Genomic DNA, 258,385 nt, shown 5'->3' on the forward strand with positions numbered 1-258,385 from the left:
ATGGAGCTGCGGCGGAGGGAGCCCGACTTGCGCTTCAACGTGGTGCACACCAGCAGGTCCGAGAAGAGGAAGAAGGAGCGGTCCTTCTTCCCGCCCACCGCCTTCTGTGGGGTCGTGGGAGACACCAAGGGGTCAGCGTCCACACCCCCCTCTGCTGCCAGCACTGGGAGAGGTCCCTGCCTCAGTTTCCCCACACTGGGACACGGGGAGGCTGCAGGGTGGGACTGGTCCCACACCACCATCACATGGGGAACAGCTGTGTCCTTGGAATGGGGAAAGGGGACCAGGTGCAATGGGATCCAGGGCCATAGGAACACCAGGCATGGTCTCCACCTCCAGCCTCCCTATTGACCGGGTCTGCTGGGGGCTCTCCCTGCCTCCTGCCTGCTCCAAAATCCATCTTATCTTCCCCTGTACTTAGGGAATTTATAGTGTCACCATTGATCTGTCATTCATTCATCCACCTATCTATCTACCCCACAACCCCCAATCCAGCATCCAGTGGGTGGTCCCACAGCCCTGGTGGCGAGGGAGGACCCCCCACCCCTCTCTTACCACTTCCACAACCATCTCCTGGCGCAGGAACCTGCGAAGCGGAGCCTGGAGCTGTGGGGACAAAGGAGGCTCGTGGGTGGGGAGCCTTGGGGGCTTCACCCCTGTATCCCCCACTCCCCAAACTCCAGGAGCCCACCAAGGCCATGATGGGGAAGGCAGGACATGGAAGAGAAACGTGGTCCAGAAGGAACAGAAATGGTGGCATTTTGGGGAGAAGGGAAGCCCAACCCCATCTAAGCCCCCTCCCTGCCACGTACATCCTCCATCCCTTCGATGTGGGACTCGATCTCCTGCACGATCCGGGCATTCCTCTCCACCTCCTCCGCGCTCTTCATGCCCTTGTTGATCCTCTCGGCCACCTGCTTGATGTTGCGCTGGGCGTCGATGAGGAAGGGGTGGTCGGGGTGGTCCTCTGGCGTGTGCTTCAGCAGGTCCTGCGTGGGGACACGGCCACACTGTCACCCTGGGCAAGTGTCACCGACACCCCCCAGCCCCCCCGCGCTGCTCCGGCTGCTGGGGGTGCAAACTGGCCCCAAGGAATGAAGCCTTGGGCTTTGGCCACCGCCAGCCTGGCGTCTGTCACCTCTAAAGAGCCCACCAGGTCCATCACCACCTCGCACAGACACCCAAAAGTCATCCCTGGAAGTGTCCAAGGCCAGGCTGGATGGGGCTTGGAGCAACCTGGGCTAGTGGAAAGTGCCCCTGCCCGTGGAATGAAATGAGCTTTGATGTCCCTTCAACCCAAAGCACGCTGGGATTCCATGGAAGCACATCCCCAGCAGCCCCAGTGCAGTCACCCCCCTGCCTGCACCCACCTTGACCAGCAGTTCGTACCGCGGGATCCTCTGCACCGGCTTGATCATCAGGTCGGACAGGGCCTGCTTCTCCTTGTTCTCCCTCATGCTTTGCTGCAAAACACCCATGAGGGACACAGATGGGTGGGACACAGCAGGGACTCAACATCCCACCAGCCCGGGACCTGCAGCAGCACCCGCTTTGCCTCCTGGCGACTCCTCTTCCTACCGTCTGGAGTGACTCCGGTTCATCCCAACCCATCCTCTTTGCAACAAAACCAAGGAGGTGAGGGGAAAAATCCCAGTTTGACCACAGTTTACCAGTTTATTCCCATTAACTCCCATCCTGCCCCACCAGCAGCCTGGCTCTGGATGTTGGGCAGCACCTATGGAGAGAGGAACCAGAACCCACCTCCAGGAACTTCATGAACGCCGGCCGGGCTTCCTTGGCAATCCTGACGGCATCCTTGGCGTTGAGGAAGTTATCGATGTAGGCAGAGTAGATGTTCACCAGCACGTCCTTGGAGAACTGGGAAGGGAAAAAGGGGGATAGAGCCCACAGGGACATGCCAGGAGAGCCTGGAGAAAGCTGCCCCAAGGGTTAATCCTGGCTCTGGGCTGGTGCAGGGAGGGCTCTCCTGCTGTCCGCCCACCGCGATTTTTCAGCCCTGACGTTTCTGCTCCCGAGGCAGAGACACGGAGCTGCAGATCCAGCCGGGGAGCTGCTGATCCAGCCGGGAGCTGCAGCTCCCCGGCATTATGCTAAGCAGACAACAGGCCTGGAGATTGTCTCCTGTGCTCCATCCCAGGCCCGTCCTTTAACCACTCCCCAGCCTCCTGCTCCGAACGCTCTCCATGGGGCCATGCCCAGGAGGAATCCACCCCACTGGGACCCACCGACTGCACCAGGAGGTCGCCCACTTTCTGCTTCTCGTGCCAGTTCTGCACACAGTCGTGGATCTGCTCCAGGAACTGCTCGTGGTGCTCCAGCAGCTCGGGGATCTGGTCGAAGATCTCGTCCACCAGCGAGGGGTCACAGAGCAGGGAGTTCTCCGGCTGCTTCAGTGGCTTCATGTAACCCTGAAGGGGAGCAAACACATCGGGGGGCCCTGCAGGTTTCTCCTCCCACCTCACCCAGTGTGGATTTTTCAGCCCCTGTAAATATGGGGATGGATGGCAACCTTCCCCTGGCGACTGTTGGGCTGTGGCACCCCCAGAAAGGATCAGACAGTGCCCGGTGCCAGCAGGGTTTGTACCCCAGGCTCCCTGCATCCCATCCCACCCCATGGATCCCTGTGGCAGTGTGGAGAGGGGGACAGGTCTGCACAGGGAAGCCCCACAGTGCAGCAGCTGCTGTGCTAGGGCCTTGAGAGGCTCCAAATCTTTGCTGTCACGAGCCTTGGTCACCTCCATCTGCTGCAGAGCCTGACCCAGCTGGGAGTTATGGCAGCACTGGGATCCAAATGCCAGTGTGTTCCCGGTGGGATTTAGAGTGTTTGGGACCAGGAGGGGCTGGAGCCAGCAAGGTGGATCCACTGGATCATGCCCTGGACCACCACACAATGGCCAACGAGCCAGCAAGGAAAGGAGGTCCTCAGCAAGGCTGGTGGGTGGCTCTGCTCTGAAACCCCTCTCCTCCCTCTGTGGGGCAGAGCCTCTGGAATGGGAGAGATGGATTTGCAAGGAATGCAGCAGGATGTGGAAGGTCTCCTCAAGCCTTGCCACCTCCTCAGCCTGACCAGTGCTGGTGTCCTTTGGGATGCTGGGAGGACCACGGAGCTGAGCAGCGAGGACAGGACCTTTCTCAAGCAGCCTCAGCACGTCCATTCAAGCTGGTGAAGGAGGAGTCATTCCCCGAAGATCAGGCTCCTTAAGCTAATGTTGGATATCTCATGGAGACCCAAGACAGAAGGGCCAAATCCTTCCTCAGGTTCCTAACCCCCCTTGCCTGCCCTACTGTGGCCAACACCTCCAGCAGGAGTTGGGATGGGCTGTGCCACGCATTCCATGCTTCTCAGACAGGGAAGAAGGGCATGGAGACAGCCTCCACCTCAGCACACGGGGATAGCAGGCAGGGCTTGTCCGTGCACCACCTGGCTTGGCTGGAAGATGATCCTCAATCCAGGCCCTTGTCCCTGGTAGCCACCATGCAATGTGCCACAAGCCATGTCAAGGATCCAAGCTGAGACAGGGAGCTAGGGACATCTGGAGCACTGTGACCCCTCCCAGAAAGCCAGGACCCCCTGGCTGGACTGTGTCAGGACATGATCCATGGGCAGGAGCTCAGGCATTGACACCCCATGGCTCCGGGGACTGCAGAGTCCCAGCACAGCTGTCCCCTCCAACCAGCCTCATGTCCCACCTCAGAGGGTGGCACAGAGCGTGGGACAGACTCTGTCCATGCCAAGGCCAGCAGGGACACCACCCAACCCCAAACCCTGCACGGCTCCCCCCAGAATAAACCCCTGAGCCAGGGGCCTCTCGTCCTTCCAAGCAGCAGCCTCCGGGGGTCCTTCCCTCCTGCAGCATATTTGGGCCCACCATTGCAAGGGATTTATGGGAAAAATGTTGGGATGGTGTGCCCCATTCCCCCGTGGACTGATCTCCTACAGGCACTGCCTTGTCTGGAGCAGAGCAGAGCTCTGACTTTTTGGTGTTCCCACCCTCAGGGATGTGGTTGGGCAGCCCACACCTCTGCCAGGTCACTTGTCTCCAGGGCGTTGACCATCATTAACCTGCTGAAACACCTTCATTAACATCTCAAAAGTGGGGTGGACCCTCAGGCCAGGCTGCTCCAGGGGCTTGGAACCAGCTCAGCCTGTGGGAAACCCTTGGCCGGTGTCCGCAGGTAATGACAGGGAGCAGGAAATGGGGACACATGGGAATGGGGACCTAAGGGGTCCCCCCCATGGGAGGACCACCAGCAACAGGAGATGTGGGGCAACACAAGGGAGAGCTTTTGGGGGGCAAGCACAGGAAGAGACTTGGGGACATGAGACCTGCCAGGTGACAACGTGGGCTTGATTTGGGGGATAGAGGGAACTCCCACACCCCATTCTCGGCACAGCTCCCACTTTTGGCCCTGCTGTCCCCACTTCCCAACCCACCCCTGTGCCACAGCAGTGCTGGTGGAGCACCCACAGCCAGGGGTCCAACTTGGGGTCCCCAAGTGCCACCAAGGCGTGGTTTGGGGTGTCCCACCCTGGGGGTGCCAAGGTTTAGGGTGTCCCACCCTGTTACCTGCATCAAGGTGCGCAGGGACTCCACGTAGGACTGCTCCGTGTCCAGCAGTGTCATGATGACGTGTTTCCTCATGTCCTGCCCGGGGGGAAAGACAGACAGACGGGTTTTGGGGTGACACGGCGGAGGGCAGGGATGTGCTGGGTGTCAGTGCCAGCACCGGGGCTCGGCGGGGAGGCTGAACTCCGGCGGAGCCCGGCTGGATCCAGCTCCACTCCGCTCCCTCTCCAGCCCGATGGAGGAATCCGGGAGGATTAGGAAGTACATGACACGGAGCGCACAGACGCCTGGTTTCCTCCAGGCCGCGTCAGGAGCCCGCCCTGGAGCTCACAGCCCTACATGGGTCGGTCCCGGAGCCCTCCGTCTCTCCAGGGCTCCGCTCGGAGCCGACCTGCAGGAATTCGCCTCCCGCCCGGCACCCCGGGCACCCTGGGGCTGGGCCGGGGCCCCATGGCACAGGGGTTCAGGGGGTGATGGGGGCACGGGGAGGTGGTGTGTGGGATGGTCCTGCAGCCTTAGGAAGCAGATGGGTCGGGGTCTTCTTGGTTGTGGGACACCCCTGGAGCTCAGCCTGGGGGTGCAAAGCTCCGGAGCCCAGGGTGGGAGACACCCCAAAAGGTTTGGGTGTGAGATGCCCCAAGGGTGCTGGGTGGGAGACACCCCAAAAGACTTGGGTATGAGATGCTCCACAAGCTCTGAGTGCAGTAATACCCCAGAAGTTTTGGGTGTGGAAGTACTACAATGGTGCTGGGTGCAGTGATAGCCCAAAAGTTCTGGATGCAGAGATGCTCTGGAGGTGCAGAGATACCCCAAAAGTTCTGTGTTTGGATACACTCTGGAGATGTGGAGTGCAGAGACACCCCAAAAGTTTTGACTGCAGAGAAGGTCCAAGGGATCTGGGAGTTGAGACATCCCAAATGTTTGAGTGCAGAGAAAGTCCAAGGGATCTGGGTGCTGAGACACCCCGAAAGTTTTGCATGCTCCAAGAGACATTGAGTGCAGAGATATCCCAAAAGATTTGGATGCAGAGACACTCTGAGTGCCCTGGGTGCACAGACACCCCACAGGTTTTGCATGTATAGAATCTCCAGAGAGCCTGAATGTTGAGAGATCCCAAATCTTTTGGTTGCAGGGACCCTTGAGCTGTGAAGCTGCTCTGAAGCCATGGGAGGAAGATTTATCCCAACCATCCTCACCGTGGATGGAGGCCCCAATTCCTTGGCACTGCCAGGGAGCACTGAGGAGGGATCCAGGTCCTGCTCGTGGCTCAAGGACAGAGCTGGGCCTGTTTCCCCACCAAGCCGACAGCGGCTTGCCAGCCAATCACAGAGGGAACTGCTGTCCCAAATATGATGGTAACGGGTCCAAGGCCCCCCTGGGAATGTGCCTCCCCAAACCATGGGACTCCAGCTGAGATCTGCCCACTGCATCCCAGCCTGAAGGTCCATCAGCACTTCCACTGCTGGGTTAATCTGCTGTAATCATGGGCTGAAGGGCCCCACCAGAGGGGGGTGTCTAGGGGGACACAGCACCTGCCCCCCTGGCTCTGCCTCAGTTTCCCCAACAACACCCCCTGTAATTCCCAGCCTCTGGCTTTTCCCAGAGCCATCTCAGTTCAGGATTGAGGCAGACTGAGGTCCATGAGCTGAACAGGCTCAGCACCACACGTGGGGGTTTGCAGCAGAGGGAAGAAGCAGGATGAGGCCCAACTGTTGGCATGGGGATTTTTCCACCATTGCAGCACCAGCATTAGCCCGGCAGGAGGGGGGCGAAATTCCCGCTGGGATGAGCAGAAGCTGGAGGGGTAATGCACCACCCCAGCAGAGCAGAGCTGGCAGGATTTGCCCCACTGCACCCCTTACCCCAGCAAAGCCTGTCCCCCGTGGGGCCACTGACGCCTCACCCTCCATCTGTTCTCCCTGGGGACGCCCCCGCCACGTCCCACCCTCGTCCTGCCTCCCCCGGGATGCTCCTCAGCCCCGGGATCAGCCCCCGCTGGGCATTGCCCACCAGCAGCACTCTGGGGGCGGTGGCAGCAGTGCCTCCATCCCCCCCAGTCCTCTCCGGGTGGGATCACCCCCCTCTCCCGCAATCCAAAGGCGGCTGGCCGGGGATGGAGACGGAGGGGATGAGGATGGAAGGGATGAGGACGGAGGGGATGGGGACGGAGGGGATGGGGACGGAGGGGATGGGGACGGAGGCACCGTTGCCACGGCAATGGCAGCGCAGACCCCACAGGTGCCGCGTTCCGCCGGGTGCACACGTGGCCCAACATGACGCACCCGCACCCAGTCCCCCCCATCCCACTCTTCCCTGCCCATCCCCCCTCTCCCATCACCTCGGAGCCCCCGCGGGGGGCGCAGCCCTTGTCCGGCGGCTCCTCGGCCGCGCCGCTCATCCCGCCGGAGGCGAAGGCGGCGTCCACGCCGTCGCCGATGTCTCGCATGTCCTCCAGCGCGATGGTGAACTGCGCCAGAGTCCTCACCATCTGCAGCATGCGGGTCCCGGGGGTCGCTCCGGCCCACGCGGCCCAGGGAATGCACAGAAATGATCCCTGTTCCTCCCTATCTCTCCCCCCCAGGTGTCCGCTCGGAGCGATGCGGCGCGCAGGGAAAAGGGGAGAGAGAGGAGCTATTTATATCGACGGGAATATATAAAGATATGGATGTAGAAAAGCCCTCCTGCAGACGGAGGGGGGGTGTGCGCCTGCGTCCGTGGCGGCTCCGGGTTCCCGGCCCCGGGAATTACCGAGGCACGGGCAGGAGGGAGCGATCGGGAGAGGGAGGCAGAGCCGTGCCCACACAGACACGCGCGGATGCGGGCAGGGACGGATCCTGCCGGGGATGCTCCTGGCAAAGCTGTGCCCAAGGAGCATGCTGGGGTGGAGGGGGGAGATGATGCTTCCTTGGGAAGGGGGGATGCATGGATGGTGCTGGGATGGGGGGCTCAGCATCCCTGGGGTCTCCATCAATATCCCCCTTCCCAACCTTACTGGGATGGGGGCTCAGCATCCTTGGGGTCTCCATTCCCATCAATATCCCCCTTCCCAACCTTACTGGGATGGGGGCCCAGCATCCTTGGGGTCTCCATTCCCATCAATATCCCTCTCCCCGACCTTACTGGGATGGGGGCTCAGCATCCTTGGGGTCTCCATTCCCATCAATATCCCTCTCCCTGGCCTTACTGGGATGGGGGCTCAGCATCCTTGGGATCTCCATCCCCATCAATATCTCCCTCCCTGGCCTTTCCAGCACCCCAAAGCTGGCGTGGAGCATCCTCAGAATTTCCATCCCCCTCAACATCCCTCTCCCTGGCCTTGCAGAGCCCCAAAACTGGGATAGGGGGCTCAGCATCCTTGGGGTCTCCATCCCCACCAATATCCCGCTCCCTGATCTTATTGGGATGGGGTGCTCAGCATCCTTGGAATCTCCAGCCCATCAATATCCCCCTCCCTGGCCTTGCAGAACCCCAAAACTGGGATGGGGGTCTCAGAGAAGGGTTTCCCCCCCAGTTTTTCCCTCCGGCATTGGAAATGCAACCCTACTTGGCCTCCTGAAGAAGGATGGGAACTCTCCCACCTTATTTTCTTTTTTAATTAGGATTAGGCTGCAAATCCATCAGTTTGCTCTTCCCCATCCAGGAAGGGCTTGAGCATTCCCAGGGATTTGAAAATACCTTAAAATGCTTACAAAAGGCCCTGGGATATTGTGTCCTGCCTCTAGCCCTGCAAACAAGGAGGCACTGACACAGGGAAGTCCCAAACCCTTCATTTTTAAAACAAAAAAGGCAAAAGGGAGAGCAGGAATGTACATCCTGCTGGGATGGGGCGCTCAGCATCCGTGGGGTCTCTATCCCTGTCCATATCCCCCTTCCCTGACCTTGCAGACAGGGAAACTGAGGCACATTCCCATCTTTCCACCCCACCATCACCTCAGCACCGACAGTGATGCCTCCTGCCCAGATGTGCTTGTAACACCCCCTCCTGCTTCGTTAATTAAATCTAATTAGCTGCTCACCCCGTTTCCACAGCAACCATTCCATTGCAGCTGGGAAATTTCCTCCTGGTAATGAGGATCATGATCACCCCACCCCAGGGAGGGAGCAGAGAACGGACAACTCAGCACATGTCATGGCAGCTCCAGCAGCCTTTAATGCTTCCCTGGCACTGGGATCAGGGAGGAGGGACTTGCAGCACCTTGAGTGGGAATGATGGAAGCCAGGACAGCTAATTACAGCCGGGTAATGAGGCTGCTTGTAAGGCAGCAGCTCCTGCAACTGCAGTGCCCTGGTCATCCCAGATCCATGGCTGTTGGAATCCTGGCTCCATGTGGCTTGTTTGGGTTACAATCCTGAGCTCTTCTGGGATCCAATTTCTTGGATCCATATGCATCACAATCCCAGACCCACTGGATTGCAATCCCAGGCTGTTCTGAGTTCCAGTCCCAGACCTATTTGGGCTGCAACCCCAAACCCATCTCTGCTGCAGTTCCTGGTATATCTGCATTGCAACCCAGGAATGCAATCCTGGGCTCTTCTGGGATGCAATCCCAGATCCATTCCTGCTGTAATCCCTGTTTTATTTGGGTTCCAATCCCAGACTAATTTCTATTGCAATCCCAGATTCATCTGGGTTCCAATCCCAGAACTAACTGGACCCACCTGGGTTGAACCTTTGGACCTGTTTGTGCTGTAATCCCCACCTGGGTTGTAATTCCAATCCCATCCCTGTTGCAATCCCAACTCCATTCCTGTTGCAATCCCGGACCCACCAGGGGTGCACACCTGGGTCCATCCACATTGCAGTCCTGGGCTCATTTTCACTGCAATTCCTGATCCATATGGATTGCAATCCCAACACCATTCCTCCTGTAATCCCAGTCCCATTCCTGGACTCACCAGGGATGCAAACCTGGGTCCAACTGCATTGCAATCCTTGATGCATCTGGGTTGCAATCCCAACCCCATTCCTGCTGCAATCCCAACCCCATTCCTGCCGTAATCCCAACCCCATTCCTGCCACAATCCCAACCCCATCCCTGCCGCAATCCCAACCCCATTCCTGCCACAATCCCAACCCCATCCCTGCCGCAATCCCAACCCCATTCCTGCCGCAATCCCAACCCCATCCCTGCTGCAATCCCAACTCATTTCCTGCTGAAATCCCAACCCTATCCGTGCTGCAATCTCAGCTCATTTCCTGCTGAAATCCCAACCCTATTCCTGTTGCAATCTCAACCCCATCCCTGCTGCAATCCCAACCCCATCCCTGCTGCAATCCCAACCCCATCCCTGCTGCAATCCCAACCCCATGCCTGCTGCAATCCCAACCCCATTCCCGTTGCAATCCCTGCCCCATTGGATCCGCCCCCCGGTCCCCTCTGTGCCGGTGACGCCGCGATGTCGCCGCAGTGTCCCGGCTGCTCCGCCTCCTCCAGCCCTCCCACGGGATCCCTGATCCCTGGGGCGAGCAGGGGGATCCCTCCATCCCGGGAGGCTCCTTCCCACTCCCCAAACACCGCCCTCGGATCAATCCCTTCATCCACACCAGCATTCCCAGTGGATTCTCCGCTGTCTGCTCGCGAGGTTGAGCTTTCTGCCGACGGATTTGGAAACCTCTCCCAATCCCACCATTTGGATGCTACGAGGGAGAAGGATGTGTGGAGAGGGGTTAATCCCAGGGAATCCTGAATCCCGCCGTGCCCCGCGGGGCCCGATGGATGCCGGTCCGCCATCCCCTGGAAAAGGCCGGAGCGGTGCCGGCCATTCCCGAGCCCATTCCCGAGCCCGGACCCCCCTGCCAGCGGCCCGCAGCCCACAGGAAATTCCTGGGAGTGTTTGGCCACTCCAGCAGCGCTGCCTATTTTTAGGGCTGTCTAAAATATGAGCCGGCTATTTTTAGCCCCGCGGCTCTTTGTAAACACCTTTAGATTTCCTTTCTTTTTTTTTTTTTTTTTTTGCCCCCCAACCCGGGTGTTTCCTTTCCCCCAAAACCTCCCGGGAAAAGCCTCCCAATCTCTTGGAATGGAGCCAAGGGGCTCATCCTTTGCTCCAAAGGCTTGTGCCAGCGTGGCAAGGATGCTCCTGAAAGCACAAAGATGGAGAAGATCCAGCCCTGGGCAGTGGGGGGGGCACCCCAAAACTGGGATGGGGGGCTTGGAGAAGGGTTTTTCCATCAGCTTTTCCCTCTGGCATTGGAGATGCAATCCCACTTGGCCTCCTAAAGAAGAATGGGAGCTCTCCCACCTAATTTTCTTTTTTCATCAAGCTCAGGGTGCAAATCCATCAGTTTGCTTCCCCCACCCTGGAACAGTGATCCATGAGGAGCTGGAGCATCCCCAGGAATTTTCAAACATCTTAAAATATTTTAAAAAAAAAGGACCTGACATATTGTGTCCTGGGGCAAAAATACCTGGATTTAGGAAAAATCTGGAGTGTTTCAGACCAGTTTGGGAGTGGGATTTGCAACTCAGGGCCTTCCCAGCTCAACTTTCCCGTAGCTGCTGAAGGAGGAGCTAATCCTTCCTCCAGCAAAATTATTCCCACCCCTCTAAAACATGCCAAAATTTTAAGAGTAAATAAATACAAGTTGTTTTTCCCTCATTACAGCCTGTTCCTGCTGCCAGGTCCTGATTCTCTGCACTGCTGGGGGGAGATTCCCTGGGATCACGTAGCGATGGATGTGCTGGGAGCAGCCTGAACCTTGAAATCTCCATTCCCAGCTTGAAAGAAACTGGGATTTCTGCAGATTTTGGAATTTCTGCAGATTTTTCTTTCTCTTGTTCCCAGAGTGGATCCCACTAGAGGGAGCTGGGACATAGTGGGAAACACTGGTCCCTGGGGACATTCCCCAGCTCCAGGGTACAGTGAATGCCCAACTTTAACAATTTTAACACACCCTTTGCTCTATTTCTACCAAAACCCTGAAAAAAAAAAAGGCTTGGAAACAAAACAGGACCTGCTTCACTCCATCCCAACCTCCACCACAAATGGCATCACCCCAGCATGGAAAACTTACTGGTGAACCTGGAAAAACCCCTGGCTGGCACCACCATCCAAAGCAGGACAATGCTGTTACATCCAATCCTGTATTTCCTCAATCACTCAGTTTCTGGCAGGGAACCACTTAGGAAAAATCCCATTCTGTCCTCCTGGGATGGTTTTTAAGCAGGAGGTTGGATTGGGTTTTGTAGGGCTTTCAAGGCAAACCCAAGCAGCCTTTGTCTCAGGATAAGTTATCCTGTATGTCCCACACCATTCCGTATTCCACATGGATAGAGGGATGGCAGCCACCAGGGAAAAGACCTGCTTTTGCTGGGGACCAGCCACTGCCATCCCTGGCATCCTTGGGTACCAATCAATCAGCTCCATCCCTGCATTCCAGTCACTGCTATCCCTGGTACCAGTCCCCCCAGTCCTTGGGTACCAGTCACTTCATTTTTGGGGCATGTCAGCCCATCCCTGGGTACCAGTCACCTCCATCCCTGGTGCCAGGCACTGCCATCCCTGGGTATCATCCACCTCTATCCCTGGGCACCAGTTACCTTCATTCCTGGACACCAGCCACCTCCATCCCTGGTGCCAGTCACCTCCGTCCCTGGCAAGACACCTCCATCCCTGAATACCCATCATCCCATCCCTGGGCACCAATCACATCCATATCCCTGAGTGCCAGTTATCTCATTCCTAGGCACAATCACCTCATCCCTGAATACTGGTTATCCCATCCCTGGGCACCAGTCACCTCATCCCTGGGCATAAATCACCTCCATCCCTGGGTACCAGACACTTTCCACCCTAAATACCAGTCATCCCATCCTCGGGCACCAATCACCTCCATCCCTGGGTGCCAATTATCTCATCCCTGGGCACCAGTCACCTTCATCCCTGGGTATCAATCCCTGTCATCCCTGGCCACCAACCACCTCCCTCCCTGCTCCCAAGTCTCCTCATCCCTGAACACCACTCATCCCATCCCTGGGGACCAGCACGCTGCACCCCCGGGACCACCAGGCCCTGTGTCCAGGGGAAACCATTCCCATGGGAACACAAGGACCATCCAAGCATCACATCCAGGGCTGCATCCCCTCCCTTCCCAGCCTCTGGCTGCTCTCCCACGGGTAAGAGAAGTCCAAGCTCTCCGAAGAGTAACTTCTTGAAAGGAAATAAGGGCATAAATCAGCAGCTCTGATCCAGCCCTGCTCCGGTTACTAATAATATTCCCATGTTTATCCGCAGTCCTGGGGCTGGACATGTTTGCTTTTCCCTAGCTCGTGGTTTTTCCCAGGCTCCCAGCTCACAGAAGAGCATTGATTTGTTCAGGGATGCTCCCATGGAGAAACCCAGCAGCACAGCCACCTCTGGGATGGGGAGGAAGATGAGGAGGAGGAGGAGGAGGAGAAAAGCAGCTTCAGCCCCAAACGACTGCACGAGAATCCTGTTGTTTTCCCTTCTCTGGCTTCCCGGCCATGGTGATTCATCCCGGGAGGACAAGGCCTGGCTGCAACTCTACTTGTTAAGTGTGAGAAAAAAGCAGGAATAAAAAAACTAAAGGAGTTGGGGGCAAGTTTTTGCAGGGCAGGGTGGGAGGATGCCAGGCATCCCGGGGCTGTCCAGGGGAGCGGTGCCGGTGGGATGGGGAGAGGGGACACGGTGGGAGGCTCCTTTCCCAAAGCACCACAAATTCATCCTCTAACTGTGCCCTGGGGCTCTTCCCATGAGATTTGCACTTGAAATCGGGGTTTGCACCACCAGTGCTGGGGGGAGACCCTGCCAAATTATGAGGATTGGGGTCTTGCTGGTGCATCTCCAGCCATCCTCCCTGCACTGCTGGCAGCATCCCATGGATCCCCCCTCTTCATGCTCCCCCCAAATTAACCACCCCGGAGTGCCATCCATGCCCTGGCACGCTGGCAGAGCCCCTGAACACCCAGTGTCCATGTGGTTCAGGACACAGCAGGGGGTTTGCCAGCCCCCTGTTCCCATCCAGCCTTTGCCGAGGCCCGGAGCAACTTTCACCAAATATGGAAGGTTTTTTTTGCCTCCGGATTTCGGCAGCAGGGCCACGGCCAAGAGCGCAGCTTTCCAGATGCTGAGGTCAGCCCAGCCCTCCTTCCCTCCCCCTGCTCCTTCTCCATGGCCTCCCAGTGGGATTGGCCCCGCATCCATCGGGAGAGGAGTGATGCCACCCCCCCCGACTCACTGGCACCCCTGGATCCCCCAAAAGCCACACCCTGCATCCTACAGCACCCCAAAAGCAACAGTGATGGGATTTTGGGGAGAGAAGAAAACCAGAGAAAAAGGTGTCCAGTGCTGGCACACCTTGGCATCTCCACAGGACATGCCCTGGATGCCAGGTGGAATGGGGTGTGGATCCTGGTGAGGGTGTGCAGGCAGACTTGGGACACCCAGGAGGGTGCCAGCCTGGCACGAGAGGGGTGATGGGCACCACGAGCCACTGGGGATGGGGCCAGGGGCCGACAGGTACCAGGAGGCACTGGGCACCCAGGTCTCCAAGCGGACCCAGAATTCCAAGCACACCAGAAGCCAAGGGGTATCCAGGAGCCAAAGGGCACTCAGGAGGAATGCTCAGGAGCTGATAGTTGCCCAGGAGCTCCCTGGAGTCCATGGGCACCCAGGAGCTGATGGGCACCAGGATCTGGCAACATCAAGGACCTTCTGGGCACCAGAGAGTCAACAGATATCCAGGATTCCATGGACACCCGGAAGCCACCAGACATCCCATGGGCATCCAGGAGCTGATGGATGGATCCAACAGAGACTCTGGCCATCAACATGCACAAAGGAGGTGCTGGACACCCAGGAGCCAACAGACACTCACATTCAGAGTCCGTGGGCACCCAAGAACTGATGGATTCCCAGCATCCAAGAGGTGCCCGGGAGTCCACGGACACCCAGGAGCCAATGGACACCCAGAGTGGATGGGGATGCAGGAGCTGATAGATTCCCAGGATCCAACAGGCATCAGGATGTCAGGCCCCCATGGGCTGATGGGCCCCCAGGAGCCAACAAGGACCAGAATTCCATGGGCATCCAGAAATCCATAAGCACCCAGGAGCTGAAGGACATCCAGGAGCTGAAGGACACCCAGGAGCTGATGGACACCCAGGAGCTGAGAGATGGATGCTTAGAATCAAACAGGTACTAGGAGTCTGTCCATGGATCCACAAACACCCAGGAGCTGAAGGACACCCAGGAGGTAGGAGCCCCAAACATCCCGTTCTGTGCCCCTTGCCCCGGATTTCTCCTGTCCTTCCTGCCTGGATCCATGTCCTTGGCAGCAGCAACCAGCAGCCTTCATCCTCGGCACCCCCTGTGCCCCACGGACACCCAGTGCCACAGCACCCCCTGGGCGGGTCCCCTCATCCAGCACAGCTGCAACCGGGGCAGGAGGGACCAGGGGATGGGGGGGAAGCCCAGCCCTGGCCAGGAACGCCCACATCCCACGTCAGACCACGTGGTGACACCTCCCCTGCCCTGTCATTGTCACAGTGACACCCCGGGGTGAGGGGTGAGGAAAGGAGGGGGGGTTCAGCATCTACTGACCTGAGCCAGGTTTGGATGATGGAGGGATGAGTTCCCTCTCCGCTCCCTGAGGCTCTGAGCCATCTACATCCCATCTCACTGGGCTTTGGGGCAACCCAAAAAGAGACCAAAGGACCGGAGTCGATCCCCTACCGCTCCTGCCGGTGTTTCTGCCGAGGGGTCAGGATGAAACTCTTCCAAAAAAAAAAAATGCAGGGAGAAAGATGCCAAATCAGGGCAGGCCGACGAGTCTGCTGCTACTCCAGCTAAAAAAAGCAGGAAACCATATCCCAGGCTCGGAGATGCCAATCTTCCCATGCAAACAACTCCCTTCTTGTTTTTTTTGGAGAGTATCAGAGGGCTCAGGAACAGGCAGTTACAAATAGCAACTCCAGGGCACCACCAAGGAAACCTTCTCCAGCCCCGGGAATCGTGCAGGGATGCTGGTGTCCTCAGACCTGGATGGTGGCTTCTCCAGGGGGGACCTGGTGGTGGCTGTCCCCAAATCAGGATGGTGGCTTCTCCAGGGGGGACCTGGCAGTGGCTGTTCCCCCCTTTTGAGATGGTGACTCTTCCACGGGGTGCCTGGTGGTGGTTGACCCCACACTGGGATGGTGACTCTTCCAGGGGGGACTTGGTGGTGGCTGTACCCTCATCAGGCTGGTGACTTCTCCAGAGGAAGCCTGGTGGTGGATACCACCACAGGTGTCCTTTTCCCAGCACATCCATGTCCTGGTGGGGTTCACTGGTGTCCTGGATGTCATGATGGGGTGGAAGGTGGTGGTGGCCTCCCCGTGGCTCCCAAAAAGGGACATGCCCAAGGTCTCTGAGCCAACACAGGGCACGGGGGTCACACAAACCCAACTTCCACCAACCCCCCCAAAATGAAAGGGCTCCAACTCAAACACTCCACATGAGGCCCACGGGAACACACGGCTCAGGGACGACCCCCCTCTGCAGCCAGGAATGGTGCTCCCAAGCCACTGCCCTGGTGACAGGAGCTGGGCAGGCCGGGAGCAGCCCCCTGCCCCCCCGGAAGCCGAGTGGCTCCGACGGGAGTTTGCCCGGAGAGAGAGTTACTGGAATAGTTTTACCCAGATGCTGATTTTCCTCCTCCCTTCCATTGGCCAGGCCACAGTTCCCAAAGACCCAAAAGCAAACACACTATTTTTAGAGGAGAGTTCATTTACTGGAGCCATTCCCTTCGAAATTCCTCACTCATCCTCTCCATGGAAACCAAGGGAGCCCGGAGAAACAGCCCCACTGGGACCAACCTTCAGAGCTTTAAAAAGAGCCACGTTGAGGCAGAGGGGGTGGAAGTGGCTGATTTTTCTCCTCTGGACACATCCTGGCCTGGAGGCACCATGGTGGGAATGGCAAGGGACTTGTTTTGGTGGGTTCTGTCTGTGCAAGCTGGGCTTGATGCCTTCAGGAGGACACGTCCTGGAAGATGGATCATGGCCACTCCAAAAATCATGTCTGGCATGTGGGGGTTGCTGTCTTGGATGGGTGGTGGGAATGGGTGGAGAGAGATGGCTGGAAGGGAGCATGGACATGGATGGAGAGGGATAGAGATGGGAGGAGGTGGGTGGATGGAGATGGATGAACGATGGATGGATGGATGGATGGATGGGAGGGAGGGAGGGATTCTCTTTCCCTGCTTTCCAGGGAACTCCTTGAGAGAAGAGGAAACTCCACCAACCAAACCCCAGTGCTGCCTCTCTGCTCCGTCCTTTCGTGTGATGGCACCACCTTCTCCCTCTTGGATTGAGGAGTCCCTGCTGCAGCTCTGGAGCTCTGGGAACTGCCCCATCAGGACCTGCCTGGTCAGCACGGGAGATGGAGCTCAGCAACGAACTCACAGCAAGGGGAGACCTCAGCACCTCCCACCACACAGGGATCAACATCCATGGGGAATCTCCCACTTCAGGAATATGCCCAGGAGAGGTTCTAAATCAGGGAGCCACAGAATCACTGAACAGTTTGGACTGGAATGGACCTTAAGTTCATCCTGTTTCATCCCCTGCCATGGGCAGGGACGCCTTCCACTAGACCAGGTTTCTCCAAGGCCCATCGAGCCTGGCTTTGAACACTTCCAGGGATCCCACAGCCCTGGCAATGATGGACTAATGCTGCAGCAACACCCGGGAAGCTCCGAGCCCCCATCCCAGCTGAGATTGGCAGGAGGATCCTGACAAAGCACATCTCAGAGATGCCGACCTGCTGCTTCCCTGGCAGGAGCAGATGGGAGAGCAAGGCCAGCTCCTCCCAGCAGGAGCTTTGGAGGCATGTGATTTTCCATGGAAAAGCCCAGGCATCTGTGTATGGATGCAGGCAGGGTGCAGGGAGGCTGCCCAGGAATGCAGAGCTGGGGATGGTACAGCCCTATCCCATCCCTGGGCATCCCTGGGTGCGGGATTTGTTGGGCCCTGTGCCCCTCTGCAACACAGAGCACCTGGATTTCTCCAGCACCAGGGATCTCCCTGTGCATCTCTGTGTCCATCCCAGCACCAGGGATCTCCCTGTGCACACATCCCAGCACCAGGGATCTCCCTGTGCACACATCCCAGCACCAGGGATCCCCCTGTGCATCCCTGAGTTCATCCCAGCATGAAGGATCTCCCTGTGCATCCCTGTGTCCATCCCAGCACCAGGGATCTCTCTGTGCATCCCTGAGTACATTCCAGCACCAAGGATCTCCCTGTGCATCCCTGAGTACATCCCAGCATGAAGGATCTCCCTGTGCATCCCTGTGTCCATCCCAGCACCAGGGATCTCTCTGTGCATCCCTGAGTACATCCCAGCACCAGGGATCTCCCTGTGCATTCCTGAGTACATTCCAGCACCAAGGATCTATCTCCCTGTGCATCCCTGTACGCACATCCCAGCACCAGGAATCTCCCTGTACACACATCCCAGCATCAGGGATCTCTCCCTGGCAGTGGGGAAGGGAAGGGGCAAAAAAAGGCAGAGTTAATGGGATTTTGGCACCAGGGAAGAGTAAAAATTGGGCAGAGTTAAGCGGATTTCAGAACCAGGGAAGAGTAAAAATTGGGCAGAATTAAGGGGATTTTGGCATGGGAGGAGGAAAGGGACAAAAATGGGCAGAATTAAGAAGATTTGGGCTGTTTCACCCCCCTGGCCACATCTCCTGGCCCCGTACCAGTGGTGCCAGGGTCAGTCCATGCCCCTGACAGGCAGTGGGATTCCCTGATGTGGGAATCCTCATGATTCCAGCCGAGTTCTCCGTGCTCCATCCCGCATCCCACCTCCCTCCCACAGGGCTGCCTGGGCGCCTCCGTTTCCCCCCACTCCAGCATTTCACCGACCACAGCGGCTCCAGGGGCGCAAATCCCAGGCAAACTGGGAGAGGATTTACCAAGATTTACCAGAAAAGCTGGGATTTACCATCCCCATCCTCCCCCCCCTCCAGCTTTAATTCTAGATTTCCAGGAACACCGAAAAACGAGACGACTCCCGGCCATGACCCAAAACCTGGTTTCTATGGAGATTTAGGGCAAGGATAAACAGATCCAAGTTATCCTGGGATAAACTGAGGGATAAATAGGTCCAAAGATGTCAGATTTTGCCAAGGAGTATATGGATGCAGGGATCCATCCCTTGAGGACGAGCTCAGAGGGAGGATGCTGCAAAGGGGGTGGTTTACACAAGCGTCCCTGGGAATGTGACCCCGATGTTTCCCTCTGGGAATGCCCCTCCATCCCGGATGGGTTTTTCGGGGTGTGCTCACCCCGTTCAGGGAGCAGCAGGTGGAGGAGGCGGCAGATGGGGCGCCGGAGGCCACGTTCCCACGACTCCCCTGCTCCCGAGAGGTGCTATATTTAAATCAATATTTTCCTGTTTAATCCAAGTGCTGCTAAGTCAACAAACAGAGCCATGATGGAGAACATCCCTCATTTTCCATCCCCAGATGGATTCTGCCATGGGGGGAAAGAAAGATCCATGGGATTGCCAGGCTGGCATCCTGCTCATCCCTTCGCCGAGCAGCAAATGGATCCCAAATCCACCCTAAACGCACCCTTGCTCAGTGCTGGGGTGTGCAAGCATGTGCTGTCCATTCCAGTGGTTTTATGGGAAGCTGGAGGCAGGAAAAACTCTCTATCTTGAGTTTTGGGGGTTTTTTTCCTTGTTTTCTTGAAAGCATCGTTTCCTCCCGCAGCTGGATGTGCCTCCAGAAGCCCCTTGGGAATTAAAAGCCTCGTGTCCATCATCAGGCACAGGGTGAAGGAGCTCCTGTGCACCCAGGATGGCTTGGATTGCTCCAGCTCCATGGAAAAGCTGGAAAGCACCCAGGACAAACAGTCCTGCCCCCGAGGGAGAACAGCACGTTACCTCTCTGGGCGGGACGTGCCAGGAGGCTGAACCCCCCTCACCTCTGCCAAAACCACTGCCAAACCATGGGGGCTGGGAAAATATCCTGAGGGGATCATGCTGCAGGGGCTCTGGATCCCAGGGGTATATCTTAAGGGAATGATGCTGCAGGGATACCCGACCCCAAGAGACTATCTTGGGGGTGTGAGATCTTGGGGGAGAGAATACTCTGGGGGAGCATCACCACACAGACGTGCCAGACCCCATTATTAATCCCTTCCCAGCACAGAGATGGGCACCAGGATGTTCTGAAGGATCACCACCACGATGTGGGATGGATGATCTCACACCCCCAAATTCCTGAGCAGCAATGAACCATTTCCCCTCCCAGACTCCCCAAACTGGCCCTTTCCATTGAGTTAGGGAGGAGAAAAAACGAACAAGTCAAAAATAGAGCTTATTTCTTCTCCTTTGGTCCGGGAGAACATAAATCCCTGTTCCCAGCCAGCCTTCCCGGTGCCAAGTTACATCCGGTCCTCGGTGCTCTTGCTAATAATTACGGCAACTCAGTCCCCCCTCTGCCCCCCCAGCCCAAGCTGGTGCCTTCTGAAATAAAACATCCCAGCTCCACTATCCAATAAATCAAAAAGGGAAATAAAAAACTCCTGGTTTCAGCTGGGCTATGGCCGGAGCACAAAGAAATCCCAGGACAGGAGAGAGATTTGGAGATACAGCCGTGGCCTTGCCCTTAAAAGGGAAAATTCGCACCCTCTTCCCCGAGGCTGGAGGGTTCAAGCAAGGTGAGGAGCAGGCTCTGGTCCCACGGGGTGGCCCATGGACACGAGGTGATGGTCGGCCAAACTGGGCTCCCAGCTGGTAAAAATCCACCTGGAATGCTCCCAGAGTTGGGATGAAGCTGGGGTTGGGGGGGTGGGGTCAGCAGAACATCCCTGGTACGGGGCCATCGCAGGGTTGGTACCATCCCCGGGAGCTGCCTCAGCAGGAAATATCTCTTTATAAATTATTCAAATAGGCCATGTATTATATAAACCTAACACATTAATAATTTAGGAATGCCACTGGGTGCTCTGCCACGCCTTGGGGACCTGCCAATGTCCCCAAGGTGGCACCAGCCCCAGCCCCAGGAGGCCCCTCGTTACCCTGCTTAATTATAACTCTTGATTATTCAACAGCACTTTCCACCCCAAGACGGGAGAGGACAAACTGACACATGGGGAAAAATGCTGCAAAACTCACCCCGAATTCACCCAAAACATCCCCAAGGAAGTGTTAAACAGGAGCCACCGATGGTTGTTGTCTGGCAGTGGGGACAACAGCTGGAGAAGGAGCTGGATGGGGAGCAGAGATCCCGGGAGAATGCCATGGGGGGTATAATGCTGCAGGGATAATGGATCCCAAGAGAAAATCCTGGGGGAATGATGCTGTGGGGATGGCAGGCCCCAGAGGGGGGTGATGCTGCAGGGATGCCGGATCCCACAAGAATATTTTGGGGGAATAATGCTGCAGGGATGATGGACCCCAGGAGGATATCTTGGAGGAAGATGCTGTTGGATCCCAAGAGAATATCCTGGGGGAATGATGCTGTGGTGATGTTGGATCCCACAAGAATATTTTGGGGGGAGGATGTTCCGGGGATGCTGGACCCCAGGAGAATATCCTGAGGGAATGATGCTGCAGGGATGCTGGATCCCACAAGAATATCTTGAGGGAATAATGCTGCAGGAATGATGGATCCCACAAGAATATTTTGGAGGGAGGGTGCTGCAGGGATGTTGGATCCCAGGAGAACATCTTGGACTAATGATGCCGTGGGGATGCCAGAACCCAGGAGAACATCTGGAGGGAATGATGCTGTGGGGATGCCAGACCCCAGCAGAGCATCCCAGGGGAAGAGGCCGCAGGGATCCAGATTTTGGGAGTATACAAAGGAAAACCCCCTTGCTCCACGTGGCTCTGCCCTGGCCAGCAAGGGTTACACAGCCCTGGGCACCTCAGCCTTGGCTGTTGGAAGGGAATTGTCCAGCCTATCCTCTCCAACCGGCATCGGAGCAGGGGGAGAGAGCCCTGCCAGCACCATTCCTGCCAGCTCCCAGCAAATCCTCCACGGGAACGGGTATTTCTGGGCTTCTCCCAGTGCTATTAAAAGCCCCGTGGGTGCTGGCACTGCTGTGCTCAGGAGGAGGTGATGCTTCCAAGCCCTTCCCGGCACAAACACCCAGAGTGATGGGAACCCAACCCCGCGTTCAAACCACGGCCAAAGGGCCGGCGGTGCCAAAAACCCACCCCAGGAAACATCCCAAAACACGTGGCTGCACTTTGGAGTGATCAAAGCACCTTCATATCCCCCAAACTACATCAGTTCTCCCCCAGACAGGATCAAACTTTACTCATCCATCAAATATTCTGTGCATGCACAGGAATGTTTTTCCCCCTTTTTCCCACCCACCAGCACAGCAAAGTCCATGATCCCATGGGAAGGATCGGAGGTTTTTTGAGGGGGAAAATGCAGGTTTGCTCAATAAGGGGTTTAACATGGGGAATCCCAAGAAGAAGCCTTTGCAGCCAAGGAAAAGGCAATTTCAGTGATGGCCAAGAGCACAACCTCATATATCAGGACCTTACATATCATAAGATGCTAAATATAAGCATAACATTTAATAGATATATTTATAAAACCTCCTGCCACCAAAATACGGTGCTATTTAACCTGGAAACTGCTTCTTCCCATCCAAAAATCAGGGGGTTATCAGGGAGGTTTGCTCCAACAAACAAGAGCTCGTCTCCTGGGCACTGCTGGGAAGGGCTGGGAAGGCTCTTGGCCATCCAGCAGCGCATCCACACACGGGAATTTGTCCACCACAAGGGACACGTGACGGCTCTCCAAAGCCACCAGTGCTCTGGAGGGGTCATGAATCCTGGGAAATAAAGGTGTTTGTAGGAAGGAGCGGCACTTACCACCTGTGGCTTGGTCCTGGGGCCGTGTTCCTCGGGCAGCCGTGGGCAGCGGGGCAGACGGGGCGCTGGGGTGGCCGGAGGAGAGCGGGGTCCATCCCTGGGGCCGGGGGATGTGTCACCTGAGTTGAGGGCCAGCATGTACCGCTTGGTGACATCCTCCAGTGAGGGAGGTTGGAGCGTCGGGAAGGCTTTCCCGGGGGAGCGGCCGGTGGCCGGCGCGGGGAGGTGGCCGTGGTGGCCGGAGGGGACGAGCGGCTCGGGGACGGCGATGGGGACGAAGGTGGTGGGCTCGCTGGTGTGCCGCACGTGCTTGGCGGCCGGGCGGCTCTTGGCGAGGACGGCGGGCGCGGGGGGCGGCTGGTTCTCCTGGTGGGCTGCGCGGTTGGAGCGCTTCTTGGAGCTGCGCCGGGCCACGCGAGGGGACAGCACGTCTGCCAGCTTGGGGTCAAAGCCGTAGCCACGGCTGGCGCCCGGTGAGAGGATGGGCTCGCTGCTGGACGGGGGGATGCTGGGCTCCAGCTCGCTGATGGCCTCGCCAGGCCCCTCAAAGGCACCGGCCGGCAGCTCCCCGCGGCGGCTGGGGTCGCTCAGGGACTTCTTCTTGATGGTCTTGCCGTTGCCCTTCTCATCGACGAGCTTGGCCATGGCGCCGGGCTGGCTCACGATGGTCTGGATGAGGCTGCTGTAGTCCCGTGGGCCATCGCTGCTGAGGGACAGGTCGCTGCCCGCGCTGCCCGCGCTGCTGGCGGGCTGGGGAACACCTGCCTTGGCGCTCAGCGAGCCCAGCAGGTTGCTGTCAACGGAGAAATTCTTTGCCTCCTCCGCCACCGAGCACCGCCGGTGGGGCATGGGGTCGCTCAGGGAGCGGTAGGGCTCGGTGCCGCCCTCGCCGCTGCCCTCCATCCCGCTGGCACCCGCCGACGGGAACTTCCGTCGGCGCCGCAGGCTGCCAGGCGTGCTCGGCATCTCGGCTTTGCCAGATGGAAGGTCTTCGACCGCCACCGGCAGATGAGCGGGCAGCGGCATTTCGGAGTCACCAGCTGCTGGCCCGGCGTTGGGCAGCATCCAGGCCTCCACAGCTTGGTGCAGGTCCTGGAAGGGCATCGCCATGGGCTCCGGCTCCGTGACGATGCCCTCATCCGTCACGCTGGACTCGTGACCCGACAGCTCCTCCACGGATTTACTGCAGGCGAGGTTCTCCTCCAACTGCACTTCCTTCAAACACCCTGCGCTCTCCACCTGTCCCCGAAGGGTCGTGTCCGTTGTCCCCGTCGGTGCCACCCCCTCAGCACCCTCCACACCTCCGCTGTCCTTCTGCTCGGCAGCAAAGCCGTAATCCTGCTGGGAACCCATCCTGCTGATCTTCTCGAAGACCTGCCTCGCCTCCTGGATGTACTGATCCTGGATGACCATGGGGAGAGCCTCCTCGTCCCCCCGCTGCCCCCCATCTGGAGCCACCCTGTCCTGGCTGTCAGTGGTGGCCAGGAGGAGCTCGGAGGAGCTCTGCTTCATGGCGCTTTGGAGGAAAAGCCGCCGCGTCCCGGATTTTTCGGAGCAGGTGAAGGACTTGGCGCGGCGCAAAGTGGCCGTGAGGTCCTTGAGCGTTGGCCGCTCGCCCGGTGCCCAGCGATTGGGGGGGTGAGCGGCCCCGCAGCCGCCAGGGGAGGGGGTGGTGGTGCCAGAGCATCCGTCAGAGCCCGAGTCCAGGCTGATCCTCACCCCTTTCTTCTTCACCTTCAGCTCTGAGAGGTCTGATTTGAGGAAGCTGAGGAGTGTCAGGGTCTCGGTGGCAATGTCGGGGTTGGACAAGGACTTGCGGTGCTCAGCCCGCTCCCCCTCCAGCCCTGGCTGCTGTAGGCTCTCGCTCCCACGGTCCGGTTTGGCCTTGGCCATGCCCTGGGGCAGCTTGGGGCGGGCGCGGACCCCCGGCTGTGCCCAGGCCAGGCCATCGCTGGTCCCGAAACTGGGTGACCGATAGATCCCGTACCCCGCCTGGAGAGTCCGCCCTTGGCTGGGCCAACACGTCCCAAACTGCTCCTCTTCCTTCAGCGTCTCCGTGCTGGAATACCGACTGCTGCTCCGCGACCCGCCGGGGCTGGCGAAGGGCAGGATGTTCACCTTGGAGACACGGGCCACCACGGGCAGGGGGTGCCGGGGGACCACTCTGGCGCAGCCTTCGGCCTCGGCATCGCCTCCATCCACCGAGCTCTCCCAGGCACCGCTCTCCTTCTTCTTCTTCCGAGCGGCGCGGGGCCGGTGGGCACCGCTCTGCCCCTCGCCCTCGCTGCCCGACGAGGCGCGGGGAGAACGGGCCGCCGCCGCTTCGTCCTCCCCGTTGGCGCGGGGTGATGGGGAGGAGGAGGGTGGTTGCGGTCGAGCCGAGTTATGCCAGGAATGCGGGCCGGGCTCCGGCGGAGCTCCGCGGGGAGAGCGGAGCGCCGGGTGCGGGACGCGGCTGCGGGGCGGGGGCGGCGGGGGAGCCCCGCGGGCGCTCGCGCCGCCGCTCCCCATCCCGCTCCCCGTCCCGCTCCCGGCGCCGCTCCCGCTGCCGCTCCCGGTGCCCCCGGCCGGCTGCCGGCAGCTCTCCCCGAAGAGTTTGCGCATCGCCGGGACGCTGGGCCAGCGCGGCGGCTCCGCGCTCAGCGCCGGGCCCGGCGGCGGCGGCGGCGGCGGGGGCGGCGGGGCGGCCGGGCACGGCGGCGGAGCCCCGGCATGAGCCGGGCCCGCGGGCTCGGGCTCGGCGAAGCGAAGCGAAAGCTGCCGTACCGACGGGGCCAGGCTGCCAAAAGCCCGGCCCGGCTGTTGCTCCGCGCTCGGCGCTGAAACTTTCCTACCCGGGAAGAAGGAGGAGGAGGAGGAGGAGGAGGAGGAGGAGGAGGAAGGCGGGGAGGAGGCGGGCAGGAGGCACCGAGCCGCCGCTACCCCCCGGCCGCTGCCCCCCTCCGCCATTGTCGGTGCCCCCCCGCCGCCGCCGCCGCCGCCTCCGCCCGCCCCCCGGCCCCGCCGCGCCCCGGCCCCGGCCCCGGCCCCGCCGCAGGCACCGCCCGGCCCCGCTCCTCCTCCGGGCAGCCGGCGGGCTGCATCCCTCCCGCTTTGTTTTCTCTCGCTCTCTCTCTCTCTCCCACCCACCCCCCCTTTTCCTTTTTTTTTTTTTTTTTTTGGCTTTTCCTCCTCCCTCACCCCCTGCTTTTTTATTTGTTGCATTCAAATAAACTTTCCTCCCCGGAGGCGGGGTTTGCTCCCGCTGAGGGGGAGGGTTGAAGTTTGGATCCCTTTTAGTTGGTTATTTATTTAATTTTTCTTTTTTTAGGTTGTTTTTTTTTTTTTTTGGAGGGGGCAGTGGGATGGGGGGCCGCAGAGCTGCCCTCTCACTCCCTGGCTCGGGACCACATCCTTCCCCTCCTTCCCATATTTCACCCCCCTCCCGCATCTTTCAACCCCTCCCGCATCATTCCCCCCCCCCCGAATTCTTCATTCCCCCCCTTCATCCTTCATTCCCACCCTCCCCAGCATCCTTCATCCCCTTCCCTTATATAAAAGGAAGCAACTTTTTACATGGGCATACAGTGATAAGACAAGAGGCTTGAAAGTAGAATAGGGGAGATTTTAAATTGGATGTTGGGAAGGAATTCTTCCCTAGGAGGGTGGGGAGGCCCTGGCACAGGTTGCCCAGAGAAGCTGTGGCTGCCCCATCCCTGGAAGTGTCCAAGGCCAGGTTGGAGCAACCTGGAATAGTGGAATGTGTTCCTGCCCACAGCAGGGGGTTTGGAATGAAATGATCTTTAATGTCCCTCCCAATCCAAACCATCCATGATTCCCTCCATCTCTTCTCAGCTTTTTATTTTTAGGGGGAAGCAGGAAAATTAAACCAAAATGTGGGTGCCAGGGAGAGATTCTTCCCGTTGCAGTGGATTTCTCCAGCCCCTCCTTTGCAGCTCGTCCTGGGGAAGGCAGAACACCTTGTTCCCAACGTGCAAAGCTCCCAGCAAAGCACTGCCCCGTGAACAGATTTCCTCGTGGGTTTTCAGCATTGCTTGTCAGCACTTGCTATTTGCAGCCTATAACCCTTTTTTCCCCCAAGACAGCAGATTTAGTGCTGGGGAGGTGAAAACTGAAGGTGGCTGGGATGACTGGGGGGTGAGCTGTGGCCCTGGCAGCCTGGATGGGGCTGGAGAAGCGTCCTGAACGTGCAAAGGATGTTGCTGGCTCTGACTCAGGGTCACAAAAAACCTACTGGTGATTAAAAAAAAAATCCAATATCCCCTGTAAATGCATTTTTCAGGACCTACGAAGTGCCTCCAGCGATGCCATGAGATGCAAATATTCCTTCCCTGGCTTTCCCTTTCCAACCTCCGCCCTCCTTCCCTGTTCCCCCAGGGCTGGGTGTCTCCTGGCTGTAAGGATCATGTCCCCATGATATCTCCCCACTTCTGGCATTCAGGATGGGATTTTGGGCAGAGCCACGTATTTCATCCCCTCTGGGTGCTGTCGGAGCTGTTCCTCAGAGCTGCTTTTGAGCATCTCAGAAGGAAAGGAGATGATTTGAAGCACCTCCCTCATCTCTGAGACATCATCCCATCACTCTGGTTCCTAGGCCTGCTGGTTCCAAGAGAACTGCTGACAGGATCCCAAGGGCAGGCAGGATGTGGTTGGACCCAAAGTAATCCTTAAAAGCACCCAAAATTGTGATTCCATTATCAGGACCCTCGTCCTGGGGCCACTGAATGTCCTGGCCTGAGCCCATGCAGTCCCTGCAGCCACCACCAGTTCTCTGCAGCCACCACCAGACTTTTTGGAAGCTGCTTCATTTTTTTCCCCCTCAGAGCTGTAATGTGGTTAAATTTAGTCCTCCCACCTCATCCCACGGGTGCAATCCAGGCACGGGCCGCTGTGATGAAGCAGGGCTCCTTCTTCCCTCACTCCCTGGTGCCGGGTGGGTGCCCACAGACCCGGTTGGGAACCTACAGCCCCGACTGTGTTTCTCCAAATCTAAATATTTTGCGCCCTCTCCTGGGTCCGGGTGGCGTGGCCGGGCACCTCCCACCCTGTCCCCTCCCTTTTGTCTGGGAACACCAGACCGGGGTTGTCCCACCCCCGCCGCTCATGCAGCCCCCAGGCGTTATGCCTTTGCACTGCAAGACCCCAGAAATGCATCGGAGGGGATTTTGGCAGCACGGAGCTGCCTTTGCCTCCTCCATCGCATCCCGTGTTCCAACCCAAAGTCATTGTCCTTCCCATCGGGACACGGCCACCGCTCCCACAAAAACGGGTGGTTTGAGCCAACAGTGGCACAGGATCCCCCTCCAACCCAGCCCAAGTGACGCTGAGATCTTTGAGCATCATCCAAGAGCCCGTGACCACTCTGGGCACCCTTCTCATCCTTGTGACAGTAAGGAGACACACTGGGACCACCCCCACTGGATGCTGGGGAGGTCCCTGGGTGGCCAAGTACCCAAGGAGGACACTGGGTACCTGCAGGGAGCAAGTGAGGCTGGAGTTGTGCCCTTGGTCAGGTGTAGGCAGCCAAGCTGGAGGGATGTTCATCCCTGGAGATTTGAAGCAGATTGCTTAAATCGACTCAGATGTGATTATGACAACCAGTGAAAAACGCAGTTCTCTCTCTATATATCTGTATTTATACTCTATATACACACATACACTTATAGATCCATATGCTGTGCTCAGGTGGAGCCTGTGCTGGGCCCAGCCCTCGCCCTGCTCACGTATATTCTCTGTATGTACATACAGTGGGTGTGCAGGCAGTGAGGAGAGGGGGAGCCTTCTATACATCCTACATGTTAAAGGAGACTGGCAGAGCGATTAGCAGGGTGTCACCTCACCAATCCCTCCTCGCTGGGAGGGAGCAGCATCCAGAGGCTGTGGGAGCAAAGCTCAATCCCCAGTCCAGTGCGGGAGCAGGGGAGAGGCCACACCAACAGTGGGACGTGCAGTGACATGGCTGAGGACACTGAGGAGCTCGGTGACATGGGGTTCCCAACTCCAGCCATTGTGTCCAGGTGTGCTGGCTCTGATTTTGGTGGGTCCTGGTTAGGAGGTGACAGTAGGGCACCACAGACACCAGGATGGGCCAGGTTTGGGATGCTGGGCTAAGCAGGGAGCTGGACTCAGACGATGCTGAAGGTCCCCCGGCAGGTGACAAAGCTGCTGGCTTGTGTCTGACCCAGTCCATGGTCATGGCTTGGGTGGAAAACCCAGCCTGAGTGTCCCAGTTACCCTTTCCCAGTTCCCAGTCTGACCAGGGATGTTCTGCCACCATTTGGCAGCACCGGTGGTACCAGTGGGTCCCCATCTCTTCCTGGTGTGGCCCCATTCCGGGGACTGGGGCTTGGGGATGTCCAGGAAACATCCACAACACTGATCTTGAGCTGGAGAAACACACAGGCCCATGTCTCCCAGACAGGTAATGAGCTGAGCTAAAACCTCCCCAGCCTGGGAGAGGGTGTTTCCTTTTCACCTCCCCACCAGGGAATTTCTCTTTGAGTAGGGGGAGAAGTTGTCCCCCAGCAGCTCATCCTGAGCCAGGGTCTGTGTCCAGTGTGGTCCCACCATGCTATCCAGTGGATTTTTGTTGCATTGGTGGCTTGGCCACCAAATGTGGTGCTGAGCTGCTCCAACTGAGCAACCAAGCCAGGGAGAGTACACTGTGGTGGGTTAATACTGCGCCACTGCGGGCTGGAGATGGGATCAAAGTGCTGGAAGCTTGGGAGACGCCGTCCTCCTGTCCTCCAGCATGTCCCCAGCTGAAGCCATGGAGCCGAAAGTCAAAATAGTGCCACTGAGGTGGCCCTGTCCTCCCCTACGAGCCGTAGGTGACGCAGTGGTCGTGGCGCCACTTGGAGCTCACCTTGTCCAGAAGGTAGCGGGTGCTCTCGCGGAACTTGCGCTGGGTGAAGTAGAAGAGGATGGGGTCCAGGACGCTGTTCATGCTGGCGAAGGGCCTGGTGCACTTGTAGGCAATGGCAAAGGCCTGCAGGGCCGGGCAGGGCACGCCGTCGGAGGAGCGGACCATCAGGTAGATGGTCTTGGTGAGGTGGAAGGGCAGGAAGCTGATGGAGAAGACGATGACCACGATGATGACCATGCGCACGGCCTTGTCCTTCCTCTTGTGCACGGCCAGGCCGATGAGCTCGTCCTTCTGGCACAGGATGCGGGCCATGCTGCAGTAGCAGCCCAGGATGGCGGCGAAGGGCAGCAGGAAGCCGGTGACGGTGAGGGTGATGCCGTAGGGGAAGTAGGCGGCCGAGCGGTCGGGGGGGCTCAGGTCGTAGCACACCGTGCGGTTCCGCTGCGTGCCCGTGGAGGCAAAGACGAAGGTGGGCAGGCACTGGGCGACGACAATGAACCACACCCCGGCACACACCAGCCACGTCAGCTTCTTCCCCTTGCGCTTGTGCCACGAGGCCAGGGGGTGGCAGATGCCCAGGTAGCGCTGGACGCTGATGCAGGTGAGGAAGAAGATGCTGCCGTGGAGGTTGGAGTAGAACTGGAAGCGGACGAACTTGCAGGTGAAGTCCCCGAAAGGCCAGTAGTCCTTCTGGGTGTAGTTGTAGATGAGGAGGGGCAGGGAGCAGACGTAGAGCAGGTCTGCCACGGCCAGGTTGAGCATGTAGATCATGGAGCGGCTCAGCGCCTTCCGCGCCACCCAGATCTGCCCGATGACCACGGCATTGAGGGGCAGCCCCACCACGAACACCACCGAGTACACCAGGGGCAGCAGCACCTGCTTGAACTCCTCGTGGAAGGTGCACGAGTTCCTCCCGGCGCCCACCAGGGCCGTCAGGTTGGCCATGGTGGCGGTGCCACCCCGTCAGTGTCCTCTCTGCTGGTGTGGCCCCTCAGCGGCACCTGGGAGTGACAAAGGGGACAGCTGGGGACTTGTCTGCGTGGTGTCACATCCACCAGGATGAACCTGCACCAGTGTGTGTGACTCCATGGGATGGAGCAACTCCCAGTATCCACCCAGGATGGGGGATGAGGGGATGGGGAGCAGCCCTGAGGAGGATTTGGGGGTGCTGGGGGAGGAGAAGCTGGACGTGCCCTGTCCATGTGCTCTGGCATCCAGAAACCTCCCATGCCCTGGGCTGATCCAGCAGGGAAAGGGGGGAATTCTGCCCCTCTGCCCCTCAGGTGAGACCCCCCTGCAGAGCTGCCTCCAGCCCTGGGGAACAACAGCACAAGGATGTGGAGCTGCTGGAGAGAGTCCAGAGGAGGCCCCGGAGATGCTGCCAGGGCTGGAGCCCCTCTGCTCTGGAGCCAGGCTGGGAGAGCTGGGGGGGTTCACCTGGAGAAGGGAAGGCTCCAGGGAGAGCTGAGAGCCCCTTGCAGGGCCTAAAGGGGCTCCAGGAGAGCTGGAGAGGGACTGGGGACAAGGGATGGAGGGACAGGACACAGGGAATGGCTTCCCACTGCCAGAGGGAAGGGTTAGATGGGATATTGGGAAGGAATTCCTGGCTGTGAGGGTGGTGAGGCCCTGGCACAGGTTGCCCAGAGAAGCTGTGGCTGCCCCTGGATCCCTGGAAGTGTCCAAGGCCAGGTTGGATGGGGCTTGGAGCAACCTGGGCTAGTGGAAGGTGTCCCTGCCCATGGCAGGGGATGGAACAAGATGGTCTTTAATGTCCCTTCCAACCCAAACCATGCTGTGATTCCATGGTTCTAAGCCACGAGAGTGGATTTAGGGGTCTAACAGGAAGGTGAAGGGAGAGAGAGTGGGACACACGAGCCAGTGAGACACAGGACAGTGAGGTGACCACAGTCACTACCATCTCAGCTCGGCTCCCCGTGGCACTTACACCCCTTAGGAAGGTTTGCACAAGGCCAACGCTCCCCTCACCCCGCTCCAGGAGAGGAAATTGTGGCAGGAGGTGCCGTTCCGGCCGGCACGGCTTCCTGCTCCTCTGCAGGGGGTGCCAAAGCCCCACAGCCCGTCGCCCATCCCGCCCATCCCGGGACATGCCACCCGCCAGGAGCCCGGTACAGCCCGGCCACGGGGGCAGGCGTGGGGACAGCATTGGGGACACAGTTCTGGGGGTGCTCTGGGCCTGTGGATGCCGCACATGCCTCCTGTCCGCGGTACCCCACTGAGTGCCCCTGCACGCCCATTGAGCCCCTCGCACCTTACTGAGCGCCCTGACATCCCACTGACTCCCTCTGGCACCCCACCGAGCCCCCAGAACCCGCTGTGCCCCACCGAGCCCCTCTGCCACCCCATTGTCACCCCAGCTCTGGGCAGTCCCAGCACCCACCTCTGCCACCTCCAAGCCAATAAGTGCTGCGGGGCTGTGGCATTCCCTATCCCCTGAGTCCCATAAACCTCCCCCAGGACTCCCCAAACCTTCCTCAGGACCCCATGTTGGGGCAGCACCCACCCAGCACCCACAGGAGCCTCTGCCAGCCTGTGTGCTCCACCCCCAAGGACATGGGGACAAGGTGGCCGGCAAAGGGGTCTTTGGGGCACCTGGGAAAGCATCCTACCTGCCAGGGTGCCACAGGGTGTCAGTGGGCACCATGAGGTGCTGGGACCTGCTGCCCTGCCTGGCACAGGGCAGGTCTGTGCCCCTGGGGTGCTGTGCTCGCCCTGCGGAGCAAGGAGCGCTTCCCCTTTCCAGCCAACAGCAATTCTGCGGGGAAACGGAAACGGAACTGGGGTGGCAGCGTGGGCACTGCGTGGCACAGCACCCTGGGCTCCACACAACACTGCACTGCATGGCATGGCATGGCAGGGTGGGAGTTGCCCTGCATGGAACAGCACCATGGGCATCACATGGCATGGCAGGGTGGGCACTGGGCTGCGTGGAATGGCACCATAGGCATGGCATGACATGGTAGGGTGGGTGCTGTGCCACATGGATTTGCACTGTGGGCATCACCTGGCACAGCAGGACGGGCACTACCCTGTGTGGAACAGCACCACGGGCATCTCACTGCATGGCACGGGAAGGCAGGCACTGTGCCACATGGATTTGCACTGTGGGTGTCACATGGCACGGCAAGGCAGGGTGGGAATTGCCCTGCACGTTAGAGCACCATGGGCATGGCATGGCATGGCACTGGGATGCATGGAATGGCACCGTGGGCACTGCATGACATGGCATGGCATGGCGGGCGGTGTGCCACATGGAAGGGCACCACGGCACAGCAGGGTGGGCACTGGGCTGCATGGAATGGCACTGTGGGCATCACATGGCCCCCTACACCCCCCCTCCATGGACACTCCTACATGTGGACACAGCTCATCATTGGGTCGGGTGGATTATCCCAAAAATCCCTTTTCTCACCTCGAAAAACCCTCAGAGGTGTCCTTGCCAGCCCCTGGGGAGAGGTGGTTGGTGCCTCCCAAATCCATAGGATTGTGGTCCTGGTGCCCTGAGGCAACAGTGCTGGCGAAATCCAGTGGGAAAGGAGACTTTTAGGGGGGAAAAGGGGTGACCGTGGTGTTGGGGTGCTCTGGAGGATGAGATCACCCTTATCCCAGGGATTTAAGGTGTCTGTGGAGGAGGAACAAGGGTTGGGAAAGAGAAGTGGGGCTGTTCTGTGGCCAGATGGGGAAGAGATTAAAAATAATCCTTGTTGCTGCTCCCCAGCAGCCTCGAGCTTCCCCTGACTTTGTCCCCCTCCTACTATCTCGTGCCAGCCCTTCTCCCATGGAATTAGCTCTAATTAACACCCTGTGTTAATAGGAAGGGGCTTCTGCAAGCTGGATACAGCAGGAAAATATCCTGGCAGCTGCTGTCCTCAAATAGGATAAGGGAAGGGGCTTTCCTGCCTTGGAAACCTTCCTCTTTGGTTTGTCCTGCTCACCAGGGGGCCGGTTTGTGGCTCCCTGGCAGGGCTGGACAAAGCTGGGCTGGAGGGAAGCGAAAGCTCCGGCGCAGCAGATTTCCGAGGATGAAGGGGGGATGCTCCACCTCTGTGTGTTCCCTTGCTCAAAGCCACCACACCCTTGTCCCCAAACATTGCCTGGCTGATCCCAAGGTGGCCAAGGATATACCCCCTCTGCCCCAAGACTCCTTGGTGGGGACCAAGGCTGGGCTGTTTTAAGGGAAATCTCCAATTAGGGAAGCCTGGAGGTGTAATGATGCAGACAAATTGGGAATTTTGGGGTACTAAACATGGACTGTCAGGAATGGGACACAAGGATGGTCACACTGGTGCCTCTGCCACCAATGTACCCTGTCCTTGGGTAACCCCCTCTGCCTCTCCAGGCTTTAGTGCCCCATCTCACAAATCACCAGCCCAGTTGTTCTGAGCAACTCTGAGCAACTGGGCAGCATTTCCCTGCTGGAAATGGGAACTGCTGGGAACTGGGAAGGTGCAAGAAGTTGACCTGGGCTCAGCTGGCAGGGCTGGGTTTGTCTAAACCCACACATACATAATATACGTAAAGGCTCATATATTTATGCACCCACATGTGCATAAACACTTACACAAGCACATACACCTTTCTATATAAATAATATATACACCCCTATACGTAAATACACATCCCTCTCCTCTCTACATTTATCTGTCTACATAGACAACCATATATATGGCTCCTCACACACTTGCATTTCTCTGTACATACATATAAATATATGTGTCTCCAGTCACACACATATATACAAACTTCCACCCCTCTATACACAAATATGTGTCTCTGAGCACAGGGACTCACCCTCCTGTATATACAGATCTCCATCCACATATATACAAATACATTTATGCTTCTATACACACATCTGTGCAGACATGCTCATATATACAATATATTTATATCTCTGGATGTATATATGCGCAAATATATATATATATATTTAAAGGCAGAGGCCAGGCTACCTGGCCCCATCCTGTCCAGTTTGGTTTGGCCCTATTGGGTCCCATCCTGACTGGTTCAGTCTCACTCCCTCGGGTCTGATCCTGCCCAGCCCGATCTCATCCCGCCAGATCCAGCCCCTCTCAGGATGAGACCTGATTCTTGGGTCTCATCCTGACCCAGTTCTGTCTGACACCTCTGGGCCTGATCCTGTCCAGTTTGTACCCATCCTGCCCAGTCTGGTCTGAACCTTTTGGATCTCATCCTGTCCTGTCCAGCCCCATCCTGCCCAGTTCACTCTGAAACAGTTGGGTCCCATCTTGCCTTGTCCGGCCCCATCCTGCCCGGTTCATTCTGAACCAGTTGGATCCCATCCTGTCCTGTCCAGCCCCATCCTGCTCAGTTCACTCTGAACCAGTTGGGACCCATCCTGTCCCGGTTCGGGTTGTCCTGTCCCCCTGGTGTGCGTCATTTACCGGCAGCGGGATGTGCCGGTTGGCAGCGGGTTCACTCTGACACTCTGTAGGGTCCCATCCTGCCCTGTCCAGCCCCATCCTGCCCAGTTCACTCTGAGCCAGTTGGGTCCTATCCTGCCCCGGTTCTGTTGATCCCATTCCCCCTGTTCCTGGCACTTACTGGCAGCAGGATGTGCTGGGTGGCAGCGGGTTCACTCTGACAATCTTTAGGGTCCCATCCTGCCCTGTCCAGCCCCATCCTGCCCGATTCACTCTGACCCACGTCGGTCCTATCCTGTCCCGGTTCGGCTTGTCCCGTCTCCCCACCCCATATGCGGCACTTACCGGCAGCGGGATGCTCTGGGGGGCAGCGACTTCACTCTAATCCTTTAGGGTCCCATCCTGCCCAGTCCAGCCCCATCCCGCCCGGTTCACTTTAATCCTTTAAGGTCCCATCCTGCCCGGTCCAGCCCCATCCTGCCCAGTTCACTCAATCCTTTAGGGTCTCATCCTGCCCAGTCCAGCCCCATCCCGCCCGGTTCACTCTAATCCTTTAGGGTCTCATCCTGCCTGGTCCAGCCCCATCCCGCCCGGTTCACTTTAATCCTTTAAGGTCCCATCCTGCCCCGTTCACTCAATCCTTTAAGGTCCCATCCTGCCCGGTCCAGCCCCATCCTGCCCGGTTCACTCAATCTTTTAGGGTCCCATCCTGCCCCGGTTCTATTGATCCCCCCGTAGGCGGCACTTACCGGCAGCAGGATGCGCGGGGCAACGGGTTCACCCTGACCCTTCAGGGTTCCATCCTGCCCTGTCCGGTCCTATCCTGCCCTGTCCGTCCCCATCTGCCCAGTTCACTCAGACCCAGCTGGGTCCCATCCTGTCCGGTTGGGTCTGACCCTGTAGGGGTCCCATCCTGTCCGATCCATCCCCATCCTGTCCGGTCCATCCCCATCCTCTCCGGTTCACCCTGACCCAGCTGGATGCCCATCCTGCCCGGTTCTGTTGATCCCGTTGCCCCGTTCCCGGCACTTACCGGAGCGGGATGCGCGGGGATCCAGCGGCGCTCCTCGCTCGGGGCCGCCCCGCCGCCGCCGCCGGCCCCGCTCCGCCCCGGGGCCGCCCCGCTCCGCCCCGCTCCGGCCCCGCACCTGCGGGACGGCCCCGCAGGGGGCTGGGGAAGGGGCACAGCTGGATTGGGGCGGGGGGGAAGAAGAACAGCTGGGCTGGGGGCCCGACAGCTGCGCGGGGGGGTCTGCCCGGCAAACACCCGGCTGGGCATCGTGGGCGAACATCTGTATGGAGAAGGGTGTTTGGGGAGGCTTCCAACAACCCCAGAAGTGGGATCTGCGGGCGTGGGGTGCTCCGGCCGACAGCTGGATTGTCCTGGCTGGAGGCTTGGAGCTGCTGGAGCCCTGGGAACAGGGTCTCCTTGCGGCACCGGCTCCAGAGCAGAGAGGTCGATGGCTCAGGCACTCATTAACCAGGAAACGCAGGGCCATTAAGGAGCAATAAGGCAAGGAACCCCGGGGGGACGTGTTGGGAATGAAAGGGCAGATGTACAAACAGCCCAGGGATGCCGGGAATATGTGGGATGACGGGCTTGGCCCTTCCTTTCCCTGGAAGGCCGTGTCACCCTCACAGATTATTACCTGCTCTCCATTTTAGGGCTTGTGATGGGTCTTGGTAGATGTGGAAGGGAAGGAGGTACTGAACAGCATCTCCTGGGTGATGGACCACCATGTGTGGGGACTCCCTGGTGTCACCTCATTGCACCACCAGAGCAGGACCCAGATATGAGCCGAGGGGTTTTGGGATGGGATGGGGAATGAGGTGTCTGGATCCCGTTGGCGCCTGCGCTGGAATGGACAACGTGGGCTTTCATCGATCCTGGCACGAACCCACGGCCAAGCCGGACACCGGGGCCAGGGGGAGATGGGCTCTGGCAGGAGCTGCCAGGAATATTTGCAACCACAGCCATGCTGGAGCCATCACCTGCATCCTGGGGCTGCCCAGACTTGTGGGGTTGGGTTGGCGATGGCTCGGTGCCCTGGTGAAATTCCCTGCTCCCTCAGCCTCCACGGGGAGAAGGAAACTGGGGGGGAAAAGTGTCTTTCCCCAGAAAACATGCCTTGTGCAAACAAGCCCAGCATCCTGTGGTGGGGAGCCCAGGACTTTCCACAAACATCCAGGGAATGCAGCTGAGAACGGACACAACTCAAGCCTATGATGAGCTACCGGTGAGGGCACTTATCCCACCTCCAGTGCTGCCTGGTGAAAAGGGGCTGGTGGCCTCCTCCCTGTCAGCATGTGGGTGTCCTTGGCGGTCCCCAAGGTGAGCAGCCGGCTGTCCTGCTGTGGGGACACTGTAAATACTGGTGGGAGTGTTAAAGAAAGGAAAATAAAAGAGTGGCTCCTGGCTGCCTGCCAGCCCCAAATGCCTCCGCCAAGCCCAGCACCTGGACCCAGCCGTGGAGCACCTGGAATGAACGGGAATCCCCCCAGAATGTCAGGGACAGGAGAGCCAAATTCAGGAGCAGCACCCAGGGCTGAAAAAGAAAATGCAAGCAAAGCATTGTTTTGATGCCTTTTTTTATCCATACAACATGTTCGTTGGGAAAAATCATTGGGGAGAGGATTCCTCTTGGAGTCTCCGGCTGAATTAATCCTTGGCAAAGAAGGCCTGGCATGGTGGCTGGACTGGGCTTCCTGAGAGCCTTTGGCCTCCTGGTTTCTGCTCTTCCAGCTGCTCATTGCCAGGAACTGCATTAGCAACTGATTGCATGTGGCCTTTGCTCCTGCTGTTCCCTGGGGGGAGTGCACATTCCCACCAGGATCCAGGTTCCCAGCCTCCAGCAGGATGCTTGGATACAGAGAGGAGCATCTGTGATCAAGGTCAGGGAGGCATTTGGGGCCACATTCCTTTGACAGATGCAAAACTCTTGGAGGTGTAAAGCAGGGATGAAGGCTGGTCCCTCCTGCCTTGGGCTCCAGACTGGAGATGTCCTGCATGAAAAATTTCATGCCATCTAAAAGCTGTTTATGATGGACATGGAGATAATTCCTCGTGTCCTGACCACACCAGCCTGCCAGGGTGGTGGATCTGGTTGGGCTTGCTCATGAGGAGGCCACACTTGATGGCAACTTTCTCTTTTTAAGCCAGCTCTGAGGATATGCTCACCCTGCTACCCCAGCACCTTCGAGTCCCTACATTTTTGGCAGAGAAGGTGTTTGGTGGGGTAGTCCCACCTCCTGAGCTCTGCTCTGACGGTGCCTTCCATCTTCTTGCTGCAGTCACTGTACACCACAGTCAGTGCAGCCAATGAGGGAAAAGCCCCAGCAGGAGCTGCCAAGTTCTCTGGCTGCTGGACCTCTGAGTTGGAGAAACTGGTCAGGCTCCATTGCCATAACTCCACTTCCATTACAAATAGCTTTTAGATGGAATGAAATTCTGGGGTCTCAGGCCCACATTTCTGGCCATCCAGTCCAGGTTTCCTTCTGGAAGCGAGAAGTTTCCAGCAGCTGCCTGTGAGCCCAATGCACCCACTCTGCCAAGACTCGGTAGGAGCTCCAGGAAACCTTGGGTTTGTTGGGAATTCAGATGAAAAAGCCTCGGCTTTGCTGCAAGCGGGAGCTGACCCAGAGTTTCTCGAGAAGTCGCCTTTTGGCTCATTTTCCTCTCCAACCTGCTTTCCTGCAGCTCCACAGACGTCAGCAGGGGAGGAAGGGCCTGCTGAGCCTCTCCTCCCCCAGATGATTAATGCCATGATCTTCACAGGCTTTCCTTTTCCTCTCCTCCTGCTGGCACACCCTGAAGTGCCTCAGGGATTCAGGGTTGCTTTCCGCTCCTGGCTTTCCCTTGCCCAGGAATCCTCGAGGAGCAGTGTGGAGCACAAGGATCCAGGCACAGGTGGTGCTCCAGGCTCCAGCTTCATCCATGACTTCAGCAAAAATGGTGGGTGTTTAGGAGGTGGTTGGGAGTAGGAGACCTCATCCATCTTCTGGTAAAGCACGTTGGGAAGGGAGATTTTGGGACTCGCATCTGGCATCTTTGCAGGCCCGAAGGTACCTTTGGTATTTCCCACCCAGGAAAGATTTAGAATAACTTCCCTCAACTCATTGCTGTTTCCTCAACAGCTTGTTTGCCCTGTCTGTTGGACCAGAGGCAATTCTCCAGCTGGAGGCATTTCTCTGGGAAATGACTGATCCCAGTTACAAGGAGGGATGAGTGGAAACACTGATGGAGATGCATTTGGGGTACCACCATCCCGGTGGGACCACAGAGCTGGGCACACTCACAGGAACAAAACAGCTCTTTTAAGGTTAAAAACCATCACCATAAACCAGGGCCAGACACAAGTGTCCCAACTTGCCACCATGGGCTGCTGCAGGAGCACAGATTGTCCCCCACCTGGTGGGCACCCAACACTTGGGTCTTATGGATGGGGCAGAGATGGAAAAATTTCACCAGGAACCAGCAGTTTTGTGCAACACAAATTCAAAGCTTTGCATTAAAAACTGCCTGGTGTGATTCCTCGTTGCCCCCCACTGGGTTCTGCAAGGAATCAGGAATTCTGCGCGTGACTTCCAAGCCACGTGGCTCAGATCACCCGGCTGGATGGATGTGCAATTTTTAGCCCCTGCAATGAGTCTGAACCTTTCTGGAATGGGAATTTTAAGTCTTTCTCTGCTCCTTTTGCTCATTAATACCATTAAATGCAGTGCTGTTGGCTCAGGGTGTCCATCCCCTTGCCAAGGGACCAGTGAAGGCCTTGGGGACTCTTGAGAAGCCAAAATAACATCCAGCCATGAGGCATCTCCCACAGGGACCAAAACCTGCCAGGAATTTAAACTCAGGGCATGGATTGTTCGCTTCCCAGGAGCACTCAGGGATCTGCTCAACTCTTGGGCTGCTTCTCCTTTTCCTGTAGGTGGGTCCATCACACGTGGCCACCACAGGAAATACTTGAACCACAGTGTCCTGTTCCTTCCACTGCAGAGGTGACCAAGCTGGACATTTATTTTGAGAAAAAACCATCTGTTTCATGTCTGGCACCACCAGTGATGTTTTCTGGGGGAGCATCTCACGTGTCTTCACTTCTCCCTTTCGATTCTGCGTCTCAGAAGATCACAACGTGCTCTTGAAGTGGATGAAAGGGGAAGGCACGTCCCCAGGGATTTATTTTTTAAATTCCAAGAATTTGTCTCTCTCTTATAAGAAAGAAAACACTTGGGTTTCTGTAAAACAGCAGAATTACAGAATTTAGACACAGTTTTCTCTTCCATCGCTCACAATGGGCAAAAAAACCCCACCAGTGCTTGAGGTTTCTACTCAGCTAAACCAAATATGATGGAAATATTTTATAGGAAGATTTTGGAGATATCCCAGATATTATTACCCCTTGATTTATGGATAGCAGGTTATTCTGTGCTGCTTGCTGGGAGATGACTGAACCACGATTTGCTGGAGGTTTTACCAGGAGCATCCCCACAGAGGGGCCATTTTACATCTTCCATCCTCAAATGGGGATGATTCCCATCTTTTTCTCCCCAGCTAATCCCTCAGGAAACTCTGTGCATCCATTTTTGTGCAAGTGGGGAAGGGCTTAAAGCTGCAACAAAGCCCACTCAGGGCTTTCTGCAGGGTTTGCTTTGTGTTATGGACAACATTAAGAGCAAGAATTAGGGGTCCAGGGCCAGCTCAGTGCCCAGGATAAGGGGGGAAACAGGAATAGCTTCCCAGGATGGACTCGATTTTTGCAGGGATGTGGTGCTGGGAGCAGAATTACCTTGGCAGCACCTTCTAAACAAAGCTCAGAGCAGAGCCAGTGCCCAGACACTTCATCCAAACACCGTGGGGAAACCATAACAAGGGAAATACAATCCTGGGGGGTCCTGGCCATCAATTGTCTGGGTTTGGGCACAGCCAGGCTTGGTTGCTGCACCTTTCTTGGTGTGGTGGCTTGCATGTGCTGGGGGTTTGGGGTGCTACAGGCAGGGAGGGGGATATTTGGGTGCCAGCAGAGCTCCTGGATTCTCAGGAGATGCTGATATGGATGGCAGGATATGGAGGTCGGGTGCACCCTTAGGGGTTGTAAGACCACCCCGAGCAAGGAGATCTGTGTCCATCTGGAGTTAAACCACGACCCCATCACTGCTGGGACTGACAGGGCGGGCCAGGGAGCTTCTGGGTCATTGCGATGACCCCAATCCATGCCTCAGTCTGCCCAGTTGCAGGAGATGAATGCCCAGCCTCCAGGCAACAGCTCTAAAACACTCCAGGACCCTCAAACGGAGGGTTGGATCCCATGTCCTGGATGAGCAGGCAGGGCCCCCCTGCCCTCAACCTGCCTGTCCTCCAGGACACCTGAGACCTGCCCAAGCCAGAAATGGCCGAGCAGGTCCATCCCCTTGTTGCAAAACCAAGGCAGTGGGGAAGTTCTGCAGGGAGGGAGGAGAGGAATGTGATGGGAAACAAGATCAGCTCGTTCCCCTCGAGCTGGCGTGTGCTGGCAGGAACACTGGGTGACATCATCACAACACCTTTTGCAGTGTTTCCACCTCTCTAATGTGGGTTTTTCTTATCATTTTCCTGCAAATATGGTTTGATTTTATTCTATTCTACTCCAAGATGTTATTTTTAAATCCATTTATTCAGGTCAGGAACTGCCAGGGCCTGGGTTACTCTCTCTCCATGCACGTCAAAGGGAGATCCCTGGTCCCACCAGGGTGGCAACAGCTCTGACATAAACTTTAGGGATAAATGCCGAGACAAATCCAGTATAAACAGAAAAAAACCCTTGTGAAATAGGTTTGATTTACTATATCCAGTAATCCTAGGCATTCTCACTTCCTTCCCGCTATTATCCCATGTCACCTTCTATTCTGAGATTTGCAGAGAAATTCACTCAAAGGAAAACTGAACAATAACAAGGAGGAGATTAAAATAAAACCAGGAAAATAATGGGAATGATGGACGAGAAGTTGGTTGGGATTCCAGGAAGGTTCAAGGGAATCTCCTGTGCGAGGATGTGACTGCAAGGATCCGAATCCCTGCTGGAGGGGGAGGAGAAGGTGTTGCGGCACCTTCAAGACCAACTGCAATGGGTGAGTTTGGTCCAAACTGGCTCATCTCAGCAGGGTGGTTGGAGAAAGAGCCATGGGATCCTCTCCAGGATGTGTTGTGGAGGGCTCTGGACCTGCAGCACACGGATCTGAGCACAATTTCCCGGAGCTCCACAGGACCTCGTGTTCCAGAGGCCAAGGGATGAGCTGTGACCAGGCTGCTGTAATTAAGCATCTCATTAAATCTCTATTTCCCAGGCACTTTGGCATCTGTTTTTTAGCAGAGACACAAGAGGAAGTGCTGGTTTTCTCCACCAGGACAAGAGCAGGTGCAAACAACTCTTGGCTAAGCGAGACCTTGGGGCAGGACACGCCTCGCGCTCTCCTCTCCGCCTGGCACGCCTGAACGTGCCTCTCTGCTCAGGCCCAGCTTAAGGGCTGAGCTGCATCCCATGTGCTTGATCTCCTCCTGGCTGAGTGTCCAAGTGCCCCGATCCCTGGGATTTTAGAGGCACCACGTGGCCCACGAGCCAGCACAGCATTTGTTGTTTGGGCCATTCCCCAACTGGTGGTGTATGACTCCAAACCCAGCACTTCCCTCTGTAGTGCTCGTGTGTGCACAAGGCTTTTCTGTCTGCAAACATCCAGGACAGCTCAAGGGCTTGGCTCCCACCCTGCTGGCTCCTGCATTTGTTCCTCCTTTGGCTCTTCTCCCTCTTCCTTGCTCCGTGTTTCAGCAGGAGGGCCCCGCTCCTCCCTCCTCATCGCTTGCCAGGTGTTAACATGGGAGAGCTCCCAGGTATCAGAGATGTCACCACGTCACTCCTCAGGGGGTTGGGACCTGTGTGCTGACTTCTTTGGGCACCTTCCAAGCAGATGTGTCCAGCGGGATGTTCCCCTCCCTTACGTTCCCAGAAAGCCTTCATGGGTATTGTGCAGGGCCTGGAGAAAACAATGATGTCCACGTAGATTCTGGGACTGTCACGCAGGTCCTGGGACTGTCACATAGGTCCTGGGATTGTCACGTTGTCCTAGGATTGCTATATTGCCTTAGGATTGTCCCATTGACCTAGGAATGTCACATTATCATCCCAGGACCAGTGAGTACCAGCATTCACACCAGCAGGCCACAGGAAACCACTCAGTGGTGTGGTGGCAATGCCAAAGGGTCTGGTTTCTCCTCCTCCTCCTCAGGCAGTTAACATTGATTGGGTTTATGAATTAACTTCCCTCAGAGAGTCAGCAGAGCCGGAATGGGGACATTAAACAAACATGAAGCCCTTTTGTGACTCAGGCCGTGGCCCCGTGCCAAGACAAGCACACAAGGCCTCAGCTGGGCTTTGGGAATTGCTCACTGTTAAATCCACATGGTCCTGGAGAAGACACTGGGTGGGTCTCCCCCTATATGCAGCTGGGGTAGGTGAAAAACTTCTCCTCTCCCCAGCTCTGCTGCTCAGGACCTTTGTCCTTCAGGCAGAGCAGAGTCAGAACATCCTTGCTCTGGAAAGATGATAAACCTCATCCTTGAGAGGCACCAGGGTACCACGGTGGCATGGACCTCATCCTGGTCCCTCTTCCAGCCCACACATGCTCCTGCATAGGGATGATGCAGCCCTGTCCTGCAGGCTCCCAAAGGTCTCTATTTTTGAGTAAAATGAGTAAGAGCTGATTGTTCTTTTGGGCGGGAATGATTCAAGAATGATTTAAATAGTAAACCTGTCCTTTTACATGGTTGTTTCCCTCTTTATTCCCCCTCTTGGCTGCTGGGAGGTTTGTAAACGTTTATTAAAATCTGCTTTGACATGTCATGAGGAGCATTTCCTTTTGGCTGGCTCCTTACACATTTGCTTCCATCCAGATTCCCATACAAGGACAATGGGGAGCCAAACTGCTTTCATCCCTCAGAGCCTGCCCAGAGCCCTCTCCAGGGTCATGGCTGGGGATCAGGGAGGCTGAGACCTCCCCAAAGTCCTGGTTCAGACCTCCCCAAGGTCCTGGTTGAGACAAACTCTTCTGATGGTGCCGCCCCCGTGCTAAGAGGGGGATTTGTCCTGTTTGCAAGACAAAAATCCAAAGACAACAGAAGATTCCTGACAAAAAAGAGACCTCCATCACCTTGGGCCATGGTGCCTCTTTGCATGGATCCACTCTCATCTCAGCAGGATGAGAGAAACAGAGTCAAAGCCTCCGGGAAACATTCCATGGCCCAAAGCAGGAGGGACAACCTCTCTTCTTGACCCCCAACCACACAGCTTTTCTGATCTCCAACAGAAGACCAACACTCTCTGGCCAGGTCTCACATGAAGCTTTCTCCCCCCAGCACAGGGCACATCAGGAGTGCAGTCCCCTGCCTTTGATCCGTGTGGCCTCACGAGGACACCGTGAGCTCATCCCCCTCCTCCTCCCTCCCCACGAACTCCCAGACATCCTCCAGATGTGCTGCGGAAGGATGAGCACCACGTGCTTGTCATCACAGCCCAGATAAAAGCTCTGGCTGAGGAGGATGAACTTCTGTCCCCTGGAGCAGGTGCTCCTGCAGGACAGCAAAGGCCACACGGTCACACCACTGGCAGGGCTGTGCTTGCTCCTGGGAGGTGGGGGAGGCTGGGCCTGGAGAAACATCTCGGCTCGGTCTGCTTTGGAAAGACAGCCCAGGCTCAGCTGGAGAGGAACAACAGTGGGAAGCACCAACATCCCTCCTGACAGAGAGTCTGAGCAGCCTCATCAGGTGATCATCCCACCCCAGCTGCCTTGTTTTGGTTTTATGTGTCCAGATGTGTTCTAAAATTCCTGAATCTTGAGGCTGCTTCTGTAGATCATGGGGGAGAACCAGCTGCCTCCAGAGGACAATTCCCCTTGAACCCCTGGAGATGACATCGGCTGTGTTTTGGGAACACCCTCTAGACTCCTCCAGCACTCCCATGGTGGACATTTAACTGCTGAGAGCAGGCTGGATGAGCCCCCTCCATCTCCCTGGAGAGGGATCCAGACTTACCCTGTCACCTTAAAGATGTTCTCAAAGCTGTGGAAAACCTCAGCCTTGAAGCTTTTGAGAGAATTAGGTCCCAGTTCCGATAGTTCTGCTCTGGAGAACGTTTGCTCAGAACATCTGGGAGATTTGCTGAAGTGAAAGGCTGAGCACAAAAAGCCAAGGTGGCATCTGGTCTGGGGAAAAACCAAGAGACATTGGGCTGGTGAGAAACTATGTGGTTGAGTGAAGGCTGGAGAAGGATTTGTGGCATGAAGAGGCACCTACTTGCATGGAATCAGAATAGTTTGGATTGGAAAGGACACAGGGCTCTGGGCACAAAGTGCCACCTGGTGCTTTGGGGGGTCCCAGGCAGTTTTGGGGGGTGCAGAGTCCCACCAGTCCCCTGATTCCCAAAGAACATTGCTGAGCATGGCTTGGAGGTGGTCCCAGGTGACAACAAATTCCCTGAAATCGTTATGTCTCCAGAAATCCCAGCTGGAATGGACACTGGGCTGCTTGATCCCAGCAGGTCCCATGTGTGGCAGGGTGTCCAACCCAGGCCCTTTGCTCCAGCTCCTCACCCCGACTCCTTCAGCAAGGTCCTTCAGAAGCTCTAATCAGCTTCTCCCTTAGCCCAAACAGTCCCATTCCTGCAGGCTCCAGCCTGGGCTTGCCCTCCAGGGCTGCTTGGCTCGGTGCCCTCAGGGGCATCCTCAACATTCCACCCACTGCGGGTAAAGGGACAGGGTCACCAAGCCCCACATTTCGCTCCTCTCTTCCAGCAAAATTTCCCAGTATACCTTTAACATCCCTCCCAGTGCGCCTTTAACACCCCTCCCAGTGCATCCAGCCTCCCAGTCCGATCATGGAAGCTCCAATGTAGAGAGGAAAGGTGAAAAAATAGAGGGAAAATCGGTACAACCCCTCATTTACTGCCCCGAAGTGCCCCTTCCTGCCACCCTGCAAACACAGCAGGCAGGGTGTGCCTCCAGTTTAAAAATGATCCCAGTTTAAAAGTTCTCCCAGTTTAAAACTGCTCCCAGTTTAAAACTGCTCCCAGTTTAAAAGTGCTCCCAGTTCCTAAGCACAGGGTGAGTGTTTGGGGGGAGATAAGGGCTGGTACAGACACAGGAGCTGGGCTGAGATAAGAACAGCCACTGGCTGCAAAGCGTGGAAGTGTTTCAACTCCATGGAGCTGCATCCAGGGCCAAGAGACCCTGGACTGCTCCAGAGATAGGAGAGGGACACACAGTGCCAGCCTTGAGGGCATGGGCACAACCTGCCCCTCTGGGATTCTGTACAAAATCCTGTGTGTTCCAAACAGATCCCTTTGCTCTGCTACCCTTTGCATCCCTGAGGTGAAAAATCACAGCTAAAAATAACTATAAACTCACACCTTGGGGCAGGCAGGACTCAGGAGCTCGTGGGAATTGGGATCGAGGGCTCTCAAGAGGTTAGAAAGAGTAAAAATGTCCCTTCAGCAGGGCTGGATGGTTTTCCAAGCAGGTCAGAGGGACATGTGGGACCTGCTGAGTTGGCACTGAGCACCCAGACACCTCTGGCTCCTGCTAATTTTGGGGTGCTTGGAGCAAAGAGCAGTGCAGGAGGGAAGGGGTCCCTTAGAGGGAGTCACGAGGACACCCCAGCAGCACAGCTGGCCAAAATCCCATCCATGCACCAGGAATAGCTCCCCTGTCCTCACCTGGAGAGGGGTGCAAGTGGTCATTGCTCCAAGCAGTGGGTGCAGAAGGTCTCCATGACCAGCCTGGCTGTGCATCTCCCTCTCCCTGGCTGTGCATCTCCCTCTCCCTGGCTGTGTTTCTCCATCTCCCTGGATATGTTTCTCCATCTCCCTGGCTGTGTTTCTCCATCTCCCTGGATGTGCCTCTCCCTCTCCCTTGTTGTGTTTCTCCCTCTCCCTGGATGTGTATCTCCCTCTCCCTGGCTGTTCAGTTGAGTTTGAACATGCACACGTGGGCAGGAGAGACCAGTACAGCTCCACCCTTCCCTCTGTGGGATCCAGGCTTTGGCCCCCTCTCCAGTTCTCTGTGGATGCAACACCAAGCTAAGGGTTGTTTCCCTTGGGAAATCACCCTGGCACTGGGCTTTTCCCTTTCCTTGGCCTTTCCTTTGATCCTTGGACATCACCTGCCCCAGGTCCTGTTGCTTGGGCCAGCATTAATGGTTGGACTCGATGATCTTCGAGGTCTTTTCCAACCATAATGATTTTATGATTCTATATTTCTATATTCTAAATTTCTCTCCTCCTTCCCCCTCTCTGTCCTTCCCTCCCTCCCCATCTCTTTGGATTTCATGGATTCATAGAATGTTAAGGGGTTGGAAGAGGGACCTTAAGGATCAGTCCCAACCTGCCATGGGTGGGGACACCTCCCACTAGATTCAAGGCCTTATCCAACCTGGCCTTGAGCACTTCCAGAGCCAGAGCATCCATTCTGGACAAGCTGTTCCAGTGTCTCACCACCCTCTCAGTAAAGAATTCCTCCCCGATATTTCCACATTGCCCTTTCCATCCTGTGCTGAGCAGTTCTGAGCATCCCTGAGGATTTGCCTGGTTCCCTTTCCCTGAGGAAGGATCCTGCTTCATTTATCCATCCACCCAAACCTTGTTTTCAAAGGACAATGCAAATATTTAATGCCCCAAAGGGCATTGACGAGCGATCTCTGAATATCTGGGGACAAGGCTTGGGATTATGCAGAGCTTTTTCCTGCCTACCCCTGAATTACAGTGACCTCCCACGAGCAGCCACAGTGGGAGCACTGGGGAAATACCAGTGCCTTGGAAATGCTGCACAAACAGCACAGGCAAAGCCAAATATTTGTCCTTTCACGCTCCCCTAAGAAGGGTTTCTTCTGTGGAGCTCTCCTGGCTCCAGACTGGGATGAAAGGGAGGGGAAAGAGGCTGGGAAATAATCCCAGGGGCAACCAAGCAGCACCAGCATTTTAGGCAGATCCTGGACAGTGAACTCAGCTCCTCTTCCTGGTGTTTCCCAGGACACCAAATCTTCTTCCTGGATTATTTGAATCAATCATGAACGTGGCCACATTTCTCGTGGCACTTCAGGGTGTTTGCACTTGGGTCACAGTGCCAGAGAAGGGCAAAAAATGGGGATGAAACATGGAGCAGAAATCCCAAGGATCTGGGAGAGAAGAGCTGATGCTTCAGCCACATCTCTAACAATGGGTGTTCATCCACTGGGTGGGGAGGAGCTGCTGGGTTTGGTGGGACACTGGGAAGTGCCAGTTCCTGAGGTTTCAGGTCTCTGGCCCCTGCGAGGACAAAGGATGCCCAGAAAATACTGGTAAACCCCCTTGATGAGAAGATAAATGGAGGGAATGCAATAATAGAACATGTCTTAGAAGCTCTTGTGCTCTCGAAGGAGATTCTCGAGGGGCCTGACAGTGGCTTTTCTAAGGCAACAGGCACTGAGCAGCACCCTGGAGTATGTTCCGGAGAGTCTTGGAATGCTTTGGGTTGGATGGGATCTTCAAGATCATCTCATTCCAACCACCTCCCACCAGACCAGGTTCCCCCAGCCTTGTCCAATCTGGCCTTGAGCACTCCTGCTGGTTCTCGATCCAGGAGCCAGGGTTTCCTCCTGCCTCTGCCATTCCACAACCACAGTCACATCCCTTCAGGCCCTTCCCACCTCTGTGAGGAGGAGCAAAGGCTGGTGAGATGTGACCCACCAGGTCAGCCTGCCCTGGGCTTTGTGTCCCAGTGGTCCCTGTGGCTTCCCAGCTGGCACTCGCTCCATAGCCAGGGGAGAGGAGCTGTGAGAGCAGAAACTGTTCCCTCTCCATCCTCCTTCCCTCTGTTCTCTGGGCAATTTCCATGTTTTTTCCCTCTGGTTTATGTTCCAACCCTCAGGCCACACAGGCCAACAGGAGCGAGGCAGGGAATGGTATTTAGGGGACAAAGAAGATGTCCCCAACCTCGGTTCTCCATGGGAAGCAGAGTGGTCAGGAATATCAGGATATCCACACGGGATTTTCATCTCCTGGCGTGTGCTCAGCCAAGTAAGGAATTATCCACCTGGAAAAGGGGGTTGGCAGCACATCAGGGACATCTGCTGTTCCCCAGAACAGTTTTGCCCCACAAAGAGGGGCTTTGGTGCTGCTGCACAAGGGCAGCACTTTTACACCCTGGCATAAATTTACTGATTTTGAGCTTTCCAGGGGAAAAAAAAAAAAAAAGCTGTTTCTTGGCTGAGGGAGGCAGATGCATCGGCAAACCAAGGAATTTTGGAGGTCTTGCAGCATTAAAAGTTGAGGATGCTTTTCCTTAGCTTTTCCTCTTCTCCTGTAGGATCCACGAGCTCAGGGTGCTGTCACCGCACTCTGAGGGGCCAAGCTGCGGTGGTGGAGCCAGGACAAAGTGTTGGTTGTGCTGTGACAGCCTGAGCAGAGACTCTCCAGGGCTCAGGCTGGGAAGTTAAAATGTCCTGGCCCATGGCCAGAGCAAATATCCCTCTCAGACTCATTGGACTGAGGCTGGGAAGTCACTGAGGCTGCTGGCTGGGGCACAGTCCCTGGAGCAGGGTGGTCAGGGGACACTGCTGTCCCTAAGGTTGACCTCAAACTGTCTCTACTGGGCAAAACCCAGAGCAGAAATGGCCAGGAAAATGTGTTCCTGACTGAAACACCCTTTGATTCTCACTAACCCTGGCTGTCCCAGCAGCTTGTGGGTGGCAGGGAGACATCCCCAGGACACCCAAGCTCCCACTATGTCCACCAGCTTCACCCTGGGGAGGTGCTGAAGGGGGTGAGATCCCCTGGACTCTGGCCTAGACCATGATATACCAGAAAAAGGCATTTTCTGCAGCAATATTTGAAAATAATATCATTTCTTCTCTCTTATTGAGGCAGTCAGTACATGACTAGCCCATCCATTCTGCTCCGAGAGGCTCTGGACTTTTTACCATGGAGATCCACAGCAGGTCGACCTCTGAAACAGCCTTTAAAGCTCTCAGCTCCTGGAATCCCTCCTGATTTATCCCTGAGTGTGTGTTCCACCCTTGCAGACAAAAAATGTGTGGCCAGCTTACAGGTTTGACCATCCCTGGGCATTATCCGGGTGGGTTTGACTTGGCAAAGCCAAAACCCTGCCTGGCCATGGTTAGTTTGGATTTAGCAGAGAAAGTTCAGTTCCTGTGAATTATTTTTAGCGGGAAAAAAATTCCTTCTACTGCAGCATTTTACTGCAAAAAAAAAAAAAGGGAAATGACAGAGAAATGAGGAAGCTCCTCAGAATTAAGCAGCTGAACAGGACAAAATGTTTGCAGAGGGAGTGGAAGTGGGCTGAGGATGCAAATGCAAAGCATTGATTCAAAAAAAGGCCCAGGGCAGCCAGGGCTGAACAGCAGGATGAAAAACGTCATTGGAAGGAAAGAAAATCTCCTGCAGAAGGTCCATGTCACGTCCAAAGGGTCCATGTCATGTCCCGCTCAAGTGGCTATGGAAAGTTTTGAGGAACAACTTCCCAAAAGGTAAAAAGGAGTTACCAGGAAGCAAAGCCCCCAGAGAAGAGCTGCAGAGCTTTGTGTTGGTGGATAAAATGAGTTGTGCTGGGTTGCTGAATTGGTGGTGAGGAGGTGCCAGCACCTCCCGTGAGATGTCCCTGTCCTGCTGTTCCACAGGGACATGGGCTGGAGCTGTAATTCCCCAAGGGAAACAAAGATCTCACCCAGTAATCAAGCTCCTCGTGGTTGTAAAGACCTATCCAAGCCCCTGGATTAAGATCTGAGACCCCCTGGATGGAGCTGCTGTGACTGATCCTCCATCACCCACCCAGGGTTCCACCTGGAGGGTGCAGGGTGATCTGTGGAGGTTATAAAAGTGGGAAAGTTTCCAAAGCAAGGGAATTTTCTGGGGATTAGAACCCCACCTCTGCCTCACAAAATCCTGCAGCCACCAAAGCTCGGTGTGATTCTGAGCAGGTGTCACATTCCTCATTCCTTACCCTTGTCCCTCCCCCAGTGCCCTCTGCCAGCAATGGGACACTGGGGCTTATGCAAACACACATAAAAAATGAAGAACACATTGAAAAAACACATAAATATATGTTTAGATATAAAATGTTTCACAACACCTTTAAAAAAGTGTCCCTGCTGCCACCAGGACCTTCAGGAAATTCCCCAGTGGGCAGGACTTCTCCGGGTGAGAGAAACACAAAAGAGGCCCTTTTGGGTGGGATTAAACCACGTGGTTAAACCTGAGATTACCTGGGGTCAGTTTGCACCGTGCAGGGTAAACATTTGTTCTCAGTGGAAGAGGATTTTTTGGATCCCTCCTTCCTTTTGTGACACTTTATCTGGGGGGGGGGGGGTAACGAAGCCACTGAGTCTTTCTCTCGCTCTTTTCCGAGGAAATCGGGTTTCTTCCAGTCCTGCGGCTGATCCCTCCTCCCCCACAGGGTAGATGTCCACCAGTTTCACAATAATCCCATTAAGTCACAACCAGACAAAAGCCACAAAGCCGGCCTCAGTGGCAAGGCCGGGGCACGAGGCATTTTTCCTCCCAAAATTCAGAGGAAAACACCATTCCGGTCAAAGGGAGGTCAAAGTGAATACTTTCTGTCGGTTTATTTTAACCCTTGCCTTGTTTTGGGTTTCTTGCTTAAAAATAAAAAAAAATAAATAAAATGAATGAGTGGAGGGTTTTTTTGGTTAAAAAACCGTGGGTTTGAAGTGAAAAGTATCAGAAAAGGGGGAAGGGGAATAATTCCGAACTTTGGGATAAAAGTTCTTTGGTTTCATTTTGTATGAAAAGAATAAAAATCTCCCAAAATTATGACATGTTCTGGGAGTTCAGTTATTCATAGAAACCATGGAATCACAGGATGGTTTGGGTTGGGAAGAATCTTAAAGCTCATCCCTGCCATGGGCAGGGACATCTCCCATTATCCCAGGTTGCTCCAAGCCCTCTCCAACCATTCCCAACGTTTGTATTCCCTTCCAAAATACCCCCATCCTCAACTAAGATCAGTCTCTGAGCAGCAGAACAACTCTCTGGGGGTAAATCTTTCTCCCCATCCCCGCCGTGGTGCTCACCTGGCATGACTCCTCCTCCTTGGACATCGTTTGATCCACAGCCCTGGGCTGCGAGTGTCCAGGTCAATCACTGCGGCATCACTGGCATGGCTTGGACTGGGACTCCCCCAAAGCAGCTCTTTTTTTGGGATGCCCAAATGGCTGGATGTGCCCCGGAGTGTCCCCAGGGGGTCCATGTGGTGCTGGAGGGACCATCTCTGTCCCGGGGGTTTGCTTTGGGTAACAGGGTCTTGTGCAGGCCACAACCAACAGCTTCCCTAGAACAAACCCCCCAAACCAAGGGTCTGATGGGACAAGGGAGGGAGGAGGAGGCCCCCAAACCACCGGGTGACCTCCTGAAGCCAGAGGCTGAAGGAGGGAACCCGAAGGGGTGAAGCTCTCTTCCTCCACCTACGGGCAACCAGGAGGAAGAACAGCTGCTGTAAAGCGAACTTGACATCCCATTGCAACCAGAACTCGGGAGTTCTTTGCTGACTGGGGCAAGAAATGGGAGCATTTTGGAGATGGGGAGGATTTTGTTGCTTCAAGGGGTTGTTGGGAAGCGTTGCTCTTCCTGCAGGCCTTGTGCTGCTATGATAAGAGCCTTGTCTCACCAGCCAGGAGCTGAAATGCAGGGGTGGGTTGCAACATCTGGGAATGGAATGATGGATTTCGAGGAAATGACCTCAGAAAGTTGGGATGAGGCTCAGGACAGTGGGGTATTAATCACCAGATGGAACCGGCATCATGGGACACGGGCACTCACTGCTGCCCACAGCCCTGCCTGGAGGTATCATCCGCAGGGATGCTGCTTGATCCCGAAAATCCCATCCTCCCAGCACCGCCGTTGCTCCCACACCTGGAGCATCCCCCCAGGAGCTGGACACAGAGGGGTCCCCGAGCCCAGACCACCCAGCCAGGAGCTCACAGGAGGAGAAGATGGGGAGCTGCTCCAGGGCTTCAGATGCTTCCCTGGCCAAGCCCCGTGGTTTCTGGGATGCCGCGGTGTGCAGATGGCTTTGGGAAGGCTGACGTGCGCGGTGCCAGCGCTGCCCACCCACTGCTGCCCCCGCTGGGTTATTTTGAGTGCCAGCCCCGTGAGCTCATCCGTGGAGGATGCGGGAGGGGGAGACATCGGAGCAGCGGCGTCTTGCTGAGCACGGGGCTGCAGGAGCTGTTTGGGGACAGTTGGTGTCACTTGGCAACTCCCAGCTGGCCAGATGGGCTTTCCTGATGGCCAGAGGACAGGAGAAGGCCTTTCTGGGCTACGCAGCCAAGGACCTCCTTGAGATGTGTGTCCTGGAGTCGTGTCCAGGGTGATCTGAGCTGGGAGCCTGTTCTGAGCACGGGTTGGATCGAAGGGCTCCATGGATCCCTTTCCTACATTCTGTCTCCTGTACCTGCCACAGAAGCTTCCAGATCTGCTCAGGTGGGGCACGTACCCCTGGAGACCGGGACCACAGGAAATACATCTTCTCCTTGTGGCCGTGGCTCCTGCACTGGAGGAGGAGGCTCTGGGGTGCCTAACTGCTCCCTGAAACCACAGCATTGTCCCTTCCTCCTGGTCCGAAGCTGAGCTCATCCAACCCTTTGCCTGAGGAGGATCAGAAGCTCTGCCAACCCAACGTGGCATCCCCTGAGCACCTTCCCCTTCTGGCAGCCTTTCTGCCCTGGCTGGAGCTCTGCAGAGCGTCACAGCCCCGAGGAACCCCCCGACCAGGAACCCCCTGCCCAGGGCCATCCTTCCACAACAAACCTGTTTTCAAACGCAGACCTGGTGGGAAACCCCGTTGGGAAGGGCACCTGCCAAGATCCTTCCCGAATGGAATCCACCTCCATCCGTACACTTGTGCTCCTTTTCTAATGGTGCCCAGCCAGTTTCCAACCCAGCTGAGAAAAAGGATGGAACACTGTTAAATGAGCATCCAACCCTTCTGCAGGGAAAGGGAAGGAGCTGGAGCAGCGGGTGGGAGGGTGGGGGATGAGCTGATGGTGACCAGGCTCTTCCTCTGCCATGAAAACCACAGGGCACAGGAGGAGAGGCCACAAAAGGGAAAGTGCAGAGCGAAGAGAAAATTTCCCAATTCCCTGCAAAGCCCCATGGATGAAAATCAGGACCCTGCCTTGAGTGTCTGGGTGTGCCTGGGTAGGAGTGGAAGGGACAAGGCCCCCAATCCTCCCACTGCTCTCCTGGGACTCTTCTCCCATCCCTTGCTGTGCTCCCAGGGTCTCCCTAGGGAATTTTAGCACTCCCATGGGGTTCATTTTCCCTCTGGATTGACCCCTTGCTGCCACATCCCCTCAGCACCAGCAGAGGACTCTCCTGCAGCAGGTTCAGCCTCTTCAGCTGAACTGGTTCCCAATTAAAAATTAGCACAGGATGGGTTTTGCACTGCTGGGATCAGGGTCTTCCATGCACCTTCCACTGCCTTCCAAGGTCTCCCAGTGCTCATCCCTCCGGGTGGGATCTAAGCTGAGAACCCCCCATCCCTTTCTTCCCAAGCTCGGTGGTTTGAGGGCATCTCAGGGCTCCCCCAGGATTTGGAGGGGGCTGGAAATGGGGTTGTCACATGTTGCCTTTCCACAGTGAGTGGCAAAAGCAGAGGAGCAGGAATTGGTGAGGGAATTTCCCATTCTCCCATCAAATGGGGCTTCAAGACCCACCCAGTCAAGAGATGGGATTCAGTGTGACGGTCCAGCTGCTCCCCAAAACACACTCCAAGATGTTGGTGCTTAAACCTGCAGGTATTTGAGGAGAAATTTTAAATAAACAAGAAAAGAGGGTATTTTAAACTTCCAGGCTTTCCTGAGCATTTATTTGTCAAGGAGCCTGCAAATATTGAACCCGTGAAAGCCTTAAAAATAAACTCCTCACAAAGCCGGGTGATTGATGTGTTATTTCAAGCACCAATGCTGTGGTTTCCTCCTCAGAAATTGCTGCCTTGGCCCATCCATTTTGGGGAATTTCTGCAGTAATATTAGTCTGTGGGATTTGGGAATCTCCTCCCTCTGTTTGAACACAACGTTGGTCTCCTGGATGGCTCTGGGCCACCATTTGTCACCTTCCCTCACTCAGCACTGATGGACACTTTCCCAAGCCACTACAGGCATGAGGGAAGTGGGGAAGGTTTCTCTGGTGTCTAATACAAAGTTTGAGCTCTTGGGTGGGGGCTCCTTTGGTTCCTTCTCCTTCCTATCACAAGTATTTTTCCCATGAAACTCGTAGGAGCTCAACAGGGTGGAGACTTTGCCCCTCTATTAAACTGGCCAGGCAGATCAGAAACGACTCAGAGGGGCAGACAGACTTGTTATTTGGAAAACCAAGCTCCAAGAAGGAAAACCAGAATTAAAATAGAGCCAGGACTCGAAAAAGAAGTGGATGTAGCAAGTGTTTTACAGTAACACATGGCCCACTGCCTGCCTCACTCTGATTAAGGATCTGCTTCCTAAAAGGCATGATGAGGAAGGAAAAGCTCTCCTCTGGGATGCTGGGAAGGCCTAGGAGGAGTGTCGTCCCTCCAGCCCATGTGGCAGATTTATTGCCTTGGCAGGGAACCATCAGTGCTCTTAACTTTCCCTTCCTGCCCCCAGTGCTGCATGATGCTCCCAAGAAGTGGTTTGGGCTCGGGTGTCTGTTCCCTGACAATGGATATTTTTCTTCCTTAATTCTCATTCTTGGCTGTGAGTGACTCACACGAGTCAGCGCAGCAGAGATTGGGATGTGATGCCGTAAATCCCATGAGCTAAACCTGCTCACGTCATCCCCGTGGAATTCACGCTGGATCCAGGCTGAAAATCAAGAGGGGGTTTTCAGAAGGTCCGTTCTGGGACATCTAATTTAGTAATTTTGGGGTTTGCGGCCGTTTCTTTTGTCTTTATGCTTGTGAGGTTTTTTGTTTTGGCAGCTAGAAAGCTCTTGAAGAGAGAAAGCAGAGCCGAGCTTTCTCCCCCGGGGCAGGGGACCGTGAAGTGCTTCTGTCCCACCCCACAGGGGCAGTGGGACATCAAGTGTAAACCGATTTAAAGGCTGGAGAAATCAGCTTTGGGATGAAAATGAAGGAATTCATAGGATCACAGAGCCATGGAATCCCAGAGGGGTTTGGACTGGGAGAGACCTTAAAGCTCATCTCGTTCCACCCCCTGCCACGGGCAGGGACACCTTCCACTAGCCCAGGTTGCTCCAACCTGGCCTTGGACACTTCCAGGGATGCACAAAGCAGTGGGTTTCTATAAAATTACAATTCCAGAGATCATCCATATCCCACAGAAGTTCCTGTTCAAGCTGCTCAGATCGTTGCTGAGCAGATTCCAAGGTGATTAATCCCAGTTTGCAAAAAATTCATCAGTGGAGCTGAGCGTGTCCTGAGCCTTGTCCCAGGCTGGGGACCAAGACAAACTGCAATGGGAAACAAAATGTGTTTATTCATGGGGACTGTGGTGAGGTCAGGAAACCTCACCTCCTGGTGTCTGCAGGGGAAGGTGAGGAGCCTTTGAGAACAAGAGCTTTCAGCATGTGGAGTGAAACATCTCTGCACACATCAGAGGAGACATCAGGAGAGTGCTCATAGAAATAAACTCATTTACTATCAGAAATCCGAGGTGTTTGCATGTTACAAAAATAAAAATGTACAGTCACATTGTCATAAAACTCACCTTTTTTCTTTTTTTTTTTTAGTATAAGTTAGCACTTTTACAAACAAACAACAAAAAAATGTTTCTAGGCACAGATTTCCAGTTGGTACCTCTCCAACTGCTCAGTGGCACTTGGGGATCAGGATCAGGATGACAGAGGACATCCCTGACAGGACTGGCTCTGTTGCTCAAGGGGGGTGGTTTGATGCCAGCTGGGCATCAAAAGGTAGGGTCTCCAGGTGGGACTGCAGGAACTTTGGGCCTATTTTTGGAGCTTTGAGCAGGTTTTTGTTGAGTTATTCCAAGCACAGAACTCTGTGCTCACACTGCTTTTGGGTGAGTGCAGGAGCCCGGGCCAGACCTGGCCTGGAGTAACGTTTGTCCCAGTTCAGTGCTCCCCTTGAATTTGTTTCTCCTCATTTCTCCCAGCGATTTGTCTCGCCCCGGCGACTGCGCCACGACCTCCCCACAAAGCCAAGCTCCCTCCACAGGCCCCAGGGAAAAAAAGGTGCTGCCATGGTGCAAGTCATGTTTTAACCCAATCTGAACCTGAAGAACACTCAAGTGTGGGGTGAACCACCCTAATAATGTCCCATTTACCTTTGCTGATGGTTCTCAGAGCTGATACAGAGCCCTCCTTTGCCTCCTGTGGTTGTGGCAGTGCTGGGTGGGATGAGATCCCTCCATGGGACTGTGACTCCTCTGAGGTGGGACCGCAGGAACCTCCCAGTTAACCCTGACCCGTCCCAGTCACCCCAATCCCACAGAACCACGACGTGCCTTTGCCTCCACCAAACCACTTCACAAGAAAGGGGGATGGGAGAAGCTGAGGAGTGCTCTGAGGTTTTTGGTCTAAACCAACATCAAACGTGTTTGTCTAATCCCAAAATATAGCTTTTACAAAATGTGACTCGTCCAGTGCTGCAGCACGAAGCAATTTTCATTTTTGGGGTGAGGAATCAGCACCCCCGTGGCAAGGAAACCATAGACTGGGGCTCTTGGCTCTCCAACCCAACAATTATTGAGGGGAAGACCAAGTGGACCTCCTGGTGAAGTGTTTTGTGGAGGTTTTCTTCCTTTGAACTGTCCTGGTTGACGAGGGATGCAAGGCCAAATCCAGACAGGATTTGGGTTAAACTTAGCACCACGCTTACCGGTGCGGCTCCTCAAGCCAGGCTTTAGCACTGCCAAAGTTCCTAGGGAAGGTCTGCCTTGTCTGTAAGAGATATGCTGACCGGTTCCAGCGGAGCACTGGGAATACTGGGATTATGTGGAGACCAGACAGCAGCATCTGGGCAGCATTTTGGGTCATGCCAAGCTGCTAAAGGTCACCTCTAAGTGACCTTGGCTGGAAACACGAGCCACCAGTGAGGGGGTTAAAAACAAGCCATGAAGAGCCCACCTTAAATTTTAATGAGCTGGAGATGATTATTAAAGCCAGCAGCTGGAAGGAAAATCCGAAAGGTTCCTAAAAGCTTTTAAAGGACGAACATTGCTGTTGGGAAGTGCTAATGGGTTTTTTGGAAGATGTTGGTCTCACTGGAGAAACCTACAGGGGATCTGCTTGATGGTGCCAGCGAACTCCAGTGGGGTGGAAGGTCCATCAGCACCCTTGTTCATGGGAAGCCAGCCCTTGGACAGAAACAAGGAGTCCCCTCCCAGCTCTGCCAGCAGGTGCCTGGGCTTGAAGCCGGGAGAGCATTTCTTCAGGGATGCAAAGCCCTGGGAGACCCATTCCCGCTCCCGGTGATATTTGCACCTGACATTTTTGTGAACCTGTTTAGCAGAACCACAGCTCCTCATGGACCCAAAGCCTTTCCTCCCTTGCCAAGGCACAGAGGAACTCCTGCTGCCTCTGTGCCAGGAGATCTGGAGACAGGCAGGTGGAATTCCTCGGGGGGACCTTTCCCACACAGCGTTTTTGCTTTAGAAGAAATGCTTTAAGGCATTCAGGGCGTGATTTTTTTTTTAGCAGATTTGGTCACCCAGCCTCTCGGGTGGGGAGATGCCCCAACAGAGGGGCAGGTTTGGATGAAGGGGCAGAGATCCAGGGTTTGTGTGTGGAACCACAGCTTCATCTTCCCGAAAAATATACATTTGGAACAGCAACAAGCAGAGGAGCACATCGAACGCGGTCCACACTGGAGCGGGTGCTTGGCCAGGCACCGCAAACACCCAAAGCCTCAGGCCCCAGAGCATCCTGAGCTCCCTCCACCCCCAGGATAAACCCTCCTGCTGCCAGAGCAGAGTCAGGCTTTCTAGGATTTCAGATCCTTGGATAACGTGTCTGTGTCGTTGGTGGTTCCCAGGTGGCTGTTGGGCACGATGCCGAGCGCCACCTCATTGTGGGGCTTCCCCAGCACATTGTTCCCCCTGAACTTCATGAAGCGTTGCCCCGCCAAGAAGTACAGGATGGGGTCCAGGCAGCTGTTGGTGCTGGCCAGGGGCCGGGTCACCTTGTAGGCCAGGTTGATGGCGTTGAGGGTCTGGCAGCTCAGGTCCCAGCTCCGGAAGGAGTAGTACAGGGTCCGAGTGACGTGGAAAGGGAGGAAGCAGACGATGAAGACCACCAGGACGATGATGATCATCTTGACCGACTTCTTCTTGGAGCGGGAGAGGCGGGAGATGCCGCGCGTGGGCTGGAGCAGCCGCCGCGCCATCAGGCAGTAGCACACGATGATGGCGAGGAAGGGGATGCAGAAGAGCAGCACCAGCATCACCGAGCTGTAGATGACGAACTGGCCGAAGAGCTCCTTGCTGGAGGTGTCGTGGCAGGTGATGGTGTCGCCCTTGGCGCTGGTGGTGACGAAGAAGAGCACGGGCGACTGGCAGGCCACGGTCACTGCCCACACGGCCACCGACACGCGCCGGGCGTGCCGGACGTGCCCCCACTGCAGCGAGCGCAGCGGGAAGCAGATGCCCAGGAAGCGGTGGACGCTGATGCAGAGCAGGAAGAGGATGCTGCAGTAGAGGTTGGTGTAGAACAGGAAGCGGACTATCTTACACAGGCCCACGCTGAAGGGCCAGTTGTCCCCCATGGCGTAGTAGTACACCAGGAGGGGCAGCGACACCACGTAGAGCGTGTCCGAGATGGCCAGGTTGAACATGTAGGTGGTGGAGGCGTTCCAGGTCTTGATCCTGAAGATGAAGGCATAGAGGGCCAGCAGGTTGAGGAAGAGCCCCACCACGCACACGATGCCGTAGGAGACGGGCAGCAGGATGTACTTGAAGTCCTCATCAAATATGCACTTGTAGGGGTTGTCGTCTGTGCCACCCGGGTCCAAGGAGCTGTTGGTGACTCTGGTCCAGTCTGGAGGGATCGTGAGGTTCGCCATTGCCCTGGAAAGGAAAGCAAAGAGGCCATAAGGACGTGGAGCAGGGATTCGTCCCTGGGTGAGGGGGGTTAGATGAGAACACCCCAGTGCCACAGTGCTGTGACACGCCAGGAGGTCCAGGAGGTCATTATTACTGTTCCTACACCCTTCCCTTCTCCTCCCACCAAGGTTGCCATCAATGCTTGGCTGGTGCTGTCCCCAATCGACCCACAAGCACAGCTGGCAGTGCCATCTCTGCAGGTGACAATGACTCCAGACTGGCCCTGTGTGCCTCCTGCCAGCTCATCACCCGCCCACAGGGACCACGGTGTTGGGTGCTGACACAGCTGAGGTGGTCCTTGCCACGGAGGATTGATGGTCAAACAGATAAAAGGGAGCTTTATTTAACCTCGTTTTGCATCTGGAGCACAGAGGTGGAACTAAGGTGCACCAACAAATCCCGGGCTCTGTTCAATGTCCCAGTCCACCTTTCCAACCAGGTTCCCACAGAAATTTGGATTCCTGTATCCCAGAGCAGGAAAGATGCTCCATTATGTGTTTAACCAGCCAAGAAGAGTGACTCAGCCGAGCACCACGAAAATTGGGTCCTACTAAACCCCAGGCAGAGAGGGCAAGAAAGTGGAGCTGTGCTTTTCCAGGAGCAATCCCTGGGACTGGTCCTGATTTCAGAGGTCCTCAGCTCCTTCTGGCAGAGGAAACATCCCCACATCTGTAATCAAACCTTGCCAAAGGGAGCGTGTTCACCACCACAGGGGCTCTGCCTGGGCTGGTTGTTATTGGTGAGGGTGGTTTTAACAGGGTTAGTGTTGGGTTGATGGTGACCAGCTCCCAGGTCCTGCTTGCTGGCCTTGAGACCCACTTCTCCAGCATCCCAGCTGGTTTCTGCACAGGAATGATCAGCTGAGAAGAGGACAATGGACTTGAAAGAGTCTCTGCAGACACACAGAGTCTGGCAGTGTCTGCGTGAGGAGGGACAAGGGCCCTTTTGTGTGTGGGGACAGCCCTGGACCCAGCTGACACCCGATCCCTGAGCAAGCCCATCACTCAGGAATCAAAGGAAAATGCATTTCCTCCCTTCCCGTAAGAGAGGCCGCTCCGATCCCAGCGCTGTGCCCTGTTACGGGAAGCTGCAGAAACGGGGGGTCACAGGGAGATGGATCCAGGGCAGGAGCTCAGGGACCAGGAGAAAAGGTTGGACAGGAGGAGCCCTGACCCAAATCTCACTATGATTTTAGGCGGAAAGGAGCAATCCCAGCCCTCTCAGCTCTGACCTGGTGCCATCGTGCTGTGGGACAGCCTGGCCAGGCCCGTTCTCCCACATAAGCACCTACCCCTTCCTCCACCCCAAAAATAGCCAGAACCCCTCATTTCTCCCAAATTAAGCTCGCAAAGGATCCGTGTTTCTCTTCTTTCCCCCACCTTTGGAAGGCAGCTCCACTCCACAAATGGAGCTGTCCCCAGGAAGCAGCCACGGGCCTCAGTTTCCCCTCCTGTCCCCAGGCTGACAAACAGCAGAGTTGAATTAGTTTTCTCCATGAAAAGTATTTTTCTGGGAGTGTTTTGGTTTCCTGGAGGGTTTTTTCAGTACCTCGAGCCAAGCTTAAAACAGGAAAGGGAGCTTGGATAAAAGATGTAATGACTTCATGACTTGGTTTGGATCCAGAGCTCTCCTGCCCCTACCCCAGGTCAGATCCTGCAGGGAGGGAGGCAGTGACAGTCTCCTGGAAGCTGCCAACCTGGCTGATCTCTCACTCCTTAAAAAGTACCTTGAGCTGATGGAGGAGGTGTGAAGTGATGCCTCCAGCCCATCATAAGGGGACACTCCAGTCCTTGCTCCAAAGACCGGAACAAACCTGTCCAGAAGTGGCACAGACACGATCCCTGCTGCTGTTCCCCCCATTTAACTGCTTTTCCCCTCCCAGCAGACCACAAAGAGCACTGGCTGAGGCTCCCACTGCCCAGGGATGTGAGTGGAAACCACACACATGCTAACACCCTGTACATCTGCAACATCTGTAAAACTCCAAATCTAACTTTAGGAACACTCTGTGATGAACACGAGGAGCCAGCACTGAGCTTGCTCTGTCCTGGCCTCAGGGTTTTGCTTTTCCTGCACTCAGATCAGCTCTGGTCCCATCCTGCTTCCCTCGAGCCCTCAGCAGAGGGGCTGTGGCTGTGGAAGGAGAGGGTTAACAGCGCTCAGGCAGACGGCAAAACACTTCCCAGCTGCTCTTCTCCGCAACTCCTGCCTTCCCTCAGAGCTTTGCAAATTTGTGGCCAGGCAGAGAGAGGTTGCCCACAGACATGGCAAGAGATTAAACGGGTCAGAGAGGCCACCGTGGCCGAGAGGAGCCACACAAGATGCAGGGAAGGGTGACAGGGTTCCGGAGGGTTCCAGAGGCTGCAGCCTTGCAGGGGTTTCTCTGTGCCTTTCCATCTGCACCCCCTCTATCCCTGCAGACTGATGGGGACAAGCTCAGCCCCCTTTCCAGCCACCTCCCCACAGGCTCCTGAGCTAGAAAACCGTACAAGGTGTTTCAAACCCCTTCCTAAGCCAAGGTGGGGAATCTCCTCTGGCTGCCACCACGGAGCCAGGGATGTGCCAGGAGCCAGGGATGTGCCACGTCGCCCATCTCCAAGGAGCAACACAAATGGGGCTCTCTGGCTGAATGGAGCCTTGTCCCCGCTGTTGTGCTCTCCCTCCTTTTCCCTCTGGAAATGCAAAAGCCTTTCTTGTTCATTTTTCACCCTCATTTTGCCCAGAATGCTCAGGACAAAACCTGCTGTGTCTGCAGGGCCTGTGGCTGCATCCACCCCCTCAATCCCAGCCCTGCTGCATCCACGGTGACCCGGAGGGGACACGGGCAGCCAAGGCATGTGAAGGCACAAAGGCTGGCACTGGCAGCTGCCCTTTACTGCCCACGGGCCGGATGGCACGAACACCATCTCTGCCAGTGACACATCCAGCCCCCGGCAGGGACAGGGGAGGGCGGAAGCAACAGTGATCCCTGAGGATGCCAAGCAGGATGAATGCTCCCATCATTCCCCAAAGGTGACAACCACCTGCATCTGCTCCATCCTGTCTCCCAGCCCTTTCCAAGGACCTGGTTGCAATGCCTGGACCACCTCTCTCTCCAGCATGTTTAATCCCATGGGATATGGATTTTTTTTTTCCCAGAAAACTGGTAGTGAATGGGAGAAGAACCCAGTGATAAGAGGAGCCCGGGCAGATCCGTGCCCTGGAGGCCACATGCCCTGCAGTACATCTCCCCACAGGCATGTGCACGTGTTGTCAGCATCTCAAAATGCCCCTGTAACAGTATCTCTCGTGGCTATTGGGATGAGTCAATATGGGGAAGGAGGGAGCTGTCACCGGAGAAGGTCACGGGCAGCACCCCAGGCCAGCAGAAAGGGACCACAGGTTGGACACTGAATTGCACAGTAAAGGGCTTTAATCCTGATTTCTGCCCCATTTTTCAGCATTCCCAGTGCCATCCCAGTGGTCACCATCCATCCATTCCTGGGGAACCTGCCAGCAGCAGCAAAGTCCCTAAAGACATCCAAGCCCAACCAAATGGATCCGTTTTCACAGGCGGGGGTTGGTGAGGTTTAATTGACCTTCCCAAATAATTAATGAGGATTAATTTACCAGCAGGACCTCACAGATGCAGCCCTTTGTCCTGCCACAGCTCCCGTCGCTTCCCGCCGGAGGTCAAAACCAAGAGCCACTTCCCACATCTCCACCACCTCCTTTCCAAGGGACACCAGGAGAGCGGGGGTGTTCTCCCTGCCCTAATTTACAGGCATTTAGTGGACTCATCAAAAAAAAAAGGAGCTACTCCAGACCCTGTGAAGCAAATGACCTGGCATGGTTTTTCCCTCCTCTGGGACTGTGTTTAAACCCTCCATGACCCAACACAAGCTGGTGGCGCGTTCGGACACCCCCGAGCCCGGCGGGTTGGAGAGGAGAGACGGGACGAGGCTGCAACCTGAGCCTGCCCAAACTGCTTGGTTGGCATCTGCCCTTTCCCCTGGGTTCCTGTCTGCCACGCTGACCTTCAGAGCCTTCCTCCTCCGTGCTGACTCCGGCCAGCATGGGCTGAGGACATCCCCAGCTGTCCCAGTGCCACCAACCCCTGCTGTCCCAGTGCCACCATCCCCAGCTCTCCTAGTTCCACCACCTCCTGCTGTCCCTGTGCCACCATCTCCAGCTCTCCCATGGCACCATCCCCAGCTCTCCTAGTGCCACCACCCCCTGCTGTCCCAGTGCCACCATCCACAGCTCCCCCAGTGCCACCATCCCCAGCTCCCCCAGTGCCACCATCCCCAGCTCTCTCAGTTCCATCATCCCCAGGTCTCCCAGTTCCACCATCTCTAGCTCCCCCAGTGCCACCATCCCCAGCTTTCCCAGTTCCACCCTCCTCAGCTTTCCCAGTTCCACCATCCCCAGTTGTCCCAGTGCCACCATCCCCAGCTCCCCCAGTGCCACCATCCCCAGCTGTCTCAGTTCCACCAACCCCAGCTCTCCCAGTTCCACCATTCCCAGCTGTCCCAGTGCCACCATCCCCAGCTGTCCCAGTGCCACCATCCCCAGCTGTCCCAGTGCCACCATCCCCAGCTCTTCCCAGAGCTTCTCTCCAGCGATCCCAAGGCAAGGTACCTCCAGGATCCATTTCCAGGATACCCAAGCAGCTTCAGGGGCTTTATCCATCTCCCTGCCTGGAGCCTCAGGCATGTCCCTCTTTTATCCCCAATGGGTCTGACCTACCCCTTCCTCCACCCCAAAAATAGCCAGAACCCCTCATTTCTCCCAAATTAAGCTCGCAAAGGATCCGTGTTTCTCTTCTTTCCCCCACCTTTGGAGGGCAGCTCCACTCCACAAATGGAGCTGTCCCCAGGAAGCAGCCACGGGCCTCAGTTTCCCCTCCTGTCCCCAGGCTGACAAACAGCAGAGTTTTCTCTGCTGTTTTCTCCATGAAAAGTATTTTTCTGGGAGTGTTTTGGTTTCCTGGAGGGTTTTTTCAGTACCTTGAGCCAAGCTCAAAAGAGGAAAGGGAGCTTGGATAAAAGATGTAACGACTTTATGGCTTTGTTCATAGGTCAAATAAAATGTTTTGCTTTGGGACAAATGATTTTTTCAGGGAATTTCTGGTTTCCCCCAAGAAACTCCCTGAATTCCTCTCTGAATCAATCCCCTTTCCAACCTTTGCTTCCCAGGTGGTACCAAAACCTTCTGCCTTGGTCCCCACCCTGGGAAATCAATCCCATTGATTCCCAGCACAGCAGGTCTCTGGGGATGGATCCTGCTGGCAGCAAACATCAACCCAGGTCAATATTTAATCCCTTCATCAACACTTCCTTCCTGCTTTGGCAAAGGTGATGCTCCCTGCCTGCTGTACCCCTGCATCCCTATTTCACCTTCTCCCCGGGAGATGCTGCAGCATCCCTTGGGACAGGGGGAGGATCCTATTTGAGCCCCCAGACCTTGCTTTTTATTTATTGCACATGAAAAACGGGACACTTGCATCTTTTAGGCTTCCTGGAGGTGTTTATACCAGGAATTTGGCTTTGGTTTTGCCCTCCATGATTTTCTGGTGCTCGCTGGAGGAAGCAACAGCTGGACCCGGAGACAAGCGCGGGACCACTTTGCATCAATCCCCTGCTTTTTGGTGACTGTTTTCCCCTCCAAGCTCCATATCTGGGAGAAATTACATTTCCACGGAGACCTACCAGCCCAAGGGAGCCACCCAGTAACCCCACAACCACCCTGGCAACCCCAAACTTCTGGGAGATAACCAGAGACCTCGGATAACACAATTATCAGGCTCCACCACGGCACCAGAGTCGCCGGGAAGCCAAAGCACCGCCATGGGGTGGACTTTGGGGGGTGATTTTCTCCTCCATGGAAGCCACAGGGTCTTTGCTTTGTTTCCTGAGGGGTGCTGAGCAGGGAGGAGGGAGCCCAGTGTGGCCCCAGCACGCTCCAGTGCCGGCCAACTATTCATGGCTTTGGCTCCACGTCAAGAGCCGGAGATAAAAATCGCACTGGGCAGAGACAGGATAAAGTCACTCAGTGCCATGACAGTCTAAAATACTTCTGGGGATTTTAGAAACAACTAAACCCCAAAACACGGCTGTGCTTCAAGGTTTGGCATATTTAGGGGTCTCCTCCTTAACCCATCAGGCGTCGAGGCTGAAGTTCCCTTTGCTTGAGTAGAAATAAGAGGAATTTGGTGGTACAAAAGAGCCCAATTTTGGCAGCAGTGACCTTGAGCCAGGGGCACCATCCCCCAGTGTCAGTGGCCCCACAAGAGCAGAGTTTGCTGCTCCTCACCTCATGCACAGGAAGGCAGTGGGTTGCCAAATGGGTTTTGCAAGAACCCGATAAGAAAACTGGAACAGAAGGAGAAATTCGACGTTTTGCCCTTAAAGTTGTTCCTGCAGTGATGCCAGGCAGTGCCCAGCTCTGAGAAAGAAAGGTGTCTGGGGGGAAAGAAGGGCGTTTTGGGGGTTAGGAGCTGCTAAAAGGAGTCAAAGGGTTTGAAATCAGAGCGTCACCCATTCCAGTGTAAATTAAAACACCCCTAAAGAGTTTAAAGAGGGACCCAAGCATGCAAAGAGGTGGAAAAACACACGTTGGAGCAAGCAGGGAGTGAGCTCCACGGCTTTGAGCAGAGGTGTGTACGGGAAATCCCGGATAAACAGCCAGTGAATTCCCCCGGGAGGGGAGAAACCGAGCGGCAAAGAGATGATCGTGAATTAATGCATAAAAAATCAAATGAATCAGGCCAAGAGGAGCAAAGAGAGCAGGAGCTTCCTCGAGTGCACGGCTCGGCAGCTCCTGCCAGCGGCTCGGCGCGGGCTGCTGCTCCCAGCCCCCGGCTTGGGGGCATTTTTGGGGTTTTGGGGGCAGTTTGAGTGGTAGCCCAGGCAGTTTGTGGGGATGTGAGGAGAAACCGGGGTCGGCTCTGCCCGTGCAGTGTCCCGCTCCCCACTTTGGGTGCGTGGGGACCCTCTGGCACCCGTGGCACCCACCCCGCAGCAAGTGCCACCCCATGTGTGCGTGTGTGTCGGTCTGTCCGTGTGTCCGTGTGTCGGTGTGTCCGTGTCCCACCCATGCGTGTACGTGAGTGTGCGTGTCCCACACCCATGTGTGCGTCCCACTCGTCTGTGCGTGTGTCCCCCACCCATGTCCCCGCTCCCACCCGACCCCGGGGGTCGCTCCCCCCCCACCGTCCCTCCCTGTCGCATCCCATTGTCCCGCCACGGTCCCATTATCCCCCCACTGTGCCCCCACTGTCCCCCCGGCCGCTGCCACCGCGCTCACCGGGCGATGCCGAGCTGGGGGTCGGTGCCGGGGGTCGGTGCCGGGGTCGGAGCCGATGGTCCCACTCAGGAGGGCGGCGGAGGCAGCGCCATGCCCGGTCCGCTCCTTGCCCCGCTCCTTGTCCCGGTCCCGGTGCCGCGTGTGAGCCGGGACGGGGTCGGGGGTGGGGCCGCACCGCCCTCCCAGCGCTGGGAACAGGACTGGGAACGGGGCAGGACCGGGGCCAGGACCGCCCCCACCAGTGCTGGGACCGCCCCCACCCCCGGGACGGGACAGGAATGCTCCTGCCGTGATGGGGACACGGTGGGATTAGGGCTGGGACAGGGACGGGACACCCCCCGCAGAGGCTGGGGTCGGAACAGGAGCCGGGATGGGACCATGGATGGGACCGGGATTAGGGCTAGAGCAGGAGCCCCCCGCTCCCACCGCCGGGAATGGGAGTATGCATGGGATCAGGGCTGGGAGCGGGACCGGGCACCGACCGCTCCTCCCTTGACCCCCGGGAACGGGACCGGGATACGGGCTAAGGCAGGAACCCCCCATCCTCCAGGAATGTCAGTCCTCCAAGGGCTGACACTGGAGAGGGATGATCGCCTCCCAAATACCCCCCCGGGGACGGGACCAGGGACGGCGATACCGAAAAGAGGCAGAAACAAACTTCTGAACAGCAATTTATGGGTGTTACAAAGGGCTTCGTTTATTATTGCTCTCCTGGGAACTGCGGGGGGCTGGGCTCAGCCACAAACGGGGCTCCAGCTCCCCCAGGGAGGAGCAGAACTGTCCGAATCCCTCTGCTGGGATGCAAAACATCCGCAGAAACATAAGGGGTATTGGACCATCCTGTGGAAGAGAAGTCCTTCAAGGGCCCTGCATTTCTAGGAAATAGAGTTTGGGTGCTGTGGGTGTTAGCTGGGAGGTTGTGTCTGCCAAATCCCCCCAACACCCTGTAGAGATGCTCTGGGATCTGTCTCCATTCATCCCTGACATGACAAGGCCTCCTGAGAAGCTTTGGGAAGCTGTGGAGGGTCCCCGCCCCCACCTTTGTAGCCTGCCCTAAATTTCTAGGAAATATATCAAGTTTGGGTTCTGTGGGTGTGAACTGGGAGATCATGGCCCCCATATCATATCTGGAGTCTGTCCCTGCTGTGTCCTGGCACAACACAGCCTCCCAAGAAGCTGCAGGAAGCTCTGGAGGGCCACCACCCTCTCCCTGCGGGTGACTGCTGCCCGAGGGACGATGGCCAGGTCCAACCCCACCTCCCCAGTGGGGCTCACTCACCTGGGCTACAAACCTCCAAATCTGGGGGGGGCTGGAGGTTCCCTGGCCGGGCTGGGGCTGGAGAACAAGCCCCACTGATTCACGTGCGGGTGGCCCCGTTGTTTTCCATGGCCGTGGGCTCCCCCGTGCATTCCCCATCTGCGGCCCTGGGTGGGAGCCAGATCCTCCTGCTCCAGCTGGATCTCATTCCATGGAGGGGCTCCTCGGATATGGCCGGGAGAGGACCACAAACCCCCGATGGAGAGGGGGAAGGGCATCAGTGCCATCTATTATTCAGCAGCAGAAAGCAGCAGCCGGCTGAGGAGGAGGATATGAAGGCCTGGCACGGAAACGTGGCTGCACAGATCTTGCTGATGGACATCCCTGCCAGAAAAGAAGGGGAAAAAAATATGCCCGTTTCCTCCTTCTGATGTAATTTGTTTAAGGAGGGAAAACAATACATCACGTCACAGCTATTTGGGGCTGATAAGGAGGAAGGACAAGCTCGTTGCTTGCGCAGAGGGAGATGCCTGGGCAGAGCTCTTGAGTGAGGTGAAGTGCCCTGGGTTCCCAGTTAAACCCAGCTCTCCTGGATTGGGAAGCACTTCTTGGGCAAAGGTTGGGTTAACCGGCCCACAGCACCTTGGTTTCATCCCCCAAATCCTTCACCCCGGCTCCCTCCAAAGGAGGGACTATGTCCAGGGGTGATGGATGGAGCTGTGGATGATTTCCAGAGGCTTGTTTGTGACCCGTGGGGGGGTTGCTGCTGCTCAGCAGCCCTTGCCTGGCGCCGTCTCCCCCAGCCTGGTCATCCAAGGGCTGAACACCCGCAGATCTTCCACCACAAGATGAAGCCAAAAGGCTCAAAAACAAGAGGAAGGCGCCTTTTCCATCCCAAGGGTGATTAATTATGGCCACGACCTCCGGAGTGCTGGATGCTTCCACAGGCAAGAGGAGATGTTTTTCTAAGAGCTTGTTTGGAGCAGGAAAGTGGTCCCCTGGAGAGTCCTCTTCCCATCAGACCTTTTCCAAGCCTGGTTGAAGTCCCAGCAGCTTCCCAGCCTCACTGCCCACTGCAAGGAAAAGCCTTTCCTTTCCCTCCTTTTGCTTTCTCTCACCTTTTCCCACTCGTTTGGGCAGGAGGCACATGGGAGGAGGGTGAAGGGTGCCCACCCTGACCCACCCTCCTGATTCCTGCCCTTCATGCAGGCGACGCTCACCTATTACCCAGGGCACCCAAACCAAGAGCCTCCCTGCCCCCAAATCTCCATTTCCCAGCTCCAGAGCGGCTCAAAGAAGCCAAAGGAAGAGGCAGATGTTTCAAATCCCATTGAAAAGGGAATGATTTGTGCAGCTGCAGCAGCAGAACACGGCGGCGAGACCCGTGCGAGCCGACCCGGAAAGCGGCCCCACAGTTCCCTCCACGGCTTCATTTTTCAGCTGTTTTGGCAGCAGGGCAGGTTTCTAAGACACTTTCAAAACATTTCCATGTTGACTAGTGGGGAGGAATGTGATACAGGAATGGGAGGAGCTAGGTGGCCACGGCAGAGCCCTGCTGTGCTGCACCCATGGGTGCAGCTGAAACCTGCAGGGAGACACCAGAAGGGCTTGAGACAAGCTGGGATCTATCAAATCTCTTTTTACTGCTTGTTTTTTTAAAGTCTTAGTAGAAGAAAGAATGGAAGGTTTGCAGATTTGTCAGGTTGAGCCTGCAGACCTGCCTGGCATTGGCTGGTGGGAAAGGAGAGGGTGAATGTTCATCTAAATCTGTGCCAGTGCAAACTGATGCCCTGATCCAACGTGACTTGATCACTTCTTGTGGTCTCTTGGCTGGCAAGATGCCCAGCCACCTAACTGGGAGGCAGAAATGTGCCCTGTGTGATGCAGGGGGCACATCCCATGGGAACAGGAGGCACATTCTGTGGGAGCAGCTCTGATTTTGCTGCCTCGCAGGGTGGCTGCATTTTCCCTCCAGGATGCCCTAATTCAGGACCATCAGCAACTTTGAAGGGTATATGAGGGGCAGCAAAAGCCAACCCGATTGGAGAATGAAGCCTCTGCTCATGATGCCAACGGGGTCGGGTGGGGCTGGTACCCACTGGCTGCTCTGGAGACATGGGAGCACCTTCCCAGCAGCCAAGGAGCTCCAAAATAGGATTGGTTAGTTGGAGGTGGGAGTTGGGGCTGGAATAAGGTTGGAAAAGCCCTCTAAGATTGAGTCTGACTGTAAAGCCAGCACCACTAACCCACGTCCCCAAATGCCACATCTGTAGGTTCTTTGCACAGTTCCAGGGGCTGGGATTCCACCACTCCCCTGGGCAGCCTGTTCCCAGTGCCTGGACACCCTTTCAGGGAAGAAATGTCTCCAAATATCCAAGCCTGCCCTGGTGTAACTTGAGGCCATTTCTCCTCATGCTATACCTCTGTCCATCCCTCGGTGCTCTGTATAAATCCCTTCCTGCCACCCCAGAGGTGCTGGTGGGTGGGCGCTGAGCTCAGAGAGGCACTTCCCACCCTTTTTCCACTAATCCCTTCGAGGAGACCTCCCAGGTGGGTGCAAACAGGGCACAGGGGATCTTTGCTGCCCAGGGCTGGTGCAGTTTGGGGAAGAGGCCCTTGGAGGGGACCCGATGCTCGTGGTGCTGTCTGGAATCAGCTGCAAACAGTGACACTTGTCCACATTGCTTTAGTGCACAGAGGGCTTTGCTCTGTGGCTTTGGCCAGCTGGGTGTGTGTTTTCTCTCCTCCACCAGCAGTTGGGTTGGTTTTTTTTAGCCCAGCTTTCATTTCCTCCCCCCTGAGCTCCCCAGCCCTCCTCCTCAGGGTTCCGGAGCACCAGGGTGATGGAGGTGCCACTCACATTTCCTCCCAGCTCATACAGAACCCAGTTTTTTTTGGTATGTGTTTGCAGCCTCCAAGGGCATCCCCCTCCCTCAGGATGGTGCTTGCAAAGGTGCTGAGGCAGCTGGCTCCCGAAACAGGAGCATCCTGTTGTGGCCAACAATGTTGCGTCTATGAAGACTGTAAATAAACACATCACAGTGTGTTAAAATTAACCCATCGGCCTGGCCTACGTGTGCTGTGGGTTCCCAGACGTGCAGGGAGGGAAGGGGGATCACAGCAAAGCCACAAAACCCCTCAGGGTCAGCTCTGGCAGGGGCAGCTCTGCTGCTGCTGACCCCACTGATGGCTTTCTTCGAGCAGACATGCTGAGCTTTCTGCCAAATTTCATTTCCTCTTCTGCACCTCCCTCTGGGACTGCCTAGAGAATAGTAAATAAGACAGAGATTGAAAAAAAAAAAAACAACTGCCGAGGTCTTACTCAAGAGGCTTTGAGTGAGTTGCAAGAACAGGAGGTGCTGGAAAAGGTGTCCAGGAGGAGAGAACTTTCCCCCAGCATGGCTGGTGCTGCTGGAAGAGGTTCTGCACTGAACCAGCAGGATCTGCACTGATCCTGTTCAATGACACAGGTAAACACATGTCCAGAAACCAAGCCTTCCTAAAACCAGCAGCAGAGATCCACCCACCTCATGGTCTGAGCCTAAAATAGTGCTGGGGTGGGGAGGCTCTCCTGGAAAAGGCTCATTGCTCTCTTTGCAGAGCTGTTGGAGAGCTGTGCAGGACAGGCCCCACCACGCATGGAGCCCTGGGAGCAGTGTGGTGGGACACAGTGGGCATGGGCAGCTGGACCCTGGGGGCCAATTGCCCCCCAAATTTGGGGGGTCAGTGCTTGACTGAAGGTGCAAACACAGCCTGGCACCACATTGGAATTCTTCCAGCTGGAAAGTGGCTCAAGGGATGTTTTTTTACCTATCCCTCATGAAGGACTGGCAGACAGGAACCACAGAGGGATTCAGGAGCAAATTCCCAGCAATGCTGGGGGAAAAACCACTTTACAGCAGTTTTGTGGGTCATTATTGTTGCTCTCAGCTCCCAGCACTGAGACCACAGGGACCAGCACAGGTCCCACCCTGGAATCCCTTTGTTTCCAAAAAAAACCCCTTGTGCTCGCTTTTGAAGTCACTTCCTTCCCCTCCTGCTCCAAAACAACATTTGCATCCTCAGGGGGATTCCCGCTGAGACAACCCAGGGAATGGCACTGGGAGCACACATGGATGTGTGGAGCCCGGGAAGCTGCTGCTCCCTGTGGGTGCCACGTGCTGGGGGATGCTCCTTGTCCAGCTCAGCCCAGGAAACAAGAGGTTTTGTCAGCCCCAATGAGTCCAGCCCATGCATGGAGCCCACTGGGGATTCCATCTAAATTCATATTCCAAATAGGGTGAAAGAATCACACCAAGTCTCTCTTTAGACCCCGAACTGGACACCCCCTGATTTGATGGGTAAGGGCACCATCACAGCTCCACGATGCCCCAACACCCCTCCTGAGTGACCCAGCCTGCTTCCTGCCCTTTGGAAGAAGGTTGGTGGCCTCCTCTTCCACTCAACTCATCCTTTAGCACCTTCCCCATGGACACAAACTCTGTTGGAAGCAAACCAGCATTAGGGCTGCTAAAAACAATGGAATCATTGAGGCAGGAAAAGACCTTTAAGACCATGGAGTTCCCCAGAACTGCCACCACTAAACCATGTCCCCAAGTGCCACATCCACATGGCTTTTAAATGCCTCCAGGGATAAGGATTCCACAGCCCTGAGCAGGAAAACCTCCCTGCAGAGGATGGATACAACTCAGCTGCTCCATTTTCAAACCTCTCCTAACATCAAGATAATTTTTTCTTTTTGCATTTTCCCCCATTTTCTCATTTAAAACACCAATTAAACTCAAACTGGGCTCATGGTACCCACCCTCAGGAGTGCAGAGCCATGTGACCAACCCCTATTTCCCTGGCCAGGGCTGGAGCAAGGAAGGAAGGTGGGAAATCCCCGTGGATTTCTCCAGGCTGACGGTGTGTGTTCCATCATGGATGTGGATTTGTTTCAACCAAGCGAGGTTGGAAGCATTTTCTTTCCCGTGTCCACCCCACATAACCCACCTCCCAGGAGGGAGGCCAGCCCTGAGGCTCCTTCCCAGCTGGAATCATTGTCAGGAGGCCAATATTCTTATCTAGGGCCTGGCTGGTGTTTCTTAGTTGGACCTTTGCCACTGCAGTTAAAATATCTCTCCCACCACTCCCAGCACTTAAAGGTCACGTTCCAGGGATTAATCCAGAGGCTCTCAGACTGGCATCACAGACGGGACTGACATGGAGCAAAAGCCTCCTGGTGCTCTGTGTGTGCTCCCAGTGCTGGACATCCCCTGGCTGGGAGTGGGTTTGTCACCAGCAGCAGGTTTGACATCCTCGGTGAGATATCAGCAATTCTGAGCTAAACGTAGGCCAGTTCCTCCTGGCCAAACAAAATTCCTTGCAAATCTCCTTCCAGCTCTTGGCCAAGCTGCCCTGGGAAGTCCAGATTTGCAAAACAAGCTCTGGAGGCGACAGTGTTTGTTTGACCAGCTCTTCCAGTTGGTCCCGTGCGTGGTTTTTGCCCAAACAAGTCCTGGAATAAAAGGAAGGGGGTTCCAAGTTAAATACAAGTGAAGAGTAATCGAGTGCTTAATGAAGTGGGTATTGGTTAGGCCAGCTCTAAGTGAGAGGATAAGCTGGGCCTAAGGAGCAGAGGGTTTGTAGGCAAGGAGAGAGGGAAGGGGAAGAGAAGTGATGATCCCGTTATCCCCCGGGAATATCCCCCGGGAAAGAGAGGGAGTCGATTGTGACACAGAGGGGGGAGGAAGGACAGTGGGACCTGCAGTTTGTCCTCTGCACTGGGCCCCAGTCTCTATCTCAAACTGGGGGAGTCGTGGGCTTTGCCAAAACCAGTGTTCTGTGTTAGAGGGATCCATGGGGAGACCCACAGACGATCCTTCCATTTAATTCTGTTCCTGGCACAGGTTGCCTAGAGAAGCTGTGGTTGCCCCATCCCTGGAAGTGCTCAAGGCCAGGTTGGACAAGGCTTGGAGCAACCTGAGCTAGTGGAAGGTGTGCTGGGGTTGGAACGGGATGTTCTTTAAGGTCCCTCCCAACGCAACCCATTCCATGATTCTTCCCCACAGTCTCTGCCCTGTGTATTGTTATTTTTTGCTGATTTAATATGAACATGTGTTTGACTTAGGCATTTAGAGACCAAAGGGCCTTTCAATACAGGGGGTCCCGTGCCATGCAAGCCAGGTCTTGATCTTCCTTTTAGCCATTCAGGCAGGTCTTTTTGGATCAGGAAAGCTGAGCTGGCCTTTTCCAGGCTGAAAAGTGAACGGCTGGTCATCAGCAGAGACTTCCCAGGCTGTTTGTAGTGAAGGGGAAAGCTCTGGGTTTGCAGGGAGAGATGGACCCAAGGAAAACAGGTGATGGCTTCGCTCCCTTTCAAGGTTTGTCCCAACCAACTTGATGCAGCCTGGACAGGGATCAGGGTTCAGCAGCAGCTTGAAGGACACCCTGGACATGGTCTGGATCCTGAAGCCACCATCTCCCTTGGGCTGGTCACTGTCATTAAACTGAACCACAGGCTTGTGTAGGAACAACAGACGTCTCAGCGTCACTGGGATCTACCTCTTCCTGGTAGGGAAGACCCTTCCCTTAGCCCAGTGCTCCCAGGTGCTTCCTGGTGATTCCAGGGGACTGTCCAAGTTCTCCCTTTCAGTGAGTCATTCATGGGGTGGCCATGGCAAAGCCTTGGGATGTGCTTGGAGGCACAGAGAGAGCCCTCAGGGCTTTGTGATTGTCAGAATAAACAGATCATCTGATAAGGAAAGCCCAGGCAGAGATAATTTCAGGAGCAGGTATTTGGAAGGGAAGTGGATGGAGATTTCTCTCCAGATAGACACCAGGGAGAGGGATTGCCTCCAGTTTCCATAGGAGTGAGTCACTCACCTTCCTGCAGCAGGAGGAAACCCTCCTGCTCTCATGGAATCCTATAGGTTGGCACTGCACCAACCTTTCCTTTGGAACAAGGCAGCTATTTTGGGATACAATGCTCTGCTTCTTCGTGTGTCCCCCAGGGCCAACAGGGTGGGCTGGGGAATCCCTGGGATGGCGCTGATGCTCCACACCACCCTGGCTTCGTGATCCCTGTCCCTCCATGGCTATGGGGTGATGGCAACAGCTTGGACCAGTGGGAAAAGTTGATGGGCAACTCTGGGCAAGGCTCTTTGCTCGTGCTGACCAGCTCAGCAGAGCCCTGGAGTCCAGGGAAACCTCTGAATGTCCCCACAGGGGGAGGGGGGCTGCCCCATCCCTGGAAGTGTCCAAAGCCAGGTTGGACGGGGCTGGGAGCAACCTGGGATAGCAGAAGGTGGAGCATGGATGGAGCAGGGGGTCCCTTGGTGCTCAGGGTCCTGTTCCCCCATCCCTCCACCCCTGTTAGCAGGTCCTGGGGGGCTTCTCTGCCTCACTGTGGGGGACTGATTGCCAGGAGAGCTTGTCCGTGTGAGCCCAGACTTCAGCACAGAATACCTGGGGCTGGGGGGTCATCTGGGCTCTCTGCTCCAAGCCTGATCTTCAACGAGCTCAGGCTGTGTCAAGGACAGGCTTGACTGTCTGCAAGGATGGAGATTTTCCTGCTCCTCTTCAGGTCCTCAGGCAGCCCCGCCTGCAGCAAGTCAAGGTGCTCCCCAAGCTGGTGCTGCTCCCAAACTCCCTGAGCATTCCCATTCCATCATGCAGGTGGTTACAAGAGTGATGGAGCCTGAGAGAGCTCTTGAGTTTGCCCTGGTCCTCCAGCCCTCCTTGGAGCGTGCAGGAGAGGGGCTCGGGAGTGCAGCTGCAGGGGGACATTGGGCCTGTGGGATCAACAGCCAGAAACTGGGTTAACCCTTCCCATCCCTTCTCCTCCCAGCTTTCTCACTCCCTTCCCGAGGAGTTCAGGGTGTTTCATCATCAGGCAAGAGAAAGGAAAAGTCATTGGGAGTTTGTGGTTAGATTTGAGAGGAGTTTCATGCTCCCCATGGGTGTGTGCCAAGGTCTTGTGGGTACTCTCCAGCACCTGGGGCTGCCTCGGGGCTGCCAGCTCCTTATCCAAAGGGCTCTCTTCCCAGGTTCCCAGGATGGTGTCCCTGAGCCCTGTCCCAACAGCCTGGAAACACTTCCTACCTCATTCCCCCTTAGGTCAAGCAGGATCCCCAAGGGTAAGTTACTCAGGATTGTGTCCAGGTGGCTTTGGAATATCCCCAGGGAGAGACTGCACACCCTCCCTGGGTAACCTATTCCAGTGCTCCATCACCTTCACAGTAAAGTTCTTCCTTATCCAGAGTTTCATGGAGATCCCAGATGGATGCACTACTCAGGTAGGGGATGGCCACTGCCCTTCACACCCACACCATTTTTGGGGTTGCCCTGTCCTGATTTCCCCAGGTTTGCCCATCCCTATCAACACACAAGTGCCTCCCAGCTCAAATCCAGCTCTTGTGGGCACCATCTCAGGACATGGCAACACCTGCATGACCAGATGCTCTCTGGGGACCCTCATTTGGGGTCTCTCTGCAGCTGGTGTCCCTAGGATGGCAGTGAGGAATGAAGCACCTTTGGGGAGGAGTGGGATGAGGAGAAATCATAGAGAGCTGACAAAAACATGGGCGAGGCAAAGGGCTGCATTTAGGGCTGTGAGACCAGAGGAGGGGACTGACCAGCCCTGACTGCCTCGATCAGATCCAAGGGACAGACTTCCCCTGGAAAATGCCTTTTGTAACTGGAAAAGGAAAGCTCAGGGGACAAAAAATGCTCCCACGTCCTGGCCAGGGCAACCTGCACCCCCAGACAGTGTTTCCTTCCCGCCCTTGTCTGGCAGGTCCATCTCACCCCGGGCATGGAGATGCTCTGTGTCTGCAAAGTTCATCCCCGCTTACGCAACCATGGGGTTGTGGTGTCCTGGAACCACTAACTCATATCCCCCAGGTCCTGGGGGGCTTCTCTGCCTCACTGTGGGGGACTGATTGCCAGGAGAGCTTGTCCATGTGAGCCCGGACTTCAGCACAGAATACCTGGGGCTGGGGGGTCATCTGGGCTCTCTGCTCCAAGCCTGACCTTCAATGAGCTCAAGCTGTGTCGAGGACAGGCTTGACTGTCTGCAAGGATGGAGATTTTCCTGCTCCTCTTCAGGTCCTCAGGCAGCCCTGCCTCCAGCAAGTCAAGGTGCTCCCCAGATAGCCCCCCAGGTGCTATCCCAGAGCCAGGAGCTGGGTGTTCATGGCATGGGGCTGCTCAGGGCGTTCCTGCACTGCCGGGATCCCGTCGTGTCCCAGCCTGAGCTGGGCCCTGCCAAGCGTGGCACAGCCAGTGAGTCAGACACCACAGCCAGCCCTGCCTGGCATTTCTGGGAGTCTGGGCATGCAGGAGAGCAAACAGAAGCAGAGAAAGGTGCCCGTGGTGGCAGCAGCAGAGAGAAAGGATGGCAAATCTTGTGTTGCACGTTTTAGATGCCATGAGCCCACCTGGGAGAGCCTGGGCTTCATGGCACAGTTCAGCTCCTACAAATGTTGGCCAGATCAGGGAATCATGGAATGGTTTGGGTTGGGGGGGACATTAAAGACCATCCAGTCCCACCCCTGCCATGGGCAGGGACACCTTCCACTAACCCAGGTTGCTCCAACCTGGCCTTGGACACTTCCAGGGATGGGGCAGCCACAGCTTCTCTGGACAGCCTGTGCCAGGGCCTCCCCACCCTCCCAGCCAAGAATCCTCCCCAGTATCCCACCTAAACCTTCTCTCTTTCCATTTGATACCATTCCCTGTGTCCTGTCCCTCCATCCCTGGTCCCCAGTCCCTCTCCAGCTCTCCTGGAGCCCCTTTAGGCCCTGGAAGGAGCTCTCAGCTCTCCCTGGAGCCTTCTCTTCTCCAGGTGAACCCCCCCAGCTCTCCCAGCCTGGCTCCAGAGCCCTTCTCCTGAGCTTTGTTAATCCACACATTCCCAGATGTGCATCTTCTCCCTTTAAGCTGAGGGGCCAGTACAAGGCTTAACTAAGCCCATGTTTATGCCTCTGAGTTCTGGGACTTTCCAGATGGCAGATCTGCATTTGTGAACAGGCAAAGTGAACAGATTAAGCATTTCATGGAGTTCAAAACAAATTCCTGTTTCGTTTCCCCTGTGACTCAGAGATGAAAACTCACTCCCTGGCCTGGTCATTGGGTTTGCCACTGTTCCCTGTCAACCCTTCCTGGAGAAGAAGAACCTTTCACTGAGCAGGAGCAGAAAAAACAATTTATCCCTGGAAAACCCCAGTTTTTCCTAGTGGAGAGGGGCTGCTTTTATGCAGGTGGTGTATAAACCCAGCTGCCTTTCAGCCAGCACAGCTAAACCCAGGTTTATGTGGAATCATAGAATCATTAAGGGTGAGAAAGCCCTCTAAGATCATTCAACCACTAACCCAACACCCTAGACCATGTCCCCAAGTGCCCCAATTTACTGCTCTCAGGGAGTTGGTGTTAATCTGCTGAGGCTGAACAAACTCATCTTTGGGAGAGCAATGTGAGGCTGTTCTGCCTTTCCTACTGATGAGAAATCAGCACTGGATTAGTGTTTGCACAGGTTTTACTGCTGCTTTCAGCTGCTCAGCCTAAAACCAGCACCTCAAACGTGCTCACAGAAAACTCAGCCCACTCAATACATCTCTATTTTTACATTGGGGTGTAAATTAGGGGATTACTTATTAATAATTAATTATTACTTATTATTATTACTTATTATTATTAATAATAATAAATTATTATTATTAAAATGCTTTGTTTGGTAATTACAGCCAAAATGTCTTTTCTCAGTGCATGGAGAATAAAAATCTCTGGGGCCCTTTGGTTGAAATTTTAGGATTTTCACCTCTCCACATGTCTCAAAGCCTCCCCCTCCAAACAACATCATTCCACTGGCAAAAAGAAGGAGCAGAATGAGAAAATCTGGCAGGAGTGGGGCTGATCTCTGGGTCTTTGCTCATTTACAGCAGGGATAAACCACCTCCGCTCTCAGGACGGCGCTTTGTGGTCACTTTGCTGTAGAGAACAAGATGTTTGACCAAGGAGCATCATCTCTGGGAAGTAGATGCAGCTCTTTGTGGAGTTTCTAGGAATTAAATCAGCTGGAGACACATCAGCACATTGCTCCCACCACTTCTTCATATTGGTTCCCCTTTGTGTGCCAGGGCCCAGCTCTACCCACGTCTGTCCCACCCCCATCCTCTTGCAGGAACGTGCCAGGCCTACACACAGGATGGGGAAAAAAGTGCTGATTTTGGGTTATGCCACACTTGGAGCTCCATGCCCACTTTCACTTCCTCCCTTGCCCTGGCAGAGGGTGGGGAACTCCAAGATTTCACCCATCTTGATGTCCTCTCCTCCTGTCTGCAGCCAGTGCTCCCTCCTGAGCCGGGTCCACAAAGGCCACAGTTCCCCAGGGAGGCTTCTTGGAGCTTCATCCCTGTTTCCTTTCCTTCACTGGTACCCAGGGACAGGCTCTTCCCTGGAGGAACCAACAGTGATGGGATGATGCTCTTGCCTCCTACAACTTGTCCCAGCAAGGAAAACCTCAGCAAGGCTCCATTTGTGTGCCACGGGATGGAATGGTTGGTGCTGGGGCCTCACCCACCTCCTGGGGAAGAATTAAAGGGAATTGAAAGCATTAAATGAAAAGGATCAGATAGTGACAGTGAGGGTGGGGAGGCCCTGGCACAGGTTGCCTGGAGAAGTTGTGGCTGCCCCATCCCTGGAAGTGTCCAAGGCCAGGTTGGAGCAACCTAGGCTAGTGGAAGGTGTCCCTGCCCATGGCAGGGGTGGGACTGGATGGGCTTTAATGTCCCTCTCAACCCAAACCATTCCATGATTCCATGATTGGAGGCTGCATCCAGACCCCAAGGCCTGCATTTCCCCTTGGCTGAACAGCAGCCCTCCTGGGCTTCAAGGTTGGGAATGTTCGGGGTGGGAAGGGGCCTGTCTCCAGGAAGGACCCTGCCTCTTCCTCCCTGCCCTGGCTGCAGGAGGAGAGCAGAACCAGAGACACGAAGGCTGGCCAGGGTGACTGGGGGTGAAAGCACCAGGGGAACCCCAGTGCCAGGGTGGTGGGGGTGGCTGGTGTTGATAACTGGGGTGCAGTGGGATGTGGCCAAGTGGGGAACAGTGGAAAGGAGCCATGTGTGTCCAGCCCAGGCAGCTGAGGGCTGATACAGCCCCTGTGCAGCCGAGCCCACGGGCAGAGCAGTGCTCTGATAACAACATCTCCACCAGCCCTCCTCTCTGGGGTCACCAGCTCTCCCCACAGCCCTCTTGATCATCTCCTGTCTGCTCTGGAAACCATCCAGTGCTGGAGGGGCCTGGTGTCCTTCCTGAACACCTGCAGAAAGCAACCCAACAGTGCCTTTCCCTGGGCTGGGATAAGGGCTTCCCACATCTCCTCCCAGCCACACAACAGCCTTGAGTCCTGTTTCCTGCTCCCCAAAGCTGCTCTCAGACACGTTTTTGTAGAATCTCCCTTCAGGTAATCATTCACTCTCTCTGTCCAAGAAGGAATTTTCCTCAGCTGCCCTACAGGGATCACAGAATCACAGAATGGTTCAGGTTGGAAGGTTCTTTGGAATCATAAAATTGATAAGGTTGGAAATGACCTGTAAGATCATCAAGTCCAACTGTTAACCCAGCACTGCCATGGTCAACTCTAAACCAAGTTCCAAGTGCCTTATTTACACATTTTTTAACACTTCCAGGGATGGGGCAGCCACAGCTTCTCTGGGAAATCCATTCCAGGGCCTCCCCACCCTCCCAGGGAAAAATTCCTTCCCAATATCCCACCTAACCCTGCCCTCTGGCAATTTAAAACCATCACCCTTTGTCCTCTCAGTACATTCCCTGATCAATAGTCCCTCCCACCACTGGAATATGATTTTTATGATGATTAATTAGGCTCCAATCCCCATCAAACCTGGCCTTGGACACTTCAAGGGGTGGGGCAGCCACAGCTTCTCTGGGCAAACTTTGCCAGGTCCTCCCCACCCTTCCAGGGAAGAATTCCTTCCCAATATCCCATCTTACCCTGCCCTCTGGCAGTGGGAAGCCATTCCCCCTTTGTCCAGAGTCCCTCTCCTGCTCTTTTGGAGCCTTTTTGGGCACTGGAAGGGGCTCTGAGGTCTCCCTGGAGCCTTCTCTTCTCCATGCTGAGGAGAAGACTCTGAGGAGACCTTGCAGGAGTCAAAGGATCCAGGACACCTTTCCAACACCCCCAGCCCTCTCCATCCGCCGCCCTTCACATGATACCATCCAGCAGCAGATAAAAATACCCCCAGTGTGGGCAGGCAGGGATGGCCCTGGCAGGGAACAGATAATTCTGTGCTCCCAGAAATGTGCCCCAGCCAGTTTCCAGTTACACATTAACCACAAACGGGGGAGAGCAGCCGCCACACATGGAATTTATGGCAGGAATGCACACCTTGGACTGAGGGGACAGTCCCATCCTGACCTGCTCCTGCAGCAGGAGAGCTGGAGGGACTGAGACTGTGCCCAGAAAAACAGGGAAAACACTGCTTTGGGATCAGATCCGTGTCCAGAGGGGGAGTTTGTGAGTCTGACAACACCTTGCACTTCCAAGGAAAGTGTGGGAAACCCCCAAATGTGGGGAAGTTCTCATAAAGGCTTTCAGGACTTAAGTGAGGACTATAAGAAAGATTGGGACAAGGCTTTTAGCAGGGTCTGTTGTGATAGGAAAAGAGGTGAGGGTTTTAAACTAAAAGAGGGGAGATTTAGCTTAGATAGGAGGAAGAGGTTTTTTACAGTGAGGGTGGGGAGGCCCTGGCACAGGTTGCCCAGAGAAGCTGTGGTGGCCCCACCCCTGGAAGTGTCTAAGGGCAGACTGCATGGGACTTGGAGCAACCTGGATTAGTGGAAGGTGTCCCTGCTCACTGCAGAGGGTTGGGATTGATGACCTTTAAAGGTCCCTTCCAGCCTAAACTATTCTCTCACAGAATCACAAAATGGTTTGGGTTGGAAGGGACCTTAAAGACCATCCATTTCCAACTCCCCTGCATGGGTAGGGACACCTTCCACTAGACCAGGTTGCTCCAAGCCCTGTCCAACACAGGACTCACAGGAATGTTTTAATTCAGAGCAAGGACCAGTTTTGTGCTGAGTGCCCTGGTTTTCCCACCCACTGCCCGTTGGTTTGCTCTGGGAATGCAGCCCTGGAGCGCAGTGTTGGTTCTTACCAGGTGAAACCAAACTGGGGCATCTGCCCTGGAAACACAGCAGCACCTTGTGGGGAATTGTAGGTCCAGTTCAGCGAGTGTCCCCTCCACCCTGTCCTCCTGCAGGAACAAGGAGGTGGTGAATGTGGGGGGCTTTTGGCAGAAGGCCCTGCACCCGTCCCTGGCACCACAGCTCAAGTCCATTTTGGCAGCTGTCAAAATACTCCCAAACCTCAGGAGCCTTGTTGGATACTCTTCCCATGGTTGCTCTACTCCAGCAGCATCAGAGCCCTCCTGCCTCCTCCTGCTGAGGTGCTGCTGGTGCAGAACAGCTCTCCATTAAAACCCCAACCCCTGAGTGTTTGCTGTGACCCCGTGGGGCTGTTTTGTGGGTCCCACTCCCACACCAGACCACGGCAGCCCCACAGATTCACTCCCACCCCTCCCTGGACAGAACTCTGAGCTCCTCCCTTCCCCTCCAGCTCCCAGAATGGGAGATAACACCAGTGACAGGAGAAGGCTGAGCTGGGACTTGCTTGATTTATACCAGCAGAGAAGTCACAGCTTCTTGGGAGCACTAAAAGCACCTGGACAGCCTGGGAAACAGTTCTGGTCCCACCCCAGGATGGGACAGAGGGCAGAGACCGAGTCCTGCTCCAGATGTGCAGATGACACTCCAATGACACTCATATTCACTCTGGTCGCGTGCAGCAAGAAAAAGGAGCAGGAAAGCTGCCAATTCTTGGAGGAAAACAAACCCCACGAACCTGTTGAGCGTCCCTGCTCAGAGATATTTACACTTTCAATGTGTTCTCATGGAAATTAATCCCAGTGTCACCCCTCTAGGTATGGTAAACACTGTAAGTGAGGAATGGGGAGAGGCCAGGACAGCAGAGCATGGGGAACAAAGCTGGGTGGGTGGACCAGCCTTCCCCAAAATGTGGTGGAACAGGCCCAAGCAGGACGTAGCAGGGCTGGACGGGCTCAATTCCGGCTCGGCTGGACCTCTGTCCCCCCACAGCCCTCTCGGCTGCAGGGCAGGTTGTTCCACCCCAGTTTAACCTGGAGGAGGCTGATTCCATCCCCTGGGCTCCTGAAGAGCTGCTTCCAGGTTTCCTCAATCTGCACCAGGCCATGACAAGCTCCGAAGAGGGATTTTTCTTTCCCTGGGGAATGCCAAGGCATGCAAACAGCAAGGAATTACCCAGATCCGGAAAAATGCATCACGCCCTGGGAATCTTTATTTTTCCCCATCCACATAGTTCCTTGCTTTTTGAATACTTGCTTTATGAATCTTACTTTTCCCAATCCATAGATTTTCTCCTTTTTTTACAGCAAAACAGCAAGGAGCAGTCCCAGTTGCTTCAGTGTCACTTTTCCCTTTTCCATGGCTGTGGGACACGTGTGATTCCCATACACATGGCACCCCCACGTGGGGAAAGCCTAGAGGCTCCATCCCCAGCCTGGCATTTGCCTCCTGGTGGATGTGCAGGGATTTCCGGGAGAAAGAATGAAGAGGAGAAAATACAGATCAATGAATTAATTGGAGGTAAATCTCAGGGAAAGAGCCGCTGTGCTGGGAAAGCTCTCGGGCATCACTGTTTGAGCAACCAAGGCAGGCCCAGGACCCACCATTCCAGGATTCCACGGCATCCCGGGAAGTGGGGGGAGCAAGGAACCCCCACAACAGATACAGGGATGAGATGGGCACGTGGTGGGATTCCTGACTCTGTCCTGTGCAGGGCCAGGAGCTGGACTTGATCCCTGTGGGAGCCTTCCAGCTCAGGATAGTCTGTGATTCCATGACTCCATCTGCAAAAACCTGGCCCCATCTTATTGGAGCAGGGCTGTAGGAGCTGGAAACATGTGGAAGCACAACATCTGGAGGCTGGAAACACCCAGTTTGGTGCCACCAGGGCATTTGAAGCCCTGGAAGAAACACTCAGAACAAAATCATGGCCATCAGATAATCCCAAACTCAATTTCAGCCTTTACCTGCTCCTTGGAGTGGTCGGGAAGGGAAAGGATGTGCCACTCCCCAGGAAGTTATGGCTACTTATTAGGGATAATTTTGCCCTGTCTTTTCTATTTTTTATACTTTCATTTTTTTTCTTTTCATTTTTTTTTATTCTTTTATTCCTATTTGTATAAGATCTTAGGTGCAGTTTCCAATATAAGTGATTCTATGATTCTATATTGTGCCTGTCTATTTATCTATTATCTATCTATCTATCTATCTATCTATCTATCTATCTATCTATCTATCTATCTATCTATCAAGTTTTTTATTACTTATATATTTGATTTTAATATAAAATATATTCTAATACACTCAGACATATTAATATATAAAACATATAAAATTCATATATAATGTAAACCATATATTACTATACAACAGAACTAGAGAGGGACTTGGGACAAGGGCCTGGAGGGACAGGACACAGGGAATGGCTTCCCACTGCCAGAGGGCAGGGTTAGATGGGATATTGGGAAGGAATTCTTCCCTGGGAGAGTGGGGAGGCCCTGGCACAGGTTGCCCAGAGAAGCTGTGGCTGCCCCATCCCTGGAAGTGTCCAAGGCCAGGCTGGAGCAACCTGGGCTAGTGGAAGTTGTCCCTGCCCATGGCAAGGGGTGGAACAGGATAATCCTTAAGGTCCCTTCCCACCCAAACTATTCTGGCATTCCATGACACTCCTACACACACGTATTTACTCCAATTCCAGATCCTATATTTCATATAAAAGCTGCCTTTCCCTCAGGAAGCTCCCCAGGCCCCCTCAGCCCAGCAGCTGCTGTTTTGGCAGCTCCCTCCCGCCACGGTTTTGATTGGTGAGCAAATCCCTCTGCCAGGAAAACTCCTGCCAGTTCAGCAGACAGCATCTGCTGGATCAGCAAGGGCTGGGATTTGCTGCTGGAAACGCTTCCCTGCCAAGGCTCTGGAGCAGGAGCTGCCTGTGCATTAATCCCTGCCCGGAGCGGGGCCCAACACGCCGGGTCTGCTCCCTGCGAATCCTGGGAATCCTGGTAGCCGAGAGCCCTCTGACACAAAGTGGGTTTGTGCTTCAAGAGGTTTAAACCCCTGCAGGGATTAAATTCAGAGGGGAAGGATGAAGAGGCACAATGATCCCATCAGGGGCACAACAATCCCATCAGGGGCACAATGATCCATCAGGAGAGTGAAGAGGAACAATCATCCCATCAGGAGAATGAAAAGGAACAATCATCCAATTAGGGGCACAATGATCCATCAGGAGAATGAAGAGGAAACATGATCCCATCAGGGGCACTATGATCCCATCAGAGGCACAGTGATCCATTGGGAGAATGAAGAGGAACAACAGTCCTACCAGAGGCACAGCGATCCCATCAGGGGCACAGTGATCCCATCAGGAGAATGAAGAGGAACAATGATCCCATCAGAGGCACAGTGATCCCATCAGGAGAATAAAGAGGAACAATGATCCAATTAGGGGCACAATGATCCCATCAGGAGAGTGAAGAGGAACAATGATCCCATCAGAGCGCAAAGATCCCATCAGGAGAATGAAGAGGAACAACGATCCCATCAGAGGAACAACGATCCTATCAGGAGAATGAAAAGGAACAACGATCCCATCAGGGGCACAATGATCCCATCAGGAGAATGAAAAGGAACAACGATCCCATCAGGGGCACAATGATCCCATGAGGAGCCTGGATCCAACATGATCCCTTTGCCTAAGGATGGGAATCAAGTGAGCTCCGTCCCTCCCCGAATTTTGCCTTTCTGGCTCAATTGTTTTTCTAGGATGAGAGAAACGCTGCTGTTTTCAGCTGTGGGGTGTCACCAGCAGCTTGTGGGGTTTCCAGCCTCTTGGGGTTCCCCGAGTGTTGTGTATCTCTCTGGAATTGGATTCTGTACCCTTTCATATAAAAAAATAAAAGAAATTAAATGAAATAAATAAAATAAGTAAAATAATTAAAATGCCAATAAGAAGAAAATAATAATAAAGTTAAAAATAAATTATAAGTTAAATAACAAATAAAATAAGAAGATAAAATATAATAAAATGAATTAATTAAAATATCAATAAAATGAAAATAATAATAATAAAGTTAAAATAAATTATAAGTTAAATAACAAATAGAATAATATAGAATAAAAAGATAAAATAAAATAAATAAAATTAAATAATTAAAATGTCAATAAAAATAAAATAATAATAATAAAGTTAAAAATAAAGTATAAGTTAAATAAGAAAAAAAGATAAAATATAATAAAACCCCAAGTAAAATAAAGCAATTAAAATGTCAATAAAAATGTAATAATAAAATTAGAAATAAATTATAAATAAGTTAAATAAGAAATAAATTAAGAAGATAATATATAATAAAAAGATTAAATAAAATAAGTAAAATGAAATAATTTAAATGTCAAAAGAATAATAAAGTTTAAAATAAAGTATGTTAAATAACAAATAACAAAAGATAAAAAATAATAAAATAAAATAAGTAGAATAATTAAAATGTCAATAAAATTAATAATAAAGTCAGAAATAAATTTTAAGTAAGTTAAATAACAAATAAAATAAGAAAACATAAAATAAAATAAGTAAAATGAAATAATTTAAATGTCAATAAAAATAAAATAATAATAAAGTTAAAAACAGTCTAAATACATTAAATAACAAATAAAATAAGAAGAGAAAATATAACAGAAATAAAATAAAATGCCAATAAAGATAATAAAGCTATACATTAAATAACAAATAAAATAAGAAGATAAAATATAATAAAGAGATAAAATAAGTAAAATGAAATAATTGAAATGCCAATAAAATAAAATAATAATAAAGTGAAAAATAAGTTATAAACTAACAAATAAAATAAGGAAATAAAATACAATAAAAAGGTAAAAATAAGTGAAATAATTAAAACATCAATAAAATAATAAATTTAAAAATAAATTTTGGATAAATAAAAATTGACAGAAAATATAAAATAAAATAATTTTTAAAATTTTAAAAAATTTAAAAATCATGTGCAGCTTAAACTCAAACGATGCCCTGAAAACAAGGATTTGGATTAAATAATCAGCACTCAATTTATACCATTGACTTTTTGATCCTCTTCTTTATTTCCTGTCTTTCTCCCCCTCAATCATGACTATAAAGGGTTATAAAGATGTGGGAAAGCTATGATTTCTCATCCCAGCTGGAAATTCTCCAGGACCCAGGTTGAACGAGCAGCATTGTGCGAGTCAGGGTAGAAAATACAATTATTCATGGAAGAAGACAAACAAAAGGTGGGAAAACTGCTGCAGGATAATGGAGAAAGGGGCTTGAAGGTCCCAAACCATTCCATGATTCCATGATTATGCCAAGGGTGGCCCTGCCCATGGCAGGGGTTAGAATGAGATACATAAATATATATAAAATATATTAACTATACAAATTAGCTAATAAACATATTAAAGGTTACACTCAGTGCTTCTGTCTTCCCAAAGCACATTCCCAGTCACATGCAGGTCTGTAGGAAATGCTTTGGATGGACTTTTTGAGCACAGGGATGGTCTTGGCAGACCAACTTCAGGGCTCTGCAGGTCGTGCAGCCCAAATCAAGAGATGCAAGACATTTTCCCAGAGTCTCCTGATGCACCACATCCCAGTAATCACTCCAAGTTTCCTGGGGGGGGGGAACGAGTTAGACTAATTAGCAGCACTAAGTAAACTAATAGCTGGAGGAGAAAGGAGAATTCAAGTTGCGTTTGAGGTTTTGGGGTTTTTTTAAAAGATGGTTAAAGCATCTTTAAAGGCGAGGGGTCATTTTTCCGGGAGCTGGAGTAAAGCAGCTCATCAATAATAAAGGAGCAGCAGCAATGCTGGAGCACTTGGGAAAATGCAATTATGGGAATTGCCTGCAAACTGCCCGGGTAATTTGCTTCAAGGAAGCAGCCAAATGCACTTTAATATTTCAGAGATTTCCTTGCGGCAGAGCTAAGAAGCAAAGCCCAGGAACTTCACTTCTGGGGGAGGCAACACGCCGAAAGTCACGTCGGATCGGGGGGTTTTGGTTCACACCCAGCAAAACGTGACACCAGCTGTGCCCCCTGGGCTGTGTCTGCTCTCTCAGGGCTTCATTTGATTTTCCTTTGGTCAAAATCGCCCTCCTGCAAAAGGCTCGTGTCCAGGTGCTCTGGTCCCAGTGTGCCCTGGGATGCACCAGGATACGGCGCCAGCGCTACGGGATCGCTGCACTGCTGTGCCCGGGCTCTGGGGGTGCCAGTCCCTCGTGGAATTGAACCTGAGCTCAAGCCCAGCTCTTGCTTTGCCTGGGCAGCCCGGGAGTGCTGGAGGGAAGGTGATGGCACCCCCTGGGTACCACGAGCTGTGTCCCGCACCCCAAGCCAGGGGTGTGATGCCGTGGTGGACTCATGCCTTGGAGCACTGCACTCCCCTGTGCACCTCCCTGTGCCCCCCTGTGCACGGCCCTGTGCCCCTGAGCACCCCCCAACACCCTCCCGGGCACCCCCTTCACTGCCCCACGCACACCCCGCACCCTCCTGGGCGCATCCTCGCACCCCCACGAGCACACTCGGTATCCCGCGTGCACCCTCACCCCAAAATCTCTCTGCACAGACCCCCGTGCACAAGGGGGGCACAAAGGAAGGGCTGGGGGCGTGCACAGGGGGGTGCAGGGTTTGCACGAGCTGTGCACAATGTTCACCCCCCTCTGCAAATTCCCGAGCACCCCCCTACACCCTACACCCACCTTGGGCACCCCCCGAGCACGACCCTGGACCCTGTGAACCCCGTGAAAACCCCTTTGCACGTCCCTGCGCCCCCCATGCACTCCCCTGCACCCCCATTGTGCACACCCGCCCAAAACCCTGCACCCCCCTCCTGTGCACAACCCTGTGCACCCCTTACATGCCCCCTGAACCCCCATTGTCCCCACCCCCTGCACCCCCATTGTGCATCCCCTGTTCCCACCCCTGCACACCCCTTACACAGCCCACCGATCGCATCCCCTGCACACCCCCACACACCCCCTGCACCCCCATTGCGCACAGCCCCTGCACAACCCCTGCACCCCCATTGTGCACACCCTATGCACAGCCCTGCACCCCCATTGTCCACACCCCCTGCACCCCCATTGTGCACACCCTATGCACAGCCCTGCAGCCCCAGTTCCCCGTTCCCCTGCAGCCCCCGCGCACCCCTTACACACCCCACTGAGCACCCCCCTGCACCCCCCTTGTGCACACCCCGCGCAAACCCCTGCACCCCCCGTTCCCACCCCTGCACAGCCCTTACACACCGCACCGATCATACCCCCTGCACATCCCCTACACGGCCCCTACACCCCCATTGTCCACAGCCCCTGCACACCCCCTATACACCCCCCGCACCCCCATTGTCCACACCCCCGCACCCCCTTGCACGCCCCGTTCCCACCCGTGCCCTGAGCACACCCCGCGCATCCCCCTCCTGCGTCCACCCCTGCGCACCCCACCGAGCACCCCCCAAACTCCCCCGTTCCCCCCCAGATCCCCCCTTTACACTCCCTTTCCCCCCCCCCCACGTCCCCCCGCGCCCTCTGGCGGCCCCCCCGTGTCATGTCCCCCGTGTCATGTCCCCCGTGTCATGTCCCCGCCGGTGCCGCCCCCGCCTCGCCCCAGCCCATGGCGGCGGCCCCGGGCGGTGCAGTCCCATCCCTGGGCGGTGAATCCCGGCCGGGGCGGTGCGGTCCCGGCCGGGGCGGTGCGGTCCGGGCCGTGGGCGGTGCAGTCCCGGCCGTGGGCGGTGAATCCCGGCCGGGGCGGTGCAGTCCCTCCGTGGGCGGTGCAGTCCCGGCCGTGTCCGCACGAGGGCGCTCCTGGCGTTTATTTCCCCCCTCCCCCTTGCTTTTTTTTTCCTATTCCCCCCGTTTTTCCCGAAGTCTCTCCCCTCCCTTCTCCCCCCCCTGCGCCGCCGCCTCCCTTTCCCGTTCCGCGCTCCCCAGCGCCGCGACGCTGCTGCGCTGCCCGGGAGGAAGAGGCGGCCTCGCCTGCCCCCATCCCCCCCCATCCCCGCCGCCACCATCCCGCTCCATCCCTCCCTCCTTCCCCTCCCTCCCGCTCCTCCCGCCCGGCGGGACGCGCCCCGAACCGGGAGCGACACGGTCGCTGCCCGCTGCTCCTCCTCCTCCTGCTCCTCCTCCTCCTGCAGCGGGGGCCGCATCCTGCTGCCGGGGGGAGGGAATTGATGTGGATACCCAGCGCAGCACCATGCAGCCGCCGCCGAGGAAGGTGGGACCCCCGCCCCGGGGAGGGGGGCTGCGCCTGATGCTGGTCGGGGGGGGATTTTTGGGAGGGGGGGAAAGAGCGGGATGGGGTGGGTTTGCGGTCTGAAGGCACGGGGGGGAGTGGGGAGGGGGGCTCCGGGTGGGCTGTGCGGCCGTGGGGGCTGGAGGCAGGTCGGGAGAGGGAGAGCCGAGCGCTGGGAGGGAATTGGGGGTGCGGGGGGCGGTGGGGGGTATGGGGGCTCGGAGAGGGTGGACCTGCAAGGTGGGTGATGGGGGAATGTCGGGGGGGGGGGGTGTGGGAGATGGACATCGGGGTTGGGAAGTGGCTGTGGGTGTTGGAAGCTGGAGATGGAGGGCCGGGGGTGGTGGTGGGGTGGGATGGGTTGGGAACGGGAAGGTGAGGTCTGGAGGCAGGACGGGGCATGGATGGGGAAGGGCTGGGCAGGGTGGAGGTGCAGGGGGGCAGCGCTTGGTCGGTGATCCCCATCTGAGCCACCCCCCCGCATCCCCACGGAGGTTCTCCAAGGGAAGCAGAGCCGGGAAGGGCTGGGAGGGGGTCGGTGACTGCGGAGGGGAAGGTGGTGTGTTGTGCTGGTTGTGGGGTGGCACCGGCTGTGGTTTTGGGGGCTCGGCTGTGTCTGGGTGATGCGCTGGTGCCAACAGCGATGGGCTGGGTGTCTTGGTGAAGAAGGTCACGTCCGGAGTTGGTGCAGGGATGCAGACCGTGCCGGTGTATGTCAGGAGCACAAGGGAACAGGGATAGCCCAAATTGTCCAGCGTTTTCACCCCCATTCCCCTGCGTGCTGGGAACAACCTGCGGAGGCACTGGGGGGGCTCTTGGGTGGCCCTGAGCTCAGGGGAGCGTGAGGTGCCTCACATCGGTGTGGGAAGAGACGGGAGAAGGGATGGAAATTTGGAAAAAAGGCCGTTCCAATGTGGCTGGTCTTGGTGGGCAGGTTGTTATCCGGGAGACTGGAGCTGGAGTGGGGTGATTTATGGGGTGTTTATTCTGGTGTGTGGGAAGAGCTGGAGCAAAGCGGGGCTCGGGATGGAGCCGCCGCTCCTCCGCAGGCACCCGGAGAAGGAGTTCTGTGGGGCTGGGATTGGTGCGTGGTCCATGTTGGGGATGTTGGGGCGCTTTGGGCCGTAATTCCCAGCCCCGTTTGAGATTCCAGACGTGGCGTTGGGGTTTCCCAGTGAGGAGATCGCGGGGCTTTGCCAGGTGGGGGCCTGGATAATTTGACCAGGAGAGGTTGGGAAGGGAGGAAGAGCAGAAATCCTTGAGATGCCCCGAGCTGCCCTGGCAGCAGCTGCAGTGGGAATCTTTCCTTGGCTCGGTCCTGTCTCGTTTTAGGGGTGGACTCTGCTTTTGTCAAACAAAACCGATTCAGTTCCCGTTATTTATTTATTTATTTCACACGTGGGTCGTTCCTCGCCTGCGTTACTTCATTTCAGGTTATTTCCATTACGTGTCTTGTGTGTGTTTATTTATTTTGAGGATTTTTTCACACACAGATAAAAACAAAACCACTGAAAGAGCCCGTTAAAATTAGACCCTTTTTCTGCTTAAAATCAGGGGCACACATGTGATTTCTTTTATTGGTATCATGTGAAAAACCTGTCTTGGTGTGATGTGGTTGTGCTTGTTGCTGGGGGATGGTTTCAGAGTTAAAATAGAGGAACTGATGGGATTTAAGGGGCTTTTTTTCTGCCTAGTGAAGAAGAGAGAGATGATATTTTTCCTCCCTCTTCCCCCATTGGAGGAACTGTTTGGCTTTTCTGTGCTCAGGAATTCATGATATCTCCAGATATTGTGGTGATCATTTCTTAGGCTGATCCATGGATTCCTGGGATCACCAGAGGGTTTAAATGCCAAGAGCTCTTGTTTTATAACAACAATTCCGAGGTTCCCTTCCAAAATCATTCCCAAGACATTGGTGCAATCTGCCAGTTATCAAGTAGTTCCCAAAAGTATTGAAATTTTACCTTCAGGATCCCAAAGGAAAACTACACCCTTATTAAAAAAATAATGCCAATCTTCTGAAGCCCTAGAGACTGGGGTTAATTGTTCGTTTTCTTGTTGAAATTTGACTGGGATACAGAAAATATTTAATTGTGGTTTGGTTTTTGTTTGGTTTGTTTTTTTTTTCCTATAGGTGAAAGTCACGCAAGAGCTAAAAAACATTCAGGTTGAGCAGATGACAAAACTTCAGGCCAAGCACCAAGCAGAATGTGAGCTCCTTGAAGACATCAGGTAAGGCTCCAGAAAGCATTCCCAAAATTCCTTTAAGGGTCCAGTTTTTGGAAGAACATTGGAGTTACAAAATTCAGGAACTGACGATGGAATTTCCTCTTTGGATTTCCTGCTTTTGGGCTGTTAAAGTTTTGACACAGCTGGAAATTATAACTGGAGCTCACACAATGCAAACCATTTTTTCTTCTCTTCAATGGGGGAAACGTTAAAAAAAAAAAAGGGTCACAAACAACGTAGAAAAAGCCCTGGACTATTCAGCAATTTATTTCTTTTTATAATAGACTCAGACTTTGATTTACAGGTTGTAAAAGGCTGCTAAAATTATTGAGATATTTTCAAGCCACTGCTGATTTGTGTCTTGGGAGAGAGAGCTTTGAACAGCACTTTGAGACATTGCATTTTTTAATGAGAAAGAAGATATTTGCATTTATGATTTCAAATTCTGCCTGGGTTGGGGACAAGAGGGAAAATCTCCACGACATCAGCGTGTGGGGGTTTATTATTAATTCTCCCTAATGAGATTGTTTCTCTGGAAATTAAAAGCTTGCTTCTAAAACATGGTGGCAGTGGGTACCTGGAATTACATGGAGGATTAATCATTCCATTTGCAGTGGATCCATTTCCAGACTGGAAAATATTCAGCAATAATAGTGTTGTCCACTTGTTAATTTTTTAAATGAGATTTCCTGCTTTATATTTGTCTATAAAATGCAAGTGTTTGGCTTTGCCAGGTTGGTTCTCCTGTTCTCCCAGTGTCCTCTCCTGATAAATCAGAATTTCATGGCTTGAGCTTTCTCCCCCTTGTTTTTTGGGGGTGGAAACACTTTTTCCTATGGGAAAGATCCCAGTGTTTGTTTCCTTAGATAAAAAATTTTGTTTAAGTCACAAATGCTGAGTAATAAGGAATGGGCTGATCCAAGGAATTTTCCCCCCTTAGATGGAAATTTATTTTTAGAACATCTAGGCTGGGTCCTGCTGCTCTAGGCCAGGTTTTGTAGCACTTGCTGGTTTTCAGGAGCTTATAAACCCTTCAGTGTGTGTTCTGCTGAAAGATGGCATAGGGCTTAATTTTCTTGAATGTAATTTAATTGCTGCAGTTAATTAAATCTGCGAGTTTTAACGGCAGGGACAAAGAAACCAGGTTAATGTATTTAATATATTGAATTCCCTGCCATGGCCACTGAATGTGTGGAGCCTGTGTTGAGCACTGGTTGCTGTGTGGATTTACAGATTAAACATTTGTTGTGATGAGATTGGATGTGACAGCTCAGTTGTGGCAGCGATTTGTTCAAATATCAGCGAAAAAAAACGAGAGAGAACAAGAGATTTTGGGTTAAAAACATGTGCTGGACAAGTTTGTGGTGCAGAGGCCTTTTAATTGATTTAATTGAATCTCATCCTGTGCTGGTCAGTGGGGGATGTTTGGGAGAAGTTGGGTGTCAACCTCGTCATGATATCACTTTAATAATATCACTTTGGATTTAATAATGGCACTTGAATTTCGGGCTGTGTTCAGGAGAGGCGGCCACCGTGATTCCAGAGCATTCCAGAAAGCTGGAACCACACACAGGATCTTCTCTGTCTCTGGAAAAGGGGATTATTTTTCTAGAAAGCCCCTTGCTGTTATCCAGTAAAAGGGAATTTTAGCTGAATGCTGTTTGCTTGTCAAGACTTAGGAGAATTTTGGGCATTTTGTAGCATTTGGAAGCTTTTGGGCACAACTTTATCCTCCGAATTCCAGAAACTGAAGTGGCAACAGGAAACACTGAACCAGGGCTTGGGTTAAAATATGACTTTGTTACAAAGAATGACTGTATTTGTTGGCACAGAACTGTTCCATACAATGCTTATAAACCATAGGGTTTATTTAGGATGTAAAGCTTTGAATTGCATTTTTTTTCCAGCACTTTGGTTCGGTTTTTATGCAGCTAAAAAACAGCAATAAAAGGAAAAGATCACAGAGTTCCAGCAGAATAAACCCATTGTCTGGTGTATTAGGGGATGATTTTTGGCAGCCATTCCAATGGCTTTGATATCTTCATGCAAAACTGAGCACTCCTTTAAATGGTTGGAGTTGGGAGGTTTAAATTATAGCATTTTGGAGAGGATGAAGAGCAAACTATTTATTGCAGGCTGGATTCTTGGTCAGGGTTGAGGTATCTGTGTGGAAATACCTTTTCTCCAGCCCCTCTGCAGATCCTTAATCTCTGTGAGGGCTCTACATAGACAAACCCACCAGTTTAGTGCATTTAAAATATATTTAAATCTAAAATATATCCGATAAGACAGCGTTTAATGCCGGATTCAGGTCCTGGAGGGCAGGAAAAAGAGGGAATACGTTGGGCTTGTGGAAAGCAGACCTAGGATTGCTCAAACTGTGTTCTGGGGGAAACTGGGCTGGGAATTAGGGGAGTTCTGACGCGCTGTAAAACTCTGGTATATCCCAAAATATCAGCATTTCAGCCTTACAAACTCCCGAGTCTCCCTGGGGAAGCTCAGCAGCAACTAGAGCTGAAATCTCAGGACTTGACAAGACTCCATAAAAACAGTGTTTGAGATGTTTAGCAAATAGGCTTGAAAGCACATTTCTGTGTTTGTCATCTCAGTTTGGCTCTTTGGGTTCCATTCCTTCATGCTCAGTGAGTGGGGAGTTTGTGGAATGAGTGATTCAGGAGGCTTTCAGCATCTCAGGCTGGGTTTTAGGCGTGACATGTTTATCTGCTGCAGCTGACTGAGGCTGTCACATCCCTTCATGTGCTACATCTGTGCTGGTGTTACTATAAAAAAGGTTGTTATTCTGCCACGGTGATGGAGATAGAGGTTTTCCCCCCCAAAAATACATGTTTTGTTGCTGTGAACCAGAAAACCTTTTAGGTTTTTTTTCTGGTGCTTCTTCCCTCTGTCCCCCACTGGCTGCTTTTAGGCAGGGAATGAATTAGTTTGGAATTCCCGGGGCCAGCTGGATTATGAAAGGCTGAATTTATCAGAGGCGTTGGCAATTTTCAGGTGTTTTATTTTGCTTTCAGGATTGCCTGATTGGACTGAGGGTAGTAAATAAGTCACAGCCAGAGCCTGCAGTGGCCCTTGGGCTGCTGAACACAGAATTGTAAAGAACTCTGTATAATCCACCTTTTAATTCAACTTGGTGTTTCTCTGAGGTGTTTATATGCTACAGACTTTATACACTTGTGAATTGATGGTTGTTTTACCTTGAATTTTAGGCCCTGCTTTTCCAAAGCACTTAATAGGCCTTTACAGCTTTGGGTATCCTAAAATGTCCTTTTTGAAGCTTCCCATTTGTGTTTTGCCAGAGAGAATGAAATCGTGGTGAAGTGTCTGTTCTAATGTGTTCTAGAGCCTGGACTTTAGTCTGGACTAAAGCTCAGCTGATTCTGCTGCAGCAGAATGGATTAGGGAGCTCAGCCACCTGAAATCAAACCTTCCCTGCCTTTTCTCCCAAGTCTTTTGGTAAATCCTGTGCCACTGCTGGAATGAGAGGGAGGAGGGATAAGGAGGAAGGAGAGGGAAGCAAGGCTGGGCAGCAGCATCCCGGCTTCACGTGGGTTTAAAGTCACCATCATAGGCCCAGCCTAAAGCCCCTGTGGAAGGCACTGCTGCTGCTTTGGGATTTCCAGTTCTGGAAACTCCACCTGATTTAAATTTGAAGTAATTTTGGCTGCCTGGATGTGCTGATCCTGTGTTGCTTCAGCCTTATAAGCAAGTGGAAATAAGGTGTAAAAAATGGCCTGATTTCTGGCTGAGATGGAATAACAACACAGTCCTTTTATTTGTTGGGTCCTGAATTTAGTTTTAGTGGTTCTTTTTGCTTTCAACTTCATGAAAGGAATTGCCAAAATCCCAGGCTCATGACCTACCTGTGCTCCCGATACAGATGCAAATCTACATGCAGAGCTTTCCTTCTGTTCCTTTGCCTCTTCTGTCCTTGTGGTTTCTTCTTCCTGACTTTTTCTTATTTAAAATATGTTCCCATTGTCCATTCCTGCTTATTTTTGGTAAAGCTGCTCTCACTCTCTGTTTAATTCCCCTCCCTCCTCCTCTTTGGGGGGTATTTTCTACCTTCCACCCACAGCTCTGCCCTCTGAGCCAGTTCTTTTCAATTTATCAACTTCTTGAGAAATTAGTTGTACTTTTTCCTCCCAGGTGCTTTATCCCTCCCCTTTCTTTACCCAGTTCTGCCCCTGTGAATTTTAATTAGCCCTTTGTTTCTGAGATTTGATGTTCAGCTGTAAGGTGACTTATTTGCCAAGTGGGGAGACCTCGTGGCTCTTCCTGAACAATCCAAGCCCTTCCAAATCTTGGATTTTGTCGCTTCTGCTCTGCTGAGGTGTACCAGGAATAGATTTGGGACGGGATCAGTAATTCCAGGGCAGGATTTGTGGTTTTATGGGCAGGATGAGGCCGGAGCACTCCTCGTCTGTCTCGTGCTGCCCCAACAAGCCCAAACGAGCAGCCCGGGGGGTTTAAAGAAAGAAAGTAAAAGTGTGAATGAACCTGGATCCGTGACCAGGCAGTTGCTGCTCGTTTGAACATGTCATTTTCTGTTCTGAGTTATGCTCCACTTAGCAGAGTTCCAGGGAGGCGTTTTGCTCTCGGATATACTTTGTACTCCGCTGTGGAATTTGACGGTGCCGTCGTGTTGGCAGGTTCCTGATAAGGTTTATTGGAGTTCTGGCTGGAGTGGGAACTTTTATTCCCATTTAAATCTAATCCAGCAGATCATGGAACAGATCCTGTGCTGGGGAAGAGCTTCACCCCAGCCCAGAAAACGAGCAGCTGGAGAAGGAAACTAAAATAACGTGGATTTATAGGGCTTTGGAGCCATATTTATTAGGATGCCATAAGGGATGCTGAAAAATCAGGAGAAAGCTTTCCTTTTCCTGCCCTTTCTCCCTGTTCTTCCCAGTCTCTCCAATTTATTTGGATATTCCTGAACCCCGTCTCAAAGCCTGTTTGCCTCTGGTTCTGGAGGTCTGATAAGGCCCCTTTTTAAAATTCCTCTGGAAGGTCCATCTCTTTTTTTCCCCCTTTATTCTCCTTGGAAACGTGTCCTTCCTTTTTCCTTCAAGGTCATTCCCTGCATTCAGAGGATGAAATTCCTGCCTTTGGTGTTTGGGGCTTTATCTAAGTAGGAGCTGAGTGATTTTTCTGGGCTTGCAGGTTCTAAACTCTGCAAGTGGAAAACAGCACAAGAATCAGAAAAACTACTGAAAAATACGTTATTTTAGTCTGGGTTTGACTCACACCTGAGGAGCTTTTCCTTTGTTTGATTAGTATATTTATTTCTTTAAAACTTTCCATTTTCTTAGGAGTTTATAACATTTCTTTCCTCTTGGCTTGAGCTTTTTGAGTATTGTGAGTTTATGTTGTATTTTGTCTTTTTTTTCCTGAGCTCTGCTCATTAATTGTGGACACAGTTCTTTGATATAACACTAAATAGGCAGAAATTTCAGAAATTTTCATGGAAATTGGTGCTGTTCCTTCTGAATAATATCCCATATAAAGATCCCACAGAATCTGTGGCCTGGGCACGTTCCCTGTAATTAGGCAGCCCTTTAATGAGATGCTCACATTCTTGATGGAATTAAAATCTGGGGATGTTTTGACTGCAACTTATTTGAGGGAAGCTTGGAATGTACTTTTTGAAAAAACCCTGTTGCCTACTGGGTGTGGAAGTTCAAGTTTTGAGGGGGGGAAAAAAAAAGATTTTTAGTATAAACATGGCCACAGTGTAATGATTCAGGCCTATCCTGGCACTGGGGAGTTTTTTTTTATCCTTGCCATACAAAAATTAATGGATCTCTTGTTCCAGTATTTCCAAGTAGCTTTTAACTGATGAAAGTTAAATTGTTAAAAGAAGATTCTTTTTTGGGGTTTTTTGTTTGTTTTTTTAAGAAACCCCAACAACCCACTTCTCCCACCAGAAGGCAAATTAATTTTTTTCTCTCTGTTTTTAGCTCTGAGATTTGCATTTGAATGAGCTTTTTGGTCATTACAGCAATTCCAACAATTCTGGAAGTCTGATTTTTAAGGACTTGTATTTTTAGCCTTCCAAGACAGCAACAAGAGAATTTGGGTTCTCAGGGCAAAAAGTTGCATTTTCAGTTTGGACTCAATGCCCCCTTTTTAAGAATGAATTCTTGAGCTTGCAGAAAGTTGTGTGGGCTGGATTTTTTTTTTTCCCCCCTGAATTTTAGCCCAGCATGGCTTTTCCTGGAGCTCACTGTCATTTTTCACCACAGTGTTACTTGGCAAAGCTCTGAAAAACCAGCCATGAAGTGCTATAAAGTTGCTTTGGGGGCAGGTTTTTATGGTGACAGTTGTGAAGTGTCACTGACAGTCCACCTATATCTCTAAGATATCTGTAGATATGTATTTTAGGATATATGGCCCAGGATAATTTTAAAGGCACAGAAAGCTCTTCTTTTGCTCCACTTGTTCGCCCCCAAGCTGCATCTTGGATTTTCTCTCTTCTGTGTCCCATCCCTTTTGGGATGAAGGTTTTCCTTTCAAGGCTCCAAGTGTTTTCAGTCCTAACTCTTACTCGGAAAACTCTGTGTGAGGGGAGTTGAAGGATTTGGGAAGAGGAAGAGCATTCCTATCATTCCAGACACAATTAGTCCATCCTGGCCTGATTTCTTACAGTGTTATCTCAAAAAATGCTGAGTTGGGATTGACCCATCAGGATCATCAAGTCCAACCCCTGCTCCTGCCCAGGACATCCCAAAATCCCACCATGTCCCTGAGAGCCTTGTCCAGACACTTCCTGAACTCCCTCAGGCTTGGTGACCATCTCCCTGGGAGGCTGTTCCAGTGCTCTGGGAGGAACCTTTCCCTGATATCCACCCTCAGCCTTTTGCTCTGTTTTTTTGGGTTGATCTGGCAGGTTTTGCTGCCTTTGCCAACGGTGCTTTTTTTTTTTTTTAGCATCTTTCAGCCTTTTTAGAAGATTTTTGTGCAAGACCTGCTGTGACCTGGGACCTCGAGACACTCCCTTTCCATTCCAACACTGAACACGTTGTTTTTCCTTCCCCTCCCCTCCGTGCCAGCCTTGCCTTCCCTCTGGAAGTGGTTTTGGACATGGGGATGTGCTGGAGAGGCTGGTGACGTGTCAGTCTGGCTCCTGGACTGTTCCATGATCCATCCTGAGGGCACTGATTCTCCCCCCCTGGCCTGGGGGAGGAGGGTGTGTGGTGAGGAGGAGCAGGAGGCAGGATTGCACCACCACACCTTCCCCAGAGTGCTTTTGGCTGGCTCAGAACAAGACCGGGTTTTGTCAGGCTCAAAATCCCTGCTGGGACACTGGGGACACAGATTTTTGGCAATGCTGGTGTTTGTGCCCCAGAACTGGAGTGGAGTGGAAAATAAACCCTTGTCCATGGTCTCTAACACAAGGAGTGTCCCAAGCTGGTGTTTCCAAGACACAATAATAATAATAATAATAATAATAATAATAATAATAATAATAAAGATGCCTCTGTTTGTGGGACTTGGAGAATGTGATAGTAGTTGTGTCTGAAGTGGCTTTGATTATTTTGCTCTAAGTTATATTTGGAATTTGTGGGTATTTTGGGGCTCCTAAAGGCTAGTTGAACCTGCCCTCAGGATGGATCCTGAAGCTTCTCTAAAGGAACACACAGGATTTGTGTTATGGACTCATTTCACCAGTGTCCTGATGGGCTTTGTTGGAATTTCATTAGGAGTTGGTGCATTTAGATCAAGTCCAGCTTTGGAATCCAAAGGGAGCAGTTGGTCTCTCCATCTTGGAAACTTGTGGCTTTTCAATGCTCCTCCTAAAACTGAGGGAAATGGGATTATCAGATCGTGTGTCATGGCAATACTCCTTGTAGGGGAGGCAGAGGTAAAAAGAGAGGTTGGTTTGGTGGGTTTTCTCCAGAAAAAGTCCAATATACTGTGTTTCTCTTGGCTGCTGCTCCTGGAGATCAGCCTCTCCCACTCCCAGTGGACTTTTCCCACCTCTTACCTTACATTGCTCATGTTAATTTTATTTTTCTGATGAAGACACATCTGATTTTTAACCTTTATTTTATCTTAAAGTCAAGCTTCTTTAATCTTCTTGATCTCTTACCGCAGAGTGAAAGCCCAGAGAAAAGTTGTTCTGCATTTAAACTTCTAAAAATTGGCTGTTGAGAAAGTCAAAACATCCTCAAACTCAAGTTAGTTCAGTCAAATATTTGCTGTAAACGGAACTGGTCTATAATAGCTCAGTGTTGTGTTTTTCTGATTGTTTTTTAGAGTAGATTTTAAAATTTTAACACTATTTTTCCCAAATGAACAGTAGGAATATGTTAAGTTGGGGGGAGGTTGGTATTTAACTGATGGTTGTGAGTGTTGGGTTGTTTTTATTTGTGAGATAAAGGCAATATTTCCAATTAAAACTTGAGGGGAGAGAGAGTGAAAGGGTTGAATTAATGGTTGTAATTGTTGGGTTGTGTTTATTTGCAAAACAAACGCAGCATTTCCAAACAAAATTTGAAGATAGAAAGTTTTGAGTTAATGGTTGTAAGTGGTGGGTTGTGCTTATTCGTGAAATAAATGCAATATTTCCAAATAAAACTTGAGGAGGAGAGAGACTGAAAGGAACTAAAAAAAAAATAAAAATAAAAACTTGTTGAAATCCAGCCTTTCTTCCTGGGTGTAGGTTTTATTCTCAGCCTCTGAAAATCATTCATAATGTTCAGAGATGTTCCTCCTGAGAGCCTTTGGAGTTATTTTAAGTGCTCCTCTCTGTGAGAACACGGCGAGGTCCAATCCCCAGCGGCTCTGGGAAGGTTGTTCACACACTTCCCTCTCCTCCTGCGCTTTTTTTCGCAGCAAACATCCCTTTAATGAGACAGACAAAACGCGTTGGTGTCTCATTTTTAGGAGGGGAGCTCAGCCATGCAGAAGACTTTCGAAGATTTATGGCGCTAAAGCCACTAAGGAGAGTTATTTTTGCTTCTCTCTGCCAGCTGCCAGCCAGTGTGAGTGGAGAAAATGTTGGCATGTTTAAATAACATCCAATCCTGAGCAGAAATAAGGGATTTTTTTTGCTGTCTCTGTGTGTTTTTGAAGGGGGGGGGGGGTGGCAAAAAAACCAAACAAGCCACAATTTTTCTGGAGGGGATGATATTCTGAGATGTTCTCACATCCAAAGTGATTTTAAATGTGTTTGAATATAAGGGTGAATTGTAGAATCCTGGAGTGGTTTGAGGTTGAAAGGGGTCTGAAGAATTGTCTCGTTCCAACCCCCTGCCACGGCCAGGGACACCTTCCACTAGCCCAGGTTGCTCCAAGCTGGCCTGGAACACTTCCAGGGATGGGGAATCCTCTGGGAAATTCATTCCAAGGCCTCGCCACCCTCACAGGGGAGGAATTGTTTCCCCAAATCCCATCTAAATCTCCCCTTTTCCAGTAGGAAGCCATTCCCTCTTGTCCTGTCCCTGCATCCCTTGTCCCAAGTCCTTCTCCTGGTCTTTGGGAACCCCCAGTGAGACAAACGCTGTTTGTTTGAAACAGAAATGAAAAGCTCAGGGGTGTGATGGTGGGGGAACTGCTGAATCTCTCCAATCACTATAAATAGAGGCAGATTTGGGAATCTGATGGTTTTTCCCTGTGTAAAAGGTGTGGAAGCCCTTGGTGGGATGCGGGGCCTGATCCACAGCTTTACAGCATCTGCCTAAAAACTTCTGATCTTTCTAAATAGATGCAGAGCTTGAACGATGTGCATGATGTTCAGAGAGGCTAAAATCCCCCCCCCCCCCCAACTTTCAAATGGTTCGTGTTTATTTGTATTAATTGATGTGCCAGCAGATTGTGGTTAATTGCTATTGTGTGGAGAACAAAGCAGGCCCTATACTCTGGTTTTTCTAAGCATTTGAAGCTTTTTCTGCTGAGGAGGTGAATAATATCTCATAATCTTTGTGATCACACGAGTCTTTGCTTGGAATTCTGCGGAATTTTGAGTCCAGGATGCAAAAACTGGCCCAAGTTGGTGTTTCAACAGCTGGGGGAAAGTAACTGGAGTTGGTCCCTAATGAAGAATGGAATTGAAGAAGAATTGAACCCTCTCTTTATCTGTTGGGTTTGTAGCATTTTGGCCATTAGGTACTGAAGAAATAATACTAAAAAGTAATAGGATTTCTGCATAAAGAGTTTGAGCATCCTTCAGTGCCTTGCTGAAGCCTGTTAAAATGTCCTTTGATTTTTTTCCTTTTCTCCTGTAAGAGGTTGCTCCCTTCATTTTCATCTTCACAAGGAGTGAAGGTATGTTTTTTTTCCTTGGAATGCAGCGTGGGGATGTTGTTATTCCTGATTTCCTGGGGAGATCTGGCCTCGTGACCGTGGCCTCGTGTGTCCTGCAGCCAGGGTTTGCTGCCGGTGGAATGTGACCGTGGGCTTTGTTCTGGAGTTCAGGGGAATGTTTTCAACACCCCAGGACAAGATTTTGGAGCTGTGTTGAGCTTTGATCTTCCCCAAAAAGCTCAGTTTTCCTTAGCAGGAGGTGCTTTGATGTTCTCTGCTGGCTGGAATGCCAAGTCCTTCTTGTGGAGTGCTGCTGGTACTTAATATCCAAGACCAAATCCTTTCTTCCAGTGAGTCCACACACATCCAAATGCTCCAGGGAGCAAATGGGTCTCTCTGCTGGAATTTTATCTGTTGTAATTTGGATTTTTTTTTTCCTTTCTAAATTTAGCAGGTTAGTTCATACTCTGCTGGAAGAGGGCTGGGCCCTCTTTTGTTGACACAGCTCCCTGGATGTTTGGAATGCCTTTGGCCTTCCCTGCACCCAGCTCTGCTGCTGGACTGGCAGGGGAAAGGCTGGGAGAGCTGGGATTGCTCAGCCTGGAGAAGAGAAGGCTCCAGGATGACCTGGTTGTGGCCTTCCAGGACCTGAAGGAGCAACAAGAAAGATGGAGAGAGACTATTTACAAGGACCTGGAGGGACAGGACACAAGAAATGGCTTCCCACTGCCAGAGGGCAGGGAGAGATGGGATATTGGGAAGGAATTCTTCCCTATGAGGATGGGGAGGCCCTGGACTGGATTTCCCAGAGAAGCTGTGGCTGCCCCATCCTTGGAAGTGTCCAAGGCCAGGTTGGAACAACCTGGGATGGTGGAAGGTGTCCCTGCCCATGGCAGGGGGTGGAATTAATGATCTTTAAGGTCCTTTCCAATCCAAACCCTTCTGTGATTCCATGATTACCTGTATTAACAACCCTGCTCTGGTTTTTCTGGAGCTTTTCGTTCAGGAAAACCACTCTAACTGCATCGTACTCCTGCTCCCCAAAATTCACTAATGAATTTCCAATTTAGTTTTATTTCCAAAGTGATTCTTAATTTCCAGTTAAGGACCTGAGCTGTGTTTTTCCCTCAGGGAAGATCAGCCTGTTTGGGGCTTCCATGGTCTGGTTGCTGGGGTGGTGTTGGGTTGGACTCTGATCTCAGATCTGGGTCTTTTCCAACCTCAGTGATTCTGTGATTCTGATGTATCTACACACAGATTTTAGAAATCGAGCCACATATTTTCACTGAGCTGTTACATTTTACTAACTCAAAAAATAACAGTGCATGTACTGTATTCTTAGAGCATTGTGCTTTGAGGAAAAAAAAAACTCATTATAGTAATTATTATTACCTGTCTGGTGCATTAAAATCCAGAATTTGACAATGAAACCTTGTGAAGGGCATCATTTTAAAATGAAGTGCCTGTATTAAAAGTAGAAAGGAGAAAAGCCATTGTAATGCACCTGGGTGGCTCTGTCAAGATTCCTAAAACGTGACAGCTGAGCAAAAGAAGAGCTCCAAGGTGGCTGTTGCTGCTACAAAACATTTGGCAGCTCCTGGATGTGAAATAAGAAGTGGCTGCTGAAATGTGCCTTGGCTTCTTGCTGTTCAGCAAACAGGGATCAAAGGAGCTCCTCAGATCCCTGTGTTCTGAACGCTCCAGCTGAATTCCCAGATCCTAGTTTTTCCTCTAAAAAGGAAATGCTTTGGATGTGATGAATCAGGGCTGGGGGAGCCGTAGAAAAAGCACCTTTGTGTTGGCCAAAATTGTCTCTCTCCCTGATGTTTGCTTAATTTCCCGTTTAAAACAACCCCTCGTTAGCGATCGTTTGCAATATATTTAAGCCCAATCTCCCTATTTGTCGTTAATTCCATCCAGAGGCCGCGCTTGTGTTTCGAAAAGGGGGGATGAATGTTAACCCCCTCCCCAGCAGCTTTCTGCGCTCTCCCTTTTTTGTTTTCTTTTTTTAATTCCGCCAAAGGAAAAACTCCATTGTTTTAGCCTTGTTTTGTGTGGGGATGTCATGTTCCTCTGCTCACACGCTGGCCCTGCTAATACTTCTCTGAGACAAATTGCTGAAAGCATTGGCTGCGTTTGAGGTTACAAGAATTCTCTATATATAGTGACAGAATTGATTTTTTTTTTTTTTTTGGCTCTGTTGCCAGTGGCAACTCATCCTAATCCCAAACTGTACAGTAGTAATGTGATTTATGGGCACTACATTGCTCGCTCCTGAATGTTGTCTGGAATTTTTTTCTCGCTGCGTCGCCACGGGGTCGCTTCTCAGGCGAAGATGTTTCGTGGTTTGCCATGAAATTTATCGTCGATAAATTGGATTAGGATGTTAAAAATGATGAATAAAATCCGAGCGCAAAAGCAAACGTGGCGGGGGGGAATTGCTTTGTCATATTCGATAGCTTAAAAGGGAGTTTAAATTCTCACGAATTGGGAGCTTGTGGTGATAAAAATCCCAGCTATCTCCAGTTTGTTTGTGGGTTTGTCCTGTCACGCTGAAGCATTTTGGCTGCGTGTTAATATTTTGGGTTAAATCAAATAAACTTGGCTGAGCACGTTTTAAAAGCTTGTGTTGGGAGCCGTAACCAAGATGTACCTTATAAGGAGCACCTAAAATTCCTCCCCTGGCCTGTCCCAGTTGTGACTGACCTCTTAATGTCCTGCTAAAAGTGGTGACTTCCCAACACATTACGTGGGGCAGTTGCACATTTTAAGTGCATCAGTTAAACTACCACGAGCAAACAAAGATAGAAGAGGGCTTTTGAGGAAGGGCCACTTGTAAAATTTGAATTTTTGAAGAGCAGGGCGTGGTGATCTTCAAGGTCTTTTCCAGCCTGAGCTGTTCTATGAGTGAGAACTTCTGAAGTCAAGAAATTCAAGGTTAGACCCGGTTTTATGTTTCAGAGCAGGATCTCGTTTCTCTGCTCGCTGTGGGCGTGGAAATCGTAGTATTTTACTCCTTTGAGTAGGGTTAGAACAGTAGTGCCTAAAATTGCTTGAAAGGATGGCAGGAGACTGATTTAGAGACTGAAAATTGTATGTGAAAAGTGGAATAAAACACTTGCAGTGAATCCACCAGGAAAGGCAGGAGATTGGTTTTGACCCAGACATATCGAGCACAACTTTGATTCCTTGATAAGGACAATATTAGCCGTATAATTTGCTGCGTGCTGCTTTAAATCATTAAATTCTGCATGTGGGTTGAAGCATTTTCAGCTCTAACACTTCTTTTTACATTCAGGGGAATTTTCCTCTGGTGTAGTTTATCTTGGTGGAGCATAAGTGGCGATTGAAAGAGCAAACATTGCAAGGGACAAATTGCAGCAGAGCTGTGGGAGATGAGGAGTTTTAGTCGAGGGAGGAACAAGCTTTTAATTGCAGCACAAAGCTGGACGTGGTTGGTGAGTTCCTGTAAATCCTGTGGGGAGCAAAAGGAGATAGCAGGGCTCCTGAGGGTGGTAGAAAGTCCTGGAAGAGCTGAATCAGCACGAGATCAGTGTGTACTTGGCTATAAAAGGGATGGGGTGGATATTTGGGCTCGTGTTTGCTCGGGGAACACTGTTTGAAAATAGAGAGATGTGTCGTGGTGAGGAATTTATAGAGGAGAGAAGAGCTCCGGTGTGTTACAGGATGTTTGATCTGCCAGTTCCTCCCTTTCTGCAGGACTTTGTGAGGAAGAGCTGAGTATTTTAAGAGTGAGACTAAAGAGGAGACAGTTCAGAGCATGTATGTGAAAGTCAAGTTCAAAAAAAAAAAAAAGTCCAATTTTATTTCTTTCGTATTTCCCGGAGAAGTACATGGAGGTGAGGAGGGAGAGCTGAACTCCTTGACTCAGCCAGCAAAGAGTTCCTTGATGTCCCAAATATTTGTGCTTCAGGAGTTGTAAAGATGTCCTTGCTGAGATCAGCCAAACCTCGAGCTGATCCTCCAGCAGGAAGCATCCCTGGCTTCTCATGCTGCATCCAGGAGCTTCACTGTGGGCAAAATTTCGGCTGGTTTGGCGTTTGTTCTCCCGGGGTTTGTGCTTGCGCAGCTGGTGGGATCTTGCAGCCTTGTGTTGGTGTGTTCTTGTTCAAAGTCTTGGCCCTGAGGCCACATTTGTGCTGTGTTGTTGTTTGTGGTGTCAGGACTCCACGTTGTCCGTACTTGCCGTGAGAGGAAGGCTGGCAACTGGCTTTTGGGAATCCTGTCCGGACTAGTGGGGCTTGGGCTGCTATGACCACAAATTGACTCCAGGACCTGGAGGATCCCTGTCAGGAGAGAGCAGAATTGAGCTTGTTCGTGCAGCTGGTGGGCAGAACCTCCTGGGAAGCAGCCAGGAAGGGGGAATATGCTTGGATTGGTGGTTTTAGCCAAGTTTTCCTAAGGAAGACTTCCAGAAAGCTAAGGAGCAAAGCATCCCATTGTGTGGGGAGCTCAGGAATTTTGGCAAGGCTGAGCAAGAAGCTGAAGGACACTGGGCAAGGTTTGAAAAAGGTGGGAGGTAAAGGAGGAATATGGAGGCTTTGCTTGGGTGCTGAAGGACAATACAATAAAATCATGGAATTGTTTAGGTTGGAAAAGACCTCCAAGATCACTGAGTCCAACTCTAATATTACCTCCATCTACAGCTGGTCAGGGACATGAGGAGGAGAAAAATGGGGGGATAATGGGCTTGGGAGCAGCAGGACATTTTCCAAGGCAGTGGAGGAGACAGGGAAGGCAGTCCAGTACTCCCCTTTTTATTCCCCCCCTCAGTCATTGCAGGGGAAATCTTTATCTAAACTGATGCGTTGGAAAGAAGAGCCAAGGTGATGCTGTGATGTGAATTTTGATGAAGATATTTCTGCAGGACTTGGGGGGGGAAAATTCCACACATCATCTCCAAGCTGAAGGGAATGGATGGTTGTTTAATATATGAGATGGCAAGTTAGACTGGAGACCAAAATCCAGGCAGCAGAACTGTGTTTGAACAGTGCTACCAAATGTCCAACACAGTGACTTAGTGTAGAGTTTATTTAATGGGTGGGACAAAGTCTTCAGCAGCAAAGGCAATAAATAGTAATAGTGCTGATATTATTATAGTGCTGCCATAGAACTTGTGCTCTTTGATAAGAAGGCTGGGGAATTGCTTGTTTATAAAGGAGTAGCATAAACCTGGCAGGTAACTGTGCATGTAAAACAGTCACCTTTCTAGGAAGAGATCACTTTGTTCAGGTGATGTCAAACCATTGAACAAAGGAGAGGTCGTTATTTTTAAAACATAAAATCAAGGCTGTGATTTGCTGTAACGTGATTTCTTTTTTGTTGTTGTTTCTTGGAGTGGCTGAAAAGGAATTTAAAGTGCTTTGTGGCACTGGAGACTTTGCTCTTAAATGAAGTGAAAGTGAGTTTCTCCTTCAGAATTTCTTCAGTTGCCTTTTTGCAAGAGCAAGTCAAGGCTTAGAGTGTCAGCACTGACTGAAATTTGGGGATGTTTAAATGGAATCCAACCATCCAGAAAATGATTGGAGGCACCAGGATTCCAGGTCATCTCCTTTAGGTGCATTTATTAAACGAGTGTGAGATTTAGCAGGTGTTAAAAGGTACTTTATTTCTGAACAGTAACTACAGTGAATGGATGTGTTGGCACGAAGTGAGATTGGAAAACCAGAGTATTTCTTGGGATAAAAGCTGGGTTGGTCTCTTATGAGTTTTGGATAAGTTATAAATAAAAGGAGCGCCCTGAAACTGCAGAAGTATCACCAAAACCAGCCAGTGCTGGCTGGGATATTCTAGTTCCAAGTCTTTAGCCTGGTGGCTTTGCAGCTCCAGATATGTTCAGGTGGCTCAAGGGGCAGGGCAATATCCTGGGAAGAGGATCACAGACATGATGCAGACATTAATGCTGGTATTATTGCCATTGTTTAAGAGGCCAGAATTCCCTCTGTAAGGCCACTTAACCCACTCCCACCATCCTTTTGTCCTGTTTTGCAGTAGATGTCCCTTGGAAGTGGACCAGCCCTGTGCTGTGGGTGTGAGGGAAAGAGGGGTCGTTCCTTCTCATGCTTTTCCTTTTTCCCTGCTGATGCCAGGTCAGAACTTTATGGAAAGCTGGAAAAACATGGAGAACTACCCAGTTCTCTGCAGATAATAGTGTGGAATCACCAAGCTGAGGGGGATTTTTGAGATGCTCCAGGCAGGGAATGGTGGGAATGGTTCTCCTGCTGTATCCCAGGCAGCATTTGATGTGTTGGGAGGAGTTTGGCTTGGAAAAAGGAAAGCCAGTGTTTTGTGTAATGGTGTGAACTCCCCAGCCTACAAAAACCTTGGAATTTGAAGCCATGGGTACTTTGTGACAAGGGGGAAGGGATTTGAACTAAAAGGAGTAGGTTTAGGTTAGATTTTAGGAGGAGGTTCTTCCCTGGGAGGGTGGGGAGGCCTCCCACCTCTGGAATGGGTTTCCCAGAGAAGCTGTGGCTGCCCCATCCCTGAAAGTGCCCAAGGCAACCTGCTCTAGTGGAAGCAGGCAGGGGGGTGGAACTGGATGATCCTTAAGGTCCCTTCCCACCCCAACCATTCTGTGATTCTATAAATCACATTCCAAATTTGAATACCCCGGGTTGTTACACTCTGGCTGCTGCTCTGCTTTCTGCAGCCTGGGTATAAATAACTTGTATAAAATCAGGGTTTTTCTGGAAAATAATTTACCCTTCAGGCCCTCAGAATTTTATGCAGCTCTTTGAAAACGTTCAGTCAACAGGAAACCACAAAGAGGAGCCTGATGCAGGCAGTGCCTGAGAGCCTTGTCATGGGGAATAATTTCTGTAGATTAATTACTGCTCCAGGTATGTTGTCTTTGTCTCTGCTGGACACGGGGAGGGAATATTAATCTGCTTAGATGGTGTTCCTGGAGTCCCTCATTAGGAATGGAGCTGCTGCTGTGTTATCTTATCTCAGCATTTATTGCCAACCCCTGCCCTGAGCGGAGCCACGGGGATGATTTATGTTGCCTCAAGTACTTGTGGATTCAGTTGTGCCTTTGTTAGTGACACACCTGTCCTCAAATTAAAAACAAAGCACTTGTTCCGTTGTGCATTGATCCATTGGGCTGCATTTTTCATCTTACTGGGGAAAGTGGGAGGAGAATCCAGATAAAAGTACTGAATTAAACCAAACAAGAACGTTGGCATTCCTTAAGAAATCCTGTTTTCCTGCAAGGGGGGGAAACATTTTGGCCCCCCTCCCAAGTGTTTCAGGGTTGCTTCTCTTTTTATTTTGTAGTGGCAGCTGGAATTCCAAAGGGTGTTTTAATTCAGTATCTGGGTTATCCCAGTCCATCAGCTCAACCTTGCCCTGTGACTCCCTCATTCCCCTCTCAGTGAGATGGGGAGGAGAATCGGGTGGGTGAGAGTGGGAGAACTCGTGGATTGAGAGAAAAACAGTTGAATAGGTAAAGCAAAGTAAAGAATTCATTCCTCACTTCCCCTGGGCAGGCAGGGCCTCAACCATTCCCAGGAAAGCCAGGATCCATCAGGTGTGATGGAGAAGGACATGGAGGGGCTGGAGCGTGTCCAGGGAAGGGAATGGAGCTGGGGAAGGGGCTGGAGCAGCAGGAGCAGCTGAGGTAGCTGGGGGGGCTCAACCTGGAGAAAAGGAGGCTCAGGGGGGACCTTCTGGCTCTGCAACTCCCTGACAGGAGGGGGGAGCTGGGGGGGTCAGGCTCTGCTCCCAGGGAAAAGGGACAGGAGGAGAAGGAACGGCCTCCAGCTGTGCCAGGGGAGGGTCAGGTTGGACATGAGGAGGAATTTCTTGCTGGAAAGGGTGGTCAGACCTTGGAAGGGGCTGCCCAGAAGGTGGTGGAGTCCCCACCCCTGGAGGTGTCCAAGGAGGGCCTGGCCATGGCACTCAGTGCTCTGGGCTGGGGGACAAGGTGGGCATCGGGCACAGGGGCCACTCCGTGGGCTGAGAGGGCTTTTCCAACCTCAGTGATCCTGGGATTCTGTGACTTGGGAAGACAAATGCCATCGCTCCAAACACTCCCCCTTCCTTCTTCCCCCAGCTTTTATTGCTGAGCATGATGCCACGTGGTCTGGGATGTCCCTGGGTCAGTTGGGCTCAGCTGGCCTGGGTGTCTCCACTCTTAACTTCTTGTGCACTCCCAGCCACTCACTGGTGGGAAGTGGCTTCCCAGAGCATCTGTGGCTGCCCCATCCCTGGAAGTGTCCAAGGCCAGATTGGATAGGGGACTTGGAGCACCCTGGGCTAGTGGAAGGTGTCCCTGCCCATGGCAGGGCGTGGAACTAATGATCTTTAAGGTCCCTTCCAACCCAGGCCTGTGGTTCTGTGGTGTGAGGAGCAGAGAAGGCTTTGAGCTGGGCAAACCCTGCTCAGCAATAACAAACCATCCCTGAGTTATCTCTGCTCTGAACTTTGTGTTCCCAGCACAAATCCCAGCCCAGCCACTGTGCAGAACATTAACTCCGTCCCAGCCGAACCCACGCCGAGCTGGGATCAAATGTGCCTGCAGGTGCACTGCAGGGTTTGAGCTTATTCACACTCCAGAGGGGCCTGAGATGGTCCAGTCATCTTTGAAAGCTCATGGTAATCAGGGAGCTTCCTGATGGCTGGAGAAAGGTGAATTCCATACGTGTTTCTGCTGGAAGGAGGCTGCTCGGCTTTCCCTTGCTTCTTGGAAATATTACAGAGCAAAACCTCCCAGAAACCATTTTCAAAGCTTCTTTCAAGGCTTCTTTCCTAAGAAGTCATTTACTGGAGGGGCAGGAAGGTGATTTGGAGTAACCAAGGGTGAATTGGGTCCGATTGCCTTCTGGAAAAGCTGGGAATGTGGGCAGGGAGAACACGTTGGACATGTTACCTTTGACACAGTGTCCTGGAGCACCTTTGTGGCCCCATCAGGGACACGGGGTCTGATAAGGGGGTGGAAAATTGGCTGGACTTCCCCGTTGGAAGCGGTGGGGAGCAGTGCTGCAAAGTCCAGCTGGCTCTGGATGTGTCCCTCAGACACCTCTGGGTGTCCCTCAGAGGTCCATGCTGGATCCATGACTCCAGGAAGGGCATGGATCATGAAAAATCAATATATTAACATTAAAATACACGTTAGTGATTTATAAAACAGTGTTATATTTGTCCAGTTGTACAAATCTCAAGATGAAAGTCACACCTTGCACAGTAAAACCAGTTAAACCCAGCGACACCCTGAAAATCAGAAAGGGAATTAGGTGCTGTATGAAAATTTAACTCCACCCAGAGCTATGCAAAAATGGAAACAGACACCCCATGGCCATGGTGGGATGGAGCTCTGGGCAGGTTAAGGATTGTTAAATTTGGGGAGCAGATTGATGTGCTGGAGGCAGGGCCGTGTCCAGAGTGACCTTGGGTGACAAGGGCTGGTACAGCCTCGGGAAGGTCAACAAAGGCAAATGCCAAGTCCTGCCCAGGATCACTCCAGCCTTGAGCCAGGCTGGGAATTGCAGTGCCATGGGGGATAGGAATATTGGAAGTGGGTGTTGTTCCCCAGCAAGGTTGGTGCTTGTGCATTGGGATCTGTTTGCCTTGCTTCCAAGAAATAAATTCCATCTCATCAGTGGAAAAGGCACCTGAGATCTGCCCGTTCAAGGAGGCAGGAATTGGTATTTAAGGCTGGATTTTAACTTCCCGTGTGCAGGTTTTGTTTCAGAGGTAGATTGGGATTTTTGGGGGGGACTCAACCCGTGTTCCTGCATGTCTTCCCTGGGACAGAGGTGGCAGTGATATTTTTCAGGAGTGACTTTTGTCACTGGACAAAAGGAACCAAACCAGCTGTGGCAATTCCACCTTGATACCTAATAGTGGCTTTGGAGCTTTGTGGGGTTGCTCCCCTTTTTATTTTCCTTCTATTTTTTCTTCAACCAGAGCAATTTTCATGTTTTTAATGGAAAATTCTGGAGTGAGTGTGTACTTTCACCTCAGTGAATCAGGATAGTGTTAGCTTGGACATGATTTCACGCTGAGCATTTGTGCCCCAAGTGTACAAGTTGTAAAGTCATAATTTTCCACTGGCATATGTTGTAACTGTCAGGAATTATCCTTGAGCTGCCTTCTGGGAAGCTAGGAATTTTTGGATATTTCAAAATTGCCTGATTCACCTCTTTGAGTGTTTAAATGTGACTCAATCCACCAACCAGTAGCAACATGTTTTAGTATTTTACTAAGAATTTTTGATGGGGTGAATTCACTTTTAACCAAATTTTGAAATTGCCTTAATAACTCATGATAGTGAAAGAAGGGAAAATGGTTTATTCCTTTACCTTTTTGGGGTTTTTTTCCATTCCTTTTCTCATTGTATCAGGGCTTTATGGATCTGCTCCCTGGCTCTGCATCACCTGACGTGGCTTTCACTTGCTGACAGTTCATAAAGCAAAGAGAAAATGCTGTTTTGATTATGAAACGAAGAGAAAATGATGTTTTGATTCAGTAGCCTCTATGAAAAGGATTTTAAAAAGCCTTTTGGGGAGTCACCATCCCCGTGCAGTGTGTGAATATCAATTTTCCCCTGCTCCTTTCATCACCTCCCAGGCACTGAAAGGATCAACTCTGCTGCTCCCAGTTGTGCTGAGCTGGGAAATCCAGGCTTTGTAAAGCTGAGCACGTTGTTTTAGCTGTGCTTTTGTTAGACAGGGCTTGGGGGCTCTCAGGTCAAGGTCAGAAAAAGGTGTGTTCCTTTAGTCCAACCTTCTTTTTGGACGTTTCAGATACTAATTTTTACTTTTTCTGGTGCTTTGCGTGGTCGTGGAAATCGGAAGGGTTTTCAAATGGCATTAAAATTTGCCAAACAATTGATCTGAAAGTTCATAACCAAAGAAATGTATTAACCCCAGCTGCTCGTGCTGGGTGAGTTGGACCAATTTGCCAGTTAATCCATTGGTTTTTTGAACCTTTATCATGACCTTGTTCCAAATGTGATTCCAGCCTTGTTGAATTTCTCGGCTTTAAATGGAAATACATTCACTGATGCAAATTTAACCCCTTCTTTTATTCAAGAGCCCTGGCCACGGGGTGTATGTTTCCATTTTTACATAACTCTACATGGAGTTAAATTTTCATACAGCACCTAATTCCCTTTCTGATTTTCAGGGTGTCACTGGGTTTAACTGGTTTTACTGTGCAAGGTGTGACTTTCATCTTGAGATTTGTACAACTGGACAAATATAACACCGTTTTATAAATCACTAACGTGTATTTTAATGTTAATATATTGATTTTTCATGAAGGATGGCCAGCCCAAGACATCCATGCACTAGTTTCTCCTGTTTCTCTGGAGAAAACTCTGGAAAACTCCTTGAAGTCTCATTGTCCACTGACCTGACTCCTCCTTCACATTGTTATGCTGATTTACAAGGAAAATAGAAAAAGATCCCTCAATATTTCAGAGCACCTGTTGTATTAAATTGACCTGGGTGATTTAAATACAGTCTTAAAAACTTACCAGTAACAGTTAGAGAACATTTTATTGCCTTATAAACCCAATTGTTTCATGAGATGAATAGATTTGAAATTCCATCTTAAATGACAGTAAAGAACATCCCAGCTTTGCACGATAAATCAAGATATACACACATGGAATTTGCTCCCTGATGCATTTATTAGTCAGCCTTTTCTTTTCCCCTGCTCAAAAGAGTTTTTTCCTGGGAAATTTGGCTACTCCAGGCTGTGATTTTTGTCCTGTTTTGTGATATAGTTGTTGTAGAAGGATTCCTGGATGAACTGTCCCTAGGATAAAACTAGCTTTGTATTCCCTGCACTTAAACATTTTGTTCATTCATCACAACACAGATCCAACACAATTTAGGTATACTGTAAATTGAGTTATGTGCTGTCTTGCCCACCTGTTCTGCAAACCCCCTACTTAAAATACAAAAATTTAAAATGTGAAATATTTCTGATTGAAGGAGGTGCTGCTGTAAAATCCATTCTCTTCGTGCTGGAGCTTGTGGTCGATCCAAGTCCAAGATTTCAGGCAGTTTTGGGAGTAAATCTGATTCTGATTTTGTTTTAGTTCTCTGGTGTAAAACTTTTCCTGGAGAAGGTTTTTAGGGATATCTCAGGCTTCCAGCATTGTTATGCCATCAGTTTAAGTGGAATTTGGTTCAGAGGTGGGGGAAGACCTCAGGTAAAATACACATTTCATATCCAGCTTGGGTGTAAACTGAATATCCTGAAAATTTACCTCTGATTCCGCGTTTTCAACTGCAGTTACCTGGGAATTGGAGAATAAGGAGTTCCCAGATTTAGGTTCCAAAGACAGCAGCTTGTTTTCTTTCACCTTTTCAACACTGATGGCACATTTCAGTTGTTCATTGTAGTTATTTGTGTAGTTCTTTATCATTTTGCTCAAAAACCAAATTCTTTTAAAAGGGTATTTTGGGTTCTGGGTGTTTCCTAAGCTGGGCTTTGGAACAGGAGATCCTAAAAGAAACTGTTTTATAGTATTAGGTGGAATACTTGGAATACTTTACAAAATAGTAATTTTTATTATTATTTAATAATTTATTAGTCATATTGAGGTGTTCCATGGGTCAGTCACAGCCCTTGGTACCCACTGAGCTACACGGGGGGGGGGGGGGGGGGTGGATTTGGGAAGTTTAATCCTTGGAGCTGGAATGTGGCCAGATCTTCTGGGAAGAATTTTAAACAATCATGATGCTTTTAGATTTTTGTTTCACATCCTGTTGGGAAAAGTGAGCCTGTAACACCCATCAGAATGTGGATATTCCTCATGGTGAGATGGAGGAGAAAGAGCCTGCCCAGAATTCCTTATTAGAGGATGTTCCTGAGGATTTTTATTTTTATTTAATTGGTGTGCCACCAGAATTACTGTGTAACTAATTTAAATATAATTAGATTTTCCTTTTGCTCACGGCATAGCCTGAAGCTTGGTAGTTTCTTGTGTAGCTTGGAGAAAATAATTGAAGGAAATTGAATTTGTGGTGGGTTGGTTTAGGTATTAATGGATTTTTTTTTTCCCCCCCTCTTTCAGAGCCTTCAGTCAGAAAAGAGCTGCAATCGAGAAGGAATATGCACAGGTAGGTTCTGGAAGCATTTTAATGGTTGTGTTGTTTTTCTGTTGGGGTAATTTGTTCATCAGCAAATTTCCACAGTGTTTTAATTTATTTTTTCCATAAGTTAGTTCCTGTGAAAATATTGAAGTTCCTAATCAAATTGGTCTGTGCAGGGCTTGGGCCCATTCTGGGGGTCCATGGACAGTTTGACTCAAAATTCTTGGGCCCAGAAGACATTTTTAACATTTTTTTTCCCCCAGTTGTTACAAAGTCAGTCAACTCTTGGTGATGTTTTCTTAGAATTCAGTGTGAAACCTGAGTAAAAAGTAAAATCAGGTCAATTAGAGGGAGAGGAAATGTGTTCTGGCACACTGGCTCCAAAATAAATTTACATTCACATTCCTCAGTGGGAGCAGCTTCTCATTCAGCTGAAATAAAAGCAGATTTGGCCTCCTGCTCGTGATAGGGAGTGGAATGAATTTTGATTTGTTGGGGAGAAAAGAGGCAGGATTGATTTTTTTCCTCTCTGGTTCCAAAATTAAAAAGCATCTAATAAGGGGCAACCGCCTGTTTAATTTACAGGAAAGGCTCTTGGAGCTGAAGATTAAAAAGACATTAATTTATTTTCAAATAGATTAAAGGTGGAATAAAATCTGAGCTCACGGGGGCTCAATATCCAATAAATACAACTGGAGATGTGCCTGATGGTGGAATTGGTGTTGGGGCAGTGACAGGAGGGAAATGGGGGAGCACAGCCTGGCACCGGGCTGGGTCTAAGGGGAGTTTTAGGATATCATGTTAAAAAACCCTTTTAGTGCTGCATCACCTACAAAATAACAGAGTAAATGCGTTCTGGGGGCTGGATTTTCTGGCAGGAAAAGAGGATTTCTGTGTCTGCCACGGGCAGGTTTTTAGGGCTGGTTTTTCTGCCCCGAACTCGGCTGAAAACGCTTTGTAAATCCAAGTAAATTTGTGCTCAATTTAATCCACTCGCTGACGACGTTCTGTAAGTTATTGGCGCTCCAGTTTTTCTTTGGACATGAATTTACGTTGGAATATATCCATTCCATCGGCAGGTGAACTTGATTTGATGAAATATAGGGATTTTTCAGTGACAGGATCAATACCTGCCTCCTGAAACCGGGCTCCAAAGCAGGTATTGGGTGTTCTTTGTAGTGATGGAGAGAATTTAAATTCACTTTTAATTCACATCTCAGTGAGACACCGGGAATGTCTTTTACATGCAGAGACACAACAGTCGCTGCATTTAGGGAATAGTCGTGATAAGTTGGAAAAATAATTATGTTCTCAGCTTTGGAAGGCTCAGGCTTAACAAGTGAGGCTTTCAGCTCCTTGGATTTAACCCCCCCCCCAGCTTTCCAGCAATGCAGCTGCATCGTTTGAGAGCCACTGAATGGCTGCTGGGATGAATGAAGGCTTGTGGGATCGCTTCCTTGGATTGCTGAGGAGCTCCAGGACAATGTGGGATGGTTCTTCCAGGGCCTCTAAAAGGATTTTTCTGTTCTGGAGATGGTGGTAATAAAACTGCCCGTGAAACCTTTTTTTGGGGAGACAAGTTGTGCTCAAAAGAAGTGGGAAGTCGCTTTTGTCGATAATGGGATATTCCTTTAAAACCAGCGATAAAGGGAGCTGGAAATTCTCAGCCAAACCTTTTCACAGATTCTAGCCAAATGCCTTTAGGAATTTAGAATATTCTTGGTTTTGGCAGGTTAAAAGGAGTGGAAGGGGCAGACAGGGAAAATAAGTTTCCCAGAACTGCAAGCTTTGCTGTTTTTTCCAACAAAATTGTGTCTTGGTGCCCTGCACGTGGGTGCCAAGTTCCCAAACACAGAGGGCTTTTGTTGGGAGCAGGAGAACCTGTCCAAAGGCAAGGGAAACACCAGGTCAGTGTTTAGAACTTCCCCCTAATTACATGGGAAGTGCTGTGAATGGATGGGAGGAATTACAGGACCTGTGTTTAAATTTTCCTGTGTCTTGTTTGGTCGAGGAGTTCCTTTTACAGAGTGTTTTTCACCTTGTTGTACCTGTTGCCACCCAAGTTTTTGTTGCTTATTGTCTGTCCCCAGTGGGTTCTTTCCTGGGTTTTTGAGGCTGGAATAAATGGGAGGAGTATCCAGCGTATCCCTGGGCCTGCAGCTCTGCACTTTTCTGGATCAGTTGGGCTTGGCTCTTCCACTTGTATTTTCAGTGCTGCATTATTTAATACACAATTAAAGGCTCACCTTAATACTCCCAACCAAGAGCTCTCCTTTCCCACTAACAGCATGCCTGGTAATAGCATTTAAATTGCAATTATATATTGTTATTATGAGCTGTTCTCCGTGATTAATGAGCTGGAATCAGAGGCTGAGAATCCTTGTTTGGGTGAAAGAACAGCTTATTGAAGGTGTGCTTTTGCTGCTACCTACCAAAAAAATTGGTTTACCCAGCGTGTTAATAAGGAAAATGTTGGGTTTGGGGGATTTTTTTTTTGAGATCATAATTCCATCTGCGCTGTACATATTTTATATTTTTTATTGAAGAGACCAGTTTTTTCCTCTTGGTGTTGAGTGCTGGGAACACACAGATGACCTTCCTTGTCATCTTTGCTTGATGTTTCATTACCATTGTTTCAGAGTAAAACGTGATTCCAGGCAATCAACCCCTTGGAATTTACAAATAACCTCCTCATTTCCATGCATGTTAATGAGTTTTTAACTGTAGAACTTCAACTAAAGGCACTGACGGTGTGGAAAAAAAGGTGTGAAAGTCCATTCCATGAGCTGCTGCCTTTGAAATGAGGCTCGTGTAGAAGTTTCTGTTTGGGTTTTTTAAAAAAGGCAATAATTATTAGGATTTTTTTTCCTCCTCTCTGTGTTTTCTGGAGGTTAAATTAGCACTGAGGAGATGTGGGTGCTCAGGAAAAGCAATTATCTTATCTGGGATCAGAGAGAGTGGCCTCGGTGTTGATTGCTGTGGCAGCGAGAAACTTAATACATTTAAAACATAAAAACATAAAAGTTTTAAAATGGGGAGAAAAGAAAAGGGAGGGGAGTTTCCATCCCCCACATTCCCTGTGTGGGTGCTGGGACTGAAGTACAGTGATGGCAATGATCAGGAAGAGCCTGAAAATAAGATTAAAGTGATGGCAGAGGGTCAGAGCAGAGGGGGAACAAGGGGAAAGGTGGATTTAAGCAGATGTAACATGATCACCCTCACCCATTTGCCTCACCAGCCTTGAAAAACCCACTTATTTCCACCCATCGAAATCTGTACCTGGATATTTTCTATAAAATTGCAACATTCCTACAGCAATTTTTGTGTCTAGATAACGTGTGTGTGTGTATACACTTCATCTATAAAGCACTTATTTCATGAATACATATAACATATAATTTATTTAATGGATCTAACCAACATTTATGGGCCGCAGTGCCCGAATATACTGGTTTTCTAGTGTTAAAAATCAAAAATAGAAGCTGATTATTTCTTTTACCCACACTCTGACAGGATGTTTCACTTCACATCCAGTGGCCTTTTTAGCAATTTTGCAGTGGATTAAAATTGTAAGGGTTAAAATAAGAGATTTCTCCCCCCCCCCCCCGTGTCTTATTCCCTGCTGCCGTGGCTCATTTTTCTTTCATTAATTGATTTGTCTTTATCCTGTGGAGACTGAAAAGGTGATAGTATTTCCCTAATTAGGGATTAGCGAAATTGGGGGAATTTTAGCCAAATATAAGTCTCTGATAGGACAGAAACCAGACTAAACTCTTGCAAATACAACGATTTATTGCTGCGTTAACCACGAGAGCAGGACGGGGGGCACTTGGAACAGGAACAACTGGGAGACTTGGGAATGGTGCTGGAAGTAGAACCCTCAGCATGGAAAACAGTCCCCTGGGTGGATTCTGAAATCCCGTGTGGCTGAAGAGCTGCAGCTTGGCAAACACAGCCTGGCAACAGGCTTGGAGGGGAAAAGGTGTCCAGGTGTAGTCCAGGTCTTCCCTCTGTGGAACCTCAGGAAAAATCCTTGAGGTGCCTGCCCTGAAAACCCAACAGGCAGCTTCTTAGTAGTTACTTCTATTAGGTTTTTTAATTTTCTTTTTATTTTTTCCCTATTTTTTCTTTTTCTGTTTTTTTTCCTCTTTCCCCCATTTTTTGAATTTTTTCCCGATTTTTCCTTTCTTTTTCCTGTTTTTTTCAATTTTTCAATTTTTACCTATTTTTTTTTTTCCAGTGCCTAGAGGGGCTCCAGGAGAGTTGGACAGGGACTTGGGACAAGGGCCTGGAGGGACAGGATACAGGGAATTGCTTCCCACTGCCAGAGGGCAGGGTTAGATGGGATAGTGGGAAGGAATTCTTCCCTGGGAGGGTGGGGAGGCCCTGGACTGGATTTCCCAGAGAAGCTGTGGCTGCCCCATCCCTGGAAGTGTCTCAGGCCAGGCTGGAGCAACCTGGGCTAGGGGAAGGTGTCCCTGCCCATGGCAGGGGGTGGAACTGGACAAGCTTTAAAGTCCCTTCCAACTCAAACCGTTCCGTGATTCTATGACTCAATTTAGGATATTTCTTTTGGATAATTGCTGGTGTTCTCTCAATTATTGGTTTGGATTCACTGAGAGAGGAAAACCTGTGTTTCAACCTGAGTTACAAAGAAGTGTTTAATGAGTAACCACTGCAAGATTTTTTGTTCCTTGCCCTGTTCCTGAAAAATCTCATCTATTTGGTGTGGAATGTGTGGATGCCTGTGATTTCAGACACACCTGGAGCCTGGACTGTTCTGTTAGTTTGCCTGAAATCTCAGCAGGATGGATTTTTCTGTGTTTTGGGAGAGGATCCATCCCCTTCCCAGTCCCTGCCTGACATCAGATCATGCATATTGATGTCCTGGCTCTGTCCTTTGAGCCCTGACGGGGCATAATCACCACAACTCACTGGCTCCAGAAAGGAAACACCTGCCTGGTGCTACCTTTGGATTCTATTCCCTGTTCACAGCACCAGGATACCCATGAGGGGGGGGAAGAAAATGAAGTGGGGGGCTCTGTAGCTATTCAGGCCATTCTTCCCAACAAAGCAAGGAAATCAGTGGCCGTGAAGGCCACAAAGAGGGATCTGCTCCATCTCATAAACGGTTGGGAACACTATTGTGGATTTTACAATAACTTGTAGAGACAAGTTTGACAAATCAGGTGTTATAATGGGATTATTGGTACCATTCTGCACTTGTCACACTTCAAGCTTGTGGTGCACGTTCCCCTTTTTCCCCCCAAACAAGAAGCTCTTTAGAATTCTCAATATTAAATGTCCCTTTAACATTTAATATAATATACTTTCCGTGGAACAAAGGCTGGGGGTCCATGAGCGACATTCCCAACAATATTATCGTTGACCTTTTCTTTTTATGGAGATTTTGCATTCAGTCCTTCGTGTACTTTTTCATCTCCAAGAAACACATGGCAGCACTTAGAGCAAGGGGGGAAAAAAAGTCAGATATCTGATTTAGGTCTTGTCTCACTGGCTGCTCTGTTAAAAGAAAAATTAAAATGTCCTGTACTGCAATATTAAGTCCATTGAAAAAGAATTTTTAAAGGCAGCCTTTTAAAAATGCCAAGCTATCTGCTCCACTTTTTATGGAATTCTTTCGGTTAAAATAATATTTCCCTTAGAACAGAGGAGGACTGTCAGCTTCTATTTTCAGTGAAAACATCGAGTTCCTTATAAAGGGGTTGCTAAGCTTAGATTTATGCTGTTCCTACAAAGAAAGCCCTTCATGAAGAAACTCCATGTTTTGCTGAACTGATGCAAGCCACTTTCTCTTAGGCTGCTTTTAGCCCTTATTTTTCTTTCCGATTACTGCGCTCCCAAGCATCCACTGCCTGGAATTCGGATCCTTGGAAGTGGTTCTGCCTTCAGATGAAAAGCTTTCTTCTTTGGAGCTGCTCCTTTTTGCTTGGCCTTTCAGTTCCAGTGAAATCAGGATCTCTCACCTGTGGAGTTATCCAGGAGTTATCCCTGCTGTAGTTTGCGTGTGTGTTGGGAATTTTTTTGGACTATTTCAGCATTTCATCTCTTCTCTGACACATTGAATCCAAACAGCTGTCCTTCCCAAGAGCTGCTTTTCTCCTCCCCGTGATTTAAGGGGGCAGGAAAGTCACAACTCAAGGCTTTAAAAATAAACCCAGTGGAAACTTGGAGTAGCTGAGTCATAACTCTGAGCCACCGATACCCTGCGGAGTCGTTTCCGCATCTTTTTGGGGTTCCTTTTTCATGTGTGTCTTTTCTTACGTCTTGTCCTGGGTATCCAAGAGGAAGACTTTTATTTCCTAGTTTTCCATACCTCATATGCATCTCATTCATCCCAGAGTTCTTTGGGTGGAAGAGATTCCTCTTCCAACCTCCTGGGCTAACTGGAGTTCAGTGAGGTTGGTGAGGTCCTCGTTCCTTTTAAGCTTGGAAAATCTTGGAGTGTGTTGATTCCCAAACCGCATCCCTTGGGAAGAATGTGTTTTCATTCTCATGGCTGTTTGACAGCCCAGGTCCTGCCTGAACCACCTCCTTGGCTCTGCTTTCCCACTTCCCTGGGAATGGCTGTGCCTTGTTCTTCTCCTGCCCTTGCTTCCAGCTTTTGGGATGGTACCAGTTCCTTGGGAGTGAGGGAAATACGTCCTGGTTGGCAAACACCACTGGAGATGGCTCTGGATGTGTGTTGGGTGCTGTTTCTTTGGTTATTTTTAACTCCCCAGAACTTTTAGGTAAGAAGGCAAATATTTGGCAGATGAGCATCACCCATCATCCCTTCCTCAGATATTCTGGCAGGCCATAAACAACTCAAAATCCATTTGTCTCAACCTTCTTTTACCTTCTGTTTGCGCTTTCTCTAGATCTGCATTTTTTCTGGAGCCATTACTTCAAAAAAACTTTGTATTCCAGCATAACTCTGCTTCTTTACCTAATAAGCACCTTCTCTGTTACAACTGAAATTAGGGAAAACCAGCAATCACTGCTTTGCCTGAGAATGGTACTGAGATGTAATTAAAAAGAAAACTGTGGTTTAAAAAAATAATCCTCACAGTAAAAAAGGTGTGTAGGATTTCATTCTTTGCTTAGTTCAGTTGGTTAATTCAGCTGATTACATTTTCTGCAGTTCACGCAGTTCAGCTGGTTTTCAAATGTTGGGCACACAGAGGGAATTTGTGAGAGTTTTTACTCCTTTCCTCTGCAGGACTTTTAAAAAAAATAAATGTGTGATTGCACCTTCTGCACAGTAACTACAGTGGTTGGGGTTATGTGTGACTGTATTTTAGGTAGTGACATTTCTGAGAAGTTATTCTTCCTTTTCACATTTCTCAGATCATGTTACCTTAATTTTACTATTGAAAAGGTCTCCACTTGTTAAATGTTTTTTTAAAAAAAAAGGGTAAAGCTCGTTTTATTCACTGTTCAGTAATTAAAATTAAAATACATAATTTGTGTGTACATCGTAAAAGTGCTTGAATGTAGTTTTGCAGGAGCAGCCTGTCATCCTTTCCATTCTAGATGGAATCCTTTTCCATTCTCATCCCAGGGATCCAGTTTTCATGCCTGACATTTGGGAATTTATTAGATGGATATAATGTAAACTGGGCAGAGCTTCTTGGCCGCTGAAGCTGTTTGTCTTAGAGGATTATTTTAAAGGTTCAGTAGATGTGTTCTAGAAACTATACTCCCTTCTTCCTCTTTCCAACCTTGGAAGTTTTGCTTTCAGACCTGGATAAACCAGGATGTGTTGACAGCTCGAAGAAGAAAAACTCAACAGAATGTTTTAAGTCGAATTTACCACAAATGATTATTCAGTGTCAGACCCTACACACACAAGTTGACTTGTTCACACAGATAAAGGCCTTTTACCAGCTAGTCCTGCTTACATTCCCAAAAAAGGGAGGGAGAAAGGAAAGAAGGATGTGATCCAGCGAAGCAGGCAGCTCTATCTATGGCTCACTCCTTCAGTAAATATAGGAGGAAACGGGCAGGATGTTTCTCGCACATTTTGGGGAAATAAGTCTTGTTCTTCGTGTTCACTGCAGCCTCTGGAGCTGCAGATGTGCAGCAATATATAAGATTTCATTTAAAATCAAAGAGATTTTCCCATATGTAAAGGAAATGTTGCACAACACGAACAGAAAAACAGTTTCACATCAGCTTTTAGATGCTGGGAGGTTATTTCTGGTAGTCCACCAAATGACAGCCCTTGCCTCAAACGTTTATTGTTATATTTTTTGGTCTGGGTGGCAGCGAAGCCTCATCTCAGCTGGGTCATTCCCTTACACGTTGTTTTGGAAGCAATAACTAACAATATCTGAACAGCTTCGTGCTCTAGATGAGGGAGAATGTTGTCCAACTGGATTCTGGAAAATAAACCAATATATGGATATATCGGCCTGTATCTAATCCCTACGGATGATGGGCTCCACTTGTTTACTGAAATAAAAATTAAGCCCCCCTGTGAAAGTGTTGCATCTTATTTCAGTGGTGTTTATTGATCGTATCGGCAACACTAGTGTACTTGAGGAAGTGGATAATCATTTTTCAGGTTTTTTCCATGAAAAATCAAATTAGGCCATGCAATAAGCTTTGTACTGGGAGATTTCTATAGGTTTAGCAATGAATGAACCTCTGTTCTATTGAGGAAACATTTTAAAATGTGATTTGATGAGTAAATTAGTGACATTATAAACCGAAAATCCAATGTAAGTATAGTGCAGGAACAATTCATAATGTTAATTTGCATTTTAATGTAGAAATGTAAAACATTCTTTTCAGTCACCAAAATTGTGTTGAGATTTTCTAGTTATTCCTGCTATCCCTCTCTTACTTTTCAGTATTATTCTGTATTTTTTGCTGGGCAGAAACTGCTCATGAGAGAGACTGCTGCTCATTTCCTGAGCAGTATGCTCAGTACACTGATCTTTGCGGTTTAAAAGGTAGTTTGTCATCTTCTTAACAAGAATAAAAGCATATTTCATACTGCTTGCAAACAGAAACTAATTGAGTAGGAGGAAGCCTACAGATTTCTGAAGAAAAAAAAATAAAAAAATCCCAGCACTGGTTTTCTTAGCTCTGATTGTGTCCAAATGTGGCTCAAAGCTTTTTTTTTTTACCTTCACAAGTCATAAAGAGGTAATTTAAAAAAAAATAAAAATAGCAAGCGCTGGTCACATTTTTTTTTGAGATGTGAAATCTGTGAGCTCCTGAATTTATTCCTGTCCAGGCTGCCGAGTACATCTGTGTTTGCTTTTTGATTGTCTGTCCAAATAGGCCAGCTAAAAATTTGCATTTTTCCTATCACACGGGTTTTCTCGTATTTATAGCAGTGTCTTGAAAGATATTTTCTGTCTGGTGCTGGGTTTCTGGTTTTATTTTCTTGATAATTTATGGTTACTTAAAATAGAGCAAAGAATCTCTGTGAACACCCTCAAGTAAATGTGGGTTGGGGTGAGATTTGTGAGTGGGATTATTTTTTCTGCGTATTCATAAAAGTGTCTTCTGGATACAACAAATCTTCTCTACCTTTTTAAGAGAAGTCTACAAAAAGACAACTGTTATCAGGTGTAATGATGCTAACATTTTTGAATTAGGTAAAAACTGAGGGGGGGGAAGCTAACTTTTGGGTCAACGCACCCATTTTTAGGCCTTTGGTTTTGAAATATGCACACAAAAATATCTGGTGAAAATTGAAGGGGGAAGAGTGAACTTTGGTGCCGTTGAGTCCATTTTTAGGCCTTTGGTTTTTGAAAAAACATGCTGTAAATATTCACATGAGAGTATCTGGTGAAACTTGAGGGGGCAATAATGAACTCAGGGGTCGATGAGCCCATTTTTAGACCTTCGGTTTTGAAAACATACTGTAAATAAATACATAACAATATTTGTTGAAACTTGAGGAGGGAAAAATGAACTTTGGGGTCGATGGGCCCATTTTTAGGCCCTTGGTGTTGAAAACATGCCGTAAATATGCACATCAGAATATTTAGTGAAAATTGAGGGGATAAAAGTGAACTTTTCAGGATTGATGAGCTCATTTTTAGACCTCCTGGTCTTGAAAACATGCTGTAAATAAACACAACAGTATTTGGTGAAAATCAGAAGGGGAAAAGCGAACTTTTGGGTCAATGTACTTGTTTTTAGGCCTTTGGTTTTGCAAGTGTACTGTAAATAAATGCATAACAATATTTGGTGAAAGTTGAGGGGGGAAAGTGAACTTTGGGGTCAGTGTAGACGTTTTTAGGCCTTTGGTTTTGAAAACATGCTGTAAATAAACACCTAACAATATTTGGTGTAAATTGACAGGGAAAAATGAACTTTGGGGTCAATGTAGGTGCTTTTAGGCCTTTGGTTTTGAAAACATGCTGTAAATATGCACATAACAATATGTGGTGAAAATAGAGGGGAGGAATCAAACTTTTGGGGTCAATGTACTTGTTTTTAGGCCTTTGATTTTGCAAGTGTACTGTAAATAAATGCATAACAATATCTGGTGAAACTTGAGGGGGGAAAAGTGAACTTTAGGGTCAGTGTAGATGTTTTATGTTTTTAGGCCTTTGGTTTTGAAAACGTGCTGTAAATAAACACATAACAATATTTGGTGTAAATTGACAGGGAAGAATGAACTTTGGGGTCAGTGTACGTGCTTTTAGGCCCTTGGTTTTGAAAACATGCTACAAATATTCTTATAACAATATAGGGTGAAAATAGAGGGGGGAAGCAAACTTTTGGGTCAGTGTCCTTGATTTTAGGCCTTTGGTTTTGAAAGCGTGCTGTAAATACGCACCGAAGAGTATTTGGTGGAAGTTGAGGGGGGAAAAGTGAACTCTGGGGGCAGTGTAGATGTTTTTAGGCCTTTGGTTTTGAAAATATGCTGTAAGTAAACACATAAGAATATTTGGTGTAAATTGACAGGGAAAAATGAACTTTGGAGTCAATGTACGTGCTTGTAGGCCTTTGGTTTTGAAAACATGCTGTAAATATGCACATAAGAATATTTGGTGAAAATTGACAGGGACAAGTGAATTTTGGGGCTGATGAGCCCATTCTTTGCTCTGTGTGAGTAAACTGAGCTCTTGATTCTTAAAAAAAAAAAAACAACAACCCTCTTATTATATGTTTTTGCAAGTTCATATGACTTATCTACATCTTCTGTTTGGGTTTATCCCCCATGTGTCTCCTGCATTAAGAAATGAGGCGAAGAGCTTGGAAGGGAGAAATGTTGAGAACGACCTTCCGAATTCTTTTTCAGTTCCTAAAATTTGTGTTCTTTTTATAAGACACGGAGCTGAAGTGAGGCTCGACTTCCAAGCTGAGAGATTAAATGTAGCTAAATTTGAGCTGCAGACTATAGCTAAAAATAAAATACTCTCTGCTTTGCAAAAGCGACTTTACACTGAACAGTGATGTTTTCTCCCCAAAAACCATCTACACTAAGCAAGCTGTAAAATTCCACCAGCTCCAAGCCTCCCAGTGTTGTGTGTAACAGGAATAAACAGATTTACTCTTTCAGCCACTTTCTACTGTCGTGTTTGACAGAGTTTCTCCCTGATTATTCTCCCAGTTTATCCAGGCTCAGGAGCGTGAAATGTTTGCTGATTCATGGCAGGATTAGGAAATGCTGAGGAAGCACTGCTGGAATTTAGACCTGGTGTGAGCACGAGTGTGGCCTGATGGTATCAGCGTGTGTTCAGCACTGGGGGGTGCAGGAACAGGCCCTGCTGTTATTCTGGTTTTCTGATACGTTCTGTGGATTTTTGGATGTTTTATGATCTTTCTGATAGTATTTAAGTTGCAAGCGTTCAGCACTTTTAAAAAGCATTTTGCAGTAAAGACAGGAGAACATTGAGCTGCTGGTTGTGTGTTGTCCCCAACCCTGTCATGTAATATTGCCTGGATTTCCTTTATTTGGAGTTAGGATTGAAAACACAGCACCAGCTCTTCTTGGAGTACCACCTGTGTTGGTTCTCTTTATTTTTCTCAGATTTGTGCTGTTAAAATTCACTTTGCATTACCAGTTTCAGGGGAAAATCATCACGAGTTGCTTTGGCTGCTGCATTTGAGTCTTTTACAGGTGGTTTTGTGGGTTAGAAATCCCGCTGCACTCAGGTTATCAGAGAAGCAAATCATCACTTTCGATATGATGTCAGGGGTTTAAAACCATGACTGGAGGCTACTGGGATGTTTTTCTACCATTTAAAAAAAAGAGCAACCCCAGCCTTGAAATGAAAAGAGCTGGTGCATTCCCAGCCAGCCTTTGTTATCCAAGAAACACCTTCCACCAGTGTACTTGTACTGGATGTGTTTAATCAGCCCTCTTTGAGGGCTCCAGGAGATGCCCTTTAAATCAAAGATCCTCTTGTTCCTTGTTTTTGATATCAGGCTTCAGCACAGGAATTGACAGATTATCAAGGTGCTGTTATTTTAATACTAAATGCTATTATTTTAATACTAAATAATTATTGAGGTGCTCTGGGAGAACTGCCTCTTTCCTGAAGAAAGGAGTTTGGCTTGCCAAATTATAAACTAAAATAAATAGCATTTACACAGCATTAATAAGCTCCATTGATTTTCTGTCTCAACTTTTCCTCTGTTTTACTTCTCTGTGTTTTTAAAGCAAACTGCACTTCCACTGTAAACAAAACAGAAAAGCAGTTTTATATTAAATTCCTTTCCCTGCCTAAGTGGTCGATGGAGCTGGTAACCAAGTTACTAAAGAATCAAAAGCAGGGTGGCTTTTAATTAAATATAATATGGCAAGGTGCCCAGAAATTTCACTGCTGTGGGAGTCGGGAATGACAAACAAAATGAAGAGCTGCCACTGCTGCCTTTCAGAGTGTCTGCAAGATGTATTTGCTTGCATGTGCAGATAAACTCCCAAATACTAATAAAAATGAAACTACACAGAGCAGCTACAGTGCCAAGGTGACCTTGTGCCTGGGTTTTTCATAATCTGGGGATGAGCCGTGATCGAATTTCAGAGAAAGCAAAAGAATGGGATCCAAACTTTTGATGAAGAAAAATCCTACAGGGTTTATGGTGGTGTTGAAAGGTGAGAAGCAATTTAGTCCCATGAATTGCCCCTCCTTTAAATCATTTTTTTATCATCCCTACTAGTGTGTGGGCTCATTAAATCGCTCATCTGATGCTGCTGAGGTGGTTTATGTGGGTATTTCGGTGGTGTCTTTGTTTTTCCGATTCTTGATTTTTCTGAAAGCTTTGCCATAGGCAATTCAGTTTTGGTCATCCCTGGCTTTTCTTGCCCATATATTGAATATCTCAAGGAGGGGGTAAATGATTTCAGTGAATCCTCTTTTGCTGTGTACAGGGTTCTGACTTCAGTCCTGCTGTGGGTAGATCTTCCCTGCCTTTAACCAGCACTGTATTGGCTTTTAATATCTAAATCTATCTTTTTGTCTCTCTTGTCCAAACAAATTAGGCTCTGATTTGGTAAAGAGTGAGATCTCGTCTTTCTCAGTGATCATTTTTTCACGTTTCACATATGTTTTCACTCATTTTTGCTGCTTTATTATTGCCAGGATGCCTTTCTCAGTTGTCAAAGTACTGACATCCCTTATAGAGCAATAGAAATGAGTTGAACAAAAACTTCCTTTCAATATTTAGGGTAATACTTGATACAGATTCCTGTGCTTTCCTTCTACACAAGTGTTTTTCTGTCCCATTTGTTAAACTCCTTGTTTGTGAAGCTCTGAAGCACCGAGCCCTTGTGTATAAACTCTGATTTTTAGTTCACTTCTCTCAATCTCTTGCCTATTTTGCCCTCAGTGATGGTGAATTCCTGCAGCTGCCAGGTCACACCATACTCTGGTTATCCTGGCTATTGGTGGCTTTATTTGTGTTGCTTCCAGGTAGGAAATCTGTTTCCTTCTGTGTTTGTCCAGCACTATGTAAATTTGCAACAATATCTAAATGTTTTCTGATGACCAGGCCCTGGGGAAGTTAATTAAGTCCCGTCAGAGCCGAGCTTGACGTCCTGTGTTCAAACCCACAGGTTTTCTATAAAGGAGTCAAAATGAAAAACCTGATAAAGAAAGGTTGGAGTGGAGAGATGAGACCAGACTGCAAATTTGGGCTAAAGAAAAGTTGTTCTTTTAAAATCTTTTATTTCTCGGTGCTGATTTCAATATGAATGCAGTTCACTTCGCTTCTGATTCTGTTTCACATCTTTTAGAACCAGATTTTGTTGGCTTTTCTCAGCAGAATTTTGGTGCATTTGCTTAAAACAAGACTTGGGAAAGCCCATCTGCATTCTGCAGGCTCTGTGTCAGCACTCGCTCGTTTTTGGCTCGAGGAATTGCAGTGAAAAGCATTTTCCTCTGCAAAAACTCGGATTTTTAGACACAGTGGGTAAAATACAGTCCTGAATGGAGTTAGTTTTATTTTTTTTCTAAGTGATCCGTTTAATTTTCCTGCTTGATCTCAGTTTTAAAGCTTTAGTCACATCTTTGTGTCTGGGATTAATTTGACTTGGCACAGTGCAGTGTCTCTGTCTCCCAGGAGCAGCTGATTATTTACAATGAATTTCTTTTCCCTCTTCTCCCTGGGACTTGTGGCAAAGATTTTTTTCTCTCCTCGACTCTGAATAACAGGCAAAGAGCAAAAATATTTTAAGAATTAATAACTCAGTTACCTGTGACAGCTGGAAACTCAAACACGACTCACCTTGTAATGAGTCCAAAAATCTTTATTTACCAGGACACCTTTGGTTTGCTGGAGAAACCTTTGAATAATGAGTGGTGGCACCATCTCTGTAGCTGTACAGAAAATATTGGGCCTGCAGTGAAACAAGGAGTTGACAAACATATGTTAATTATATGCTAAATAATCATATGGGTTTTCTGTGCCAAAGAAGGGAAGCAGCAACTCATGTGATGTGATTTCTGGTCATAGTTATGGGAATTTTGGATAGGAAAAAAGGTCAGAAGACTGAGGGTTGGACTCTATTAAACCTGGATTTGTTCCCTCTTTAGGAAACATCATTGTCTCTGTCCACTTATTTAAATTCTAAATGCTTTTTGGCCTTCTGTCAACATATTTTTTTGTATACCTGGAACAAAAGACCAACAATAATTAGTATATAAAATCTCCTTAACGGGAGACCAGAACTTTTAGTAAAATCCAATTATGTACAATCATATATTAAGCTGCTAGAGGTATTTTTATATGCCAAAATTAATGCCATGACCTGCAGGGCATGCCTTAATTAAAATGGGAAATGTGTGTATTATTTTAGCCATTTTACCTGATTATTTTCCTGAGCAAGTCTAAAAGTTCAGTTGTAGGATAATCCCCATCTTCCAAAGACTCAGTGAATTGCACCTGACAGTGGACAGGAGTTGGAACTCCAGAGGGAGTTTGCAGTAAATCAGGGTATGTTCCCGAGGCTGTCCAAGGCTTCCTCTCCCACAGAATTCCCTCCAGTGAGTGTTGGCACCAGCAGGGCCCAGAGCAACCAAAAAAGTGTCAAGGATGAAGATCTACAACAAGCACAGATGGAAAGAGCCAGATACAGGAAAGCAAACAAAGGAGTTGGGGGGTGGAATTTTGTCCGAAGTGAATGGTGAAGAGCTGTGGAACAGCATAAAAAATGAGATTATAGAAATGGCTGATCAAGTTTTGGCTTACGAGGCCAAGACAAAGGAGTGGAGGTGGGTGAAGAATGACGAGCTGCTGAGCTGGAAAGGGTTGGAACTTGCAAGGGGGGGAAGGAAAAAAAGAGATTCAAGAGATGGCCCAGATAGTTGGTGTTGAAAATGAAAATACAGAAATGCCTGAGTGAGACAAGAACGCTCAGAGAGTGTGTGGGGAGAAACAGGGAATCAGTTGTATCCCAAGGTGAGGGAAGTGTGAAGTGGAGCTCTGGAATCCAAGCTGTCGGTGCTGAAAGACGAGTGATAATTGAGAACAAGCAAACACACAAAAGAGGGAGTTGAAAGATATTTGGATCTACAGAATGCCCAGAAGCCAACAGGCTGATCCCAGAGGAGCTTTCTGCAGGAAAGAGAGAGAGAGGACGGTGGAGTTGCTGGAAATGCAGAGGAAAAAGGAAGAACAGGAATTCTGGGTGTCAAAGTAATTCCAGCCAGACAGGAGGTGTGATAAGGGCTGTGTACATGTGATGAACACGTGAGCAAGAGCTTGCACTCCACATGGAATTTATAAATTCTGTGGAAGGAGGAAAAATAACAATAATATGGAAGGAGGATTTGATTAAATCGCTTGAAACTGCCCAAGGGATTCTTTTGAGTGGAAGTTCAGGGCGAAGGCTTTCGGTTGTCATGATCTCAGTGGAGAGGAGGTGGTGATCAGAACTGGAACCAGACTTCCAGCACCTGGGAAAGCAAAGCATGTGGCCTTTGGAAACCCGGCTCAAGGCTTAGGTGGTGTTGAGGCAAAGCATAAAGAAGCAGAAATGAATAAGTTCTGGAAAGCTATACTTTGAAAAGTAAACAGAATTAAAAGCTGCTTCCTATAGAATTTTTTATCTTTACTAGTTCAGATTCTAGGGCTGGAATAGGGAGAAAACCTGGGAAATGGAGGAAGTTTTGGTCTTTAAATTAAAAAATACAGATTATCCTTTACACTGCTCTTCTAAGTTATCCTCACAGACTTTGAGGCTTCCTCTAGCTCTGATTATCATGTCTTTTTTGGGGGAAAGAAGAAAGATTTTTATTTTTCAGTTGGCTTATGTTCATTTGCCTGTTCATTCCCAGTCTTTTTTGAATCCTGGATTTCAGTGGGACAGCAGCAGGAGAGATGAATTATCTACGTGAGCACTTAGGTGGAAAACTGATATTTGGGAGAGGTGAGAAGCTTTTGATGTGGAGATGGGATGGGTTTTGAAGAGTTGTGCTTGAAGTGTAAGAAACATTCCAGTAGTTTTTAAGAATAAGATTGAAATCCCTTTAGTATTTTGTTAATGTTGTGTGTTTTAGTAAAATCTCTTTAAATTAATAATCAGTGGAGGACTGAAGTGGAGCAAATCCATTGACTTAGATTTCATGTTGTTTTTTTGGGGTTTTTTTGGTTTTTTTTAATTACTCTGTGGCCAAGATATAGGATTGGGAAAAAATCTAGGCAAAATCCATCTTCTCCTGTCCGAGCATCCCATCCTATCCCATCCCATCCCTTTCCAGTGCTGTATCCCAGCTGAGAGTTTCAGCCGTCTTTCAGCCGCTTTGTCCCTGGATGGAGGAATACGAGGGAAAAGGCAGGTCGAAGAATCCCTTTCCCGGGCTCTGAGCTGCGGGTGTGACCCCTGGGATATCCGCGCTCCCGCCTGGAAATCGCGGCACCTTCCCGATCATCCCGGGCGCTTCCCAGCCTGGCCAGGGAATGTGTCGCTATCTCCCGTTCACATTCCCTCCCTTCTTTCTCTCTTAGGTTTGTTTTCCACATGAGTGGGAAACAATTGCTTCTTCCACATGGAGCCCTTCTCCCCATTCCTGGGAAAATAGCAGGGAATGGGGGCATTTGCATAATCGTCTTTAGGGCTATTGTGGGCGGGCTTTGGATGCCGGCACGGAGCTGCAGACTGGCCACCTGTCCAGAACAAATGAACTTAGCTTTTGTATCACGTTATCTGCTTTGCCACAGGGTTATTTTCGTGTCATGAATAACTCGATTAAAATATTGTAAACCCCCATCGTTCAGCAAATGTTTGAAACCCCCCCCTTCAACACCCCACCCCGGCTCAGGGGGGGAGAGAATTTCCTCTTTCTGCGCTGGCCCAACTATATTTTCAGGCTGCCTCTGCCGTAGTTTTATAACTGCCTTTGTGAAATTATCCTCATGAATATGAATTAGGGGTGTGGGAAGGGGAGGGGGGGGGAAACCCAGCCCCAAACCTCCAAATGATTTGCATTCATCCTCGGATAAATGATAAATTAAGTGCTGGCTAATGTTTTCTAATGGTCCATTTCACCTACGGCAAACAATTCGGGGAACAATTGGGTTTGGGGGGGGGGGGAAAGGAGAGGAGGGGGGGGAGGATGCTGAGGACACCACCCCTGCCAGGCCTTCAGCCCCACGATTAAACTGCTTCACCATTCCCAGATTTGACTACTGCGGGTCTCACTTTTAATTCTTCATCCCTTGTTACCCCCGGGACTGAAGGTGCAGTAAAAAGCTCGCTTGAATTTCTGCTTTTAAAGAGGATATGTGTTTTTTCGTGTAGGTTTGGGGCTTTTGGTAGCCAAAGTGTGGGAAGGACAAACTCCCAGTGCCACGTTTTTATTGCACGTCAACCTTTGCCCCGAGAGCGTCTCCGTGTGCCAAGGCTGAGTTTTGATTGTGAGAAAGCAAAACAAACTCTTCCAGAGGGTGGAGTGGTTTTTTTTTTGGCCATAAATAACACCTAAGTTAGGTTTCCATATTACCCATTTTGCTTTCATACTTGGATCTTTTACTGCCACGATCTTTTGCCCGTGTTAAAAAACAACTGGCCAAATTTTGGCCGAGTAAATTGTGAATCAGAGGGACATGGTTTTATTCTTCCCTGCGTTTTTCTTTACAGGAGCAATTAAAAGTAAGAGGTTTGTTAAACATTAGAACATTATTGTTTTAGCTGGTTTTTGAGCCCTCAGTGCTCAGCAGTTCCTTGGAATTCCTGATTTGCTGGTTGGTGGCAGTTGATGAAAGGACGGGAGTTTCATTTTCCTACCTTGTTTGGCTTCTCTCTCGTTCCTGGTGTACATATCCCATGGATTAAATGGATCCAGAGTTGCCGCTGTATTTCCCTCAGTCAGCAATCCCTTGGGAATGCTCCTGATGAACGTTGTATGTTGCTATTTATGGGTGACTTACGTGTCCAGAGCATCAGCTCTGCAGGTGTTGGAATTATTGTGGAATTTGCTCTGGAAACTGCATGGAAGGACTGGTCGATCCGTCCCTCAGGTTTAAAACAAGCCCTGAAGATCTGCTGTGGATCTTTTACTGAGGGAGAACATTAAAATCAGGCAGTTTGCTGGAATGAAAAGGAATTTCATTACACTGAGAGATGGTTGGCAGGGAAGAGTAAATATTGAACATCTGTAAATTAAGTTTAGAGCCAAGACTTCCTACTTCAGCAGTTTAAAATTTGCACAGAGTGGGAACGGGTGATTTGTTTCTGCATTTGATAACATGATAATGGTGTTACTTACCCAGTTTAAAAAAGAGTGATTTTATTTGATTTGCAACCCCTGCAGTAGTTTGTAAACACTGAGCCATCAAAGATGTGTTTTCTCTGCCTCAACTGTGTTTAAAAACCAACAAATTAGTGAACAGGAAAATCTGGGTTTGCTGATGAAGTGCACATGTTTTTTTAATCTCGTGCTGGTTTTTTCCTTTTTTTCCCCCTCTCTCTCCCATAATAACTGGGAATTGATTTCCCGTTTTACACTTTCTGAGGGAAGAGTTCCCTAAATGCCATCCCAAGTCTCTGATTTACAGGAGCAGTTCTGCAGCTATGCCTTTGCTCGGAGAGTTTAAAGCTGAGTGCAATCCCATTCCTTTCTCCATCCTTTCTGGCTGGGGTTTCCTAGGTTTTCCGGCTGTCAGCTTGCTGCTGGAGCTGCGAGGTTTAGGATGTTGTGTGGGGCTGGGAATCTCCCTCTTTGTTTTCCCGTTAGGAGCCTGACCTCTGGTACCTCGCTGGAACAGTAGAGAGGACTCGGCTGAATAATGGGCTGTGCTCAAAGTGCATCCAGCTGGAATTGCGTCCCGGGCTGGGGGCAGGGAGGGCTGGAATCTTTGGATGCCATCATGAAGCAATTAGACAAGCTACTTAATAATTTATAGCTCGCTGTCTTAAGGGTTGGGAGCGTTTGGGCTGAGGAGGGTTTTGTTTAACCTTTCAGGGCTCGCTCTGAATATCGAGGTTAGAAATGATTTTCCTTTGAAGGGAATCTAGGAGCAGATGACTTTGTCATCTATTAATTAATGCTTTGTCTTGCTGCCTAAATAGAAGAGTTTGCTCAGATCTCTCTGAGCTACAGGACAGAAAAGCCTTTGGGAAGCAGGAAACAAACAGGAATTTTTTTCTTGCAAATCTTGTCATTGTTAAATTCTTTTCAGTTGAATTTCCTTGTAACTTGGTGACTTTTTATTATTTATTATTTCTTCTTTATTATTTATTATTAGATTTATCATTTGATTTATTAAATTTATTTATTTTTAGATTTATTAAATTTATTTATTCTTAGATTTATTGTTAGTTATTTATTTATTCTTAGATTTATTAAATTTATTTATTCTTAGATTTATTGTTAAAGTTATTATTATAATTATTATTAAATTTATTTAGTGTTATAGTTATTATGAAATATATAATTAAATTTATTCAATTTGTTATTAAATTTATCATAGAATTATACTTATAGAATATTCACTTCTACGATTTTATGTATACAATTCATAATGGAATTTTTTTCATTAAATATAATACTTAATATAATACAGCATTTAAAATAACTGTAATATTTAATGGGAAAATGTAAATATATGTATCTAAATATATATTTAGATATATCTGTTTATATGTGTGTAAATATATATATACACACACACACACAGAAACTGGGAGGCATTTTGATGACCACATTTAATAACTGTTTCTTTGGCTTATCCCAGTTATTGCAAGGCTGTTATTCAAGATTTAGCCCCTGATTTGCTTTTGTATTGCTTTGAATTCGATTCTGAAGAGCTGCACAGTTCCCAGAATTACAGTGTGGATTCATTTTTCCCTCCTTTATTCTTTATTCCCTTTTTGCCATCAAACTCATCTCTTTTTCCAAAGACTCCTCCCTTTGGGGGAGCTTCATTGCACGGTCTCTTGCAACAAAAAATGTTAAATTTAATTGTTTTTTTCCTAAAAGCTTCCAACCTTCACGCTTAAATTCTCCCAGAGCTCCTTGCTCACACTTTGCTTAATAGAACTCTTTGGATAATACTGTTTCTACTTTGAAATCTTCCATTTGTGGTCGTTTCAGACATCTCTGATTTATTTTACCAATAAATGAATAACCTTCAGGCTCAGGAGCTTGTCTTGTAACTAATAGTTTGTACACAAATAAAAAGATTAACTTTACTTTTTTAAGAAGACCCTGAAGAAATTCCATCCAAACAATCATAGTTTGTAGGATTTCAGTCTTGTGGGGTGTTTTTCTCCTGTTTTTTTGACTTGACCCAGAAGCAAACTCGGGAATTGGGAAGCATGTGGTCTGTTTGCTTTTAACTGGGCATTTCCTCACTTTCCTGAGTTGTGGCAGAACCTTAAAAGCCCTTCTATTTAAATATCAGAAGAAAACAGGAGGACACTGCACATCTCTGATGAAAAATTAGCCCACGAGCCATTGAGGAAGCAGAGAAAATTCCCGAATGCACCGATCCCAAAAGATCACAGAGGGTTTTGTCACTTCTCCTGCTTTTGGAATCCCCCAAAGCCAGGAACTCTGCGCCTCTCCATGGCTTAATTTTAGTTTTAACTCAGGACAGAGCTCAACACAGACTTCACAAGGGCTTCTCAGGTTCTGCCACCAGCTGAGGAAAGGCAGAAGATGCCCGGTTAGGAGGACATGGACCATATGCTTCCCAATCCGGAGCTGCCAACCCAACTCCTTCCCTGTTGTGTCCCTGACTCAGAGAGCAGATGGTTCCTTTCCCCCAGCACTGGGCACTTGCTTCTCTCTCTTCTTCTGCTTGTCTGATTATACCAAATCCGTGAGTTTTTATATAAATATATATATATGTGTGTATATATAGCTCCTGTGGGTGGACCTATACTTAGCAAAACTTGAGCCTAAATAAATCCATATTTTAAGCACCCAAAGACAATCTTTTTTTCTTTTCCTTCTCCTCTGGCTGCTTTTCACCACTCGATTTTCTGTACCACTTCTTCAGAGCAGAGATTACCTTGCTGATTTTTTTTTTTTTTTTCCTGAGCTGTTCCTTTTAAATTCTTTCTTAAACGAACAGGAAGGAAATTTTTTCCTCTTTTTTTTTTTTTTTTCATATGAACAAAGTCCAACTGAGTTGCACTCGGATGTTCTTGGCAGCTGTTTATAGAGTTGGCTTGTCTTATAACTTCAGAGAAAAATTGCTTTCTAATAGACTGTTTTTCCCTGCTTTGGCACCTGTGTCCTGGGTTGTGGAAGGGCTTTTTGGCTCCAGATGTTTGAACGTGAACACAACCTTTACCATCTCAGCAGGATTGCTGCCAGCTCTTCCTGTGTAAAACAGAGATTTCTTTTTAAAAAATAATACCTTGAAACAGCAAATTTACCCCATAAAACAGCAGTAAAGAGACTTTAAGATTAGTAATATTTTACTTAAAATTTGGTATCATTTGTATGTCTGTGTTTTCTTATATTTTATCTCTGCTGCTGTTTGATTTATAAAGGGCAGAACAAAACCATGGTAAAGCCCTGGAAATACTTTTAAAGAGCAGCTGCAGGAATGTGGATGTCATCCCAAAAGGTTTTTGCTATAGGATATAGGAGGGCAGATGTTCAGGAATGTGCTTTGCACGAGGGAATGTTGTTGTGAAATTCCATTCTTCTCCCACTCAGGGTTCATTTGAAGTCTCGGGAAGGTGGGAAGTTTTATAGGGGAAAATGAGGGAATTATAAAAGCAGCGATCCCTAAAAAACACTGCTGCTTTGGAAAAGCTGGGTGTGAGCTTTGGGGCCACCTTTCTTGTGGAATGCTGGGATCAGTGATCCCCTTGAGACCTGGTTTAATTATTTACAGCAGTTCTGATGTGGAACGTTCACCTGGGAGCTTCTCACGGCAAAGTTTTGTGGCTCCACAGAACGTGGACATTGTTTACTTGGGGAGAAAAAATACCCAAAGGTTTTTAGGATTTTCAGGGACCTAAATGGAGTTGTTTTAATGGCTCCACCAGGGCAGTGCCCATCCCCTGTGGTGGCACTGCTGAGGCACCTCCAGCCCTGGGAAATGTTTGGGCTCCTCACAAGAAGGACATGGAGAGGCTGGAGCTTGTGCAGGGAAGGGAACGGAGCTGGGAAGGGGCTGGAGCAGCAGGAGCAGCTGAGGGAGCTGGGGGGGCTCAGCCTGGAGAAAAGGAGGCTCAGGGGGGACCTTCTGGCTCTGCAACTCCCTGACAGGAGGGGGGAAGTCGGGCTCTGCTCCCAGGGAAAAGGGACAAGAGGAGAGGGAACGGCCTCCAGCTGTGCCAGGGGAGGGTCAGGCTGGATACTGGGGAAAACTCCTTCATGGAAAGGGTTGTCCAGCCCTGGCACAGCTGCCCAGGGCAGAGGTGGAGTCCCCATCCCTGGAGGGATTTAAAATCCATGTGGATGTGGCACTCGGGGACATGGGTCAGTGGTGGCCTTGGCAGTGCTGGGGGAGCAGTTGGAGTCAATGATCTTAAAAGGTTTTTCCAGCCTAAATAATTCCATGCCAAGGGACAGGGGATGATGAGCACAGCCCCACTGCCCCTCCAGGCCAGCTGCTGCTGTGCCAGGAGAAGCTGCTGTCCCTCCTTGTCACCATCAGCACGGGAGGAGCAGCAAGCTGTGCCTGCTGAGCTTGATGTTTACATTCATCCCAGGAGGATAAAACCCAATTTTGCATTTAGCCTTGGGAAATCTTGGCTCAGCTCTGTCATACTGGGGAAGGAACACTGACAATTCCAGGCAAACAGGTGATTTCTCATGCTTTGAACTCTGATGCTGCCTTGGCAGCGAGACTTGAACTGGAGTAGTAGAACATGGGCTGAAGATCCTTGGGAATGTCATTTTTCAGCTCAGCTCAGCAGGAAGATCAAAGACACTTCTGTTGCTGTTGAAAAATGGCAGAAATTAGAGCTGTCCCAAGTCGTCAGTGGTTGTTGCTCTGACTGATGCTTAATAAAGGCTGGAGTTTGGAGCTGTGGGAAGGAAACAATACTGGGAATTTATTCTTGGTGGGAATTTCTTCCAAAATCTCTTGCCTATGTAGGTGGAAGGTGAGGTTTTGTTTCATTCTTAAAGGCCCGTGATTCTGATTATCAGCTCACATCAACTTGATGATCAGCTGTCAAGAGACTGGAAAAAAACCTTTCCATGGCCATGTTTCTCCTGAAATTCTTGAGCTTACCAGTTGCTGCCATATTTCCCTGCAGGACACAACCCCACCAGTTTTTATGTGTATTGCTCAAAAAAACACTTAAATGGGATTGCCCTTATCCAGAAACTTATTTTTTAAAAATTATTTATTCTTCTTTTTCTCCGCTGCTGGATGAGTTCATCAGTCCTTTTTCCTGCAGCAAGTTGCAAACCTGCAGAAGTGTCTCTGGTGTCTGCTGACCCCAAATTCTCATCTGGCTGATCAATCCAGCTGTTTTATTTAGGAAGTCCAAGCCTTTTGTTTTTCCATAACTGGATCATGATGCCAAAACTCCTTGGCTGGTGTTGCTTTTTCTTTCTGATTTCCAGAGAGCGCTTGGGTTGTTTGTTCAGCTGACAGTTGTCCAGCCAAGGTGAATCAGATTCATTTGGCTTTTAGAAAATTGCAGTTCTTTAGGGCTCTTTGTCTTCTGGTGAGAACGTATGAAATAATCCCCAAACCTAAAAGGGCTCTGGCATCAAGGAAAAGTTTCTTGTGGAAAATGGCATTTAATAGGTTAAATCCCTCCTCGTGGAGTGGGGGAACCAGTGGCATTTGCACTGTGTGACTGTAGCATTTGGGAGTCTCTTTTCCATGCAAATATGTGTTTTCTGAGATATTAGAGGACAAGGTGCTCTGCTGATGAGTCCCAAACTACGTAAATTATAAAGCCGTAGAAACAGATTCTCTGTTTACAAGCTTTATTATCATCGTGTTCTGTTAGAGGGGTTAAGATTTCAACAGGGCTAAAAGTAGATTTTAGGAGTTAGTGTTGAGCAGAATTGACAAGAAATATTAATGTTTAAAATTATTTATTTAATAAATAGAGATTTCTGAATAGTGATAATGATTTGGTCGTGTAAACTTTACCAGACAACCCAAATACCAAAACATACCCAGTTCATTCAAAAGATGGCATCGTGTTTTCAGGCAGATTTTCATGTTTTCCTCACAATTCAACTAATGCCAAAAACTGCCTTAATTGCCAGTTCCATATTCTGAAGATATCACGAGCTCTGGAACTAATTACCAGATGCAGAATTAATTTTAGAACTGTGATAAACTTCAGAGCAGGAACAGTCCCATTGTTATAAACTGATCAATGAATAGGAAGTGAAGCACAACCAATTTCTTAGTGATCTGCCAGCTGTTTTAGGGTGGAAAACCACCCAGCTTTGTGCTCCATAAAGCACCAGGGCTTTATGATCATGTGAACCTTTAATTAAGAAGTTCCCACAGAATAGGAAATGCTGACCTGGAGGATGCTTCCAGGGAATAACACAGAGCAGCTTCAGTAGTTTGGGAAAACAAATTCAGAAGGGTGTTTTTCCAAATGCTGAATATTTAAAAAATGAACCCTCCTGAATGGCATTATTTAAAAAAAAAAAAAGCCCCTACACATGTTATGATTTATTAATATAAGTCAGTGCAAAGTCCCCCCAGTGAGGATGAGCAGTCCCAGGCTCTGGGCCTGAATTAGTGGGCTTAAATACAGTTTTAGTGTCTGAAACGAGACAGAGGGGTCACTTCTCAGGCCCAGTTTTAGTCAGACTTTCCTCTCTGCTCCTCTTTGAGCTCTTTTAACACTTCAGTGCTCTTTGAACCAGCTCAGGGTGATTTAAAGTAGAGCTGTTGAGGTTATGTGGAGTGTACACAGAGTCTTAATTTGTTACCTTAAACTCAACTAACCTGAGTTAAAGAGATGCCACATCTATATTTCTACATCCCAGCTCATCCATAACTCCCAAATTGCATATTCCTCGCTATTCCTGATTGCTGAGAAATCCTTTTGCCAAAGCCTGTGGAATTCACTGTGCCACGAGTTCCCGAGGGACGGTTCACCTGTGGTGAGAGGGGCTTTCCCGAGGGAAAACAGGGGCTTTAGGGTGGCAAACAGGGGCTTTAGGGTGGCAAACAGGAGCTTTAGGGTGGAAACTTCATCTCTTGGGCCGGGATGGGATTATTTGTCTGCAGTTTTGTAGAAACTGCCCCAACCTCCCCAGTCCCGGAGGAGCTGGGTGGCTTCGTGAGGCACTTTGGTGGCTGAGGTACTGTTGCTGCTATTGGTGGTGAAGCCTCTTGGCTTCGATTTGCTTCTGAATTTAGAGAAATAAGTCATGAAATCGCAGGGTCTTTGGGGTCGGAAAAGACTTCAGAGATCATCGAGTCCACCCTGTGACCCATCCCCACCTTGTCCACCAATCCAGAACACCGAGTGCCACCTCCAGTCCTTCCTTGGACACCTCCAGGGATGGAGACTCCCCCACCTCCCTGGCCAGCCCATTCCAATGTTTAACAACCCTTTCCATGAAGAAATTGTCCCTAATATGCAATCCAAACCTCCCTTTTGTTCTATGTTTCACCAGAATTCACCAGAATTTGTGTTTTAGAACCTCGTGCTCAAGTGGCAGTAAAATTGGCCTGTGGAATTTTCCTTCACTGAACTTCCTCAGTTAACATCCTAATTTTGATATTAGATGTGTTTTTCAAGTTGTCTTAAAATCCCCTTTCCTGCAGGCTCTGTGGACCTGTAATTTTGAAGAGCTTGTTTTTATTATGGTTTAATCTGGCTTTCTGGATGACTGATACAGTACATCATTTTAACATCATATTTTCAGATAATTTCCAGCCTGTCTTTTAAATTTACATTGTTCTCATATCTTTCTACACTTTCATGTAATTCTATATGAAAATACATACATTTTGTAATGTCATATTTTAATCTGGCCCAGTCTGGCCTATTTGCTGCATTTTTAGCATCCCAGTGTTTTCATTTTTGTCCAGTTCTATTTCTTAATTTTTCTGGACATCTGCATGAACTGAGCATCTTTTCACTTCCCAGAAAATCACTTCAGGATTGACTCACCATTAGATCACTTCAAAAGCCCTTTTGAACTCCTATTCTACACTAGTTTGAAAGCAGAAGTTTTGAATTTCAGGTTCCTTCACAAACCAGACTTAAGAGTCAGGATAAGCCAGTGATGTGGCTTAACGAGTCTCCTCCAAAAAGGCTTTGGTTAGATTATAAATACATCTTTTTTCTCCTCTCTCTCTCTCTCTCTCTCTTTTTTTTTTTTTTTTTTTTTTTTGTTGAGTAAAGAAAACATTTCCCTTTTTAGAAGGAAAAGAATAGCAGGTTGAAGCTATGGAGGGCAGGAGAGCTGTGTTGATGGGTTATCAAATGAGTCATCAAATTTGGGAGGGTACAAAGCTACTTGAACCTTTTTGTGACTTCATTTAACAAGTGTCTTGTCTCAGAAAGTGGTTCCTGTGGTGGGATAGAAAGTGCTTCATGTGAAGGTCTTTGCCTGGTGCACTGAAAGGTTTATAAAGGTTTTTCTCTTCCAAATTGTTCCACAGAAAGGTTTTGCTCTTCCAGATTCTTCCCCAAGGCCAGTGGATTAGTTCACATGGATTTTTAATCCTTCCATGGAAAGATTTTTCTCTTCAAATTCTTTCACAGAAAGGTTTTTCTCTTCCAAATTTTTCCATGTCAAGGGTTTTTATTCTTCCACAGAAAGGTTTTTCTCTTCCAGATTCTTCCACAGACAGGTTTTTCACTTCCAGATTCTTCCACAGATAGGTTTTTCTCTTCCAAATTGTTCCACAGGAAGGTTTTTCTCTTCCAAATTCTTCCACAAGGCCAGTGGATGAGTTCACATGGATTTTTAATCCTTCCATAAAAAGTTTCTTCTCTTCCAAATTCTTTCACAGAAAGGTTTTTCTCTTCCAAATTTTTCCATGTCAAGTGTTTTCTCTTCCAGATTCTTCCACAGAAAGGTTTTTCTTTTGCAAATTCTTCCCCAAGGCCAGTGGATTAGTTCCCGTGGATTTTTAATCCATGGTTCACACTTTGCCTGTGAGATCCTGTCCTGATCCTCCTGTTCTGTGCAACAGTGGTTGGACAGTTCTCCAGCCAAGAGATGCTGTGGAAGGTGATATTTCTGCCCTGGTTTCCTCAGCCCCCCAAGGTGTGAATTCCAGGAAAGGTGGGATTTAATGCTACACAAAAGTGGGATGTGCTGGGTTCACTCAGCAAAACTCAACTCGTGGGGACAGTTATGGGCAAAATGAGAATTTGAGCAGCTACACTTCTTTTTTTCTGGTCCTAATGGGTGAGAAGATGCTGGTGAGGAGGTGGTGGGTGTCTCCCACCTCCTCCTTGCCTGGCAGTGTTTGCTCAGAGAAGGTTTGTGCAGACAGTTGGTTCGAGACAGAGGAAGGATTTTGTTTCCTTTGTGGCCTTTGTTTCCCAGCAGGTCTGACTGGAGGGTCTGGTAGTTCCTCTTTGGAGTGTGAATGGCAGAGCTTCTGGTTTGCCACCACCTCCCCAGTGTGGGATTTGGGTGGTGTTTGGCACTGGGGAAGGTGCTGAAAAGCTTGACTTTAAATTAGGGCTCGAAATCAGACTTGGAAATTGAGAAAACTGGGGGTTTAGTCGTGACTTGGTTCTCCTCAGTCTTTTAATACCAGTTTTAGATGGTCTGTGCCTCAAAGCTTAGAGGAAAGGGATCTTTCCAAATGGTGTTTTGTACCTTCTGGCTTCCCAGTTGTCAGAGAATGTCATGGAATGGTTTGGGTTGGAAAGGACCTTAAAACCCATCCAGTTCCACCCCCTGCCATGGTCAGGGACACCTCCCACTAGCCCAGGTTGCTCCAGCCTGGCCTTGGACACTTCCAGGGATGGGACAGCCACAGCTTCTCTGGGCAACCTGTGCCAGTGTTTTACCACCTTCATCCTAAAAAACGTATTTAATCTAAATTGACCCTCTTTTAATTTAGTTGAACCTCATGAGTTGTGGTTTAAACATGGAACTACTCGTATTTTGAAGACTAAAACCAATCTTCAGCAGTTTTCCACATTTCCCACTCAAAGACAGGGTGATTTTGCTCAGACTTCTTCCCTTGGTGCCTTGGAAAGCTGGGAAATGTATTTTTTCTTGGCATATTCAGAGGTTGTAGAGCTAAAAATCGCTGTGCCCATAAGAAGAGAGACCCTAAAACTTCAAGCTGCCTAAAACACACATCGAAATAATCCCTGGGCAGTTCAGTAAGAACATCAACACAGACATTTTTGAACAAGTAATTCAGCAAAAGGCCTGAAAAATAACCTGGAATGTGTCCAAATGGCAGCAAGTCTTTGGTGTAGCAATTTAAAGTCTGTAATTTTGAAAGGAGGGCTGAGGGAGGAAGAGTTAAGTTCTGTCTCCTTCAGGTTAGTTTAAATTCCTAGAAAAGCAACAATAACTGAAAAAGTGTTAAGACAAACCACTTAACACCAGTTTGGTGTCATTTTTTGGCTTCTCTTTTTGCTTTTCCAGGTTAAAATTAAAACTGAGACATTTTGGTTCGAATGCTGAGGCAAATGTTTGCATTGAGCACTAAAAACACTTGTAAATTATGTTTCTCTGCTGTCTAACATCCTGCTAAAAATATTTATATAGTAATAAGTGATATTATGGACATTAAAAAGAGTTGGGCATTGGGATAACACTCCACAAGCTTTCCCAAGGAAAAGCTTTGGTTAGGATTGTTCCTGGACTGTTGTTCCTTTGGCCTTTCCTTTCTGTAGGATATTTCAGATGTTTCCACCAGTGGAACAAGCAGATATTGGGTTTTTTAAATCCCCTTTAAGGACTAAATGTAGAAAGAAATACCAAACTCCAGGAGCAAGTCATTCTGGAGAGAATTAAGATGCTGCCGGTGAAGGAACAGTTCTAACTTAAATTAATGAGAAGAGCTTTGACATTTAATGAATTTGGACAACTAAGGTGATATTTAACTGCTGTGAATTATTTTTTTCAGCTTTCCACTTTGTTTTCTTGTCATGCTTTAAGTATCAGGGAGAAAAAAGGGGGATGACACAGCTTGGGAAGAAGTAGTGAATGAAAGAATGAAATTCCAGATTTTCTGGAAGTGGAATCATCTCGTGGTAGGAAGGAATATCCCATGTCCAGGAAGGAGAAGCAGCATGATTAGCAATGCAGCTTTACAGGGGATTTCCACATGTTTCTGGGGAGTTTTCCAATTGATGCTGCAGGACCAGGGAAACCTGTTCAGCTCTCATTGAACCCTGGTAAAGGCAGTGCAGATAAACAGTCCTGGAATCGTTTTGATCCTTTTGGAAAGCACCAGGACCCACTGGAGAAGTCCCTGTGCTGCTATTGTGTGGGTTGTTTGCCTTTCCATTTGTGCTGCAGCAGCTCTTTAGTCCCTGTGTTGTTACCTGAAGCCCTCTGAGCAAAGTAATTGTGTTTTGTCCACAGCTTGTCATGGAAATGGGACCACGTCACATCCTGTGGGATCCCTGCCTGGAGCCCCTGCTGACCAGGGCTCATTCCCATTAAATCATGACATTTTAGTCAATCCAGCTCTAGTGAATAAAAGATGACTTGAAATAATCATAACTATCTTAGAGTTTAATCCTGAGACTAAAGTGTATTCCAGAGCTGGAGTCCTCTCACCACTCGGGTTTTCTGCTCCCTTCTGCCTGTCAAAATGCTGAGAAGAGGTTGGCAAAAAAGCACAAAGTCTGTTCCAAGTTACTCTTCTTGTGAGGAAAAAACATCCATGGGATCCATAAAGTTGTCTGCTGAATTTTGGGTCTGTGTTTGAGTGAGTCAGGCTCCCTGAGGTTGCTGAAGTCAGGTCAGATCTGACTGATTTCAGAGAAGCAGCTGAGACCATCAGGGAAGTAAAAACCAAAAAAAGTGAAAGTAAACCAAAGCAAAGCTCTGTTTTACATTTAAGCAATGTAAATAACAGATATAAATATATATATATATAACATAAATAAGAATCGATATATAATAAAACTATTACTTTTCCTTGCTGCTCATGGAGAGCCTTAATTTGCAAGTGTTGAATGGTACAACTGGTATCTGCACTTCCATGGCATCAGTTTAATCAGGAACAACCTCATTCCTCCCAGAGAAATCAAGTCAAGAGGAAGATATTAAACCCTGTGGGGTGTTTGCCTGCCAGAAGAGGACTTGGAAAACAAAGTAATCCCCTTTAGAAAACAAAATCATGGCAGAAAGCTGCTGGGAGAAAGGGAAGGGATCAAAATGATGCAAGAGATTGAAAACACCAAAATGAGATGGAGCACTGAATTTGTCTGGGTGATAATCCCAAAACTCAGGGTTGCATCAGCCAGTGCCTGTCAGGATTTCTGCAATTAATAATAGGTTTGGGGGGACCTGGTTGTCATCAGCACCTCAGAATTATTACAGATAAAAGCCTTAGGGCTGCTTTGAAAGGCATTAATATGTCTTTTGAAAAGCTGTCTATTTTCTCTGACTGATCTTTTCATCTGGGACATGTTTCTTTTCTATCAGGAATTGTTTTTTGTTAGGGATACAGCAAATATTTTTTTTTGTTTCCTGCCCCAATATCTGTCCAGCTGGCTTTATTAGAAAACCCCAAGCCATAGACTGGAGGGAAGGTCTGGCAATAGGGAGCAGCAAGTGGGAGCTGCAGCTCTGGGAGACTGGAACTGGAGTGAAACTGGGCTAGTTTTCCATGGTCTGAGTTCAGCAGAATTTCATTGGACGTGTGGATTCCTTGGGTGATTGATGGACACGATTCCATGTCCCATCCCTCCATCTGCTGAGCAGGTTTGCAAACAGTTGGAATGCCCAGAAATGTGGCATATTTATAGGTTTTCAGCACAGTGATACTGTGGGTGAGGAGGAACCTTAAAACTCATCCAGTGCTACCCCCTGCCATGGGCACGGACACCTTCCACTGTCCCAGGTTGTTCCAGCCTGGCCTTGGACACTTCCAGGGATGGGGCAGCCACAGCTTCTGTGGGAAATCCATTCCAGGGCCTCCCCACCCTCACAGCCAGGAATTCCTTCCCACTATCCTACCTGTCCCTGCCCTCTGGCAGTGGGAAGCCATTCCCTGTGTCCTGTCCCTCCATCCCTTGTCCCCAGTCCCTCTCCAGCTCTTTGGGAGCCCCTTCAGCTGCTCAGAGGTCTCTGTGGAGACTCCAGGGGAACATTCTGCACGGACTGATGTTCCTGCCTCTCCACAAATTCAGTTTTGTGTTTAAATATCCCCTTATCTCAAGCCTGTTAAACGTGATCATTGTGCACCTTCATGGAAGCAAGGAGCAAAAATAGCTTTATTTATCCCTCTTCTGCCTTTTTTTTTTGCATCTTTAATTTTGGCACAGCTTGTCCTCAGCTGCCAATGAGCTTTTTTTTGGTGTTTGTGGATGTTTGTTCAGCATCTTGAGGCAGTGGAGTCAAATGCAGAAGGGATGGAAACATGAAAATAGCAGCAGGTGGAGGTATCTAATAAAGCTTTGAGTCTCAGCACAAATTGCTCTGCCAGAGTTAAAGGAAATGTTATTTTTCCTTTTATCTGTTTTTTTTTTTTAACAGCTGCCTAATGAAATTTGTGCATCTTCTTGGAAAAATGGCCAAAAAAGAAAAGGAAACACGAGAAATTGTAGTGACAGGCGTAGATTTAACCGTGAAAAAAAATTGCTGACTGTGTGACCAATATGTTCAGATATTTCATGTTCCATGAGGAGATGGAACTTGAAAATGACCCTTAACTGAGGGAAAAGAGCAGTGGAAATCGGGGAAGGTAACTTGGGAAGATGTGGAAACTTGGAATGGGAAGTAAGAGCTCCCAGCAATTGGGCCTGTTAGGGTAAAACCCATCTTTAACACCAAAGTTGGGTCCCCAGAGCAGTTCAGAGCAGCTGGAGCTGGACTCTTTGGGGAAAGACTTTTCCCAAATATCCAAACTTAAACCTCCCCTGGCACAACTTGAGGCTGTCCTTTCCCAGTTTTCCAGCCACTCTGCCCCGAGCCTGGAGCATTCCATGGAATTGTGGTGACCCAACAGTCGTGAATCCTGCTCAGTGTCTGTAAACCCATTGCTGAATTCCAGGAATCCCATGATATACATCATATTTTCCCACTGAAGGGACCCAATTCCAAGGAGTAAATGGGATTAGGAACCTGTGCCAGCAGTTTCCCCTCCCTGTGTGGTTACAGGTTAAATTTTGCTGCTTTGTGACCTTGAACACAAAAAGGTTGTTATTGGTTTTCTGAGGCCCCACGGAGTGAAAGGCAGAGACTGAAGGGCACAATTAACATTAATAATTAAAGATGTAGTGCATTTGTCAGCCTCTTGTCTCCTGGAATCCTCTGAGGAACGGGCTGATCCTGTGAGCAACAGCCTGGGATGATCCAAGCTGGGAATTTGAGCTGGGGCTCATCAAAGATAAAGAGATTTCATCGCTTCTGAGAACCCCTCGTAAAATAAAAATTGGGATTCTTTTAGCTGGGACAAATCGAGCCCTTTGCCTCGCAATATTCCTGCCTCTGATCCTGCCCTTGTTTTTACTGGAGCTGTGGATTGATGGCTTCCTCAGATGTCACGTTTTCATTTGTCTGACACAAGAGCGAAAATGGTATTTTAATTATTTCTGATTTTTACTTTTTTTTTTCTCCTTCTTTTAACAGAGCATCCAGAAGCTGGCCAGTCAGTACTTAAAGAAGGACTGGCTTGGGATAAAAGCTGATGAACGAAGTGATTATAGGTAATTTACCAGTTGGATATCCCAATTTGTGGCATTATTTTACTTAACAATTAACCACCGCTTGTCTGGAGTTAAAATGATTTTTTTTTCCCTTTTTAGCAGAGCATTGCTTTGTTTTCCATTGAAATCCTGAGATCAGGCTGAAATAAATGTTTATATGACTTGAATGTTTAGGAAGATGGGAGAAACAAAACAGCACGAAAGGACAACAAAGTTGTAATTGTGCATCTGTTCAGGTGTCAGTGCTTGTGCCTAAATATAGATTTTAGCAAATAACTTTAAGGTTAGGGGAATAAATGTGGATTTCTTCAGCGAAAAAGGCAGGAACAGGTTTAAATTTAGGAGACTGGTTGTAAAAATCACATTTAACAGGAGGGAGGAGGCAAAGCAAGAGATGGTTGTTTACAAAACTTCCTCTGGTTCCCATGAGAGGTGGAAACCAGCCGTGACTCAGGTGCTGAAAGCCTTGGAGTGGCACCTCCTAAAGATGCGGGAGAGGTTTGCAGATGCTTTATTTTAATGTCTTCTTTGTATTCTGACAAGTTTTAAGTTCAGCCGGGGAGAAATCGTTGAGAGATTTGTGTTTGGGCCTTTCAGCAGCCTCACACCGCTCGCGCGTCTGAGAAGAAATAAACTGAATTATGAGTTTAAAGAGTACATGAAACGCTCCCATAACACCCACCCACCTTTCCAGGTCCACCCACAGCGCCCAGAGATCTTCTCCAAACCCCTCCCTCCCTATCTGGGAGCTCTGGAGGCTCCAGGAATCCTTCCTTCTGCCAGCTCCAGAGGAGCTCCCATCACCTTCTTCCACCTCCACATCCTCCCGAGCTTTTGTGGTGGATTATTGGGGCCCTGATGGCCAGGTGTCCAAAATCACAAATTCCATGATCTTACCAACATCACCAACATCTGGGTTCTGTAGGGTCTGTCCCGTGGAAGCAACAGATTCAACCAGAAATGTTTGGCAAGAAGTGGAATCATGAAAGCGGAACAGGAGGGAAACGTTTTATTTTTGGGGCAAATTCAGTTAAATTTCTTGTGAAAAGTGAAGATATTTGCTAGAGCAGCATAAAGGATTGTGCTTATATTTAGTTTTTAAAGCAAAATGCTGCTGTTGTGTAAACCAACCCAAGACTTGGTGACCCTTGTGGGTCCTTCCAGCTCGGGAGATCCCGTGAATCTGTATTTTCCTCCCTGAGCTCCCTTTCTTCCTTCCCACGCCCTGTCTGTGTTCCATTATTCCAGGAGTATGTATTCCGTGTGGAAATCCCTTTTGGAAGGCACCATGCAGGTGGCCCAGTCCCGGCTCAATATCTGTGAGAACTATAAAAACTTAATTTCAGAGCCAGCCAGGAGCGTCCGGTGCTTCAAGGAACAGCAGCTGAAAAAGGTATTTGTGCCCAAGAAATCCTTGAAATGGTGTCATTTTTATTTGAGAAAAATGGTTATGAGAAATCTTTTAGTATTTTAAATCCTAAAATAATGTATGTGCTTCTCAGTCTCTTGTAAAAATAAATATCCAGCTTGTTGGAGAGGGATCAAAATGAGTTAATTTTAGGTATCCTGAGTTAAAACTACTTGGAAACGAGGGTTTTAAAAATGTGAGACATTTTTAAATGTTGTTCAAATAAATCTCTGCAAATCTCACGTTGTGCTGTGGAACTTATATTAAATTGGGTTTGCAGTGGCAATTCTGAGTGGGTTTTGTCAGGATAAATTCTGATTTTAAGCAAAGATGTGTCTCAGACCTGAAGGAACGACTTGAGCAATCTGAAAGGTGTGGGGATTGCACAGCCACCTCCTGTCAGGGGATCCCAAGGAAATATTCCAATTAAACTGTTCATCCCTGCAGAGGAAACAGTGTTCAAATAAGCTGAATATTCATTTAATTGCTTGTTGCATTTCAAAGTCGTTTCTGAGGGTGGGGAGGCCTCGATTGCCCAGAGAACTGTGGCTGCCCCATCCCTGGAAGGGTTTTTTTGAGGAAAAATTAACTTTATTAACTTTATTAACGTTGTTTCCTTGTCCTGTGGATTTTATTTTCCTGTGAAGTTTTCCAAACAATGCTGGAGCAATTTCATAGCGTCTTAACTGGGTAAATAATCTTATTTTATTCTTCTGCAGGTGCTGTTAGTTCAGTGTTTCTGAGTCAGCAGTAAAAGTGGGACCTTTAAATTTATATAAATCATAGAAGTTCCTTTTTTCCTGCACTTTTGAATCAGCAGAACAAGTTATTCCAATTGTCTGGTTCAAAGTATTCCACAATTTCCCTACAACATGGAATAACTATCCACTTATGGGCATTCATTTCCCTCCACAAGCAGTTTATTTTTTATACAATTCAGCCTTCGCTTTGAATTTCCAAACAGATAAATAATGGACAGGTTAATAATTAATTAAACTATTGGTAATTATTAATAAATAATAATTAATAATAAATAATTAAATAATTAATAATTACCCTGATCTCCATCCAGACAAAAGCTTTTCCAAATTAATATTCTGAGTCAGTAAAACACTTGTGAGGTTACACTAAAATGACATCCAGTCTCCTGACAGTTTTTTTATTCTCCAGGGATGCAAAAGCAAGATTGCTTTACTCTTCTTAAACGATTTTAACAACTGGGGTTATTTGATATTTTAATTTTTGATGCCACCGGGAGACTTCAGGGATCCAGATACCCACTGATGTGGCAAAACCCCCTTCTCACAGGCTCTTAGGTCTCTGTCAGCTGAACAATATATATATATTTTTCTACCCTTCATTTCTCAATTGTGCACACAAAGGATTAATGAATTAATAATTACATGGATTAATAATTTTATGCATTAACAATTCCGTGCATTAATAATTAGTGTAATGAAGAAGATTAGCTGTTTGGGGGGGTGTTCACTAAGAGGACAACCTGACTTGTTGGAAAGCTCTCAACATCCTTATTTTTAAAAAAAGAGCTCTTCAAATAATATATATAATAATATAAAAATAATGTAATAATACTCTAAAATTAATTACACTATAAAATTAATAATCCTTGTCATTGTGTTTTATGTGGCAGCTTTTCTCTCATGTTTGAAATTTTATAGAAGGAAAGATTAATCAGGGTTTTTTTTATCACCTCCAGCAGGTTGCCTTTGGATTTTTCCCAGTTGTATCCCAATTATTTCAAGTAATTACCTCATCCAGAGCTTTCAGAGCTTGAATTCGTGGGTTATCACTGATTTTGAAACAGCAGCAGAAAGAAAGGAAGAAAGTGGGTTTATGTTCTGATCAGCTTGAAAAGAGGGGAATAATTGACTTGGAAACTGTTTTAATCCTGAAAAGTAGTAAAATAAGGACGATGGTGTTATTTGGACGGCAAAAAAATGGAATGTCTCTCTCCTGGCTGCTTTTTTTCAGTGCGTGGAGCAGCTGACAAGGATCCAAACTGAACTCCAGGAGACAGTGAAAGATTTAGCTAAAGGCAAAAAGAAATATTTTGAGACTGAACAGATGGCTCAGGCCGTGCGGGACAAAGCTGATATTGAGGCCAAGTATGTTTTTCTAATAACATATGTAGAAATAATTGCAGGTTTAAAAAGCCCAGTTCCATTAGTTTTTACACTTGAAATTTGCTTTTCAGTGAGCTTCCTGCCAGGTTTTTTTCCAGAGTAAATACAGGCAAAAATAGGGCTTGTTTTCTTTTCACAAAGAGGTGTTTATCTGTAATTATAGATCATTTATTATATTCAGTATAAATCATTTGTGTATAATAATTTTATAGAGATATAAAAATATATATTCTTTCATATATTTATATATGTTCTTTTATAGATTTTATATATGTTCTTTTATAGATTTTATATATATTTTTATAGATTTTATATATATTCCTTTATAGATTTATATATTCTTTTATAGATTTTTATATATTCTTTCATAGATTTTTATATATTCTTTTATAGATTTTTTATATTCTTTCATAGATTTTTAATATATTCTTTTATAGATTTTTTTATATATTCTTTCATAGATTTTATATGTATTCTTTTACATATTTCTCTGTATTATTATAATATTATATATAATCATCTATATGTCCTACAATATACTATATATATTATAGTATAGATTATATCTAATATAATATAATAATGTATTAGGTATAATTATTGATATTTATGATAGAATATATAATAGATTATATAAAATATAACCTATTATATATGTATACTATATTATATGATATGTATATTGTCTATAATAATATTTTATGTATATAAAATATATAAAAGAATATCTATAAAATATATTAAAAGAATATATATAAACATATATATAAGAAATATATATATATATATACACACACACACACATTTTTGTAGCCATTTAAGCACACCCTGATATGAAATTAGAACTTTGGGTTGGTTTCTTTAGGAATGGAGTTAAACTAACTCCTCTAATTCCACATTTTTAAAGGACACTGTGCCAGTGACACTTTTTTGTGATATTAAAGTGTCAAGGTTTCATTTTCTCTCCACACATCTCAAATTTGGGATCAGCCCATTTGGAAGGGAGGAAAACAAGACATAAGTTTTATTTTCAAGCTCAATTTTTGAGGTTTTTCTGTTCCTTGAAATCAACCTAGAGAGGTTGATTTCCTTATTTCCAGGAAAGCAACTCTCACATGTTTTCAATTTGGAATTTGGCCTCACCCTTGTTATAATTTGTATTTTTAGAAGTTATTCAGAATTGCTCTCAGGGAATGCAATTTGGAGATTTTTTCTGTCTTTCTGAGGGTTGGTTGATGAAAAGAACTTCAATAAAATTCCCTGTAATACCTGAAGAAAGTAAAGGAACACCAACCAACCAACCAACCAAAAAACCCAAGCTTGGGAATTTTGTAATGGATTCATTCTGGAGTGATATTTGGATTAACAGACCTACTTACTTGATTTTGTTTTCTTATTTGCTTTTTAAACCACCCTCCTTGAAACAGCAGAAAAAGTCCTTCTCTAATTTATGCTTCGTGGATTCAGATATAAAAATCAGACCAGTTCTGCTTTCAAAAATCCACGTTTGGACCTGGACACTCTTCCAGCTTCCTGGAATATAATTGCTGTTGATTTTGCATTAATATTCCTTTCATGGTTCAAATGCCTCCAAATCCATCAGCCCCCCCCAGTGACTCCAGTTGCAGCCACCACCCAATTTCTCTTTTGGGATGGATTGAAATTTGGTTCCCAAATCTGTGCAAAATGTTCCAGAATGTGCAGTGAATAGCTCAGCATATTTTCTTAGGTTTTCCTTCATCTTTAAGCTTTGTTCAGACCCACACAAATAAAAATTCGGGTGTAAAATGTTATTTCAATTAAAATTTTGCAGCACAATGCAGTGACCTGTATTTCCTATACTTGGGAGAAATGGTCCAAGGCAATAATTCCTTCTTTTAATTCTTCTTCCAGGTCGAAACTTAGTCTTTTCCAGTCAAGAATAAGCTTGCAGAAGGCAAGTGTGAAGGTGAGTAGAAGAAAAACTTGTGTTTTGCTGCTGATTTTATGAGGCAAATGCGCCAAATTATCTTGAATTATGGATATTTTGGAAGGGAAATTGGTGGAATAAGAGATGAGCTAAGAGCACATTTTGGGCAGAGCACAAATATATGATTGGATTTGCAATTACATTTTTTTTCTAATTAGAGTTAAAACTGTTCTTTGAGGACCATACTTGCAGTTGCATGAGGGGAAAAATACATCAGAAATCCCTTTATATATATCTATATTATAAATATAATATAATATATAATGTGATATGATATAAATGGTATAAGGAAAACTGTGCAGCTGTTAATCCCTTTATATATCTATATTATACATATAATATAATATATAATGTGATGTGATATAAATGGTATAAAGAAAACTGTGCAGCTGTTAATCCCCTCAAGTTTTTATTATATTAAGACAAATATATGCAGTTAATTAATTTATATGGACATGTTTTGTCGTTTAACTTCTCACCTCTACCTGTCTTCTCATTTCCCTTTCCTGGTGCAGTTAAAAGCCCGTCGATCCGAGTGTAATTCCAAGGCCATCCATGCCAGGAATGATTATCTCCTCACTTTAGCAGCTGCCAATGCACACCAAGATCGTTACTATCAAACAGACTTAGTGAACATTATGAAGGTAAGGGAAGGGAATTCGGGCATGGGAGCTGGGAATGGGAAAATCTGGGAAGCAAAGGACAAAATCCTGGCTCGGTTTGCAGCAGCCACGTTGACTTTTCCAAGGAGAGGGATGGTAGAGACTGAAATAATGTCCAGTATTGGTGGACACTTAAGCCCCCAAAACAAAGCTGTCAACTTGATTTTTTAATCCCTTTGTTTTCTGAAAAACTCACTTGAATAAAGGAATTAAAAAAAAAAACCACCCTCATGTGGATAAAACTCACTTGGATAAAGGAATTTGGTAAAGTAAGACTTGTGTTTTCCTGTTGGGCTGGGGATTATTTTATAATCCTATGTGTGTCTCCTCAGATCACTTTAGGGTGGGATTAATGAACTAAAATTATTAAATATCCTGGTTTCCTGCTTGATTTTAGGGAAGAGCAGATGAACATTCCTGTGGCGTTTGGCCAAGTCAAGCCAAGAGCAGCCACTTGAAGTCATAGGAAACGACACACTTAAAAAGTTCAAATCTGATTGCTCACTGTGTGGTTTTTTTTTAAATCTCATCCCAGAATTGTTTAAATGCACGTCTCTCAGAATGAAGAGGGTTACAGAGAAATGGTAAAATCAGCTCATTCCCGCTTTGTGGAGTTGCATTTCACACACTGACATTTTCCAACTTTAATAATTTGCCCTTTAAAAACTCCTTCCAAGTGGTGCAATCAGAGCTGGCAGCTGAAAAGTCTGTTGTTTGCATTTGAAATTACAACAAATCACTGCATTATCAGCCTCCCTTTGCATCCTCTGGGGGGGGAGAAATATCAATATATTGATGTGAAAATATCCCATCTGACCCCTGCCCACTGGCACTTGGTGACACTTGGTCAGAGGTGGCAGTTTGGGTGATTTGTCTCGAAGGTTTTTGTGCTTTTGGAAGGTCAGAGGTTGGTTCTGGCATCCTGTGCCAGCTGGATTAGCACAGACAGGTAGTGTTTGACATCCCTTGGCTGGACAAACGTGGCTTGTAAGCACTAAAATCCAATAAAAGTTGGTTCAAGCATTAAAAGCAAGGAGGGCTGGGGATGTTTTGCAGTGACAGTGTTGGTTTAGGGTGGCACGAGGTATTTGCAGAAGTGTTGTTGGGCTGGGGACACCTTGGGTTGCTCCCAAGAGGAAGCTGCTGCTGGGTTTGTTCCTTGGATCCGGCTCTGGAATGCTGCTCCTGGGACAAATAAATCACAGACCCATGTCGTGGCCTCGTTTCATTTTCTGTAATGGGCACAAATGGCCGTTTTCACTGGCAGGATTCCTGGTGACACACAGCTCCTGCTGATTTTCAGGAGTTTAGGATATGCTGCTTTATTTTTTGTGCCGTGTTTGTGAGCACAAAAGCCATCTCAAACAGGGATGCCTGGGAAGAAAACACAAAGTACTTCCAGCATTTTTAACAGACCTGAGAATTCTTTCTATCCTGTTTTACCTATAATTGCAGTTATCCTATTGGTAATTACTGTTTTACCAGTTCTGTCTTAATTTTTCCAATTACACCACTGTGAGTTCCTCTCACAAACCACCTTAAGGAATGACTTTCTAAAGCAGCTCAGAATGAGGAAACGTTGATGTGGGGAAAAAAAAAAACCAACCAAAACAAACCAGGTGTCCTGGACACTTGAAATAGTTCTGAGATTATGTAGAGAAAAAAAAAGAAGGAACCAAAACTGAGGTTTCAAACTGTGCCCTTTTGTAGGTGACAGGAGGGACAGCTCATGGCAGGTGGGTGCACACGAGTCAGGAGCTCAGGACTCTGCCAAGGTCTTTGACACAGTGTAAAAATGTTTTAATGAAGTATTTTATGTTGTTTCTCTGATAAGTTTTCAAAATCTGAATGCTCGTGTTTCAAAGTTGAAATCTCTTAAAGAAAAATCTGCCTTGGGGTGTGAAAAGGACTTTGTGGAGCTGAGTAATTTGTGGAGCTCCGTGCCAAACACACAGTCAGCTTTGGAGCTAAAAAACTCCTTCACCATCCTGAATGATATTGGATAGGGGATAATCATATCATTACGAAATTTAAAACAGAAAAAAAAAACCAAAGAAGCCCCCAAAAAACAAAAAAGAAACCCCAGCAAACTATTGGCAAACCTGTGTGATCTTAATTTTATGGAATCCCAGAATGGTTCGGATTGGGAGGGACCTTAAAGATCATCCAGTTCCAAAACTCTGCCGTGGGTAGGGACACCTTCCAGTAGCCCAGGTTGCTCCAACCTGGCCTTGAACACTTCCAGGGATGGGATAACCTGTGCCAGAGTTGGGGAACTCTTAATTTTTTCTGCCTGCTGACAAATTTTCCATAAAGCAGTAGCAGCAGGTGTTTCTAAAATAATAATTCTGCTTTTTTTAAACCTGTTCTTTCACCTCCTGCCTCGTGTGGTCCTTCAGGGCTGCTTTGGAAGAACAGTGTCAAGAGCTGGTGTGCTTTGTCTTTGTGGTTTCATGAGGGGTTTTTTGTATTGTCTCAGTCACCTTTGCTGCTTTTTTCTGTACTTTCCAGCTTGCTCGACACGAGGAAGTGCAATTGTATAATTTGGCTCTTGTTTTTGATCCGAGAGTGATGACAGGGCAGGTTGAAATAGAAACTCAGTGTTACATCATTTCCCTGCAGCAACTCTTTGCTCACACGTGGGAGGCACAAGTTCCACCATTGCTCTCTTGGTTCCACAGGTCAGGGTGTAAAATTCCAGAGGAATTGTGGCCTTTCCACATCCTTGCCTGTTTTTAAGGATTCTGATGGAGGCTTGGACACTCCCAGGGATGGGGCAGCCGTGCCCACCCTCACAAGCTGGAGGAGGCTGAGCCAGGCTTTGGGGTTTGTGGGATGTGGTGGCAAAAGGAGGTGGAGAAGTTGAAACTTCCTGGTTAAATAGAAGAAATCCTTCCTGGTTAGATATAAGAAATCCTGGTCAGATATAAGAAATCCTTCCTGATAAAATATAAGAAATCCTGGTTAGATATAAGAAATCCTGGTTAGATATAAGAAATCCTTCCTGATAAAATATAAGAAGTCCTGGTTAAATGTAAGAAATTCTTCCTGATAAAATATAAGAAACCCTGGTTAGATATAAGAAATCCTTCCTGATAAAATATAAGAAATCCTTCCTGATAAAATATAAGAAATCCTGGTTAAATGTAAGAAATCCTGGTTAGATATAAGAAATCCTTCCTGATAAAATATAAGAAGTCCTGGTTAAATATAAGAAACCCTGGTTAGATATAAGGACAAGGCTTTGCCATGAAGGTGGTCAGACACAGGCAGTGTCTCAGGGAAGATTGATGATCCTCATGGGTCCCTTCCAACTCAGCATATTCCAGGATTCCCTGATACCTTGGAGATGGTCAGAGCTTAACTGGACACAGCTTTGAGCAACGTGAACTATTTGTCCCAACTCTGAGCAGAGGTTGGACCAGTATCTCCCTTTCAACCTCAATTATTCTGTCATTCCTTAAAATAACATTTTCTGCTAGAAAGATTCTCCTTGGAATTCCCTGATTTCTGGTTTCTGGGGTTTTTTTCCTGCTGTTAACTGGAATAACTGCAATGACCCAGCAGTGCCAGAACCTTCATGTTTTGATGAGCCCTGTTTTTCCTTTGTTAAGGAGTTTTTTGTGAAGCTCAGTTGATATCTGTGTTTTCAGCACAGTCATCCAGCACTTTTCCTGAACATTTGTCATGAGCATTTAAAACAAATGTAAATTCAGGCTCCCAGCATGAATTGCACAAATAAGATTTGACTAAAACTGGCAGTAATTATAAAAATGACTCAACATTTTGGGTGGCTTTCAGTTAATAATTTGTTTTACTCCCTGAAATTAATAGGATGTGAGGGAGGCTCTTTCCACTGGTGGCTCTATTTGAAGTGAGAAGTAAGTCAATGAGGTGAAAGCCTCAGTAATGTTATCCCAGGAATGCTGTATCCTGTATAAATAAAAGAGCACCATTTCCATGGGTGAACATTTCTGTAGCCTCCAGAACGAGCAGAACCAATATTATCACTGTTATAAATCGATTTACGTCCACGTTTTTGTTTTAGGCTTTCTGGGATGATTTAGAAGCACCCAGGGAATTCCTTTTGACAGAAGTGGAAATTTAAATGGAAATTCTGTCCCTCAGCAAAAAAATGGCACCAGGACAAAACAATTTGGAAGTCACTGGAGCTTCCATAAATCTCTTTTATTAATCCAGTGCTGACTGTTCTTTTAAGATCCTGTAATTCTCCCTTGAAAACGTGGAGGGGACTGGTGTAAGTGAAAGAACTGTTGTTTCACTTCCCGCTCTTGTCAGCTGTGAGCCACAAGCATTTTGTAATTCCAGCGAAGCCACCCATGGATGGCATCATCTCCAGCATCACATGGGCACAGGAGCTTTCCTTTGCAGTCAGTTAAGGAGTGTGAGTGGCTTCCTCGTGTTATTCCTGGGAATGAAGGAGGTGGGAAGGGAGACACTTGCCCATCTCATGATCTGAGTGTTCCAGAATGGAGGAACAGTGAAGGGAGGCCTTGCCCAACTCACGGTCCCAGTGTTCCACAGGATGCTCACTGAAGGTTTCCCAACAGCTGATCCCACATTGTTTTCCCTTCCAGGGAATTCCCTGCACGTCAGACCTTGGAGAAATGAATTCCTTTACTAAGGCCCTGCTTGGACTGGGATTGTTCAGCCCCGGAAATGAGGGAATCGTTAACACACAGTTTGGGGTCTCTCATTCAGGCTTTTCCTTAAATGCTCATTTCTCCCATTCCCAGTTGATCCCCGAGCTCTGTTTGAGCTCCTTCAAAGTCCATGGAATATGTGCTAATTCCAATTGGGAGCGTTTGCTTTCTGGCTGGCTGAGAGTAAATATTTGTAGGGAGGTGACAAGTGGCTTTCCCTGGAAATAAAACAACTTCTGAGGGCAAAACCACAGGCAGGGGAGGTTTATTGGCCTTAGTAAGTGGGATTGCCACCACTGTCCATGGTGTATATATGTCAGAGCATCATGGAATGGTTTGGGTGGGAAGGACCTTAAGGATGATCCAGTCCCACCCCCTGCCATGGGCAGGGACACTTTCCACTATCCCAGGTTGCTCCAAATCCAACCTGGCCTTAGACACTTCTGATCTATAACTCAGGGCAACTTAAATTATCTTAAATTATCTTAAAACAATGATCATTTTTCCTGGTAAAATAAGGTATTTCTTGCTAATGCTGCTGACTTTGCAGGGAGTGTTCCTTTGATGTTTTCAGAGAAATAACTTTAGAAAAGGATTGGTTCTGAAGAAAACATGGTGTGATTTTACAGATACTCAAGAAAGGTATTTCCTGGGTAGGAGGTTACACAGAAGAAGTCCTGGATGGATTTATGTGAGGAAGTTAATGGGAGGCTGGTGTTGGTGGTGCAGGGAGTGGAAATGACGTGGGAAGGAATAAAGATAAATAATCACAGAATCATAGAATGGGTTGGGTTGGAAAGGGCCTTAAAGATCATCCACTTCCATGGGCAGGGACACCTTCCACTATTCCAGGCTGCTCCAACCTGGCCTTGGACACTTCCAGGGATCCAGGGGCAGCCACAGCTTCTCTGGGCAATCTGTGCCAGGGTCTCCCCACCCTCACAGCCAAGAATTCCTTCCCAGTATCCCACCTGTCCCTGCCCTCTGGCAGTGGGAAGCCATTCCCTGTGTCCTGTCTCTCCATCCCTTGTCCACAGTCCCTCTCCAGGAGCCCCTTTAGGCCCTGCAAGGAGCTCTCAGGTCTCCCTGGAGCCTTCTCTTCTCCAGGTGAACCCCCCCAGCTCTCCCAGCCTGGCTCCAGAGCAGAGGGGCTCCAACCCTGGCAGCATCTCCGGGGCCTCCTCTGGACTCTCTCCAGCAGCTCCACGTCTTTGTGCTGCTGTTCCCAGGGCTGGAGGCAGCTCTGCAGGGGGGTCTCACCAGGGTAGAGCAGAGGAGGAGAGCGATCAGGGATTTAAGCTGAATGCAAGGCAGCAGAACAAGGAAAATGACTGGAAAGCCAAAAAAACTCATTCCAAATCCCTGTTAGGAAGAGGGCACCGGGAGGGCAGTGTAAGGGTTAAGATGGGGGAGGACGTGCTTAGCAGGAATCCAGGAGAAATCAAATTGAGGAAGGGAACAGCAAACTTTAAAACTTTTTTTTCTTTTGAAACATTTGATGTAGAAACCGTTGAGGGTTCAGGACTTTGGGAGATTTTTGTCAGCCGTCGTAAAACTGCTCATTCTGAACAGGAAATGAAACTTTGCCATCTCGTTTCAAAGCTGTAACACAATGAGAACAGTTCCCAAAATATTCCTTCTGCCAGAAAGGAGCCTTGGAGCTGCTCTGGAGCTCGGGAGGAGAAAGAACCAAGCTCAGGAAGCACCTGGTCTGGTTTTGTTTGGGAGGCAGGTAGGGGGGGTGAAAAGCTGCAACTGGAAACATGTGACATTATGACACATATTTTATGATCTATTTTAGGTACAAATCGCTGAATTCTGTGTCTCAGTGTTCACAGTGAGCACAGACCCTTCTTTACTTGGGTCTAAAAGCTCCATTTCAGGTTTAAAAGGGCCTTCAATGAATTAACTTTGCTGAAAGTCTTAATTTAATAGCAAAGACTAAGCATTAAAGGCAGCCTTGTAGCCAAGAAATCCCAGATTCTTGGGACACCTCTTCCTGTGTGATTTCAACATCTGACCATTAATGTTGTGAAATTAAGTGGGTTTTGAAAGGTTTGAACATTAATCCCACAGGGTTGAATGAATTGGAAAAGAAGCTTAACTTTAACCCTCACTGTCTCCTATCAAATAATAAAATGATTTATAAAATCCTCTCAGCTGCTGGAGGAAATGGCACCACCCCGTCAATCCTTGGTGACGAAAACTGCTTGGAATGGGGATTCTGTGCCAGGCTTTGGGATGGGGTTAGGGGGAATCTGTTTAAAAGGGGAAAAAACCTTTCACTGTATTTTTAATTCCGGACTTCAGACTCAGATTATCTCTGTCTTCACCCGCTGGTGCTTAGAAGGAGTGGGGGCATAAGTTGGGAGTGTTATTCCCCTGGGAATAAATGAGAATGGACCACTTGGCACGTGGAATTCCCAGGTGGAATTTGAGAAGCCTGGATTAATCTTCCCTGCTGCTCTACCTTTGGCATCGCCCCTGTGATGCTTTTCCCTTTATTCTTGGGGATAACTTCCTGCATTGTTTGGTGATTCTATAATTATTGAAGTCACTCTGAGCTGGTTTCCTTTTAAGAACATGTTGCTCCTGTGTGTGGATTACAAAAATCCCTAAAAATAGTTCAATTGGGCTTGGTCCTTGTATTTTAGTCTGACTTATATTTAGTCTGAGGATCTTTTTTGTAGGGCTTCTTAAAACCTTCTTCATTCAGAACCTCTTGGCACCTTCGTGGCCTCCTCTGGATCTGCTGTGACAGGTCCACGTCCTTCCTGTGCTCAGGACTCTAAACTTGGATGGATCCCACTGGGTTTCAGATGTTCCCAGACAGAACTAGTGATACTTCCAGAATAAGTTGGATCTGGCTCTCCCTAAACCAGACTTAGCAATACAGGCAGCTTTGGCTGTGTGAGATTATCCTGGGATACGGATCATTTTATGGCCTTGGCTTCTCCCTGCTTTGCTTTGGGTGCAAACTGTGGCTGTTCTACCTCTGACTTCCAATCTGGAGCTAAAACTTAGATGGTCCTTTCTCCTGGGAGGCTGAGTGAGTCCAGCACGAACTTTTTGCTCCATAGAAGGGGATTGGTTTTTGTCCTCATCTTTCCTTAGCAGCTTTCCCTCCTGCCACATTTGGCTTGGTAGAAAAACCAGGATTATTCCTGCAAAAGGCAGGATGGGGAGCAGCTCCACGTCAGTTTGGAGGGAACCCTCAGCCTTCAAATCCCCGATGGGAGCAGACACTGTGCAGTTGTTCCTCCAGGATTGCAGGGAATGAGAAACTCTCTGGAGCTCTTGCTCCAGGCAGGTTGTTCAGGGACGCTGCTGGGGCTTTGATCTTGGCTTTGTTGGGAATTTAGATCCAGACAAATCCAGCCCTGAATTCCTTTTATGGTGCTGGAGAAGGAAGGATTTGAGCGGGGACAAATCGTGTGGAGATGGAAGAGCTGCGAAGGGAAAATAAGAAGCTTTTTTTCTGTATGGGGGAGAAATGGATGCCCTGGAGAAATTCCTCCCAGGAATCAGCATTTTTAAAGGAAAATCACTGTGGAATGTAACTGCTAACTGAAAAGGATGGGTTTTCCTGCCCTTCCTTCCTGTCCTCACGTCCTTGGGAAGTCCTTGGGAAACGCTGTGACGTGTCCCAGACCTGGATCCTGCTGAGCTGGCAAGTCCAGCTGATCCCAGTTGTTGGCTTCATGACCTTGGAGTTTCAGAGCAGGTTTAAAATACTGTCACATAAAAGGAGATTTGTTGCTCCTGTTGGCTAAAATACAGAAAGAGGCTTCTGTTCTTCACCTCCCCAGCCCCAGAAGGATGAAAACTGAGGCCTAAATAGTCAGAATTCCTGATAATTTATCTATAATTCTCCATACCCCAACCTTTCCTTTTTATATTAATTTTATCTTCTCTGCATGTAAAAATTAAAGCACTCAGTGGAGCCTCATTGACCAAAACCACTCGACTGAAAATTCCCAGACTTGTGGGATCTCCCAGTTTATTTAGTGGATTTTAGGCACGAGTTTTAAACACAAACACTCCGAAAGCTTCACTCAGTGTGTTTGTTCTGGAATTCCTATTGTTGGGTTGTGAAGTGAGGAAAAGTTGGGAGTGTGTTACAGAAAATAAGGGATGGAAATTAATGGGTTGCAGGTGGTTAGCAGGGCAGAACAGATCAGGGATGGATAAAACAGGGTTTCTAATGCAAATAAAAACAGGGCGGTGTGAGAATTTAATTTTAATTTTTAATATAAATATGTTAATGTGTATCAATTATTTTAATATAAATACAAAATAGGGGGTGTAATAAAACAGAGAGAGGGTGGAATCTCTGATACAGATCTCCCTTTTAATTTGGGGGTTTTGCTTTGATTCCTACACAGGAAAATATATCCCATTGCTGGGATTCAATCCCATTGACTCCACAGAAAAGTTATCACTCCACAAACACAATGATTTTTGTTCACTTCATTTCTTTCCCCTTATCTCTTGGGTTTCAGGCTGCAGGATCAGCCCTAATTTTGTTGTGTTCCCTCCACCCATTAAGGAAATTCCTGGCCTTCCACATCACTCCATGGTTTCCTGAAAAGCAGTGGCAGCTTCCCGAGCATTTGTCCAGGGGTTTGATGCTCAGCACAGGCAAAATGAGCCACATGAAGTGTTGGGTTGCATCATCTGATTAAAAAATTCGATGTTTCTAAACACAAACTTAATTTCAAAGATCCACAGAATGGGTTGGGTTGGAAGGGACCTTAAAGATCATTTCATTCCAGCCCCAGTCTGGTGGTTGGTTTATCACAAACGTGGGATTCCAGTTTAAAAACACATAAAAATAGAGCTGCCTGTGTTTGAAAAGACCCAATTATTCCTGGGCAGTGATGATTCAGATGAGACTGATATTAATTAGTCAGTGAAACCCACATGGCTTCACAAGTGTGGCTTTAATTGGTTTTTTTTTTTACCTTAGTGCTGGGTTTGGTGCCTGGTGGCTACGGAGAGGATGAGTTTGAACAGCTGAGTTTAAACTGGAAAATTATTCATTAGAAATTATTATTATTCAACACTGCTTTTAACAGTTCTTGTGCAAGACAAGCATGAATAGAATACCAGGATTATTTCAGAAATAAATGGGAGAAAAGGGAAAACTCACCTTGGTGGCTTCGTCCAACTCTGCTCTGCTTTGTTTGGGGGACAAATATTTGCCATTTTTTCTTGCTGGTTGCTTTTAAAATAAAAAAATACACAGTTTAAGTTGTTCTCTGTCTTCTCCAAGACATTGAAATTGTAATTTTGAAATGGAGTGTGGCTGAGACCTGTCAGTGTTTTAGTGAAGAGATCTGGAATTAAGAATATAAAACATTCAATGCGGGATCTCTTTTGCATCTTAGTTGAGTAACAACATCCCAAAGGCAACCAAATGTCCTAAAAATAGCTCAAGTAATTTCATTTCCATACTTGCTTTTGAGGGAATTTTTATAAAGTGTAGAATGATTAAAGTCAACACATCCAACTTCCAAAAATGTTCAGTATCATCCCTTGAAATAAGAAGAAAATCCTCCTGAAAATGATGGTCTGAACTGGGACTGAAATTTTCTTCCTGTGTAAAGTTCTAAGTGAGACTTGGATGTTGAAATCAGAATGTTCTTGTCCCATCCCCTGCATATATAATTTTATAGATTTAATGTATAGGATTTCTTACAAAAATACACTTTAATTTGGTCATGTATAAAAATACACTTGTTTTTTTTTTGTTATTTTGTGTATAAAAATACACTTTAATTTGGTTTTATTTGTTAACAGCTTCTTCTCAGCTCCAATTTCAGCCTTATCTTCTCAAGCTCAGACTTGGGGGGGGTGGGTGGGTGGAAGGAATTTCACCTCTGTAATGTGACAGTTCCACTGTAAAGAAATGATTTCTTAAAAAACATTAACTTTTTTTTCTCCTTGCAAATTGTCATTCTGTGCCACTTAACTTTGTATTATCTTGGCTTTGATGCCAGATTTGTTTTGTGGTTTTTTTTTTTAAAGAAACCCTTGATTTCCTTTTGAAGTTGACAAAAAAGACAGGTTTTTCAGTGGGATTGTGATAGTTCAGGAAGTGATTTAGTGCTCTCCTGAGAGGCAGAGAGGGAACAAAAGCCATTGTGGAGGAATAATGGCTGTTGGCTTTATGGAATTGGGTTTTTTTTTCACCCCCATAGTTTCCCCTTCAAGTTGTGTGATGAGGGATTTTAGGAAAGACTTTTTTTTCCTGTCCAAACCTGGGCTGTTCAGTGCTTTGGGTCAGAGAGTTGGGAAGTAAATGAGGTTGAAATGATAAAATCCCACAGGCACGTTCATTGAGATCATGCAAGCAAGTCAAAGCTTTTGTTTTAACATTCCCACCTCCAGCTTGATGTGATAATTTTACAGAATGGGTTAAATCCGTTTTATAGACTGGATTAAATCCATAATGGTTGGAAATGGGGAACCAGCCAGCCCTCAAACCCCAGGGCTGGTGGGACATCACATTCCCTGTGCCTTGAGGAGTTTTTTCGGCCTGGGAGCTGCTTGTTTAGGCCTGGCTTTACTTGTGCCTGTGTGATGCTGCACTGACTTTAATAACTTCAGTTCTCATCAGTATTTAAGAACTTTATCACATTGAAACCTCTTTTAATGAATGAAAGGAGCAGGGCTGTAACTCAGGATCACACACTGACAGGTTTGGGTGCTCCCTTAATGTTTTGTCACAATTTTCCTTGATGTCCTGCCTTATATATCTTTTTTTATATCTCCTTATCACATTGGGGGGTTTTTTTGGCCTCTCAGAGCTTGGTCATTGTGAGAGGAGTGGGGGGAATAATCAAATTACTATTTTTTTTTTTGTATTCCTCAGAACACAAAGTGCGGCTGGAGGTGAATTAATTCCTGGTGCTCAGTAGAGGATAATTGGGAATAACCACGTGTGGGGATGGGATTCATCTCCCCCCGCTCTGTCTGAGCAATTTTCTGAGCTAGTTTTTGGGGGGCTGTTCAGGGTCAGTGAAGAGGAACAGGCCCCTGGCATCCTGCCTTGCAGCTGATTGTTTTAACCACCTGTCTTGGAAAGGCAGCAATCCCACCCCAGAAGCACCAGCTCCTCTCCTTTGCCTCTAAAAAGCACCAGGAGAGTCAAAGTCCAGACTAAAATTTGATGACATGAACCCCTCCTTGGGGAATTTAACATAAAAAGAGCATCTAGGGTTGACATGAAGGGAGGGGAGAGATCAGAAAGTGCTTTTACACAACAGGCTGAAGGTGGAAAAGGAAAAAGTCCCCAAACCAGTGTGGTTAGAATGAGCTGAGAAAAAATAGGAATTAAATACACAGTTTTCTAGTTGGAATTGATGATTTGAAAGTTCTTTTCCAGCCTAAAAGATTCTGTTCTCGCTGAGTGAAATTCTTTTGTTTTTTCCTTAATTTTAGTTGACGTTAATCTCGCTCCGTGAGGTACAAAATAATATTTGATACAAAATAATTCCTGAGCTGTGCTCAGATCCAGGTCAGTCCCTGACAGGAGGTTGTGGCCAGGTGGGATCGGCGTTTTCTCCCAGGAGAGCAGTGACAGGATGAGAGGAAACAGCCTCAAATTGCCCCAGGGGAGGCTCAGGTTGGACATGAGGGAAAACTTCTTCCCTGAAAGGCTGGTTGAGCATTGGAATGGGCTGAGCAGGGAGGTGGGGGAGTCACCAGCCCTAGCTTTGGGATACGGTGGGATTTGGTCAAAGCTTGGCCCCGATGACCTTGGAAGTCTTTTCCAAGCCTAATGATCCTGTGATTCTGTGAAATCTGAGGAAATCTCCCAGACTGGATATACAGAATGTTTCCAAGAGCTCTGAAATCCTGATTTACAGCAGAAATCGCAGCTGCTCTGCAAACACAGAGCACTTGGAATTGCTGTGCCAAGTTTCAATCATTTATTTACATTTTTTAGCAGAGGTTGAGCTGGAAAGCTTTAGGAACAGCTCAAAGTCTGCAGTTCCATTCTGGGGGAGTTTCAGGCTGGGATTCTCCCAGCCTTGGCAATTTTATCCATCATTTGTATTCCCTGTGAGCACAAGTGCTGTTGGCACTGCCTGTGTTTGATGTGGGAATGAATGTCCTTGGAATGGGATGGGAACTCCAGGGCTCATCCCTGCAAGGATGAAAGCTCAGGAAGTGTTAAAATCCTGGTGCTGTCCTGGTGATGTGTCTCCTAAAGGATGAATTCCAGGAAAGCTGTGCCCACCCCAGGACAGACAAGCTGAACCTGTGTTTGTGCATTGCTCTTGGTTTTCTGTGGATTTGCTGTTGGGAATTTCCCAAGTTTTTCATCAGTCGAACATCCCAGCTATTATTCCATCAGTCTTCTAATAAGAATTTTTGGAAAAATTCCGGTTGACAGAGTATTTAGTGGAGCTGTCATCTCTCCTAAGAGCCTGGAGCTCTTATCCCATAGCTCTCTCCCAGCCTTTTGGTGGCTCTTCTTTTTTTTCAGGGAGCCTCCAGGAGCTTCCCTGGCTGGTGATTCCTCAAGCCCGGCCTTTGACATGGCTGAGGGAACCAGCTCCAGTGTGAGGGTGAAAGGAATTCCCAATTTGCTGCTGGTTTGGGTGACAGCCTCTCCTGGATTCCTGATGGCCGTGGGTTTTTTGCACGAGGAAATCTGAGGCAGGTTTAGTGTCTATAAGGAAACAATCCCCCTGTACTGAGAATTCCTTGGTGGTGGAGGATGAGGGAAATAATATAAAGAGGATTTTGGATACCAAAGTTTGGCTGGGCTGAGTTTTAATTTCTGCTGGCAGTGGGGGAAACTTCTCTGCAGAAGGAAAATCTCTTCTGTTCTTCCCAAATTCTGAATGATTCCATAGAACCATGGAATGGGTTGGGTTGGGGGGGACCTTAAAGCTCCTCTCATTCCACCCCCAGCCGTGGGCAGGGACACCTCCCACTATCCCAGGTTGCTCCAAGCCCCATCCAACCTGGCCTTGGACACTTCCAGGATTTGTGTCTGATTTATTGTGTCTGATTTATTGTGTCTGATTCATTGTGTCTGTTCCCCTTGTTTTAAACAGTGGGCTTGATTTTGCTGGGGCACAAATTATTCCTTAAGTCTTGCAAAATTTAACCCTTTTTCCCCCCCTTGACTTTTCAAAAGGATTTAAATAACCAAAGGCAATTTTCTGTGGAAACACATCGTTGAGTCTGTTGAAATGGCCTTTTCACCATTGCCATGAATACACTGTTTAAGTGGATATCTGCCAAGTATGATCCATTGCAAAATCTATATAATACGTTTCTAAATATGTGCAGAGTTGAATATTTAAATGACATCAGTCACCTCAAAGTCAGGTTTAACACAAAACTTGCATTAAACCTGTAACCTCCTCTGTGTGATGTGATTTTTATACCTCTGGTTACAACAGAGTTTGAACTTTGCTGTCACTGCTGTGTTCAGGAGAAATACACCTGTACATGTATTAAAAAAACCAGTCTGAGCATCTGAAAAGTCTAAAGATGAATATTAATAAATTAGATATCCAGCACTTCCTGCTTTTCTCAATTTTCTTCCATTCTTTCCCTCACACAGGCCCTTGATGGAAATATATATGATCACCTTAAGGATTATTTAATGGCATTCAGCAGGACTGAACTAGAGACGTGCCAAGCTGTACAAAACACATTCCAGTTTTTACTGGAGACTTCCAGCAGGGTAAGTTTGAACTCAGTGATCCTTTGTACCCAAACCCTTACAGTTTATGAAATTTGCCAGGCTTAAGATTTGCTTCCAAAATCGTGCCAAGGATTATTAGTTTTGGTTTCTCCTGAGTGGTGTTAAGTTAAAAGACACCAGACAGGATAATTTTGATGCTTAAATAATCATCTACTGGGCTAAAAAATAAAATAATAATAATAATAATAATAATAATAATAATAATAATTGCCATTGAGCTCAGAGGAGCTGCTTTGGTAGAGTCATAATATTCCTTTATTTATTTATTTATTTATTTATTACCTTACCTGCACAGAAACAGCTCGTTTACACAGAGACCTGTGGAGTAAAAACATATTTAACACATTCCTTACTCACCTGCAAACAAGTGATCTCACCCCTTCATAGACAGAAAGGGAGGGCGTGAAAAATTGGCTCTGAATTTACTTGGCAGCAGCTGTAAAAATAATCAAAATACCATTTTATCTCCTGTTGTAAAAAGACTTGCTATGATTTACCTTGGGGTGCCTCATTCAGGGTTCAAATGTGTTCCCTGAAAATACAGACTTGGCATCTTTTAACTAAATCCATAGTTTCTGTGTTTTTGTCTAATATTTAATATAATATTTTATACTGTATCATGTCTGCATATTCATAATTAATTTCTCAGTGCTGTATCACATCCTTTGTGTTCAAAATCCTTGGAGTGCTGCCTGGCTGGGACTTGGATCCAACTAAACTGCCACATCCTGACAGCTCCTTTGCTTAGGAATCCCTTCCTGGGATATTTGTGCGTGCTGAGCTTGTGTAAGCCAGGCTTTGCAAGGCCAGGAGCCTCCAGGTCTGGCTTGTTTTCCACAGTAACAACATCACACACTATGTTTGAGGCAACATTTGTGTTCCTGCTTTCCTTCAGTGCCTGGAGAAGGAAGAAAAATGTGAATCCCAGTGGCAGGTCTGAACAGGCTCCTCAGCACCAATTTGCTTCTCTCTTCATGGTTCAGGAATGCAGAGAAGGAAAACTGGAGTTACATTGCTCCTGAAAACCTGGGCCTCACTCTGAATACGTTCACTGGGAGATTTTTCCCTGGGTTTTGCTTCTCCTTTCTTTCCAGCACAAGTTCACGTTAAAATAACCAGCTCTGAAGTGAGAGGTGAACCCAGAGGAGAAACTCAACCAAAACCCACCCGTGGGTTTCAAAAGCAGCTCGAGTGTTAAACGTGGAATAAATTTGCAGCTTGGCCATTTGGGATAAAGCCCAGCCTGTCCTCACAGCGAGGGTTTGAAATGTTTGCTGGGCACTTTGGGCACTTCACGTGTTCCTGGTTAGTTTTCACGAGATCCCAAGCTCTGCCTGGAACAGACACTTCAGGTCTTTGGGAGAAATCCTTAGGGCTGTTCCATCTGAACCGTCCTTCAGGATGGAATTTAGTTGTATTTGCTTTAGAGTGAGACAAGCCAGAAGTGCCTCCTTGGATATCAGGGAGCCAGGGATGGCTCCTTGGGTTGGGCTTAGGGACTGGCTGTCACCTCATGGAATGCAGGTTGAGGAGGGAAAGGCCTCAAAACCAGATTTTCTGTCCAAAATGCAGATTTTTCATAGTTACAGCATCATTTGTTGGAGCTTTGGGGGTTTTACTGTGCTGGGTTAGTGTGGCCCGTGTCATTCCCGGGGGGAATGTGCTGGAAATGTTACCTCTGCTGCTGGAATGGAAACACTGAGATTAAAGAGGGGAAGTTTAGGTGGGATATTGGGAAGAAATTGTTCCCTAGGAGGGTGGGGAGGCCCTGGCACAGGTTGCCCAGAGAAGCTGTGGCTGCCCCTGGATCCCTGGAAGTGTCCAAGGCCAGATTGGAGCAACCTGGGCTAGTGGAAGGTGTCCCTGCCTATGGCAGGGAGTGGAACTGGATGGGCTTTAAGGTCCCTTCCAACCCAAACCATCCTGGGATTCTATGAAAATGAAATTTAACTCCCTTTTCACTTGAACAGTCTTATTCAAGTCTCTTACTTCTTGCATTTCTTTTTCTTGCACATCTGATCTTTCCCTTGGAGCATTTTCCAAAATTCCAGTTGCTGTTTTGAATCCCGTTTCTGGGAGTTTTCTGGTCAGAGGGCAAATCATTTCCCTCGTGCACATCTCTGACTGTGCCTTTTCTTCACATGAGATATATTTGATTTCAGGTCTGTTTTGACATTGACTTAAAAAAACCCCACCCTGTCTGAGGACATTGCATTGATTTAATTTCTGAACAACAGAAAAATCTATTTGGGAAAGTTGCAGTTTAATCCCAAAGAACAGTGTGTTGCTTTGGAGTCTTTTAAGTTTCTTTTTATCAGTTGTCAAATATATTGTGCAAAATGCACCATGTAATTTGCTGGGCTTGCACATTTTCCTCTTCTGATAACAATTGTTCTCATTTCTTGTGGCTTTGAGGGAAAATCCCTCAGGATTGCTGTTGTAAAGATGGGTTTTCCTCTTTGAAGAACTGAGTTGCTTGGAAGTCTGAGGTCTGTGGTGAAAATTGAGGGCATTAAAATATCTGTGTAGGTTTTCACGCTCTCAGTAACTACATTTTGGGGTTTTTTTTTCCTAATTGAAGTTAAAATAATTCCATATATTAGTCATGGCACAGAGTTGTGTGCTCTGGTCAGTGTTCACATGGCTCTAAAAGGACTGTTTAATGGAATAGCTGTTTAAATTAAAATATATTTATGATCAGTGCTGAGCATCATCTGAAGCTGCAGATGTTCCCTTCTTCAGTATTTCCTGCATTTCTGTTTCTGGGAATTCCTGGTGCAGATCCCTGTCTGTCTTCCTCCCTTCTGAGTGTGTTCGTGTTCAACTGCTCAAACTGGAGTAGTAATTATGTACTTTTTTGCATGTATTATTGGCCCTGGAGGACTATTTACTTTCTTTAACTGAAGATTAATTTTTTACAGCTCAGTATTTCAGCAACACTTCTCTGCATTAGAGGACAAGCTGTATTTCCTGTTGTCCACCCAGGTCATGCACAAAGCTGCTATTTCTGGATAAATACCATCTTTATTATCCACTTTGTACCCTCACTCTGGTAATAGATATTTATAATTTCGTGCTGCTGTATATTCATTTCCACCCATTGAAGCAGTGAATGCTCTGGGAGAGTCTTTCAAGCAGTGCTACTATTTTTTCTTGCTGCAATCATTGAGCGTTTCTTTGTGAATCTCTGTAAATTGTGACATGAGAGGTTTGTTTAGGGACATGTGTCGTGGTTTCTGAAACGTGTCATTAAACAAATTTAGGAGCTGAAGTGGTTTTGCTTCACAAAACACAGGCTTGGAGAGTTTCCTCTGAAAGCAATTTAATAGAGAGAGATGAAGTTTGCAACTGATTTTATGTGCATTACTCCAAATAGTCTTTTCAGCTCCCACAACTGATAATTTCTGTAAAATTAACACATTTCAGCCTAAGAAAGAACATTACACAAGAAATTATCCAGGAAGAGGAGGGAGAAATACTGATGGCAGTGACACCACATTGTGTCTTCTCCAGAGTTGGCTTTTTTCCCTCGTTTTGTAGGTTAAAGTTGTATTTTAGGTGCTTGTCCTCTGAACGAGGTTCTGAATTTCCTTTGGAGTTCTGCTGCACAATTAGCTCTGTTTGAAGGGCTGGTTTTACTCTGTAGACGTTTTTCAACTGACAAAACAAGGAGTGTCAAAGGCCTGTTTTTATTCCCTCAGGTGGTGCGGGATTACAACCTCCAGCTGTTCCTGCAGGAGAATTCCGTGTTCCACAAACCTCAGCCTTTCCAGTTCCAGCCGAGTGACAGTGACACTGTAAGAACCTTCAGAATTCCTCTGGTTTTGATATCTTTTATCTAGAAATGTGAGAGAGAACATTACTCGCTGATATCCCAGACTGGTTTAACCTCCTGCTGGATTTTTGGTGGTAAAAGCATCCAACAGGCTCAGTGTCAGCCACAGAAAAGCAGAATGTTTTTTGGCTTTTTGTGACTAACAGCCCTGTGTTTCTCTGCTTTCAACCTAATTCTTACTAAATTTTACTCTAATACTTACTAAATTTTGTCGCCTTTTTATCCCTGCTGGGGAGGTTCTCATCATATTCATATTGTATCCAAGTCAAGTGTCCCTGCACACCTGAATTATTCAAGGAATGCTTAGAGATACACAGAAGGAGTTATTAACTCTAAAAGAATACTGGTGAAACACTGCATTCCAAAAATAACCTCCAGAAATATTCTCTTGGTGTATGTGTTGCTTCCAAAGCAATGACATCAAAATTGGGTGAATTGGGATATTTAAACACATTTCCAAACAGCCCCTTGATTAAAGTGGATTGTCAGTGTCCCAGCAACATTGCTAATGTTATTTTAAGAAATAGCAGTTTAAAAGAAGTCTGGATCTTTAAAAAAATATAACCTTGTGCAGCTTTTTCTTGCTTGAATTCATTAGTGAACCGATTTGGACAGCAGTGATCTGAACTTTAGGTGATTAAATTTGAGACCTCTCTTAGCAGCTGCATAAAAGGGATTTTTCCGGTCACACCAACTTCTCTGGCACAGTTTCCTTTGTATTTCCCTCATAAGAAAGTGTGATTCTGATTTTCCTTCCAGCTCCTTTGCATAGAGTCCATATTCCCATAAAAAAATCAGGGCACTATGGTGTGATTTTTGGGGCCAGGAGTTGGACTCGATGATCCCTTCCAACTCTGTGTATTCCCTGATAAACTTTGAGGTTGTTCTTAATACAATGAGTGTCTTTCCCAGCCTTTCTAACCTTTGCTGCTGTGTTTTCATCCCCGTGGGATCTGTGCATCCAGAGTTTTAATGCAGTTCAGCTGGTGGAGATTGAGCCCTCACCTGTCAGTGCTATGAGAATGACCATAGCAGAGGTACCTTTGTGTCCTTATCCATGTGCATGTGGCTTGGGATATGCTGAATTTACACCCACGTGGAGGTGGCAACAGAATGCAGAATATGTGTTATCAAACCATAAAATAAATATAAATTAAATTAATAAAATAGATATAGAAAAGGGGGGGGGGAAGCTTCGTTCGCAGTGAGAAGGAAAAATCAATTTAAAGGTGTTTAAATACAGGGAGCAGCCTCACACTCCTGAGCTTGCACAGCACTTGTAATTGATATTCTGAGCTTTTGGGGGCATGAATTAAAATTTCACAGCTCCAGACAGTGCTGGGTGTAATTGGTTCCTGCTCCACCGTGAGGGGGGAGCTGCTCTGACAAGTGGAGCTTATTAGGATGCACTGACGAAATGCAGCCCTGATACTAATTTAGTTCTCTTCCTTTTCCAGAGGGTTATCCCTATGTCCAACAGGGCTGTAATTCCCTCCTGTTAAACTCTTCAACATGAAAAATGACAGGATTCCTTGACTTGTGTAGGCTCACAAGGGACTCGTGTGCTGCTGGAGCTTCACTCCAGGTCTAAAACTGTCCCTGTCCCTCACATCCAGTGACTTCCGTGCCTGCTCAACCCACCTGGGCTGGAGAATTCCTGCATTTCCTCAGTGCACTGCAGCCTTTGGAGCTTCCAGCTGCCAGTTTCCCCAAAATAATTAAATTAAACTTCTTTCTGATCCATCTAATTATGCTCGGCTGACAGGACAGGTAACAGGTTGCACATTCCCAATTTTTAATCAACAAGTACAAGGGGTTGAAGGCTCTTGATCAGGCTTTTGACTTGGTCAGAAATTGGTCGGATTTTATTTAATTTTCTGTTGAATCAGCATTTAATTGCAGAACAATTATCAAGCATTCTTTTGCCACGTATTTGCAGATAATCTGCAGAGTTGATCAGTTGGCTTTTAGTTCCTGTGGGTTGTGCATGATAATTTTCACACCAAAGGCTGAAAGAAAGACAAAATAAAAAATTTCACACCGAACACTGAAAGAAATGCAAAGCAGAGTGATGAATACATCTCATTAAATGTTTACTGTTAACCTTTTCCAAGTTTTATGGGCTCTCTTCAGGCTGAATCCCTGACCCACCACGACTGAGGGCAAAGTTTGGAGCATTTCAGTGTTACTGGAATGAAATTTTGAGTATTGTAGGCAGGAAGAACGTTGGAAATGATGTGGAATTCTGCTGTAAATTCTAGTTTCTCAGGGTCTATCCCAAACTTTTGCTTTGTAAGAGAAGAGCAGTTCCAAAAAGTGATGGAAAATAGATTTCTGTGCAACCCTTGGGTCAGGTGCAGCACCCACAGCTCAGTTTGCTTTCAAAAAGATCCCAACAGAGCCTCCAAAAGTCTGTTCCTAAGAAAAGAAGCTATGAAACAGTTTTCCATCAATTTTCAGGATTTTTGATCTCCAACATCCCATTAACAGTGGGTGAAATGTACCCTTTTGAGTGCCCACAGAGAGAAACCCAAAAATATTTGACATCAATCAGCTCTTTTCCATTATTAAAAAATTGGTTGGGGCTTGAATTTGAACAGTTGTTCACGTGATTAAATTATTGAGATTGTTTCAGTGTCTTGTTTTGAGGGACATAATTCCAGTTAAAAAAACCAAAAAAATAAGGAAGTTTTGAAAAAAAGTTTAAACCAAAGCATTTTTCCCTTCAAGAAATTGTTTTAAAAATATTTAGGAAGAAATTTTTCTTCTTCTTCTTCATCAGTTTTAATCCTGTCAAGAAATGAATCCCTGAACTGGGTTTACCAACAGCAAAGTGGAAAACAGGGAAGAGTCTTTTGGAATCTTTTCAGCCTCTCAAGAAAAGTCAACCAGCACAACTTGGCCTTCCCTGGATCCTCAATTCAGGGACAGTTTAATCATCCAACATCTCCCATGAAGGAAAGGGATATTTATTAATGCCCTGGAAATGCAGGGTGTGGAAAACGTGCCATCCCCACGCTCACAGATAAGAACAGGGCAAAAGAGAAAGGAAATTCAGCAGCTTTTCTCCATTTCCTGCTTGGAAAAGCTGCTTTTTCCTTCATCCAGGAGAGAAAATGAGCCAAAAAAATGACATAAAACGTGTCTCTGGAGCGGGAGGGGAACGGCCCCAAAAAGCTGATGCTCTGTTTTTGAGGCCTTTTTCCTGTTTTTCGTCCCTGGTTTCCCCTGGATGTTCCAGATCCCGAGGTTTTCTTGGAGTGCGTGAGGAAAAGCTGGGGCCCAACTGATTTGTATCACGAAAACAATCTTTTTCCCACTGTAATTTGCACAAAAACACCTCAGGAAGATGAGGGGAAAGTTTTGCAGTTTCCCCCCCCCTCATTATTTGGCAGCTTTTGGGTGGATTGTGAGAAAAAGGATGAATTTCCCCTCACTGTCATACACAGAATACATATTGAATTGCTCAGCTGCTTCTATGAGGCAATTTTGTATAAATTACATAAATATACTTTAAAAAGGGCCTGTATTTCTGTGTTTACAGTGATCTCTTTAGTACCAGAACAGACTGGGTTAAAGTACAACTTTTCTGAGGCTAAAGGTATTAAAAATTAAAGATATTATTTAATTTTACCAGTCTTTTTATACCAGAATACACTGGTTTTAAATGTAACTTTTTTGAAGCTAAATCTATTTTAAAAATAAGTTCTTATTTAATATTATTAATCTTTCAATACTAGAACAGATTGGTTATAAGTTTAACCTTTTTGAAGCAAAATATTTATGAACAATAAGTTATTGTATCGTTTTATCAATCTTTTAATACCGGAACAGACTGGCTTTAAGTATAACCTTTTTGAAGCTAAATATATATTAAAAATAAAGTTATTATTTAATTTTATCAATCTGTAAATTATTAGGAATTTTTGCTGAGGAGAAATTCAGCCATTTAGGGAAAGAAATTACCTAAAATGTGAGTCAGGCTGAGCTAACTCTGGGCTAAATTAAATGCAATTAGTTCTACAATAAGAGACTAAAACAAGCCCTAAACTTGGCTCATGATTTTGCTAAAACTGCTTAGTTTAGCTGTGAATTGTGTGAAAAATGTCATGTGTGTTCCTCCCTCCTCCCAAAAGTGTTGCTTTGCAGCCCTGGCATGAAAACCTCTTGTTTTCACCTCTTTAAAGGAAATGCCTGATTTTTATGCCTGTTTTGTGTTGGCCCTTTGCATGCAAGAAATCTTTTCCTGCTTTTGCCTCTGTCGAAGTGATTTTTATGTGGTTTTTTTTTAGGCTTCAGCCTCAAAAATCGAGGAAAAAAAAAAAAAAGAATGTTGAGGCTCAAAAACCAAGGTTGTTTTTTTTTTTTTCACTTTTAAGACAGCACATGTCCAGATATAACTGACAAATAAAAGCACAGGCTGGGTTTGCAATTTCTGCACCTGCAACAACATTCCAGACAAAACTGGAGGAGGGACATGTGTTTGCAGACTAAATTTGTGTGTTAATTTAAGCAACAGCATTGCTGCCTCTCAGCTTTTGAGCTGCCTGGAGCCATCCAGCCCTTTCTCTTGGGTTCCTGATTGAATTTTTAGCACTAAACACTGTTTTCAGTGTAATCCAAGCCCGGAGGGAGCAGCAGAATGTCCAGCTATGTTTAGCTGGGGGATTTTTTGGCTCTTCCCTCACTCCTTGGCCATGGAGAGTGGGTTTGGTTTCCCTCTTTTTTGGAAGAGGTTAAATTGAGGCACTGGCCATGTTGCCACCACCGAGTTCCAGTCCTGAAAACACTTCAGCACGAGCTTAATTTAGTAAATCAGGTCAGGAGCAGATTCTTCAGTTCCCCACCTTCTTCCCTTCGGTTTTGATGTCTGGAGGATAAACCTGATTTAGCTCCTTTGTTCTCACCTATTTAAATGCCAGCTGGGTTTTCATTCCTTGTTTGATGTCCCCCTTGCCCTGAGGGTTCAGACTTCCCAGATTGTCCTTGAATCCCTACTTTTCCATGCCAGCCACCTCCCAGTGCTCCTCTGCTTCCAGGTTCCTCCACAGCCTCCTGAAGTGGCAGCAGCTTCTTGTACAGGTCAGGTGAAGTAAAGTCCCTCCCAGCCATGGATTCATGGAGCATTCCAGGTCCTGAGGGGTTTGAAACTGTTCTCAGCCAGGTATCCAGACTGGGCATTTCCACTGGCTTGTCCAGCTTAGGAGAAGAAAATGAGCTGCTGAGTAGGAGCAGGATGAATGGGAGCTTTGGAAATTCCTGATGAGATGTTTTATGAGGTGGTTTATAGGATTCTGCTCAGGATTGGGGCTGTTGAGAGTCAGGTGGAAGCTGTGGGAGAAGCTGTACAATAACCTGGGAATAAACTGAGGTCCGGTGTTATCTCAGGGATGGGATGTGAATAAATCCATGTGTTTGTCCTGTTCAAGTTTTGCACTGACCTGGTGGAGTAACCTAACAGAGGTAATTAAAGAGGTCAGTGATGAAGGAATGGGATTCTGTAAATCCACCTCAATAAAAGCAGGCAAAAGCAAACTTAGTAATTAAATTGAGGGGATGAGTGAAGAGATCTTCACCTGCAGCTTCACCTTCCTACCTGTTCATTCCAGAGCCGCCCACATGCTTGTAACCCTCCTCCTCTTCTGGGCTGCTCTACACCTTGTCCAACAACTCCTTCTACTTCAAAAACTACCACAAACATGAGTTTTGTGGTTCTGTCCCACTCCATTGGTTGAACTCCATGGGAATGGTTCTTTCTGGCTTTGACATCAAATATTTGGACATCTTCCAATGGGTTGGAAAAGCCTCTGGGGTGGTTTTTTTGGTCACTGTGAGCAACAAGGGGGTGCTGCCTCCCCTTAAGCCCTCTGTTGATGTGGTGGAGTCCCCATCCCTGGAGGGATTTAAAATCCATGTGAATGTGGCACTTGGGGCCATGGGTTGGTGGTGGTCTTGGCAGTGCTGGGGAAAGGTTGGACTTAATGATCTTGGAGGGCTTTTCCAACCCAAATGATTCCGTGATAAATGCACTGGGTAGTGCAGTTATGGAAATGACAGATTGGGAATTATTTCAGTCATTACATACTGAGAAATCTTCAGACTTCCAGACAGGTTCTGTTCCATCTGTAGACAGGAGAGAACTACTCATCATCTTCCTTCAGCTGGAATTTCTTCAGGGGGAGAATTACTAAGAACGAGCCTAAATGGCCCGTGGGATCACACTGAACCTTTCATCTTTAGGAACAAATCCTTCCCTGGGAGGGTGGGCAGGCCCTGGCAGGGCTTCTCTTTTGCAGAGAAGCTGTGGCTGCCCCATCCCTGGAAGTGTCCCAGGCCAGGTTGGAGCAACCTGGGCTAGTGGGAGGTGTCCCTGCCCATGGCAGGGATGGGACTGGATGAGCTTTAAGGTTCCTTCCAACCCAAACCATTCTGTGATCTTTGCTTCCTGTAACGATTTTTACCTCAGAAATCAGGTGAATCCTTGGATATTTATTTTTTATCTCTTGGATGTGGTGGATGGCTGTGCCTGTATTTCAGTTGGATTCACTGTGGCTGTCTGTCATTGCAGTAGAGCTGTGGTTGTGTCCAGTCTCACACTGATGCTCCTGAAACTTTTGTGAATTCCTGGGAACTTTGATTTGCATTTTCCACAGCCTGGTCCCATCCCAAAATCCAATACAGTTGTTTTGCTCGTGTCCTCATTGTTTCATATGAAACAAGATTGATTAACATAAAGTTATCCTGTATGGAAACACCATTTTCCCCACAGAGCTTCCCCCTGGGGCTGTGTCAGGACTCATTCCCTTGTTTTCTGTTCCAGAGTCGACAACTGGAATCGGAAACTGGAACGACTGAGGAGCACAGTCTGAACAAGGAGGCTCGGAAATGGGCCACCAGGGTGGCCAGGGAGCACAAAAACATCGTCCACAGCCAGAGGGTAGGTGGGGGACACGGTATACAGAGATTTGGGGCATGAAGGAGGGGCACGAGGGATTATTTCTGTCCTGTTCCCCCTCCCTGCCATTTTCATCCCAGCCTTTCTTGGTTTGCAGCTCCTCAGGCTTTGTCGTTGTGTTTTGTTTTTCCCATGGGAACCTGAAATCAGAGCTGCTGCTTTTTACTGCAAGTGCCCACCCTCCTCCTGCTCAAATTAAACTTTCAGGGGTTCTCTTATCTCCCTGGGATTCTCCTACCTCCACTCTCTCATGTATTTATTACCGATGTTCATTTGGGGATCACAAGTCTTTTCAACACTGGGAAAATCCATGAGTAGTGTGCACTTTAAATCTAATCTGAAGGAATAAAATTGTATATTGATGAATTTATTTCTACCTATTTGGCTTAGAAGAACCCGGGGCTGTGTTTGGCAGCCTAACTGGGGCATCAGATATTTTGAAAGGTGTGTTTTAGAGTGAGAAAAAGGACAAAAGTTCTTTGCTTTTCCTCCGAAAGGCAGCCAGGGAGGAGTGTGTTGTGTTGTCACCATACTCTGCCTCATTTCCCAAACATTCCTACAGTTCCCACCCCGAGTGGAGCATCAGCTGCATAAAAACGTCCAAAATGCTCTGACATCTCTAAAAAATGTTATGACACTTGGTCTAGTGGAAGGTGTCCCTGCCCATGGGAGGGAGTTGGAACAGGATGATCCTCAAGGGTCCCTCCCAACCCAAACTCTGGGATTCTACATTCCTGACATAAATATGCAGCAACATATCCCTTTCAAATATGGAATTACCAACCTATAGATGAGTCGGTTCCTACCACAGTCTGATGTTTTGGTGAAGATCTGGAAGCCTTCCCCTAAGTGGAATGTCCATGTGAAATTCTGTGCTCTCAGGTGCTGTTTTCCCTTGTCCATCACCTTTTTTTTTTTCCAGTGATGGACCATTGCCTATAATTGAACAGTAATTGTTGGGAATATTTATCCTAGTAAATAATAACCATCATAAATATTTATCCTGGGAGCGTTTTGCTGGTGTTGACTCCAGGTGTTTCCCTGTTCCTGGCAGACCCTGGAGGAGCTGGAATGCCACGGGCCCGTGATGTCCGAGCAGAGCCGAGCGGAACTGGAGCAGAAAATAGACGAAGCCAGAGAGAGCATCCGCAAGGCTGAGGTGAGCAGGGAATTCTCTGGGAGAGATTTGTGTCCCAGCTCTTCTAGTTTTGGTGGTGGGACTGTAAATTGAAGCGTCAGAAATCAGGGAATTTTAAGATGCCGGTTTTTTTCCATCGTTTCATCCTTGTCAAAGCGTGGAATGAACTCGATGACAGGCTCCAGAGCAGAAGAGGGATGTTCAAAACACCTCCTGATGATGAGTGATTGCACTTGCTGCATTTACCACTCTCGTGCAAAGGTCAAGGAGCTCTATATTTAGGGGCTTTATCTTAAGCAAGAGGAAAAACAACCTCGAGTCTGCAAGTTTCCCTCTGCTCGGAGGAATTAATACCAGCAGAGGTGATAGTCATATCTCTGTCTTGATGTGTTTTCTTCTGATGTGCTTCTGCTGTAGTTGGGTTTTGATAGAACAATTCAGAATGTTGACGGGAAAACATCAGAAATAATCCTTGTATCTCTTTCTGCTTTCCTGGGAGGTGTTTTGAAAACGTTAAAGGGGTTTATGAGGCTCGCTGGGGGTTAGGAAACACTCAGGAAAAGATAAACCAGCTCCCTACTTGGCTGCCAGTGCTGGGTTAGTGCAGGTGAACTGTTTTCATGGCCAGTGATTCGAAAACTCTTATTTCAGGCACAAGGAACTAATCTGTTGCTTTTTGGATGAGTGGGTTGCTTAATTAAAACTGTAGAGCAAACCTAATTGTTTCAGTGAAGTGCTTCTCATACCTCAGAGTACCTGAGGTAATTAGGAATGTGATTTACAGTTGAAGAGGTTGAAAAATAGAGGGGGAAATTATTCCTCCTCCTGGTGGGAGAAACACTAAGCTCCCTTTTTAAATATGCTGAACTAAAAACCTAAACCCAACAAAAAGTGGTTTAAAAACCTATTTTGAGTAAATTGTTTCCAACAGGCTCTGAAATACTTCATTCTCTATGTGTGTGTATATATAAATATATATATAATGATTAGTTATAGTTAATGATTAAATATGCAAGGGCAGGGAGCACAAGAATGCAAGATAAGAGCAGCAGCAGCAGCAAGAAATAAAATCAGGATTAGAAGTTGCCCAGGAGAAGGTTCTCCCATCAAAATATTATGAAAGGTCCAAATGAAATCAGTCTGGAATGAAGTGCCAGAGGGTGGAAGGAAAGTGCCAAGAAGCAGAAGTTTTATATAAATAAACATGAATTATTTTCTCCCAGAGATGTGTTACAGCTCATACAGCCAAATACTGTATTTTCCTGGTTTTCCAGTGTGTTGAAAACCATTCCTTACCTTCCTCATTTTTAACACATTCTGTTTTATTTATATATTAATTGATTGATTGATTGATTTACATTTAACAATTCTGTTTCGCAACAGAATTCAGGGCAAATGCCAAGTGACTGAGTCTGGGACTCGGTGACTGGGGGATTTTTACTGACTTCTGTCTCCTCTGATCCAGATTTTCTGTTGCATATTTTAAAGTCCTGAAGTTATCCCTGAGTTTTTGGGATGGCAGGTCCCACTTTGTGGGACTTTTCTGTATTGCCACCCGTGTTATTTATAGTATAAAATTGTTTATTTTTTTAAGATAAGCCAGTAAGTGAATTCAGGGAGCTTTTTTTTTTTACTTCCACTTAGGAATGGCTTTTTCTTTAAGCCCCAGCCCCTGTTAGTCCCCACCTCTCTAAGCCTGAGTTCAAGACCAGTGATTAGACAAGAGATTTTTACACATATAAAATCCCAGAGAAGAAGAAACTAAGCTTTGCTTTAAAACCTTTTCTTTGGGAATGGAGTGAGGATTCTTTCCAGCCTGTAAAACCAGACATTGCTGCGTGTTTAAGTGCAGCTGATGAAGTTGGAATTGCTGAGGGTTGGGGAGGGGAATGATATTTGTGGGAGAAGTTCCTGTTGGGTATTTGGGGTGTAGGGAGGGTGGGGAATTGTCCTTTCCCTGTCCTGCTGCACCACATTTGGGTCAAGGAGCTGCAGCTGGTGAGTAAAGCAGAGCAAAGAGACCCTGATTTAGCTCAGTGCCTCCAAAAGGTGGATTTCAGGATCATGAGGAGGGCTGGAAGGTTTCTGGATGGGTGACAGGAGTCAACAGCCAGTTATTGGAATTAAGGAGGAGACAAATTTTCCCACACTTCCTGTTCCTCAGAAAAAGAGGATTGGGAAAGTGGAATAAGAGAGATTACACAGGTTTTGTTCCAGGTTGATGTTTCTAATTCAGGAAATAAATCGAGGGGGGGAAAACAAACCCCCCAGCCAAGGCCAGAAGTGTTTTCTGGGTCACATTTTGGAAGGTGTTTTACTCCTTGGGAGTAAAACCCACACACCCTGGGACAGCCCAGGGGAATTCCCCCTGGAACACTCTCCAGTTCCTTCTCACCTTCTCACATCAAACCTTAACCACCTGCAGGACTTGGTGCTGCTGCTGCTCTTGGGAAGAGTCATTATTTTGTTTTTAAAGGATCTGTGCGTTCCATTAGTGCTTGGAAAACACTTCCTGAGTGTTATTTCATCCCAGAGGTGTTCTCCCATCTTCCTTTTGGGGTATTTTTTTTGTATTCTTCTCTTTAAATGCTTATTCTTTTTATGGGAGTTTTGATGTCTGGAGTAACCTGCCTGTTCTATTTTGGCTTCTTACTCTGCTCCTTGGTGTTTTTTCCTTTGCAAATCCCCTCTCTTCCTCCTTTTCTTTCCTCCTCATTCCTGAAGGGGAAGATAAATTCACGAGCACGTTGGGATTAAATTCTGCCTTTCTTCTGGCAAAGCTGTGTTGGTCATCACTAGACATTTCCACTTGTTTTTCCCTGAGGAGTTTTATATCCTTGACAGATCTCTCTGGTGCCAGAAGACAGAGCAGGTTCAGGATGAGCTGAGCCAGGACCTTTTGGGGAGGATTTATGGGCTTTCCCCAGGGTGTTTTTGGGCACAGATGTGCTCATCTCATTTTCCTCTTCCTTGGAGACCCTGAATCCACTGAAATCCAACCCCTGGGAATAACTCAGGATCCGTAGCATACTTATAACTCATGGTGTAAATGTGTTAGGTTTAGTTTGTGATGGTGAAATTTGGAAGCACAGCAAAGAAATCAAGTAAAAGTGGATCAGGATCAAGAGATGTTACAGAAACCCAAGTTTTTTGTCTTAAAAGGTGCATGAACATAAAACCTCAGTGGGTTATCCCTGATTTTTGTCTCCCTGGGATAAGGAGGTATTTTTCCTTGTGATGTTTCAGTGGAGCAAACTCCTTGATTAAAGTTTGGGGAAAATGAGGACTTCCAGCAGAGTGTTCCTGTGCAGTTGGTACAGGGCAGATGTGACTGGGACTGAGAACCAGAACACACATTTCCTTCTGAAAAACAGACAGTTTGGGGTTTGTTGAAGGTTTTTTTTATTGTCTTGCTGGCTTGTTTTTAGAGATGTTGGAATAATGTGAGATTATGACTGATAATACCTCTGGCACTGGCAGAGCAGTAAAATTGATATTAATTAGGAGAGTTTAGATCTAGAGAAACTCCACCACTGCTGTGGGCTTGGATAAAGACAAGCACTGAGAGCAGAAGGTGCTTGTTCAGATTGAAGGCAGCACAATTCAAGCATCATTTGGAAAGGAAATCAGTGAAGAAAATTTAGAATTGATACTGAAATTGAATTTGGAAAAACCGATAATTTGGGAAAATCAACCATTCTTGCAGCTCCTTTGCACTCACTCATCCAACTCAGGTAACTGAACCAGAACTTGGGTGTTTTAAGCTTTGATTTCTGTGGCAGCGGGAAGGAAGGAATCGAACTTTCCATTCCTCCACAGCCTGGATCCCTTTATTTTTCAGCTGCTGGGGACAAAAATGTCCTGTCTCCACTGATCTGTGCTGTGGAAATAGGGAAAACACAAGGTGAAGCTTTCTAGAATGCTCCTTTCCTTTCTCCAGGATGGTGGGAGGTTTCCCATTTGCTCTCCCTTTGCTCAGGAAAGGTCTTGGGGCCTCCACAGCAATTAATCCTGTTTGCACTTCATTATGTTTTGTCTCATCAGTTGTTCATCTACAAGTCTCAGGAGAGTGTTTGGAACAGATTAGGCTTGGTTAGGACTCATCAAGGTGCTATTTGCTGGGTTTGATTAGTTCAGAGGCAAAAGGGCCATTTTTAGCGGTGCTTGGAGGGCTGTTTTCTCCCTCTGCCTTATATCTGGGATATTTATTGCTGGGCTGTGCTGACAGTTGTGTTCCTGGCTGAGCTCCTGGGCTGGCTGGGGCTCTGGGTTATGAATCACACCCTGCCTGTGGTCCTGCTGCATCTCCAGCAGACGTGGTTCCATCTCATCCTGCCTTTGCTGTGTGTGCTCTGCACTGAAACATTCACCTGCAGGGATGGTGTCACTCCCTGCTCACAAACAGGGGGAGAAAAGCAAATTCCATGTGCTTCAGGAAAAGAAATGAAATGGGAGCACAGAACCACGGAATGGGGTGGGTTGGGAAGGACCTTCAGGAAAGGAGAGTGACTTTTTGCTCAGCAGACACTAATGGGACAAGGGAGAGTGGTTTTAAATTGAGAGAGGAGGTTTAGGTGAGATATTGGGAAGGAATTCCTGGCTGGAAGGGTGGAGAGGCCCTGGCCCAGGTTGCCCAGAGAAGCTGTGGCTGCCCCTGGATCCCTGGAAGTGTCCAAGGGCAGGTTGGGCTTGAGGCAATGGACTCCTTTTGGTAAAGGATCAGGAATTAGGCTGGGCTACAAATATATTGATAGGCTTGTTTTCTAGATTTTGGGTTTGTTTTCATTCAGTTCTTTTGAAAGGTGAATCCCACTGAAAATCCAGCTCAGTTCCATGAACCTGGGGTTCAAATGCAGTGTAATTTATTTCACAGTCATTCAGGTGCTGGGCTTCGAGGGGGTCTCTAGTCCAACCTCTGCTTAAATCTCCCTGATGTTTTTGTTTATGAACATCTACAACATTTTTCACTATATTCAGAAACACTGTTTATTCCCAGGACCGCAGAGAAATGTGCTAATAAGAGTTTACATCATACATTTTATATACATTGCTTTTTCTATTTACAGATTTGGGATGATTTCCATTCAGCCCATTACCAGTAGCCTGGGAATCACTTCTTAAACCCTACAAATCCAACACTGCTCCCAACTATTCTCCATCTCCTTCCATTTAAACCCTACAAATCCAACACTGCTCCCATCTATTCTGTCTCCTTCCATTTCCTAAACCCCACAAATCCAACACTGCTCCCAACTATTCTCCATCTCCTTCCCCACCAACTGCTTTCCCTTTTTAGGGATTTTTAATGTTTTATTTGCCTGAGCTTGGGAAAAATCCATCTGCCAGTCCCTGCAGGTGGACTCTTCTCCAGGAACAGCTTCCCCTCTGTTTTCTTAACCTTGGAATTCACTCTTATCTGTGTCAGGGTTTCATTTCCTCTTTGCCTCCTCTGATTTCACTCCATGCAGGATATTTAGCATATAAATGAACTCACTGGAATATCTGCACGAGCCTCCTGCCCATCCTCCCACTTAAAAAACCCACTCAGTGTTGTGTTGGAAAATGTCATTTGTTAGTTCATTCCCCAGGATCCACATTTTGGGTGAGTCTCTTGGATAGGATTTATTTTTATGTTTGTTTTTTTTTTTTGGTTGGGGTGGTTTTGGCATCGCTGCCTTTCCATCCCAAACACCACCAAGGCAGTGAAAGTTGAATTTTGTGGATTAAACTCCTCATCCATCCCTATTTGAATAGCAGTGGACTCTGAATTGTGTGGAATAAGACTCACTTTGGGGTTGGAGGAATTCATGGCATTCCAAATTGGAATTTGAATTGTTTTTAAATAAAAGTGACTCGTAGTCACATTTATCTGCCACTGAGCAAATAATTCCAAAATTGAAATGCTACATTGCTTTTCAAGAAGAGAATTATTTCATTTTAATAGCTTTTCAGGTATTGGCCTAAAAATTTCAACTAAAAATGTTCCTAAATAGGGACAAAAATAAAAATAATGTCTTCCCAGAATGTTTTGCCAAAACCTTTCCATGTTTCTTCCTTCTTGGCTAAAACAATTTGCCAGATGAGTGTCCAGCCACTTGGGTTTAGTTGTGGCAGTCCATGATCCCAAACTAAATGATCCCAAGATTCTCTGATTTTGTGATGTTCTTCCTGCCACTAGAAAAACATGGAATAAATATATTATATATAAATATAAAAAGTAATTATATATAAATATATACCAGTGGAATAAAATATTTCTCACAGAAGATGGTTTAGGTCCACTTGTAATCCTAATTAATTATCTGAATAAGCTCATTAAATGTAAAATAAATAATTCTGAATTCTTCAGGAGGAAAAAAAAAACCCTGGGCAGGGCACTGGGGTTGTTCTGCACCCTGGAAATCAAATAAAAAGATCAAATAAAGCAACTCTGTTCTCCAGAAAATGTATCTAAAACTGGTTTTAACAATCCTAAACCAAAATTTGGGGTGACTTTAGATCAGCTTTGCTGGATTTTTGGGTTTGCCCCAGCACTTTTTAAAAGGCTTTGAAAACCATGTGTTTGGGGGATGGAAAAGAACCACTTGGGTTTTTTTCCTGAGAACAGGGAACAGCTCTGGAGGATTTTCTTGCTGGGTTTCATTTTGCTTCCAGAGCAGTTGTTTATCTTCATCTTGTCTAAGCTGTGGGTCTCAAACCTTTGCTTAATTAAGGCTGGAACAGTAAATAAACAAAATTATTCCTTCTTCCATGGAGAGCAACGAAAGGTATGTGAGGGACAGATAACAGTGTTTATATTTTTGAAAACTTTGGGGTTGTTGTTGGGGTTTTTTTTCCCCTTTCATCTTCTCCAAACCTCCCACCAGCAAAGGGCAAAAAACCAGCTCAGAGAAGCAGGAACCCCCCAGAAGGGTAAATTTTGTGGGTGGCTCGTGGTTTGAAATCAGGGTAAAGACATCCCGGCGTTTAATTATGAAATAATAATTGGGGATTGGGAATTGTAACCAGCAATTTCACTGGGAAAGAGGGAAATGTTGGTCCTGCAGGGAGGTTTAATAACAATGAACGTTGGGCAGCACCCAGAGCTGGGAGCCAGGGCTGGATTCCGGCATTCCTGGGCTTTGGAAACTCAGCTGCCTTCCTGGAATGCTCGGAATTGCTGGGAAAAAGAGTGATTTTAAATCTTTTCAGGTCTCTGAGTGTGTGTCAGGGGAGGGCTCTGGGGCAGGAGGGACAGCACATGTGGCCAGGGGGGTCTGTTCCAGCGGGAGGGAAAAGCAGGGATTGAAGGGATAAAATGGAAATAGAGGATCTTTTTGAGGGAGCAGGGCTTTGGGAGTGAGTTGAGGCTTTTTTTAAGGGTGTTCATTGGTGTGGGTTTGCAGTGTAATCCAGACCTGGGATTTGTCAGAAAGCAGGATCATGGAATCCCAGACTGGTTTGGACTGGGAGAGACCTTAAAGCTCATCCAGTTCCGCGCTCTTTCATGGGCAGGGACACCTCCCACTATCCCAGGTTGTTCCAAACCTTGTCCATCCTGGCCTTGGACACTTCCAGGGATGGGGTAGTGCCAGTTTGCCACTGAAAACCTGAATCCCAGAGCCCTTGGGGTTGGAAAAGCCCTCCAGGATCGAGTCCAACCCAGCACTGCCAAGGCCACACTAAGCCAGGTTTAAATATGTCCCTGTGTGAGAAGCAGAGCAAAGTTTTAGACTAATAACTGGTATTTTTATTTTGATTTTTCATCTAGGTAGGAAGCTGTTAAATCTGGTCTAATTATTTAGGTAAAAATATAATCTCAGCTCATAAATAGCTTTCAAGTGCAGGCCTGACCTAATGCTGGTAAACTTTTATGGTTTGTCTGCAGTGGAATGAATCTCCAAACATTTGTGGTTTGGAACAAATATTTGTTGACTATTAAAACTACTGGGTGTAAACAGAGAAGGGGGAACTCCATTGGATTTGCTGAGTAAATTAAAATTAATTGAATTAAAGGCACAGTCAAGGATCTTGGAGCATCTTGTTTATTTTAGGCAGCAGGAGGATATATTTGACATGATAAATCTTACACTTCTAGCTTTCCTAATTTTTAAAAAATCACATTTTTTCTGAGCAGAATTAAAAAGAATGTCTCTCAGAAGTGCTTTGATTGTTTGAATCAGGTTTAGAATCAAAGAGTTTTAAAGTGAAAATGGAGCCGTGTTTGGGGGTTCAGCTTAACAATAGTTAGAGTCATTTATTTTCTGACTTCTCAGTAGAAAGAGATGATTCTCTGATTCTGTAACAGCAACATGTGAAAACCAGGATTAAAACCAAGGAAAATACCAGGATCATCTCAGCTCAACACAAGGTTTTATATATATAGTAAGGATTTTGTATAAGATTGTGACACCAACTGACATTTTAATTCACTGTACACGTATTTTTTCATAGTCTGCTGTGCTTCAGCCACTACTGAAAAGGGAATTTCCCTCTAATTTTTGCCTGGATCCATCTGTTTTTCCTGGTTTTGCTTGGATTCCCAATGCTGCTGACAAGTTGGTGTGTTAGGACAGGCAGTGATGCTGAAGGAAGGGGCTTCTGATCCCCGTGGAAGGGACTGGAAGGGAGAGAAAGGACATGAAACTTTGCTAAAAATTGCCAATGCTGTGAAAGGAAATGCAGGAAAAATTCCAGGCTGTGTCAGTTGTTTCCTCCAACAGTGACTCACTGAGGGAATTTTGGGAAATCACTTGATTTTTGTTGCTCTGCAGAGCAAGTGCAGCGGGAGGGTGATGATAGAGCTGCACTGGACATAAATATGTTCAGATTTATTCCTGGGTTTCTCCTCTAGTTCTTTGAAATTTGGAATTTCTTGAAATTCTGAATTTCTTTGTACTGCTCTTCCCATTGCTCCTGTTCAGGCTGATGAATAATTTGGATCGGGGTGGTGCTTTGCCACAGATCTGTGCCCAGGATGCTGAAGTGAGCCCAGCTGTCAGAAAACCCCCTTTTTGTGCTGTTCTGAAGACAAAACCCACAAAACTGTTTGTTGGAGCAGGATATTTATTTAATTTCGAACTTATTAACATCCTTTGTTTCCATAACAAAAGAAGTTTCCTGGGATCTCTGGCGAGTGCTGATGGAAAAGAGTTGGTGGGTTTGTGTGTGTTAGTATCACATCGGGTTTATTGATGTTTTAGTCACCAGCTCACAGGGGCTGCAAACTGGAGTATTTGAATTAATGTAATCAATTTAATTTAATGTTAGAAACTCTGGGCTGTTGCGCTTAAAAAATCCTTCAAAAATCCGCTTGAGTGTGTGAATACGGAAATTTAAACTCTGAGATGTTCTTTTAAAAACCCCAACCTGTGGAACCGGCCGGGCCCGGAGCTTTTACATCCCAAGAAAAACCATTCCCAGTCTCTGGGCTCTGACCTGACTGTTTTTGGGTGTTGTGCTGGTTTAAAGGTAAACCGGCAGGGGAAATGAACCCAACTCAAAAGAGACATTATAAGTCAGAATAACAATTTAATAAAATAATACAGTAAGTACGATTATACAGACAAACAATTGGTTTTAACCCACAAAACCCAAATGTATAACCCAGCACCCTGGGGCATGAACAGAGTGGTGTTCTTTGGGCCCCCTGAGTCCAAAGTAAAAGGAGAGAGGAAAACCTGTTGGTGAGAGTGCTGGTGCAGTCTGGTTGAGAGCGGTGATCTGCAGTCTGGTTGAGAGTGGTGATCTGCAGTCTTCCTCTGGATCCCACAAGTGGTTAAAAAAAGTCCCAAGACCCCAAGATTATATATCCTCCAGTTCAGGCAGGAATGCCCAGTACCTCCCTCAGGGTGGGGAGTTTCTCAAAGGGTGTGAGGACAGGAGCATACTCCTATCTCGCAGGCCTCTTAACACCCAGTTTATAGCCTGGGGAGTCAGGCTCTATGTGCAGATGGTGTAAATGCTCTATTGATAACAGTTTCTGGGCAATGGCATGGAAGGCTATAGAATACCCAGTTTTGGGTTACACCCACACAGCGATGAACTGGTCCCAGCTGTTCTAACTAGGACAGGTGTGTTTGTGCCCTCAGATCGTGAAGCTGAAGGCCGAGGCCCGGCTGGAGCTGCTCAAGCAGATCGGGGTGTCGGTGGACACGTGGCTCAGGAGCGCCATGAACCAGGTGATGGAGGAGCTGGAGAGCGAGCGCTGGGCCGGCCTGCCCTCGGCCCCCAGCAATGGCCCCGCGCACCTGGTACGTGGGGAACTTCTCCAGCAGCAACTCCGGACTTTGTGTGGGATGGAAAGAGGCCAGAGAGGCACCGGAGACGCTCTGAGGGCTGGAGCCAGGCTGGGAGAGCTGGGGGGATCACCTGGAAAAGAGAAGGCTCCAGGGAGAGCTGAGAGCCCCTTGCAGGGCCTAAAGGGGCTCCAGGAGAGCTGGAGAGGGACTGGGGACAAGGGATGGAGGGACAGGACAGGGGGGAATGGATTCACATGGACAAAGCACAGGGTGAGATGGGATATGGGGAAGAAATTCCTGGCTGTGAGGGTGGGGAGGCCCTGGCACAGGTTGCCCAGAGAAGCTGGGGCTGCTTGTGCTCATTCCCATGTGTTCTTCCCTCATTCCCACATTTCTCCATGCTTTTTCCTCATTCCCATGTTTCTCCGTGCTCTTCCCTCATCCCCACATTTCTCCATGTTCTTCCCTCACTCCCATGTTTCTCCTGCTCTTCCCTCATTCCCACGTTTCTCCATGCTTTTCCCTCATTCAGTGTTTCTCCGTGCTCTTCCCTCATTCCCACATTTCTCCCTACTCTTCCCTCATCCCACATTTCTCCGTACTCTTCCCTTGTTCCCATGTTTTTCTGTGCTCTTCCCTCATTCCCACATTTCTCCCTACTCTTCCCTTGTTCTCATGTTTCTCCGTGCTCTTCTCTCATTCCCATGTTTCTCTGTACTCTTCCCTCATTCCCATATTTCTCCATGCTCTTCCCTCATTCCCACATTTCTCCATGCTCTTCCCTCATTCTTATGTTTCTCCCTGCTTTTACCTCATTCTCGTGTTTCTCCATGCTCTTCCCTCATTCCCATGTTTCTCCATATGTTTCCTTGGTGGTGGAGGCAAACCCTTGGAAGGAAGGGATTATTTGGATGTCCAGGTATTCTCCTCTGTGGCAGCTTTATTTCAAAGAAGTGAGTGAGCACAGAATGGAATCTCAGCCAACGCTTCCCAATTCCACTCTTTGCTTCCTTCAGGATGTTAGGATGTTTCTGTGAACGCTTCCCAGATCTGTTCTTTGGGATTCTGGGATTTTCTTTTCAGAGGTTCCACACAGCTTGTGATGGTGTTTTGCAGGGAAGGTTGTGATCACTGTCTGTCTCCACAGGCTTTATTCCTGGGATTAGTACAGTCAGAAAGTCCAGTTGTAGTGTGCACATCCAAGCTTCAGCCTTCCCAAATCCCAAAGGAATTGCATGTGTGGAAAGTGCTGAGTGAGTTTCACCTCAGATCCTTTCCAGCCACCATAGATGAGGATTTGTTCCAGAGCTGTGTTAAACAGTGTTTTATTCCCTTTTTTTCTTGTTCTTCATCTCCTTTAACTTCCAGTTGTGCCTGTTGGGTTGCTCCCAACTCCTTATTCCCTGTCATCTGGGACATGGCAGCAGTTGGATCCAAGTCTGTGCTGGTCCTGCCACAGCGTGGGAGGTTCAGCTCTGAGGCTTATTTTCCCTTTTTACACTTCCATGGACTCCTGGATTAAAAAAAAAACCCACTCTGTTGACCTTGGCAGGCTGGACAGGGACAGCCCAGAGCTGGAATTCTTAGAACTGCTCCCAAAATTACGCTGCTTGTCATTATTAGAGGAATTACTGCAGCACTTTCACTTCACCCCCAAGGAGCAGGCAGTGTTTGATGTCCCAAATTATGCCCCTGCTTTTCATGGCATCATTTGGGCAGCAAAGCTCTCCATATATTTCCTTTTCAAGAGCTAAAAAACAGGGAGCAGCACCGGTGCCTTTATTTCATCTGCTCCAGTAAGGAGCTGAAGGAATTAATATCCCATCAGGATATTCTATCCTGATATCCATCAGGACAGAATATATGTAGAATATATAGAAAATATATATATATATATATATATATATAATATATCTATCCTGATACCCATCAGGATAGAAAATATATAGAATATATAGAATATATCTATATATATATAGAATATATATAGAATATATCTATCCTGATATCCTGATATCCATCAGGATAGAAGGATGAAATGCAGAATCCTGGGAAGGAAGATTGGGGTTTTTTCCATGTTTTTTACAGCATGCCCCCCAACAAATAATAATGAGGGAATAATGTCACCATGGGCTTTGTGCTCTGTTTGCTGGGACTCGAAGCAGGACATGGGTATATATGAAACAGAACAAGATGAATTTTTATATATACACACATATATATATATTTATATATTTATTTCCATACCTTTTTTCTCATTTTTCTCATCACCTCACCTAGATTTATTCCTGGCTTTGCTGCCTGTTCCACACCTTTGTCTCATATATTTATTCCTTGATTTCTCATGTATTTATTCCTTCCCGACACAGTTTTTCACCCCCGGCCCTGCAGAAGGATGAGCTTTATCAAACCAACCCCTCAGTTTTCTGTGTCCCCGTTTTCCCTCTCCTTGCCTACTTCCCAAAGGATTTTATGGAAAAGGAAGTCAGAGCAGCCACACAGTTAAAATTAAACCCCGTTTTCCCTCCTCGTGTTAGAAAACCAGGAGCAGGTGTGGCACAAACGAGCCTTTCCAGACATGATCCACTAATTTCCATGATGTTCCCTATGGATGGCAGCTGGGACACAGCCCAGGCACAGTCAAAGGCAGAGACAGGAGGGAAAACCTTCCATTTGCCACAGTTTATAGTTGGTTGGGAATAAATCCAAGTGTTACCCACGTGTAGGACAAGGAATTTTTGGTTATCCCAATGTCCATGAAAACACTGAAGGAGCAACGGAGGCAAACTGCACTTGAGTGGAAATTAGTGGAATTGCAAGGATTTAGTCAGGAAATTTAATAAAAATTCATGAAGTCCAGAAATGATGAATCTTTGTGCCCTTCTAGTCCAGGCTTAGAAGAGCAAAGGTGTCACAGAGGTTTAGGGAGGCTGCAAAGGGATTTTTTGAGCTCAGCTTAACTTTCTGTTGATTTCTCAGCCTTCCACTTTTCCCAGGGAGGACCAAATTCACCCCTCCCTCGAAAAGGAATAAATAAAGGGAAGATGGCAAATGCAGAACAGTGCTGCCTTTCATTCCAAGGACTATTTTCACAGGATAATTCATCATTTTCACATGAGATAAAGTGTTTATTCAAAACCCAGCCCAGGCACGAGGCCAAAGCACAGCTCATGGCAGCCTTGCCCAAATTACATTCATAGAAACTTGTATTTTTCCAGCATTTCTCAGGTTTTATTTAAACTTTCATAGCAAGGTTTTTTCCTCTAAGGATTTTTTTATTATTATTATTTTTAATAAACTGCAGCACATCTGTTGTGCAGAATGTGCTGATTTTGGGGCTTGTTTTTTTTTCAACTTGAAATATTGCCACTGCAGATTTATTTTATAACTCGTGGTCACAGGTACAGGAAGCTTTTAGTGGCATAAATTCTCTGGGAGTGTCCAAGGCCAGTTTGGAGCAACCTGGGATAGTGGAAGGTGTCCCTGCCCACTGCAGGAGGTGTAACTGGATGATTTTAAGGTCCCTCCCAACCCAAACCATCCTGGGATTCTGTGGTGACTCTTCTCCTGATCTTATTTAAGAATCATATATTGAATATCATTAAATCGTTGGGGTTTGTCCACTTTCTGTGAGTGGAAAAAAACTCACTGAAAAATAGGAATTAACTGGATTTGATTGTTCTTTTCTCACTGATACCTCTCAGCTGGAATTTAATGGCATTAACAAATGCAATTTGTTGGAACAGATCAATGCTGATGCAGAAAAGGAGGAAGGGGAAGAGTTTGAGGACAGCATGGACGTGTTTGATGACAGCAGTTCCAGTCCTTCGGGCACCCTCAGAAATTACCCCCTCACCTGCAAAGTTGTTTATTCCTATAAGGTCAGTGATTGATTATTGTTTTTTAGTTGGTTAGAAAAATTGTATCACAGACCACTAAGAAATGTGGGAGCTCACAAGGTGGGATTCAGGGGGATTCCATCTCTCCTTGAGGGGAAAAAGGCTCTTGTGAGTGGTAATAAAGAGACACCTCATTTGGATTTTTTAAAGTATCTCCATCAGAAAACTTCCCAGTGTTTTAAAAACCATTTTTTAAAATAAAAATCGAGGTGAAAATGTTCTTTCCGCTGCTCCTGAAGCCACTTTTCCAACCTTACTGTTCTCCCTTCAGGCTTCCCAACCGGATGAATTGACCATAGAGGAGCACGAGGTGTTGGAGGTCATTGAGGATGGAGACATGGAAGACTGGGTAAAGGTATCACTTTCCTGGGATTGTTTGCATGAATTCCATCAGAAATGAAACTTGGAATGGGAGGAAATACTGTGATTCTTTCCAGAGGATTGTGCACAAGCAGAGGATCTCTTCTGTGGTTGGTTTCCAGGCACGGAATAAGGCGGGTCAGGTGGGATATGTCCCGGAGAAGTACCTGCAATTCCCAACTTCCAGCAGCCTCCTGAGCATGCTCCAGTCCCTGGCGGCGCTGGACAGTCGATCCCACACCTCCAACAACTCCACGGAGGTGGATTTAGTCTCAGGAAGCCTCAATGGAGACTCCAGTGGTAAATACCAGTGAAAAATAAACAGTATGTTAAGCTGCTTCTGGAAAATATTCTGTATATCCAGTCTGGGAGAGTTCCTCAGATTCCATAGAATCATGGGATCACTAAGGCTGGAAAAGACCTCCAAGATCATCAGGGCCAACCTGTGACCAAATCCCACAATTCCCACAAAACTATATGGCATTTCTCATGTTTTGAACACTTCCAGGGATGGTGACCCCCCCACACACTTCCCAGGTCAGCCCATTCCAATGGGCAGGGAATTCATTTTCCATGATGTCCAACCTCAACCTCCCCTGGGGCAATTTGAGGCCCTTCCCTCTTGTCCTGTCAGTGATTTCCTGGGAGAAAAGGCTGATCCCACCTGGTCACAACCTCCTGGATGTGAGCACAGCTCAGGAATTCCCTCGTGTCAGATCTCCATAATTCACCTCACAGATTGAGTTTAACAGGAATTAAAATTAAGGAAACAGAATAATTTGTCTCAGCAACAATATAATCTTTCAGGCTGGAAAAGCGCTTCCAAACCTTCAATTCCAGCTCTAAAAATCTGTGTTTAATTCCTGGTTTTTTCATGGCTTATTCCAATTACGCTGTTTGTTTGTTTTTTTTTTCCCCTTTCCACCTTCAGTCTGTTTTGTAAAAGCACTTTATGACTACGAGGGGCAGACGGATGACGAGCTGTCCTTCCCAGAGGGAGCCATTATCCGCATCCTGAACAAGGAAAACCAGGATGACGATGGATTTTGGGAAGGGGAATTCAACGGCAGAGTCGGGGTGTTCCCGTCAGTGCTGGTGGAGGAACTGACGGCCTCGGAAAACGGGGAGACCCCCTGGATTGGGGATATTCAGGTGGGTTGTTGGTTGGGGGAGTTGGAAAGGTTGGAAAGATCTGCCAGTTCTTTGGGGAAAAAAATGGGAAAAATCAACCAATTTAAGAAAAAAAATAGAAGCAATTTTAGGAAAAAATCAGAAGCAATTTAAAAAAAAAAGAGAAGCAATTTTAGGAAAAAAATCAGAAGCAATTTGAGGAAAAAAAGAACCAGGTTAAGAAAAAAAAAATCAGAACCAATTTAAGAAAAACAATCAAAACCACTTTGAGAAAAAAAAACAGAACCAATTTCGAGAAAAAAAATCAGAACCAATTTAAGAAAAACAGTCAAAACCAATTTGAGGGGGAAAAAAATCAGAACCAATTTGAGAAAAAAAATCAGAACCAATTTAAGAAAAACAGTCAAAACCAATTTGAGGGGGAAAAAAATCAGAACCAATTTGAGAAAAAAAATCAGAACCAATTTAAGAAAAACAGTCAAAACCAATTTGAGGGGAAAAAAACCAGAACTAATTTAGAGAAAAAGAAAATCAGAAGCACCTTAAGAGAAAAAAATCAGAAGCTACTTAAGAGGAAAAAATCAGAACCAATTTAAGAAAAAAAAATCAAGCCATTTAAGAAAACAAGGATTAGAAGCAATTTAAGAAAAAAAATCCAGAACCAATTTGAGAAAAAAAATTCAGCAGCAATTTAAGAGGAAAAAAATCAGGAGTGATTTAAGAGAAAAAATCAGAAGCAAGTTAAGAGAAAAAAAATCAAGCAATGTAAGAAAAAAAGTCCAGCAATTAAGAAAACAAGAATTAGAAGCAATTTAAGAATAAAAAAAATCAGAAGGAATTTGAGAAAAAAAGAACCAATTTAAGAAAAAAAATCAGAACCCATTTGAGGAAAAAAACCCACAGAACCAATTGAAGGAAATAACCCACAGAACTAGTTTAAGAAAAAAAAATTAAGCAATTTAGGAAAACAAGAATTAGAAGGAATTTAAGAAAAAAAGATCAAAAGGAATTTGAGAAAAAAAGTCTGGACCAGTTTAAGAACTAAACCCCAAGCCCTGAGTGCTTATATTTGAGTTTCTTACCCAGCCTAATATTTCTCAAGGGATGTATTTTGGGAAATAGAGCAGATTTGTGACTGAAGGGAAATATTTGGATAGACAGGAAGGGAACCAAAGGAGGAAATTCCCAGTCCTTGATCTCTGGCAGAGCCTGTGATGTCAAACACAGCCTGGCACAAAAAGAGAATTCCAGGCTCTTTCAGCCCCAATTTTTTGGGTTTATACTTAAATTTCTTCTGTGTCCTCTTAGCTTTGAGGGGCAGGATCCTCCCAAGTATTGGAATACACGAAATTTTGCCAAAATATCCCATTTCATTGGAGTTCTGTAATCCTTCTATTAGAAAATCACACACATTCCCACATGGAATTGTGGTGGTAGAAACTGGACTTCCGTGTTCCCTGTTTCTCCAGTGTTTTATTCTTTGCTTTGAGACTGTGAAAAGGAATATTTAAATTAAATTTGTGCAGCTGAGAGGGGATAAAGCCCACGATCCCAACACTTTCTTGTGGATCTGTGGCCACACAACCTTTTTATTTCCAATAACCTTCAAAAATCCCTCGGAATTACCTGGGAGAGGCTGGAAATTCCTGCTGGGTGGCAACCTATGATTTTAAGAAAACTGGGTCACTGTTTGATATATTGGCTTTCCTTCCCACACGTTTCCTCTGGAGGGAAGCTGTTGGCACGGTGATGGCTCAGAAAACTGGATGTGCCTAAGAAATTCCCAAGAGAAGGGTTTTTGCAGCCCCTTGGATGTTTTTCCCCACAGGTTTCTCCAACTCCGAAGCCCAACAACATCCTCCCACCGCTCCCGTTGTATGACCAACCTCCCACCAGTCCCTATCCCAGCCCGGATAAAAGAGGCTCCCAGTTCTTCCCGAGGTCTCCATCAACTAATGGTAAGAATTATGGGGGATGGAAAAACCACCACTTCAGCCAGAGCTTCATTTGGGATGTTCCTGTTTCAGTGGAGGGGGGAAAAAAAGGAGCGTTTTTGCCACGTGAAGTCGCAAAATCAGCCCTTCCAAGGGCTTAGGAGCTTCATGAAGTGAATTCAGCCAGGCTGAGGGGCCTCTTTGTGCTGAGGGCTTGGTTTTATTCCCTCAGAAAACAGCTTCGGATCTGAGTGCCCCGGGTTCTCCCAACCGCCACGGATTCCCGCCGAAACTTCCTACGGAAAACTGCGACCTGTGAGTGAAACCCCGATCCTGGGGGGGGGGGGGCGGTTTATTGGGGTTACAGAGTGGGAATTGGGGTGGGAACATCCAAATCCAGGGGGGTGGGACAGCACCTGGGGATTGGCTCCCTGTGTCCTGCAAATCCAGTGATTCCCTATAAACCAGCAGCGTCCCGGATCAGCACAAGTAAAGGTCTGTTCCCTCTGTCGTTGTGTTCAGAGATGTCCTTGAGGCTCATCCAGGCCTGTCCTTCCTTATCCTGCCCTCCCGTGTTCCACCTCTGTGTCCATGTGAGGCTTGGAATCAGGAATTCTCACCAGGGAGGAAATTCCAGCTGTAATGATATAAAATAAAATATAGGCGTTACTTGATATAAAATAGGTGTTACTTGATAAACTTGGGATGTTGGGAGGCAATTTCTGGTCTTGCCACATGTAAAAACCCTCAGCAGAACTGGAAAAAGAGGTGAGGAATAAATGCCAGAGGAGTTTAATCCTATGTTTTGTACAGTTCCTGCTTTCCAGCAGTTTGCTGCACTGTCCTGGCATTACTTGGATTTAGAGTTATATTTATTTCCAACCCCTTTGATTTGAGGGGTTTGGATTCAAAATTCTTGATGATCAGATCAGTGTATTTTGTGTCGTCTTTGCTGCTTAGGAAAAAGTAATTTTGCCAGAGAAGGAAAGGAAGAATTTAATCGCTTAGAACGTGGCAAAATACCTCTCCTGGGATTTACTTGGAGGGTTTCAAAGTCCTGAACCAAATCAGAACATTTGTCTTTTCCTGGCCTTCTCAGTGAATGAGGTTGCAGAAAAAAAGAGCATTTTTGGATATTCCAAGAATGTATTCTGAATATTCCAAAGGAAATTGCAGGATATTGCCTTGGCCATGGACACACAGGAGGCAGGGGCAGCACTGCATCATTCAGGGCTTAAATATTGATTTCACATTGATTTCCTTGTAAAACTCACTGATCCAGCCTTTGTAGATTTATATTTTCCTCATGGATTCCTTGCAATTTATTGCCTTTTTGAGATACCACTGCAGTGTCATGCCTTGATCCAAAGGATTTCTGTTAAAGATATCCAGGATATCCAGTACTGGGCAGTTTGGGATGGTATTGCCCCACAGTTCATTATTTCCCATAGCAAGTCATTCTGTATTCCGAAATCCCATCCCGAAAACCCTGGTAGCACTAAATGAGCAAAAAGAACTGGATGGAAGTGGCAGAGTGTGAGACTAACCCCAGATTTCAGGGGTGTATCTTGAGGTCAGTGATGGACGAAATGTAAGTCCCTTAGAGGCAACAAAGCGTTCAGGCAGTTCCCACCCCACAGAAGTTCCAGGGAAAAGCACCATCAGATTCAGTATTTGGTGTAAATTCCAAGGTGTTTTCCAGTTTCCCACCCTGGGTTATCCATGGGTGCAGGAAGAATGGGCAGGGGAAAATCAACTGTGGTGGCTTCCCTGGGGACATTGGAGCTGAATCCAGCTGGTTCCTCCTCCCTGTCTGTCCACGTCAGCTTGAGGGACAAGCCCCAAAGTGGCGTTTAGTCTGTGCCAGAGCTGGGATTTGCTGGTTTTCTGCCGGGATTTGCCCGTTCCGTGGCGGTCACGGGCTGGTTTTGGCCGTTCCAGGTGCGAGCAGCTCCTCCACCCCCCACCCAGCACCACCGCCGGCCCCCGGAGAAGATCGAGGACGTGGAGATCACCCTGGTGTGACCGGGGGGGCTGAGCAGGAAGGCTACAATCAAGACCAAACCCAGCATTTGGTCCCTCTCCCATTTTTAGGCACCTTTGCATGAAGAAGACTTTGGAATAGAGCGGGACACCGGGAGGGTTGGATTTTGGCGGATCCCTTCCCGCGGCCGTGAAGATTTTTGTGCCTTTTTTTGTTTGTTTTTTTGGTTTCTTTCCATCGGTTTTGGCCTCTCTTAGCACAAAGCAAGCCCAGCAGAGGATTTGCCTCGGAGCAGGCTTTTCCTCCTGGCTGAAGATGCTCCGTTTTTTCCCAAGGAGACTGAGGAATGAGCCTCCTTCCTGCAGCTTAGTCATAGCACCCTTTGCTCCCGTGCATTAGTACAGTATATTACTGTTGCCATAGGAATGTGCTGAACATTGTGAATCCTTCCAGTAGCATTGGATTGTCTGATCAGGTGTTAAATCAGATCCCGCGGAATGAAAAAAGGGAACGGGAAGATAAGTCAAAAGGAGAGGCTGGCTCCTCTTTCACCCCCCTGCAGAAAGGAAGAAACAGGAAAAGAAGCTCCTGGAGGAGCAAAAGACCACGGGGGGGTTCGTTCCCCTCGTCAGGAATCATCAGCTGGACCCTTCTGCTCCTTGGATTCCTATTTACACAGGACTTTTTAGTCCCAGAGGATCTACTCTGGAGGTGCTGAATCAGTAGCAACATCTTGTTCCGTAGCATAAACCAGAAAAGTAAGTGAGGTTTTGTCTAGATCTGCAAATCGAGCTGCTTTATTTTTTGTTTTCTTAGCAGATTTTGGGGATTTGGGTTTGTTGTTGTTTTTTTTTTTTAAAGTGTTTGGGTCATTCCTACCCCAGTTATTGCTGTGTGCTTAATTATCCAACGTTAGCAGATATCTTTGTCATCCAACCACCTGGCTTGAGTTAGAGGTTCCATTTTAAGAGTATTTACATGCATTTAGTTGTTGCATTGGATGGTCCTGTAGCGTTTTCCCAGTGAATCCCATCAACCAGCCAAAGCCAGGGAGCCTGGAGCTCCCTGTGATGCCTTCACACCACCTTGGTGCCCAAGATCTGCTCTCCAGTTCCTCTCAGGAGAGAAGCAGAGAGGAGAAGAATTGCAAATTTCCCACTGGAGATCTCTGAAAAAGGGAGCTTTGCTTTTGCTGTGCTTTGAAAGAAAAGAGTTCTGAGGTCGGAGGTGGAGAGGGAAAAACTGGCTGAGAACAGGGTTTTTTGGGGTCCTGGCTGAATTATTGTCAGCAATCTCCATCAGAGGGAGGATCAGAGGCATCCCCAGGTTGGGTTTTGAGCTGTTTCTGTGGGTTCTCTTGTGTCTTCATGGGTTTTTGTTCAAAGCCAGTGAGTTTTCTACCTTTAGTTTACTAACAAGGGCTATTTTTTGAGGCTGCATTTACAAAAAAAAAAAAAGAAAAAAAATCACAAAAAACAACTCATCTTAGGAGATTCTTTCATAAACTTTGCACATACCTGTAAATCCCAACCCAAGCTGGGTCTCTGAGACATCTGTGCTTTCCAGTCTCCTTTCCCAGTGGGATCCTTAACCAAGAGTGGGGCTGTTTGAAGACAACAACTCATGGATCAGTTCTGAAATCAGGGACTGTCCAATGAAGTCTTTTTTTCCATATTTTTTCCTTTCTTTTGCACCTCTTGTCCTGTTGATCTGTTCGAGGTCTTTTTATGTGTTTATCAAACTTATTCTTAAGTTTAAAAAAGAAAAGTTTTTAAAAAAGAAGATTTAACTGCAAATATTTTGAGATCTTCACAACGCAGAAGAAAACCAAGTGTTGCCATAAACCTTCATTTTTAATTCCTTTGGCCAGTTTTTTCTGTGTCCTTCATACCCGGACTTTGGGAAAAAAAAATTCAGAAAGTTTTATTTAAAAGTCTCTTTAGTTGTATTTTAAAATATTTTCTGTAAGAGCTGCTAATTTTATTTAAAATACAAAAGTGAAAAAAGCTACAAAAAAAAAAAAAGTAAAAAAAAAAAGGAAGAAAAGCTGTAAAAAGATGCAAAAAGATGCCTCCTTTTTAACTATGATTTCTTCATACAGGGCATGTATCGGCCATCGCATCGTGTACAGTGTCAGTACACTGAAAGCATCAGTTGCTTTCTTTATATTGGCTGTAAAAAGTTTGTATTTATTATGTATAAAAAGTTGAATAATAAAAAAGTGGAACTAAATCCAAGGTGCTGTGGAGATTTTGGGGGGGGGATTGAGGGACAACCTGAAGGATGGGGATAAAACTCGATGTTTTCTTGGGTGGGATTGAGGCGGAACCTGAGGGCTGGGGATAAAACTCGACTGTTTTCTGAAGTGGGCTTTTTGTGGTTTGGGTTTTTACACCGAGATTTGAGTTTTCTGCTCGGGAAAACACTTGTGCACCTGCTTAAAGCCAGCATTAAACCTGGTTTTAAGGTGGTATCTAAGAGGAACAAAACGGTGCCAGAAACGAAGAGCCAGAACAAAGCTGCTGTTATCAAAATAATTGCTTAATAGCCTTGATGCAATTAGGGTAATTGGGTAAAGAAAGCAGGGAGAGTGATTGATAACAGCCCTTCAGTGTGATTGTCCCTTAATGGCCTCGATTTGCCTAATTGTGCTGGGAGTATTCCCAGTGCATCCCAAGCCTCTGCAGCTTTAGGATGGCTCTGTGGATTAGGATCCCTTCCGTGGGGGATTTTCCTTCCTTGGAAGCCACCTGTGGTGAGCAGCTCTGTGCTGGGCTCATCCTGCTTTCCCAAATATTGCTTATCCATGAGCTCCATGTGCCAATTCCCTCCCTGGTTTTGGAGCCAAGACTCTTTTCACCATCACTATCCTTAGGAATGATGTTACTCCTCAAATCCACCAGCAGAGCCACTTTTCCTTCCCTCCATTTTTAACAGGCCTCTGCTTTTTCTCCTTCCCCTTCCCCAAAAGCTGTGCTGTCCCAAAACAGAGAATTCTGTAATCACAACATTCCAGCCATTAACCTGTTTTCCCCGAAAACCTCTTTTCCCCTGAAGTGTTTTCCCAGCTCCAGCTCCCATTGCTGTCGTTTCCCTGGAAGTTGGACACGGTTTGGGCAGCACAGAGTGACCACTTAGAGTCAAAAAGAGGTGCTGAGGAAAACCAAACGGTCCAAAGGTTCTGTTTTCTGCTTGAGATAGTTAAAGAGGAGGAATCTGGGGAACTTGGGCTGAAATGTTTATCCCTGGAAGTTGGCAGCACAACCTGTTAGAGCTGGAGGTTTCTCTCATGGCTCTGGTTCCCAGATTTTGGCTTTAAATGTAGATATAGATGGGATATTGGGAAGGAATTCCTGGCTGGGAGGGTGGTGAGGCCCTGGCACAGGTTGCCCTGAAAAGCTGTGGCTGCCCCTGGATCCCTGGAAGTGTCCAAGGCCAGGTTGGAGCAACCTGGCCTAGTGGAAGGTGTCCCGGCCCATGGCAGGGGGTGGCACTGGATGATTTTAAGGTCCCTTACAAGCCAAAGCAGTCTGGGATTGTGTGATTTTTGGAAAGGATAATGGGACTGGGATTGGGTAGAAGGGATGGGGGTAAATATCATAATGTCCCTTTACTACAAACTGTGCTGGGGTTTTTTTGGGGTTCTCTTTCCCATATAGCACAAGGTTCTCTCACTGGTAATAGTAATTAAAAAGGACAAGCAAACCCCCAACCTCTTCTCTAAATAAAGCATCTTTTGCTCCTTGCAAGCCTGACTGTTCCACAGCCGACACTTTTTCCCTGCCTGCTTTTCCAGCAAGCTCCCTGAAATTAATAACCTGCAAATCTCAGCATGGCAGGGGCAGGAGCAGCAGGCAATCCACCTCAGTCAGTCTTTCCTTCCCCTGAGCCTCCCAGGAAGGAGGGGAGATGCTGCTGCTGTGGGAAGAGTTCTGTCTCCCTGTATTTTTCCCATTTGCAGCTCCGTTACCCCACAAAAGATTACTGGGAGCGATGGGAGTGAATGTGCTGCTCCCTTCTGTCCTACACCTGGCCAGCTCTCTCCAAGCTCAGGGATATTGAGAGTTCAGGGCACAGGTTGAGGCTGGAGAAAGGGATAAAATGAAAGAAAACTTAACGGGAGTCAGGGATGCAGTGAAGGAGACAATAAAAATGCAGGCAGGGAAATGCCGACGTGCTTGCTGTGCCAAGTGGTTTCCTACTCCAGGCAGTCCCCAGGGGGATTGAGGATTCCAGATCTGGCAGAAGGATCAGTGCAGCCTCTGCATTGCAGGTCATTCCATCCAAGGGATGAAAGCACTGCAGTGAGAGCAGGGCCAGAATGGAGCAGGCAGGAAAACGCCTGGGATTGTTTTCCGGAGGTGGACACGGGAGTAACACGTGTGTGACATGGGAGGAACATCCCCAGTGTGGAGGGGAGGGGGAAATGGGGCTGCTCAAGTGCAAGTGCATCTTCTCAGCTCCTGGCACAGAGGAGTGCTGGGAAGAGCCCAGCTCTGCCTCTTGGATAATCCCCCAAGGATTGATGAGACCCCTGCTGAGCCTTCTCTGGGCTGAAAACTTAGGGAATGGTGGAAGAGAATCCCCAGGACAGGGGGAATCGTTGCCCCAGGTGAGGTGTAGGTTGGATATTGGGGAAAAATTCTTCGTGGAAGGGGTGGTCAGACATTGGAAGAAGCTGCCCAGTCCCCATCCCTGGAGGGGTTTAACAACCCTGTGGATGTGGCACTTGGGGACAGGGGTTAGTGGTGGCCTTGGCAGTGCTGGGGAATGCTTGGACTCACTCTTGGAGGGCTTTTCCAACCCAAATGATTCTATGACACACAGAACCTCTGTGTGGAACTGCACCTTAGGCTGAGGTCATCACAGAGACTCCAAAATGGAATTCCAGGATTGAGGCTTCAGTCTGAACCTCTTTAAGGGTCCCTGGAAAAGCAACACTGAGCCATGGCCTTGTTACTGTTCCCAGAAACACTTTGGAATAAAACACGTGCTAAATAGAAGAAATAACATGCCAATAGCAACAAACAACAAATGGCAGCTCTGTACATTGGGAATGGCTCGTAGGGGCTTTCAAATCCCAAATCCAGCCCACAGCACCAGGGAACGAGGCACGTGGGGTCTGCCAAGTCCATTGGCAGCCCAATCCCATTCCTCCTCCTCTTCCTGTTCCAGGTTTTCCCACTGCAGTGAGTTTTCCAGGCCATTGGCCTGTCTGGAGCGTGTCAAGCTGTGGTGCTTCCACTGCTTTGTTTAAAGCCCCTTGCTGTCTCCTGGATTTCACAGCCGGTATCCAAAGGGGCCACGGAGCAGGAATGGGGCCCAGTGCTCCATCCAGCTCTGGGGATCAGGCTTTGCCTTCCACAGAACCTGCCCCTTCCCAGGCATTAAATGGGCTTTACAGAAGGCACTTGCATCATTCCACCCAAAATCCTGCCACCGTGCGAGTATCCCTGGAGTGTTCTCCTGGGTCAGGCTGGGATGGCTGTGAGGAACAGGAGACAGGGATAAGCCTGGCTTTGCAGTGAGGAGCCAGGGATAAGCTTGGCTTTGTAGAGCTTTATTATGGAAGGAGAAGCTGTTCAGCCTCAGGTCTGCAAACTGAGCTCCACACATGGTTCCACCAGCTACTTCCAGTTCTTCCAGCAGCTTAATCCATCCACCACGCTGGGAATGTGGATTCCTGCAGGTGGAGAAGCTTCCGGGTCCTCTCATGAGGGTTTTCTGGGAAGGACTGTGGTGCTGGGGCTGGTCAGGCCGGGATTCCCGAAACACAGCTGAGAATGGCTCAGGGAATATCAAATTGTGATCCAGCCTGGGGGATTTTGCTGCTGGAGAAGATTTTTTATGGCATTCTGGATTTGCAGTGTGGCCAGAGGCAAAATGAAGATGCTGGGAAGGAAGAGGTCGGGCTGAAGGAGGAGCATTTCCCAGCAACTCAAAACTGGCTGTGGCTGTGGCCTTAGTGAGGTGAACGTGAACTGGGCCACCTGGAGAGGAGATGGTTCCATTGAAACATTGGATCCAGGAGCTGGGAGCTCATTCCGGGTCCCCACTGCACAAATCCTCCTGTGTCCTGTTGGCAGAGCACTGGCAGCAGAAGGGTGATCTTTTAGGCCAATCTGTGCTGTGCTGAAGTGGTTTCAGGATTTCTGTTTTGCAATTGCCTTCATTCCACTCCCATATTTCCCCCTTTTTTTTTGGTGGAGTGGTTTAGGGTTAGATTTTTCTCCTTGAATGCAGATTCATTGCTGAGAGCCGTGCTCCAGCTCTGCTGTAATTAGTTTTGTCTACTGTAATTGCCTCTCCTTTTCCCATTGTTTATTGAAAGAAGAATGAATTTCCAGGTCTGGCTGCTTTGGGAATGCTGACAGCAGCTTTTTGAAATCCCACAGCACAGCTATTTGTCTTTTTTACTCAGCTGAGTCCTGCAGAGTGGGACGAATTCGGCTGCACCTCCGTGTCCCGGGCAAATTACTGCACTAATTAATTTCCCTGAGACTGGGGCCTCCTTCTTCCTTAGCAGAGGGAAGGGATGGAGGAGTCAAATGTGGATGGAAAATAGCAACAACCTCAGATTAACTCCTGGAATAAACTTGCGTGAAGAGATGTGAGACGCTGATCATTTAAAATAAGGATTCAAATAAAGGGATGGTCCATTATTAATCCCACGTCCTCCCTCATGAGAGCATCTTGGTTTCTGGGAAGTGAGCTCTGATCCACCACACAGTGTGGGCTTCTGTTCATGCTCCCTGGGTTTTAAAACAGAAGAACTGGCATTTTTCTTGGGAATTAGATGGCAGAAATTATTGCTGCTCCTTAAAAAGGAGGAAAGGCTGCAAAAGTGACAAAGAGGGGCTGTCACTGAAGGCCATGTGTGATGGTGGGAGATGACAAACCATGGGACAGGACCCTGCAGAGGGAAGCTCCTTTTGGCAGAGCTTTAGAAGAGAGAGGGAAGTGGGGAGTGCTTGGATTTCCCAGAAACTTCAGGGAAAGGATCTTGGGGCAGCAGAGCTGAGGCTGAGGCAGGAAAGAACCCCTGGGAAGCAGCAGGAAGGGAACCCAAAATGTCGTGGTTTTTTCTAATGGAGCAGATTTCCTCAGGGAATGGTGGTTTGGCAAAACTGCCTGGACACTGGGAGAGGGTTCCCCCAAACCCTGCTGGAAGGGGGTGTCTCCCCACAGATCTGAGGCTCCCAAACCCCCGAGTCCCTTCGGAGACTCCTCTTTCAGGGAAGATAGTAATTCCTATCAAGATCAAGGAATATCTCAACTGCAGACCTGCAGACTGCCCAAGTGGAGCTGGCAGTCCATGAACAGCATGGAGACAGAGCCAGGAACCCCCTGATGCCTCCTTTGGCTTCCCCACCATTGGAACCCTCTTTTGGGTCCCAGCATCCAGGATTCACAGTATCTGCTTCTGGTTTTGCCAAAAAAATTTGGGGTTTTTTAAAATTTATTTTTCCAGAGAAACAAGTGAGGGGGTTTGGGGCTTTTTTTTTTTTTTTCTGTTTTGTTTTTGTTTTTCCCCCCACCAAATTTAATTCCAAATACGAACCCAAATATTAAATTTAATAAACAGGGATTTTGGAGGGGTTAAGATTCTTGAGCCAAACAGAAACACCACGTTTCACAGAATCAGAGAATATCCCACAAGGATCATCAAGTCCAACCCCTGGCTCTGCACAGGGCACCCCAAAATCCCACCCTGTCCCCAGGAGCGTTGTCCAAACGCTCCTGGAGCCCTGGCAGGTTTGGAAGTGCCCACTGTTCTGGGGGGCCTGTTCAGTGCCCCACCACCCTCTGGGGGAAGAACCTTTCCCTGAGATCCAGTGAGCCCACATCCCTGGCTGGGAGGAGAATAATTCCAGGCAGTAAATATTCTTGGAAAGGAAACCCTCAGCACTCCCCATTGCCAGACTGCCACAAAGTATTGTTGAGGTCAGTGCAAATTATTACCAGGGATGCTGGAGTGGGATTCCTGTGGGATAACGAGGGATCTCGTGTTAATTCAGCTGGCAGAGCTGCTCAGTGCACAGCAGGGAGCTGCTGCTGCTTTGGAAAGCACCTGACTGAGCTAATCCGAGGGTGAGGAGACAATTTATTGATTTGAAGTCCTGGCCAGACGTAGATGGAGATAATTCTGGGATGCGAGGGGTGTTATCGCCACAGAAAAAACAGGCTTGGTAAAGACTTTTCATTTCTTTGTTAGCCTCTGCAAAGCAGAAGCAGCTTGAAGGTTTCATTTGAGGTGAAAAGCAGAGCTTTATGGATGGTGGCCATGGGATATTTCTGCTGAAACTGCAAACACCACTCGCACTGCTCAGGCTGCCCCGGGCTCCCCCCCCTCTCTGAAGCTATTTTTAAAAGATAAGGGACAAAAAAAAAAGGTGTTAAGTTTGCAGCTCTGCTTTTGCAGTCTAGTCAGGCGTCTTCTCGCTCTTCATGGGTCTCTTGCAAGCTGAAGAGTCTGCTTAATGTGCTAGAAAATAACCTTGTGCTGGGACCAGCAGCCAGTTTATCCCTGCTGTGCTCCCGCTGTGTCTCGGGGGTGGAGAAGTGCTGGGAGCAGGAGAAAGCAGGGAGCTGGTTATCCCAGGCTGCTCAGGGACCAACAGCAAAGTGGGTTTGCTTCCCTTTGCCCAAACAGGGAGGTGGCCCAGCTGAAATTTTGGGAGCTCAGCTCTGGGATCGAAGGTTTGGGCATTGAGAGCTGAGCCCAGCGTTGCAGCTCAGCAGATCCCTCACCAGTTCTTGCCTCCAGTGCTCTTCAGCTGTTCTGGAGGTATCACCCACAGCTCCAGGAGAAGTGCAGCATCTCAGAAATATGGCAAGTGCTGCTGATTTTCTGTCCCTTTCCAGCCTTGTGCGTTCTCCCTCCCCACCTGGAATCTTCCACCATCGGTCCTGCTTTCATCTGCCCTGTCGCAGCCAGGCTGGGATGGCACTGCTCCTCTCTCATCCCCCTGAGGAGGGAAAATCCTCCATCCTCCGAATCCCACAGAAACCCAACAATCTCCATCACTCTGCAGCATGACAGATCTCCTATCCTCTGGCAGGTGGCTGCGTGCTGCCCCAGTGACGGGGACAGTGCTGAGCATGGGGGATCCATGTTTATGGGGACCAAACTGGTGGTTAAATTGTTTGAGTGTGGCCAACTTAGTGTCACCAGCCTCAGTGCGTGGTGTTTGGTGTCACCAGCCTCAGTGTGTGGTGTTTGGTGTCACCAGCCTCAGTGTGTGGTGTTTGGTGTCACCAGCCTCAGTGTGTGGTGTTTGATGGCCTCGTTACACCCCGGCTGTGGTTTTATCCAGAGCTTTGTCACCGTGCCACGGGAGCGTGAAAATAAGGATGTTCCAGGTGTGAGAGCAACATGGTCTTGATGCACAGCCCTGCCCTGGGAGGTGCTGGAGGAGCTGCTAGAGGAGCTGCTGGCTGAGCTGGGCTCCCCAGGGAGGCTGCAGCAGGTGAGGGAGGGGATGACTGGAACACCTACAGCACCAGCACGGTGTGATCCGGGATTCCGTCACTGCCACCAAGGAGGGTGGAGGAACCTTCTGGATCCTGCACTCCTCGGAGAAGCAGCTCTGCAGAGCTGTGCCAGCTGCTCTGCCCTAAAAAGAGGGAGACAAAGAGGCAGGTTAAAGCACTCCAAATCTGCTGTTCGTGCTCCCGATGCCGGTGGGAGCAGTGGGATTCAGGGAACAGCGGGAGCGGTTGGCACAGACACCCCGGGGCCGCCTGCCAGGGCCATGCCCGCTGGTGCCACACGCTGGGCCCAGCTCTGGGCAGGGCTCGTGACCATGCTCGTGACATCCCAGCCAGCATGGGATGCCAGAGGGTGTCCTGGATTTTCCTGTCAGAGCTGGCGTTTCCCAGAAGCACGGCTGGGGGAAGGAATCTGAAAGGGGTGTTTATAACCCTGCACTGCTTCCCTTCCTCTTCCTGATCCCTTCACGGCTTTGGGTGGAGAACAGCAGAGACAGGGGGCTGTGTGACACCGTGTGGCTGCTGGGGGTTGGGAATAACGGGAGCATGACTCCTGTTGGGGAATAGCACGGGATGAGCTGGTTGTTCCCAGGTGCATGTGGTGTGGGGAACAAGACAAGGCTCCGAAGTCCTCTCCTCCACTGAGCCACTGCAGCTCTGGCTGTGCCCTTCCCTCCCTGTCCCCTTTCCACAGGGAAACAGGTGACAGTTCCATTGTAGGGATGGCCACATGCCCAGGGAGGTGTGGAGAACAACTCTGAGGCAGGGCAGAGCCCTGTGTGCCCACCATAGATGTGTCCGACACCTAGAGATCCCACTGCGATGTCTGGGCCTCTGGATCCCTCAGGAACGTTTGATGGGTGGAGGAAAAGCTCTTCTGCAGGGATGGGGAAGCCACAGCTTCTCTGGGCAACCTGTGCCAGGGCCTCCCCACCCTCCCAGCCAGGAATTCCTTCCTAATATCCCATTTATCTCTTCCCTCTGGCAGTGGGAAGCCATTCCCCCTTGTCCTGTCCCATCCTCCTGTGCCATGGGAGCAGTTCCACCATGAACTGCCATTCCAGGGAGTATGTGGAAGAGCAGGGAGTGGCTTTTGCCCCCAGCTTTATCCCAGTGCACCCATAAATCATCACAAAATGTGGTGTGGGGGCCAGAGCAGCCTCCTCCTGCCCTCTGGTTTTTTTCCTTAAAAGCTGATTAAGAATCACTTGCTTAAGCTGCTGAGTTTCAGGTGACACCATCAGGGCAAAGTGCTCTCCTGGAAATGCCCATTAAGGTTTCAATTTCCATCCCTCTCCCAGAGCCACGGGGACAGGGTGTGAGCTGCTGGAACGACCTCTGTGAGCAGCCACTCGGTTCATTAAATAATAACGAGCCCAACAATTCCCAGCTAAATGGCACAGCCAGCGCCCTTATTTCATTTCCTGTTTTTAAAGGAAGTATAAATTATTTACTAATGTGCTTAAAGGCCTTTAAGTGAATCCAGGCAGCGAAGCAAAATCTTGTTTACTGGGCAGATGCCCAAAGGGAAGTGTTGGAGTGATGGACCCGTTCGTTGAGCAGCCACTGAACCGCTGCCAACAATTTATCAGATGGAATGGAGGTAACTGGGATTACAATGGAGTTTGGCTGGGGCTTCAGTGAGTGCTGCAATCCCTGGATTAAATCCAGAGAATATCCAGTGCAGAGCTTCTACTTTGCCCAGGGATGTTGATTTTCAAGCTTTAACCATGTTCTCCCAGGGAGGAATTCTCCTCCTGGAGATTCACACACACTTTTCACTGGAGCACAGCTATTCCTCCTTAGCACAGAGCTGTTGCTGCCCCAGTTTCAATCCTGCTCCTGGGAAGGAGGTGGGATTGGGGCAGCTGAAAGCCATCTGTGCCTGGAAAGGCACCTTCCCCTGCTGCTGGAAGGTTTGCAGGACTTAGTCCCCCGTGTTCTTGCCAAGCCAAGAAACAGTAAATCCTCCTGAGTGTGAAATGTTTACAAAGGGCCTGTAAATGTGGCCCTGACTCCTGCTCCTCCAGGCCACGTTCCCACTCCATCTCCCACCACTTCCTCGGGCTGCTCCACGTGGGAAGGAACTCACTGGACAGGGCTTGGCCTCCACGATTTCTCAGGAAGTTTTCCAGAGCTGCCAGAGAGTGGTGAGTAACTCAGCGAGGGGGGTTTGTACAACAGCAGCTGCTCCAACTGCAGCAATAAACTGTAATATTGGGGGTCTTGCTGTAAAAATCCTGCCTGAGTCAGACTTTACAAATGCATTACAGCTGGGGCTTGCAATCCATCACTCCTCTGCTTGGACTACCTACTGTTCATTTAATGCAAACTACCTCTTCTTGTCCATCTCTGCCCCGGGTTTCATTTTCCACAGCTACTCCCTGGGAAAACTCATTAGCTCTGCGGTGCCTCTGATGGAATTGCTGCTTGTAGGGAAGGGGATTTGGGTGGTTTTCTTCTCTGGGCCACTGGCCCCTGCACAGAAAGGTGGTGGAACATGGACTTAACTTGGAGGATTGACCTTGGTCTTGTTTCCTGGTGTGCCAGCAGGAGCTTTGGGTGAGGGTTCAGCTCTTGGGCATGTGGGACAGGCAGCCCGTCCCTCTGAGCATGGTGGTGACCCAGTTTTGGGAGCCCTCAGAGGCCATGTGGCGACATCAGCATCCTGCAGGTACAAGGTTGGGTCTTGTGCCCTGTCCTGTCCCCCAGATCTCATCCTGGCTGAGCAGAACTGATGGAAACAAGCATTTTGGATTGTTTGTGCTCAGATTACTCTTCTTCAGGGGAATGATGCATTTTTATTCCTCCTTTATGTGGTTTGGTTATTCCTGCAGTGGTGACCACTGGATTTCTTGGTGCTGGAGGCAGTTCTCTCCTTGCAGAGACCACGTGGGTCTCCCATAGCTCCTCTTTGCCATTCCTCAGGCCTGCAGGTGACTGGGATCTGGTGAGCCCCAAACTGGTCCTCAGCCCACAGGTCCAGGAGCCTCTGCCCCAACCCCAGGGGATTGTGGGAGCCCATCCTGTGGGGATCAGCTGGTCCCAAGCCCTGTTAGAGACCATCTCTCAGCATCAGGCCTTAGATTTATATCCAGACAGATCCTTTGGAGCAGCCAACCTTTCCTTTAGCGCCAGCTCCATCTCCTGCTCCACACAGATCCCAGGAGAAAAGCTCCCCTGCTGGGCACAGTGGGAATGGGGAGACCCTGTGCTTCCCCCTGTACCCATTTGTCCAGGGGCATTTTTGATACCCCCAAGGCCGTTCCCTAATCCTTCCTGTGCAGATCCAGCCAGTCCTTGGTGCCTGCAGAACCTCCCTTATTTTTCCCTGTGAAAGCAGCAGCAGCAAAGGCAGTTGGAGACTTCCCCGAGCAGGACAGTTGCTCCCCATCCCCACAGAAAGCACTGGGCATCCCAAAATCCAGCTGGGAAAGCCGCTGGCTGCTCTGGCCCCATCAGTGTGAAGGGCTGCCAGCCCCTCCTGCCTGCTCTGAACAGGAGCCAGGTTCCTGGGGAGAAAACCCTGGGATTCAGGCTTAATTGAGCCTGTGCAATGGCCTTCAGGGCCATAAAGCATGTCGCTGTCTGGGCTGTGAATGGAGCTGGGGGGAGGCAGGACAGCTCCCGATTCCCAGACCTGCTCCAAGCTGGCATCCCCCACAGCGAGGAAACCTGTCACTAACCCCCTGGCACCTGCAAGGGGCCCTCCCTGGGGGCACAGTGGGTTCCCTGCTGCTGCCAAGGGCCATGCCCAGGGGAACATCCCTCCTGTACATCCCTGCTTTTGTGCCTGGCTGTGGCTGTGAACTCCAAGGGGAGATCCGAGATGCCAGAGTGGGGGATGCAGCGGAAGTTTTAATGCCAGCTGGGGGCAGGTGGGATGTCAGGGGTGCCCATTCTGTGCCCTCCAGGCAGAGGGTCGTGACTAGAGCTGGAGCAGGTGGCTGCATCCTTATGGCAGCCTATGGAGGCAAATCCCAAGTCCTCGGCAGTGGAGTGAGGTTGTGCAGCAGAGCTGGGATCACTGGCACATTCCTGACTACCCCAGTTCATCCCAGGGTTCTCCCAGAGAATGAGGGAGCTATGAGGCCTGTCAGGGGCGATGCTCTTGGGACCCCAGAGGCTTCTTCCATCTTCCTGGGCAAAGAGACAAAGGGAGCTCCTGTCCCTGTGGCCAGGCAGCCTCTGCCCTCCCAGGCTGGTTCCACACAACCCTGGGAAGATGTGGGACAGCGGGGCTGCAGTTCCTGAGGGTGGCCCAGCCCTTCCCCTGCCCTGTCCCGGACACCTGAGTGTCACTCCTGCCTGCCGGGGATGTTTCCAGGCCTGCTGCACATCCAGGCCTGCACATGGGGCTGGGAAGCCACTGGGAGCAGCTGGAGAAGATTTGAGCTCTCCAAGGAGAGGGGTGCAGGCACATCACAGCTTTTCTGGAACGTTGCCAGCCTCGATTCCGGCAGAGGTGGAGCAGGGATGAAATCACAGAGTCACGGAATGGTTTGGCTTGGAAGAGACCTTTGGGGGTCATCTAATCCACGCCCCCTGCCACGAGCAGGGACACCTCCAACCAGCCCAGAATTTATCCCCGTTTGGCTGCAAACAGCACCTGGGAGCATCCCTGCATGTCCCTGGGAGCCTCCCTGGCTGCCTGGGGCAGGGGATGGATGTAGGAGGGAGGAATCTCACCTTGCTATTTGTGGAAGGGACCGAAACGTTCCCGGCTGGGAAGGCCAGGGCTTGGATCCCTCTGGCTTGACTGGGCCTTGTCTGGGGGGAGAGGGGACATTCCCCTGGTGCTGAAGATCACCAAGGCCCTGCTTTGTCCCAGGGGCCTGAGCCTGGCCCTGCTCCTCCATACTGGCCCTCAAATGCTGACACAACACATAGTTTGTCCTTACTAGGGCATGGACAAGGCGACACACGACAGGGCCGGGCTCGTCCCTCATGTTGTGCCTTTCCCTGTCTTCCCGTGATCCAGAAATACATTGGTTGAGCCCCTCCTGGGTAAACTCAGCCTAAAAAATAAAAGAGATGACGCTGTTTGCTCTGCAAGTGGTGTGGTCCCCACTTGGAGAGCAGCAGAGGGGGGTTTGTGCACGCTGGGAGGGTCTTTCCTTGAAAATTATTTGAGAGCCTGGTTAATAGGATCTTGGGCTCAAATCCCTGCACAGAGACATCCCCAGCTGCTGGACATTTCTCCCAAATCTGTTATTCTGGTGTTCTCCTGGGGTGAGGAGTCAGATGTCCCCTCAACGTGGCACAGTGCTGGGACAGTGGGATCCCCAGGTGGATCACTGGACACCTTTGTGGGCTTTTGAGTGCCATATTCCTGCCTGGCCCCATCTTCTTTCCCTGCCACAATTTGCTGCCCTCTCCTTGGTGCTCACAGGCTGGAGCAGAAAAATGAGCAGGACTTTAAATAACCCCCTCCAAAATATGTCTGTGTTTGTGTTGGATCCTTTCTGGGAGCTGGTTGACAGCCGGGCTCCAGAAACAGCAGGATGGGCCAGAGAGGGGGGAGGAAGGGGCAGGGGTGAGGGTGGAGAGAGGGAAGCTCCTCTAAGCCTCTTTGCTGCCAGGGAAAATAGGATAGTGCAGCATGCTGGAAGGGGGAAAAAGAAAGCTCTCCTCAGATTTCTCCTGTTCATCTTGGGAATGTGCTGGGAGAAGGCCACATGTGCACTCACACACTGTGTCCAGTGGAGAAATGTTGTTTGTTGGTGCTCTGCTCCATCCCCAGGGATTAGGGATGGTTGAGGGACATCTCTGGCCCGTTGACTTTAGGATCTTCCCATAAGCCCTTTTCCTGCTGTAAATCCTGGGCATCTGCAGCTCTGCCACAGCTCCTGCAGCCCAACAGCCCTTCCAGAGGGTGAAGCTCCGTGTGTCCCTCTGAGGGGTCGGATCTGGGAGCAGGGAGGGGACAGAGATGAGGGTGTCACACCCAGGCCAATCTGTGGCAGACACAGGCCTGGATCAGGTGTTGATGGTGGTTCCCACAGCACTAGGAAGGGACCAGCTCCTCCTCTGCCACCTGGACACGAGCTGGCTTTGTGTCACTGTGTCCAGGGGTGTGGGTGGAGGAGAGTGCCAGGAGCTCATGGAATGCCCAGGCTGAGTCCTGGGACATCACTGCCCCTCAAATCCACCCATGGTCCACCTGGTTTCAGCTTGGCCGCAGCCTTAGTCCCTGAAGACTGGGAAGAGATGGATGGAGGTGTAGTTCCTAATTTTGGCCAACAGGAAGTGTCTGTTGAGACATGGACTCCATAGATAATGCCTTGGGGAGCAGGGAGACAGAGGGAGTGTGTCAGTGTGTTCTGGCAGCCCAGGAGAGAGGGAAGAGAGTGGGAGCAGAAGACAGCAGGCACAGCTGGAGCAAGGATGAGGGACGGGGGTCCTGTGGTGTCCCTTCTCCCTGGAGAGGGTGGGAGAGGTTCTGTGTGGGACAGCCACGCTTGGGCAGGACAGGGAGAGCAGAGGGAGCTGGTTGGGGGACAAGCAGGATGTTTGGACGCATTGGAAGTGAGAGGAAGGTGTTTGGTGAGGGGACACAGGGCCTCCCTGTCTTTGCAAAGTGGGCTGCTCTGCCATCCTTCAAATCCTGGACAAATGAATCCCTGGGGAAGAGGGAGGAGAGAGAGAGACAGGAGAAACACGAAGCTTTTCCCGCTCTGGAAGCCGTCTCCACTGACATCTAGTGGCAAACCAAGCTTTTCCCTGGAAAAGAGAAGAGCGGGATCCTCTGGCTGATGCCCCCACTGCTCCCCACGGGCCGTGCTGGGGGTGTGTGTGTTGTACTGGTCATACTGGTCATACTGGTATTCCCTGCATGGTCATAGCCTCCAGCTGGGCCAGGGGAGGCTCAGGTGGGACATGAGGAGGAATTTCTTCATGGAAGGTGTTGCTAAACACTGGAAGGGGCTGCCCATGGAGGTGGTGGAGTTCCCATCCCTGGAGGTGCCCAAGGAAGGCCTGGCCGTGGCACTCAGTGCTCTGGGCTGGGGGACAAAGTGGGCATCGGGTACAGGGTGGATCCATGGGCTGGGAGGGCTTTTCCAGCCTCAGTGATTCTGGGATTCTGTTTGCCTGGGTACACATCTTTCCAAGAGGAGCCTTCCAGAAAGCCAAGCAGCTCATTTCAACATATTTTGGCCCTTATTCCATAGCTTATCGCCTTATATTTCTGGCTCCCTCCTGGGAGCTTTGTAAGAGCAGGGCTTCCTTTGCTGCCTCTTCCCAAATGCATTTACCCACTGGTGTTTTGGGCATTTTCATGGAATCATTCATGTTGGAAAAGACTGTTAGGATCAAGTCCAACTGTGAACTGTAACATCCGTGATAAAATGCAGTTTAAATCCCTACTTCCTACCATGTATCAACTCCAATCATTATTATTACTTATGTAATCCCCCAAAACCCCTAAACCAATTAAAAAAATCTGTTGGGACAGGAGAAGGGTGAATGACTTTAAACTAAAAGAAGATGAGTTTAGATGGGATATTGGGTAGGAATTCTTGGCTGTAAGGGCAGGGAGGCCCTGGCACAGCTTGCCCAGAGAAGCCGTGGCTGCCCCATCCCTGGAAGTGTCCAAGGGTAGGTTGGAGCAACCTGGGCTAGTGGAAGGTGTCCCTGCCCATGGCAGAGGTGGGACTGGATGAGCTTTAATGTCCCTCCCAACCCAAAGCATCCTGTGATTCCTGGGTAACAGCACAGCATGCTCTGACAGCAACGATCGGGCAGAATGGGTATAAACCCGGGTGATAATATATGATGTTATATGATGTTATATGATGTTATGTGATGTTATGTGATGTGTGATTATATATTATATTTATTATATTATATTATATTATATTATATTATATTATATTATATTAATTATATTATATTTGTATTATATATTATATCATATCATATCATCATATAATATCATATCATATCATATATCATATATCATATCATATCATATTCTATTCACTGCTGACTCTCGTGTCCGTTCACACCGGGTTTAGACCCCGTTTAACCCCGGTTTAGCGCGCCCAGCCGAACCTGGCAAGGCGGGCGCACCTCCCCAACATGGCGGCGCGGCAAAAACTACAATTCCCATCGTCCTCCGCTCTTCCCCACGTGACCGCGGCCGGCCAATGGTGTGCGGCAGAGGGCGGATATAGCCCAGGGGGTGGGAGCGGTCCCCCCTTTCGGCCGGGCCCGGCTCAAGATGGCGGTGCAGATCTCCAAGAAGCGCAAGGTGAGTGCGGCCGCCGCGCCCGCCCCGACCCTTCGCGGGCGCTGCCGCAGCGCCGGGGGAGGCTCGCGGGGCTGGCGGGGCGGGGGCACGGCGGCGGGTTCGGTGGGATGGCGGCGGATGCGCGGGGATGGCGGCGGATGCGCCGCGGCGGCCCCGGCGGGAACATGGCGGCGGGGTGTGAGGGGGCGCTTCCACACGGCCCGGGATGGGGCCGGGACACCACGGACCTGCTTGTTTTCCCCTTTTCAGTGGGGAGGGTTTGGGGGTGGTGGTTCTGTGGGTCGGGGGGGCCTGTCCTGGGGAGGGAGGGAGCGAGCTTTGGACTGTCAGGAGGGTCCTGTGGGGCTGGGAAAGGGATGTAGCCCCGCTAATTCCTTAATCTATGGACGAATTAAAGCACTGCCACGGGGCAGCAGCGAGCTGCGGTCCCAACGTGGAGGATGGCTGTGGAGGGGGTTGGTGCTCCCGCCCTGCCAGGCTCCGGTGGGTGCCCTGAGCCAGGGCTAAATGGGCTCTAATTTAGCCCGATGTAAACGGCCACGAGAATCAGCAGCGAATGGAATATAACAGATCACTGATAGTTCACCCCGGGGTTATACCCACCCTGCCTGTCAGAGGATCCTGTGCTGTTCTCCAGGAATCCCAGGATGGTTTGGTTTGGGAGGGACCTTAAAGATCATCCCATTCCACCCCTGCCATGGGCAGGGACGCCTCTGACCTATACCAGCCACCTACTAGGAGTGCATTATCCCTGGGAACTTCAAGAATAAGTTCTCTCCGTGGGGGGGAGAGACTGCCAGGCAGCAGGATGGTCTTGGGGGTGTAGAGAGCTTGACTTTGTCCGTTTGTGTCTCAGTTTGTCGCTGATGGGATCTTCAAAGCCGAGCTCAATGAGTTCCTGACGAGGGAACTAGCTGAGGATGGATACTCCGGCGTGGAAGTCCGGGTCACTCCCACCAGGACTGAGATTATCATCCTTGCCACCAGGTAACTGAGCTGCTGCTGCCTCACAGGGGCTGAAACTTGAAGTAGGAAACGTTGCTACAGGAAAAAGATCCTGAATTGATGTTTAGTGACCCAGCAGTGTAGCTTGCTCACTGAACTGAGATGCTCTGGAATTCTTTGGGCTGGTTCCAGGCTCACCTGGGGACACTTCTCTCAGTTGTGCCGTTTCTTTTTCCCAGGACTCAGAATGTCCTGGGGGAGAAGGGGCGCCGGATCCGGGAGCTGACAGCGGTGGTGCAGAAGAGGTTTGGATTCCCCGAGGGAAGCGTTGAGGTAAAGCTGTCTGGGTTGGAGCAGCAGGAAGGGGGTCCTACAGTTGGATTTGTAAGGACAGGATGATGTTTAACTCAGAAAACTTGGGGCATTTTTAATGTTGTCACTTCAGCTGCTTTTCTCTGCTTTCCCAACAAGGAGGATGCAGATAAAACTTTGTAAATGCACCTGTAAATATTTTGTAGAGAGTGTTGTCCCAATATTGAGGTGAGAAGGCTAAACCCGTAGTGTATTTCTTCATTGCTGTTACCCTTATCAAATTATAATGCTTCTGTCCTTACAAAGAAATTCTGCAGAAGGATCTTTGAAAAATAGAAAGTAATTTCTTTTAATGTTTGAGATGATTCCCTGCTTATTTTAGAGGGGTTGGACTAGTTGTCCTTTAAAGGTCCTGTGCAACCCAAACTATGCTGTGATTTCATTCCATAAAATCTGCTGCTCTAAAACAAATTAGAGAGGGAGGGAGGGGGAATGTGTATTCTGGGAGGGTGCTCACATGTATTCCTGCTTGGCCAGTGTTGCTGGATCACATTATACAGGGGAGGTTGCTGATTGTCTTCAGCAAATGCTTAAACATAGAGAATTTGTTATTCCCCACACATCACGTTGGGAATAACAAGTTGGAATGTCTGCTGCTTCTGGACTGTCAGCCCTTGGTCTCTTTGAGATTTTGGATTTGATACAACTCTCTCTCCCAGCTTTTCAGAATCAAAGGGGTTTGGTTTTAATCTTTAAGCAGACTTCCTTGGGTGATGTGCTAAACAAAGGAAACCCAGTGATCCCTTCTGTTTTGGGGCTGTTTGGAGCAGCAGCTCTTTAACGCTGCACCATGGATGTTGGAATAGTCCTCTGGCTTCCCATGGAGTGTCTCAGCCCTGCCAGGAGTAGGAGACAGACAGCAAGGGATTCCAGGAGTGGAGTGTCCCAGGGTGAAGCTTCTGTCTGGAAATGTGGCAGGACTGACTGCCCTGGGGTGGAGGATGGGGCAGGGAGTAGAATGAAGCTCCCGTGTTAATGTAGAAGTGTCCCAGACCAGGTTGGACAGGGCTTGGAGCAACCTGGGCTAGTGGAAGGTGTCCCTGCCCGTGGCAGGGGGTGGAGTGAAAGGGTCTTTAAGGTGCCTCCCAAGCCAAGCCAAGCCATGCTGTGGTTCTGTGATGCGGTGCCTCAAGCGCAGCCTGCCCTGAGCTCTCTGTCCCCGCAGCTCTATGCAGAGAAGGTGGCCACCAGAGGCCTGTGTGCCATCGCCCAGGCCGAGTCCCTGCGCTACAAGCTCCTGGGAGGTCTGGCCGTGCGACGGTGAGTGCAGCAGCTTACACGCTTACTTCTCGTAGCAATTACCTCTTTCTAGCATAAAAATTGCAGGCTTGGAGTAGATGAGATTGCAGGTTGTCTGCCTGCCTTAAAGCTTGCATGTATCCCTTTGTGGAGGAGCGAGGCGGGGGCTCAGGTGACAGTGGCCCTGCTCTCAGCTCCCTTCGGTGATGAGCCGATGACGAGTCAGATGCAGGTGGCTCTGCCTGAGGTACCTCTGTGGGGTCACGTTCTGTGATGCTGCATGAGGGCCTTCAGCAGGAGCCTCCTGTCACCAGTGGATGATCTGGAGGCATTTGTCTGAGAAGGGACGGGGTGGATTGTCCACCCTCAGCTATGGAGCCGTTTCTGTGTCACTGTCCCCACAGTCTTACAAAGTCACAACAGTTTACTCAAGCTGGGCTTCACAGTACTAAAATGGCGTGGAGATTTTTGCTGCTTTGCCCAGCACTGACAGAGCTTTGGCTGCAGAGCTGTGCCTTCAGAAGGCTTTTTACAAGCAGAAGTTGAAGCGGGATGGGCAGTGCTTGGAATTGTGGTCCCAGATCCCTGTGGATCTGGGCAGTGGGCTCACGGCGTGGCTGTTCCCTGTCCCTGCAGAGCCTGCTACGGAGTCCTGCGCTTCATCATGGAGAGTGGGGCCAAGGGCTGTGAGGTGGTGGTGTCTGGGAAGCTCCGAGGGCAGAGGGCCAAGTCCATGAAGTTTGTGGATGGCCTGATGATCCACAGTGGAGACCCCGTGAACTACTACGTGGACACAGCCGTGCGTCACGTCCTCCTCCGGCAGGGTGAGTGCCACAGCCAGCTCCATGGGCTTCCTTCCCAAACTGCTTTTGGGAATGGGCAATGAAGGGGCCTCCAGCAGCCAGTGGAATTTCGGGTGGTCATCCCAGGGCATCCACTTCTCTGGTGGTGGGGTTTGAATGTTTCCAGCTGAGAATGTGGCCGTAGATTTTCCAGATACTCTCACTTGAGCCCTGGGGCCTCTGAGGTAGGTAAGAAATCAACTTATAAATTAAACACTTATAAGACTGGGATTAAGAGCTGTTGGCAGTTTGCATCCTGGCTTTCCTGGTTCTTCGGGATGGGCAGAGAGAAAGTGGATGCTGCAAAAAGGGCGAATGCCAGCCAGTTCTCCCCCGTAGCTGTGCCCTGGCAAGTCTTCCCAGCTAAACCTGCCTCCTCTTGCTCTTCCCCATGGTAAAACACAAATGACTTGTGCATCTTAACTGGCTCTGGGGTATTTAATTGCAGAATTCCTGGTGTAGGGATGGAGCTCAGCCAGGGCTGTTTCCCACCTTCCCTTCGGTGATGATACGATGACGAGTCAGAAGGGATGACCCTGTGTCACTGCAGCCCTGTCAGTGCCACGTTCTGTGGGGCTGTGCTGAGGCTGCCTTGGCCAGGGTGTCCTGCTCATTGGATGATTTAGAGGCATTTGTCTGAGAAGGGATGGAAAAAACCCGGTGGAATTGCCTGGGAAAACGAGCCTGAGTTATCCCGGGAAGATCACAGAGTTTAGAACCAGGGTGAGGCTGAGCTGGGGGTACAGCTGCAGTTCCAAGCTGAAAGGCAAGGGGTTGGATAACTTTGGATCTTGCCTGTGTTTAAATTCCTCATAGTACTGCTGATGTAAATTCCCAATAATAAGATTTCTAAGCTATAGCATGGCTGTGTTACAGTGTTGGCAGGAGATACTTTGTGACCTTCGTGCTCCTCCGTGTCAATGTGTTGTCCTGTCCCTCTCTGCAGGAGTACTGGGAATCAAAGTAAAGATTATGTTGCCTTGGGACCCAAGTGGAAAGATTGGCCCCAAAAAGCCTCTGCCAGACCACGTCAGCATCGTGGAACCCAAAGAGGAGATCCTGCCCACCACCCCCATCTCAGAGCAGAAAGGGGGCAAACCAGAGCAGCCAGCCATGCCTCAGCCTGTGCCCACTGCCTGAGGGTAAGTGCCTGCAGGCTTGGGGGAGGGAGAATCCATGTGGGAAAGGTGCCCTGCCACCAGAAACTGCTGTCAGGCAGCTGGGATTCTGGGAAGACAGGCTGGGTTGGGTTTGAGCAGTGCCCTGGATGAAGAGGATGTGGTTTAAGGCATGTGGCAGAGCAGCTTCAGGGAAGAGGAGATGATGAATCTGAAAGGGAGTATCCCTGTCCAAGTGCCCTGTTCCGTGTTGTGCAGCATGGATTTGGGAATCTTGGGTCTCAGTTGGAGTGACTTGGGACATACATGTTTGAGAAGGGTTTGGTGCCTTGGTTGTGTTATACCCCCCAAATAGCCCCCCTTCCCTGGGATCTAGTTTGGGATAGTCTTGGGAGCCATCAAGCACAATGTGTAGGCTGGTTTTGTAAGGAAATAATCCCAGTTTGAAATCCTGTTTAAGGAATCTGACTGGCAAGATCTGCCTCAGTGGGAAAAGTGGGATCACTGGCCAAAGTGCAGGAAGGGAGAAATTCCATTTAATTTGGAAACTTGGAGCCTGTTTGTTTGTTCCATGTTTGAGGTAGGACAATAGTTATGGAGAAGTTTGGCACCAGCTCACTCTGTTTTGTTCTTTGTTGTAGGGTTTGTCCCATGTGGAACCAGAAGCTTGGCTGTCCTGAAAACATCTCTTAATAAAATCACAAAAGACAGTGTTTGTGAAGGTGCTTTTTCTTTTTGTGCAAGATACGCTCCAGGAAAACCTTGCTCCCACTTTTGGTGTGGAAGGAATTGTGTTGCATTTCTTCCAGCTTGTTCCTTATGGGATGAACTTCAGCAGCTCCTGATCCAAAGTGGGGATAAAATGCTGATTTTTAGGCAGAGCTGGAGCAGCATTTGATTTGTTTAGAGGGTCATGACTCACAAACATTCCATGAACTGGAGTACTGTACTGGGGGCTCTTCCATTCCAGTGCCTTACCCAAGGTTTCCAGAAGGGGGAGCTTTTTTAGGAATATCCAAGGGAATTGCTGTAGTTTGTACCTTTCTGGCTTCAGTTGAACTATTATTATATTCTACTTAATGCTTTTATCACCTCTGTATCCATGGCCCCTGTCACTGGAAAGATGTTTGGGATGTGACTTCCCCATTATAGGATCATCTCTATTCCTTCCAGGAACAGATGCAGCTCCTTTTAGGGTCAGGTAATTTGAGATGGGAATATCTGGTGGAAGTCTGGGGCAGGAATGGGAAGGGACCCATCACAAGAGGTGATATATGTTTAGATTTTGAGGAATTCAGAGCCTGGTTGTTGCATTAACAAAACTTGTACCACAAACTTTGTTGCTTTCACAGCCAGATTTCCATTTTCAGGAGGTTTCTCTACAGGAACTTAGGAACTGGAATTCTGCTGGTGTCAGGAACTGGGCTGTGTGGCAGAAACAAGATGTACCTTCTCAGGGTTTGAGTGAGTCTCATCTCAGGTTTTTTTGCACACCTCTGAGTGGAAAGCTTGAAATATTTAGTAGTAAGTAATACCAACATTAATTATTGATTTTTTTAAACCTGAATTTGGAAAAAAAATCTGGAAATATTAAAGGTCACAGATGAGCTTTGTCACTTTGGAGGAGCAGGAAATGTGTGAAAGCTGGGAGAGCTGAAGCAATAAAGAGTGACACAGCTTTGCATGTTGTCTCTAAATTCTTAAACACCCCAATCTGCTGGAAATTATCCCATAATGGTCAAGGTGATGTTTTCCCTAGGACAGAAATCCCTGAGGATTTAAAGTTGCTTGGAAGGTGAGCTGGGGGTCAGATGAGCTCAGGGAAACTTTTAATTTCTTTTCAATATTGCTATTCCAGGGTGGATGTTGGATCCAAAGATGTTGGATACTTGGGGTTCCAGGAGCTTAAAAATTCCCAGTGCAGCGCAAAGGTGACCTGCTAGAAGTGTTCTTTCTTCAGGATTGTCCTGTCATGGGAATTCACCTGTTGCTGTGCATTGAGGGTAATTTTTGTCCAGGTATGGCAAGGAACCTCCCCAAGTTTATTTTAAACTGCCAGAGATTCATTGAAAAAGTTTTATTGCAAAATTACACATTTATGTCACTGTGTGGCACAAGACCAGACAATAAAAGCCCTCACACACCTGCATCCACATGATGCAAATAATTCCCAACATCCCACGGTGTGTTCCTGCCTTGCCCACCCCTCTTACCCCCCCTCCCCATCCTCCAGAACCTTCTGCAGCGTGTGGGGTCAGTGCTGACTCACCGGGAAGTGTCCAGGCTTCCTGGGCATTGGATGCATCCCTGGGATTGCCTCCTGCCTCCCACCACAGTGGGGAAAGCTGGGAATATGCAGTACTGGGCTTCTAAGACAGCAAGGAAATGAGCAGGGAAATAAAAATCAAAGCCATGTGGTCGGTCCGTGGTGCTTCCAAAGAACTGGCACTGCCCTCGGGATGCACTGAGTTCCCTCCTTCCAATAATCTTATTTGCCACGTGAGGTGTGTGAGGTCATGGCCAGGCTTACCTGGAATGCCGGTGGGATATTACAATATCCCTTAAAAAGAAGTCAGGAATAGCCTCCAAGTCTAGGCTGGCTCAGGCTGTGACACTTTAGGCTAATTATCAGCCATAAATATAATATAAATACATTTGGGGTTGAGCCTGCCCTCACCCAGGCCAGCAAACGGAGCTAAAACACCACGGAGCTGCAGCAGAGGAGCCTTGGGAAGTCAGGCAAGAGCAGCTCTCAAGCTTTGTGTTTAAACAAGGAAAAGCCAGCCAGGAGGGCCTTGGCTCAGCCCTGCTCCAAACTGGGATCACCCTCACAGTGGGAACTCTTCCCAGCCCTACCTGCTGATGCAGGAGCACCAAGAGATGTGGAGTTCTGGGCCTGGTACAGGGTGTTCAATGCCAGGGGTGATCCCCAGAGAGGTGGAGTATTGAAGGGACCTCAGGTTTATTTTCTAGGAGTCCAACCTGCCCTTGGGCCTCTCCAGGAAGTGTTGATCCAAGCTGGCTTTGGTGTCCTACCCAAGGATGACCCGCTGTGGGTGCAGCATCCAGCACTCCCCCAGCCTGGGTTAGGCAGGACAGAAGGGCACAACTCCATGAAACCTCCCTTCTCCAGCTGTCCCAGCCCTGCTCTGCTCCCAGGGCCCTGGAGGGGCTGGACTGCACAACTGGCCCTCGGTGCTCTGCTGCAAACCACTGAGGAGAGAGGAGAGAAGCAAGAACCAACAGCAAAGCGACCAGAGCAGCTCTGGAGCGGTGCCACGGGGCATCCAAGCAGGAGAAAAGCAAGTGGCGGGGACACAGAAGTGTTTGGGAGGGAAGGTGGTCGCAGCAGGAGGCATAACTAGTGCAGGGAGGAGCTGGGCTTCAACCTGGACATCTCCCTGAGGATGCCAGTTCCCTTCCACTGCCGGTGACCCTCTTGTGCCAGACTCCCCTGATCCTCTCCGGAGGTGGGTTTGTGCAGCAAGGATTTGGGGGGGTGAGGTAAAGTGTCTGCTGGTTCCTCATCACAACGCACCCTGGTCTGAATAGCACCCATGGTTCGAGAAGGATACAAAAGAGTGTTGCCCCTTGTTCGAAATCGCCCACTAAAAACACACACAAACCAAAGCTCTGGAGAAAACAAAAAACCCACCAAAACCACCAACCCGCTACAACTCATCCCGCATCTTGTCACCCTTGGGCCTCACGAGCCGGCCGATGAAGAGGATGGAGTTGGTTTTAGTGTCCTTGATCATGAAGATGAAGGGGTGGTCGGCGTAGAACAGCTTGGGGTTCCTCATCTCCTCGCGCCCGTAGATGTCGGCGTCGTAGGGGTTCCCGTCCGTGTCCCACTCCAGGGCGGCCGCGTGGAACACGTTGGACAGGTAAAGGTCCTTCTTGCCAGAGATCTTGGACAGGTCAGCCTTGGTCTTGTCAATGGCTTCTGTCAGGCCCAGGCCACCCAAGTGTTTCTAGGAGGAGAAGAGGGCTGAGCGACCCTCCCGGAGGTGATGCGGCACAAACCCTTCCCAGCCACGGCTGCTGGGAGGAGGATCAGGCACAGACAACCCGTCCTGCTGTCTTCCCCCCTATCCCAAAGAACTGCTCTCCTTAAGGACCCCCCTTACCTGAAGGTCATGGCTGACTTCCAGGACAACTTTTGGCAGCGAGATGGCCACTGATCTCTTCTTCATCTTGCCAGCCCAGGTCTTCAGCTGCTCCTTGTTCAGCAGTTTCTCAACCCTCTCCAGAGGCTCCACATGGTTTGGCATGATGAAGATCATGCTGGAGAGCTTGTGAGCCAGGGGCATCTCCACCACCTGGAGCTTCTCTGTCTCATCATCATAGTAATTGTAGAGACCTGGAAACCAGAAGGAGGAAATGGTGAGATGTGGAGCAGAGGTGAAGCTACACAAACCTTGTGAGTTCACCCTGGACTTTCCCTGACCAGCAAGGGAAGTGAGTCTGGACCATTTTGGGAACTGGCCCAGCATTTTTAGAGTTGGCTGTGACTCTCACTGGCGCGATGAGCCAGGATTTATTCCCCACAGCCAATAGTAAACACAGATTCTCTGCTCACAGGGAGATGGAATCTGCAGAACAAACACATCCTGCTTTGTTCTGACTTATTCCCATGGGGCCAGAAAATCTTGGAAGCAGTTGGAGAACTGGGCAACAGAGCAGCAACGAGTGTAACTCTGGTGGGTTTTGGTGTGGGGCAGGTTTGCACTCACCTGTGCGGTGCATCATGGGCACTCCCACGGTGTAGGAACGGGTCACCATGAACCCACGGTTGTCCACCATCTTATGATGGAACTTCTCATCCCAGTGAGCTGCAGGAGAGAGAGAAATCCAGTAAGAAAAGGGAATGGGGGTAATTTCATGCTCTGACAAAGAGCCTCCAGCACACCCAGGATTTGCCCACCTTCCCTTTGGGCTGCTGGATGATCTTTAAGGCCCCTTCCAACCCAAACCCTTCTTCTATGGTTCTTTGTTGGCTCAGGGTGGGTTTTGGGCCACTCGTACCAAGACCCGAAGGCAGAACTTACGCTTGAAGAACATGGCATTGACAATGAGGGCCCCGTCCGTCTTCTCCACGTCCTTGGTGACCTCAGGCAGTTTCCCATCCGTGGTCTGTGCCGCCCACTCGTTGATGGACTTCAGGGCGCTCCTCTTGTCACGGAAGTTGATCTTGGAGTGCTCGTAGTTGTAGTGCTTCTTGCTGTTCTTCACGAAGTCATCGGCAAAGTTGATGGAGGCGGGGCCGTAGAGGCGGCTCCCGATCTTCCAGGTGACGTTGCGGGCGGTGCTGTTGCTGACCTCGTTGAGGAGCTCGGACAGCCCGCTGTGCACGTACTCGTCGTTCAGCTTGTCCGCGCTCAGCACCGCCTTGGCCTGCGACGCCGTGCCCGCCTTGCCCCCGAGGGACACGAGGCCCAGGGAGGAGGCCACGACCACGGGGGACAGCAGGATGTTCTCCATGTCCTTGTCCTTGGCCATGGCGTGGTAGAGGTTGAAGGCCAGCGTGGTGCTGCGCTCAGCCAGCGTGGTGGCCTTGTCGCTCAGCTTCCTGTCCTCCGAGGGCACGGCCGCGGCCAGGCCGCACAGGGCCAGCCCCAGCACCATCCACATGGCTCCAGCTGCTCCCAGCGCCTGCCTGGCAAGAACAACTCACCGTCAGCACCATCCCAACCCTGCCTGGAGCACTCAGAGATCCCAGAGAAACCCACTCCCTGGGTCCAGCGACAGGCACAGCACCAAGGCTCCCCTTGGGCTGCAGCAATCCCAAGTCCACAGTGGGATATCCTCTGTGCAACAATGAATCTTTGGGAGACCAGCTATTCCGAGCCTGTGCATTTGGAATGGGAGCTTCCTTACCAAGGACTTTGACTGTATTACTATCCATGCACTGTAAAGGACTGAAAGAGGGGCCAGGGAATGGAAGCAACAGGTATTTCTGAGGTGATTCCAATAGGACAAGGGGGAATGGCTTTAAACTGGAAGAAGGCAGGTTTAGATGGGATGTTGGGAAGGAATTCCTGGCTGGGAGGGTGGGGAGGCCCTGGCCCAGGTTGCCCAGAGAAGCTGTGGCTGCCCCATCCCTGGAAGTGTCCAAGGCCAAGCTGGAGCAACCTGGGACAGTGGGAGGTGTTCCTGCCCACGGAAACCTCTGCCCTGGTCAGGGAAAGCTGGAAGCAGGATGTTTCTGCTGCTCAGGGGCCACACAGCAGAGCTGCCCCTTGATCCAGGGGTATTGCAACCAGCGACAGGGACTGTCCTCTCTTGGACCAGCTGGTCCCCAAGTCCTCAGCTTCCTTGGCACTAGATGGAGCACATGAGCTTCCACCAGGCCAAGTCAGAGGAGTTCCTTAGAGAAGATCCAACATTGCCTGCTCAGCTCTGGTGGTTTTAGTTTTGCCTGTACAGCCCTGCCAGGGAGGTCCCAGGGCAGACGGAGGTGGTGGACCCTCATTTTCCACACCAGAGTTCACGCCTTGAGTAGAGGCATCTCATCCCAATGTAGGGGATGAGCAAGGGCTCCGAGCCACCAGCTTTGCTAAATCTGCAGCCTGCCCAGCCCTAAATGCCTGAAAGCTCTTTGGAGCTCATCCCACCTGCCTGCAGAGCTATAACGTGTCCCCATACCTTCCCTCCCTCCTGCTGCTTCAGCAAACCTTCCTGATGGCAGCTCCTTGGGGCTTAAATTCCACCACCTTCAGCTTTTGGGTGAGGACAGGCATGCCCAAGGTTATGGTGAAGTTTCTTTTCTTGGTGTTCCTCTCCTCCCACCCTGCTCCCGGCCAGCTCCTGGTGTGGGGACGCAGGGAAGGGCTGCAGAGGAGCAGCTCCAGGGTTAAAGGCTCCAGAGCAGGAAGCGAAGGGCCCGCTGGGATTCCACATGGAAGGAAACACGCAGCACAGCCCCGGGCACAGAGTGCGCAGCTGCACCGGGGACCCTCTGCCAGAGTGGGAATTACGTGGCCTCGGAGAGGGAGGCGGTTCCTAGCCTAAAATCCCCTTGGGAGCAAGCCCTCCCTTACAGGGAACAGCCATCCCAGCCACCTACAGAGCAAAGACTCGTGCAACAAGCTCCAAACTGCCCCTGACACGCTTTGAAAGCGCAGGCACATCTAAAACCTTCGGCTTTTTATTTCCCTTTGATTTCTAAAGATACCTTGAAACTCTTTCATAGTGAGGTCAACGTTTGCCTTTTTCATTCTGAAAGAAAACAGATACACGGAGTAGTTCTCTTGTGAGCAAAGAGTGGCTCATCCTCAGCTTAAAAAAAAGCTTTGTTACTTCAGAGACGAGCGACAAATTTGGCTCCGAGCTCTGGGCTGTGCCCAGTGACGCGGCCCCGCGGTGCCAAGACAAGAGAAATTTTGCCCATTCTTGGAGATTATTGGGGAATTCACAACCCAGGGTGAAAACCGAGGGAATCTGGGGAATGCACAGCCAGCGACATCCTCTCTCCTGCTCGCACAGCCCACCCCCGGGGGGACGCCCAGTGCCAGCGTGGCATCGCAGAGACCTCCCGTGGCATTCCAGGGACCGCCGTGGGCACCCCCCGTCCCGCAGGACTGGGAGGTGCCATCGCCCGGGATGAACGGCCAGAGGCACCCGCCCCGTTTGCCCCGCGAGCAGGACAAAGGCACACAAAGAAAGGCCGTTCCCGTGTCACCGCAGGGATGTGACACTTGGCCAAGGCCAGGCTTAGTCCGTCCTGCGCAGAGGCTGCAGGCAGAGCGCTCCTTCCCAGGCTGGGCCGGTGCCCAGGGTCCCGCAGGCTCCCAGGCTGAGCAGGAGCTGGACGCTCCTCCAGCACCATCCCACCCCAACTAAAGCTTCCCTTTATCCCCCTCTTCCCTTTTGCCACGCCCTGAAAGTTTCTCCCGGCTGCAGAAACCAGGGGTGCAGCTCCGCTGGAAGCACCTCTGGCAAACTGGAGGTGATGGGGGGGGGGGGGGGGGGGGGAATTTATAACATATTTTATATCTCTCAAAAAGCCCGAGCCAGCTCACGGGGGAGTCTGTACCCTCCACTATCCCCCCTTCATCCCAGTGCAACCTCTACCCCCCATGCACCCCGTTCTCCCATGCACCCCCTTTTCCAATGCAATACCCCTCTCCTCCCGATTTTTTTCCCCGATGGGGCCAACCAGGAGGATGCAGGACCCCAAAAATACCCCCATCCTGCTGCAATCCCCGCCTGCCAGCCCGGGGTCCCCCGGTCCCCCCCGCTTACCTTTGGGGTCGGGACGCGGTTTCTCTCGGCTCCCCTGTGCACCTCCCGGGCCGGCGGAGGGGGTATATAAGGGGCCGGGGAGAAACTTCTGGAAAGTTGGTTAAACCCTCTCAAAAAAAGCTCGGGAGGGAGAGGAAGGGGAGGATCCGTCCCGGCTCTCCCGACCCGCCGCCAATGGCGAGGGAGCGCCGGCCCCGCGGCCGCCGAAGGGGGGTCCGCAGGGATGGGGGGGGATGCGCCGGCCCTGCTCTGCCCCTGCCCGTCCCCGTCCAGGCCCCGCAGCAGGGATTTGGGAAGCTGTTCCCTGCCAAAACGGTGCTTTTGCGTTTTTACGGGGCTCTGGTCCCTCTTATTTCCCTCCCCCTGGCATCTCCTGCAGCTGCATCGTTGCTGGCACTGAAGGTGGTGATATATTGAATAGTTTTTTTTGGGGATGTCATCACCCACGAAGTCAGGGGTGATGCAAAGGGCTTCAGCCACGAGCAGAGCAATGACAGACACTGAATGTTTAACATCTGTCCCTGGCTCAAGCCACATCCTGCCTTCTGAAATGTCCCTCTCATTGGTGACACCCGAGAGAGAGAAGAGGCTCCAGGGAGACCTGAGAGCCCCTTCCAGGGCCTAAAGGGGCTCCAAGAGAGCTGGAGAGGGACTGGGGACAAGGGCTGGAGGGACAGGACACAGGGAATGGCTTCCCACTGCCAGAGGGCAGGGATAGATGGGATATTGGGAAGGAATTCTTACCTATGAGGGTGGTGAGGCCCTGGCACAGGTTGCCCAGAGAAGCTGTGGCTGCCCCATCCCTGCAAGTGTCCAAGGCCAGGTTGGACAGGGCTTGGAGCAACCTGGGCTAGTGGAAGGTGTCCCTGCCCATGGCAGGGGGTGGGACTGAATAATCATTAAAGTCCCTCGCAGCCCAAACCATTCTGGGACTCAATTATTCTGTGCAGACAACCTGCATTCGCTTCCCAGGGACCTGAGGGCCAAAGGAGAGGCACCTGGAGAGCTCCCTCCTATCGCTGTATCCCTCAGAGGCTGCTTCTCCATCCCTCTCCCCACCTGCACTCACTCATCCTTTTCCCCAGCAGCTGGGCCTGATGGAGCTGTGAACTCCTTACAAATCCCCCCTTCCACATTCCCAAATTTCCCCCTGCTCTCCTGGGCTCTGCCCTTTATCACGGTGCAACCCAGTGGCAAAATCCTCACACCTGGCAAAGTGAATGCAGTTTAGAAAGGCCAACACTGCCAGCCCCAAAGGCCTGTGGAAGGAGTTAAATGCTCCTGCCACCCCGTGCCAGGTGGCTGAGAGTTCTTGCAGCAAAATATGTGCCCTGGAGAGGTTTCTGCGCTGAGTCACAAGAACTAAATACAACTCACATCCAGGTTTTAAACCAGCATGGGATTGTTTTCATGGCAGGCTGGGATACAGGGATATTCCAGGTACCCCCCAGTCATTCAGCACCTCATTGATGGTTTCATTAGCATGTTTATGTCTCCCCTTCCTTCTAAGCCCCCTGTAATTTCATTTTTGCCCCTGTTTTTGGCCCTGCAAGTTTTCCCTCTTCCCTCTGAAGACAAGTTGTTGCTTTAGTAGAAAAACAGCATCTGATTTTGTCTTCTGGCTTTGAATATTCCTGTTGTTGTCCTGCAAGCCCCTTAGTGTGGAATACTCACCTCATTCCACTCCTCTTCACAGACCACTGATTCTAGAAGGTGGCATCAAAAAATGACATTTTTCTTCTGTCTGAACCAGGCAGGTGATGCCACAGGAATAAATATTCCACACCTCAAACAAAGGGAGATCTTTGAGCCCTCCCTGGACAAAAGTCTCCCCCAGACCAGCTCCCCAGAACTCCCAACAGCAAAACAAAACGGGTGTTTCTGGGATGATTTCTCTCCCGGGGTTTGCAATGAGGCTTTGATAAAACTGGGGCAGATCTCAGGAGGTTTGTTCTGCTCCGTAGGTTTTTCCTTCTGGCTGGGAAAAATATTGTCCCATCCACCCATTCCCAGGAGTTGATCCATGAGGTGTCACCTGCACAAAACCTTTTACAGGGGGATAGTGCCAGAGGGTCTCAGGGGGATGTTTTTGGGTGCTGAGCATCATTGCAGGTGCCTGAAGGCTCCCAGTTTTGGGGGATTGGTTTAATTTTTTTTTAATCTTTTTTTCAGTGATTTGTGTGTGGGGGAAAATACCTGAACAGAGCACATTTCCAGCTACATCTTCCCTGGGCATTTTGCATTTAAACAGGTCTATATTAAATTGCCTTTAATGGCAGTAAGTCCAAAGGGTCTTGCTGTCCTCACATCAATGATGTTTAGAGATCAGCTCCCTTCAGGAAGGGATTCAGTGGCAAAAGGAGCATTGAAATACCTTAAACAGCACATTTTTGTTCACTAATGTACATTTGAAACATCTTGCTTTGCTTTGTGTGTGCATAAATAACCCCAATGGGTTTTAATAGCACAATTTTGGCTTTATTACCACGTTGCCATAGTAAAAAAAAAAAAAAAATCAATTTGCTGATATCAAACCAGAGCTGAAATATTCCTGATCTAAACCAGCCAGCTGAGAAATGAGAAAAGCTCCTTTAAACTCCCACTGTCAGCTCGTTTTCTCTGCCAAGCTCTGCATTGCTCCACCTTCAAACCCTTCCGTGTAATTACTTCCCTTTTTTTTTTTTTATTTTGCTTGCTAGTGAAATTTAAAATAAGCCCTGAAACTTTTAATCTTCACCTCTCTCAGTGCCTCCCGGCGCCAAACCCCCCTCCCGGCGCCTGACACTCTGTGCTTCAGGCCTTTGAAATGGCTTTGCCTCAGTCACAGGAATTCGGAGCAGAATTAAGAATCATTCCTTGTGTTTGGGGACTGGCAGCCCGGCAGAAAGATATTTCCACTTTTTACCTGGTTTCTAAGTGTGTGTTTCACATTTCCGCCTGATTTTTAAGCGTGTATTTCAATTTTTTGCCCGATTTTTAAGTGCATATTTCGACCTATCCCTGCTGTCTCTGACTGCCCAGACAACACACAACTCTGGAAGAGCCACAAAAAAAACCCCAAAAATCTGCTTTAGGATGTGAACGTGCAGAAAACGAGTCAATTCTACCAAAATGTCAGCTTCGTCTTGACAGCGAGCTTTTTTTTTTTTCCCCGAGGCAAAAGCTCTGGGAATCGGGCGGATCCGGGGGAGATTCCTGCCGCTATCCAGGGATTTCCAAGCGGGATCGGGCTGTGCAGGCGCTCCCAGCCCCCACAGTGCCACGTAGTAGCCGGGGTGGGATGGGGAGAGGGCTGGGAAGGGGGAGCCGAGCTGGGAGGTGCCGTTTTCCGTCTTCGCTGCTCCTCTAACGAGCAGCCCCGGCTGCCAAGACACGAATCCAAGTGCAGCCCAACTCCTCCCTCCGAGTTCCGCGCAGGGCAAGACTCGGATTCCTTTTGTCTGGAGTTATTTCCAGCGTGTTTTTGCTCCCCGGGGAGCCTCGGGCTTTAGGGCAGCGTGGATCTACTCAAATTAACTTTTACTGCTCTTTTAGAGAAAGCACCCAAAGGTTTTGCGACAGGGGTCTGATCCTACACTCCCCTCCCAAAAAACAGAGGGAGATTTACATATCCCGTTGTTGCAGCACCTGGGATGGGGGTAATGTGAAATCCAGCTGATCCTGGGAGTCTTACACCCAGCTCTGGGATAAACGACCCACCCGGATTGGTGCTGCCCTGGTTGCTTGGCTTGTCTTAGTTTTTACTAATTCACTTGATTATTTATTAAAAGAGCGTTTTCTTTTTTTTTTTTTTTTTTTTCCCTGAGTGTTCTTTGGTCAGGACTTTTCAAATATAAACTCCAGCAGCTTTGCCTTTTCACCCTTCAAATGCCCCAGAGACCAACCCTGTTATCCTGGATGAGGAAGTCTGATTTTCTAAGCTGCTTTGAGCTGGCGCAGGATTTCTGCTTTCCAGGATCATCCGTGGCTGAGGGAAGGCAGGGATGCCCAGAGCCAGCACAGAGGAGCAGTTGAGGAGCCATCCCAGTGTGGAACATCTCCTGGAGGGAGCACAGCATGTGGCAGGATTAGGTCCTGGAGCACTGAAACCCCTGGGACCTGCACAGATCATGGTGGGCACAAAGGTGATGCTGCTCCTCCTTGCAGCCTCCCCCTGGAACACATCTGGTCTGGCTGCAGAGGATGCAACAAGCCTGGGAGAATCCCTGATAAGAATTCCCAAATCTTCCTGTCCCCTGTCCCAGTGACAGAGTTGTCTCAGGATGAGACACACTGATGGGAATGTTGCCCTGCAGCTGCTGGGCACCTTCCTCACCTTGTGGGCAGGAACGGGCAGGGGAGGTGACCCAGCCTTAAATAAACCCTCCCGGGGTCAGCTCAAACCTTCTGGAATCAGTTCAACCCTCGGAGGTTCCCAGGGCAGCCCCAGGAGCAGAGCTGGCACCGATTCCTCTGGAATTGCTGAGGAACTTGTGCTCCTCAGCCAGATCTCTCCCCAGAGCAGAGCAAGCGGGGCTGGATGGAGCCTGGAAGCAGCTGTAGGGGATCCAGCCTGAGGTCACAGAGTCATGGAATGGTTTGGGTTGGAAGGGACCTTAAAGCTCATCCAGTGCCACCCCTGTCATGGGCAGGGACACCTTCCACTAGCCCAGGTTGCTCCAAGCCCCGTCCAACCTGGCCTTGGACACTTGCAGGGATGGGGCAGCCACAGCTTCTCTGGGCAACCTGGGCCAGGGCCTGTCCACCCTCCCAGGGAGGAATTTCATCCCAACATCCCATCTCCGTGGCCTCCTCTGGACTCCAACAGCTCCACATCTTTCCTGTGCTGAGGACCCCAGAGCTGGATGCAGTCGAGGTGGGGTCTCAGGAGGGCAGAGCAGAGGGGCAGAATCCCCTCCCTTGCCCTCTCACCATCCCAGATCCATGGGAGGAGCCATGGAAGCCAGGGATGGCAGCAGGAGGCTGATTCCAGCCTCAGGGGAGTTCCCAGCAGCATTCCAACACTGTGTCCTCCCCTCCAGGCAAACCAAGCCTGTGCTGGGTGAGGGGTTCCCCATCCAGGCCTGCTTCTCCAGGTTTCCACACTCCAAGGATTTGGGGGGATTCTGCTTCTTGGCTCAGCTCAGGTATAAGCCCAGGGCTGGCACTTTAATTTCCCCCCTGCACCATCCTCCCCTGGCCCTCAGGTCTGGAGGAATCACGGAGCAGTGGCTTTGCTGGCAGGGCTGCAATCCCAGCCCTTTCCCCCCTCTGTGTTTTGCAGCCCAGGCCCTGCTTTGGCTGGAGCTGGGAAGGCCCAGCTTTGTCTGAGCACACAAAGGGTGGCAGTGGAGCTGAAAGCCTGTGTTCCCTGGATCTGTCTGCTCTGCAGCAGTGCTGAGCCAAACTCCTGTGTGCCAGCCTGGCATGCCAGCCCCTGGGAATGCCAGCCCCTGGGGATGCCAGCCCCTGGCTTTCTGGGAGGTCACAGCCCGGGTTTATCCACACTATAGGTGCAAATTCAGCCTGTGGATCCTCTGAAAAGCACTGAGCAGCTTACAGAAGTGGTAGAGGAGAAAAAGGAAGAGCAAAAAGGTCTGATTTCCAGGGAGGGGGGCAAAGTGCCCATCCCTGGCATCACTCAGGTGTGCCATGATGCACCAAGGAAGGACAGGCTGGAGGGGCACAGCTGCAGCTTTCCCACAGGGAACAGAGGAGAGAGACTCCCTTGATCCCAGGTTGTAATCCCTGTTTAATACTCCCAGAGAAAAGTTCAGAATCCACAGGGTTTCCAGCCAACATATCGAGGCAAGGGGGGGGGGGGGGGGAATTCCTCTGGTGCTTTAGGATGGAAAAAATGGTATCTGTGCAGTCTCAGGTCCAGCAGGGTGAGAGCAGGTCAGATTGCAAGCCCCTGTATCCCAGACTTTCCTGGGAGCCAGGATATGGGGAGAGGAGATGGAGTCCCTAGGGATGTGGCAGGAGTTTGCCATCCCTAGGCAGGGAGCTGGGATGACACACAAGGCTCTCTCTACACTAATTTTTGGGGTCATGGCAATCCAAGAGGAGTCAGGACTCCAGGAGACCCTTTCCAGGCTGGCTGGAGTGTCAGGTTATAGTTGGACTCGATGATCTCAGAGGTCTTTTCCAATCTTTTCCTGCCTTGGAGTGGTGATAATCACTCCCCTCCCTCCCTTCTGCCTCGTGGTGCTGGGACTTGTCTGGATCCACCCAAAAGGAAAAGCAAGTGGTTTGTTCCTCAGCCACGTCAGCCCCACGGATTCCGGGGCCATCTCCAGGGCAGGCTGGGAGAGCAGCAGGGATTTGGGAGGCTGCAGCTTCAGCCTCCTCGCTGCACAGAGCCTCGAACCAGGAATGTGCTAATTGCAGGTTTTGATCCTTTATCACAGAACAGAAGCAGAGAAGCCCGGGAACGGGGCGGTGGATCTGCTCAGACACGCCCGGAGTGGAGCTGGGATGGGGAATCTCTAGTGTCTCCTGAACAGCCGAGTTTGCATCCCCCGCGATCCTAAAGCTCTTCCTCGTCTCTTCCCGGCTGCCTGTTTTCCAGGAGCATGTGGGAACTCAAAGGGTCGGAGCTCTGCCTCCCTTTTCCATGTGGTCGGAGCTCGGAGCAGGCTCAGCCCCACGTGCTCCCCCCGCAGCATCCTCTGAGGAAAGCGGGATGGAAAAGGAAACCGTTTCTTCTGGAGCCAGTTTAGGGCAAAGAAACGCCCCTAAACCCGCCCATGGCTTGGAGAGGGATCCTCAGCCAGCCAATCTTCTCCTTCCAGCGCAGCGTTGCTCGGGGGCGGGCAGGGGTGGGCTCAGCCTGTGCCGCGTGGTAACACGAGTCGGGCAGCCCCCAAATCCTCCCGCTGCCCCCCAGAGCCGCCCGGGCGTTGGAAATGAAGCTCCCACCGAGCCCGGCCCCAAAACTCCCACCGGTGGTGCCGCTGGGATGGGGGGGCTGAGGGCAGGACAAGGCTGGGGCTCTCGGGGGGGTTGGTGCGGCAGTTTTGAGGCAGGAAAGGAGGAGGGGAGGGATGAATCCCAGGAAAGACACGCTGGGCTCGGCCCCCCCCCCCCCCTGCTCCGGGCAGGGGGCCAGCGAGAACAAAGGGTTCTGCTCGCCCACGTGCCGGGAGCTGGAAGCAAGGGATGCTCGGGAAGGGGCCCGGCAGCCTCTGCGTCTTCCCTGCTCTTCCAGAGGCGGCAGAAAAGCTGCCCAGAGAGATATAACAGGAGTCCCAGAATCCCGGAATGGGAGGGACCTTGAAACCATCCAGGTCTCATCCCCTGCCATGGGCAGGGACACCTTCCACTAGCCCAGGTTGCTCCAACCTGGCCTTGGACACTTGCAGGGATGGGGCAGCCACAACTTCTCTGGGCAACCTGAGCCAGGGCCTCCCCATCCTCTGAGGAAATAATTTCTTCCCACTATCTCGTCTAAATCTCTCCTCTTTTAGTTTAAAACCAAGCAGGAGAAGGGGCTTCATCCTTCCCAGGTTTCCAGGGGACCACAGGGTCTCTCTGTGTCATAAACTAAGCTCAAGTTAAAGTTACCCAGATTAACTTAATTTGGCCTTTCCAGGCTTTTTAGTGCTTTGTGCAACTTTAATGCCACTTCTCACGTGGTTTCTCAGTATGTGACAGACACACAGTGTCACATTTGATTTTTAATGCACTTAACCAGGTGTTTCCCTCTGTCTGAAGCTTCCCATATCCCAGAATCCTGGTTCTCTACGCAGGACCCTTATGAAAAAGAGACATCTTCCCTGTGTCCCCACACATCCAAGCTGCTTAGCCTGGATACTCCTGCCTGCTTAAAATAGGAAGAAAATCATAGTTAAATAGCCAGCAGAAAATTGCAGTGTGTCTTTCCTGGCTACTGTGGAGATTCCCAGCGAAAATCTGGCAGGAGAGAGGTGGTAGGATTTCTGGAATATTCAAGGAGCCCACATGATGCAACCCTGGTCACTCTTGCAGAGGAACAGCCGCTTGTGGGAGACCCGGGAGGAGGCACTGCCATGGAATTCCAGCTGCCAAAGGGTTGTATCCACACATTCAAGGCTTTTCCAGGGCCAGGTCTCTGTCTTGCCCCAGCTCCAGGGGTTGTGCTGCTGCTGTTGCAGAGCCATGTTCATGTGTCAGGGAGAATGATGTTAATTTTAGAGGCAAAAGCCACTCTTAAGTCATCAGTTTTCCTTCTTCTATAACTTGCAGGGAGGAATGTTGTGAACTTTTCTCTATTTCCCCTTTCAGAAGGAGCCACAGCTCCTGCTTTCTGCACTGAAAGCACAGCAAATACATCAAGCTGTTGCAAGCATTTATGGATAGTTATAAAATATATTCATATTTTAGAAATACACGTAAATATATTAAAAACATACATATGTATTAAATAGACATAAATACATATAAATATTTACAATATGCCAAGGAAAATGCTGTGGTGACCCTGTATTGTAACAAAAGTGTTTATTCTGGAAAGGTTTTTCCTGCTCTTCCCAAATGGATCTAGAAACTCCCAGGAGTGTTCAGTTGTGGGAATATTCCGGCACTCGGGAGATTTCTGTGGCAGCAAGAACAGAAAATATGGATCCTGGAGCAGGGGAAGCTCCACAGCTATTCCAGGGGAGAGGGAGGGCTCAACATCTGCCAGCTGAGTCACAGGGGGAAGATTTGACTCATCACATCACATCTGCAGCTGCACATGTCCAAGGATTTTCTGGATTAGGCCAAGACTGATTGTCCTGGTTTAGGAGTTGGGGAAACCGAGGCACAGAAAGCAAGTTTGGGGCACAATCAGAGCCAGGATCCTGCCCCACTGCCCTGTGGGGCTTTCCTTCTCCAAAAGGATGCTGAGGACTTTCCAGGGAGTCCCAGAGGCAGCTCCTCCCTCCCTGGACCATCTGCCGAGGGCCCCTGGATGTGGAGCTGCTCCATGCAGCTGGTCCTAAGTGGAGCAGAGCCCCTGGGATTATCCCAGCTCAAATCCCATCCAGGGATCTGCCACGACCCGGGGGGATAGGAAAGGGATCGGGCACTGCAGAAAGGGTTCAAGACACAGCAAAGGTCTCGTGAGGCAATGCCAACTTTATTAAGGTGAGCAGGGACTTAAATAGGGTAGGTCTGAGGGGAGGATTCAGAACTGGGGAGGAGTAAGGGATTGACATCTCAGGAAAGAGAGGGATTGGGTAACCGGGTAATAAAGGGAGGAGTTTAGGTGTTTCTGGGGGAAAGGGCCAATAACAGCTGCCTCTGCACTGCAGCAAACTCCAACCAATCACAGGCAGAGGAGCGGGAAAACAGGGAAAAAGGCGGGAAAACTCTGAGGGAAGGATGAAGACAATATGGAGGATGAAAATTCAAAAAACAACAACTGGGGTACAAACAACAGTATAACAATACAACAGCAACTGGGGAACAACTGGGGGTAACTGTCCATTCCATAGTAGTGTCCAATCCGGTATTTTGGTGTAAAGTCCAGTGAGGTAGAGCCATGTCCAGTGTAAAGGATGTTATTCAGGGCTATAGATTTTTCTCCAGGCTTGAAATTCGTCCCACTCCGCCCTGTGTTCCCCAACATCTCCCCCTTCTTTATTTGCTTGAGCAGTAACGATGTTGGCGGTGACAGACGAAATCAGGGTTTTTCTTAAAAAAACAACCAGACAAGGTAAAACAACACACAACGAGGTTAAACCAAAAAGGGCAACGAGACACAATATAATAAACTTTCGGGTCCAGCCAGGCAAATTTGGTAATTTAATCCAATCAAAGAGGTCATCGAGTCCTCCGCCCCTGTCTTGATGAATTTCTCGGACCAGGCCTTTTAGTCGGTCAATGCTTTGGTGGATAGACTCGGCATGGTCCGAGAAATTCATGCAACACATGCCCTCGAACTCCTGGCACCCGTGACCGTGCGCCAGGAGGAGGAAATCAATGGCGGCTCGATTCTGTAAACTAACCTCTTTCAATTTCTGGGTGTCCGCCAGCAAACCCTCAATTGCTTGGGTGGTAGCATTTGCCTCTTTGGTAAGCCAACAGCCGAGGTGCGTGAGCAAAGAGAGGGCATGGGCAGTCCCTATCCCAGGGATAGGGAAGGACGCCCAGAAATTCTTCACCCTGGACCATATGTGAATGTTGGAATCACAGTCCTCTGGGAAGGGCAGAGGAGTGGGCCAATACTGTGGCTTTCCGACGTTCACATGTGGTGCAGGGAGGGAATTTTGGAGCCGAATTGGTGCGGAGATTACTTGGGGTTCAGATTTAGTCTTAGGGGCAACAGGCTTGGACCCAGGAAATCGGAGGGGCGCTCCCATCGAAAAGGAAAGGGATTTCTTTACTCGAGTTTTAGGGAAGACTAATTGATTTTGTAAATGAAACTTCGCCGGGTTAAACAAGGCTAGCTTTCCTATTGTGCAGGGCCCTCCCTCGGGGTAGGCTCTAATACCTGGCCACGCCCGATCCCCGCACAATAGGAAATATCCCTTTGGGAGCTTCATATTTCTGGGAACATGCTCCGTAGGGATAGTGGTGACCATGGAGCCATTGCACCACGGCGAAGTAGATTCACGATAAAGAGGGTTATTGGCAGTAACATTGAGGGGGGTAAATAAAACAGGTTGGGTGTAACGGTGAAAAATAACACAAGCGCTGGTTGGGAGCGAACCTAATAAATCGATCTCTTGGAAAGGAATGTCAATAAAATTGAGAGCTGCTATCGTCTGGGCGAGACTAGGGGAACTGAGTGGGCCTGCTCCTTTATTTCTAGTTTGGGCAACAAAGGAGTCCCATTCCGCGGGGGTAATGGGGACTCCTACAAGGCAAGTACGAAATGGGCTTCCTGCGCTGGCCAAGGCTAGGCACAAGGTGTCCGTGCCCGTAGCCTTAGCCAGCGTTACCCATAGATTTTCTCCCGGTTGGCTCATCCACTCTCGCAGAGGTGACGTGTCGCTGAGAGGGATGAGCCCGAAGATGACAAGGCTGGAGATGATGAAGACTCGCGGTAGATACATGTCGTCGGTGTAGTTCAGTCGCGATGGATTTTTATCCTCCTCGCCGGGACCCACTTTGGTCCGTCGGGACCTGAAATACATGCGTAGCCCTTCCCCCATGTTATCAAGGGGAAAGGGCCCGCCCATGTCTCAGTGAGTGGGTCTCGGTACATGATCTTTGCTTTTTGGGAGGATGAACTTACTACACTCGTTCCGAAATGACGGTCTGCTGGACTTCTGTCTGTGTGAGTTTCCTGTTCTTCCAGCATGTTCAAAAAATTTAAAACGTACATAATTTTGTCTAGTTTTTCTTGGGGGGAGAGGCCAATACTCCCCCTCTTTTGTTTTTTGAGCAAATTTTTGATATTTTGGTGGGCACGCTCCACTATACCCTGTCCTGTGGGATTGTGAGGGATCCCAGTGGTATGGTGTACTCCCCACTGCTCAAAGAACCGTTTCGTGTCCGCAGACACGTAGGAGGGCCCGTTATCTGTTTTTATCTGTTTTGGGACGCCCATCCTCGCGAATGCGGACAGAAAGTGTCTCTTAACATCACGGCTCTTCTCACCAGCATGCGCGGTGGCTACGATCATCTTCGAAAAAGTGTCGATAGATACATGCACATATTTTAGCTTACCAAATTCAGGGATGTGCGTCACATCTGATTGCCAGATTTCCAGCGCCGAGAGTCCCCTCGGGTTGGTCCCCTCTGGGGCTACTGGCGCGACAACCTGACAATCAGGGCACGTTTTCAAAATTTCCCTGGCTTGAGATAATTTAAGGCCAAATTGTTTTTGCAGCGATCGCGCATTCTGATGGAAGAACTCGTGGGAGATTTTAGCTTGCTGGTATAAATTGGGAGTAACTACCATACCTGCCAGATGGTCGGCAAGTTGGTTTCCCTCCGCCACAGGACCGGGTAGAGCGGTGTGTGACCTGGTGTGGACAATGTAAAAGCCGAATTGCCTGTTCTGGATTAAAAACAATAATTTGGTTAGGAGTTCAAATAGAGTCCGATTAGATACTTCTTTTAAATAGGAATTTTCGATACGTTTGACCACACCAACAACATAGGCCGAATCGGAAACAATATTGATCGGTTCACCACTGAAAATTTGAAAGGTCCGCACAACTGCTGAAAGCTCTACGATTTGGGGAGAACCTTCTACTTTGTGTATGTCATATTGCCAATTGTTATTTTCGCGCCAAATCATAACCGCATTGCCAGTTCTCCCTGAGCCATCGGTGAATATTGTTTTAGCATTTTTTATAGGCAGGTCTGATTGAACAATTTTTAGTTTTAATGGAATTTGCATCAATCTTTGGATAAATGGGCATGCCGGGAGGTGTAAACGAATTTCTCCCGGGTAGCCTCCGATGGCAATTTGAAAATCTATGGAGGTTTGCAGCAGTTGATCTAGATGCTCAGAGGTCAGCGGGAGGTAAATAAAATCTGGCTCCTCACCGTTGAGCTCTAAACATCTAATGCGGCCTTTGAATACTATTTTTCCAATCATTTCAGAGACGGTGGTGATCGTCTTGCCGAATTGATGCGGGAGGAACATCCACTCCCACAGACAGAAGTCCCTTTGACTGTCAGTGAATTGGCCTAGAAGGCCATATGGTTGTCTCTGTTCTCTAAGAATTATTAAGGAGGATGGCAGTCCCTCCATCCTCCTATATGACTGTCTCTCTTTTATTTTGTTTTCGACAATGGACAAGGTTCTGACTGCCTCGGGTGTTAGATGGCGGGGGGAGGACAGGTCAGCGTCTCCACGAAGCAGCTCAAACAGTGGGTGCAGATCTCCGGTTGTGATCCCCAGCACAGGTCGGATCCAATTGATCGCGCCCAGTAGTTTTTGGAGGTCATTTAAGGTTTGGACTCTCTTATTAATTTCAACTGCTTGAGGCCGAATGGTTTTCTCTGTTATTTTGAGTCCAAGGTACCTCCAAGGTGTTTCCCTTTGGACCTTTTCAGGGGATATTTCCAATCCGTTATCTTTTAGAGCCAGGATTGTGGAATTTAATGTTTCATCTACCGCCAATTGAGATTTGGCACAAATCAGAACATCATCCATATAATGGAAGATGATCGATTGTGGATGTTGTTGCCGAATCGGACGCAACACCTCTGCCACGTACATTTGGCAGAGTGTTGGGGAATTTTTCATCCCCTGGGGAAGCACTTTCCACTGGAACCTGCGGTGAGGTTCACAAACGTTGATGGCCGGGACAGAAAAAGCAAATCGAGCCGAATCAGCCGAATCTAAGTATATTTGAAAAAAGCAGTCCTTGATGTCAATGACCACTAGGGGCCATTCAGCAGGGAGCATGGATGGTGACGGCATTCCCTGCTGGAGGGCTCCCATTGGTTCTAGGACTTCGTTCACTTTTCTCAGGTCCTGAAGAAATCTCCAGGAACCCGAGGCTTTTTGAATGACAAACACTGGAGTGTTCCAGGGACTGGTGGAAGACTCCAGGTGTCCTTTGGCCAATTCTTGATTTACCAAATCATTGAGAATTTGCAGCTTTTTACGGGGTAGGGGCCACTGATCAACCCAAACTGGCACATCAGTCTTCCAGCTCAGTTTGGGGAGCTGCTTCACTTCAGTGACCCCTCCTAAAAATTTTGTTCTGGAGACAGGGTTCTCAAGGAGAGTTCCCACTGCCCCATCGCGTCCCGTCCCCACAGTGTAATCGGAATGTTGAGAATGTAAGGTTGGAGGGACGCTGGTCTGCCCTCCGGCCCATAGACAGTTAGTACCTCCTTACTCCGGACTGGGTATTGTGTTCCCCCCACGCCGCTAACTTGCACATATGCCGTCTGTGCAGGCCACCCGTGCGGCCAATCTTTGGAGGCAATGATGGTTACGTCTGCTCCCGTGTCCAAGAGACCTTCCACTTTGACCCGCTGTGGGCGTCTGGGCTGTGAATAGTAAATTAGACAGGTTAGCAGAGGGCGAGAAGACTCAACAGTTGTTGACCACAAAACTTCTTTGTTGTTCTCTCTTCTCCGCTCCTCGTCCTCAGACAGCACACACAGCAGGTTCTCCATGGAGATCATCTTGGCCACGGGAGCGTGTTCCTCCAGCTGCACGGGGGGGGTATGAACACACAGACAAATAGCAATGTTATTATTTGCAAGCCCAGTCAGGAGAGAAGGCACCACCAATATCCCCTTGTCCACTGCCGAAAGGTGTGAAGTAACTAAGTATGTGTCATCAGGGTTGACCGGGGCCGATGGTATGACCCTGGCCAACTGCTCATAAGAGCTGAGGTGGGTGGAAGGGTGTACGACAGACAGGATCACCCAGCAGAGTGGAGCGCATTGTTTTGCCACTGGGACCGGGTCGGGGAGCGGCCGCCGAGTTACGGGGTTGCTGGGCGCGATGACTGGCGCAGAATGGAGCGCACATGGGGGGCATTTGGTATCATCGCGCTCCCCCGAGCGCTCAGCTCCCCGTTTCCCGACGGCTCACACTCACCCGACCGAAGGTCTGGCATTGACGAAAAGGTGACTCGTTTTGGTAACCGGGGTGAACGACGTGATGGGAGAGGGTCACCATTGATGTTAGTGAGGGACCGACAGCTGGAGGTCCAGTGCCGTCCCTTCCCGCACCTACGACACAACGTGTTTGGGAGGTTGGGTGTTGACTGGGACAACTTTGGGCAATGCTTTTTGAAATGCCCCTTATCCCCACATTCAAAGCAGTGATTGGGACCCGAAAATGCGGCAGCCATTAGACGTGCTTTATGGGAGTTTGACCCGATGTTTTTGCACGCCTCAATCATTTCTAATAGAGTGGGATCCTTTAAGAGCTTTAGTGCTCTTTGGCAGTCCTCATTTGCCTTTTCGATTACCAATTTCTTAAATAAAATTTCTTGGCATTCTTTTGTGGGGACCTGCCTGGCAATAGCCTCTTTTAGCCTGGTTATAAAATCGGTGAAAGGTTCTTTTACGCCTTGGTCAATCATCGTGAAGGAGGGGGTCGGCACGTACGCGTCGGCCACCTTCTTCAAGGCGTCTAAGGCCAATTCTTTTGACTTATCTAATAATTTGGGGTCCAATCTAGCTTGATCCCCTCTACGCGTGTAGTCGCCCTCTCCATAGAGCATGTCTATTGCCTGCCGCGGGGGGATACCGCGCCTCTCCATCTTGTCGTTCACCCAGGTTATAATGCGCTTTTTCCACTCGGTTTCGAATGCTGAGGCCTGTACTGTCGTGAGCAGCCCTCCCATTACACCCCGGATATCGAATGGAATTAAAGTATAAGCCAGGAAGAACGACTCTAATAAACCGATAGTAAAGGGGGCGCCCAACCCGTATTCTACTATGGCCTTCTTAATATCTTTTAACATAGGATATGAGATAGGGCGCCACTCCGGCGGTTTGCCTTCGTCATAATAAACCGGGAAGGCCTTTAAAAACTCTGCATCCTTAGCGGACGCAGCGTCCTCTCGGAATTCGCTCCAGATGTCCGGAGCATCGTCCGGTTCATCTGGGGAATAGGGTGGCCAGTGGTAGTCCGATGGAGGGTGCCGGCGGGCGGAGTAGGCCCTGGTGGCTCGGGCCTTATGGGCGCGGCCATCTTTCCGGATGTTACTTCTGGCCTTCGCCCTAGCCCCGCCCACTGCACCCCGTGACTTCCGGGAGGGGGATCGCTCCGGGGAGGAGTCCGGAGTGGCGGAAGAGGGGGTAGAGGGAGGCGTGTCCGGGGAGGGGCTCCGCGCGCGCGTATACGGGGGCGGAGACGGCGCTGTGGGTGGAACTACGAGGGCCCGCCTCCGCTTTTCCCGCCTTGATCTTTCCCGCGCTTCTCGGGGCCCCGCCTCCTCGCCGCCATTTCGCGATCGCCGCGATCCCCTTCTTCTCGCCCTCCCGCCATCTTGCGACTCGCTGTCGGAGTCCCTCCCGCCATCTTGTGTGTGGTGACTGGTGTTCTTCTTCCCTCTCCCGGTGTCCTTGTCTGTGTAGCAAGTGTCCGTGTCCGTACATTTAATGTCTCTGTCCGTGTCATTCTCTGTGTGAAATTTGTTTTCTTCTGTGGACTTGGAGGGTACAGCTTCTTGGGTGTTAACGCTGTCGTTCTTATTCATCATCTGGTGCTGGAGCACCATCAGAATAAGCCTCCAGGCGATAAGCGCCTCTTTTGCGAGCCGGTCACCCCTGCCGCTCTCTCGCCAAAGTTCGAATCCGATGGCTTGCCATTTGTCAAACGTGGTGTTGTCGTTGACTTGATGACCGTGGCGGTCAAGCCATCTAGCGAGGGCTTTTGCCGATTTTTTATCTAAAGGGTGACCGTGCTCGATAACGAAGTCTTTGAGGTGGCGATAAACGTACTTTTGGGAGGTAGAGAGTGTGAGACCCATGCTGGTAATCGGGCTCAACACTCTCGGGTGTAATTCCTCCCTTTCCGATTAAAGTTGCTGGGGTGAGGTGTGGGGTGGAGGTGTGTGGGTTGTCCCCTGCAGCTCACCTGTCCGGTGTGCGACCCACGCGGCAGAAGAAGCCCGTAGCCGTCCGCTTTGCAGGGGAGGGTCGGCGGAGTAATCCTCGCTCCTGAGGATCCTTGAGCTCAAGTGAGAGCACAGGAGTTCCCTCGATACGAGAGACCTCTACTGTGCCCCACGTTGGGCGCCACTTGCCACGACCCGGGGGGATAGGAAAGGGATCGGGCACTGCAGAAAGGGTTCAAGACACAGCAAAGGTCTCGTGAGGCAATGCCAACTTTATTAAGGTGAGCAGGGACTTAAATAGGGTAGGTCTGAGGGGAGGATTCAGAACTGGGGAGGAGTAAGGGATTGACATCTCAGGAAAGAGAGGGATTGGGTAACCGGGTAATAAAGGGAGGAGTTTAGGTGTTTCTGGGGGAAAGGGCCAATAACAGCTGCCTCTGCACTGCAGCAAACTCCAACCAATCACAGGCAGAGGAGCGGGAAAACAGGGAAAAAGGCGGGAAAACTCTGAGGGAAGGATGAAGACAATATGGAGGATGAAAATTCAAAAAACAACAACTGGGGTACAAACAACAGTATAACAATACAACAGCAACTGGGGAACAACTGGGGGTAACTGTCCATTCCATAGTAGTGTCCAATCCGGTATTTTGGTGTAAAGTCCAGTGAGGTAGAGCCATGTCCAGTGTAAAGGATGTTATTCAGGGCTATAGATTTTTCTCCAGGCTTGAAATTCGTCCCACTCCGCCCTGTGTTCCCCAACAGGGATCTCCCAGCCAGGCTGCTACCTGGCCCTCCCAGCCCCAAGAGCAGCCCTGGGCATCCTTGTCTTCTCTCCCTGCCCTGCTCAGTCTGGCCTAAACCAGGGGACAGGCTCTTGCTTTGTGTTTCTGCACCGGTGGGACCACGAGGACGCCCCTTCTCCAATGTGGATTCCCAAATGTTGCTCTCAGGAAGGAGCTCTTTGCTTCCTGCAGCAGGAGCTGCCTCTCTGGGTATATCCCAAAGGCAGCACCTTTGGGATGCCTTTCAAAATGAAGCATTAGGTGCCCGTGGTGGGAGGAATTCCCTGCTGGAGACAGTGGAGAAGAGGCACAAACCCTTCTCTGTGCTGGCTCTGGGCATCCCTGCCTCCCTCAGCCATGGATGATCCTGGAAAGCAGAAATCCTGCACCAGCTCAATGCGGCTTAGAAAATCAGACTTCCTCATCCAGGAAAACAGGGTCGGTCTCTGGGGCATTTGAAGGGTGAAAAGGCAAAGCTGCTGGAGTTTAGATTTAAAAAATCCTGTCCAACCCCTGCTCCTGGCCCAGCACTTGGCACATCAAACATCATCAAACATCTCCTGCACAGCCCCCGGGTCTGAGGCTGCTCCCAGCGCTGCAGGAGGCCCGGGTGGGGAATTTGGGCTTGCACAGAAGGTCTCTTGTTCCGTGTAGAGGTGGTTGGGCGGTGGAGGAGAGGTGGGGCAGGAGGGTTGGATGAATGGGAAGGTTGTTTCCCTCCTGATTCCCTTCAGGGGGATGCTGGAGGTTTCCCAGCCCTGCACAACCAGCCTGGATTCAGTCTGGGAAATCATTTGCTCTCTGGACTCTGTCAGCTCTGACGTCAGGACCTGGATTCCCCTGGGATCACTCCTGGTTTGGTACCCAGGGGATGCTGTGGATAGAAGGACACAGTGTGAATCAAAGCTGCCCTCCTGTCCTGCATGGATCTGGCTCAGCCCCATCCAGCTGGGAATTATTTCAAGCTCATTTGCTGCCTGAATGTGGAGAAGCAGCAGAGAGGACACAGGACACAAATCAAGGTTTCAGGACACAAATCAAGTTCAGGACACAAATCGAGGGTTTAGTGAAAGGGGAACACTCCAATCCTAAACTTCCAAGGCCACAGCACCTCAGTTATCTGTTGGATATGGAATATCAACCTGTGGTTATTGTTGCCTGCAGTTTCTAATGGCAGAGCTGGGTTCTGGACACACAAAATCACGGGGAAACTGGAATTTGGACATTGTGGAAACCATCCTGATTTCTTCTTTGGGCCAGGGAGGAGCCCATGGGATCATGTGTCATGTTAGAGCACATACAGACCCTCTTTCTAGGCTTGATGTCCAGCTGCTAATCCACCTCCAGGCTGGAATGTGGTTTTCCTCTGCCATGGGATGACCTTCCACAACTCCCGTGGCTTTCAAAATGAAGCATCAGGTGTTTCTTAGGTGCCCGAGGTGGGAGGAATTCCCTGCTGGAGACAGTGCTCTGTTGATGGCGGAGAAGAGGCACAAACCCTCTCTGACCTTAAAGGCACAGCTTTTGGAGTTTTTGTCCCAAGGGTCCCTCCAGGAGATCAAATTAATTTTTCATTTGGGACAAATCAAGTCAGGAGGAGGAAATTTTGTATCCAAGAGAGAAATCCACAACGTTTAATTGGAAGAAAATGTTTTGTTTCTTATTCTTTTATTGTTTCACCCTTAAGTGAAACATTAATGTAGCCCTCAATATAAGAAAATGGAAACAAATTAAAGGCATCAGAACAAACTACTTAGTTGGGTTCCCCCCATTTTTGTCTTCATTTTCCAAACACCCCCCAAGCTCAGAAATACCTTCAGCCTCTGTGGTGGTGCCAGTCTTGAGGAATTAACTATTTAACTGTGATTTTTCTCCCCAGTCCCAGCTAACAGAATAACTGGATGTGCTGGAGGCAAATGTGGGATGCAGAATGAATCCACTCTGGGCTCTGTCACTGATTCACCACAAATCCGGGAATTTGCTGCTGTCTGGAGCTTTCTTGAGGGCAGGAAGTTTGTTCCTGAGGGCAGGAAGTTTGTTCCTAAGGGCAGGTTGTGCCCTGGGGCTTGCAGGGAAGGGACTCTGAAAGGGCAGGTGGGTCACTGGCAGCAGGATGGGGAGACACCCCAAAAGCCCTACAGGAACCATTTGGGCACCACATGGCCGATGTGGAGTCAGGGAAGATAAATCCAGGAGAAGCTCTGGGTATCCTGGCACCATGTGCTCCAGATAAATCGAGAATTGTGTGCCTTGCTGGCACCCTCAGGGCAGCAGGATCAGTGTCCTTGGGGGGGGGAAAGATCAGGGGGAAAAAGCTCCCCCAGCCCTGACAGCCACCAGGGCTCCTCTCTCCTGCCCCAGCTCCAATCCCACGCCCTGAATCCTGCCCTGGGAATACACTCCCGGCTGTGTGTGGCTGTGGCCAAGTTTCCCAGGCTCCAAAAAGTGCCAGAAACCCCCAGAGCCCAGTCCGAGCCCGGCGCTGCTGTCCGTGAGCTCCCTCTGCCCCCCAGTGCTGAGACACTTGGGAGAACGAGGATGTCTGGGAGCATTCCCGGGCTGAAAGTGTCGGCGTGGAAAGGGCTGCACCGGAGCAAGAGGGAGGCAGCGGGAAGAGATGGATTTAAAAATAGCAGGGACAGAGCGGGGCTGGGTGAGATCCAGCAGCTCCAGAGAGGTGGGAGCACACGGATCAAATTAGCCCAGGGCAGGATTAATTTAGACCCTGCTCCCATTCCAGCGGGCCCTGGGCAGGGCTCCCCCCATGCACAGAGTCCCCCCAAGCCCTGGCACTGCTGCCGTGCCCCCACTGGGCAGAGCCCCACAGGGCCCCCCCCAGCCCCACCATGTCCCCTCTGGCAGCACCGGCTCCCCCTAAACCCCCCCCCGCGACCCTCCCTGGTGATGAGGACCCCAAATTGTGACAGCGCTGGATTGGTGCCGGGATATCCTTCGCCTTTCCCGGTTCCCGTTTAAAGGATGCTATTCCGCCAGGGAGCAGGGAGGGGGAGTCCTTCTCCTTCTCTTGGAGGCACCTGCAGGATCCTTTTCTCCTGAAGAGGGTTCCCCAGGCTGCCCAAATCCCAACTGCCACGGGGACTGTCTGAACCTGTTGTCTCTTTCCCATGCAGGGAATGGATCCACGGGAGAATCTTGGCATAAGTACTGTAGGGACAGGAGGGACTGAGAGCAGCTCTGCCACAGAAAATCAGGGAACCATAAAGTCACAGGCTGGTTTGGCTGGGAAGGGACCTTAAAGCCCATCCAATCCCACCCCCTGCCACAGGCAGGGACACCTTCCACTAGCCCAGGTTGCTCCAAGCCCCATCCAACCTGGCCTTGAAGGGGAACTTCACTTATTTCCCGGGTGCTGGACTGTTACCAAATCCCCAGAGGCTTCGTGTCGGGTCCCTGGGGACAGAACCACCCATGTCCTGTGTCCCAGGGGGCTGAGGGGATGTGCAGGATCAGCCCAGGTGTCAGGATGAGGGTGTTGGGAGTATCTGCTCTGCAACAACTTTCCCCTCTTCTGGACTGTTGATCCTTTTGGGTGGAAAACTCAAGGTCCAGGTGTCTTCTGGGTGTCCTTGTGTGCCTCCAAATCAGTGGCTGTGCTGAGGAGGGGGATGTGATGCCCTCCCTTGCTGTAGGTGTTCATCACTGTGCCACGAGGTGCTGCTTCTGGGGCACATCCAGGTGTGCCAGGACGCACAGCTCAACCCAAGGAACAAACAATGCCTTTAGCAGGAATGGGAAGAGCTGGCTGGCTTCCTACAGGGCACTGGCAACTGGGAAAACAAAAGGCTGGAGCCATCAGAGGGGTTTGCAGTGACACCCTCATGGTGTCCCACTGAGCCAGAAGTGCAGCCTCACATCCAGCAGCACCCAGGAGGGGGGCTTTGGCTTGTGGGGAAGTGTTTTATTTTCTTTAATTAACTCAATCTGAACTGGATGGAGACCAAACATTTCCCAGTGCCAGCCAGCCCTGAGCTGTGCCCTGAGCTGTGCCCTGAGCTGTGCCCTGGGTGATTGGAGCTGACAGCCCCAGCAGTGCTGCTGCAAATGCCAGCAAACCCCACTGATGGACCTGAAAATCCCCCACAGATCTGACAGGAAACATTCATGCTCGGGATGAAAGCTCAGGAGCAGTCCCTGCTCAGATCCTTTCCTCTCCTGACTCTGCAATGGCTGGCAGTCAGGAAAATCCCAGCAGAGTCACTCAGACCTGCTCTAACAGCCCTGGAACAAGCACTTTTATCCCATATATATCCAGGACAGGGCAATTAGAGCCTGTCAGGATCCTTCCAGCCTGTCTGGGGTGATTTAGCAGCCCTCTGAGTGCCTGTGCACACATCTCCAGCTGTCTCCCGCTGCCCTCCTCGAGGACACGCCGCCTCCCGCGGGGATGTGCTGAATGGAGGGGGAATTGCAGGCATATGTTATTCCCTGGCACGGCTCGTCCCCAGGCTGCCTTCCCGGGGAGCAGCAGCTTCGGCTCTGGCCGTGGAGGGAGGCTCTGCTCTCTCATGGCATGGCAGCTGGCCCAGGGAAAGGCAGAGCTGCTCCCTGGCTGGGAGACAGCTGGGATTGATTCCAGAGCCGGATTTCAGCTCCTGTGCCATGGGGTGCAGAGATGAGGGGCTGGAGGGATGGGCCAGGCAGGGGCAGGGAGGTGGTTCCACACTTCCAGCGAGCGCTCCAACACTGATCCCAAACCTGGAAGGCAGGTCCTAATCCCGCTGGGGTTTTGCCTTAATGAAGGAACCCCAGTGCTCTTCTGTGGTGCCCAGAGCTCAGTGGACAGCAGAGCCTTCCCTGAGCTCTGCACAGAACACTAATCAGTTAATGATGGTCACTCAGCTCCATTCCATGCCAGGATCCATCCCTGCTACCCACCCTCTGCTCCCCCAGCCTGTTTCCCCTGTTCTGCCTTTAAACCCCATGGCCTTTTTCTTTCCAACAGTTTATTTCCAGCCTCTCCGTCCCCTCTCTGTCCTCTAAATGGAAAGGCTGAGGCAGGCACTGCACATTTGGAGCTGTGGGACCACGAGATTTGCTGAGGCCACCCCAGGCAGCTGATCCAGCCCAGCACACTCAGCCAAGGAATCATTTTCCACTGATGTTCATTGTGTGGGGGAAAAAAAGGGTGAACTGGTGTGTTTGGAATGACTGGTGTGGGAAAAGCACCCTGGGAGGGGTGGGCACATCTCTGCCACACCAGTGTCCCAACTGCTGCACTCCCTGCCAGGGTGAGCAGTGACAGGATGAGGGGTGGTGGCTATAAACCAAAAGAGGGTGGATTTGGATGAGATATTGGGATGAAATTCTCCACTGGGAGGGTGGGGAGGCCCTGGCACAGCTTTCCCAGAGAAGCTGTGGCTGCCCCTGGATCCCTGGAAGTGTCCAGGGCCAGGTTGGAGCAACCTGGGCTAGTGGAAGGTGTCCCTGCCCATGGCAGGGGGTGGCACTGGATAGGCTTTAAGGTCCTTTCCAACCCAAACCATCCTGTGATTCCATGAATTCTGTGCTTAAGTTACAAATGTCTGGAGGCTGGAAGTGCTTCCCACAGCATAGCCCACTCCCAGCCTGCTCCCATGGACAGTCCTACCCCTGAACCAGGGGCTGGAGGGGCTGAGGCTCCCCGTGGGTGCCCACTTGGAGTCACTCCTACCCCAGCCTGGCTCCCCCAAAGACACCCTTTCCCTCTTCCCTTCCCCTAGTCCCACAGTGCAAACACCAGCGGGCACTTTGGTGCGATGCTGGGGCAAAAACAATCCCAGAATCTCAAAAAGCGAGCTGGAAAAAAATATGATTCCAAAGGAATGGGTGAGCCCTTCTCCCCCAGCACCACAGCAGGATGGGAGCAGTGGCCACTGCCTGCTTTTTCCAGGCACAGGGAGCACGTGGAGTGTGACTCATTCCTGGCAGGAATTTCCATCTCACCCCATCCCCTCCGTGGGAGAGCTCCAGCCCCTCTCTCCACCTGGAGACTTTCAACCACCCCTCAGGAGGCAGCAGGGAGGAGTGCCAGGGGAAGGGCCAGCCCAGGAGCAGAGGTGTCCCTGGCCCAGCTGGCAGCAGCTGTGTCTGAGAGGCCCCCGAGGTCCCCACTCCCTTCCAGCTGCTAAATCTGTGTCTGGGAGAGGAGGGGAGTCTCAAATCCTGGGGAGAGCTGCCCCATCCCAGAGTGGAAGGGCTGGACATCAAAAGAAATCTCTCTCTCTCCTTCATTTAGGGCTCAACAGGAATTTGGAGAAGTGGGTGCAGCCCTCAGTGGCACCAGGGCATGGATCCTCCCCCAGACACTGCTGGGCTCCTCCTTGAGCTCCTGAGCATTCCTCAGGGCCCCACTCTGGGAGGCAGAGGAGATCCTGGCTGCCATCAACGGGACCTTCTGATGCTCAGAGACATCATCCAGGCCTAAAGTTGTATCAAGATCATATTTTTCTATCTCCAGTGTTGTTTCCTCCCCCTTCCCTCTCCACACTCCCTCCATGTTTACAGACAGCGATGTCTCATCCTTTGTTTTCCTCACTGAACAAATCATTTCTACCTGACAGGAGGGTGCTGCCAGCTGGAGGTTGATCTCTTCTCCCAGACAGCCAGCTCTGAGCATGGCTTTTGGTCCTGTGCTGGAGCTGCACAGCACAACCCAGGCTGAACTTTGCTGGGGTGCAGCATTCGTGCTCTGGGAGGATCACAAACCACCCACCCTGGGCTGAACCCCTGGCTGAGGGCTGGAATTTGAGGAAATCCTGCGAGTTTCTAATCTTAGGCTGCTTTTCCCTGGGTAGTTTATTCCTTTAAATAGAAAGGCTTAAATGGGATTGACCCCTACAATCCTCCTGATGGAGTGTAATCTTTAATGGGCAGCACTGGGCCTGGGCTCTGCACTGCACATCCCTTCTGCTCTGAAGGGAGGACAAGGCTCAGAAGGCCTCACTTTCTGCTTCTCTGTCCCACCCAGCTCGTTTTTGGAGGCAATTTGAGGCACTCTTGGTGGGCAGTAGCTTTGGGAAGGCACTGGTGGCACTGGGCAGGAAGGGGGAAGTTTTAAATAACCCATGGGGAGTCATTGGGAATGTGAGAACAAATCCTTTATGAGACACTAGAGAATCCACATGGCATCAAACCTCCATGGCCGCAGAGTTTGACTCAGTTGTACCACGTGCCCAGAGCATCCCCCAGTCTAAAATAGTCTGAGGATTTCTAAAACAAAGAGTTGCTAAACACCTAGTGGAAGAAAAATGGTGCAGGGATGCTGCTAAAAGGATGGTTAAACACAGGGAAACCTGGAGTGGGTCCTGGAGGAGGAGGAGGGTGATGGACACATCTCTGCAGCTGCTCCCTGACCCCAGGACTTCCAGACCATCCCAGTGGGATGGACATGAACCAGATACAGCCCTGGCCATGGGGAAACCCGGGATGGGGAACATCTCCCTGAGATGTGTCAGGGCCGGTCCCACTGGGGAAAAAGAGCTCCTTGGGGATGCAAAGACACCTCAGCCATGGGATCTTCTGGGTGGAACACCTGGAGTTCCCAAAGCCTGTTTGTGGTCTGGAAGGGAACAGCTGACAATGTGCAGTGGCACGAGGGAAGATCTTTTTTAGGATGACCAGTTACATGTGTGGATGACCCTTTAAATCCCAGCTCTCCAGCAGAGCAGTCCCCTCACCCCTGGGGAGGGAATTCCGGTTCCTCCGTGATTTTCCGGCAGGTTTTGCAGTGGTGCTCACAGAGCTTGGCAGCCTTTGCAGAGGTGCTGTTTGCTGCACAAACCACTTCTTTTGATGCCTGTGTAGAATAATCCTGTCCTGATGTCTGTGCTGCCATCCAGGATTGGGGCAGCCAAGCTCCCTGACTTTTCCCTGTTTTGCCCCCCTTTGCAAACCCCAAACAAGGAACCCACCCTTGCTTTACTCATCCTCTCCCTCACCTCTGCAAATCCTTCTTTCCAAGCTTGTCCCTGGCCCTGCTCCTCAGCCAGAAGGGCAGCTCCCAATCCATTCCCGTGCTGGGCAGCACCTCCCAGACCAGATCCCCTTATCTCTGGACATCCCTCTCCTGTAGAAGATCCTTGTGCTGTCCCAGCCTGCCCTGGCTTCCCCACCCTGCTGATGTGTCTGCAATCCCCTCTGACGTGTCCTGGAGGCTCAGGGGAGGTGAAATGGAGCATTTCCCTCCTCCCACCACCCAGTCTTGGAGCGTGTGGGAAGTTCAACCCTTGTGGGAGATTGTGATGAGTCAGTGTTTGCACGTCCTGAGTCACTCCAGGGAGTTGCCAGAGAGGAGGGGGGGATGCCCAGCCTCATGCAGGGGGTGTAAATGTCCCAGGGAGATCCATCTGAAAGAAAATTCCTCCTGAGGAGACCCACGGAGCTGTCAAGGACAGGTCACCACCTCGTGGGACTTCTAGCAGGGCCACCATACATGCCCGGAGCATCCCCCACTCTAAAACAGTCTGAGGATTTCTAAAACAAAGAGTTGCTAAACCCCCAGTGGAGGAAAAATGGTGCAGGGATGCTGCTGAAAGGATGGTTAAACACAGGGAAACCTGGAGTGGGTCCTGGAGGAGGAGGAGGGTGAT

The 258,385-nt window shown here is 49.1% G+C and overlaps 6 protein-coding genes, 1 long non-coding RNA gene and 2 other non-coding genes across 13 annotated transcripts in view; 4 read left to right on the forward strand and 5 right to left on the reverse strand.

Moving 5' to 3' along the window:
• ARHGEF17 (Rho guanine nucleotide exchange factor 17) overlaps positions 1-25,403 on the reverse strand; it is a 32,071-nt gene extending 6,668 nt beyond the window's left edge. Inside the window, exons 1-8 of the mRNA XM_064643946.1 lie at positions 22,440-25,403; positions 4,590-4,667; positions 2,247-2,429; positions 1,762-1,878; positions 1,371-1,463; positions 813-989; positions 556-606; positions 1-104 (exon numbers count right to left, since the gene is read on the reverse strand). The exon at positions 1-104 is cut by the window's left edge and continues 6 nt beyond it. Coding sequence (XP_064500016.1) covers positions 1-104; positions 556-606; positions 813-989; positions 1,371-1,463; positions 1,762-1,878; positions 2,247-2,429; positions 4,590-4,667; positions 22,440-25,388 — 3,752 coding nt within the window. The 5' untranslated portion in view covers positions 25,389-25,403. The remainder of the gene's footprint in view (positions 105-555; positions 607-812; positions 990-1,370; positions 1,464-1,761; positions 1,879-2,246; positions 2,430-4,589; positions 4,668-22,439) is intronic.
• A 2,649-nt stretch (positions 25,404-28,052) lies between these two features.
• Positions 28,053-35,809, reverse strand: P2RY6 (pyrimidinergic receptor P2Y6). Its single transcript, XM_064643947.1, has 2 exons — positions 35,740-35,809; positions 28,053-30,305 (listed from the first exon to the last, which is right to left on the reverse strand). Exon 2 carries the CDS (start codon positions 30,247-30,249, stop codon positions 29,257-29,259), a length of 993 nt encoding a protein of 330 aa, XP_064500017.1. The 5' UTR covers positions 30,250-30,305; positions 35,740-35,809; the 3' UTR covers positions 28,053-29,256.
• A 20,542-nt stretch (positions 35,810-56,351) lies between these two features.
• Positions 56,352-67,276, reverse strand: P2RY2 (purinergic receptor P2Y2). 3 transcript variants are annotated; one of them, XM_064643948.1, is made up of 3 exons: positions 67,084-67,276; positions 66,091-66,239; positions 56,352-59,760 (listed from the first exon to the last, which is right to left on the reverse strand). In XM_064643948.1, the coding sequence occupies exons 2-3, from the start codon at positions 66,093-66,095 to the stop codon at positions 58,680-58,682; spliced, it is 1,086 nt and encodes a 361-aa protein (XP_064500018.1). In that variant the 5' UTR covers positions 66,096-66,239; positions 67,084-67,276; the 3' UTR covers positions 56,352-58,679. The 3 variants fall into 3 exon arrangements, with proteins under 3 accessions (XP_064500018.1, XP_064500020.1, XP_064500021.1); XM_064643950.1 differs by lacking the exon at positions 66,091-66,239 and having other exon boundaries at positions 67,084-67,275; XM_064643951.1 differs by lacking the exons at positions 66,091-66,239; positions 67,084-67,276 and adding an exon at positions 64,613-64,676.
• A 23,200-nt stretch (positions 67,277-90,476) lies between these two features.
• Positions 90,477-203,511, forward strand: FCHSD2 (FCH and double SH3 domains 2). Of its 3 annotated transcripts, none has more exons than XM_064643952.1 (21): positions 90,477-90,754; positions 92,907-93,004; positions 116,322-116,367; positions 149,955-150,031; positions 151,280-151,424; positions 153,432-153,565; positions 155,477-155,531; positions 156,068-156,196; positions 170,468-170,590; positions 174,313-174,408; positions 175,412-175,483; positions 181,267-181,383; positions 182,456-182,560; positions 192,610-192,771; positions 196,506-196,640; positions 196,930-197,013; positions 197,141-197,318; positions 197,950-198,170; positions 199,978-200,107; positions 200,316-200,398; positions 202,025-203,511. In XM_064643952.1, the coding sequence occupies exons 1-21, from the start codon at positions 90,734-90,736 to the stop codon at positions 202,106-202,108; spliced, it is 2,295 nt and encodes a 764-aa protein (XP_064500022.1). In that variant the 5' UTR covers positions 90,477-90,733; the 3' UTR covers positions 202,109-203,511. The 3 variants fall into 3 exon arrangements, with proteins under 3 accessions (XP_064500022.1, XP_064500023.1, XP_064500024.1); XM_064643954.1 differs by lacking the exon at positions 90,477-90,754 and adding an exon at positions 91,953-91,972 and having other exon boundaries at positions 202,025-202,232; XM_064643953.1 differs by lacking the exon at positions 175,412-175,483 and having other exon boundaries at positions 202,025-202,232.
• A 12,979-nt stretch (positions 203,512-216,490) lies between these two features.
• On the reverse strand, positions 216,491-217,322 carry LOC135409001 (uncharacterized). Its single transcript, XR_010427970.1, has 2 exons — positions 217,250-217,322; positions 216,491-216,577 (listed from the first exon to the last, which is right to left on the reverse strand). It is a non-coding gene; the product is annotated as an uncharacterized LOC135409001 (long non-coding RNA).
• Positions 217,323-219,693: 2,371 nt separating this feature from the next.
• On the forward strand, positions 219,694-225,039 carry RPS3 (ribosomal protein S3). Its single transcript, XM_064643956.1, has 7 exons — positions 219,694-219,813; positions 220,670-220,800; positions 220,998-221,091; positions 222,296-222,390; positions 223,006-223,193; positions 224,158-224,353; positions 224,971-225,039. The coding sequence occupies exons 1-6, from the start codon at positions 219,784-219,786 to the stop codon at positions 224,349-224,351; spliced, it is 732 nt and encodes a 243-aa protein (XP_064500026.1). The 5' UTR covers positions 219,694-219,783; the 3' UTR covers positions 224,352-224,353; positions 224,971-225,039.
• LOC135410542 (small nucleolar RNA SNORD15) lies at positions 222,568-222,714 on the forward strand. Its single transcript, XR_010428731.1, has one exon. It is a non-coding gene; the product is annotated as a small nucleolar RNA SNORD15 (small nucleolar RNA).
• LOC135410541 (small nucleolar RNA SNORD15) lies at positions 223,709-223,856 on the forward strand. The gene has a single exon (XR_010428730.1). It is a non-coding gene; the product is annotated as a small nucleolar RNA SNORD15 (small nucleolar RNA).
• Positions 225,040-226,391: 1,352 nt separating the features above from the next.
• Positions 226,392-232,686, reverse strand: SERPINH1 (serpin family H member 1). The gene is made up of 5 exons (XM_064643955.1): positions 232,577-232,686; positions 229,381-229,988; positions 229,066-229,164; positions 228,460-228,692; positions 226,392-228,303 (listed from the first exon to the last, which is right to left on the reverse strand). Exons 2-5 carry the CDS (start codon positions 229,961-229,963, stop codon positions 228,001-228,003), a joined length of 1,218 nt encoding a protein of 405 aa, XP_064500025.1. The 5' UTR covers positions 229,964-229,988; positions 232,577-232,686; the 3' UTR covers positions 226,392-228,000.
• Between the last annotated feature and the right edge of the window lie 25,699 nt (positions 232,687-258,385).

The sequence above is a fragment of the Pseudopipra pipra genome, chromosome 2 (assembly GCF_036250125.1).
Source record: "Pseudopipra pipra isolate bDixPip1 chromosome 2, bDixPip1.hap1, whole genome shotgun sequence".
NCBI classification, from domain to species: Eukaryota; Metazoa; Chordata; class Aves; order Passeriformes; family Pipridae; genus Pseudopipra; species Pseudopipra pipra.

Bases quoted from the DNA above. Each gene is read 5' to 3' on its own strand.
- P2RY6 (XM_064643947.1), bottom strand. From the start codon at position 30,249: ATGGCCAACCTGACGGCCCTGGTGGGCGCCGGGAGGAACTCGTGCACC.
- FCHSD2 (XM_064643952.1), top strand. From the start codon at position 90,734: ATGCAGCCGCCGCCGAGGAAG. The intron at 116,368-149,954 runs GTAGGTTCTGGA...TTCTTTTAACAG, and splicing joins TCGAGAAGGAATATGCACAG to AGCATCCAGAAGCTGGCCAG. The intron at 181,384-182,455 runs GTAGGTGGGGGA...TGTTCCTGGCAG, and splicing joins ACATCGTCCACAGCCAGAGG to ACCCTGGAGGAGCTGGAATG.
- RPS3 (XM_064643956.1), top strand. From the start codon at position 219,784: ATGGCGGTGCAGATCTCCAAGAAGCGCAAG. The intron at 220,801-220,997 runs GTAACTGAGCTG...TCTTTTTCCCAG, and splicing joins ATTATCATCCTTGCCACCAG to GACTCAGAATGTCCTGGGGG. The intron at 222,391-223,005 runs GTGAGTGCAGCA...CTGTCCCTGCAG, and splicing joins GGAGGTCTGGCCGTGCGACG to AGCCTGCTACGGAGTCCTGC.
- SERPINH1 (XM_064643955.1), bottom strand. From the start codon at position 229,963: ATGTGGATGGTGCTGGGGCTGGCCCTGTGCGGCCTGGCCGCGGCCGTG. The intron at 229,165-229,380 runs GTAAGTTCTGCC...TCTCTCCTGCAG, and splicing joins CAATGCCATGTTCTTCAAGC to CTCACTGGGATGAGAAGTTC. The intron at 228,304-228,459 runs GTAAGGGGGGTC...TTCTCCTCCTAG, and splicing joins AAGTCAGCCATGACCTTCAG to AAACACTTGGGTGGCCTGGG.